General features: G+C 46.8%; 2 protein-coding genes and 2 pseudogenes across 7 annotated transcripts; 1 reads left to right on the forward strand and 3 right to left on the reverse strand.

The window, feature by feature from the left end:
* Nucleotides 1-20,559: 20,559 nt before the first annotated feature.
* Nucleotides 20,560-151,224, reverse strand: ATP9A (ATPase phospholipid transporting 9A). 5 transcript variants are annotated; one of them, XM_036064700.2, is made up of 28 exons: nucleotides 151,178-151,224; nucleotides 119,408-119,552; nucleotides 117,692-117,805; nucleotides 112,181-112,289; nucleotides 98,758-98,816; nucleotides 97,421-97,472; nucleotides 95,413-95,507; nucleotides 91,757-91,837; nucleotides 90,889-90,964; nucleotides 82,734-82,810; nucleotides 81,996-82,156; nucleotides 79,844-79,986; nucleotides 78,719-78,831; nucleotides 69,574-69,786; nucleotides 53,852-54,013; nucleotides 44,495-44,587; nucleotides 43,374-43,457; nucleotides 41,817-41,987; nucleotides 39,406-39,504; nucleotides 36,918-37,007; nucleotides 36,655-36,799; nucleotides 35,765-35,829; nucleotides 34,297-34,452; nucleotides 31,195-31,259; nucleotides 29,663-29,771; nucleotides 28,233-28,290; nucleotides 26,122-26,325; nucleotides 20,560-24,848 (listed from the first exon to the last, which is right to left on the reverse strand). In XM_036064700.2, exons 1-28 carry the CDS (start codon nucleotides 151,207-151,209, stop codon nucleotides 24,712-24,714), a joined length of 3,108 nt encoding a protein of 1,035 aa, XP_035920593.1. In that variant the 5' UTR covers nucleotides 151,210-151,224; the 3' UTR covers nucleotides 20,560-24,711. The 5 variants fall into 5 exon arrangements, 2 of the variants coding, with proteins under 2 accessions (XP_035920593.1, XP_035920592.1); XM_036064699.2 differs by lacking the exon at nucleotides 151,178-151,224 and adding an exon at nucleotides 150,653-150,807; XR_013442089.1 differs by lacking the exons at nucleotides 20,560-24,848; nucleotides 151,178-151,224 and adding an exon at nucleotides 150,653-150,807 and having other exon boundaries at nucleotides 26,187-26,325; nucleotides 28,064-28,290.
* LOC118518155 (cytochrome c oxidase subunit NDUFA4 pseudogene) lies at nucleotides 105,596-105,901 on the forward strand (annotated as a pseudogene).
* Nucleotides 151,225-162,441: 11,217 nt separating the features above from the next.
* SALL4 (spalt like transcription factor 4) lies at nucleotides 162,442-180,017 on the reverse strand. 2 transcript variants are annotated; one of them, XM_036064703.2, is made up of 4 exons: nucleotides 179,869-180,017; nucleotides 167,553-168,560; nucleotides 164,873-165,153; nucleotides 162,442-163,021 (listed from the first exon to the last, which is right to left on the reverse strand). In XM_036064703.2, exons 1-4 carry the CDS (start codon nucleotides 179,996-179,998, stop codon nucleotides 162,602-162,604), a joined length of 1,839 nt encoding a protein of 612 aa, XP_035920596.1. In that variant the 5' UTR covers nucleotides 179,999-180,017; the 3' UTR covers nucleotides 162,442-162,601. The 2 variants fall into 2 exon arrangements, with proteins under 2 accessions (XP_035920596.1, XP_035920594.1); XM_036064701.2 differs by having other exon boundaries at nucleotides 166,233-168,560.
* A 64,583-nt stretch (nucleotides 180,018-244,600) lies between these two features.
* Nucleotides 244,601-245,170, reverse strand: LOC118518142 (small ribosomal subunit protein uS2B pseudogene; annotated as a pseudogene).
* Between the last annotated feature and the right edge of the window lie 43,188 nt (nucleotides 245,171-288,358).

The following is a 288,358-nucleotide window of genomic DNA, read 5'->3' on the forward strand; positions in this document are numbered from 1 at the left end:
AGAAGGACTGAGGTGCATATAACTCGAATTTTATGCCTCATCCTTAAAAAATCAAATGGGCTCTCTTGTTGCTTTGTTTATGTATTCGACAGACATTGTCAGAGACCTGCAATCTTCTGGGCACTGGGGATGCAGCTGTGAGCAAGAGATGCAGATGCTAAAAAAAAAAAAAAGAGAGAAAGAGAGAGAGAGATGTAGATGCTGTCTCTACTGAGCTCACAGTCCACGGGGGCAGATCAAAAGTGGGCACAGGAATACAGAAGACACCGTTGCGTGGCAATACGTGCCAAGAAAAAAACAAAGTGGAACAAGAAGCTAGAGAGGGATGGGGGAAGGGGATGGTTTCAGCCAGGATGGTCAGGGAAGGCTTCACTGAGGAGGTGGCACTGAGCAGAGTGAAACAGGAGAACTGGTTATGCAGATAGTTGGGGAAACACACTGACAACAGAAGAAACAGCATGTGCAAAGGCCCTGAGGCAGCATCCTCTATGGTGGTGAGCCTGCTGTCACTGGAAGTATTCATTCCTTCGTGCATTTGACAGGCTTCCTGGGCACCTGCCATGTGACCCTGAACTTGCTGCTGGGGACACGGTGAGGAAACAAGACAGACAGTACATGTCTTCAGGGAGCTCTCCATCCAGTTGGGGGCAAGAGAGGTCAACACACATTACAAAGCAGGTTGCTAGTCCTGCTAAGGGAGAGGCTTGGGGAGCCACAAAACTCATGGGAGAGCCACATAACCTAGTCACACTTGCCTTCACGAACAGTGTCATCTATATCGTGTCAATAATAGTCACTAAAATTTATTGTTTATTCTACACTCTGCCTTATTCCAAGTGTTTGACATGTATTAACTCATCTAGTCCTTATAATCTTTGAAAGAAGTTCAAATATTTTCCCTTTTCAAAGATGATGAACAAGGTTAAATGACTTGACCTAGGTCACATGGTGAAAAGGCCTGGAATCAAACTCTTAAAGGGACAGGACATACTCTCTATTTCCCCTTCTTCCCTTCCTGCTAAAATGGGGACTCAAGGTGCTCAAGCAGCCATTTTGGAGCCATGAGGTAGAAACTGTGTTAAGGAAGACAAAGTTGCCAGCTAAGAAGGAGTTCAGGTCCCTGAGGATCATGGGGCCTCCATCTCAACCTGGATCTCCTAACCAGGTTCTTTTGTAAGAGAAAAATAAATATTTAACTTGGTTAGGCCACTGTTATTTGGGGATCTTCAGTATAACAACTAAACTTGTCCTAACCAACGTGGATTTTATTGTAAGAGTACAAAGACCTCAAGTACAGAGACATTGAGTAATGTGATCACATAGGCACTTCAGAAAGATGGCCATAAGTTGGGTTAAGAGTCAGGCTCCAGAGCCCGCTGGCCTAGGTACCAGTCCTAGCTCTGCTTCTCCCTAACTTTGTGATCTTTGAGTTACTTAACTGCTCTGTACCTCGGTTTCCTTATCCACACAGTGGGGGTAGTGTTACCCAACTGGAGAGCTGCTGTGGGGCGTTAGCACATGTAAGGGTATTTAAAATAGTACCTGGCATGGGGCGCCCAGGGGGCGCAGTTGGTTACGCGTCTGACTCTTGGTTTCAGCTCAGGTCATGATCTCAGGGTCGTGAGATCAAGCCCCGTGTCGGGCTCTGCGCTCCGCATGGAGTCGACTTCAGAGTCTCTCTCCCTCTCCCTCTTGCTCACATTCTCTCTCTCTCTCTCTCTCAAATAAATAAATAAAATCTTTTAAAGTAAAATAAAACAAAATAGCTGCTGGCACATATGAGGGAGGCTTAGGGTGCAGGAGAGCTCTCTCGAGGAGGGCTGGAAAAGCCTGCCGGCACTTGCCTCGCCCAGCAAGCACTGGTCGTCACCTGGGAGCCCAGAGAGGTGTCTGGAGCCAGCCCCGAGCCTTTATTTGCAGGCAAGGGAAATGGGCTGCGAGGGAGAACACCTGGATGGGGGCAGTCATCAGGAACAAAGCCGCTGGGCCGTGGGGAGCCGTATCTAGAGTGGGGTGCAGACTGGACCATGTTGCAGAAAGCCACCTCAGCACAATCCAGCCCAGGAAGCCATGCCCGGGAGCCTCTTGCGGAAACGGGGCAGACCCCCTGCCGGGAGAAGCGTGCTGCACTTCCCCACCCCCCCCCCCCGGCGGGCTCCCTAGAAGATAAGAAACCCAAGCTTCCTGAGGATATGCTCTGAACCTTCCCGCTGGCTCCTCTGGGCTTGTCAAAATATTTCTTTGTGGAGCCATCCCTGGTTTTCCATTAATAAAAGTATTTTTGGGCTCCTGGCAACAATGAGTGAGTGTTACAAAAGAGGTCGGGCCTTCCAAGGTAAACACAGCTCATCCCAGCCCTGGTTGGTGGCTCTGGGCCGCTGAGCAGAGGAGCTGTTGTTCTTACTCTGGGCCTCTCTGCCTTCTGAGCCGTGATCGGGTGCAGGGAGCGCAGGCTCTGGGGCCATCGGCCTCTGCGGGGAAGACAGAGCCTCTGCTACGGCAGAAGCACAGGGCCACTGCTGTTCAGGATCCCTGGCCTTTCCTCGTGCAAAGCATGCCCCATCTATTTATATGAAATGCTGGCACCGTCCAAACTAATCTGGACGATGGCAATCACACCAACAGTTGGCTGGGCAGAGGATGGGGGGTAGGGGGCCTGTCCACTGCGAAAGGCAACAGAGATGTTCTGCATTGGCTGATTGAACTGTACACTTAAAGCCTGCGTCTCGTCGTACATAAATTAAAATTTAGTAAAGCTGACTTTAAAAAAAAAATACCAGCTTTCTGACTCAGGGTGCTAATTCTTCCTACAATTTCTTTGGTCTGAGTCAGGGGTTGACAAACTATTACCAAATATGGCCCGTTGCCTGGTTTTATAAATAAAGTTTTATTGGAATGCAGACATGCACATTAATTTATGGATTGTCTATGGCCGTGTTCACGATCAAATGGCAGAGTGGTACGACTGACTTGCAACAGAGACCACGTGGCCTACAGAGCTGAAAATATCTTCTATCTGGCCCTTCACAAAGTTTGTTAACCCAGCTCTAGAGAAAAACTAGGAGCTGAATACTCCTTTGGATGCATCTGTTTTCAGGACTGAATGCACCCAACCTCCTAATCTCTTTATCCCCAAACGGCTCCAGGCCCCAGCTCACGTGTGTGCCTGGCAGCTTCTCCCAGTGGCAGACAGATGTGGGAAGATCCAAGTCCTCTGGAAGGTCTCTCGATTTGCCCCATTTGGGAACCATTTGACGTGTCTTTAGAAGCTCCTTCTGCAGCCCAGGTTTTAATGTCTGGGAGCTTGAGCGGGTGAATCCGGCATCAGGAAGACGGTCCTCACACAGAACCCGGTCCCATGCAGCCGGAGACAGTAGCGTGGTGGCACTCCCTGCGGAGTCTTTATATTCTGTGACTTAGGTTTCTCTCTGTCCTTCCTTCCTTTCCCTCCGTCCATCCTTCTCTCTTTCATTCCTTCCTTTTGCAAAGACACTGCCATCGACCGAATTGGTTACATGGGCCAGAGTCTCTCAAAGTGACTCTTTTTCACGGCACTGACTCAACCTGGAGTCGGGAAGTAGTGTAAAATTGCATTGTCATCAGCTACAAGAGTAACAGGAAAATGAAAAAACAAAATGGGGGCTGTGAGCAAAAGGCTCTAGGGAGGGCCTGCCTCCCACCGACCTCTCTCCTCCAACCTGAAGTCAGAGCATGGAACGCAGGAGACAGACAGTCTCAAGGTCCCAAACCTGAACAGTCCTGAAGCTCTGACTGGGGCGGGGGGGGGAGTGGGGCAAGACCTTATGCCATGCTGCTGGGGGATCCTTCTGCGGGCAGTTCACTCTAAATACTCATCAGCTTTGCCCCTAGCCCCTAATGTCCCTGCCCGCTTCTGGAATAAGTACTCCAATTCTTATTTTGGGATCAGACCTTTCTGACTCTCCGCTCATGCAGTTCAGGAGGGGCTGACTCTATCCCCAGCTCTTGGGACAAGCAAGGGACCCAGGTCCAGCTAATCAGCATTCAGACTGATTGTCTCAGGCCAGTGAGAATCAGTCCCGGGACTTTAGTTTGAACGGTTGGAAAAGAGAATCCCACTCACACAATACGTTCTCTCTTGCCTCCTGAGATGGAAGGATATTTGCCTGGAATCGTTACCAGCCCTCTTGGTGCCTTGTGTCCTATAATAGCAAGATGTCAGAGGATGTAAGCAACACGGAGAAAGGCCAAGAGACTGAAAGAGATTAAGTGCTGCTGACATCTGAGCCCCTGAATCCAGCCATACCTGCAGCCAGAGGAAACTTCATTAGCTTCTCGTGTATATGAAAACATTTCTTTTTCACTTAAGCCACTTTGAATTAGGTTTTCTATCATTTGCAACATCTCCTCTTTCATCCACTGGAGTCTGAAAGCTGGAAATGGTGCCCCAGTTGCTTGCTACCCAGAAGGACAAGGGCAAACAAAGGGAAATGCAGAGAAATGGAGCCAGAGCTTTGATCACACCATTCCTGAAACCCACCTTACTGCTGACGTTCCTGATGATGAGATCACACACTTCCTCTGCAGGAAGTCAGTTTAAGCCAGTTTGAGTCAGGTTTTGCATTACTTATGGCCAAAAGTGTCCCAAGTGGCAAACTCCGTTTTCTTACGTGTAACACAGAGATGATCACACTTATCTCAAATAGCAGCTGTGAGGAATAGAGACCGGCATAAGGGCCCCAGCCCAGAGCCGACAGGCAAAGCAGAAGCTCTGCAGGTGGTGCCCATCAAGTCTCTGACTTATCCTCTCCCCATCCCTCACAGTGGGCCCCACACCAGGCAGGCTGGTGGTCATGTCATTATTGACTCTGGAGGGTAGGATGGGACCCTCCGTGTGCCATGGTCGCTGGTTCCTGAGACGGAGTCAAGGGCGACACTTCCAGGGTGGGCCAGGAGACAACCAGGGTTGGGACCTCACCCAGGCCCCAGGTAGTGCGTGTCATTCACCCTCCTTCTGATAAGACAGCCCCACAAATCTCTCTCTGGCAGCCCACCCCTTCCCCTCCCTCATCTACACACTTGGAGGGGCTTCATCCCCGATTTAAAGTTGGGTCATGTGCAGACAAGATGGAGGGCTCCCAGCGAGCTGCTGTCAAGGGGTGAGACCTGGTGTGCCTAGAAGCGGATTGGAAAAGCAAGTTTCTCTCCAAAACCTTGTTTTCATACCACCTGATAAGCATCTTGATTCACCACGGCGGCAGCAGCAGGAAAAGGGCGATATCAAAGAGAATGATCTTGAAACATTTACCCAAATGGAGCTTTCTCCTGGGTTTGTCATAAATCTACATAATCTTCCTTCCAGGTTCCTGTCACTGCCAAGTAGAGCTTGCTTTGACATCTGCCAGGGGGAGGATGCTATGTACCCTCCTGTGGACACAGCAAACGCGCCCTCCGTCAGATCCTGGACGTGACGATGCACACACACACGACCACGTGCTGGAACCGGAACGAGAGGAGAACACCTTGGGCAGGAACCCATCACGGAACAAGTCAGCAAAACGCTCTTTACTGCTGAGCGCCGGCGATGTCCCTGGGGACAGTATCACCGACGTTGTCAGAAACTAGATTCTCCGAAAGACAAAGGGTATTAAGGCTCTTAGGAATCAGAGAAATGTGATCTCATGCTTCATGGGCCATTTGAAAAAAAATGCAACGGGTGTCGTCACTAATACGTTACATAGTGAAATAATAAAATGTCCTTCCAGGGGCGCCTGGGTGGCTCAGTCGGTTAAGCATCCAACTCTTGATTTCAGTTCAGGTCATGATCTCAGGGTCGTGGGATTGAGCCCTATGTCGGGCTTTGCCCTCAGCGCTGAGTCTGCTTGTCCCTCTCCCTCCCCCACTTGCATGCTGTCTCTCATAAATAAATAAATAAAATCTTAAAACAACAACAACAACAAAAAACCAAAAACATCCTCTCATAAACAAACAAAAGTTGGGGGGTGGAGGTGAGAGGTGCTAGGTGACCAAGGCCTACGTCCATCAGCACCCGGAATTCCCCTGACCGCTGGGATTGGTTCAAGGACAAGCACGTGAGCCAGGCCAGGGTTCCACCAGAAGCCTTCAGGTGGGCTCCGGACAGGCTCACTCTTTCCTGCTGGAAAGGAAGGTGGAAGGATGTGGCCACCATGGCAACAGGAGGGGCAAGCTGGGGTAGAGTCCGCACAGCGAAAGCAGAGCCAAGACACTGGGAGAGAAACTGAATCCCAGTCCCATTGTTTGAACCCCTTCATCCCACCAGGTCTGAAGTGGGCCCCGGACTTTTCAGTAATAAACTCCTTCTTTTTACTTAGACTAGTTGGTAAGGTTGGGTTGCTCGGGGCACGGGGGATCTTCGAATTTTAGGTAAACAATCACTTTTTAGCATAAGTATATCCTATGCAATATTGGGGATATACTTATGCTAAGAAATTATTCACTGTTTCTCTGAAATGCAAATTTAATTGAGTGTCCTGTGTTTTATCTGGCAACCCTCCCGGCTTGGACCAGGTTAGCTGAACCCAAGAGGTGAGCTGGGCTTTCACAGAGGCCCAACCTTCAGTAAGACCTCCGAGATACGCTCTGGCCCTGCCTCCCCCCACAGGCCAGTCCAGGGCCCGACGGCAGGAGTGCACACGGCCCCTGCATCGCACTCCCTCAGACTGATTTCCCCTGTGAGCAGGGGCACGGCCTGTGAGGTGAAGGCCCGTCGCCCCCTCCCATTTGGAAATGCCTGCCATATACCGAAGGCTGTCCCCACTTGCTCGTGCTTCCTCCTTCCAGCGTGATTCTACGAGGCAGGCGAACAGACAATCCTCATTTCTAAATGAGTAAACTGAGGCTCAGAGTTTTGGTGACTCTCACGGGGTCACACAGCTGGTAAGTGGTAGAGCCATGTTCCATGCCCAGCCCGGGTTCCAGGAACGATACCTCCAAGCAGGAGAGACCGGGGCACGAGCTGCTCCCCAAAGATCCTTCAGAGGAAGCCCTGGGACCACCCTCTGGATGGAAGCAGGAGGCCTGAGGAGGTCTGAGTCTCTGGGGCTGGGATCAGCAGAAAACCTAGACTTTTCTGTGGGACTTCAGGGCCTGGGCACAGAGAAAGGGGAAGGACACCTAATAAACTGTCCTCACATGGGCAGGGGTGCGCAGGACACAGTGGGCCACAGGGGGCAAGACCCACACCTCCAGCTTCCAGCGTGTTCTGCCCAGGCTTTCAGGCCCTTGTCCTCAAGGGCTCCTCACGTTCAACTTTGGTTTTGCCTTTTTTTTTTTTTTCTTTTTGTCTCTCTGTTGTTACCACTTGAAAAAAAAGAAAGAAAGCAAACCAACAAAGCAAACATCTGGAAAGCTTTGTGGAAAATGGCATCTTGGAGGACCCACCCTCCCTGGAGTTGGAGCGCAAATGCCCATGGGATTCACAACTGGCCCCCAAATGCTCTCAGAGGAGAGACACAGGCCCCTCTGTTCTCCTACCAAAGCCCTGTCTTCGCCTGGGGTCACGTCCTTCCAAAATCACCACCACCTCCAGAGGGTGGCTGGCTCCCAACCCCCAGCCCTGACCAAGTGGCCAGCAGGCTGGTGGGCCTCCCTGCCCCATGCCCGGCACACCCCACCCCAGCGAGTCCCTCCGCTCGGCTCTCTCTTTCCCACTCCACAGTCACTGTCTCGCCTCAGACAGGTCTCCTGCCTCCTGGCCCCCCCAGAAGCCTCTTCCACGTCACCTCACCTCTCCTTCCACTCTCATTGACCCCCTCTCTCACCACCACTGCCAAAGGGCTCTTCCAGAAGAACAGCTTGGATGATGATATCACTCCCCTGCTCCACGACCTTCTCTGGCTCCCACGGCCTCCTAAAAAAAAGTACCAGCGTCCTCACTGCGGTGTTAAACCTTCCCGTGATGCCTGCTTTGGTGTTCAGCTTCTTTCTCTTCTTTTGGGAACTCTGCTCTCTGTTTTCTTGGGGCACAGGGGGGAAGTTACAATCTCCCCCTTTGCATCATGTGGTTTGGGACTGCCTTCGGTCCCAGGTCCAGCAGGGGACTGCGCGGCTCAGGCTGGGCTGATGAGTGTGCTACATTCCCCTGAACACAGGAGTTGGTTCAGGACTGGCCACATGGCCCAGGGCAGGCCAGCCACGCCAACCCCCGGGCCCTGGCTGGAACTACTGAGGTCTCTCTATATATCTCTGTCTCTCTCTGTCTCTGTCTCTCTCTCTCAGTGTTGCCAGCCTTAGAAGATGCAGGTTGGGGCACCCGGGTGGCTCAGTCAGTTAAGCATCCTATTCTTGGTTTCAGCTCAGGTCACGATCTCAGGGGTCATGAGATCGAGCCCTGCATCAGGCTCCACACTCAGTGTGGAGCCTGCTTGAGATTCTCTCTCTCCCTCTGCCCCTCCCCATGCTCTCTCTCTCTCTCTCTCAAATAAATAATTAAATAAAATCTCTAAAAAAAAAAAAAAGAAGAAGAAGATGCCGGCGAGGAGCTGCTAAGGGCCATCTCACCACCACAAGGGGAGGACACACCTGTGAGACCCAGAAAGAAGTGATCTTTAAAATATCTTTATGTCCCCAGATACAGCTGTGCCTGCAGACAGTATAACCACTCAGTCTGTCTGTCTTTTTTTTAGATCCGAACTAGTTTGACGGAAGTTTCTGTCACTGGCAACTCAACTATATGGTTCCAACTTCCTTTGCTAGCTGTGTCCCACTCTTTTCCTGCATGTCTCTATGCTTCCGAGAAAAGTACCTCTTGAACAATTAGCAGAATGTATCCCATGCTCCAGCCCCTGTGTCCTTGGTCCTGTTGTTTCCTTGACCTGAAACGCCCTTGCCATTCCACTGCCTACCGAGACGCGGCTTCGTCTTCAGCATCTCTCAAGCGGGGGGGGGGTATCTCTTCCATGAGAGTCGCACCTGTCACTCCCTGGCTTTCCGTCCCTCTCAAAGAACCTTCCTGTGCTCTCGAATTTACCACTCACCCTGGACACCTGGTCACTTGCATACCTCCTATCCCTCCCCTCTCAGAGACGGGGACTTAGATGACAAGGACTCAGCCTTGTTCAGCTCTTTCCGAGCACAATGAGTGACACAGACCAGGAGCTCAGTGAGGCCTCTTACACTCGTGGTTACCTGGCAGAGCATCCCAAGAGTCACTCACTGAAGCCTTGATCTTGTGACAGACATTCTGCCTGCCAGGCATCCGTCACCCCATCTTTTCACACCAGTTTTCCTTTGGGGAACCACTCTACCTCCATTCTCATTCTTTTTTTTTTTTTTAAGATTTTATTTATTTATTTGACACAGAGAGAGAAAGAGAGCGCAAGCAGGGGGAGCAGCAGAGGGAGAGGGAGAAGCAGGCTCCCCGCCAAGCAGGGAGCCCGACATGGGGCTCAATCCCAGGACCCTGGGATCACGACCCGAGCCGAAGGCAGACGCTTAACCATCTGAGCCACCCAGATGCCATCATTCTCATTCTTGTGGCCTACACAGAGCTCACCCCCACCTCTCTAGCTTCAATAATGGCATGTGATCCAGAGCCAGCCCACCAGGGCATTCCCAACCTCCCAGCCACAGAGATTGGCCCAAGGTTGGATGTGTGACCAACCAATGAGAGTCAGGCCTAGAACTTTGGCTGGAGCTCATGAGAAGAAGATACTCTGTGGACCAAGATTGGAAACCAGTGGAATATGATCCTGGGCTGCTGGGGCCATCAGGTAGAGAGGTTCTTCTTTAGGAAGAAGCAAAACATACGGCAAAACAAAGTCAGGAGTTAGAGGCAGATGCCTAATACCATGTTCATCCTAGATCCAGCCATGCCTGAAGCCAGCCCTGGCTTTTTAGGTACATGAGCCAACAAATTCCCAATTAACTGGGCTTCTGTCCCTTGCAACCGTGCATCTCAGCTGATGCAATTGCCCGGTTTTCTCTTCATTGTTAGTCCTAACCCAGAGCACAAGAAGTCCATAAATACTTAGTCACTGATTAACTGAGTGCAGGGCAGGCTCTCTACCCTGTCACGAGCCCCTCTCCCTCACTGCCACATTCCCAACTCTTAATCTAGCTAAGGTCCACCCATCTTTCAAGTCTCCACTTAACTATGACTCCCAGAAAGACCTTGCTTAATACTCCCAGAAAATAATTTAATTAATTAATTAATTAATTAAAATAATTCAGTCCCCTCGGGGCCTCAAAGCACTTCTCACCTAGCACTTCTCAGGCCATTGCCTAATTGTTGGCGGGAGTAATTATTCTATGACTGTCTCCCCCCTTCCCTCCCCCCAAAGCTACAAACGCCACCAGGTCAGACAGTCTCACCTGCCGCTGTGTCCTTGGAGCTAGCACAGAGCCTGGCACCCGGCGAGGGTTTAGGAAATCAGCCCTCAATTAATGCACACACTGACACCACTTGGAATCAATGAAAAGAATCCGTCCCACGTTTCTCAACTTGAATAGAGATGGTGGGACCACATGTCCCATTAGTCCCTTGTCCCTTGAAGAAGGGTTCCTAGGAGAACCGGCTTTGGGGGGGCTCGGAGAGAAACTGCCTCTTTGTTTTGTGCAAGTCCATAGGGGTAGTTAGCATATTGAACTTGATCAGAAAGCCCAACACAATTTGTGATTCATTACTGGGGACCCTAGCCACGCCCTGAAGCAAATGTCAAATTTCACACATTTAATGAACTCCATACTTGAAATATGTGGCCTGTAAAGTCTGATTTACACTGCTGTTAAAATCGCTGGTGCCTCAAAAGGAATGTGAAAAGTATATATTTGCGCACAGAGAAGGGGCTTTTTTTTTTTAAAGACACTAATTCACTCCAAGGCATATAAACGTCCCCTAAAGCATTATTTCAATTGCAATATTTCTTTCAGCACCTCCAATTTAGTTACCAACTTTTGAGAAGAGTGGCTGTGTTAGGTCACACGCGAGTGAAAAAGTGCCACCATGTAATTGTCAGCTCTCGGGAAGGTAAGCGGAGTTGACAGCTGAGCTGGGGACAGCCCCCAAAAGGCAGAGCAGAGTTTACCTGGCACTATAATTAAACCTGCCTTAAGTCAACACTGCTCCCTGGCAAGATGATCTTTTTTTTTTTTTTTTTTTTTTTCCCCCAGTTCAGCCACAATCCGTATTTACTGGGTACTCCCACCTGGTGTTTCTTTCCTCCCCAGGTTGGCCGCTGGCTTTGGCACGTTGTGGGTACGTTCGATGCCCGCGGCTGCGGAGCTACCTGGCGGGTGACAGATGGCCTCCCTCGGAGGACCTCCAGGGCGCAGGGGCGACACAACCAACCTTCACCGACACCTTCTGGGTCAAAAAGGACACCTGACCCTGTTTTCAAGCTTTAGCGTCTCGGAGAATTCTGTGGGACAGAACCTACGACCCCCCCGGGGAAAGCCTGGAAGACCACTCTGGGAGCCCAGGCTGCCGGAAGAGCGGGGGTCAAATCTGATTGGTCTTTATCCACCCGCCTCTGGCCAGTGATTGGTTCAGGAGTGGGCGTGTATCCCAGTCCTGGCCAATGACCTGTAAGAGGGAAGGCCCGCGCAAGTTCTTCAAGCTGAGCAATAGAGATGTCCTCGTTCTTCTAAAATCCCACCAGAGCTTCTGGGAGCCGCGCTGGTGTGGAACAGAAGAGCAGGAACAGACGCCTGGAGAGGCGAGGTCTTGAGCAGGGAGTTCAGCAGCAAGGCCCACACGACTACCGCGGGGGGTGGGAGTTATTCTTTGACCACCGAGCATGCACTCGCCCTTTGGAGAATCACCTCTTTCGCATGGCAGGCGGTCTGGAGAAACTGTTGCCCGAAACGCCCTGCCGTGTGAGCCAAGCTGAGCTCATGAGATTCTCCCACCAAGACTTTGACTTTTGATGCAAGATGGGGGGCCGGAGGGGGACAGTACAGCTGGAGGGGACCCGTCTAGAGGTGCATTAGCTCCTGCGACCTCCCCAGCGCGTCCTGGTTCTTGTCGGTTCCAAGCTGAAGTACCAGTCAGCCAGCCGCTCCTCATCCTGGCCATAAATCCCCCCTTCCTCTTCCCTGCTTCACTTCGCCAGGGCTGACTTCAGCCGTGTGCAAGCCCAGAGCTGTCACTGATACAGGATGGCTTTGTATGTCCATGCGCCATGCCAGGCACTTCCCACTCGTCACCACGTCTATTTCTTCCAACAAGTATTATCAGTTAGAGACGAGGCATTCACACACACAGACCCATGCCCATTTCACAGATGTAAACTCTCGGGCTCAGAGTGCAACATCTGCCCGGCTTTCCGTGGTTAACGAGTCGCCAGGTCTGGCAGTGAAGTTGTTTCTTGCTGTCCCTATCTGTTGGAGGAGTTGAATTTCATTTCACCCACATGGTTATAATGAGGACTCAACGAGATAACCTAAGTGGAAGTAACTTTGACATGGCATACATACCCCCATTTGGAAGCCACATGGCTCTCGAGAGGTATTTTGAGAGGCATTTCCTGAGCCCTGGGGGGGTTCTCTCAAGAATTAGGAGAACTTTCTCATGGATTGGTCCAGCTACCAAAAGCCACAGCCCTGGACTGGGAGAAAGAAATCAGTCATACTTGGGGCAGTGTGGTCTGGGGTATGAGCCACTTCCCTGACCTCTCTGGCTATGGGAATCCATGAGCCCAGGATCTACAGTCTCTCAACATGACACACAGTGGGTCCACTCTCAAAACTGACCTGGAAAGGTCAGATGACAGTGAGCTCTGGTATGATGGAGACAGGCAGGCGCGTGGGGGAGGGGGTCATGGTAAACAAATGCCTTCCTGCAGACAGTACTCACTTCCCTCCACTTATGAGCACCAGCTGCCATTGCTCTTCTTTCTGGTTCCTTAATACATTGAATCCTTTCTGCCACAGGGCATTTGCACATGCTATTTCCTCTGCCCTGAATGCTTGTTCCTTGCATCTTTCAGATTCAAGCTCAAAATCTACCTATCCAGGTGCCTGGGTGGCTCAGTTGCTTAAGCGTCTGCCTTCTGCTCAGGTCATGATCCCGGGGTCCTGGGATTGAGTCCCACATCGGGCTCCCTGCTCAGTGGGGAGTCTTCTTCTCCCTCTCCCTCTGTGTGCTCTCTGTCTCTCAAATAAATAAATAAATAAATAAATAAATAAATAAATCTAAAAAAGAAAAAAAGGGGTGCCTGGGTGGCTCAGTCACTAAGTGTCTGCCTTCGGCTCAGGTCATGATCCCAGGGTCCTGGGATGGAGCCCCGCATCGGGCTCCCTGCTCAGCGGGAGGCCTGCTTCTCCTTCTCCCACTCCCCCTGCTTGTGTTCCCTCTCTCACTGTGTCTCTCTCTGTCAAATAAATAAAATCTTTAAAAAAAATAAAATAATAAAAAAAAAAGAAAAAAGAAAAATATCCACTTATTTAAGGACACCCAGGCTGACCACCAAGTCTAAAATAGCCACACACACCTCGCTCTGGTCAGTCTCCCTAACGGCATCCTGATTTAAATTCATTATGGCATTTATCACTGTGAGACGCACTTACCTCATTCATTTAATTCCTTGGTTCATCCCACATTTATTGAACACCCACGATGTGCCACCTGTTTCGAGGTTTCCAGAGCAGCATATAAGTCCGAGCCCTGTCCTCACAGAGCATACATTTCCATGGGCAGGGCGGGAAACAATGCTCTCGTGGGGCTAGGTGGCTGAGGACAAATGCAGCTGGGTGAGGGGCTAGGGAATGACAGGGCTGTAACATCAGACGGGGCGGTCAGCGAAGGGCTGAGAAGGGACATGTGAGCAGGGGCCATGAATGTCGCCTCCATGGTGTCTAGAAGCTGCCTGGCTCCCAGGAGGCACTTGATAAACACACAAGCCGTGGATATCGAATGGGGCCGCCAGACAGTTCAGGGGCCCTCTCCCTCCGGGTGACGACATCCCCGCCATGACTCATGGCCCAAGGCCTCTGCCCCCTCCCGGGGCTGACTCTGCTCATAATTAGAAGGTGGGAACAGTCATTATGACACAACGACAGTGGCTAGAGAATGTGGCAAAGCCCTGGGAACTGCCATGTCAGGGACGGAGGGAAGGCAGGTCCTTGGGATGAGGAGAGTCAAGTCAATGGAGCTTTCGTTCGTCATCTTTGCTGGCATTTCTCAACCTCTCGTGACATGCCATGAAGGAATGCAGCTTGCTGGGCAGATGCGAAGTGGTTGCTTTTACCAGGAGCCTTCAAGCTGAGGGTTGAAGCGGACTGTAGCTCAAAAGAGGCGGCTGCCTCCAAGACAACAGGGCAGGGCTCCAATCCTGACCCCACCCGTCACCTAGGAGCTGTGTGACCTTGAGCCAGTTACTGAATCTCTTAAAGCCTTGCTTGTACGAAAGAGAACAAGTCTCCCCCTCTTCAAAAAGATTCCCGATATAAAGCACTATGCATGTAGCCAGAGATGCTGTTGACCCAAGACTCCGCGAGCCAAAGTGAGAATTGATGTGATGCCAAATTCGAACCACAGTGAGATATCACCACGCACCCACCAGAGGGGCTAGAATTAGAAATCGTGGCAATAAAGAGAATGAAATGCCGAGCTACAGGTGGTGGTGGTGGGGGGGGGGTTTCAAATCACATATTTGACAATATCTTTGTATCCAGAATCTATAAAGAACTCTCAGAAGTCAACAATAAGAAAACAACGGAATTTTTAAAAAGTGGGCAAAAGACATGAACGCCTCCCCAAAGAAGGTATGTGGGTGGCAACCAAGCACACGCAAAGACGTTCAATGTCATCAGCCGCTAGGAACATACAATGAAAACCCTGAAGACGCACATCTGCTAGAATGGCTAAAGCAAAACCATGGACAACGCCAAGTGCTGACGAAGGTGTGGAGACGCGGGACCCCTCGCGCGTGCTGGTGCAAAATATTGGCAGGGTTTTTTAAAAACAGAGTTGTTGAGATATAAGTTACATACTATATAATTCACCCATTTAAAGTGTACTGTTCGGGACGCCTGGGTGGCTCAGTAGGTTAAGCGTCTACCTTCGGCTCAGGTCATGATCCCAGGGTCCTGGGATTGAGTCCTGCATCAGGCTCTTGGCTCAGTGGGGAGCCTGCTTCTCCCTCTCCCTCTGCCTGCCACTCCCCCTGCTTGTGCTCTCACTCTCTCTCTCTCTGACAAATAAATAAAATCTTTAAAAAATAATAAAGTGTACTGTTCAATGGGTTTTAGTGTATTTTCAGTCGTGCAACCGTGTGTCTAATTTCAGAACATTTGCATCGCCCAAAAAAGAAACCGACTACCCATTAGCAGTCACCCCTCATTCCCCCTTAGCTTCCCCAGCCCAAGGCAACCGTGGATCTGCCTTCCATCTCTATAGATTTGCCTCTTCCGGACATCTCGTAGAAATGGAGCCATACATCATACATACGGTATGTGGCCTGTAGGGCCCGGCTTCTCGCGCTGAGCATCATGTTTTCAAGGTCCGCCCGCCCTGCAGCATGTAGCAGACTTTACTCCTTTTGACGGTGGGACCGTATTCCGTTGTACGGCTCTGCCACCTCTCGTTTATGTATTCAGCACGTGCTGGACATTTCCACTTTTTTTGCCATCGTGAATAGTGCTGCTATGAGCATTCGTGTTGCTGTGTGGGCCTGACCCGACCTCAGGCTCCCTGTGACGCTTTTCTCACCTCCCAAATGGGGATGATAAGACCTGCCTCCCGGGATCCTGAGGGGCAGGTAGGGGAAGCACTGTGCAACTCTAAAATACCACGCTAAGGCAAGGCCCACTTATTTCAGTCAGGTTCCTGAATTTTCCAGAACCTTCTCTTAAAACTCAGTGACTCGATGTCACTGAATGAGACATTCCAAAATGGTTAAAATGGTCAATTTCATGTTATGTGTATTTTACCACAATAAAAATTAAAAAACGAGAACCTCGGCGTTTACTGAGCCCCAACCATGGGCCCGGCCCTGGGCTGGCTAAGGATAAAACCAGCTGTCCCTTAGATCTGTAAAGAGCAGAGCCAGTGAAGAGGCACCGCCTGCCCGGGCACCAGCCACCCTTCCCCGCAACACATCACCCAGGCCTTGTGGTTTCTTTTTTACAACTCAAGCAAAATTTGCCTTCTTCTCTATTACAGTAATGAATTTGCTTTTGTGTAAAAAAAAAAAAAAAAATGTTACATGATTGACCATTCAGTGACTTGCTCTCATTCTGCCTCCCAGATCACGGAGTCAGTGGAGTCTTGGGAAGTCCCCTTTCTCCCTTGGCCACATCTACCCCAACCCGAAGGGCCGTGAGCGTCCCTAGGGAGGCCCAGGCCAGCCCCGCGTGATGCGGGCAGGTTCGCGTCCCACGCAGAGCGCCGCTGGGGGAGCAGGACCCGGGGGGGGGGCATTCGAAGGCAGAGTGCCTGTGAGTCAGCAAAGGTTAGTGGAAAGACTCGGGGGGAGATGTTGCCTCCGCCCAAGATCCCAAATCCTCTGCGAACTCCTTCCAGTTGGGGGACCTCCGTGTTTGAAGAGTCTGGAAGCGAGGAGGCCTCCCTCCATGCGCAGCCCGCCCTTTGCTCAGAGGTCCCCAGAGGAGGTAAGGCTACTCCCCCCCCTCCCCAGCTCAGAGAATTGTAGGAATCGGCCCCCCGTCGCTCAGTTAGTATGGGAATTGGTATTCGAATCTGTCTCCATTCCAGCTGGGTCCATGGCACGTGTCCCTAGGCTGCCCGCCCCCAAATTCCCGCACCTCCCCTAAAACGGCATCGCATTCATTTCTATTCTCTCTTGAGTTAGGGCCCAGAAGAGCGGCGGCGCTTTCTCTTGGTGTCTTCCTCAAGCCTGAAGCCATTTTGGAGCAAAAGTCTCCACGTCTGCACAAGTCAGCCCAGCGAGCAGATTCTTCCTGGTCTGATTTTTCTCTAATTCTGGTGGTGATGAGCTGCCTGAGAAAATTATGCTAAGTTATGCGCATAGAGAGTAGCATCTTACACTCTAATTACTGGCTCCGTCTCTGAAGAATTCCCGAGCAACTCACCTCTTTCTTTGGGTCTGATTAATCGTTGGGGCCAATTTCAACCCCCGCCCCACGGAATCAACAGGGCTCTGGATGTCATTAGCTACTCCAATTGCCTTTTAAAAAATCTGTTTCACATAAAAGGACAAATGAGAATGAATATTTGCCCATCTTTAAGACACTAACTACATTCTTTTCCACAGCCTGTTCTCGTTATTCCTTCTTTCTTTGGGAGGAATTTGCACATAGCCTGGGCTCCCGCACGCAGCACGCAGGCTTCCCCTTCGACATCGGACACAAGTGGGCATGTTCTGGAAACGTGGCAACTTCGAAGAACGTGACCCAGTTCATTTCTCTCTACCTGTCCTCCCCCCGGACTCAGCTCCCAATTCTGCGGTGGCCTGCTTTCCAGGACTCTCGGATGAACAGCCGCCAGCTGCACCCCAAGCAGAACAGAGCCTTGGTAGTATTTGCTGGAAAAGCAAGAATTTCATCCAAGGACCGGCTTCTTCTCCCCTTTATTTAATAGTGTCGTTTATGCCAATAAAATCACAAGAAATACACAAGAAATGAGAGTGGGTTGATTCCAGTGGGAGGGGTGGGTCCCCCCGGAGCCCTCTTAGACCACGGAGGTGGAAATGAGAACAGACAGGGATGGGTCAGGGAGGCATCACGGACGGCACTGAAACAGGGCCTCTCAGACACGGTTCAAGTGTAGCAGGCAAACTTGAATAATGCTTGCTCAGTTCTCAGACAGGGCGCCTTAGTCTGAACGCCATGGTCTGCAGGCCTTAACCTCTGTCCCAGCCCTCATCTCCTCCATGTTCCCCCTTGGTCTTAACACGCCAGCCATGTGCCCCTTTCTGCTCCTCCAACATACCCAGCCTTTCCAACCCCAGGGCCTTTGCACACCCCACTGCATGAATGCTGCTTCCCCCAGACCTTGCCACAACTCCCTCCTCTTTATCCTTCAGGCTTCTGCTTCAGTGGGCCCATCCCCAAAGGGTTGCTTCTCTGATCCCCATCACTTTCTCCAGTCTTACTCCTACCTGATCAATGCCCTCTGCCCACCCCTTTTTGTTCTTAGGACACTAGAATCTGTATCTGTCTTCTCTCTCACACACATACAAGGATGTAATCACCGTGAAGGCAGGGACTGCCCATCTTGTTCTCCACTGTCCTCCAGCCCAAAGAACAGTACCCAACACATAGTAGGTGCTCAGTAAATATTTGATGAATGAATGAATGAAAAAGCATATTCCATATAACCCCTGTCCCCCTTTCTCTTTCAGGATTCTGCAATCTTTCTTGAAGAAAACTTAAAAATATTTCTGGGCTTATCTGGACCCAATAGAAGAAAAGAAAATGCCTTGCTCTTAAATCTCTTGAAAATGGACCGCAGAGGCTTGGAACACCAAGTTCTTAGTGTGAGCAAACAGAACCTGCAGGCTGAGTTCTAAGAAATGGGGCCCGCCTGGTTGTCGGGTACAGGTTGCGGAGCTAGTGACCTCACAACATGATTCAGTTACCCCAATTCTTAGCGGGAATGCACTTCAAAGTCCAAACCTCAACACAGAAGGCTGAAGGGTGGCTTGGCTTTGACATTCCTACAAGAAGGCAGGCTCTCTGAAAAGACACTACGTTATAGATAACTCATCCACCAAAGGGGGAGCAGGAGGGGAAGGGAGAAACCCCAGGATCGGGCGTGTTTGTCTGCTAAGCCTTCGGATGGAAACTGATCCGGGGATGCGTGATCCTCCAAAAATCTGCCAGCCCCCAGAGTGCTGAAGTTATCCCTCCGACCACAGCCACATGGAGGATGAAATTAAATCCCACGGAAAGAGTTGACTTTTTTAACATTATGCAATGTTTGGGTGAAGGAAAGGGGGAGCTATCAGGGAAAAAACCTCTTTTTCCCAGAGTTTAGCAAAGCTATTTCTAGCTTTTAATGATACATTTCACCATCACTACACGGGTAGTTTTGAGAGGCACGAAGGCGGGACTGTTCTTGTTATGTAACCCATTTCAAGTAGGAAATTAGCAAGTCCTGAATGAATTCTGTTACTGTGCTCGACTTCTGGAAAGTTTGGAGCGACTACAGTTCTATTTTGAGGTGAGCAAATCCATCATTTATAGATCTCCTCACAAATACCGCAGGGCTTCATGTCACCCTGAAAAAGTTTCATAACAAAAACAGTTAAAGTACTTGGGGTGTTGGAACATTTCGTCTCAAAACCTTATTAGCCCGAATAAGGAGTAGGGCAAGGCCTCCCAGTTGCCAAATATTCAAGAATACAAATATCCAAGATCAAATAAATATTCATCTCCCACACACACCCCCCTCCCAACCCTAGTTTTTTTGTGCGTGTGTTTTTTTAAGTGAAGTCCAGCAAAACAGTCTGGTCAACAACATAAAAAGAAATGTCTGTTTTTAACAGAGCCGTTGGCCATGAAATCAGTTCTGAGCTATGAAAGCGGCGTCTTGAACAGGGCGGCTGGGCTCCGGGACCTTCCTGGTTGTTGAAAACAGGAAACATAAAGGTCTTTCGATCTCAAGCTCCCCCTAGTGGCGCGAAGGGGGCAGTGTCTGCACGCGCATGGAATTTCACAGCCGAGGCAGGGCTACCTTGATAGCACCCCGTTCCGGAAAAGTACCGTGGGTCTGTCCACCCCTCTGGAACCCAGGTCACAGGGGCTGAGAGCACGCGCCTCCAATATGCCCAGAGGAGCCACTACAGGGTTGAGAGGCGGCTAGTTTACGATTCCCTTTCTAATCGATAAACTGAGGATGACCCTTGCAGCGCAGAGCCAGGAGGAGGAAACCAGCAGCCCACACCGCAAACAGCTCCTAATTAAAACACTTGGCCAGTTGGGTGTGTACGTAGCTGGTTCCCTGAGACACAGGCGTTCCCATCGCTGCGCTCCTCTGGAAGGAAGAAAGTCTCCTGCAAATGATAAATGGGACACGTGCGGGTTGTAGGGGGGTGGGGAGGAGGGTTCTCAACCTCGGCACGTTGGACATGCCGGTCGAGTAATTCCATGTTGTGGGGGCCGTCCTGCAGCATCGCTGGCCTCTCCCTCATTAGGTCCCTGAGCAGCCCGCCCCAATTGTGACGACCAAAAGTGCTTCCCGGCTCTACCTGGCTCAGAGGCACTGGGTGAAATGAATAAAACATGTCCTCCACTTCCTACACAACAGCTTACAAACCTCCTCTGCCTAAAACTTAGGTGACTGCGTTCCTAAATCTATCCTTTGATTTAAAAAAAAAAAAAAAGGTATCTAAACTGATCAAGGACTGTGTGTATAAATAAAAAATGAATCTTATGTTTCTTCCTATTTATATCGATTACCTTTTGAAATTCTGACATGTCTGGAATAGACAACAGTACAGAATAATAATGCATGGGTTTGGGATGGGATTTTTTTTTCTTTGTCAAAATCGAAATAACTTTAACTGGAGAAAAAGCTATTCACACTTTTCATACCATGAGTTACACACAAAACAGCCTTCATTTTGACACCAGAATTCATGTTTCTGCACAAATTAAAATGATCCCCCAAAGGCATAAAGTACACAAGCTTTATTGGGCAACAGCGACGGGCCAGGCTGGCAGACCATGAAAGGAGAACCGCTCAGAAACACGCAGGATCACATGTGTATCATCACAGGATCGAGAATTTAAATCATCTGGGAGTCCCTGCTAAATTAAAGCATCCTGTACCAGGCTTCCCTCTAATGACAAAACGCTGTCCTGGTGAGTATCTGCAAGGCGATCACCCGTACAGACCTACTAACAGGGCAGCCGTGGACTCCTAGGAGAGTTTACAGTTAGCCCCATTGCAACAAAATCATAAATTAGCCACAACTTTTTTTGTGCACCCCCCCACCTGTCCCCCCCCCACCACAAACACAGGATTCACTGACGTTGCCCAGTGAAGTGAACGGATGGCACCTCTGACCATGGAGTGACCAGGACGGATCCGCAGGTAAAGCTGCTGGGGCATGAGCAGGTGCCGCGGAGCTCAAGGTCTTCGGGGCGCTGCGCACGCCGTGGTGTGCCTCTCCGTTCCATTCAAAAACATAATACTTTTCCAAGACGAAATGAACATCATTAGTGGAAATATTTCCCCGTAAGTATACATGACAAAAGGCTTTACATTAAAGGAAGGGAGGAGAGATAAAATCGGTTGTATTTACAAAGCTCCTTGTATGCTTTTTAATGAAAACAAAGCTGGGAGTAATGGGATTTAAATGCAAACCAAGTATCTCATCAAAAAATTGGAGGTGACACACTCACATACACACACCCACACTTAAACACACACAGATTAAAGATACAACAGCTGACAGGTGTTTGCCTTCAATAGGATGGAGTGGAAGCACATGTAGGTGCCATCGGCAAATTTTGGCAAAGGTTTAAAATGCTGCCCCATAAAGGCATGAGGGCGTTCCCATCCCCACCCCAGTAAAAACAAAACAAAGTATAAAAGCAAAAGTCCAGAGAAAGAAGAGGCATTATCGTGTCAATTTCCAATGAGCACAAAACTCAAAATACATTCAAAAGTTGTCAGTGTAACCTAAACTTTCCGCAGAGAACACACTAAGGGAAGGGTCAGCAGACACTCGTATTCGAGATTACTGCGACACGGAGGGGCTTCTCTTACTAAGGGAAGCTGGCCCGAGACCTGGAGAGAATAACCGCAACAGTGGGAGACACCCCGGCTCTTGGTCTCCCCACTCCCAGGGGCTGCGAACAGGTGGTCTGCTCCGGTGTCAGGACGCTCCCGGGGATGGCCTCCGTGGCTCCGTGTCGGGAGTCCGCCGCCCCGAGCAGCCCCCGTCAGCGCGGACGACTCGCACCTGTGCTCGCCCAGCCACCAAACCAGGGCCAACACCGTCAGGCGCCAGAAATTACTGAAGACAGAGAAGCTCCATCTGGTCATTTTCTTAGAGGAAGGAAGGAGGGAAAAAGGAGAAACCACAAACAGATCCCATTGTCCTCACGCACACACAACCATCACCAAAAGATCGAATAAAAATCATCATAAAACATATGAGCTGTGACAGAAATGGGTAGTGGTGTCGGGGGGGGGGTTGTATAATTTTTACTTTAAGGAGAAATGTATGAACAGCACTGATTGCATGCCGTGGGGCCTCCAGCCTCGAATTAAATCAGCTGTCAGAGACTTAGGTCCCACTGAGGTCCAAAAAGAGGGGAAGGGGTCAGTGGTGCTTCCTAAATTCTTCCTTGGTAAACCAAGGAAATGGTCAACAGAATCCTTATGCTTATGGTTTATGAACTCAGGAGTTGCCTATAAAGCAGCTCGGGTGCTTGTCTTCCCCCATAACTAAGATAACCCGTGTGTGCACCACTTCTCTCTGCTGGGATGAGTCTGATGTGTGCAGGTGAGGCTCCTGCCCTTTGGGGCTCCAACTTTGAGAAGCACGCGTGTTCCTGGACATTCGAGGCCTCCCCGGCAGGGGGTGTGAGCGGGCTGCCCACTAATGGGGCCGCTCCACGGCATGGTGGTCTGGGCTCCACTTGGGTTTCGGTCCCTCTGGCCCTTGACTGCCTACCAGAGTGTGGCCGAGACAAGACAAAAAGGTTTGCAATGGTATAGACAAGCATCCTTCAACTTCCGGGGGGCAGGGGGACTTCGTCAGCCTCTCTGAGAAGCTTCCTTCCTTGGAGATGGCAAGCAGTATCTCAGGTGTTGACTTCAAAAGTCAACTCACACACCTGGATCAAACTTGGGACTTGAGGGAAAAAACCAGACAGACCATCTCCCTCTATCTGCTGGGAGCATCTAAAATTTCCTAGCAATGGTTCTACAAGCCCCACCTCAGGAGCCATCACCTGTCTGTGAAGAAGGCCAGTTTCAGGGTCTGCAAACTCAGAACGGAACGACTTAAGACTTATAATCGGACTTCCAAAAACACAGATCAGAAGTGTGAAACTCTCAGCCCCACGCTCCCCTCCCCTACCTATGAAACTCCGTAACGTCACTCAGGAAGACGTCAGACGTGTCTGATCTTCCTGAGAGTTTGAGGCCCTATTCCTAAATAACCATTCATTCACTGCAACCTATATTCTCTATAGGTCTTTTCTGCGTGGCAGGAACGGGTGGCACAGGAAGGCAAACGTGACCGCAGAAATGCACAACCTTAACACCGAAGCCACGTCTACAGCCAGCTTCCCAGGGCCCGAAACTACGGCCATTTTACGAAGTTTTAAACGGGCAACATAAACACACGAGCATATTGAGAGGGCTCCCCAGGCAAGGGGACCACCGCCTGTTCCTCCCGCCCCCAACTCCCCCAGAACCGGCTGCCCGGAGGGTAGTGGGCGCCGCCACCAGGCCGGGCTCGGAGCCCTGAAGCACACACAGGCAGAAGGGCTGAAGGAATCAATCCAAGTCCAAGATCTAGAGCACGGTCAGCTCTGGAAGGTCTACCAGCCGAACCCTGGTGCCATGCTACGCGGCTGCGGCGCCGAGCGACTTGAAAACCCAAGAACGAATGCCCTGCCCCACCCCGTGCAGGCCTTGCACACCCCCTTCCTCCTCTGAAGCGAGAAGCCACAGCTTTATGAGAAACACACATGCGTGTACTCTGTCCCTGTGGGGGAGGGATCTCTGCCACCACCTGCCTTCCAGCAAGTTCCCCTTGAAAGCTGTAGGCAGCACGACAGAGCCCGGGCCTCCTCCCACTGGGGCAGCCACCGCCGAACGATGCGCGGCAACACGTGAGACGCCTCTGCCTTTGTCATTCGGCCTCCTGATGGGGAACAGACTTGTGTGGAAGCCGAGAGCCCCCATCCCTGACCTTGCACTCGGGACTCGGAGGGGCCCGGCCACATGTGCAGCGTTGTCTAAAGAATTAGTTGAGTCTCTTATCACTCTGTCGACACGTTTGGGAGCTGTTCAGTGGCACGTTTCCTGCTACAACAACTCTGCTGAAAACATCTGAGGGTGTCCTCAGCCGGCCACAGGCTTGATAATTGTTACCAGGTCCGAACAAAGCAGGATAAGACTTTTGAAATTCTTTTACGAGGTGGCAGGTGAAGCTAAGTCAAGCGCTGGAGATGCTGAGTCCGAGGGAGGAGACCAGACTGGATTTACGGCTCGTTCTCTCACTCTCTCTCCTCCCATTTGCTTTGTGACATTCTAGGAAGCCGGTGCGGCCTCAGTGATCAGCGCTACCTCGGACAGGATATTCCGCATTGCCACCTTGAGATTACCGTCTCCATAACTTTCTACCAAAGTCACGGTCTTTTCCCACAAACCTATACCAAGAGCTTTTACATTTCTCTGAAACAACTGGTTTTTAAGAGTGAGAAAGATGTAGAGTACACACACATTAAGATGGTTTAAAACAAAAACCCCTCTACAATCGTCAATTAGACAAACTTTTATCACATGACAACAAAATTCAAGTCATAGAAAGCTTGCACAGTGACCCATGTATAAATCTGTTAGCTGAGCCACCAGCTTTAACATATGTACATTCACCCCGGGCCGAACCGCCAGGGGCCCGAGCAGCCCCGCGTGGGCCCCTTCCAGGAACCTCCCCGATCATTCAGCGTCAGGACTCCATGCAGAGCCTTTTCACGTCAAAACTGCACGTGTTAGCAATTACTGCAAGATCCACAGGTGGCGGTTAAGAACAACGCAACTTGAACTCTGCCCGCGAGGAGAGCGCAGAGGCCACCGCGCGCCTACGATGTGAGCTTCGAGTAGCTGGGCGGGGAGAACCTTCTCCGCAGGTACTTGAGAACGTACAGGGGCAGACAGCTGATCAGAGTGATAACGGAGACCTTCCACAAGAACGACAAAGTGGCGATGAAGTACACATCTGCAAGCAAACGGGAAGACAGCAGTGAGCAGCAGGCAGAATGTTCCAGAAGGTGTGTGCAGCTCAGAATAGCCAGCACAGTGATCCGGGGGAATGGGGGGAGCGGTCTCCCGCCACCGACACGTGGCCTCCTGCCACTGGCCCTTTTCCTCGGCTCAGTCTCGCAGGGCCTGGACTCTCCCAGCTCCCTCCTCTCTCTGACCTGCTTCTGCAGCTGAATTCACTGACGGTCACTGAAATGCTGTTTCCAACACCAGGGAAAGAAAACGAGGGGCACAAACAATTCTTACAGGTGTTTCTGATGTGGAATCTGACAGCCGGGGTTTTTCTTTGTACACCCTGCCGCCCGAGAGCAGAAAGGCACTCCGACACCAGAAATATTCTCCCTTCGCCTCTGGGATGATCACCAAAGCCCCGGTCAGCGGGGCCTGAGGGCGGTGCCAAGTGGGAAACGGGTAGCCCCGGGGGGCTTCCAGCTAAGCACGGGTGCCCCCTTCTGCTGGACAGTAAGCCTGCAGTCCAGAGGGTTCTGCGAGAGCAGAGCACGGCCGTGGGTTTCCGCAACAGTGGAGCTCAGGATGGGGAGCGGGCGGCTGGCACCGGCCACGGTCCCACTGAGTGCCCAGCCGTGGAGCCCATCCGTGGCTGCCCACCCGGCCCCGTGGCAGCTTCCCGAGGGCAGAGCTCAACACCCCCAAGCCACTGCGCACACAGCAGGCGCTCACAAAGCCCATTCGGACAGACTCTCAGGACAGGTGTGAAACTCCTTGAGGACTTCACTTTTCACAGGATGCTCCTCTTACCTTTACCAGAACCTTAAGGACTGTTTGCTGATCAACAAGAGATGGAATCAGAGGTGCTTTCAGGGAAAGGCGGAGTTTCTCCACCTCCTGATAAGGACAAATCCTGCAGGGCTAGCACTTATTCATGAGCAAGACCTGGACGTCTGACCTCTCCACAGCCTCCCAGAGCCCAGCAGTGACCAGCTCCCTCGAGAATCCCACCTGGTCTTTGCTGAATTACATGGGATCCCCTTCTAAGCCAGTTAACACAGTGTGCTTTTAAAAGGAAACCCTATTGACATCACGCCCGAGAACCTCTGTTCCAGGAAGCTGAGTCACAACTGCCACTTGCCCCAAGGGGACGCCAGTAACAAAATGGGGGCCGCTGAGTGCCAAGGCCTGCTGGACAAAGAGCTCAGGATGAGTCCCGGGAGGCCCCCGGACCCGACTGCTAGGATGCAGCCCCAGGGTGGGGCGCGGGGGGCTCTTACCGATGAATTCGTGTAGGAACACCAGGGAGGCGATGTAGCAGGCCAGACTGAGCAGCTCGGCCACTGTCATGAGCCAATGCCACGTCTGGATCGTCAGGGCCACCATCAGCAGCTCAGTGAGGATCAGCGATGTGAAGGAGATGGCCACGATGTGCACGAACTCCGACTCAAACAGCAGCAGGGCCCCGTACATGATGGTGCTCCCTGCAAAGGCAGAGGAAGCCGGCGTCCCACCCCGCCCTGCCCGCCCGCAGATGCCGCCCCCCGTGCTCCCCGCCCGGGGCTCCCGGGGCTGCTCACAAGCGGGGGCTCCTTTTTGTTTATTTTCCGTTTAGACATGAAAGATGACACTTGCTAAATGAGGCTGACGAGTGCTGCTTTATGGAGATTTTAAAGAGGTGTCCCATTCTGGTTTCCCATCTTCCCTTTGGACCTTATATAATAAGGAGTCTATAATTGCAGGGAAGAGGAGAAAGGGAGGGAGAAAGAGGAAGGAAAGAGAAGGAGGGAGAGAGATGGAAAGAAGAAAGAAGAGAGGCAGGAGAGAGTAACTATCTGGAGTGGATGGAACAAGAAAGAGAAATTTAAGCTTAAATCTATTATTTAAAATGACAGAGGTAAGCAGTCACAAAAGGGCAAATACTGTGGATATTCTACTTCTAGGAGGTATCTAAATTAGTCACGTTGGTGGAATTGAAAGGGAAGGGGGAACGGGGACAGAGTTTCAGCTTCCCAAGATGAAAAAGCTCTGGAGATCTATTCTTACAACAATGTAACGCTATAAATGTACAATGTAATTCACCACTGTGAATACACTGAACACTAGTGAACTGCGCCCTTAAAAAGAGTTAAGATGGTGAATCTTAGGTCATGTGTTTTTTTAGCCACCACCCCCCCCACACACACACAAAATGACAGAGGTAACCCAGAGACACTTAGTGTCATGCTCCTAGAACAAGGCAAGAAAGGAAAGTGGAGGAGGGTACAGGGTACGGATACGTGTTTTTCTAGCACAGCAGAACCAAATAGATGGTGATGGTGCTTGCGTAGATCACAACCACAAGCAGCACAAGAATATTACTAGATGCTAAACCCCAAACCTCCTCAAGCCACTGTCTACTGTGACAGGGTTAAAGATGGAGGGGGGACATGGAGCTTCCCTGTTCATTATCTATGAACTTCTGTACATAAAAAGTAGCTGCAAAAATCTATGCATACATTATACTCTGATAGAGTTCTTAAAAAAAAAAAACACTCTATTTTTTAATGACAATTTAACCTCCTGCCAACAATTTCAATGGTTTCTACACCTTTTGGTTGGATGTCCCATCAGTAAGACCTCCCAACATACAAAGTATATCTGTAAATTGTATGTTGGTACCTGGGCAGACATAGACAGATATCAGGACCACTGCACAATTATGTGCACATTATAAAACATACCTCAAAATAGAAATAAACACCAACAAGGGTTTTGATATTTTCTTCTCCTATACTTGTAAGTCATCTTACAAAGTCTCTGCAATCTGAGGGACCCTCCCTGGAGGCCACTGAGGTAAATACATCTTTCAAAAACTAGAACTTGACCTCCGAAAAAGTATTAGAACATTCCAGAAAGCTAACACTTTGTTACAATGGCTTAAGGACCTTGTCAGGTTTTGAGTAGTATCCCTTATTTTTTCTTTTTTTAGGATTTTATTTATTTATTTGATAGAGAGAGACACAGTGGGAGAGGGAACACAAGCAGGGGGAGTGGGAGAGGGAGAAGCAGTCTTCCCGCGGAGCAGGGAGCCCGATGCGGGGCTCGATCCCAGGACCCCGGGATCATGACCTGAGCCGAAGGCAGACGCTTAACTGACTGAGCCACCCAGGTGCCCCTCCCTTATCTTTTTCTCGGACTTTATCTCATGAGGCAGATGGCACCACCTCACAGATCTATCACCGTGCTGAATGTTCCAGTCCTTAGAACACGCCGAGCAGGGCCTCCCTTGGGGCGCACTGTCCCGCTCCTTAACCAAATTTCAGGGTTCCAGCTTCTTCTCTTCATGTTCTATGGACAACAGAAAAGCTGACCCTTAGCACGAGACAACAGGTGGTCTTGCTTTCCTTACCTTGATAGATGCTAATCAAAACCCATATTAAGAAGGTCTTGTAGGACAACGGTCTTCCCTAAATGAGAAAGCGAGAAAGAGCAGGTTACTACCGTGCTTGTCTCCTCCACTAACGAGGCAACCTGCCTGCTTCCATCAAAAAAAGTGTCGTGCGTGTATCTGAACACATTCGAGAAAGTACATTTTTTAAAGAGAATTGATATTAAGTGGAAATAAATCTGCTCTTCAGTAAAATTCCTTGAGGACAAATAAATGAAATCATACACACACACACCACACACACACACAGCACATACCACACACCACATACACACCCACACACACACCACATACCACACTACACACACCACACACACACACCACATACCACACACACATCACACACACACACCACATACATACCCACACACCACACACACCACATACCACACACACACACACCACATACCACACACACACACACCACACACACACACCACATACCACACACATACCACATACACACCCACACACACACCACACACACACACCACATACCACACTACACACACACCACATACCACACACACATCACACACACACACCACACACACCACACACCACACACATACCACATACACACCCACACACACACACCACATACCACACTACACACACCCCACACACACACCACACACACACCACATACCACACACACAGCACATACCACACACACATCACACACACACACCACATACCACACACACCACACACACACCACACATCACACACACACCACATACCACACACACACAATCACACACACCCCACATACCACACACACATCACACACACCCCACATACCACACACACCACACACAGCACATACCACACACACACCACACACACCACATACCACACACACAGCACATACCACACACACATCACACACACACACCACACACACACATCACACACACACCCCACATACCACACACACCACACACACAGCACATACCACACACACACCACATACATCACCCCCCCACACACACACCACACACACCACATATCACACAAACACACACACCACACACACACACCACATACCACACACACTTTTTTTGGAAGTGTACACAAGGACACTTCTGGAAGCAGGCACCAGCTGCAGGATGGAACCATCAGGGCTTTTTTTTTAAAGTTGTTAGTTGGTCTGTTTGCAGTTTACATATTACCGTACTGTTTAATATTCTTTACACGTGCATATACTACTTTCTTAAGGAAAAAAATAAAATCCCACACCTTCCTCTGAGAAACCACCAGTTCAAATCAGTGTGTTCAAACCAGATATGGAGGGTCTGTGTGAAATAAATTAAAAGTAGGGAGAGAGAAGGGGAAGGAGGGGGAAGGAGGAGGAAGGAATGAGGGAGGGAAGCAGGAGTCCAGTGAACCTTGAGGAGATCCTTGTAGAGCTCAGGATACAGCATGGCAACTTCCGACTTGACATCTTTGTCCAGGACCAGAGAAAACACAGGAAACATGGTGTAAATGGTGGAGTACCTGAGGGGGAGGGGGCAGAAGTCACCACAGGTAAGACCCAGCCGAAGGAATATGAGCAATTTGTTTCTCCAGCCTCTGCAGCCCAATTTCCATTCATTCCTTCAACAACCATCCACTGCGTGCTTATTCTGTGCCAGGGCTGGTTTTAAGCACAGGAGATTCAGATGAAAAACAGACGGAAACATCTGCCCTCGGAGAGCTTTCGTGCTAGTTAGTGAGTCAACAAAGTCGGTAAACTACACTGTGTGTTGCAGGTAAGTGCTAAGAAGGAAATTCTAATGGGGAAGAAGGAAAGAGACATGGGGGTGGTGTGATTTTAGAGAGGGTGCCCAAAGGATGTGGCATTTGAGTAAACACCCATAGAAGGTGAGAGGCAGTCATGCCCAAATGGAGGGAAGAACATCCCAGGCAGCGAGAGCATCGCGTGCAAAGGCCCTGAGGTGAGAGTGCGTCTTGTCTGAAGAACAGCAAGGCAGCCAGTGCAGCTGGAGCTGAGTGAGTGAGGGGCAGAGAGAAGGAAATGGGAACAGAGAGGGACGAGGGGTCCAGTCATGGAAGCCCACAGGGAGCCCCTGCCTACACTCTGGCATGTTCTTTCATTCTTCTGGGACCTGATAAAAGACAGTCCACTTGTCCAATCAGAAGCAAGCAGAATTCCACTGCCGACTCTCAGACTGAATGGGCCAACATAAAAAGAAGGCAGGCGTCCTTCGTAAGACTCTCCCCCGGGGCCAGCCGGCCTTTCTATGCTTCCCACCTCTTCACGACCAGGAGTGCGCCCTACATGCGTCTCCATCTAGGGTGTGTGGTAACCAAACTCCACCTACCTGGGCAATTCACAGACTGAGCACATTCTCTGAAGGATCAAAAGGAACGTCATGAATTCCAAGTCAGGAATGGGGCTGGGTTTGAAGGCAGCAAATGTCCAAGTGACACCCTAGTCTAATAGGTCAGCAGCACGCAGCAACGAAGCTCTGTTAGGTACGTCCCCCAAGAGAGCAAAGCTCTGGCCCACCTTACAGACCCAGCAGCAGAACGTTCTACTGGGGTCCACAGCAGGGAGGGTACTTTCCAGGGCTCCCCTTTCACTTTTTCTAAGACCCCAGTGAAATCACTGAGTCTGAACCTTCAATCTTGCTTTGGTTGCCAATCACCGATCAGCTCAGACTCTCATGGGCAAACATTTTTCCATCTCCAGGTACAAACGGCCAAGTGCTATGAACCACAAACATACTGGACTCCACTTCCTCCATCTGGTTACAGGCTGGCCAGTTCAAAAAAACTAATGAAAATTCGAGAAGGTTCTGAACTGCATCGCGGACAACTTGGGGACCAAACAGTCTAGACACCATGTTTCTTCTCTCATCTGTGGCATTTTAGGGAGGTTTCATAAAAAATTAATACCCTGCCTAGATTTCCTTACCCAATGATGAGGAATCCTTGATAGAGAGGAACGGAGGCAAAGTAAAACACGGAGGAAAAGACAGCCTGTGCCAAGGAGAAAGGAGGATGTTACCAAAAATCATGACAAAATCCCTATGCTTATATAATAACACAACACCCAACACTTAACACGGCACAAACCTCCCCAGCACCGTTGTGAGTGCTTTAAGGAAATCAGTTCATTTCACAATTACAATCACCTTATGAGGTAGGTACTGTTATCATCAACCCCTAGTCACAGATGACAAGAGTAAGGCACAGAGAGGTTAAGGGACTTGCCCAAGATCACACAGCTCGTAAGTGATGGGAGCCAGGAGTCGTTCCCAGGTGGTTTAGCTCCAGAGACCCTCTGTGAACACGGACTTTAACTGACACAGGCTGGACCCAGGAATACTCTGTGTGATCTCCATGAATGCCCAGAACCACCCATGAGATCCAGTCCTCCTATCACCTGCATGTCACAGGAGGGGAATCTGAGCACGTAAAGGGCACCGCAGGGCTCAAGCCCAGCTCTGTCTCCAGAACCCGCAGTCCTGAGAGCTCAGAAGCGCCGCCTCTCTGGGCTGCGACTGATAAACAAGTTGGTGGAGGGATGGACACGGAGGTGGGAAGATCCCCACTGGAGGATGTACACCAGTCACCCTGGAGGTGGGCGGCAGAGAAGGCATGTCCCTTCTTACAGGACACATGTTACTGTTCCTGGAAATTTTTACAAAGAGCCCATAACCTGCTGCCTTTGTTAGACAAGAGCAATAAAGACACTTCCAAACCCTCCCTGAAATGTCTGCTTCCTGACTTGGAAAACAGTAGCTACTGGCAGTGAAAATCAGGCTGGGGAGATAAAATCGGACTTGATACTCCATGACACTTCCTTCTCTGGGCATCGACAGGTTCACGGAAGGAAAGTGGCCTCAAAGCTAATTCCTATTAGTATAAAACCAAAAAGAGGCCAGAGACAGCTAGAGGCTTTTCAAGAGCTGAATACGAGAGAGAGCCCGAGCCAGCCTGGTGATTAGAAAGGGCGTGCGACCAGAGGCGAGACCCCCAATCACCTGCGGCCCAGCTCCTGGGCAGCCCCACCAGCACCGTGGTCATATTTCAGAACTGGAAGGTGAAAGCCACCTTTCAAATGACTCTTCACCTCAGCTGGGCTGCAGCACAGAAAGGATGGTTGTAAAAATGTCAAGAATCTGGTGTTTAGTTTTGTAAATCAACGTCAAGAGCCTCCTTCCTCTAAAAGGGCCGGGCTGGCCAGAAATCCTTCATTTTGGAGAGAACACTTAAGGGAAAAGAAAACACTACGGCCACATCTATCGAAGAGACCAACGCCAAGGTGCGGTTCTAACAGGGACATGCCCTTAGCCAGCCACTTTCAGCACAGTGGACAGGAGTGAAGGGCCTTTTTCCACAGCCCCAAAGAAAAATTTCCCATCCTGGAATTTTTTTCTAAATTGATGTTCGGAGTAACAACATACAGGCTTTATAGAAGTCAGCTCACCCAGCCCAGCTTGTGTGTGCATGCCCAGGGACAAGCTGATTAATCTCCCAGTGATTAAACCATAGCAGTATCTATGAGCTAACATAAAAGTACAGATGTGGTCTGATGAACCGTAATAGCTGTTTGGGTGTAGACTGCGTTGATAAAAATCACTTAAAGGCTCCTATGCTCACAAATGCAATAGATATTGAAAACATAAAATCAACCCCAGAAGGCAAGGAAGAGGCCAGAGGAGGGGGAGGCTCATGTACACAGAACAGCATCACTTCACCTACTTGGAAAGGGAGGAGGCCTTTTATACGGTAATTAAGTGCCTTTCCCACAGATTAAAATGTCACCTTACTGGATACATCATCCTGTTTGGTTTTTATGAATAGTGGTAAGGATGCCTTCTGCACTTGATGCTTTATAGAACTCTGCTTCTCAAAGCAGCCTTGTCCGGGAGGCAAGGCAGGTCTTACCATCTCCATTTCACAGATGGAAGACTGAGACCCAGAGGGGTAAAATGACTTGCTAAAGGTCTCAGAGATACTTAGTGGTGTGGTCAGAAAGAGATGTGGGTTTCAAGTCACATCATCCCTATGTTCTCACTACTTAACTGTGATATTTTCACCAAATGTCCATGAAGGGTAATCAGTCAACAGTTTTTCAGCACCGAAATGTTTTCCTCCCCACCCTTTGGCCTTCCCCCTAGTGTACACTTAACTGCTAGAGCCTGATGACAGATGTTAAAGGTGCTGGTGAGACAGAAGGTGGGGAAAATACTCTAGAATCCTTTTGTGAGAAACAAGATGGGAACAAGATGTTACTCCTGAGAAGACGAACAATCAAGACAACCCAGCTCGACTCTCACCCGCGACGGCTGGAGGCAGAACTGTGACCTCGGAGGCCCCCGAGGCTACGCTGCCCCACCTGAGAGCCCATGCAAGCCGAGGATGGAGGGCACTCGAGGAGACACCGTGATGAAGGGCTCTGGAGTCCCCGCCCGATGTAGACTAAGCCCCCCGAGGGACACTGCACACATTCTCAGCCTCATGGAGGCTCAGGCTCCCCGTCTGTACAATGGGCGCAGGCGACCATGAGGACCGCACGAGACACTGCATTGTGAACATGCAGCCGGGCATCCAGGGTGTAGGAAGAGCTCCAGAAGATCAAGTTCTTCTTTTGTGGTTATTCTCTGCTGGCCCTCATGTGTGCATTTGGAAACCCCAGGGCCAGAGTATTCACCTAGCATCTCACTCTGCATGTTTCCCTCTGGCAAACCAATCGTAACAACTCTGGGCACTGACCCCCCCCCCCCCCCCCCGCCAAGCACTGCACAGCCACCCCTGCTGATGCCTGCGGCCACCCCCCGCAAGCAAGGACGGCCCGCCCCACCCACCAGAGGAAGGATCGGAGGCAATCCAAGGTCTAGCAGCTGGAATGTGGCCAGGTAGGGATCTAAACTGGTCAGGTGGGAAAATAAACTCCATAAACAAACCAATAAACTGGCCAGGGAGGGTAATAGCTCCAAAGCGCGGTCTAGTTCCAGGCTTCTTCCCTGCCAGCCATGTGCCCGTGTGAGGCGTCGGGCCGGCCGCCCACCTGCATGGTGCTGATGCAGAGGCTTCTGTGGATCACGAACTGGCTGAGGGCGGCTGAGCGCTTGTAGCTGTTCCGACCGTGAACCATGAGCAACCGGCCCAGGTGCTTGAACTGGGTGATGGAGAAGTCTGCAGCCAGGGAAGCCTGTTTACCTTCCTAAAATCCGCATAAAATTGGGCACCGTCAGGAGCACAAGAGGTCAAGGCAAACGCTTTTTTTTTTCATTGAAAAAGCAAGACACTGTAAGAAGATCTTTGGAAAACTTCAATGAAGAGCTTCTTTGGTTTCAAGCTGTACTCGGTTGGTGATCTAAATCTAACTTTGATTTAAAAAGAGACATTTATTTAAAAAAAAACATTCTAAATCATAGATAGTTATAATTTGGAGGTCAAGTGGATCTAGTATTAAGCCTTGGCGGGTAGGCCCACCCCATAATGTGTATCAGAAGCAAAGAATCATCAGAGATAGGCACTTTACAACACTCCGTTCCTCTAAGTGAAATGTAAGGCTGGGGGCAGGGGCTGAGGCTACTAACACCAAATAGAACATTCCTGAGCGTACTTATATTCGCACATTTATAGAAGTGCAACCATTAGAATTATCTAATTTTAAAAGCTGCATGATGGGTGCCACTAGGGGGGCAGACCAGCATTAAGAGAGTCCGTTCCAGTAACATCTCATTCAAAGATCACTAAATTCTGTAACTTCGAATAATTGTCAACTGGATGAGAACCCCAAGACCAGAGAGGGTAGAAAGAAGAATACAAAAGTGTTTGGATTAGCCCAACTCATGAAGCTATGGAACAAAATGCATAAGACAGCATCTCTGGCCCTCACTGAGGACCTCTGTACTCTTGTTTTACACAAAGTTCTAATAAACCTGGTAACCAATCTTCTTGCCTATTGTCATTTAGAGGTCACAAATCAGGACAGAGAAAACTGTAAGAGGCAAGTACGCAGGTGACAATGACAGAAAGAGAAACTATTATGACACACCAACTTTTTAAAAATGCAGCTTTTAGCGAGGGGCAGACCGTGCCACATTCTTCCCTAATCTCCCAGACATCCACACATGGCATGATGACTGATGCTTTTATGGACACCATGACAACAGCCGTGGGAAAGTGCCAAGTACGCTCACTGTGCCCTAACAATATAGCAAAACACTTTTTTTTTTTAATTTAAGTCTTGGCACATGAAAAATCAGCACTTGTCGTCTGTTAAGATGGAGTGATGGAGATCTCCGTCCGACTCCCACATAATAACACCAGGTGATCATGCTTCATGGTTCTTTATGCTTCATAATGCGAATCTAGAATTTTCAGAAGCATCAAAGCTGTGTTTTGAGGGAAAAAGAAGCTCCAGCTGGTGGAGCAGAGCAGCTCCCAGCCCAGCACGACGACCCGACACCCTCGTACCGACTACTCGGCAGCGAGCAGCCCCCTCCGCGCCCCACACCCGCACTCACCTTCCCCTCGACCCCCACACCGCAGTCAGATTCCTGAATCATGCTGACATCATTGCCTCCATCACCTGTGGGCCGCATGGACCAGAGAGAAAAGCCGGGAAATTGGGGAGGGGTGAGAGACAGGGTCCCCACATTTCATTCCTACTTTGAATCATCGTGCACGGTTTGCCTTTCACTGAGTGCTTGCTTATTCCTAAGAGCCTTTTCTGCCCTGCTCCATTTAATCATTCCCACGCCCCACAGCATCAGCTTCCCGTCTCACAGACAGAGCAGCTGAGTGTCAGAGGAACCCCAGGCGACTGGCGGGAGCCCCAGCCATCAAGCGGCGGCAGGGGGACCGTGTCCACACCACAGTGGTGTTCAGAGCCGCCGCACCCCTGCCTGGGAGGCGCGGGGCGCCGCATCCCATCAGCACCAGTGACGGACTCTACACTTACCGAGCCTATACTGTGCCCTGTGGCCACCGCTTTTTAAACCTACCCCTTTTCCAGCCTCATCAGCACCATTTGAGTGCTTATGACCCCATTCTACCAACAGGCAGACTGAGGCTCCGACGGGCACTGAGGGGCTAAGAGCAGCACAGACGGGAGCCCAGATCCAGCTCCACCATATGTGGTCCCAGCCCTCTGCAACGCTACTTCCTGCCTCCCGAGCAAAGGAAGAGCAAGCTCTGGAGAAAAGCCCTAGAGCACGCTTATCTCCTCTTACTCAAAGGGAAATACTAAAAATAATAATAATAATAGAGCCAAAGTCTGTTGGGGGAAAACAGCATGACCTACGCAAAGTGGCCTGGGGATCTGAGGAACACAGCAACCGAGTCTGACCACCCTTACAGAAAGGGACCCGGCGCAGCAGCGGACCGGGGCGGGGGCGGGGGGGCAGCCGCCTACCCACTGCGCAGGTGAGCTTCCCGGTGCGTTCCTGGAGCAGGCGCACGATCTGGGCCTTCTGGGTGGGGGTGCAGCGGCAGCAGACCACAGCTGGGCACTGGCAGGCCAGCTCCATGAACTCGTACTCATAATACTTGAGGCAAACCTGCGGGGGCGGGGAGGCGGAGGGGGTGGGTCAAGCGAGGTCCCTGCCCCTGCCCCCCCAAAGCAGGAAGGGGCGCACAGTCCCAGGAGGACCCGGCCGGCGCTGTCCCTGCACCCACCTCCAGAGAGTCTCCAGAGATGACCAGGGCACAGTCATGCTTCCTGCGGAAAGCGTTCAGCTCGAGGTGGGCCTCACTGCGGTTGGTCACCTGGAAGGGAACGGAGGGGTGGAGGAGGCCTTGCTCTCCCGAGATGGAAGAACAACAAACAGCGGCTTCCTGAAGCCGGGATGAAGACAATGGCCACCCCAGCCAAGGACCCCTGCCCCGCCCCTGCCACCAGACCCAGAGCCAAATTAAACCGTGTTTGTTATGATTCTGTGGGAAGCGGGAGAGCCTGTATCCCAACTATCACCTGGCATTGCCCCCAGGACGGCTGTGACCCACGTAATAAAAAAAAAAAGCTAAACATGACCCCACTTTCATTGTGTGCCAGGCACTGTGCTAGGCACTTTCCATGGATTGTCCCCATTTACTTCTCACAACAACCCTACGAGGTGCATAATGGTAACAGCCGCACTTCACACATAAGGAAACGAAGATGCGGCAGAGCCGTGAGCCCGCCTCCAGGAACACATCTAGGGGGCTGTGAAGCAGGTGTCAGAAGCCAGGCCATCTAGCAGGTGGCCAACTTTTCTGTAACACACCAGATGTTACACACTGCAAGCTCTGGGGACCCCACAGTGCTCGTCGAAACGACTCGACTGCTGTTGTAGCGCCAAAGAGGTCCTGACCCTCCCCTGCTCGTGCTCGCTCTCTCAAATAAATAAAAATCTCAAAAAAATGAAACAAAACTTTATTTACAAAAGCAGGTGGCACATGGACTGTCGTTTGCAACCCCTAAATATACCTAAACCCTGAAAATAGAATGTAGAGAATACAGAATTTATAAGACATACGATCGATTCTCATTATTTTCAGGAGTTACACTCTATAAAGTCCCTGTGAACACTGACTTAGCAAATAAGGAACCACTCATTGCTCCTAGGGGAAATACAGGCAAGGTTCCTGTGAGCCTTTGGCCACAACATTTTTGTCAATCAATATATAACTTTGTTTTATATGTGTTTCTATTTAAACCCATCTTTTTTGTTTTTTAAAGATTTTATTTAGGGAGAGAGAGCACGCAAGCAGGGGGAAGGGCAGAGGGAGAGGGAAAGAGACAATCTTAAGCAGACTTCATGCTCAGCAAAGAGCCCGACCCAGGGCTCGATCTCACGACCCTGAGATCATGACCTGAGCCAAAATCAAGAGTCAGATGTTTAACTGATGGAGCCACCCAGGTGCCCCTAAACACATCTTCTGAAATACATATTGTTGACTCATGAACACTGAACTCCTAACCAACAGCATTCTAACTCACGCCTGAAGGAAGCCCATCCAACACACGTACGTTCTCCATAGAGCACATGGGAGCCCTCCTGCGCTTCACAACACTAGACAGCGCTCCAGCACTGTGCTGAGAGGGAGGATTTTAAACAGCGAAATCACTGATGGCACAAAAATGAAAAAAAATTAAAAAAAAAAAAAAAGCGGCCCTGCACAGACCGTGAAGTACGCTCCATGTGCAGTAGAGGGCAGAGAGGACGGGGAGTCGCCTTGTGTGACCCCAGCTGGGAATGTGCACGTCAGGCCACAACGACTTCCCCCTGCTCTGCACATGTCCACGGAGGACTCTGCAAGTGCCCTAAGGACTGATTTCTGGGTTTGGAATACATTTTAGTAAGTAAGTGCATTTGCAAATCTGGAATCCATGGCTAATGAAGACGAACTGTATCTGCCTCTACACAACGCTATTGGGGCCAGTCCCCAAACTGCCGGATCTCCTGAAGGCGGCGTGTGCCGCGGACCAAAGGCAGGGGATCGAGGGGACACTCCCGGGACAGGCAGAGAGCCCCTCCATTCTGGGCGTGAGGGCTCTGGTTTCAGGAGCAGGACTGGCGCATCCTGCCTGGAGGGGACCTCCCGCTCCTCACCTCCCAGCTCCGTCAGGCCGATCCCAGCCCTTGGCTTCTAGCCTCGAGCAGCTCCTCGTGGCTGCGCAGTTGGGGTCAAGTGCTTGCCGCAAGGGCAAGACACAATTTCCCGTTTGCCCATCCACTATACCTCCTTCTAAAGACTCCTAAAGGTTTCCTTCAGGAGAGCAGACAGGCCACTATCTGTGATCTGGAATTTACTTCTTATCCAAGGACTTGGTCTTCAAGGGGCCGGGGACATCTGGACTCATATGTACAATTTTCCACGTATGGGCCTATCTGCATCCTTCATCCCGATTGTGCCCTGCGTCAGCTTCTCAAAGGGACCATGACCCCCACCAGGTTAAGAACCCAGGGCTGTACTAGCTGCTTCCGCACCACCCCCAAAGGAAGCCTGCAGCTTCACTGGGGCCACTCAGTAATTCCCCCCCAAACCAATGCTGTAAGTTCCCCCACCCAAGGTGGTTAACACACTCCCGCCTCCCCTCTTTAGGGGTGCACTGGAGGTTCTGAGGTCACGGGGCAAACTGCAGCATCACCCCCATGAGACCCCAGTGCAGACAACACTTTACCAGCCGAAAAACGTGGATGTCCTGGTTTCTGGTCACCAGATGTGCATTCTTTGCTGTGCATGTAGCTGTCTCCAGCTTGTCCCCCGTCAGCATCCAAACCTGGAACCACAGCAGTAAGAAGCTCTTCTTGGTCACTGTTCAAGGCCAGCCTGCAGCCTGTGTCTGTTCAGTTTCCAAGAACATCGAGCCAAATTTCATTTATTCCAACTTACCTCGAGGCTCGTGGTGTCCCCAACACACCACAGGAATACCCCACCTCAAAGGCTTCAGGACCCCAAGTGACCACTGCTGGTGGCAGCGAAAGCTGGTACAACACTTCTCGAAAACCATTTGGCCACATGCTTCCACAGACATCATGAAGCTCGGCCTCGGACCTCACCATCCCCCTTCTGGAAATTTTTCTTAAAGCAATAAAAAATTTCAAAGAAGGGGATGGTGGTATGGGTGAGGGGTCACTTCCGTGTCCTACAGAAAACACTGGTTTGTCACGTTACATGCAGTCTTTCTATGTGGTTGGTTAAGCCAACGGTAAACGTGCCAAGTTCCTCCACACCTCCTAACAGATCATTCTGCGTTTCGCTGCCACGGGCTCAGAGAGGGCGGGTGACTTGCCCCAAAGCCTCACAGCTAGCTCCTGTCCCAAACAGGCCCAGAATCCCAGCCTTCAGAGCCCAAACAGAATGCACTTCCTGCTCCGCTGGTTTACCCACTGACCCTCTGTTCTCACGGCCCCAGCAGGGAGGGGCGCAGGGTCACGCACAAAGCACACGCCGGCAGTGGGGGAGGTACAGGAAAGCAACGGCCATGGTCTCCAGAGCGTTCGCCGTGCCGGGCGCCCATCAAGCGCCATCCACGCTCAGTGCACTTGACCTTCAGGGTAATGTGGAGAGGTAGGAAACAGAGCACTGAGAAGTCAAGCCACTTGCCAAGGACTGCTGAAGCAGTCAGTGGAGAAACTGGAGCCAAACCCAGGCAGTGAGACAGCCAGGACGTGGGCACTGGGCCCTTCTCAGGGGGGCCGTGGCTCTGGGCTTGACCCTGGTGGGTATCAGCCTCTTCTCTCAACATCTCATCTGGCCGTTAAAAAAAAAAAAAAAAAATTCTTTGTAGTGATCCCAGTGTTCAGGGTTTGCTGAAACACTGGGAAAGGAGCTAGGAGGCTCAAGTTCTAGAAAACCATGGAGAGTCATCAGACCACCACGTGACTGATGCCCCACGTCCGGGATGACAGGGGGGCACTGCAGGTACGTGCCCAGACCTGAGCCCCAGGCCCAGCAGCACACTTCCCACCTTGCTTGGCCTCAGCTGCTGCATCTGGGGAGGGGCTGAAGTAGAAATTTTCCAAGTTCCAATAGCTTCTGGCCTGTGAAGGACCTTGTGCTAGGGCTGCCTACAAACCCCCCTGACCCCTCGCCCCCCACTCCCTTCCCGCTCCCGTCTGACCAAGGAAACCAGAAAGAGAAACCCAGTCCACACTCTGGGAATAGAACAGCCTTTGGAGAGGACAGCTTTGAGGGGAAGCTCAGGATGGAGCCAAAGCAGAAACCAGAATTCCAAACCTTAGAGAGAAGACGTCTACGGAAGTTGCCAGGGACAAATTTCAGCACCATGGCGCAACAGAAGCAAGCCCTTCTGACTTTGGACTGTTTTTCCAAAACTGGGATCCTGCTGACAATGTCCTTGCAACAAACTAGATACACGACAGGATCTGGTTTGCCACGAAACACGCCCACATGCGTGCAAGTCCCCCCCATGGGCACGACTGTGGCTGGAGCTCCCTTATTACTGTGGCCCCTCTCACGGGAGCCCGTGCCAAGTACCGGCCCAAGGACGCCCCAGAGAGCTGCTTCAGAGCCCGCATCCAGGAGCTCCAAGCCAGTGAGGTTGCGCTTGCTTTGCTCAGGGCCTTTAAAACGTAGCGTGCTGCTCGGACGCCCTCTGCTGGCCTCTCTGGATTAAACGCCTGAATTTTTTTTTTCTTTTTTTTCTTTTTGGCCCCAAACAGTGTAAATAAGTAAGGCAGTTTGTTGGTACAGGCGGTCAGTCCATCGGGCGGCCCCTCATTCACCCAGAACAACAGGCAGATGGCTGGCCGGCCAGTGGCTCAACAAGAATGTGCCGAACACCCCGAGCCTGCTGGAGGGAGAAGGGGAGGCATGCAGTCCCACGGGGAGCCCGGTGCAGCGGGGGGGAACACAAGCAGGGGGAGTGGGAAAGGGAGAAGCAGGCTTCCCGCAGAGCAGGGAGTCCGATGCGGGGCTCGATCCCAGGATCCTGGGATCATGACTTGAGCCGAAGGCAGACACTTAACAACTGAGCCACCCAGGCACCCCCCCTTCTCTAATTTCTACACTCTGCGGCAGGGCCAATGGGGAATCTCAGCAGCTGGGTCCCAGGCAGGTCCGGCCTACCTTGATGCCAGCATTCCTCAGCGTCTCCAGGGTGGGCCTCACGTCCGCCTGCAGCTGGTCCTCCACCCCCGTCAGACACAGCAGCTCCATCTCCATCTCCAGGCTCTCGATCACAGTAGCCACTTTGAGCGAGCGGTCGTGCACACTCAGCTTGGCCTGGACATAGCGGGCCTGCGACACAGCGGGAGACCCAGCCACCGCTTAGGGTGGGAAGGGGCCAGGCTGACGGGCGAGGAGAGTGCAACACCAAGTGGGGGACCCCAGGGCGTGGCTGGACCTCCAAGGGATGAACGGAGACTTCCAGTGTCCTTCCAAGTTCATTGGCCCAGAACTTGCACAAGCCCTAGTTCTACCCTTTCCTCTATACTGACCTGCTGTGCAACTTCTAGCAAGTTGCTCAACGTATCTGAGCCTCAACTGTTCTCACCCATGAAGCAGCAATAACCTCCCTGGGTTGTTGCAAGGATTGGTACAACTTAAGATCTCAAAAAAACGGCAGGTTCTCCCACACACGGCACACACTTTGTGACCAAGAACCCCTGATCACTGGGTTTTCTGGAGATGAAGTCCCACCTCCAAAGACCATTGACCCAACCCTTCAGTTTAGCTACTTTATAGGGTTAGCAAAGACATGGAAGAAAATCAAAAATCCCTTAATGGGTTGTTTCAAACACATGCCTTTAAACTTGAAAGGATGGTAGAATTTATCAGGGCTAGAATTCTTGCTAAATAAAACTTCACAAAGAACTCAAGCACAAGGAAGAGACAGACTCAGGCATAGCTCCTCTGGGTGGAGCCAGACAAGGACCCCAGAAGCCTGTCCCCAGCCACACCTCTCTCCCTTTTGGTCACACACCCATGCATGCGCTGGGCTTTGTGACAGGCCAGGGGATACAAGGACCCTTCCCTCAAGCAACACACAATTTATGGGACGAGAGGACAATAAACCAGACATATTCATGCTGGAACCCTTGGCCATGAAAGTCAATGATCTAGTTCAACTCTTTTTACAACATAAAGAAATGAGGGCTCCAAGGGGGTGATTCATTTCAAATTTTCCAGAGGGTATACCATGTGCCCATGACTAACCTAAGTACTGAGATACAAGAGCAAACCAGACTGATGGTCTCTGCTCTGAAAAAGATTTTGTTCCAGGAAGGAGGTATGAAGAAGAATGTTAGACAGAAACATAGAAACAAGATCATCCTAGATGGGGATTCACACAGTGAAGAAAGTTAAGCAGGTGATGGATGGCAAGTAGTGAGGTGGGGCTGCCTTAGATGGGGAGTCCAGGAAGAATTCTCAGAGGCAGTGGTATTTGAGCAGAGACCCAAAGGAAGCAAGGGAGCAGGCCACGGAGCTCTGTGCAGGAAGAGAGTTCCAGGCAGTGAGAAGAGCAAGTGCAAAGGCCCTGTGGCAGAAGTGAGCCTGGGGTGCTCAGAAAGGACCTCAGTATGGCTAGAACAGAATGAGCGAGGGGGAGACGGAGAGGAGATATGATCAGGGAGGTAAGGGTAGGGCTGCAAAAAGTAGGAGAAAGGTCCCAGGACCACTTACTTCAAAGTCTTGATACTGCTCCTCTGCGAGAGACTTCTTCGCCACCACGAGCACCCGCAGACCTTCTCGGGCCATGTTTCCACACTGCAAAGCAGACCTCAGTCAGTGGAGAGCCATACTAAGGGCTCTGCCTCCAAGCCCCGGACTCTCACTGAGGAGGGCTGGACGCCGCAGTGGACACAGGGGCATGGGGAAAGTGGCAAATCAGAATATGGCTTTCCCCTAAAGCAACCCTCCCTGAAGCAAACCTCAAGGGAGGCTGCGGCATCACAGCCCATGGGCCAAACATGGCCTACGCACAGGTTTTCTTCGATTGGCACAGTATACGTTTCAAAATGTAAGTCAACGCTCTAAGACTTCACAGATAAATCTGGATTTTTGGCTTGTTGGAAAAACCGAACCTCTGACGAAACCATGCATGCTTTCCCAAATAACCGCAACCAACAATGAAAGAAAACCAACTGCTTCTAGGTCTTCCCAGAAAACAGTTGTCAAGTGAAGACACACAAAGTGTGACCCTGTTATAACACACCCCAGCCTGTTTCATTTGACTTACCTGCCTGGCCCCTGTCGGCATTTGAGTTTGCAACCCTCTAACTGAAAACATAGTATTACTGAATGGAAAATGTGCATTCCCCTACCTGGAGCTGAGAGATAAAATAAAAACGGCCTGATAAACCAGAGAGTTTCTTCCCTCCTTGCTGTGGCCAATTCTCCACATCACAAACCGGGACAGGCAGCCTGTGACGTGGCCCCCAGTGACCCCCACCCTCCTGGTACCTGCCTCCAGCCAAAATCCAGTAAGGTGCTGACTCCTGTGCAGGGCAGCTGAGTGAGCTTGGAAGTGGGTCTTGCCCCACTTGAGCCTTCAGATGAGACCCCAGCCCCAAGCAAGCCCTCAAGAGACCCTGAACAGAGGACCCAGCAAAGCTGTGCACAGATCCCTGGCCCACAGAAACCAGGAGAAATAAAAGCGTGTTGTTCTAAGCTGCTAAGTCTGGGGGTGATCTGTTACATAGGCACAGGTAACAAGTACAGGGACCCATCTTACTATGCCATGCAAAGGGCAGCCTCCAGACATGCTTCTGCCACCCGGTTCTCAGTCCCCGCACCCCGCTTACCTCTTCCTCCAGCCAGTCATTGTACTGCACGATGCCAGCCATGACAACATCCGCTCCCTTCATGTAAAACGTGATCTCTCCCGTTGATTCATCCTAGAGAGGGGGCCCAATGGAATGAACACCCAGAGGAACACCCGCTCTCTGCTCCTGTGCCCACTTCCCAGGACAGATGGCATACAAAGCATACTTGGCGGACGCCAATGTTTTTTTCACTTGGCCGAAGATAAAAAGCAAGAAGTGGGGGTGGAGGCCCTCACTTTGGGGCAAAGGCCACAAGAAAATAGAAGAAAACTCAAAGCATTTGGAAACACATTAAATGATGAAAGCAAGATCAAAACGATTTAAGAACTTTGTTTTTAGTTATTACTATCCCAACAGGAACAGACTCCCACGCTGGAAGATCATCTTAAATTTATAGACGGGACTGCCAGGATCATCAAACTGTGGTCTACCTGGAAAAGTGGGGAAGTAAGGTAATTATCTAGAGCAGGGTTCTCGACCTTGGCATCATTCACATATGGGCTGGAGAGTTCTTTGCTGTGGGGGCTGACCTGTGCACTGCAGGACCTTCTGCAGCATCCCTGGGCTGTCCCCACCAGCTGCCAGCAGCACCCCCATGGGGACAACAGCCCAAATGTCTCCAGACATAAACAAACATTCCCTGGGGAGCAAACCGCCTTCACAAACTGCCGATCCCAGTAATTCCAGACCCCTATGTCTACCTGAGGACCTAGCTAGTGATCAGATTACCCAGGTGTTCGTTCACACTGACCAGATTTTCTGGGAAGTAGGTAACACCACAGCCCAGGCGTCGAATGCTTAGACCCGACACCAGCTTTCGGCTGTGTGCACTTGGACGTGCTTCTTTCTCTAAACCTCAGTTTTCTCATCTGTAAAACAGGAATACTAACAACTCTTACCACACAGGCTGTTGTGGCTTAAACAGTGTCACCTACACAGAGCACACAGCCAAGGACCGGACACAGAGACAGTGTCCACTCAACATCATCAGTCCTGCTCAGGGGACAGTAACTCTATGCACCCCTCGAGGGCGCCGTATGTGGAGACCAAGGCTTATTAGCCCAGCGGCTCTCCAGGGAGGGGATTTTGCATTTGCCGGTATCTGGAGACCTTTTTGGTTGTCACAACTAGGGGTTGTGGATGCTACTGGCATCCTGTGGGTGGAGGCCAAGGATGCTGCGAAGCATCCCACAGCACACAGGACAGCCACAGCCTAGAATCATCCCGCCCCGGCGTCAACCTGTTGAGGCTGAGAAACCCTGGCTTTGAGGAACGGTGGTAAAGCCCCTGGTTCTTATTCCCTGACATTCCTTCCTCGGCAACCCCCATCACGGCGAGCCTGGAGGCAGCAGAGACAGGCAAGGGGACGGAGCATGGCCCTCCCCACTTCCTGCCGGAATTCTGCTGCCGGGGAAAGTCCAGAATGCGTACCTGTAAACTCGTTACTCAACATGAAATAAATACCCAAAGCCAAATTCGTGGTGTAAGTTTCCTCCTTTAAAACAGCTTTCTAATGCCCTCTAATCACCGACAATCTTTGAGAACTACATGCTTACTCATAAAAGCACCCGCCGGCCACCCCAAGAAGCACCTGTGTCTTAGCAGCAGAAAAGCTGCACGCTTCATCTTTGACGGATCGCACCTATGCGTGCTTGTGACTCAGGCCAAAGATAACTGCCTGAAAGCATCCCAGGGCTTTTTCCCTTTTCCCTTCACCCAAACGGTGCTTAACGACACAGCGGTAGGAAATAGCTTCCCCCTCCCCAGCTTCCTCTCCTGCAGAGGGTGCTCGGGAGAGCTCGGACAGCTTGTCCAATATAAACACGGTATCAACCGTCTCCTCCCGTTACTCATTTCCTCCCACCCAGTTCATCACAAGGTTACTTCGCTCTCATATTATGGCAAGACTACGCCGTAAATTTACAGAGAGCTGCTGGTTGCACTGCATTGTTTGGGGGCCTCATCTTTTTCCACTGTGGTCTGATTCTGGCCCCTGTTCAAAGGCCTCTTTTATGCAAACAATGACAGGGGTATGATCTACAGCGATGATCCGCCTCCATCATTCTACGTGGGATGGGTGGGGGAGCGGGCAGTGAAACATCTGTACACGACAAAAACAAAGCAGGCCACGCAGGCTTTCTTCAGAGGGACAAGGACACTAGCCCCAAAGAAGCCCTCAGAAGACAGATGCTCGCCAAGACTTCGCTTTGTGAGTGCACACGGATTTGGGGGTGCTGATGAACCAGGTGAGAGCACATTCCTGTCAACAGGCACCAAACCAAGACATCTTACAGCTGAGTTAACACTTCCTTCCACCGGGTAGCTGGGCAGGTATCTTCAAATAACAGGCAGGATGTCTGGGTACATCAGAACTGAGCTGTTGGCCCCCACACGATGAACATTTGGGGTGGATGGATCATTCTTTGTCAGGAGGCTGTCCTGGCCTCCACCCACTAGATGATGTCAGTGGTACCACCCTGAGTTGTGACAACCAAAAATATCTCCCAACATTTTCAAGTGTCCCCTGGAGGCAAAACGGCCCCAGGACGAGAACCACTTCATTAGAGGAGTTAAGGAGATTTCTACAGAGAACCTGCCCACATGCCCTGGAGGCTAATTTCCACCTATCAAAACCACAGATAAAGAGGGAGACAGGGGCGCCTGGGTGGCTCAGTCAGTTAAGCGTCTGCCTTTGGCTCAGGTCATGGTCCCGGGGTCCTGGGATCAAGCCCCACATCAGGCTCCCTGCTCGGCGGGAAGCCTGCTTCTCCCTCTCCCACTCCTCCACTGTGTTCCTGCTCTCGCTATCCTGTCAAATAAATAAATAATATCTTTAAAAAAAAAAAAAAAAGACAGGTCAGCAAACTAGAAAATTTAGCAATAATACGCATTTCATTAAAGATGGCCTAGCAAAGATGGATGCTCACAAATTGACTTTTAGTTGTGAGAAATGAAAAACGTTAAGTTTCCAAGAAAGGAATATTTAATTAATGGTATTTTTTTTCAACAGAGCACCATGCACACATTAAAATCACAAAAATCACCTTTTACTGATCTGAGAAAATTTTCACCATATATATTGTTCAATGTGGGGAGGGTTTAAAAGCCTTATGTGACATTTGATCCCAATTTCATAAAAATTTGTGTGGATGTTTACACTCCTATATGCGTAGAAAAAAAAAAGCTGAGAGGAAATTCTCTGAAAAGGGAAGAGGGGGTCATCTTTGGGTGGTCAAAAGAAAGATGATTAGAGCTTGAGCTCTTTCTTTACATATGCATTTGTTCTGAATGCCTTAACTAAATGTTGGGTTCGTTTGTTTTTTAATAACCTTGGAAGGGTGGGGTGCTGTTTTTAAAATAACCATTTGCCCATCCAACAAGTATCCCCTACTGTTCCTGCTGTGATAAGACACGGGGCCACAGCTCATAAAATATGGCGTGTATCTGGGAACGAACGAGAGGCCCTCACAGCTAAAGGAAGAGTGGGGGATATTGCTCACTTATCCGAGAATGGCTGATATTGGGTATCTGAGGATGAGTCAGCCCTCAAATGACTTCAGCAGAGCCCACAGTCCTAGAACTTGAAAACATAAAAGCCAGAACAAAAGTAAATCTGTGGGAGATAATGACTCTGATTCACCAGGAAACACCCACCCACCTGATCTGTGCTGTTGCTTCCAGGCCACGGATGTTCTTGACATCAGATGTGTGCTCACGATATGGTTTAGAAGCCATGGGTCAGGCCAGGTATGGGCCTGTAGGGACAGCAGCAGCAGCGTGGGAGAAAGAGCCCCCTTCCCACCCAAAAGTTGCCAAGGATATGCGTCCTGTTGAGTCTGAAAGTACCTACTGGCATCAGGGACATAAAAATCCCTTAAAATGTGTCATTTTCAAAGCACATTCATGCTGTGTCACTGGGTCAGCACAAGAAGCAGTTCCTGAAGCTGTTTCTTCTACACAGAGGGGAGGCAGCTTCTTCAACGGCTCCTACTGACCCCTAGACCCTGGGATTCATGCCCTTTTGAGACCCGCTCCCACTGAGTGGGGGGCGGGGGAATGGACACGGTGACTTGCTTCTAGTTTAGCGTTGCAGAAGTGAAGTGAGGGGAGGCCAGTTCTGAGAGCGGGTTACAAAGACTGTGCCTTCCCTCCTGCTCACACGCTTACTCGTTCACTCAGATGAAGCCGGCTGACAAGGGAGCTGGCCTACAGAGAAGCCCGTGGAGCAATGAATGAGGGTGGCCTCCTGCCAAAACAGTGAAGAACTGAAGCCTTCGGTCCAACAAGCGCAAGGAGCCGAGTCCTGCCAACAACACTGATTTTATCTGGAAGTGGATTCTGCCCCAGTTGAGCCCTAGGTGTCGGCAGCCTGAGAGACACCATGGGCCACAGGACCCAGCAAGGCTGCACCCAGATTCTTGGCCCAGAGACCCCGTGAGATAACACCTTCTGTTGTCAGAAGCCACTAAGTGTGGGGTAATCTGCTATGCAGCAGCACGTGATACACTACCCCAACATTACTACGGATGCTCTAGGAGCTTTTCGACACCCCATTCACCGCACCCAAACTCCCAGGTCCTAGTGGTTAAAGAGCATGGACTTGGGGGCCACATCACCTGGGGTCCAGTCCCAGCTCCACCATTCTCCAGCAAGGTGAACTTGAGGAGACTGCTGAGCCTCTCTACACCTCAATTTTATCCTCTGTCAAATGCCAGTCATACTGGTACCTACCTGGTTGGCTTACAGTAAGAATTAGTGAGTTTATGCAAATCACTTAGAACAGCATCTGGCACGCAATAAGCATCATTAAATGTTACCTGTCATTACGTTATTGCTGTTCCAGCAGCTACCAGAACCTCTGCTACTACTAACGACCCTGATCACAAACTACTCGTACTACTGTTACAGAATTATTATAATGCAATCTACAGCTCTTTGCTCTTTAAGGCATAAAACACTTGGGTATATCAGGGTAGAGGGGAGCCTCATTTTTTTTTTTTTTAATTTAAATTCAATGCATTTCCTTTAAAAACAAAAAAGATGAGTCATATTCCAAAGTTGCCCATGATCTGAGCATAGTTTTTTCCAATCAAGCCAACTGATGTGAAAAACCTTTACAAATGCCAAGGAACCATCCCAATACCAAAACAGGTCCAGATGGGACAAAGTCATCTGCATTTTTAAAGCTCTCTGGGTAATTCTGACGATCAGCCAGGTTTAAGAGTTACTGAACACAGTGGTGTGTGGAACACAGGGTTCCCAGGCTTCCTAGAATGGAAAGTGTGGTTCTTTGAGTAAAAGAGCAAATGGTAAAAACAAGTGACAAAATTTCAAAAATCTGACACTATCAAATAGTGGTGAGGATGTGGAGGAACGGTGGGACCAAGATTAGTACAAGCACTTCAGGGAGAAAAGCTGATGATCTCTGGTAGAGGTAAAGATGTATATATTGCCAATCCAGCAACCCAACCTCTGGACATACTCCACAGAGAAACATTAGCATTACGTATAATGGAGACTAGGACAAGGACATGCATGGCAGTGCTGTTTCTAATGGCAAAAAAAGTGGCAACTATCTAAATGTGTATCAACAGGGAACTCCAGTAAACTGAAGGAAGGGAGGTATATTCATACAGTGTAACGCTCTAACATGGCTAAAAGTAATGAAGTAGGATTAAGTGTATGAACATAAAGTTCTTTTAAATGTTAAGAACAGGAAGTGAGATAATGATACAATGCCACTTATACAAAGAATAAAAATATGCAAAACCATAATATACATTATTTATCCCCAAACATGTCTGATATTAGTATTTTAAAATTCCTTAAAAGTTATGAACTTCCTGTAGGAATGGAAAGGAAGCACATCCAGGAGGGGCAGATGGGCCTTCAACTGAATGCACAATGTTTTATTTCTTTAAAAAAATATTTAAACTGCAATACCTACAAAAATAGGGATGAATCTTACAAATATAAATTTGAGCAAATGAACTCAAACATGAAAATCTACTGCGTGATTTCTCTTATATAAGGAGAAAATCTCAAAAGAGATTAATCAGTGGTAGAAATTGGGAGAGTGGTTCTATCCCTGTTGGGAGAGGGATGTAGGTGACCCGCAAGGAGCACAAGGGAGTTGCTGGGGTAACGAAGGTTGGGATTCTGATCCTTGCTCTGGATGCTGGTCACATGGGTGTGCTCTGTAAAACACTTGAGCTGCACACTTAGGATGTCTGCACTGTTCGTTGTGGATGCTGTATTTCAGTAGAAGTTTCAAAATATATAAAAACAAAATTTGAAATAAATGTGACAAAATGATGATGCTGAGTGATCACTATATTTTTTTCCAATAATTTTTGTGATTGTACAAATGAAAAACCATTTAAAATACTGAATTACAACAAGGGGGCCAAGACTACTCAATGGAGAAACAACAGTCTCTCCAACAAATGGTGCTGGAACAACTGTATATACACATGCAAAAGAATGAAGTTGAATCCCTACCTCACACCATATACAAAAATTAACCCAAAATGCATCATTGACTTAAAGAGCTAAAACTACAAAACTCCTAAAATACAGGGGTAAATTTTCAGGACCTTGGATTTAATGATAAATTCTTGGATATGAGAGGGTATTATGCTAAGCGAAATAAGTCAATCAGAGAAAGACAAGTATCATATAATCTCACTGATACGAGAAATTCGAGAAACAAGACAGAGGACCATAGGGGAAGGGAGGAAAAAATGAAACAAGATGAAACCAGAGAGGCAGACAAACCATAAGAGATTCTTAATCTCAGCAAACAAACTGAGGTTGCTGGAGTGGTGGGGGGTGGGAGGGATGGGGAGGATGGGTGATGGACACTGGGGAGGGTATGTGCTATGGTGAACGCTGTGAATTGTGTAAGACTGATGAATCACAGACCTGTACCTCTGAAACAAATAACACATTGTATGTTTAAAAAAAGAAGAAGAAAAAGATAGTAGGAAGGGAAAAATGAAGGGAGGGAAATCGGAGCGGGAGACGAACCATGAGAGACTATGGATGCTGAGAAACAAACTGAGGGTTTTAGAGGGGAGGGGGTTGGGGGATGGGTTAGCCCGGTGATGGGTATTAAGGAGGGCATGTATTGCATGGAGCACTGGGTGTTATAAGCAAACAATGAATCATGGAACACTACATCAAAAACTAATGATGTAATGTATGGTAACTAACATAACATAATAAAATAAAATAAAATAAAATAAAAATTTTAAAAATTAAAAAAATAGATTATTAAAATAAAAAAAATTCTTGGATATGACACCTAAATCATGAGTAACAAAAAAAATAGATAAATTGGGCTTCATCAAAATTAGTGACTTCTCTGATCAAAGGAATTTTATCAAGAAAATGAAAAGACAATGTACAAAATAAGAGAAAATATTTGCATATCATCTGATAATATCCAGACTATATAAAGAACTCTTACAACTGAACAACAAAAAGACAAACAACCAAATTAAAAGGTGGGCAAAGGAAAAAATAAATAAATAAAAAATAAAAGGTGGGCAAAGGAGTTGAATACACATTTCTCCACAGAAGATATAAAACTGGCCAATAGGCACACAAAAAGATAGTCAACGGGGAGCCTGGGTGGCTCAGTCGTTAAGCGTCTGCCTTCAGCTCAGGTCATGATCCCAGCGTCCTGGGATCGAGCCCCGCATGGGGCTCCCTGCTCAGCGGGAAGCCTGCTTCTCCCTCTCCCACTCCCCCTGCTTGTGTTCCCTCTCTTGCTGTGTCTCTGTCAAATAAATAAAATCTTTAAAAAAAAGATAGTCAACATCATCAGTCATTAAATTAATACAAATCACAACCACAATGAAATATCACTTCTCAACTGCGAAAATGGTTATAACCAAAAAAATGAAAAAGGAAAATAAAAAGTGTTGGTGAGGATGTGGAGAAATTGGAACCTTCCTACGTTGCCAGTGGGAATGTAAAATGGTGCAGCATTACAGAAAACCATTCGGAGGTTCCTCATAAAGTTAAAAGATAGGATTATCCAGCAAGTGCGTAATGGACCCAGCATGACCCAGCAATTCCTTTCCTAGGTCTATACCCAAAAGAATTAAAAACAGGTATTCAAATCCCTGTACGTGAGTGCTCACAGCAGCACTATTCACAATAGCCAAAAGGTGGAAACAACCCAAATGTCTATGAACAGATGAATGGATAAGCAGTTACTTAGCCATATAAAGGAATGGAGTTCCGGTTCATGCTACAACCTGGATGGACCCTGATAACGTTATGCTGAATGAAAGAAGTCAGACACAAAAGGTCACGTATCATAGGATTCCAGTTACATGAAGTATCCAGAATCAGTAAATTTCTAGAGACAGAAAGCAGACTGGTGATTCCTGGAACTAGAATGAATGGAGGAATGGGGAGTCACTATTTAATGGGTATGAGGGTTCCTTTTGGGGTGACGAAAATGTTTTGCAACTTGACAGAAGTGGTAGTTGCAGGGGGCCTGGGTAGCTCAGCCAGTTAAGTGTCTGACTCTTGATTTCGGCTCAGAGTCATGAGATCAAGGCCCGCACTGGGCTCCGCACTGGGTGAGGAGCCTGCTTAAGATTCTCTCTCTCCCTCTCTTTTCACTCCACCCCCCAAGGCATGTGCATGCTCTCTCTAAAAAAAAAAAAAAGAAAAAGAAAAAAAGAAGTGATGGGTGCACAACACTGTGAATATACTAAATGCCACTGAATTACACACTTTAAAATGTTTTACTCATGTGAATTTCACCTCAGCAGAGAGATGTTTAAACAAAAGTGTACACAATGAGGAAGGTATTGTTATCAAGAAATGCCCAGTCCTTGGGGCGCCTGGGTGGCTCAGTCGTTAAGCATCTGCCTTCAGCTCAGGTCAAGATCCCGGGGTCCTGGGATCGAGCCCTGCATCGGGCTCCCTGCTCAGCAGGAAGCCTGCTTCTCCCTCTCCCTCTCCCCCTGCTTGTGTTCCCTCTCTCACTGTGTCTCTCTCCGTCAAATAAATAAATAAAATCTTGAAAAAAAAAAAAAAGAAAGAAAGAAAGAAAGAAATGCCCAGTTCACGTACGTTAGACCTTTCCTTCTAGAACTAGGTTAACCAGAAGCTGATCAGCTATCTGAGGTCTCGTCTAATTGATGGACTAATAATATTCTTTCCGTTCGGGCAATTCTATTCTCTTGTTAGTTTGGACAACAGACATCAGAATAAAGAGGGTAAGACGGTTAAGAAAGAATGTTGAGGCTACAGGGACCCACACAGGAGACTTGAGTTTTTTAATCATGTTAAGTCCTAAAGAAGGTAACTCACCCTCACGATGATGCCCATGCGCTTGCTTTCATAGGTGAAAGGGAAGATCTGTAAGATGGTGAAGTTCAGGATCTGGTCGCCAGGGGTCCTCAGCTGCATGGAAGACTGGTCTCGGCCCACCAGGGTTAAGCCCACGCTTTCGGTCCACTGCACCAGGGCCACCTAAACGTGACACAGGGTCGAAGGTCAGATACACCGCCGAGGGTCCCGGTTCAGAGGTCAAGCAAACGAACACCAAGGTGGAAGGGGCTGCAGCGACCGGCAAAGCGCAAGCTGCCCCTGTGTCCCTGGGGAAGGCTGGGTCTGCCGGTGACAGCATCGGTTCCTCGGGGCCTGCAGGCCCTGCCACCCGCCAGCCGCCCTCCACGCGGCACAGCTCACCTTCTCTCCCAGGCCCCCAGGCAGGCTGCATGCCCGAGCCGGGCAGGGAGCGCGCACAGGGTCGAGAGTGACCCCTTCTGGAGGATTCGCACCGAGCCCACAGCAGTGAGGAAAGGAGGAGGAGGGGCATGCTCCTCGCACCTCCTGGCCTCCGCCCGAGGTGCTGCTAAACATCCCACAACACAGGGGACAGCACCCACCTCCCCCCCCCCCCCCAGCCCCCAGAAGGCAGTGCCGCCGAGGGTGAGATCAGGGTCTACGCAGATGAGGAAACAGGTGCTGGGTGAAGTTACTAACTCAGCAGCGCGAGGTGATGCTGCTGGGCGGTGGTGTGGCCAGGCCAGGTAGGTACCCGGGTTTTCCTGGCGCCCAAGCCCACCCACCACACACTGCACTTCCTGGAGGCACGGCTTCTGTCGCCGCCCGGAACCTTCTGGCAGGGGGGCTGCAAACTCCAAGACAGGGGCCAGACTGGTTGTGCAAGTGAGTGAAGAGGGCTGGGGGGGGGGGGGGCGCGTGGCAAGGGGAGCCGCGGCACATCCACAGGGGCGGTGACCCCCTGTCGCACTGAAGAAGGACGCTGCCCCAAGGGAATGCGGCCCAGGAGAGCCAGAGCTTCCAGCCTCTCAAGAAACACGAGACCTGGGCCTGTCCCTGAGGTCTCCTTTTAGATGTAAACAATGTGCGTGTTTTAAAAGCCTGTGAAGAAAATAAACCCCGTCCCCAGAGGAATCTGGCTGAGTCTCTCGGAAGTACGAGTGGAAAAGCAAAGCAAAGGTGGGTCAGAGAGGGGAGCCGGGGAGGGGTGGGACAGCTGCGAGTCCCCAGCCCCGCTGGCCCTCCCCCGCCCAGGAAGGAGACCCAAGTAAGTGTGAAGAGCCCACAGTGCCCCCGAGGGACACGGCCTACACGACAGGGCCAGCCCGCTCGCGCATGAGCCCGCTGAGCTAAGAAGGACCAACTCCGCCAGACGGGAGAGGCAAGCGTGGCGGGCTGCTGTCGGCTGCTGTCGGCTGCTGTCGGCTGCTGTCGGCTACTCTCGGCGGCTCTCGGCTGCTCTCGGCGGCTCTCGGCTACTCTCGGCTGCTCTCGGCTACTCTCGGCTGCTCTTGGCGGCTCTCGGCTGCTCTCGGCTACTCTCGGCTACTCTCGGCTGCTCTCGGCTACTCTCGGCTGCTCTTGGCGGCTCTCGGCTGCTCTCGGCGGCTCTCGGCTACTGTCGGCTGCTCTCGGCTGGCAGCGGCGACAGACTGACACGGGATCTCAACCTGGATCTAACTAACCAAGTAAAAAGCCCCAGGGAAACGCCAATCCCAGCTCATCCGGGTGCCCGGCCGCAGAGCACCGGGGCCAAAGCTGGGCGGTGCATGCGCATCGGCGCATCCTCAGGGGGTGCCTGGCCACAGTCAGGCGTCCATCCCTGACATCCCCACACTGTCACTGCTAGAAACTTCACCGGATGTGCAGCAGGCCGAATAATTAAGGACCTGGCACCGGGAGACCGTCCCGGATTATACAGGTGGACCCCATGTAATCACAGGAGTCCTCAAAAGGCAAAAGGCTCCCGGCGGTGGCCCGGGAGAAAACCCCGGGCAGAAGGAGGGTCAGAGCGATGAGACGGTGCTGGTTTTGAAGACGGAGGAAGGCACATACACCGAGCAATGGGGGCAGCGTCTAGGAGCTGGGAAAGGCGAGGCAACACAGCCACCCTGGGGCGTCCGGGAGGAACACGGGGCGCCCTGCCGACACCTGATCACAGTTCAGTGAGCCCGACCTCTCACCTACCCCACTGGAACACATCGTCCTGTTTCCAAACAGCAGATCTGGAGCAACTGGCGACAGCAGCGATAGGAAACGCATCCAAGAGGCTTCCAATTTTAATGCCAAACAAGCTGCATTTTAATCTGATCCAAACCCAAGAGCATGGGGTCTAAAAAAAGAAAAAGCACCCTTTCCCTTTTTTCCTAGAAAATTCAATCTTTAGGGAAAGAAACAGGCAGGTTTTAGGAGAGAGCCGACCTGGGGAGTGACAGAGGGTGACAGAGAAAGAGGCGCATGGGAGGTGTCAGTTCTGAGAGGTTTTATTATCTTTAAGCCCCGGGGGGGGGGGGGGTACAGAGGTGCCCATTAATATTCGTCTGTAACTGTCTGCAGTATTTCACGGGGTCCCTGTGGGGGCCAGAGGCAGTGAGAGTCACTCTCCCAGGGAATCAGACGCCCACACTTCTACTTCATTGGGGTGCTTCCTGAGCTCCCCCTTCCTGTTACCAAGGGACTCTGCACAAGCAGACATCCGCTGCTCCACGGTTCTGTTTCCAGAACACCGAGGCTCTCCTGGGCTGCCCTGCTTTACCCTGAAGCAGTGGGGAGGATGAAACCCGGGTTCCAGCCCAGCTCTGCCACCCACCCCCCGCTCCCTCCAGCCTCTGCAAAGGGCGGGGCTCCAGGTGGCTTATTTTCCATTTCTGTTCCAGCTCTAAACATTTTGTGCATCCATCCTTAGTGGGCTACGCTCAGATACCTAACTAGGTTTCTGCGGTGGACACAAATTGAATTTACACTAACAAGAGGTTTGCCTTCAAGAATGGGAAACTCTACCCTGTTTCAATGATGTCGTAACAAGTCAACCAGGAATCACATGAATGGAAGGTACTGTCACACTGACCTCCACCTCCAAAGAACAGGCCAATCAAGTAATGATTGTTTTCAGTCTTTTTGCTATTAGCCAACATCAGTCTTTGGAAACCTATTCATTGGGGCGCCTGGGTGGCTCAGTCGTTAAGCGTCTGCCTTCGGCTCAGGTCATGATCCCAGGGTCCTGGGATCGAGCCCCACATCGGGCTCTCTGCTTGGCGGGAAGCCTGCTTCTCCCTCTCCCACTCCCCCTGCTTGTGTTCCCTCTCTCGCTGTGTCTCTCTCTGTCAAATAAATAAATAAAATCTTTAAACAAAAACAAAAAAAAACCTATTCATTAACTCGTTTAATTCAATGGCTCTGACTTTCAATAGCATCTGTCTTAATCTGATAACAATCCTCTCTCAAAGTCCAAAATGAACAAGTCACTGAAGATGGGTATACACAAAATACTCCCATCGGTACATAAAATGTGTATTGGGTGCCACGTGATGAGCTATACTTCTATCTTCTTTTATCCTTCTGTACTACTGAAATATTTTTATCATGTACATGCACTTCTTTTATTTTTAATTTTAATTAAGTAAACACATATCCCAACACAAGATATTACAAATATGTAAGGACACACAAGCTGAAAAAGCTTGACTAAGTTTACACCTTTACACACCACTTTAGTAACAAAGAAAAATTCTTCTCTGGAGGCCTTCAACCATGATTGTTAGTGAAAGGGGTTTTTCCATTCTTGTTCTCAAGCTGCAGTGACTTCACCCCTTAAAAACCTTTCATTGTTCTAAAAAGATGTAAAAAGTGGGTGGTACTGGACTTCAAGGAAACACATTAATTCCCCCAAAGCCTGCTCCTCACATCAATCGTCAATCCAGGAAGAATGTGGAACTCCAGACCTGGAAGCGGCTTCCAAGCCTATGAGGCAGTTCCGGCATTGGCCAGCCCAGCCCCACGCCAGGGACCCAAGGGACCGTATTGGGGGAACAGTTGGTCTATAAATCTGAAGTGACAAACAGTGACAAATGCTGATGGATGAATTACACCTGTAGGCAAACACCTTCTAACTGCACTTTGTTCTGCAGCGAACCTCTCAATGGAGTGAAGGAACCAGCCACCACCATGCTTGCTGCCCCTCAGCCTGAGTCCAACTTCCTCATCAAAACCCCTCTGGTCTCCTTGGGGACAGACGCCCCCAGGACATGAGCCCTGTGGTGGGAGTAGAGTCGGGAGTGGAGGGGTCTCTGATTCTCACCTTCCACTCTCCGGCCCACGTTAACTTAAGTCAGCTTTAATTTGAAGCTGCTTTCTAACAGAAATCCCTGAGATTCTACTGAGAAGAGACTGGTTTGGAACTGGGGTGCTCCCTGACCCTTCTCGATTGCAGCAGGGACAAACATTTCAGGGGTCAGGAGAAACAACTGCATTTCTTCCCAAAACAAGATGATAAAAAATGAGGCTACTTCTTTCTTATCCTGGCAGGTCTGAGCTTCCGTTCAAAAGAATCCTCCCGTATCACCCAATCAGAAAGGATTTGGGGGTTTTGAGTCTCACTATCCTTAACAGCCAGAAGTGGGGTCTCTGGGGCTTCGGATCAGAATATCCAGAAGTCAGAGCAGAAGCAGAAAAAGAAACCCTGTTACGGTTGAATGAATGAATGAATGAACAAATAAATTAACTCAAATGAAAACCGAGAAGGGGTGGAGGGTGGGGAGCTGGGGTCCTGAGTCGCCTGTGTGTTCTGGTTTGGGTCAGGAAATCAAAAGGACAGGCTGCTACGCTCCCTCCCTAAAATGCCCATCTGAAGAATTCATGCCAGAACAATCCATGAAAGGGCTTTTTCATCATTTGTGGGTCAGCAATAAACCACCTGTGACAAGTTTTAATAATTTTCCCTTTGTATCTGGGAATGTGTGCTTGGGAAAGATGCCAGGTCAGGCTAACGAGCCTTGAATTCTTGTCAGAAGCAGGATACACAGTAATCGTAAGAGCACGTGTGAATCTGGTATCTTTGGTGGCATTCAAGAAGATCAACACTCGGGCTCACAAAGACTGGCCAGTCCGCCCTAATCCAGCCTTTCAAGACTATGAATGCATCCACAGACCTAAGTATTCTTTACTTAATGAGGAAACTGATTCAACAAGGCACCACTGGGGGCTGGACAGGGAGCAGATAGGAGGAGGGCGGGCCCCACAGGGGCAGGGGTAAACTGAGGCAGCAGCCACCCAGCTCAGCTAACCACTGCCCGGTAGAAACTGGGCCCACCATTTCCAGATGTGATCTTCCTCAAGAAAAGCTGATTCTTAGGTAACATTAAGTGATCTTTAAAATATTGCTGCAGATTATTTAAAAAAAAAAAAAAAAAACCACAGCATGGAGCAAACAAAACACGGCGGTTTTGCTTAAGAACCTGTGGGCAAGATGGTGGAATAAAAGGCCACTCTCTGATCCAAGTTTCTTTGATCCAGTACTTGAAATTCAGCCTCCTATCACTGAATCAGATGAAAATTAGTATCTGAAAAGAAGGAATTCATCTCCATAAAAACTTAGCCCTTTAGAAATGACTATTCCCTTAAGTCCATTCTGGGCTTAACCCTAATAAGAAACAGGACAGAACTTTTGCATCTCCAGCCCACAGAGGAGCTAATACCAAAGATGGCTCATTTGATAGTTTCCTCCGGTGTCCCTAAAACACAGCACCCCCTCTCTTCCGAGCAACCAAAACTCTATTTCAAGATTCTTACCCCCGTGGTTAATAAATAACATTGATGGAGGAGGGTTTTCTCCTTAAGTTCCTGACCTCTGTTCTCTGAACTCACCCTCGAGCCGAGGACCGGGCAGCGCGATGGTAAAGCCCCACCCACCTCCTAAATCTTTCTCACTCCTGTGCGCTCTGGTCTGAATGCGGTCATTGTCCGCGTGCCTGGAGCGCAGGTACAAGGAGGCATTTAGGGGGAGCGCACACTCCTGAGAGATGAACATGGCCCCGGAGGGGAAAACCTCACGGGGCCGCACAAGGACTGAGCTTGCAGGACCCCCCAGAAAGCCACACGCTTGCCCTTCCCTGGTGGTTCTCAGCCTCACTCTCTGCAACAGAGTTAGGAAGATGCAGAACGAGACAAGTGGGACCTTTTACATACACACTCGGAGATGTGCAGACAGATTTAATCCATCAGGCTATCCGTCAGGATGTTAAAACTTAGCACAGCCAGAAGTGGGAGGCAGAATAAATCATCTGTGGTGTACCTAAGCAGCAGAAAAGAGTGTAGCCACTAAACATCCTACCACAGATGCTACTGGACGGGGCTGAGACAATATATTACCAAGTGGACACATCAAGGTGGAATGTGGAATGACGCCAAACATTTAAATTCTATGTAGAGAAGAGAGATGGGAAGGGAAAATACCCCAATTTTTTTTCTCTAATTGTTTACTTTTTCTTTTGTTTTTTAAAGATTTATTTATTTACTTGAGAGAGAGAGGGAACGCACGCGGTGGGGAGGGGCAGGAGGAGAGGGAGAGACTCTCAAGCAGACTCCATACTGAACACACAGCCCAACATGGGGCTTGATCTCAGGACCCTGAGATCATGACCTGAGCTGAAACCAAAAGTCAGATGCTTAACAGACGGGGCCACCCAGGCGCCCCTGCTTCCTTTTTCTATAACAAGCTTATGTTACTCTTATAATTGGGGGAGGAACTAAAAATAAAATCTGCTTCTAGGTGAGCTGTAGCTTCATTCTCCTTTTCTATCTCCCAGCATGGTGACCCGGACACAGGAACGCCCTCCTGCCACTAGGCCATCAGGGAGAGACCTGTGCACACAGCTCTTTGCTTATCTCTCATCCGTCTGTAAGGGGAGCTGTTTCAAGGTTACTGGAGACTCTAGGAGCAACACACCCTTGTTGGTTTTCGTTTCTAAGTACAGGATCCTGGATGGGTGGTGAAGGCAAGACACTCCATGGGAAGGCTTCTGCGGTCTGCTAGAAGGTTTCTTAGCTCCAAGCATGGAAGCTGCCCAAAATGAGAAAGAGGGAGGGAACCAAAAAGCATGCTTCACTGAGCCTAGGAGGCCAAGAGCCCCTGAATGTGAGTTCAGAAGAGGCAAGAATAACCAGACACTTGGCAGGTCACGCAGTATCAGCCCTAAGCTCCCAACACGGGTGCACAGCCCTCAGTGTCCTTTGTGAGCGACAAAGCACGTTCCAGCCCTCCTTCCATGGGTAGAGAAGCAGTACTGCCGAGTCACATGACCAGCCCCGGGACGTGGGCTGCCTCATTTTAATCCTGCCAGTCACGTGGCCTTGGGGGTACCCCTTAGCCAACCTACGCCTCATCTGCAAAACAGGCACAATCACAGTAGCTGGGTCGTAAGGGCTGCCCAGAGCACAGTGCCCGGCACGGAGAGCAGGTATTCAGCGGGTGGCCATGTCATACTGCTGTCGGCTCACCGATGCTTTGCCTAAAATCACTCCACGAAGGAACCCTCGTGCACTGCTGGTGGGAGTGCAGGATGGTGCAGCCACTATGGAAAACAGTATGAAGGCTCCTCAAAAAGTTAAAAATGGGAGTGCCTGGTTGGCTCAGTCAGTAGAGCATGCAACTCTTGATCTTGGATCTTGGAGTCTCGAGCCCTACGCTGGGCACTGACGTTACTTAAAAAAATAAAAATAAAAATAGGGCGCCTGGGTGGCTCAGTCAGTTGAGCGTTTGCCTTCGGCTCAGGTCATGATCTCAGAGTCCTGGGATCGAGGCCTGCGTCTGGCTCCCTGCTCAGCGGGAAGCCTGCTTCTCCCTCTCCCTCTGCCTGCCGCTGCCCCTGCTTGTGCTCGCTCACTCGCTCTCTCTTCCTGTCAAATAAATAAAATCTTTAAAAAATAAATAAATAAAAATAAAAACCAGAGAGTATTATGCTAGGCAAAATAAGTCAGAGAAAGACAAATATCATATGATTTCATTCATATGTGAAATTTAAGAAACAAAATAGATGAACATAGGGGAAGGGAATGAAAAATAAAATAAGATGAAAACAGAGGGGCGCCTGGGTGGCTCAGTCGTTAAGCATCTGCCTTCGGCTCAGGTCATGATCCCAGGGTCCTGGGATCGAGCCCTGCATCGGGCTCCCTGCTCTGCGGGAGGCCTGCTTCTCCCTCTCCCACTCTCCCTGCTTGTGTTCCTGCTCTCGCTGTCTCTCTCTCTGTCAAATAAATAAATAAAATCTTTAAAAAAAAAAAAAAAAGACGAAAACAGAGAGGAAGACAAACCATAAGAGACTCTTAACTCCAGGAAACAAACTGAGGGTGGCTGGACCAGAGGGGGGTGGGGGAAGGGAACTGGGTGATGGGCATTAAGGAGGGCACTTGATGGAATGAGCACTGGGTGTTACATGCAACTGATGAATCACTAAATTCTACCTCTGAAACTAATAATACACTACATGTTAATTAAATTGAATTTAAGTAAAAAAAATTGTTAATAAAATAAAAAGTTAAAAACAGAACTACCCTATGATCCAGTAACCACACTACTGGTACTTACCCAAAAAATAAAACAACAAAGGGATACATGCATCCCTATGTTTATAGCAGCATTATTTACTACAGCCAAATTATGGAAGCAGCCCAAGTGTCCATCGACAGATGCATGGATAAAGGGGAAGTGATACACACACACACACACACACACACAATGGAATATTACTCAGCCATAAGAAAGAATGCAATCTTGCCATTTGCAACGACATGGATAGAGCTAGAGTGTATGATGCTAAGTGAAGTGAGTCAGTCAGAGAAAGACAAATACCGTATGATTTCACTCATGTGTGGAGTTTAAAAAACAAAACAAATGAGCAAGAGGACAAAAAGAGAGATAAGCCAAGAAACAGACTCTTAGTATAGAGAACACACTGATGGTCACCAGAGGGGAGGTAGGTAGGGGGGTGGGGGAAACATGATGGGGATGAAGGAGGGCACTTGTCAGGAGCACTGGGTGATGTATGGAATCACTATGTTGTATGCCTGAAACACTGTTAACTGTACTGGAATAAAAAGAACACAAAATAAAAAATTTTTTAATTAAAAAAAATTAAGTAATAAAATAAAAAGTCAGCATGTGGTAGTTAAACACAGCTGATAACTGCACTGGGGGAGTCAGGAGGCCAGTGTGACGCCCTCACCTTCCATTAAAATGGACAGGAGGGTCCTGAAATGCCATCGAGAGACTATGGGAACACACAGTACCTTAATATCTTAGTAGAACTCAGGCCTCTGCTGACATCACACCCGGTGATGCTCCAGCACTGACATGCGGCAAGCAAGGTGCACAACTGAGTCTATAATTGACATCTGCTCTTTTACATTTTTTTAAATATGTTAATAATGGAGGGGCGAGGAAAATTCTAATCCATGCAAAGAATTATTTCTGCAAGGATACTCAGATACTGATAACAAGGGGTGTCTCAGAGGGAGGGAGGGAGGAGGTCCCGTGTAGAGAGGGCAAGAATGAAGGTCTCAGGGTAAGAAGGAGACACGCGTCTCACCCAAGACCGCCAGCCTGGGACAGTCTTGCAGAACAAACTATACGTGACCTAGAACTTGTAATTAATTGCTCTGAAATTAGTGAGCCATGGCCAAGGCATCAGAAAACTTTCAATCATATACACATCACACACACCCACACAAGTCCACACATACACGTGCTCACAGGGCACATGTGAGCACATACACACGCGTGCCTACGTACAAACACACACATTCATGCACACAGAAATCCTACAGGAATATGACAACATAGGAGACTTGCTAAAGGATGTTACTGAACTCACTCCACGCTCCTTCCTTCCCTGGGCTACAGTATGATTCTGTACTACAAAACATGCAATTACGTTTCTACATATAGAAGCAGACGCTTGGGGGAAATCTGTAGCATAATATAAACAGTAATCTCTAGGTGGTGGATAAAATTAATGTTTATCCACTTCTTTTTCGAATCTACAATTTTATTTTTTCTGTAATGAGCACATTAGTACTTGTGATTTTAGATGCCTAGAAAAGTTTTTTTCGATATGAAAGAATTCCTGGAAAAGACAAATAAATGAGTCCTAGGGCTGATTCGACCTGCTCTTAGGAGAGCACCTCCTTACCATTCACGCCAAGAAACAAACACATTAAAAACTACATCCTGACCACCTCCGAGAGCCCTCCTCCCTCGCCCGCCGTACCCCACTTCCAACCCTGCCGAGCATCCAGGACGAGATGGAATGCTGCCGGGCTGAACACTTAAGGAGCACCTCTCTCTCTGGCCAGATTACATCGATTTCATTTCCCCTGGGAGTTACCCTACGGGGGCAGGCAGGCCCCAGCGCCCCTCAGGCTGTAATCAATGGCTGAATAAAGACACTTCAAGGCTTTTTCCAAAGCAGAATGTGCACAGGAAACAAATTTAGGAAATCCTGCTTTCTGTTACAGGAAATGAATCCTCCCCTGACTGGTAGAAATTATTCCGGCAGGTCCAAAGTAAAACGAATGCCGGTTTCTATGTGTATTCCAGACACTGACCTTGCGTAGACCAGCAAGATTTTATTGATATAGAATTTCAAAGGTAGGATTCTAGACCCAGCCAAGCCTAGGTGGAATCCTACAGGGATTTAGAAACAGTACAGCTTTCTGAGAGATTTGGCTGGAAGTCAACGTAGCCTCCTTTCTGTCACATGGTGTATTTATATACACAGACTTGTATTTTGCAATATACATCTTTTGAAATAATTTGGAAGGCAGGTCAGTAAAATATTAACAGTGGTCACATCTTTAGTTAGCAGGATTATAGTTTGCTTTTTCTTTCCTTTCCTTATCTATATTTTCATATATTCTGCCATAAACATGAAATAACTGTGCAATAATAAATAAAGTTGTGGGGGGATACTAATAAGGTAACACTGACCTCTGTGAAGACACCGAAGACCAAAAGAAAATACCTTTTTTTTTTTTTTCAATCACTACTCAGAATCTTAGAAAAACAAGACAAATCTGAATCTGAGTGCAATTAATGAACAAGAGCTGAGAAGCACAAAGCATTCCGTGGAAGATTTACCCACATGGAAAAACTCTGCCCAGCCCTAAAACAAATATATCAAAGTTCAGTGGGAACCAGGATTGGGGGACAGGCATTAAAGACCTCCCATGTGCGTGTCAATCAATAGCCAGTATTAGGAGCTCCCAGGTAGCAGTGCTGATCAGATCGTCCACATCTGAAACTTGTTCAAATTCTAGTCCCATCAAACACCCATAAGCTACTGGTTCCCAGTGTGTAACTACCAAGAATCTGGCCCTTTCACACATATCCCATTCAGGGATATTGTCTCTCATTTCCAAATGGAAAAGTGAGATCCAACAGACTAAATTCGGTGGAGAAACGATGACCCATCTGAAGCTTTCAGTTACTACAGCACAAATCCAAATAAACGGGTTGGATTATCCACATCCATCCTCCCTCCTGCTTCTCGCTCTCTGCACACAACGCCCATTTCAGAATTTGGCCAAGGGTTACATTTTTCACCCCTAAAAATGCAGGTTCAAGTGTCTGTGGTCACGGATGGGCTGGGCTCAGGGTTGAGCTGATCCACAAACACCAAGCAGACTGCAAGGAGTCAACTACCAGGGGCCACACTCCAGGGCCCTCAAGAAGGATAAAGAAGCTACTGGTCAGGGAAAGCCGTGTCCACATGTCCTTTCCTTTCCGAACTTTGGAAAAGGTTATCATTGCGGTATTCCCCCGAGCACCGTCCAGCTCTGGCTCCCTGATACTCTCCAATTAGTCCAGACCTCTACAACACTATTTACCGGAGAAGCTCCCTCCCCCTCCTTCGTAAAATGAACAACAAAAAATAATTGGGGGGCGCCTGGGTGGCTCAGTTGGTTAAGCGACTGCCTTCAGCTCAGGTCATGGTCCTGGAGTCCCGGGATCGAGTCCTGCATCGGGCTCCCTGCTCGGCAGGGAGTCTGCTTCTCCCTCTGACCCTCCCCCCTCTCATGCTCTCTCTCTATCTCATTCTCTCTCAAATGAATAAATAAAATCTTTAAAAAAAAAAAAAAAAAAGAATGCTCTTTAAAAAAAAAAATAATAATAATAATTGGAAGCCCCTGTAACATTGGTGGAAGAATAAAATGGTTTAAAAATAATTCTGGGAATTACCTGATCATTTATACCACGAGCCTTAAAAATACTTCTTCACTGTGACCCACAGGACTGACTGTCTGCTAAGGGGCTCATGACAACCCTCTTGTCACAGATGCGGGGAGGTACAGAGAGGTGCGATCACCCAGGTATGGAGCTGGGATCCCAAGACTCACATGCTCAACAGTCTCACCCCTGCCGCCTCCCTGGGGACAGGAGCTGCTGTCTTGTTAAACGCTGACTCCCCAGTGCCCCATCCATCATAGGCACCCCAGAATGCCTACTGAATTAACGAGCCCAGTCACACCATTTCTAGAAATACTGGGTGTAAGGATGCTCACTGCAAATGTGTATAAATGTTGTGCTAAACATGAGAGATAACCTAAGTCCCTACAAGAGGAGAACGGTTAAAGATATTAGTGTGCATACATAAACAGTAATTATAAAAAGTGGTCTTTTAAGGATATTCAAAAAATTGGGGAAACGGGCATGATGAAATATTAAGTTTAAAATGGAGAATACAGAACTTTATGTTAAAAATTCCTGTTTTTTAGGAAACAAATATATGAAAAGATATTGGAAGATCACACATCAAAAAGTTCTTGGTCGTGGGGCGCCTGGGTGGCTCAGTCGGTTAAGTGTCCAACTCCTGATTTCAGCTCACGTCATGGTCTCAGGGTCATGAGACTGAGCCCCGCACTGGGCTCCCTGCTTAGTGGGGAGTCTGCTTCTCCCTCTCCCTCTGGCCCTGTCAGTCAGGGGACTGCTGTCATAAGATTAATTAGCAAGGGAGAATGGCAACTTTACCATGAAGAAACCTGGGGACACCACCTGATCCACGTGACCTTAAGTTAGCATCTTGAAGAGCAGGATATACCAACAGCAGGTCTCCTTATAACACACACTGAGGACAGCGCCAAAGATACAATAAACTGAGTCCTCACCGTAAAAAATGTCGTCAGACCCAAACTGAGGCACGTTCTATAATGGCCTATATCTTTCAAAAGTGTGAGGGCCATGAAAGTCAAGGAAAGCTGAGGAACCATTCCACATTAAAAGAGACAAGAGGTACGAGGGGTGCCTGGGTGGCTCAGGTGGTTAAGCTTCTGCCTTCGGCTCAGGTCATGATCTCAGGGTCCTGGGATTGAGCCTCACATCAGGCTCCGTGCTCAGTGGGAAGCCTGCTTTCCCTCTGCCCCTCCCACTGACTTGTGCTCTCATTCTCTCTCTTTCTAATAAATAAAATCTTAAAAAGAGAGAGAGAGAGACAAAAGTTATGGCAACTGAATGTAGTGTGCGTTCCCGGGTTGGACTCTGATCTGGGGGGAGAAATACTCTTTTTTTTTTTTTTTTTTGGTGAAGAAGTCAGTGGGACAACTGATGACATCTGCAGGGCAGATAATAGTACTGTATCAATGTTAATTTCCTGTTTCTGATAAATGTCCTTGTTTTTTAGGAAAAAAAAAGTAAAAGAAGATCATGTCTGCAGCTGACTCTTCTAAGGTGAGGGAGAATGATAAAGCACAGGTAGAAAAAGGTTAACATTTGAGGAATCAGAGTGAAGTTTTGGTAGTGGGGAATTCTTTGTACTAATTTTACAACTTTTAAGTCTGAAATTATTTCCAAGACAAAAAGTTAGAAAAAAATCCAGGTGACTTTAGGCTAAATATTTAACCTGTCTTTGACTTTTCTCTTCTGAAAATGGGGGTCATAATGGGGCCCCTTAGTTGCTAGAAAGATTAAATGAGATACAACATGGAAAGCACTTCAAATGGGATCTGATGGGCACCAAATGCTCAAGGAAAGTTACCTATTGTCATCTTTCAAGAATGAGATTACAATTGACCCAGTTTCTTCTTTATAGTTGTCTGAAATGTCCAAATGTTCTATACTGAAAAGTAATGGCTTTCATAATCAGAATACAAGTTTTCTGGCAGGGACGGAGAGAGAAGGAAAAAAGACCAGAAAGTTACCAGCTTGGTGAACTACCCGTGTCTGAATCACACTCAAGTCAGGAAGATAAAGAAGATCCTATTTTCATGATGAGGGCATTCCCATCACATGATACCCCGATACCCCGGGAGGGAGAGCAATTAGGGGCTTGTTACAGAAAACCATAAAGGGCAACCATGCTAGGAGACCCTCTGTTCTTGAACATGTAATCAAATGAGTCCTGGTTCTAGCAAGAGAATGTGCTTACATAGAAACAATAACTTTGAAAATATGTGGCTTATTGGGCTTGGTCAAAACTAAACACTTTAGGGTTTCAAAGGACACCATCGCAAAAGTAAAAAGACAGCCTTCATAGTAGGGAGAAAATACTTGCAAATCATATATCCCGTAAGAGACTTTGATCTAGAATGTATTAAAAAACTCTTTTAACTCAACAACAAAAAGACACATATTTAAAAGGGGGCAAAGGATACTGGAGAGAAGAAGACACACAAGTAGCCAGTAAGGACATGAAAAGATCATCCTGAGCCATCAAGGAAAATGCAGATGAAAACCACTTCACACTCACTAGGATGGCCAGAATCAAAAGGACTGACAAGGACCCATGTTGGCAAAGGGGAAGAGAAACTGGAACCCTCATGCATCGCTGCTGGGCCTGTAAAATGATGCAGCCACTTTAGGGAGCAGCATGGCGGTTTTGAGAAGCTCAAACATGGAGTTAACATAGGACCCAGCAATTCCACTTCTACAGATACGCCAAGAGACATGAAGATATATGTCCACCCAAAAGCTTGTGCACGAATGATCACAACAGCATTATCCATAACAGCAAAAAAAGAAAAGAAAAAAAAGGAACAATCCAAATGTCCACTAACTGACCAATGGATAAACAAAATGTAGTATTATCCATGCAATGGAATATTAGTCATCCATAAAAAGGCCTGGGGGTTGATACACGCCACTACGTGGATGAATCTGGAAAACCAATGCTAAGTCAAAACAGCCAGACACAAATGTCATACTGTACATTTCCATTTGTATGAAATGTCCAGAATAGGCAAATCCAGAGAGACAGTTCGTAGGGGGAGGGCAGGAGCTTGGGGGAGGGCAGGAGTCCAGGAGAACACGGGATGGAATGCTTCCTTTTAGGGTGCTGAAAATGTTCTCGATTGTGCTAATGGTTGCGGAACTCTGTGAATATACTAGAAACACTGAACTGTGTATGTTAAATGAGCCATTGTATGGTACGTGCACTATAACTTAATAAAGCTGGTATTTTTTAGAAAAGGGAAGGTGTGGTTTAAGTGAGACCTTGTGCCCTTATGACCTGGCCATCTGAATCACAAACAAGATCTCTTTCTCCCTGCTTATTTGGGATGTATCTGGAGTCCAAGAGTATTTGTTCTAGAGGGAAGCAAGTCTTGTGTGCATCTGAAAATGTGTTTCCCTAGCGGCACGGTATCCTCCTGGCTCACGTCTGCTGACAGGTGGTTCCCTTGCGGAACCCCACCTCCAGCACGTGGAAAATGGGCACAGCATCTCTCTGTGTGTCCAGCCGCCTCTGCCTGGGGTTTACCTCATCTGGGCTGGACGCCTGGTACACGCGGCAGGAGTCTTCGTACTGCTTCTCGGCCTCAGCCTGGTCGGTCACACCGTTGGACTCATACACGGGAGTCACATTGTGGCAGAGAGCGATGGCCTTCACAGCCTCGTGCACACGGCTGCTCATGGTCCGCCGGACTTTCGTGGTGAGCGTGGGGCCCTTCTGAGCAGGTGGATCCTGGGATTGCTACAGGAGAAAGAAATGAACAAGAAAGATGACTGGAGACACAGAAGGGTCTAGAACATGTGGAAGAACCACCATGTGCAGATACTGCTTTTCTTTCCATGACGTTAATACACAGCTCTTAGATACATCTACAGTGACACTGCAATAAATGGCATGTGATTTTTAGGGACCCAATCATTTATAATTGGCCAAAAAAAAAAAAAAAACCCAAATGCAAAACAGAGGAAAACATTACAATTCAGTGAATGTGGGTGATTCTACCTTTGAACACATGAATCTGTCCTCCTTTAGGTGGTGTCAGGGGCCCCTGACAGAGTGAGGCCCCCACTACGCCGTCAAGTGAGCCTGGTGTAGGAGGCCAGGGCTTCTTAAACTGGCGTGACTAACACTTGGGGAGGATAATTCTCTGTTGCAGGGGCTGCCCTGCACTTAGTCTTCAGTAAAACTCAGATGCCCCCCACCCCATGGTCAATGGGGCCTACCTGACCAGCCCCTGCCCACCTCTGCAGCCTCCCTTCATGCCATGTTCCTTCTCCTCTCTGCTCTGGCCACACTGGCCTTTCTGTTCTTTGAATACCACCAAGCTCCTTCCTGCCTCAGGGCCTTTGCACCTGCCTTGCCCTCTGCCTGGAACATCATTTCCCAAAACTCAGCAGGGCTGGCTCACTCTGTCTCATCACTGAGGTCTCAATTCAAATGTTACATACTCAGAGAGGCCCGCGCCGAGGCCCCCAGCTCACGGTACCCTGCATGTCCCCCCCACCAGAAGACATGCCCCCTCACTGCAATGTGTGATGCTGTGTTCAGTCTAAAACGGGCTCGTTCACCTGAGGATTCCCCTGTTAAGCCACGAGAACAGAACTTGTCCGTGTGTATTATTCATCATTGCAAGCCTAGTACCCAGGGCAGTGCCTGGCATACGTCTGTATTTGCTGAACAGATGAACCAATTAACAACTCAGGATGCCTAAGGTGATGGTGGGGCGTCCTCCCCTGACATGACGGTTTTTTTCTACTTCCAAGAAGAAATAAATATCAAATCGACCAACATCCCTTCCAGGTTCTAAATCACAGTTGTGGACAAATGGAACCCCTTGCAATGGTCTTCCTCTACAGCTATCGGAGTCCCGGAAGTTAGAGATGTCTCTGGACTTACTGGGTGCTGCATTCCATTAGAAACATATTTGATCCAACAGAAGAGAAGCGACCCAATCCCGCAGAATGAATCGCGTTTTATACCCATGAACACATGGTGGCCCAAAACAGAGAACAGATGGGTCACAAGAAATAAGAAAACGACTTTCATTTAATTTTTTAATACTATTTTTAGCAGTGGCATTAGCCTCCCCAGGTAATTAGACAATTACTAAATTATTCTGGTCATTGCAGGCACACATACTGCTAGGGCTTCCTGCTCTGTTAACCTCTGGTGTCAAGAGGACACGAGTTTCACTTCCAGGCCAAAGGGCACTGCATGGTTACGGTAATTAGAGCAATGAATCAGAACTACAGTTTAAATGAATCATTATTTGCCAAGTGCTTTTAATTATAAAGAATTTAACTCTAAAATTGTAACAAGGACTGAAGATTTACAGAAAGGTTCTCTCCGCTGGAAAGACTACATTCAGAATGTTCTCTCTAAGCTCTGTAATTTATGTTCTAGGCACAGCCACGTGTCTTCCTTTTGCCCACATTCCTTGGCACCTGGACCAAATTATTATTTGACATTAGGGGCAATAACAAGACCTCTGACAATGTCATTGCTTTGGCCGGCAAGTTTCAGTAACAGTGGGTTTGAAGGAAAGAACAAGCGAAGGGCATCCTTTACAAACCTTTGTTTGTATAAGCCATCTGATTTCACATCTCCAGAAACAGTTCCACTAGTATTTCAAATGGGGGATAACACTGAGCTCTGGGGCTTTGTATTCCAGGGGAAACCAGCCAAGAGCAAGGCAAAGAGAGAAACACGGTAGCCACAGATTTCTTGCAAAGACCTCACTTCCAGACCAGGGAACCAGCTGACATCAAATCAGAACACGGGGGTGATTAACCTCAACCAACACCACGGGCCACAGGTGTAATGTCTCCACGTTCATTTATTTCTCTCTCAAATTAACACTTATCCCCCTTTCCGACCAAAGATGTTTCAGGGAGGAGGAATTAAAATCACGGATTCTGAAACGGGTCTTTTAATTCTCAAAGGAAAGGCTCAGCCACACACCAATGGCAATCCACGTCCACCCTGAAGGTGCTGGTAATTACCAGGGGCTCAGCCAGCATGAGGAGGGCCCAGTCTTCAAACATCCTCACATTCCCCATATGGAAGAGTTTCACATCATACAGCGTTTATCTGCAGCCTCCTCCCCACAGGCCTTGAACCTACACACATTTCTCTTTACTTAAAAAATACCAGGGGAAAACAAAAACAGATGTGGTATCCACAGAGGCAGGTTACAACTCCTTCTGCCCTGGGGAGAAACACAGGTCCTCTTGTGGAGGGGGGACAAAGCAGCTCCACACGAGGTCAGAAGCTGGAAGAGGAAATCGAGGCCTCCACAGACAAAGGCCCCTGACGTGGGCCCTTGGGTGGCTACCTCACACCATATAACGCTTCAGGGTCGTTCTCCATGTCCCAGCCAACATGTGAGACACAGAGGTGAAAATGAACAATAGGCCTCCATATCTTTTTTTTTTTAAGATTTTATTTATTTATTTGATAGAGAGCACAAGTAGGCAGAGAGGCAGGCAGAGGGAGAGGGAGAAGCAGGCTTCCTGAGGAGCAGGGAGCCCGACGCGGGGCTCGATCCCAGAACCCTGGGATCACGACCTGAGCCGAAGGCAGACGCCTCACGACTGAGCCACCCAGGCGCCCCTAAGCCTCCATGTCTTGCTAGCGATCCACGGCAGGGCCCCTTCCCAACAAGAACGCCAGTCTGTCTTAGAGGAAAGATTAATACAAAAATTAAACATTGATTCCCCACAAATACCTGTTTTCTTTCTAAAGGCAATTAAAACGTCGCCACTTAGGAGTGTTCATAATAATGGATACTGGGAATGGGTTGCAACTGGTAAAAATTTACATTTACATAAAAGAGGAAGAATTCCTGTTTCGAAAGCCTCACTTCACTCCCCCAAATAAAGCCCAAAGCTGATAGCTCATTAACCTCAAAGGATCACCCCCACAGAGATAGGCTCAGAGCCTCTACTTCCAAGTAAGTCAATGGAGTTAGGGGACGATTAAGTGACTGAAAAAACTTAATGTTTACTACTTCATAGACATCTTCCAGCATGACAAAGGCAACGCATTTCAATTTGTTGAAATTGAACCCCATGTAACACAGGGTTTTGCCCCCCATCAGTGTCCGGAGATATTCCTGGTTCTTAGAACCACGGGAGGGGGGCACCTCAGGCACCCAGATGGTAAAAGGCAAGGATGCTACTAGACCTTACGATGCACACACAGCCCGCACCACCAAGAATGATCCAGCCCACTATGTCACTACGCCAAGGCTGAGAACTGGGCTCTAAAACCACTGACAGCGTAAAGCCAGGGCCAGGACTAGGGTGAGGGGTGTGAGCCTTCACAGTGCCAATCAGAGCTGGATCCTGGTGACTTCAAATTTCAGATTTGTGTTCATCACAGAGTTCTGCACTGAATTTTTAAAATATTGCATTACGATGTGATTTATCTTGATCGCTGTGTTGTGGGTTGTTGCGGAAGGTTTTTTCGGCATCTCATTAAGGTTTGTTCCCTAGGGGCATACCTCAGTCTCCTTACCGTAGTCCTGGCCCTGTTATAAAACCACTGGTGGTGGTGGTGTGGTGGGTGGGGGGGAGCCGGGTGGCTCAGTTGGTTAAGTGTCTGACTTTGGCTCAGGTCATGATCTCAAGAGTCCTGGGATGGAGTCCTGCATTGGGCTCCCTGCTCAGAGGGGAGCCTGCTTCTCCCTCTCCCACTCCCCCTCTCCTCCTCTCCCCTGCTTGTGCACACGCTCTCTCTCTCTCTCTCAAATAAACAAAATCTTCTTAAAAATAAAAAAACCATTAAAAATGATTGTCATCACTGATATGAGTGAAAAATTAAAATAAGTTTGATAGTGATACTCTAACAGTGGTTCTTAACTAGAAATGGTTCTCAGAGTAACCAATAAAGATTTTAAGAAATATGTGTTTGGGCCCCCTATACCTAAAGAATGCAGTAAGGCCCACGCATGATGCATATATACATATACATATACATAGATATACATATATATATACATATGTGTGTGTGTGTGTCTCAAAACACTTGTCTCAAAACATTCTGATCACATAATACACTGAGAAAAAAGAATTTTTTTTTTTTGAAGATTTTATTTGTTAGAGAGAGAGGAAGCGAGAGAGCACAAGCTGGGGGAGTGGCAGGCAGAGGGAAAAGCAGGCTCCCTGTGGGACTTGATCCCAGGACCCTGGGATCATGACCTGAGCTAAAGGCAGATGCTTAATCGACTGAGCCACCCAGACTCCCCATGGCAAAAAATTCTTGAGTACCCTCCATGTGTGTATTTAACTTTGTATAAATATTGTATTGCACCTTATAAAACAACAAAAGACGAATTCTAGAAATGATAGGACAAAAATGAAAAACAGCATTTTTCACAGAATTGACTCATGCATTCAGGGTAAGGGGCACTGAGCATTATAGGTTTGAAATGACATTTCAGATGGTCATGTGTGTCATTCCATCACAAAGGGGAATGATGCGCGGATGCATGTTACCACCTGGAGGAACCTCGAAGACATTATGCTAAGTTTCCGAAATAAACCAGGTGCAAAAGGCATTGTAAGATTCCACTTATATGAAACGTCTAAAACAGGCAAACCTACAGACACAGAACGTAGACTGGTGGTTGCCAGGGGCTGAGGAGTAGGGGTGGGAGTTGAAGAGATTATGGGGTTTCTTTTGGGGGTGATGAAAATGTTCAGCAATCAGATAGTAGCAATGGTTGCACGGTGTTGAGAATATACTAAAAAACACTGAATTGTACACTTTAAAAGGGTAAATACTATCCTTGTGAATTATATCTCAATTTAAAAATTTTTTTTTAGATTTTTTGATTTGAGAGAGAGCACACCCATGCTCAGGAGGGAGGGGCAGAGGGAGAGAGAAACTTTAGAAGACTCCGTGCTGAGTGTGCAGCCCAACGCAGGACTCAATGTGGGGCTCGATCTTACAATCCCAAGATCACAACCCAGCCAAAACCAAGAGTCAGATGCTTAACCAACTGTACCATGCAGACGCCCCTCTAGCTCAATTTTTTTAAAAGGTACTAATAAATAAAGAAGCCAAAGGAAAAATCATCCTATCTCCTTAGCCTGTCATGGCTTTTTTCCTCAAAATGAGTTGGGCATTTTCTTATGGTTTACTTGGGTTTATATTAATAATGTGGAGTCTTCCTGCAGAAATCTTTTAAAGCCACCTATTTATGAGGTTTAGTTAGATGACATCCCTCAAATGGGTCACATGGACACTCGTCATCTGCAATCTACATCTCCATGCCCTGAAAATAAACCCCCACAGAACTCTGACTCCCGAGACTCCTTCCACAAGACACCTCAGGACCGGACCTGACAGACGCTCGTCTGATACACAGACTGAGGGTCCCTGGCTATCAATATTTAAGATTTAAATTTTGCTTCAATGGGGCACCTGGGTGGCTCAGTTGTTAAGTGTCTGCCTTCGGCTCAGGTCATGATCCCAGGGTCCTGGGATTGAGCGCCACATTGGGCTCCCTGCTCCGTGGGGAGCCTGCTTCGCCCTCTGCCTCTCCCCCTGCTTTTGCTCGTTCTCTCTCTCTCAAATAAATAAAATAAAATCTAAAAAAATAATAATAATTTTAAATTTTGCTTCAAGTTTGAAGATGCAAATGCAGAGCGAACAGATGCCCTAATCTTTTCTTCCGTCTCTCCAATGGGTCATCTCACAAACTCTGTTTTGGAGTCCACAGATTTCTGGAAAACAGGGCAAACCTCAGGTTCACAGTAGCTGTTCTTAAACGCTGCTGTACTTTGGAATCGCCTGGCTCACCTGTTAGAACTGTAGGTCTAGAGAGTCCGACTGTCCCAAGGGATCTGACCCAGGAGTTCCAAATAGTGGACTTCATGAAACACTGGCATAAAATCCCATTATTAAACTCTGAAGTCAAGTGAATGACTGTAGAAGCTCGGGGGAATCTTTTTGGGGTCGTGGTAATGGTTCCACAGCTCTGTAAATTTACTAAAAAATCACTGACTTGGACACTTAACAGAGATGCATTTTATGATAGGTAAGCTACACCTCCATAAAGCTGTTTTAAAAACCTGGGAAAGCCTCTGAAAGCCTCATCACAAACGTATTCACATGTTCACTGTAGGATTTTTAGATGGCGTGAGAGAAGAATGCACACACCTCGCTGGGGTGAGCGGGTACTGTAACTCTGAGCTCACACTAGCCTCGAGATGACCCAACCCTGTAACACTATTTTAAATCCAAGGCCAGGATGGGTAAATGAATTTATGAGCTTCCGCTAAGGAAGGGGTATGGGGTAGCGTTCACGGTAAGAAATGTCCTTTTCTGACTTGTAACGCTTGACAAAGAGTGTTATCTGTGCTAAAGCAAAAATGGACCATAAAAGCTGAGCTGTGCAAATATCCTGAGAAGGGATGGTTTCTGTAAACACCACAAGCTCTTAAAAACACCACCCAAATGGGCAAGGGGGTGTCTCTTGCTGGGGAGCGGGGCACACACCCCGGCTGTGAAGCTGGTGGGTACAATCATCAGCCGGCCAACAGGGCTGAGAAGAGAACTGGAGGAAGGGGGGGTTCAGCCAGGTGCTGGTGAGCCGGACAGCCCACACAGGGGACCCCCTCGGGTGGGGCCCGGAAGGCATCTGGGGTCAAGGGTGCAGAGAGAGGAGTCACAGAAACAAGGCGGCTCACCCTGCCCTAAGCGCCGAAGGAGCGAGCAGAGGAGGGTGAACAACAGGAGGGGTGCGGTGGGGACGCAGGCCGTTCCTGGAGTACGGGGAAGTCTCAGCCCCAAGACGGAGTTAACAGTATAAGGGGCACCCCATGCTCCCAGGAACAGCAGGGAAACTGTGCAGGGTAGGGAGGGTGGGGGGGATGTGTGTAGACAGCCAGGAAAGGGAGAGTGTACTTTTGGCCTAGCGAGTGAGAAGAGATGAAGACAAAAGGCCTAACACATGATCGGGTGGGAGCAGACATCCCCGAGGGCCTGGGACTGAAGGGATGGGGAAGGAGGGGGCGTTTCTCAAATCCTTGGAGGGAGCAATGGGCGGGCGGAGGGGGGAGGCACTTACTAAGACAAGAGCCTCTGGGAGAGAAGCAGGTGTGGTGGATGCGGGAAGAAAGGACTGTAGGTACATTGTCCTTAGGATCCGTAAGCAGCCAAGCACGCAGGTAACTTCCAGTCTAAAGGTCCAGACAGAGAAGGGGGCCACTGGCGGGGGCGATGGAAGCTGGGGTAGGAAGGGACCGCCTAGAGAGGGACACATGGGGGCCAGTACAGAGCTGTGGGGGCTGATGGGTCAGAGGAAGGGACAGGAGGCTGGATGTGGCTTTTCCTTCCTGTCCAACTAAGTCCTCGTGAGTTTTTAAGAGTCCTAAAGTATATCTTTGAAAATAGTCCAAGGATCCGTTTGGAGACAAGCCACAAATGCCGAACTCAGGGAGCCTGAGGTATTTCACTTACAGGGATCAAATTAACTGTCCTCCATTTAAAATTCACTCCAACTTCCAAACTGTATTCCCTGCTCTGCCATTTTCAGGAGATAACCCTAGAAGTCCGGGCGTGCCTACCAGTGAATGTTCCAGAAAACTAAACGTCCAATGTAACCATGGCGTGAAGTATTCAGGAGTTCTACCTCTATCCCTTATTGGGAAATAGTTCCTTTGCATTTCTAACTGGTCTTCTGACAACTGAATCATTATCTATTTTGACAAATTTAAGCAAAACGTGGCCTCTTTATTCTCATCTCCAGACAAGTGCCACAACGTGTGGCTGGTCCGTCAGCCCTGATGTGTCTCAGAATTACCAAGGCACCCGTCCGTGTGTCATCTTCATTTTGAAACAAAGAACCCAGCTCTCCCCTAATCCTAATGAATCGGAACCCCTCAGGTAAGAGGCCCAAGTCAACGTCCTTCCTTTGGTTTTTGTTCCATTTTGTTTTTAAAATATCACTAGTGGTTCTGAGTAGCCAAGGTAGGGACTCACGGGTATAACTTTTTAGGAATATTAGGACACTTTCCAGTAATATCTTTCTCTGAAAAAGGATTGATCTTGAAAAACCTTGTGGAAACAAATGTGGGAGCAGAGAAGTTGTAGGCCACCTCTGACAAATTATCCCTTCCACGCGATCACGGAGTTGAAAGCAGACGAGAAACTGAAGCTCACCAGTGACAGTTTTTCGTGAGCAGATCACTCATGACTACCGCTTTGGCTTCTAACCAGGGAAGAGCAGTAAAGCTAACCAGTAGGCTCCCAAAGCTATTTTTTGTACTAGTTATTGGCAAACAAGTTTCTCTTAGGTTTTTCCCAATATTCATAAGCATTTCAGTAGAGCAAGGTAACTCTGGGAATGAGGAATATGGGGGTGGGGGGAGGATCTCAACTGCAATTTTAATCAAAACATAAAGGACTGGTAGTTGCCCTGGGTTTGGAAGGGGAGGTGGTTGGGGAGGAACAGGGAATGATGGCTAATGGGGATGGGGTCTCTTTTTTGGGTGATGAAAACAAAATTGATTACGGTGATAGTTATACAACTCTGTGAATACACCAAAGACCACTGAATTTACCCTTTAAATGGAGGAACTGTACAGTATTAGGAAGAATATCTCAATACAGGTGCTAGTAAATGCAAAAGAATTGTTTCAGGTATCAAAACAGAAGGTTTTACCTGGGTATAAATACTAAATATGTGGCTCTGCACTTCATCCATGGAGTCCAGGCCATAGGCCACGGTGCCCAGATGGAGCCGTTTGAAAACCATCTCATTCTGGGTAAGAGTTCCTGCAACACAAGACAGATGAGTAACTCTCCCTACATCCTGGGGCTTCTAGTAACACGAAGGACGGCTCTCGTTTTCTGAGCGTTTACTACTCTACGTCATATACAGGTTTCAGCACTGCCCCTGTTGGGGAGATGTCTGCGTTATTGATTTGGTCTGCCGGAATCTAACTCCTTTTCTTTGGAAAATGGCATCCTGGGTTTCCATGGGGGAAATGACCACCCTCATTCCTTGGGATGGTCTAGAGGGAGGGTCAGGCAGGGCGCCTGACTCATTCCATCAGCCGAGATAGTGGCACAGGACTTACACTAGATTCTGTCTGGAAGGAATTTGAATCTTGAGATTCTGAATCTGAATCTCTCACCCCAGTGAGAGAGTCCTACAGCGACTATCCCAGGGGTTCTGATGCTGACATACCCAGAAATTTTCTGGTTCTGTTCCTTCCTGAAACCTCATTTTTCTCTGATGTGGTGAGCCACCCCAGATCTCTGCAACAGACTCACTTTTGTCCCACGGTCACTAAGCGGTAGAGAGGAAGCTTAACTCCAGGTGTCCCCACTGCCCCCCCCGTCCTTGCTCTTAGCCACTCTGATGGTAAATTGTGGAGCAGTGTTTTGGGGTGCAGTGATGAGGACTCGAAGCCAGACTGCCCAAGCTCGAAGCCTGTTTCCGTCACCCTGTGCTTCTCACAAGGCAGTCAACCTCCCCATGCCTCATTTCCTCATCTGTAAAATGGGGATTAAAACGCCTACCTCACAAGATGAGGTTGAGGATTAACTAAACAACCCTCTATGAACGCCCAGAAAAGTGCTTTGCACATAATTAGTACCGTGTAAGGTTTTGCTGCTTGATGGTGAGGACAATCATCACCAGCATTATCACCAAAGAATCAACATTCATCAAAAGGTGAAGAGAATAAAACAGCAGTAAGCATCCATCTCTAACATCTCCAGAAAGAGAATCCAAGCACCTCCCCTCACCGTGAAGCCTGGGAAGGCCCCGGAAACAGCTCACCTGTCTTGTCCGTGAGTAAGTAAGAAATCCTCCCCAGCTGCTCAGGGATGGTGCTGGAACGAACCACAGTCCCGGGGATTTTCGAGTCCCTCCGAATCACCCAGCTGTACACAATCTTGCCCATGTCCAGGTTCACACGCAGGCTAGTCAGAACCAGAGCAAACACCAGGTTAACAGGATATCCTCGAGGCTCCTTGTGTGTCTGTTTGCAGACAGCAAGGACCCCAAAACACATCAGAGGTGCCACAACATTTGGAAACCCTCCCCGTAGCCACACAGCCTTGAGGCCAGATCCACAGATTTAATGAGTCAACAGCACTCTCAGGTATCTCACTGACCAAATCATCACTTCCACGAAGCTATTTTGTTTTGGACTAAAATAAAACAATGTAAGTCTAAAATGCTTTTAAAATACTGAAAATGGGGGCACCTGGGTGGCTCAGTGGGTTAAGCTTCTGCCTTCGGCTCAGGTCATGATCCCAGGACCCTGGGATCAAACCCCACATCAGATCAGCCGGGACTCTGCTCCTCCCTCTCCCCTCTTCCCCACCCCACATTCTCCCTCTTTCTCTCTCTCAAATAAATAAATCTCTTAAAAAAGAGAGAAACCATTAGGTGTGCAGCTCAGTGGCATTAAGTATAATCACACTGTTGTGCAACCATCCCTCTCCAGAACATTGTATCTTCCCAAACTGAAATCCCATAACCATTAAACAACAACTCCCCACTGTCCCCTTCCTCCAGCCCCTGGCACCCACCGCTCTCCTTTCTGTCTCTCTGAACTTGACTGCTCTAGGGACCTCATGTGGGAAGACTCATACAGCATTTGTCCTTCTGGGACCAGCTGATGTCACCCAGCATAACATCTTCAGGGCTCATCCCTGTTGTACTGTGGGTCTGAATTTCATTCCTTCTTAAGGCTGAATGATATACCATTACATGTATTCTATTCATCTTGAAATATTATTTTATTGCAAAAAGTAAAATCAAAAGAACGTCGAATTCATTCATACTCCTATAAATTAACTAATAATTTAACTGCCTACTATTTTATTGGCCAGCCATTGGCCACAGGAAGATTCAACTCACTGATTTTCAATCACGTTGTAAACAGAACTTTAAAGATTACAACTTCACTTAATGTTACACCACAAACACTTTTTCGCTGGTGATAAAGCAGATGTATTTTTCTTTGAAACGATGATCTACACCACACTGGCTAGGGGTCCAATCCCCCTGTTGTAGGGACACTGCGATACCAAAACTACAATCCCTCTCCTCAGGAAAACATAAATTCTAGCTGGGATGATATAAATACCCAAAGAGCAAGACAAATTATAAGGCAACATATCGAGTTTAAGATAGAGATTATAAGCACTACAAGCTTCAGGAAAAAAAATGATTTATTTTAATAATGATTTACTAAACATCAATTACGGGGGAAAGTAAAAACAAGTCCCCAACAATACAGAGCTAAATAGTTAAACCTAGAATATATAATAGGTCAGTTCTAAAATATATTGGGGTACCAGTATATTTGACGGGCAAAGTTATCTGCAACACATCTCTCTGTAAAAAAAAAAAAAAAAAAGGTAGATTTTACGTAAAGCAGAAAGAATCCCACTTTAAAATAGAAAGCAGCTGAGAAAAAATATATGCCAAAATATTAAGAGCACCTATCACTTAGTTGTGAGATGAGAGGTGATTCTGATCTTATTCTTTTGCCACTGTGAATCTCTGTTCTTCCCTACTATGACAATTACTTGTATCATTTTTCTAAGAGCATTTATTCAGCCTCCACGGAAGGCAGGCAAACAGGTGGCACATGCCACCACTGCTCATCAATCACCGTATTTCCCTTTGAGCGCAGAGCCGGGCCCAGGATCTGTCTCAACACAGCGTCCCGGCGGCCACCACCAACCTCGTGAGCCGGCAGATGAGATGGGCTCTAAACGGCATCCCTGGCACAGTGCAGGCAAGGCAAGATCTTTTGAGGGAAGACTAATTCAGGAAAGGTTGGTTCAGGGACGAACTGTACTTCCCCTGCTGGAGCCACAGAGCAGGGCTGACATTCCTGACTACTCTCCATCATCGTTCTTCAAAGGGACCACGAGTAAAGAGAAGAAAACGTCATGGCTCATTCTCTGCTTACCTGATGGGAATGATGTTGGAAAACAAGAGGAGGAAGCGGATGATCTGGAGGTACCAACGCCCAGCAAAGTGCTGAAGGGCGACCATGACCAGCGACACCACCACCAAAGCACCAAAGAGGATCTTGGTGAGGCAGTTCACTTCCAGGTCAAACAGGCCAATCTGTGGGACGATGCACAGGGGAGCTTGTGATTAGCTGGTGCACCCCGGCGCCCACCTGGAGAACTGGTCCTTCACTCAAGAACACCTGCCCCCCGGGTGAGACAGTGGGACCCATCAATCCCTGTATCTTTGGCTGAGAACACTGGGCTCCAGGGGCTGGGGTTCCTAACAGACATCCAAGGGACCTCAAAGAATTCTAATTTTTTTTTTTTTTTAACAATTAAGAAGACAAGGGCGCCTGGGTGGCTCAGTTGGTGAAGCGTCTGCCTTCAGCTCAGGTCATGATCTCAGGGTCTGGGAATTGAGCCTCGCATCAGGCTCCCTGCTCAGTGGGGAGTCTGCTTCTCTCTCCCCCACTCCCCCTGCTTGTGCTCTCTCTCTCTCTCCCCCAAATGAATTAAAAAAAAAAAATCTTTAAAAAAAAATGAAAAGACAGTAAGTCTATGTAAATAAAATAACAGTGTTAGGTGTTCCTGTCTTTAAAGCTAGCTCCTCGCCCACGAACACCAATCATCAAACTCCATCAAGTCAGAAAGTTGTGACAAGGAAAGGCATCATCCTCTGACCACATACACACCTTACTTCGAGGATTTGAAGTGTTCATGACACTCCGGAGTTCTCTGCCCGTGTAAAGAACAACACCCACGACAGTACCTGAAACGAGAAAAGCGCAACGCAAAGAAATGTTAACACAGACGATGATCCAGGGCCACAAGGACCAGCATGGTAGCTACTGGCCACAGGCTGCCATTTCAATTTCAATACAATTTAAATTCAACAGAAAGTAGTATATCCAGTTCCCCACCCTCCCTCCACTTTCACACAGTTTCAAGTGCTCGGTAGTCACTGCGAAGATACAGAGCACCATTATTGTTGCTAAAAGGTCTACTGCTCAGCGAGGGTCTATGGGGTCCCCTGGGGGGGCGGGGGGGGGGAGTGGAGGTCTGTCCTTCATGCCTCCACCCTCAGAGGCTTCCAGAGGTGCTTAGAACATTCCTATCTTCACACACTATTATGGAAACTTACGAACACACTCTTCTTTTTTTTTTTTTTTAAGATTTTTATTTATTTATTTGACAGAGAGAGACATAGCGAGAGAGGGAACACAAGCAGGGGGAGTGGGAGAGGGAGAAGCAGGCTTCCCGCGGAGCAGGGAGCCCGATGCGGGGCTCGATCCCAGGACCCTGGGATCATGACCCGAGCCGAAGGCAGACGCCTAACGACTGAGCCACCCAGGCGCCCCGAACACACTTCTTATTAGAGCCTTCTTCCCGCTGATTCTGTGTCTAACTAGAATACTTGGGGGTTATCTGTCCAGATGACCATTCTTTCCTGAGAACTTCCCCACCCCCTCTCACACCTCCCCCACCCCTGCTTATCAATCTTTCTAAAAGTCAACAATTTATAGAAGAAACACAAAAGGCCAGTTAACATGAGAAAAGATGCTCAACTTTGTGAATAATCAAAGAAATGCAAAATAAGGGGCGCCTGGGTGGCTCAGTTGGTTAAGCGTCTGCCTTCAGCTCAGGTCATGATCCCAGGGTCCTGGGACCGAGCCCCACATCCGGCTCCCTGCTCAGCGGTGAGCCTGCTTCTCCCTCTCCCTCTGCCTGCCTCCCTGCCTACTTGTGCTCTCTAGCTCTCTGTCAAATAAATAAATAAAATCTTTTTTAAAAATGCAAAATAAGCCACTTTTATCTCTATCTCAACAACAAAAATTCCACAGATTGATAACATCCAGCGTCTCCGCCAAGAGGTGGAGAAATGGGCCCTGCCGTAACATGCTATTGGCTGGAGTGTAAAGGGGAACAGTCTGTTTTGGGGTGAAACTGGTAATATCTATTAAACATTTACCTGTCTCCCCTTTTCAGTGTATGCCACGAAAACGCTCAACACAGTGGGGAAGACAGATGATGAAGGAGGAAACAAGAAACAGGTAATCACAGACGGCGGCAGGTGCCATCGTGAAAATCAGGCGGAGGAACAGACTGGAAAGGAGTTGGAGAAGCTGCTGGTTGGTATGGGTCAGAGAAGCAGTCTCTGAGTTCAGGACACCTGAGCAGGAGCCTGAACCCTGAGGAGGGGCCAGCCCCACCAAGCTCTCAGGGAGGATGCCAGGAACACAAGCAATCTGGTCTCTGCTAGGAACAAGAAACACCTCAACTCTCCTCCCTCAGAGGGAGATGCAAAACCTCAGAGAGCTTCAAACAGAGCCCAAGCCCAGAGGAAGTGCTAGGACTGTGTCTCCCCGACAAAGCCCCGGGAGGAGACACTGAAGTCCCCGCTCCACGCTTAATGCACACAGTGCGGTCCCTTCCAGGCAGGCTCAGCAGATGGCAGGCCAGGAGAGCTCACTTGCTGGCTCCTTGGCAGATGGGTCCTGCACAGATGTGGTTGGTCTCCGTCGCCGAGGTCCAGGGTTCAAGAGGGTGCTAATAACAAGGGTCCCTGAACAGGTCCTCCACCAGCACTGGCCAACCATGAGGCCTCCCAAGGCTGAAATGAAAATGGCCCTTCTCCCCAGTGCCTGCCTGGGCTCAAGGCCACAACCACTCCCATAATATCTAAACACCAGCCACAGTCACCAAGAGAAAAACCACACACGTGCGCTGGTTTGTTCTATACTGGGCTTCAAGGGTTTCGAATTCATCGCCATCTTTTAAATACAGGAACTTTCATATAAAAAATTGAGAATTCTGGCTTCTCCTGGAGAATCAGGAGATCTGGTGACACTGGGTCCATATTACCAGCAGGTGTCAAGCACGGGCACTCCCTTTATCCAGGGGCAGGCTTTCGGCTCATCCTGGTCCCCATGCAGCCCACTCCACCCCTTCAAGACCTCGTGACCCAAGCCTCTCTGCCCCCCACTTCCCATGCTGTCAGCTCCGATGTCCCCCCCTCCCGCCCTCTGCAGTGGGCAAACTGCAGAATCCTCGGCCAGCTGGTTTCTCCAAGTCAGAATGCTATGGTCGGGTGTCACACCAAGTTCTCCCTAACTCTCCACGACAGCACGGTCCTGGGGTCAGGGCCTACTCTGTGACCCCTTTGTCCCTGTCTGCGACAAGATAAATGCTACCCCCAAGAGTGAGCTTTCAGAAACGTTTACAGCAGTAGACACTGCTGTGACATTCAAGCGTGCGACCGCAGGACGAGTCCCACTGAACAGGGTCTAGACCAGCTGGACATGATCAAACCCATGTGGCAAGGTGCGCAGGGCGACAGTGGGGCCAGAGGCTGATCTGCTGCGGACTGGGGTCGGGGGAGGCAGCCGCACAACCAACTGGAGAGTCTGAGAAGAACGGGGCCCCATAACACCAGGGCCACCCACTCTGCCAAGCCCCCAGGCTGCCCCCCATCCCTTCCCTATCTCACCCCTTTTCTCCCATCTTCAAGATCCCAACCTGTTTTCCACTCTCTGCCTCCCAGAAGAGGACCTCCTAGGCTGTGTGACCTTAGGCAAGCTGCTTAACCTCTCTGAGACTCCATTCTTCATTCCATTAAATCCCCATTTAATGTTGTGAGATCAAAACAAGAAAACGGCAGCAAAACACTTCGTAAATAAAAAGAGCCTGATAAATAAGACTCATTACTGTTCATCTCTGAGATTAAGGCTGACAGGGCCCTCCACCTCAGAATTCTCCACATGGCCACTTAAATCGCTTCCCTTTATACTGGTTTCAGAGGGACTTCAGAGAACTGCCCCCATTTCCTCCCATCTCCTCTGTAATTTGTATTAAGTTTAGAGTAAACTACAAACGCCACAAGGGTGGAGACAAGGATTTTCCGGCAGGCCACTGCAGCTCCAGGACCTAGCAACAGAGCACGGCAGCATCACGTAGAGACGCTCAAGGGAAGTTTTTTGGGGAGGGGGGTCTAGCTGGCTCAGTCAGATCAAGAACATGCAACTCTTGATCTAAGGGTCGTGAATTCGAGCCTCACTTTGGGGAGTAGATTATACTTAAAATGAAATTTTAAAAATTCTTTAAAAAATTTTTCAAAAAAATAAAAGGTTTTTTGTGTTGTTGTTTTTTTGCTGCATGGAAAGAAGCAGGCAGGAGAGAAGAAAATCACCAGAATAAACACCAGACAGACATGTGCATGTGAATTTATTACTAAAATGTTAATATTGTTAAAACAAGTGCCTAACCAAACAACTCAAAGCTATCAGGAATCAATGCAGCTGTTACCCTTGGGGCGCCTGGGTGGCTCAGTCGGTTAAGCATCTGCCTTCTGCTCTAGTCATGATCTCGGGGTCCTGGGATAGAGCCCCACCTGGCCCCTGCCCACATGCACCCAGCTCCCTGCCCAGCAGGGAGCCTGCTTCTCCGCCCCCTTGCCCCTCCCCCCTCATGTTCTCTCTCACTAGATCTGCTCTCTCTCTCAAATAAATAAATAATCTTTTTTAAAAAGGTAGCCGTGGGGGGGGGAGGTACTGGAAGGCAGCTGGGGGACCGCTGGGGGGCTGACAAAACCCTGATTACTGATCAGAGCACTGGTGCTATGTTTGGGATTTGGTTACTTTCCGTATACGTGCTACCTTTCAATAAAAGGGAAGAAGAAGAAGGACACGTGCCTGCAAGGAATGACGTGTGTACCATTCACATTACAGCCTGGTGAGGAGATGGGCACATCCCGGGCACCCTGAGCTTCCAGCTCTGCGTGTGCCAGATACAGCACGACATGGGGAGTTCCAGCCCCTCGTGTTCTGACCTCTGCGCACACCCCCTATTCCACCTGCTGTTCCCCACCCCAAAGTGTGCGCTTTCTCCTTTCACACACCTCCAGTCCTCGCGGGTGCTCTGGACACGGGGCCACACGCACAGACGGGGCACAAGGGTCAGGAGCTTCGGGCTGGAGCCGAGGTAAGGCTCCTCTGCCAGTAAGTTTTCCTAACTTCGCTCCATGAATTCAAATATTTTAATATGAAACTATATAAACACTCCAAGAAAACATCAGTGTATTTTTCTCATTTTAAAGCAGGTAAGATTTTCTCAGCATGTAACAAAAACCAGAAACATAAAGAAAAAAAAAAAATCAACAGGTTTGAGGATATAAAAATTTAAAATTTTTGTGCCAAAATACGAATGAGATCAACCGGGAGACAGTAATTGCAATTAAGGTAAGAAACAGAAGAATGCTATTCTTAGGATATAGAGTTCTTAGAAATCACTTTAAAAAATTTTTTTTAAGATTTTATTTATTTAGGGGCGCCTGGGTGGCTCAGTCGTTAAGCATCTGCCTTCGGCTCAGGTCATGATCCCAGGGTCCTGGGATCGAGCCCCGCGTCGGGCTCCCTGCTCCGCGGGAAGCCTGCTTCTCCCTCTCCCACTCCCCCTGCTTCTGTTCCCTCTCTCACTGTGTCTCTCTCTGTCAAATAAATAAAATCTTTAAAAAAAAAAAAATTTTTTATTTATTTATTTGACAGGGAGAGAGAGAGAGAGAGAGAGAGCAAGAGAGGGGACACAAGCAGGGGGAGTGGGAGAGGGAGAAGCAGGCTTCCCGTTGAGCAGGGAGCCCGACGCGGGGCTCGATCCCAGGACCCTGGGATCATGACCTGAGCCGAAGGCAGATGCTTAACGACTGAGCCACCCAGGCGCCCCCTAAATAAAATATTTTTTAAAAAAGATTTTATTTATTTGAGAGAGCATGAGCAGGGGGAAGGGGCAAAGGGAGAAGCAGATTCCCTGCTGAGCAAGGAGCCCAGTATAGGACTGGATCCCAGAACCCTGAGATCATGACCTGAGCGGAAGGCAGACGCTTCACCTACTGAGCCACCCAAGTGCCCCAGAAATCATTTTTTAAATGAACCCATCAACCCTGAAAAAAATGGGCATAGGGCATAAACTGGCAATTCACATATACATTTTAAAAATGCAAATTAAAAAATGCAAATGGAGAAAAAACATTTTAAAAAAATCTAACTTCACAAATAACTTTTTTTTTAAGATTTTATTTTTGGGACGCCTGGGTGGCGCAGTCATCTAAGTATCTGACTCTTGATTTCAGCTTAGGTCATGATCTCGAGGTTGTGAGATCAAGCCCCAATGTGTGGCTCTGCACTCAGTGCAGAGTCTTTGGGATTCTCTCTCTCTCCCTCTGCCCGCCCCCCCCCCCCAGCTTCTCTCAAACAAATAAATAAAAATCTTAAAAAAAAAAAAAAAGAAAAAGATTTTTTTTTTTTTAAGTAATCTCTGTACTCAACATGGGGCTCAAACCCACAACCCCAAGATCAAGAGTCACATGTTCCACCACCTGAGCCAGCCAGGCACCCCCACAAACAACTTTTAAAAGGCAAATCAAGGGGCGCCTGGGTGGCTCAGTCGTTAAGCGTCTGCCTTCGGCTCAGGTCATGATCCCGGGGTCCTGGGATCGAGCCCCGCGTCGGGCTCCCTGCTCCACGGGGAGCCTGCTTCTCCCTCTCCCACTCCCCCTGCTTGTGTTCCCTCTCTTGCTGTGTCTCTCTCTGTCAAATAAATAAATAAAATCTTTAAAAAAAAATAAAAATAAAAAAATAAAAGGCAAGTCAATAAGTTAGATATTTATTCAACGGCTATCAAATGGGCAGAACTTAAAAAGTCAAACAGAAGACAGTGTTAGCTAGGATGTACACATAAGGTCAGATTATCAGGAGTGTGATTTAGAAGAAGAGGAAGTTTACTGGGTGAACCAAAATGTAAAATGTATATGCCCTTTGCCCTAGGAATTCTGTTTCTATGGAAATGTGGATAACATCAATATTTAGATTTTCTATCTGGAACAACCAAACAAAGCACATCAAAGACAAAAACAAAAAACAAACAATAAACTTTGAAAAGAGATTTGCGTCACATACGAGATGACAGTTTGATATTCTCTCGGCTATGAAGCATGCTTACAAGTCAATAAGAAAAAACAAAGTAGACCGACCAAAACATTAAGAAATGTCTTATGTGTAGAAAGATGTTTCCTCTATTCACAATGAAACAAAGAAAACAATAACAAGATACCCTCTATCACCAGACAAAAACAGTAACACTATGAAACTCCTGCATATCAAATACACCATAAAATCGTTTCAAAAACCAGAAATGGGGAACTCTCACAAACGAGTAACAGAAAGAGAAAAAACAGCTAGTGGGTACAAAAAGTAAGGGACAAAGGAAGAGACCAGACAGACCACAAGGAAAGCCAACCTTCCAGGCAATCTAGGAGATGCAAATCAAAACACACTCCTTGGGACGCCTGGGTGGCTCAGTCGGTTAAGCGTCTGCCCTCGGCTCAGGTCATGATCCCAGGGTCCTGGGATCGAGTCCTGCATCGGGCTCCCTGCTCCGCGGGGAGCCTGCTTCTCCCTCTGCCTCTGTCCCTCTCTCTGTCTCTCATGAATAAATAAATAAAATCTTTAAAAAAAAAAAAAACACAAAACACACTCCTTATTTTTCTCTCAAATTATTAAAGATTAAAAGGAATAATTACTTGTTAATAAATGACTTCCAAGGGGAGAAAAACTGGGAAGGAAGAGTAACCAGTTCTGAGAGACGTGGGTGGACACGCGGCAGGGGAGAGGCTGGAGGCGAAGGGCTGCTGCACGGGCTGGTGGGTGTGGCCTGGCAGTGGGCGTGGCCTCAGGACCGTGCAGAACCTTAAGGACCCATTTCTCACTAGCGCTTATGTCTGTCTGTTTGCATTAGGCGGTTCATCTGCGGACGGTAAACACGGCGGCCCTGCATTTAGTTTGTGCAGGTCTGTGCTGGTCTGTCCCTTTCCTAGCCACAGAGTATCCTGAGCACCTGTTGTACTGAAGAGCCACAGAGCAGCATCAAGCACGAGAAAACAGGTTGGCAGGACGGAAATGTGCTCGGAGAGGGAAAAAGTGATCCTCCAACAGTAGAGACAGGAAGTTGGCAGTAGTGTAACTACATGTTAATAATAGTATATACTGTTACATAATATATGTAATATAGTATAGTAACAATAGCTGCACAATACGTTCTGCTTCTGGAGCAGAGTGCCTGGGTTCAAGTCCCAACTCTGCCTTTTACGTGCTATGTGACCTTGGGCAAGTTACTTAGCCTCACTGAGCCTCGACTTCCTCATCTGCAGGATGGATAATACTGGCACCTGCCCTCACGGTAACATTGGGAGGGGTCAGTGAAATGGGTAATGCACGTAAAGGGCTCGACGAGGTGCCGGCCAGCCTGGTGGCACCCCACTGCTACCAACCACTGCTACCGCAGACACTGCTCAGTCCCTGGAACCTCTTCAGGTCCGTTTCACCCCAGGGTTCAAAAAGTAAAAGACACCAATTTCCACATCACCTCAGTGTTTTAAACACCAAGGCTCCAACTCAGGCCCACGGCCCTTTCCTGTGCACAGGGATGGGGGTGGGGGGCCAAGACCGGCAGGACTGACTCGGCAGCCCCCACGGACACAACTTCCGTCCAGAACATCCAGGCTGGCCCAGTTTCTGGGAGAGATTAGAATGTCAATCTCAGGTGGCAATTAAGGGCTATTCCCAGAGTGGACGCTGCCGAAAAGTGCACCGGCCAGAGCAGCTTCTCTTAGAGACGTCCACAAGCGTCCGAGGGGCAATCAGATGTCAGCAAAATTCCCTGGAGGGGCAGGAGCAAGTGGAAAACACCATATGACCGATGGCTAATTTTCCCAACTGACAGATGATTATTCTAATTATACAAAAGGATTTTCTTTCCTTTTCAAATTGCTAACACATTCCTCAGAAAGGGAGCCCTTACCCGACGCGATGACAGTACCAGCCCAGAGTGTGTTCTCTATGCTCAAGCTCTCGCTGATCGGAGGGTCGCTGTCTTCCTGCAAAAGACCAACGGACACACATTTATCCACCAAGGTTCTGGCAGAATCCACATGCTGTCTCCAGCCTGCTCTTCCCAAGACAGGAAAAGAGGATGACCCCTATTTGGAAGCCCCCAGTTCAGCCAGGAGAAAAAGGACAAGCTCCTAAGCTACCGTCCTCGGCGTGGTTTTCATCCCCAGGGCCATTCGTGAAAAGACTGGTTTGTGACTGAAGAAGGACAGGCTTCTAACACTGAAGACATGTCTTAGAAGGCAAGAGCTAAAATGCAGATGCAAATCAAACACAAACAGCCCTTTGCTGGCCAGTCCTATGGCTTCTAGAAAGAGACCGTGAATTTAATGTGCGTTCTATAAATCTACTATCCCAGATTCTTCAAATAATTGAAATCCAAATTTAATTTCTATCCTGAATAGTTGGGAAGTGGCTTAAAAATTGTTAACAATGCCAGCCGGGACTTGCGTGGGTAGAAGAGGTCATGAACGTGTCCGAAGGGGACAGAAAGAGTACCTGCCTTCACACCACAGAGTTCCCGTTAATTCTAACACCACTCAGCTCTACACTGTCAGGTAATTCAAGCTGTTCAGAGGCCTGGAGAAAATCCCCGCTGTGCCAACCTCACTGAGAAACACTATGTCAGCTTTCAAGGTGGGGCTTCTTAGGGGAACCTCACCCGTCCCTGGAGCAAAGCTACCCCCTGACAAAGACCTGTCAACACTTCTCTGTAGGTCTCCGTCACTAGCACGTGCTCTCAGTAAGGCAGGATCGCACAGTCAGCTAAGCCTACTTACTCTGGTAAAAGTTCCCACAAAGTTGTGAATGTCGATATTTGGCTCTTCTGCATAGACGTATGATCGAATCTGAAGGAGATCCTGTTCAACAGAGGTAACATTTTGGAGTTAAAACAAAGTTCATGATTAAAAAGATTTTGGGAGGCCCCCCCGATTTTTCAAAAGCAACTCTATCTCCCAAACAGCAAGCAGGCTCTCAAAAGTATAGGGCAGGTGGAAGAAAAAGAAGAAAAAATTTTCTATTAAGTAAGTTTAGGAATCACTCCACATGCTATCCCATGACACCCTGCAGACCCCACAGTGAAGATGCCTGTTTATCTGTGTTCACCCCATGCTTCCCAAACTGGCTGACGGCCGAGGTCCCCCTTCTGCTCCACTGCAGTGACCAAGAGCTGGTCGTACCAATGAAGATCTGTGCTCAGTCAACAAGTGGTTACTGGGCCCTACTCTGTGTAAAGCCCTGGAAAAGGCAGAGGGATAAAAAGCAAAAAATACACCTCACGCCCATTAGGATGGCTACCATCAAAAAAGTATTGGCGAGGAGAGGGAGAAACTGGAACACTTGTGCACTGTTGGTAGGAATGTAAAATGGTGCAGCCACCATGGAAAACAGCATGGCGGTTCCTCGAAAACTTGCACATAGAATTACCGTATGATTAGCAGCCACTCGCTGGGAACTGAAAGCAGGGTCTCAAAGATATTGTACAGCCATGTTCATAAAAGGATTATTCACAATTACCGAAAGATGGCAACAACCCACATGTCCATCGATGGATAAATGGATGGGATATATCCATACGATGGAATATTGCCCAGCCTTACAAAGGAAGGGAATTCTGACCCAGCCCACCACATGGATGAGCCTTCAGGACACTACGCTAAGTGAAATAAACCAGTCACAAAAGGACAGATACTGTATGATTCCACTTAGATCAGGTCCCTAGAGCAGTCAAATTCAGAGAGACAGAAAGTACAGCGGTGGGTGCCAGGGCCTGGGCCATGGGGAATTGTTGTTTGATGGGTACAGAGTTTCTGTTTGGCATGATGAAGAGCTCTGGAGATGGACAGTGGTGATGGTTGCACAACGTAAATGTGCTTAACACCACTGAACTGTACATTTTAAAATGATAACATGGTACACTTGATCCGTATTTTACCACAGTAAAAAAATTGGGAGAAAAAAATCTCCAATCAGGTGGCCAGGCAAATTTGGACAATACCCCTTGGCTACAGGGACCTAGAGGAGGGGTAGAGGCTACTGGCTGCAGCGTCGGACTCTTGACTTCGGCTCAGGTCGTGATCTTGGGTCGTGAGATGGAGCCCCACATGGGGCTCTATGCTCAGCGTGGAGTCTGCTTGAGGATTCTCTCTCCCTCTCCCTCTGCCCCTCCTCCCTGCTCTCTCTCTCAAATAAATAAATCTCAAAAAAAAAAAACCTCAAGACACATTCAAAGTAGACAGGAGCAAAAGCTGCAGAATCACAAATACAGCGTGATCTCATATATGTATAAGCTCCCCCCTACCAACAAGTTCACAGTTGTGCATTTGTAGGAAAGTGTGCTGGCAGAGGTCTGGAAAGATCACCACGGACTTTACGTGATCCCCGGAAGGAAGCAGGTAAGGTCTGCGGCAGAGGCCGTGAGCAAGACTTTTCATTTCTTCCTCCAAGGCTTTCCATATAATTTATTTATTTATTTTTTTAACAAGAATATATTTACGTAATGCCCCGGTCATCCTTTCATATAGTTCTTCTGCTCAGTTGCTGCTCCCCACTCAGATCCCTCCGGCCCAGTAAGGAGGAGTTTCCTGACACAAAGAGAGTGGCATCTCCTCCTTCTCTGGAGCCCAGCCCAGGCCCAGGCCAGACGGGGGTTGGGGGGGGGGGGGCGGGCAACATGGGTGTTTATTAAACTGACGCATCCAAAGCACACACCGACAAATGCAACTCTGTGCAGCAGACAGGCAAGCACCTTCATGATTCTAGGCTCGTCTAGACTGTCTCTTAAAGAGAGTCCTTCAAATCATTTTGAGGATCAGAAAGCTTCCCTTGGAGGGGCTCCTGGGTGGCTCAGTTGTTAAGCATCTGCCTTCAGCTCAGGTCATGATCCCAGGGTTCTGGGATCGAGCCCCGCATCGGGCTCCCTGCTCGGCGGGAAGCCTGCTTCTCCCTCTCCCCCTCCCCTGCTTGTGTTCCCTCTCTCGCTGTGTCTCTCTCTGTCAAATAAATAAATAAATCTTTAAAAAAAGAAAAAAAAAAAGAAAGCTTCCCTTGGAGAAATCTTACCAGGAAGTTAAAATGCGTCACCCAGAAAAATCAGAACCCTTTCATTAGATGAACCCCATCGCGGGGGCAGGACGGTGCCTCCTAAGGATTCCTAGGGGCTCCCAACCATCGTTAGAAACTCACTGCTCTATATACGAAAACAATGAATCATGGATCACTACATCAAAAACTAATGATGTATTGTATGGTGACTAACATAATAAAATAAAATTAAAAAAAAAACTCACTGCTCTAGAATTCTGGTTTAAAAATTAATACTAATAACGGTGCTATTTCACTTGTCACTGACCATGAAAAATCATTAGGGCAGGGGGCACGTTTACTGGTATATTAACATGGAACATTCTCCTGCCCACTCCTTCCTCACAGAACATGGTTAAGGAACAGCATCAATCCACGTGACCACAAGCCCAGGAAAAGCTTTCATGTACTTCCTAATCCTTTCAGACCACTGTTCGGGCATGTTGGTCTCTGGGCATTTAAATTATGTTTTGTGACTTTGTAACCTAGTCCATGGGCCACATCCAATCCACGTGGCTCGTGCTTAAACTTACTCTCTGGCTCCCGGCCCCGCCTCTCTTTACAGATCATGGTCTGAGTGATGTGGGGCTAATGGGGAAGTGTGGGGCCCTGCAGACCCTTGAGAGCTTGCTGGTTCTAACTCCTTAGGCCACCCCGAGACAGGGTCTATGTGCTATTCCTCACACTGTTCCACGCATGGGGTATTCATCCAGCAGTGAACATACCAGGCAGAACTCTGCTCTCGGAGATACTGCCTTGAAGTGAGTTGGGGGGGGAAGGCAAGGAAAAGGTGGTCAGAATATGCCTCTCAGATAAGGAGATCCGGGCACAAAACCCAGGAGGTACTCAGGAGAGGCCCAGCCAGGCAGCCCCTGGGGTACAAACTGTCCCTGGCGGAGGAAACAGCAAAGACAAGCGCTGGGACGCAGAGGATGCCCAATCAGGAGGGAGAGGGCACGGGCGGGCAGATCACCCAGGCTGAGGTCCGGGTTCAGGCAGGGACACAGATCACACGGGCCTTGAGGACAACAGCAAGGGCTGTAGTATGGGTTCTCAGTAACGAGAAGCTTCTGGAAGCCCTGAGCAGAGGAACGATATACCTGCTAGCTTTATGCGAGGCACCCGGTTGAGGCTTCTTAAGATTCTGAGCTTCCCTCCAAAGAGCCCCCCCTCCCACCTCACTCGGCCACAGGACTTGAAACCACAGGTGCTGGGGGGGTGGCCCAGGACCCCATCCTGTCAGCCCTCCTTCACACCCGACATCCCACATCTGGCCCCTGAGGGCCTCTGAGTTCGAGGGCCTGACAAGGACACCGTGGCCAGTCTGTGTTTCCGCAGGAGAGCTACTCACGGCCGCAGTGGGGAGCCTCTGCGTGCAGGCCACGGGGAGCCGCAGCTTCCAGTCTGTCTCGCCGTCCAGCTGATCCGTCCGCAGGAAGCAGGAGCCTGTGGAAGGAAGGTGGCACTGGCTATTCGCTTTCCATTCAAGGATCCTTCCCCTGGCGGCTCTCAGTAGTTCCTGCTCTGGCCTTTGTAAAAATCCAATCAGTGGCCACCAAACAAAAGGGAAAACAAATACCCCATTTCCCACTTCCTCTGTAAGCTTTTGGGTTGGAAGATCTGGATTCAAATCCTCACTCCAGGGACCCCTGGGTGGCTCAGTTGGTTAAGTGTCTGCCTCCGGCTCAGGTCATGTTCCCAGGGTCCTGGGATCGAGTCCCGCATAGGGCTCCCTGCTCAGTGGGGAGTCTGCTTCTCCCTCTGCCTGCAGCTCTCTCCGCTTGTGCTCACTCGCTCTCTGACAAATAAATAAATAAATAAATTTAAAAAACCAAAAACAAATCCTCACTCCATCATCTGTTCACAGTAGAAACCTGGGCCGGTTTCTTGACTTCGCTAAACACCAACAGGCCCTATCCGTGAAATGGGAGGAACACAGAGCTCAGGAGCTTGCTTATAAAGATTTGGGGTGCTAGAACCCCCAGCATGGTGGCTGGCACAGGGCAGCTAGCATTCGAGGCCATTCTGGGCAGGAGATACGGACACCTTATCAGGAACCAGACTCCTGGATTTAAGACCAGCTACTCTACTTACTAGCTGCATGTCCTTTGTAGTTACTTAGCCTTTCTGAGCCTTGGTTTCCCTGAGTGTAAAAACGGACAGAACAGCACCAGTGGTGCGGACTCTACAGTTGACCCTGGCAGACTGCTCAAAGTGCAGGAAGTGCTACCAGAGCATGTGCTCGTTACCCGCTTGCACATGGATGCCTATTTCTGTCCAACGTGCAAGCCCAGCAATGAGTCAGCGGTAGATTTCATCAGACCCAGAATGTACTGAGTTCACGGACGCCGCAGCTAAGACCTCTGGGCACTATTAAGGAAAAGCACGTCTAATCTTCGGGGGGCGGGGGTGTTGGGAGGGAAGCATTTCAGGGACCCTAATCCATGACACTCTATCTTCACAGATAAGGACACAAGAACCAATTGAGGACAAAGCTGAAGATTTTAAAAGAAGACTTTTAATCTGGTGCCTTCCACTCCATCTCTGGATAATGTACTTTTAGTATAAAATTTCATCTACAACTTTTATTTGATTCATAATAAAATAGGTTGCAGCAACCTTGAAGGACTATAAATGCGAGTTTTTCAGATGTTCAGAGATTTGACTGTGCCTATACAGAAGCTAAAAACAGCCCTGTTTCCTCAAAACAGCTTAAATAACAAAAAAAGAAAGGAGGAGGAGGAGATCAGAGTCAACAGATGGGGTGGGCAAGCAGTGGTGTCAGCCGCACCGGGAAAGAACTGGGAATGAGTAGGGTCTTGTAAGAGCCTGGGGCCGCTCGCTCAGGCCTAAGTGGGCTGTGATAATAAATAAATTCATGGGTGAGGGTAGGCATGGCCTCACCGCTCATGAGCGAAGGGCCAACAAGGCCACCTACCTCTCTCCCTGGCTTCTCTTACGGTCACACATATCTCCTGGTATTTTCTCAGAAGAGAGAGGTTTTCTGTGTGCTTCTATTTGTGAAACACGCTTCCTGATCCTGCCAAGTCCTGAAGTTGAGCCCAACAGCAGCTCAGAAAGGAAAATCATAGCCACTGCCTGTGGACCCCTCAGCTGGGACTCAGCCTGGGCCCAACTAACTGTATCTTTGTGATGATCAAAATCTATTGACCTGCGAGGACAGAAAACGTTTTTTGTTTTGTTTTGTTTTAAGACTGCTCTACTAAAAGAGATGTTTTTGATTTGCCTCCGTGGCTCCAAAATGATCATCTACTTCTGTTCCATTTTCAAATGATTATTTTGCCAAATTACCACTGAAAGGTTAATGGTTATTTTCAAAATTGATCCCAGATGTTTACCGTTTTTTTCTGATGTCCTCAGGAAGATCATGTCAGCAGGGACCCGCTGGTTCTGTGTAATGAAAAGAAAGACTGTTACCGTGAATAGCCATGTGTGGGGTTTCCGTCCCCCCTCCACCAGCCCCCTCAGCAGGGAGGGGGGGGCCCCCTCCGAAACCCACAGCCTCATTTACGTTTCTGCCTTTGTCACAGACAGATCTGGGGATTTATTTTGTTTTGAATCTGAAAAATCTTGCACGCTGCTGTTACTTCACTAATCCCCCACTGAAATCTTATCTCGGAAAGAGAGCTTCTAGTTTTCTGGAGAAACCAACCATTACCTCCTGAAATTCCAGCCAGAAGGGCCGGGGCCGAAAGCCGGCTACCCTAGCTGGCTTTCTTCCAGGCGGTCTGCTGAAACTAAAGACACACACACACTCGCTCACGCTTTCTGCTCCTACCAATTTTCTGGCTTGATGTTTGACTTTGAGTGGAATTTTAATAAGGAAGTCAAGTAGTAAGAAGCAAAAGCTATTCTCAAGAAAAAAAAACGACATAAGCCAACAGCAGTCCTCATTTAATTATGAACACAGAAGTATGTAACAACATAAAGCGTTTGTGTGGTTCTTCTGAGCTACCACCCAGAAGAGCTTCCCTTCACCTCAAATCGACTTTGAGTTCTTAGATTTAATCCTTTTAAAAGAGCATAGTTCACTTCCTACAGAAACAAGCTACAATACAATCCTTTTCTAATCAAATATTATTCCAAGCCTCTCCAGGGCCACCCCCAAAACCCACGACCTTCCAAACAGACAGCAAAAGGAGACAGGAGTGTTTGCTGAAGTCACAAACGTATGAATGGTGCTATTTTTAAAAATGCATTTTTGGCCCTTTTTACTATTCTCATATTACACTGCATCCCTGCTCCCCACAAAATGACAGAAAAGCACGATGTTTAAGTAAAAAAATGCAAGCTAAAATCGCCCGAAACGGTAAATGACAAATATTTTTATGTGCTTATGCAGCAAGCAGACTTCGAGGAAAGACTTTATGGTAGTTTTTTTTTTTTTAAGACACCAAAATAAACACATCAAATAGGAAATCAAAACTTGGGTTTGTAAGCAGAATTTTTGGCTAACCAGCATACATAAACCTTGAAAAAGTATTCTACGTGGGTGTCTCATGGCAAAGAAATTTTCCTCCCCAGGCAAAGGTTTAGGAGAGAATCCCAAAAAGCCTACATTCAGTTAGTCTACCAGATATACAAATTACATGTTAGGATTTATGAATTAGTGGCAATGACTTCCCATTTACACACTCACACAGCAACCAGTCACAAACTGCGGGATCCCACCCACCTTTTCAACGATGATAAGATCTCCAACCTGGATGTTGGAGCTCTTCACCTTCACTGTCCCTGCGAAGAAAGAGGTCCAAGATACATCATGTATGAATGCATTTCAATTCTTCATGCCTTTGTAGAGTGCCCACGAGCCTGCAAAGTCAATACAGTCCTCCCAGAAGTATGTCCCTCCCCAGCCCAGCCAACCTCAGCAGCATCACCTGCCTCTCCAGGAAGAGATTCACCTGCTGTAGGGACGGCTCCAGGAACAAATTCCCACCTCTTAGAGTCCTAGAATAACTCACCCCCGCACATAAGGCCTTCTGTCTTAACGGCACCTTAGATGCTTTTCTAAATTGGTACCGTGAGATTCATTCAACCTCAAAACAAAAGAAAACAAAAAATAACACAGAAAAGGGGAAGAAAATTAAGAATCAGATCCATGGACAGAAGGTCAACTTTTTTTTTTTTTTTTTAAGATTTATTTGAGAGAGAGAGAAAAGGCACATGAGTGGGGGGAGAGGCAGAGGGAGAGAACCTCAAGCAGACTCCCTGCTGAGCACAGAGCCCTATGTGGGGCTCAATCTCACAACCCTGATATCATGCCCTGAGCTGAAATCACAAGATCATGCTTTTTTTTTTTTTTAAGATTTTTAGAAATTTATTTATTTGACAGAGAGAAGCACAGTGAAAGAGGGAACACAAGCAAGAGGGGGAGGGAGAGGGAGAAGCAGGCTTCCCGCAGAGCAGGGAGCCCGATGCGGGGCTCGATCCCAGGACCCTGGGATCATGACCCGAGCCGAAGGCAGACGCCTAACGACTGAGCCACCCAGGCGCCCCAAGATCATGCTTACTTAACCGACAGAGCTACCCAGACACCCCCCGGAAGGTCAACTCTTAATTTTCGACACCACTGAAAAAGAAAGAAGTCATCCTAAAATGACTGATTTTTTAAAATTTGCGATTGCTGGGGCCATCGGAAACAGCTGTTATTGCCTGAAGTTTTCAGACAAGGAAAGTAGGCTCAGACTACGCCATCCCCACACCCACCCCACCACCAACCTCACAGTTAGAACAGATCGGAGCCAGGATTCATACCTCCATCTGACTCCAGAGAGTAAATTAAAAACAAAACAAAACAGTGAATTCAGTTCAATGCCAAAAAAAAAAAAACAAAAAAAACCATTTACTGAGTGCTATGTCATGGGAATTCAAAGATGCAAGACAGTCCCCTTATCCTAGAAAAAAAGCTCGGTCTCCTTCAGGAGTCAACAAACGTGCTGACGGGGGCCAAGGCAGTGAACAGTTTAGGTTTTGTAGGCCAAGAAGTGAGGATCCCAAATCTGTCAACAATCCGTCCCCACCAAAGGCTCAAAACTATTTTTAGCAACCAGGTCATACCAAAAAAAAAAAAAAAAAGGCGGTAGGCTGAATTTGGCCCCTGGGCTGTAGTCTGCAAACCCATGAGCTGGTAAGAAAAAGAGCCAGACAGATGCCGTTAGTGCAAAATCGTATGTGAAATGACACAGGTAAGTCCAGAGCACTAAGGAGCAGAAAGGGGGTAACTCTCCCCTTTAGAAGAGGACCTGGAACACTGCCCAGCACCCAGAAGGCTCCTGATCATGCATTCAACGTTCCAGCACCATTTACTGAATGCCTGCTGTATGCCCGGTGATCCGCAGGTGGGGAGACACGGAACTCACATTCCCGTGGAGGGAACGAGGCAACAGGTAAATAATGAGTGAGTGGGGTAGGGTAAGGGAGGTGCCAACATACACTCTGCAGGAGAGGTGAGACCGGGATTGGCCAGACGACACAGTTACCAGTCACCCATGAAAGGCAGGCAGGAGACGGGAGAAAGTGGGGCGCGTGAGTCGTCCACGCGTGCGTGTGGCCACCGGCCGCACCTCCCTCAGCAAGGCCAGAAGCACTGCACGCGAGGCAGGAGATGGCAAGAGACAAGGGTGGAAGGGCCGCTCGGGGCCGGGTAGTGCTATGAACAAGCACTACCCGGAGGAGGTGGGCCTCAATTCTGGTGACGGGTCCAATTCTTGCACGAGGGAGCAACACCGAGAAATCTTTACGTCCCCGGCTCTTCGTAAAAAACCCTTTTTTTAAAAAAAAAAAATATTTTATTTATTTATCTGACAGAGAGAGACACAGCGAGAGAGGGAACACAAGCAGGGGGAGTGGGAGAGGGAGAAGCAGGCTTCCCGCGGAGCAGGGAGCCCGATGTGGGGCTCGATCCCAGGACCCTGGGATCATGACCTGAGCCGAAGGCAGACACTTAATGACTGAGCCACCCAGGCGCCCCAAAAAGCCCATTTAACTTACAAACACTCAGCCGAGAAAGAAAGGAAGTAATAACGACTCTCAATCCTCCTCAATAAAGTAGCATTTTATCCAGCAGCGAGAGCCGAAGTGGGATGGGAATCATGAGTCTGCTATTCCCTCCCTGGACTCGTTCACTCAACAAAAACCCAACGTTCACTAAGCAGGATCTCCAGCTTGAGCTTCTTTAGTTTTAAGAAGAACTTAAAGACGCTAATGAAGTAATCTGAGTGTACAACTCCAGGCTTTTACAGTTTCTCACAGTATCATATACTTGTCTTATCAAAAAGATCACGTGTCTTTTTGATAATCTAATGTAATAATTTTAATAATTAAAAATAATTTTAATAACATTAATAAATTTAATAGTTTAATAACTTAATAATTTACCATTGAGATTTTCCATAGCATTCCAATTATCTCTACTGAAACAACTTTTTCAAATAGGTTCCCTAGGGTTTCACTTTAATTAATTCTTGTACTTAATTAAATTTTGTCATGGTAACAGTCAGGAGAACTGACACTAGGAGGGAAGCACCCAAACGCTAATAATGACTTCTAGACAGAATACACAGCAAGTGGTGATGAACTGGACCAACCCTCGGTTGCTCTGAGGGCTTCTAGACTCTCCCAGTTTGGGCATCTCACACTATGACATGACTGTTTCATGTGCTTCATTTTCACCAAACACAGGACTAAATTCAATTCACGGGCCTGAGCCCTAGCCCGCTAGAGAGGAACCCAGAGCCTCAAGTGTTTGTTATGTCAAAACATGTGCAGAGGGAATGGAGGACATCCACCAATCCAGAGTCAGAGCATTAGAAATGGGGGAAGAGAGGGACGCCTGGGTGGCTCTGCCTTCAGCTCGGGTCATGATCCCGGGGTCCTGGGATCAAGCCAGTGTTGGGCTCTCTGCTCAGCAGGGAGTCTGCTTCTCCCTCTCCCTCTGCTCCAACCGCCCCCACCCCAGGCTCTATCACTCTCACGCTCTCTCTCAAATAAATAAAATAAAATCTTTTAAAAAAAAATTAAAAGAAGAAAAGAAACGGGGGAAGAGAGTGTCCAATGTGCAGAATTCTTTTCCTGCCTGAACATTTCTTCTGGTCCCACTAGGGGGCAACAGGAAAAATACACACAGACGTGCTATTCTTCCCAGGGAGGTTATCAAGGCATTGCTCGAAGGATGGAAGACCATAAATTCAACATGGCCCTCTGTGCCAATGAACTTTTCCTTCACCTGAGCTTGCCCTGGCTTTCCCAAACATAAATTTACACATTTTCTTTGGTTTTATTACTAAAACTGAAGCTGGTGGCCTGACCCAAAAGATCACTGAGCTTGTGTTCCAACCTTCAAGACCTAGCTAAGCTACAAGTCTTCTCTTGTATTTAACTCAAAGAGAAACACGTATTTTAAGTCTTACTGAATAGTAACTGTTTATGTATACGTGGGGGTGTTGGCAGGGCAGACAAAATCAGGAGGATTATGCTGGAGGGGTTGACGGGTGATTCCTTCTGGGGACATAGGGAATTTATCCCTCTCTGGCACACATACTTCCTAAATTCTTCACGGTGATTTTTTTTTTTTTATAAGCATGAGGTGTTCTTCTAATAAGAAAGAAGAAGAATAAATTAAATTAGCTCAAACTTCTAAGTGACCAGACCCAGATCTTTCCCTTCTACAGCGGAGTCCTGATTTACGATCAGTTAATGTGAACTCTGCCTCTCCCTGTCCATCTGCTCTACCTCAAAAACCCCTTTTAATCCGCTGTGCTTGCAGAGCAGATTCTGACTAAGGCCAGCAGGCCCATCCCTCAGACAAGGTATCCTCAGAGTGTCCTGCTCTATCGGGCTAACCCCCGCAGTCTTGACCCTAAATTTGGATTTCCCTTTCCAAGCTGCCATTTGTTGGCGATCAACAACGCGCTGTGCAGGGCTGCATGCAGGACACCTGGTTGGTGTGGGTCTGTGTGTTCTGAATGAGGACATAAAACCAGAAGAATAAAAAGCAGAAAAAGCAGCAGGAAGAAAAGAGAAGGGAAAGCAGATCCCAGGGTGTCTATTCCGACGTTGACTGGGCTTCCCACCAGCCAGGTACCACGGCCGGCTGTGGACATCTGAACAAAGGCCCAAGCGGTGGCCCCGGCTGCCGTGGCCAGGGTGGCAGAGGGAAGCGGGAGGAAAGGGGGGATGCAGTGAGACTGACGAGCCAGGCAATCCAGGGGCTGGGACAAACTCGTAGGAGGAAAAACACTTCAAATTGTGGAAAGGGCTCCAAACACATGATTTCTAACCTTACATTAACCACTATTCTGAGTTTTCTACAAATGTTCTTGCAAAAAAAAAAAAAAAAAAAAAAATAGAACAAGGTACAGACACCGTCTGGCAGAGCTCCCCGTCCACCTAACAAAAATAACACGTCTCCAGTGAGTATTCAGAGGAGGACGGCTCCCTACTGCCCAGTCTTCAAGTGGAAGAAAATACTCTCCCAACACCCCACTGAGAAGTCAGCACACACACTTCCCAAGCACCACTTCTTCCTTTTCTCCTCTCACCTTCTTTGAGGTTCCTGTGGCTGAAGGAGAGCCAGCTCTGTGGGTATGCATCCTGTGTTCACCCCCCACACACACCCTTGGGTGAATGACCTGTGGTCATCTTAAAATTCTTAACTTTTCAACAAGGGGCCCCACCTTCTCATTTTGCACGGGGTCCCCCAGATTACGTAGCTGCCCCTGAACAAAGGTAAAAACACCCAGTAACATCTTCAGTACACAGGGCCCAGGAAAAGCTGGCCGCCTTCTGAGAAGAAAAGGCCACAGCACCTCCCCTCCCCAGCCCGCCCTGCTCTTCTGGTTCCCCTAACACCCAGCCTCTGGGATTTTTTAGATACCTTCGCAGAAACTTTACAGAAGTTGGCTAAGAGATTTTTACAAAGGTTAAGTGGAAAACTGTCTGCTGGCCACATCCTAAATCATTAAATGCCTTCTATAAAATAAATTTATCCCTTTCAGCTTTCGACACTCTACCCGAGTCACCCCTGAGCCAGAGTTTATAACAGGGAACAAAATTCCAATTACAAGAGCTGTTTATTTCTGTAGAGATGGACCCCAAGCCTTTCATAAGCAAAGCTATTGAGCCCAAACCATGCTTTTCATGGATGACAGCTTCAGAATAAGAGCAGTTTGTCTCCATTGCAGGGAGAAACCAGATGTTTCCCTTGAGTCGAAACAAGCAAATGACAATTCAGTCAAACTACAGAACAGCCCGCAAGAAAGAAATTTTTTTTAAATAAATTCCGGGGCACTCGTATGTGTGGGCCTCTGTTTTGACCCCAAACACCTCCAGCCCTACTTCTATTTTTCATTGTGCATGCAGGACATTGATTGCTTTTGTAGATCTTGAGCAGCAATCTCTACGCACCAACCCTGGTTAATGTATTACTCTTGAGCTCACACTCTGTGACAGTGATGAGTTGTAAATTCTACAGCGTGTGTACATTTCCTGGGGTGGACATTAAAACGCCTCTGCAGACCCAGCAGAGTTCATAGGTTTCAAGTTGAAATTTTCATATTCCAATAGAGTTGTCTGCATTCCCCAGAGCCTAAGACTTATTTGAAAACAGGCAAAGGGCTGAGAAGTAGTAGTATAAATTCCATGGCCGCATCCTGGGGCTTTTGTTTAAAATAGTGGGAACTTAAAAAAGAAAGGCTGAGGTTTAAGTGTAACAAGTTTATACCCAACAGAGGCTTTTAAAATAAATATATAAATGGTCCTCCCTGCTTCTGGTGCCCAATAATGAAGAAACAGACCCACACCCCAAAAGATACCTTTTGGGAAAGGTAACAGTGCAATGTGCACGTGAGATTGTTTTCAGGGGTTTTTTTTGTTTTGTTTGGGGTTCTTTTTTAATTAAACAATAGATCAGTTCACCAATAATTTGTAATAAAGTGAAACTCAGTACTTTGGAAAAACAAAGAAACGTATGGGTCTGAAATAACTTTGCATCTGTTGGAGAAATGTATGAGAAAGTGTCTGGCAAGATCTGTTTTAAACAAGACTTATAAAAGCGAATGCTCTGAATCTTAATGAGGGAAGCTTGGGCAGGGGAATTCTTTGCTTCCTGAACTGCCTCTGAGATCCTTAGTAAAGGACTTTTGCAGTACTTCTGCTGTAGTTAATATCAGAAACACCATCACTGGGGCACCTGGGTGGCTCAGTTGTTAAGTGTCTGCCTTCGGCTCAGGTCATGATCCCAGGGTCCTGGGATCGAGCCCTGCATCAGGCTCCCTGCTCCGCAGGAAGCCTGCTTCTCCCTCTCCCATTCCCCCGCTTGTGTTCCCTCTCTCGCATTCTCTCTGTCAAATAAATAAAATCTTAAAAAAAACAAACAAACTCATCACTGTAATTCTCTTCTCTAAAAAAAAGTATAAAACAGGGATGTCCCGTCAGTGTAGGGACAACTTAGTGCTGGGTGCCTTGCAGATCTGATCTTTTCTTCTTCTGGACTGGAGGCCTCGGCCACAACCATGTCACACGAGATCCTGGATCAGGCCAAGACGCCTAAGAGCTTGATCCCCGCTCTTCGAATTTATTGGAGCGGGAGGTTTTGGAGCAACGCTGTATGTCTTGCACCTGGCACTGTTCAATCCAGATGTCAGTTGGGATGGGAAGAATAACCCAGAACCCCAGAACAAAATGGGTCCCAGTGATCAATACAAGTTCTACTCAGTGAATGTGGATTATAGCAAACTGAAGACGGTCCAGACTTCTAAATGAAATGTTGCACTATAAAGGTGCTTTGAATGAAAGTCTTCCAGAAGCCATCTGCACTATTTTCCACTTATCCAGGAAATATTTCCCCTCTAAATGCCAAAATCATGTATTGTGCTGGAGTTTATACTGATTAATAAATATCTGAAACTTATAAAAAAATGAAATAAAAAAATTTTTAAAGTATAAAACATACCGTGTCTGAACAGAGTTTATACTTTGAAAACAAAAATGGTACTTGTGTTTAAGAACAGGGAATTTCTGGATGGAACTAGAGGGTACTATGCTAAGCAAAATAAGTCAATCAGAGAAAGAAAATTATCATATGATCTCACTGCTATGTGGAATTTGAGAAACAAGGCAGAGGACCTATAGGGGAAGCGAGGGAAAAACAAAACAAGACGAAACCAGAGAGGGAGACAACCGTAAGTGACTCTTAATCTCAGGAAACAAACTGAGGGTTGCTGGAGTGGAGGCAGGTGGGAGGGATGGGGTGGCTGGGTGATAGACACTGGGGAGGGTATGTGCTATGGTGAGTGCTGTGAATTGTGTAAGACTGATGAATCACAGACCTGTACCCCTGAAACAAATAATACATTAATAAATAAATAAATAAAATCTTTTAAAAAATTATTAAAAAAAAAGAATAGGTTATTTCCATGTAGTTAATTACCCATGAGCTAAACAATGCCCCATTAATGAACACATCTTCCCTACATTATCCTACCTTCTCCTGATAAACTCCAATGGAATTAAACTGCCAAAAAGAAAAACATGTATATCCTTTGACCTCAAAATTCAGTCACAGGAACCACATCCTAAATCATGGTCCAAAATGGGTTTTGAATTTCAGTGGAAAAAAAAAGATATCACTCTTAAGTGGAGGTGAGAGATCCTGAGATTATTCTGTACCTGGGAAAGGTTGAACAGAGCACCTGGAAGGATGCAGAACTATCTGGAAAGAAATGGGGAAGATTAAACATATCAGCTGGTTTTTAACACCACACAGTACTCAAAAACTGAACATAGGAGGGATTCTCTCCATTTCACATAGACCTTCGGCTTATGACTTACAGCTCATGGGGTGCCCAGATGTCCCCAGCGGGAAAGAAGCATCAGCAATTGTGTTAATTGTGCCTCTGTTTGCACTTTCTTTCAAAGCTAATTATCTGCGTGCCTCATTTAGCCCTTGATCACAGGTTAGTCTGGAAAACATTCCTGGTAGGAAGACCCACAGAATTCCTCTTGGGAAAATGCAAATCCAACTGCCCTCACCACCTGCGATAATCTAGGCAAACCCCTCCACCCCCAGAATTAAACTTTTGGTTTGGGCAAGACACAAAGAAAGAGAAACAATCCATTTACTAATTATTCCTTCCCCACCCAACCCCAATCTCTGCAGGAACAAAATGACATTTCGCTGGGTCCGCTACCACTTCAAGACCCTCTCTTCTTTGGCTTTGGTATCTCCAGGGCCTCTGAACACTGTTAGAGAAGACAGCTCTAGAAAACTCATAAGGGCCTAAGAGCCTCCCCCCAGTCTGATCACGTTACAAATGTGGATTTCAAGAGGGAGGGGGGATGCTTCTTTATCTGAAAACATCATCCCTAGAGGGTGTTCGACAACTCTAACAGTAAGTTCCACCTCAGAATAGGATGCTCGGGGCACCTGAGTGGCTCAGTCGGTTAAGCACCCGACTCGTGATTTAGGCTCAGGTCATGATCTCATGGGTCCTGAAATTGAGCTGTTTAAGAAATTACACACCAGACCTTGTCCAGCACCTGGCTGGGTTATGGTAGGTAATCTTTTTTTTTTTTTTTTTAATGGCTTTCCAATTTTGACAGAATTTTTCAAACACTTCCAACACCACCTACTCCCTAGCATGCCTTGTACACAGATTCCTAGACCACAGAACGGACTTCCCCACAGTGTCAGGCCCTCATTGGCCTGCATGGTCTTCTCCTCTGTTTTCCCAGGAGGGAGACTCAGGAAACATGGCCTAGGTGGGAAGAACAAGATGGAGCCAGAACCTGGGGTATGTACCCCACACTCCCAGCCATCACACCTGGGGCCTTTGGGAGACTCTTCCCCAGGGCCACTTCATGCCTGTGTGCTCTAGGTACGAGCACGGGGCTCCGTGCTCAGAAGGGTCCTGGACTTGGTTTCATGCTCACCTACTGTCATCTTGAAATTCTTAATTTCTGAACAAGGGCCCCACACGTTCATCTTGCACTGTGCACCACAAACACACAACCAGTCCTGCTCTCTTCCACCCTATAAGACTTAAGATGAGGGTCACTTCTTCTGAGAAGACGTATCAGCTCCTCTCTGACTGGCTCCCATAACCTCCCATGACCCCTGGCTCATACCTCAATTGATTGATTCACACCCACCAACATTTAACGGACCCCTGCTACAGTATCATCACCACTGGCTTTCTTGAGTACACACCAAATCCCAGGCCAGTATTATGTTCTTCTCATCCAAGAGTTATATTTACAGCAACTCTCATAAGGCAGGCACTATTACCAGCCCCAATTTACTGACGGGTTAAGGACCTGCCCACGGAGCTGGGTGCAGGGGGAAGCAGGACTCTTGAGTTCACGCAGAGCACAGGCTCAGAACCAGGAATGCAGTGATCAAGAAAGGGACAGTCTTTATGAGAGCCACCCCACTCCCACCCCTGATGTATAATTATTAGTTGCATTTTTTAATTATCTATTTAAATGTCTGGATACTTCACCAAATTATGAATTCCCAGAATCCCCAGCCCCTTGTGTTCATCTCTGTAATATGGAAGCCTATTGACGACTTGGGACGTGTGGTACTCAAAAAAATTCTCAAGAAAATGAAGAAAAGGTCATTCTGACGTGAGGTATGACAATGACATTAAAAAATAATCTAACTGGTGTGTTATTTTAGGTAATAAATTATTTGAATGAAATAAGATGATCTAAATGGAAGTAGCAATTAACCAAAAAAAAAAACCAAAAAACAAAAAAACTATCATCCATTTTTCCTCACAGTGATAAGTGCCTTACTTTCAGGATTTTTAATTGTTTAAAATCCACTTTTGGGGCGCCTGGGTGGCTCAGATGGTTAAGCATCTGCCTTAGGCTCAGGTCATGATCCCAGGGTCCTGGGATCGAGCCCCATGTCTGGCTCCTGGCTCAGCGGGGAGCCTGCTTCTCCCTCGCCCTCTGCCTCTCCTCTGCTCATGCTTGCTCTCTCTCTCTATCTCTCTGTCTCAAATGAATAAATAAAATCTTTTAAAAAATAAAAATAAAATCCACTTTTTTCTCCAAGTTTGCAATTTTTTCAATTTGATTACCATAATGCCTCTAAAACTCTGGCAAATCCCAACAAGAAATCTATGCCATTAGCATTCCTAAAACTATATTAACTCTTGCTAAAAATGCAGGTCATGAATCTAATTTTGACACATCAGACAAACACAAGTTGAGGGACAGGCTACAAAGCAACTTCCCTGAAACTGGCCGGTCCTTTTCAAAATGTCAACGTCGTATCAAAGAAAACCAAGGAGCTATGCCAGGCTAGAGGAGACTGAGGAACAAGGACAATTAAATGCCACTGGGAAAACCTGTACTGGTTTCTGTACCAGGAAAAAATGCTGTTAAAAACAGGATACTGTAGACACTGGAGGGTGGGGGATAGGGGGAAAAAAAAACACAGGACATTTCAGGAACAGATGGCAAATTTTGAGTAAGGACTATAGATTAGATTAATAGTAATGTACCAATGTTGAATTCCCTGATTTTGATAATCGTACTGTGTTATGTGAGAGAAATGCCCTATTCGGAATTAAGCACCAAAGTATTTAGGAGTAAAGGGAATAATGTCTGCAACTTAATTCTCTAATGAGAGAGAGAATATTAAAAAGCAAACATGGCAAAATGTTAACCTTTGATGGAAGAGCGTATCGCCGGTTCACCACATGATTTTTGTAATTTTTTTCCTAGTTTTTAGAAATTACTACCCCCCCAATTTTTTAAATTTTATCAGCACAAGTACTGCTGTTATTAATCAGGAAATGATGCAGAATGCAGGTAAATATCATGGCCTGTAATCTAGTGATCAAGGACTCGATATTCTGGTTTCTAAAGGTTTTTGAACTCTAAAAATAGTGTTGAAAAATGTATTTTAAGACATCATGTGATACAAAAGGAACCGGTCCTGCGTGGATACACACATACATATTTGTTTCACTTTGCATTTAAACTTATTAAATGAAGACCCTGCTGAAAAGCCTCACTCAAGAAAATTAGTAAGTAATTAAACAGTAAGGTCAAAAAAGGCTTCTTTCTCTCCCTCTCTCTGAAATCTTCCAGTTGGGGCTTCCTACTCCGGCCCTTCTCCCCGCCCCCCACCCACCCCCAAGTGTATCAGATAACTAAACTCACCTCGACCACTTTCTGAGCTGACAGTTTCTTCAGTGCTTTTTTGGGGGCTTTCAAAACAAATGGCCGAGCAGGGGCTGGGTTAATATTCAGAACTCTGCTCGGGTTTCCCCTACTGTCGCATTGGCATGACAATGGAAACCACGGGCCACAAAAGGAGACCAACAAAGGAAGACAAGTTTTTAATGCTAGAGCCATCTGCCAATTCTCCTTAGGATCTTTCCAAGAACTGAGTGAAGATAAAGCAGGAGCTGAGAAGGGGGTCTGCAGGGGAGGGCAGAAAAATCATTCACGGGAAAAGCAATTGCAATATGAAAAGAACCAAAGAAGGTTTGGAGCCTGGATAGATGAATGAATGGAATCCCTCTAAATAGATCCACCGCACCCTCTCCAATGGGGCTTTTGTTGGTTGCCTAGCATTTTAAATGTTATAGTCAGAATATGTTATTAAGGGAGGATTTAATATACACGAACCACAAAAAAACACCCTGCAGAGGGGTCTTCTGATTATCCACGTGGAAAGCCCAAGCCACCTGCCTTTACAAAGACTATGCTGGGTTTTCTTTCTTTACGTAGCAAAGTGTCCTAAATACAGTAGTTTAACAATAATAAAGCATTTTTATACCAACTCTACATCCCCCACTTCTCCCAGAGACTTGCAAAATGTTAAGACCACCAACTATGAAAATCTATTTAAATGCACTAAAACGAAATACATTCATGCCCTCGGGGGATTTTATTTAAAAAAAAAATTTTTTTTGAGCCTAAAACATATTCCTCTGACATTGTTCCGCGAAGGGAAGTTGTATGCAAAACCCTGAAACCACGTGTGGACGACTTCTTGGGAAGACTAAAGCTTTGGAAAGCAGTTCACACTTGACTCAGATACGCCTTCCCCGAGACATCTACCTCATCTTTTTCAGAATTCTTAACATCCTGAAGGTAAGGCACAGCTTTTCTCCATCTCTGCCTCTCCTAAAACATTACTAATCCCTGAATGGGATCAGTCATCTTCTGGAACTTTAGGTAACATGCACTCATTTCTGAACACATCCTTACAGGTAATCTCCTGTAGAATTTTTAGTTGAAATAGAAGTCAACATTGGCTGGGTTGCTTTGTGGGTTTTTAATGGGGTGTTTGGGTCGTTTTTGTTTTTGTTTTAATTCCACCAATTTAAAAATGCATTCATCTTGGGGCGCCTGGGTGGCTCAGTGGTTAAGGGTCTGCCCTCAGCTCAGGTCATGATCCCAGGGTCCTCGGATCGAGCCCCGCATCGGGCTCCCTGCTCGGCGGGAAGCCTGCTTCTCCCTCTCCCACTCCCCCTGCTTGTGTTCCCTCTCTCGCTGTGTCTCTCTCTGTCAAATAAAGAAATAAAATCTTAAAAAAAAAAAGAGGCTATCTAGTCACTTCTCTTTGGGTCTGACTATATACACTCCCCACCTTAATTTTCAGGATTTATAAGATGCCTTTCAAGGAAATCTTCACAGATGCAGTGTTTATATAAATCTGGTGCCTATTTAAAAACTACTGTTGCGAAGTTGTAGCATGTGTTTTGTAATGTTGAAAGAGTATCTTTCAGAGCTTGTAGGACAGACTTTGCAGACTCCACCGCCTGAACGCCTGAACAAGAGGGGCTCCCTCCTTCCCTCAGTCAGCCCAGGGACAGGCAAAGGGACAGGGTTAGCCAGAAGAGGATGCCCAGTGAACAAAGTTTAATTCCAGGCTGATGACGCACAAGTTGGCCAACAGGCCCGGCTCTGGGAGAGACCGTGGCAGCCCCAGGCACACGCTGGCCTCCCTGTGCCACCACGCAGTGTCTGCACACCCGCCGGCCCTGGGCCTTGAACTCTGCTCCCTGACTGTCAGCGGCCCATGATGGAGTTGCAACCCTGTGGCCCCAGGCCGGAGCCAGGAGGCTGACCTCTCGCCGTGAGCCGGCTGTAGACCTGGCAGTTGACTTCCCTGTCCCGCACATAGCATCGGATCTCCTCCACAGCCTCTCGGATGACAGTGACGGCCAGCACGAAGCCCTGCGGAGAGAGCGGAGAGAGGATGAGCCCTGCGGAAAGTGACCTTCCTCTTCTGGTGCTGGGGACAGAAAAGGCCAGAGGCCACACCGAAGGGCAGCAGGGCAGGGCCTGCTAATTACCCCAAATGCACGCGCCCCAGCAAGCCCACTTCTCCCGACTCCTTCCTACACACATGCCCTGGGGAAACACTCACTGACACACAGATACACGGGCAGCCCTATCCACCACCACTGCAGGGTTTCTAAGAGGAAAAGGTGGTCTGTCCACAGGCAGTGACAGAGGGATGGTGTCTGCTATTCGCACCTCACTCGTCATGTGCTGGGCACCCTTCCAACTACACTACACCCCCACAGCAACCCTACGCTCACGAGTGCTAAGACGGAGCCTCAGAAGCACAGAAAGGTTGAGTCATCTTGCCCAAGGATATGAAGCTCTAAGTGACAGGCAGGAAATCTGGCTCCAGAGTCCTTGCTCCTAACAGCCACGTTGTGCCTCCAGACAAACTTGGAAGACCTACTAGCCAGTAAGATGGAGGCCCAGGAGAAGGTTAAAAAGAATGAGATCCATCCCATGCACTGACCTGCCAAGGAGGGAAATTCACTTTTCACAACATACAATGTAACACCATGCATACAAACGACAAGGGACAGCCACCATCTTCCGTGAAGAGTTCCCAATTTCCTTAACTATTGGCTAGATTCCTTTGCAAGGAAAGGACTAAGAGGGAGGAAGGGGCCAAAGGGGACTTCAGTCTTCTCTGTACTGTTTTAAATCCTTATAAAGAGAACACATTGAAGTATTAATTGTGTAAGTAGCAACAAATAAAAAAAAAAACATTGGAAACTGCCCGACCTTTCCTGGGCCAACCCCAGGAAAGGCCTACCCCAACTCATAAAATTTGGTGGGAACTGGTGTGTGAGTCAGCCGTAACAAGAATCTATTTCCATCTAGATTTCTCCTCTCGTGTCAATAAAGGCAAGAACATTCATTCATTTTTCTTACAAGATAGCCTTGTCATCTCCTTTTAAAGTCATTTAAAAAAAAAAAAAAACACAGAAAGCACCATCACCCTGAAGGGTAGCAGCGGTGATTCTTTGAGCATTTCATTTTCATACTGTTTACTCCGTGAAATATATTAACTTCAATTCAAAGGACTTTAAATCTCTTATGTAAATCTAGCCAGAGATGTGCGGCTTTGTGAAACTCCTCCAAGGGCTCATTCATCTTTACAATCAAAGGATTACTCCTGTTTCCAATCAGATTGTAAAGTACTGGCCGCAGCCAGAGCAAAACTGGTACATTTCAGAATAAAAGCATAACCAGACCAGGAGGGGAGAGGAAACCTGTTCTGGGAAGAGCGCAGACCCAGGGTGCACAACCCCCCCGCCCCGCCCCCCAAGCTGCCAGTTTCCTTGTTTTGGGCCAGAATCCAGGTGTTTGCTGTTTGTTTTTTCAAATGTCCCAGTTTCTATTTCCCTCTGCGTGGGCCCAGCTAAATCCCATTGATGAGAGTGGAAAGTGTGCGCTCCTACAAAGACAGGAGCCGCTAACCTCCCTGCTGCAGATAAATACGGCCTCCTAAATTATCCTATCTGCTCCCCCCACCCCACGCCCAAACACACAGTTCCCATTAATCCCAGAGGACATGCCATCCCTGGGGCTAGAAAATGCTTTCACAAAGAGATGCAAATGTAGTCCAGAAATAAATTCCAACTATGCAACTTCAGAGGTCCTTCATAGCCACAGATATTTAGAGAGAGGCTTTAATAGGGAGGCCTGGGGTTGTCTGAGCTTGTAAAAGAATCAGAGGCAGTGACAGCCTCTGATTAGCGCCCAGACAAGCCATTCTGAAGGTGCTAAGCCTCCTTTTGTAAAGTTGTACGTCAAAATAGAGTACAACAAAGCAAAACAAATCTATGAGCTAGAAATCAGAAAAGCAGTTGCCTCTGGTTCGGGATGGGGTGACTGGAAAGGGGCATTAGGGAACTAGGGTGATGAAAATGTTCTGTATTCGACTGAGGCGCTGTTTCCATGGGTGCTGACAGAAGTCAACGCTCACCACTTTGTGAATGTAGTATCTCTGTATCTTAAGGTACACAGAGTAGATCTCAATAGCAACAAAAAAATCTAGATTATTTGGTCTTCATACAACTTTATGGATTATTTCAGCTATCTATTGAGGAATTTCTCCCTCTAATACATTAGTACCAAAAAAAAAAAAAAAGTTATCAAAAGCTAAACCTTGGGGCGCCTGGGTGGCTCAGTCGTTAAAGCTCAAGTCATGATTCCTGCTCCGCGGGAAGCTGCTTCTCCCTCTCCCGCTCCCCCTGTTTGTGTTCCCTCTCTCGCTGTCTCTCTCTGTCAAATAAATAAGTAAAATCTTAAAAAAAAAAAAAGCAAAATCTTCATCCAATGAACAATGTTACTAGTGCCAGAATTTTAAAATTCAAATGAGAGTATGTCCTCTCAAGAGGCATCTTATTTGTAGTACTTCATTTAATTCTTCCAACAAGCCAGGGAAGGAGACATGATCATCCCTGTTTTACAGATGAGAAAACTGAGATTCAAATTATCTAATTTCTCAAAGTGTAGCCAGGAACCACACCTCAGCCGTGTGGCTCTCAGCCCTCATTCAGAACCACGGCGCTTATTTACAGCTGGGTTTGGAAGGAGAGGCCTTTCGGGGTAGTCAGAGACATTGCAAATATGTCTTCTACTCCAGAACTGGAAACAGACTCTGCACAGAAAAATCTAGGGGAGGACGACACCTGGGTAGTTCAGTCAGTTAGGCGTCTGCCCTCAGCTCAGGTCATGATCCTGGAGCCCCGTATCGGGCTCCCTGCTCAGTGGGGAGTCTGCTTCTCCCTTGACCCATCCCCCCCACTTGTGTGCACTCTCTCTCTCTCTAATAAATAAAATCTTAAAAAAAAAAAAACTTTCTGAAATATTAAAAAAAAAAATCTAGGGGAAATCAGCTATAGTCACACCTAGAAATAGATGCCATCTACTTTGTCTTTGACCCCAAACCTCCTCCTCTGCAGCCCCCGGGAAGAGACAAACCAACACTCACATCCCCTTGCAGTCCTAAGCCTTCATAGGAAAAGCTGCTTATAAACGAGACATGGACGCAGAGGCAGGAAGCTCAGGGCCCCCAGAGGCTGCTATTCACCTGCCTGGTTTCTACCTGCGGCCACAGTTCACAGTTTGGGGTGGGGGGGAACAGGTGAGTCAGCGGGCAGACAGGGAGATGGTAGAGGTGGCTGGGGTCACAGTACCGCACACACTGAAGGTCAGGCTTCTCGGGAACCTCTAGGCATCACTTCAGCAAGGTGACAGAGGCAGGAGCTGGGGCCGGGCCCTCTAATTTAGAAGGGGGGTGGGGGGTCTTCTAGGCCATCCCAGTCCCTACCACTTGCTCCAGCCCAGCTGGACTGGACAGGAGGGAGATTTTCACTGGGAACGTTTTTATGTTTCATGCATCATGTGAATGTATTACCTTTCAAATAACTACACTTCAAAAAGGGAACCAACGGAAGGCAATGTGATAAATTATATTTTTATATACATTAGAGACTAACTTTTTATTTTTTTTATTTTTATTTTTTAAAGATTTTTATTTATTCATTTGAGACACAGAGATAGAGAGAGAGAGAGAGCATGAGCAGGGAGAGAGGCAGAGGGAGAGGAAGAAGCAGGCTCCCCGCTGAGCCAGGAGCCCGATGTGGGGCTCGATCCCAGGACCCTGGGATCATGACCTGAGCTGAAGGCAGACGCTTAACCATCTGAGCCACCCAGGTGCCCCAGAGACTAACTTTTTAAAAATAAGCAACTTAGGGTTTGACTCTATATAGGTATGTAGTAAACAGTGGAATGAAAAAACTCAAATAAAATTGGGGTATTTCATATAAAACTCTAAAGTTTCTAACTCTGGGGACTGGCAACTCCAGGTCCATGTCTGGACCTGCGGAAATGGAGCAGCGCCTTCCATCTTGGATGGGACAGGAGCTCCCCAGCTCTCCCAAGGCTCGATTGTGGCAGCCCAGCCTCTGAGTCCGCAGCATTCCATTCCGGGTGTAAGAACGCAGACTGGAATGTTTGTTATGCGAGGGAAGGATGCAAACAAAAGTTTGCTCCCGCCCCCAGAGTCCTACCTCACCTACAAATGACAGCAGGACAGAACAGCTTGCACATCCCCAAAGCACCCTTGCTGTTCGTGTGGGAAAAACGAATCCCCTCTCCTTTCTCTTTTCTCAGGGCTGGAGCTGCTGGCCTGACTTGCCTGCTAATATGACAAGTAAAAAAATCCTGTTCTTACTTCTTTAAGGAAGGCTTAAATCTTTTCTACTTTAACAGTCTTCTCCCAATTAAAACTTCAACAATATTTGTGAACAGAGAATTCAAGTGTCCCCCCAAGTCCCACCTAACTTAGTGAGAAATAAGCAGCCTCTATATGGAGAAGAGATGTCAGTTTCACCCTCTCCACCCCCCACCCCAGTCACACTGGGTTTCCTTCTGTTCTTCAAATGCTCCAAGCACATGCCTACTGCAGGGCCTTTGCACGGCTGTTCCCGTAGTTGGAATACTCCTGCCCTCCTACTCTTCTGCCCATCCCCTCCTCAAGAGGCTTTCCATGGCCACACCGGCTAAGGCTGCCCCTCCACCCCTCCCTTCCCCACCTTCATCCATTCAACAAATATTAAATGCGCCTGGGATTGCCCATCTAGCCTGTGACCTTATTCTATAACCTCTGTGGCACTTTTCACAATTCAAAATGATTTCATTCATCTGTTTACTGTCTATCCCTTCCGAACACCAACTCCACAAGGGCAGGAGTTTTTATCTGTTTCATTCAATGCTGTGTCCCCAGCACCCAGCACAGTGCCTGACACACCGCAGGTCCTCAATAACCACTTGCCAAAAGGAGGTGAGGGAGGGAATGGAGGAGCATTCTGGCCAGTTCTGTCTGACTTCGTACACAAAGCACAGAACCTGGTACCTTTCAAACTCTCATGCCGACAGACTCTACATAAACAGAAAAGGCGATCTCAGAAAACAATTCAAGTAGTACAACCCACAAAGACAGAAGCTCGTCTTTCTTGCTTGCCACTGTGTCCCCAGAGTCTAGAAGGGGGTGAAATGCACAATAAGTATGCAATACATAGTAGCTGAAGAAATGAATGACCGAACAACTGACGGACACAATGAATCAAGAGCACAGGCTTCACCAGAGTTTGCTCCTGGTGGCGTATGAAAGGGAGCTTCAACATGAGAATATCGGGGGGATGGAGGGTCTCTCCCTTCAAAGGCCGTATCCCAGTTCCAGATGCCCGGGTGACAGAGACAAAGAAGTGTCTGTTCCCAAAGCCCCGAGGTCACTGAACAAACCAGGCCGATTTACTCACCAGGGGGACCCAGTAGGTGTAGAGGGCACCAAGTCTCATCTCAGGAACAAACTGAGAGCAGGCAAGAAGTAAGAAATAGAGGTTGAAAAAGTATTTGAACTGGTTAAACAGCACCTGGAATGAGGAGAGAGAAGAGAGGGAAGACAGTCAAGGCTTGTCTGATGAGGTCGGGGGAGGTTTAGCAGGAGGGAAACCTCCGCTGAAAGCATTCCTACCCAAGAACACAACTCCCACGGTACCTTCCATGGGAACTTTAAACACTTCTATATATTGTCTAGGAAAATACACATGGGTAATAAAGATACTTGTAAAAGTAAAAATATAAATAATGATACACAGGGAGGGCGCCTGGGTGGCTCAGTTGGTTAAGCGACTGCCTTCGGCTCAGGTCATGATCCTGGAGTCCCTGGATCGAGTCCCACATCGGGCTCCCTGCTCGGCAGGGAGCCTGCTTCTCCCTCTAACCCTCCCCCTCTCATGTGCTCTCTCTCTCTCTCATTCTCTCTGTCTCAAATAAATAAATAAAATCTTTAAAAAAAAAATAATAATGATACACAGGGAAATGATAAATTTCAAGAGAGTGGGTACCCCTGGGGGTGGTGGGCGGGGGGGGAAGGCATGCCAGGGGCATTCAACTTTATCTGAGTTATTTCTTAAAAACCATCTTAAGTACAGGTAGGCCCCTCAAAACGTGAAAAGGAGGTTTTAGTGGAAAATGCCTCTACTGTAAGATTGATCAGGAAAACAAGGTAAATCATCATCTCCATGATACGATCTCAACACCATAAAATAAATACAGCAGAACCCCATCCTGGGTGGAGGTGGGTTCCAGCAGAGCCTCGGCTGAGCCCACGTGCCCTGGGCGTAGGACTGGTGCTGCAGGACTTGTCTGGGGCGCTGAGCAGAAATGACATGTCTCTCCGGGGCGAAGGCAATTAACAGCCGTTTTTCAGCCCCCTCACTCTTGCTCAGCCATGGCGATACGGGTGGCCTTGTATTCCAGAGAGCGTAGCTACAACATGGAAGAGAGTGGCCCCGTGTACACCAGAATTTCCATCAATGAGAAATAAACATTTTCCTGATTTAAGATACTGAGATTGGGGGGGGGGTGCGAGTTGAAGGCAGCAATGAATGTAGTCGGAGTCGCCCTAAAACAACATTCAAATTGACCTTAAGCAGCAGCATTACACATTTGTGTTTCTGTACTCTCAATAAATCAAAGAGTCATTATTTTTTTTTTCCTTCCAGCACTGGAACTGGTTGCTGTTCCTGCTTCTAAAGTCAGCTGGTGTGTGTGGGAGGCTCTGGTGGATAAAAATAGGTATGCAATTTAAAGGAGGGGGGGAGGTTTGTAGAGTACACATCCAGGGATTGGTCTAAGTTAATGTGGAAACACTGTGACTCCACAGCATAAAATACCAAGCCAAACAGAAACATCCATTAGCAAAAATATCCACAGAAATTCTCTCTGGATGGTAGGAATGAAACTCACCTCTTAAAATTTTTCTCTATATTTGTGTATCCTGACTTTCCTAGAGTGAATATGCATTTCATGACGACAGGGGGAGGAATTTAGGGACTGATGGGTTTTGGGGTTTTTTGGTGTGGGGTTTTTGGGAGATGAACAGCCAGTGGCTAAGGCAGCCTAGAAAACACACAGGCTATTCTGCCACGGGGACCTGGGTCTCCTAAAAAGCGGTCCCTGGCTGTACGTACCCCAGGAAGAAAGGTGAAGAAGTTGTACTTCTGGTTGTTGATGACATTCCGAGGGTACCTCTGGTCCCTCTTCTCAGGATGCCCCAACCATACAGTGCGGGGCCTGGGCTCCCCTCCGCCGCAGCATCGCACCCACTCACAGCACCTGTGGGAAAGACAAAATCACACTGTCAAGGCCACGTCCACACCTGCCCGCTCTTCTCCGAATGTTTTTCTCTCAAGCATCTGCCCTGGGTCGGGACAAGAGCCACGAATGGGGCTTCATCCGTCATGAGAAGGGAAAACGGAGCCCAGGCTTCTAAGAAGCTGGGATCTAGATAAAAGATGGTTTGTGCCCAAGCCCAAATTACTTATTTCAAAATGTAAGATTCATTTTTAAAATGAGATTTAAGTTAGAAAAGTAAAGATACAGCAATACATTAGCACTATTACTTTCACATTTTGCTGAGAGGAAAGCTCGCAACAGTTAAATGAAGCACCCAAGGAGGACCTAACTCAGATTTCCACTTCAATCTGTGTCTCCCAAATTCCAATTCTAATTACCCAAATGAAAATGTTTGCTTTAAAAAATAAAAATAAAATAAAAAATAAAGCACCCAAGTTTGCCAGGATGTGAGAAACAGGGGAGTCTGGCCTTGAACCGCCTCCATCTCATTTGAAAACCTAGTATCTTTCCAGCACCCCATGCTGTCGAGGTTGCTGGTTCCACCAAGATAACCAGGTAAAGGAGAAGGGAAAGAATATCCTCTCGACACCCAGATCTCCTTTCAGCAGCACCCCAGAGGAGCCAGCCAGGAAGACAATGGCTCAGGGCCTGGTGTCACCTGGAGCGGGGCCAGAGTACCAGCTGCAGGCCAACTGACCGCCCCCCCCCACAGCTGTCCGGGCTGTCCTGCGAGGTCAGCTCATGAGTGCACCTGCTCCCGGGTGGCCCGCACCAGGCAGGGCAATGTGGGCAGCTCCAGCAGAACAAAGACACTCTGAAAACACCCCAAAAAGGCAGCTCATCCTTCTGGAGAGCCCATATACAAGGCATTTCAAGAATCACAAGCCCTCATAAGCACTGTGATGGAAACACCCCATGCCGAATTGTTGGCCTCTGCCCCCACGTACACAGGCCGGGAGGGAGAAACCCCCGTCCGGCCAGCCCCTTGTGACGCTGCCAAGTGAAGCGAAACCAAGCAGACAGGGAGATTATGACTTATGTAAATACTGGTACACCGCAGCCCACCCTTCTCCCCCTCCTCCTATGGGCCAGGCAGGTCCTGGTGGGGTGCTGGGGTACAGAGCTGAGCAAACATGGTCCCTAGGCATCAGCAAGCTGCCTGCCCAGATGCTCAAAATTTCCAGGATGAAACACAATGCTCTTTCTTAAAAATAGCATCTTCATTCCAGTAAACTGGTGCTCGGGGGGGAGTGTATGTGACAAGGACAGGTTTCACTTCTCGTAACTCATCTGTGTTGGCCCTGTTCTAAGTTGTCCAAAGGCCAGGGACAGAAGCCTCGAGGAGTCCAACATGATTACTGCCCATGGATGGGAAGCACCCATGCGGGCTACCGGGGGACACGCGCTAAGTGCTAAATGAATGTGGTGGGGGGGATCATCGGACACCTCTCTCATTTGTGGAAGCCATCCCGCTGGTCATGACTGACCCCTCTTCCCCATCCTGTAATAATCCTGTAATGATGGCTCCCATACTAATGAAAGCTGAAGAATGGATTTCAGAAAACCAAGCATCAGGTCGACTGTTTATATGCGTTTTGTCTGTGTTGTTTTAGCAGGCTCTGCACCGCAAGCTATCAGGTTAAGCCATTCATTACTTAACCTGCAGATCTGTACACGAGCACAAAGTAGGTGGAAAGTCACTGCAGCATATGCACTGTGGCTACAAAAGACTGGAAACAGAGGGGGCTGGTGAAATCAACACGAACAGCCACAGTAGTCCTTCAAGGAGAGCGAGAGCTGGATGCACTAAATGGCCCCATTTTGCAAGATATGCTAAATCGAAAAGCAAGAGGCTAAAAGGTGTGTCCAGGATGCTCCTCTTTGCATGAACACAAGAGGATCCACGGGCAGACATGCTTCAAATGCAGCACCGGTTCCCTTTGGGAAGGAGGGAGTAGGGAGACCTTCTGCTATGTATTCTTTAGTTACAATGTTTCATATTATCCAGGGACTCAATGTGGTTCTTTCCCAGCTCAATTCATAAGAGTAAGCATTTATTAAATATCCAGCTGGTAGGAAGTTAGACTAGTCCAGGTCCTATGGGGACCGAATGTTGGAACAGGATCCTTGCCTTCTCCTTCCTCACAGTCCCACTGCAAAACAGGGTAAGTGTTCAGGACAGGATAAAATAAAAACTTTGTGTCACTCGAGCCCAGTATGATTGGCCCCAAGGCCATCTCATTTAGCCAATCTGACGGTCCCTGCATTTACTCACTTTCTGCATGTACTGGCGATATATAACTTGCACATTTCCGATGCATGATCAATCCGACTTTCGGGTCAACAGTATTTATTGAACACTAACAACAATAATAACATAAGACAAGTAATCACTGCCTCTTTTTTGTCACCTGCTACGTCTTGTGCGCTCGGTGTGCTAGGCCCTCCCCTGGCACTTGGGCATTCAGGAGTGAACAAAACAGACAGGTCCCCCCCCTCTGGAACTTCTACTTTAGTGGAGGGAGACAGACCATAAACAACCACCCAAAATAAAATAAGGCCTGGGCAAGAGAGGGCGTGGGGGAGGGGTGTGGCTTGGGAAGACCAGGTGGTCAGGGAGGCTGGTGTGACAGCTGCGCTGAGGGACAGGTAGCAACAGCCATGCGACCATGCAAAGAAGTATAATCTGGGCAGACTGGAAGGGAACCCCAAGGGCCAAGATCCAGAGGTGGGAACCAGCCTGGTTACACACTTGCCTAGAAAGACTGTTGTGTACCAACCACAGGGGAAAGAAGGGAGGAAGGAAGGAGGGAGGAGGAGGAAGAAGAGAGGCCAGATGACACTGGGCCTTGTCTCTGGGGCAGGGAGTCTGGATATTACTCCAGGCACCGTGGGGATCATGGAAGGGTTACAAGCAGGAGGCAGCATGATCTGATTGACATTTTTTTAAAAGTTCTGTCTGGGGCGCCTGGGTGGCCCAGTCGGTTGGGCGACTGCCTTCAGCTCAGGTCATGATCCTGGAGTCCCTGCTCAGCGGGGAGCCTGCTTCTCCCTCTGACCCTCCCCCCACTCATGCTCACTCTCTTTCTCTCTCATTCTCTCTCTCTCAAATAAATAAAATCTTTAAAAAAATAAAAATAGAAGTTCTGTCTGGATGTTACACAAAGACACTGCAGTAGGTTAACAGTAAAAACAGATCAAGAGGTGTGAGGTTCCTTTTTGGGGTGATGGGCATGCTCGAATACTGACTGTGGTGATGGTTACACAACTCTACGAATATACTTTAAAACTGCTAATTATAGGGCGCCTGGGTGGCTCAGCTGGTTAAGTGACTGCCTTCGGCTCAGGCCATGATCCCGGAGTCCCGGGATCGAGTCCCACATTGGGCTCCCTGCTCAGCGGGGAGTCTGCTTCTCCCTCTGACTCTAGCCCCTCTTGTGCTCTCTCCCTCTCTCAAATAAATAAAATCTTAAAAAAAAAACAAAACTGCTATTTATACACTTCAGATAGGCGAATTGCAGGGTATGTGAACTGTATCTTAGTAAAGCTGTGTATTAACCAAGAAAAGTAGGAACAGGGGGATCATCCAGGAAGCTACTGTCATCATCCAGGCAGGCAGAGACAGCGGTCCAGACTACAGTGGTGGCACTGGGTACAGATTTTCAAAATATTACAGATGTAGAAATGTACTGTCTTTAAACAAACATTAAAAAAAAAATGCACTAGGGGCGCCTGGGTGTCTCAGTCCGTTGAGCATCTGACTCTTGATTTCGGCTCAGGTCACGATCTCAAGAGTTGTAGGATCAAGCCCTGCATTGGGCTCCACGCTCGGCACAGAGTCCGCTTGAGATGCTCTCTCTCCCTCTCCCTCTGCCCCTCCCCCCACTCACGCATGCTCTCTCTCTCTCTAAAACAAGTAAATAAATAAAATCTTTTTTTTTTTTTTTTTAAAGATTTTATTTATTTATTCATGAGAGACAGAGAGAGAGACAGAGAGAGGCAGAGGGAGAAGCAGGCTCCCAAGGAGCAGGGAGCCCGATGCGGGACTCGATCCCAGGACCCTGAGATCACGACCTGAGCCGAAGGCAGATGCTTAACCATCTGAGCCACCCAGGCGCCCTAAATAAAATCTTTTTAAGAAATAATTTTAAAAAAGGAGAAATGCACATTTCATTTAATGTTCACAATAATCCTACGTGGCATATACAAGCATCGCCCCCATTTTCACAGTGGAGAAACTGAGCCCGAGAGGACTCAGTGATTTCTCCAACACCTATACTACTTTTGTTCCACGCTGAGTGGGGGAAGCTGGCCTTAAGCCCAGGCCTGTGGGATCCAGATCCTGAGCTAAGAGCCTGAGCGCGCCTGAGAGCACCTTGCACTGCCATGAACAGCCTCATCAGCACAATTATCTTACAGCTTTTTTTTCCCCTAGGCTCTCATCATCTCAGAAAGTTGGAAGGATCTTTAGGAGCCCCAACAGCAATGGCTGCCACGCTGCTGGGACAGAAGTTCTCCCGCAGGCTCATCTTCGGGCCAGTTGCGAACCTCCCGCCTCTCAGCTCCACTACCTGTTCTGGGACAAAGGACAGAGTCCCCTCCTGCTCTCCCTCACAGCCAGCACACTGCTAGCTCTCTCAGCAGAGGACACTGGGGGGCACCACTGGAGGAGTCTCTCCTGGGCTTTGCAGGCAGAGGCACCGAGTGGATCAGTGCATGCGTGTGAGGCCACCCAATGGTGCTCTGCCCAGCCACCCGCCCAGGATCTGCAGTCCCTTGGAGACCTCCGAGCCCCACTGTGGAGACTTTCCCGGGGCCCTCGCAGTATGGACATCCTGCCTCCTCTGCACCAGCACCCTGATCCCCTCCCCCCAGGCTTGTCTCCTGAAGTTCTCCTGTCACTGTAGCCCCCGGTGTCCCAATCCCATTGCACGCCCAATGTGTCAACCACCAGCTGGGCCTGCCAGCCCACCTGCACCCCGAGATCACTTTCTGCTTGCCCCATGCCTGCAGACCAGCTCTCGCCCTGCCTTCCGGCAGCCTGAACTCAATTACACCATCTCCAAGTACATCTGTACCCCAGCCTTGGGGAAAGGCCCCCTTCCAAGTGCATCCTTCCTTGGGTCCGCTCCCTCAGCTCAGACTACCCCAGAGTCCTCCTCTATCCTATAATTATCCTTTATCCTAATTTACCAAGTCACTTCCCTCCATCTCTCCAGCTGGGCTAGCTGGGCCAACCCCATCTCCGAGCCCCAGGTGCAGAGAGCACAAGGACCCAGGCAGAGCCAAGCAGAACCCTCGACATGGTGATGGGTTCAACAAAGGCCAGCAAGACCCCTGGCTGCGATTATCACTGGAAATACTAAGAAAGAAGTGCCCTTCACCCTGAGGTGGCTAAGGTGGCAGACAACAAGCGAGGGGTTGCAGGTGGCCCCCCTTTGTTCTTGTTTAGGGAAGAGCTGGCCTGAAAATGGGAGTCACCAGGAGGAATGCAAAGGCTCCTGACACCTTTGGAAGTGCGCACAGGTCTGCCCATCTGTCCATTCCCTGGGCTTTTCCGTCTCAGGAATCAATTAATTGGTTCTTACTTTTGCTCAAGCCAATTTTAGTTGGGTTTGTGTTAACCACTGCCCCAAACCTCCTGTCTGATCTTCCTGTCTGCCACACGCTGCACTGTCCTTAAAGACACAATCCTGTTGGGTTTGTGTGTCTCTGAGTCTAAGCTTTTCAAGTGTGCGGTTAACAGCTTCCAGCCTGCATTCTACCGTCCTGACCTCTCTGCTCTAGCTTCGTTAGAGCGGTGCCATCCGACCCGGTAGCTTCTATGACATGGGGCTGTTCACGTTTAGATTAATTAAAACAGAAGAATTCCAGCCCCTGTTCCCACTAGCCACATTCTGAGCGCTCCACAGCCAGCGGTGGACTACACTGTGCAGCCCCAGAACCTTCCAGCGTGACAGAAAGCTGTACTGGACAGCACTGCTTCCCAGCATCCCTTTCACGACCTCTCCTTCCACCTCGCTCTTCATCGGCTACCAGCGCCGAAGGACACTCACGTGAGCATCAGTAAGTGGCCCTCACAACCGACAGCAATCAGGCTAAGCGATGTTCATACGCACACAGCATTTCCTAGACTGTCCAACTGCCTCTACCTTCATGGTACTGGCTAAACTCGCTGACCTAAAACGGGGGGTTCTCAGCTAGGGTCACTTCTGGTCCCCCCGCCCAGAAGTACCTGGCAATGTCTGGAGACGTTTTTGGTTGTCACACCTGGGGGGAAAGGAGCTACTGCCGGCATCGGGGGGGGGGGGCAGGGATGCTGCTAAACAGCCTACAGTGTGCAGGACAGCCCCCCAACAAAGAACGGTCCAACCCCAAATACCAGCAGCGCCTGGGGTGGAGAACTCCTGCCCTAGATTTTATTTACGTAAATTTTAAAGGGTAACTTTGTACTACTATCACGAATGGAAAACCAGTATCACTGCCATAAACACAAGGTAAACATCACAACCAGCACAATGGAAAACAGTGTTACTAAATTCAGGCCAGAGTCAGCGGCTCCCAGCCTGTGGCTCTTGAGGCTTCTGCTGTTTATACTGCCGAGACAACAGGACGGTCGGCTACTAAAGAGTCCGCCCTGACAGCTTTAGAAACATGGAAGGAAAACTGAAAAAGGAAAGAAGTACCTTACCGCATGTCTCAATGTGATTTAGTTCCTGCCCGTGAATTACTCGGGATGTTATCACGGCTGCACCTCGAGCCCTCGCCTGCCCATGTTTGGGGAACTACTGTCCCACAGTAGAAGCTTTGGGCTGGCAAATTTACAAGCGACCAAGTTCCCCCCACCTCCACCCCTCCAAACAGAAGAGGTGGCAGCCAGGCTCTCTCTCAACATCTGGATTGATCCCTGCAACTCTCTCTACCCCTAGTGGCTGCCACCACCACTCCCAGTCTGTCTAGGGTACAGACCTCGGTCCCCTGGAGGCCCGAGAGGGGGAGCCGCCTGGGGCTGCGTTGTCACCCGAGTGTCATGAATTGCTGCTATTGTTTCTTAACACCAAACCAAGCTGTCTGCCACTTGGCATCACAAAGTAACTCCTGCCTTCTAGACGCGCTAGGGAGATGGGCTACAAGACAGAATGAGAAATTAGGGGCGCCTGGGTGGCTCAGTTGGTTAAGCGTCTCCCCTCAGCTTAGGTCATGATCTCAAGAGTCTGGGATCGAGCCCCACCCACATTGGGTTCCCCACTCAGCCGGGAGTCTGCTTCTCCCTCTCCCTCTGCCCCTCCCCCCTGCTCGTGCTCACTCGCTAATAAATAAAATCTTTTTTTTTAAGTGGTTTTTTTCTTTAAAGATTTTATTTATTTATTTGACAGAGAGAGACACAGCGAGAGAGGGAACACAAGCGGGGGAGTGGGAGAGGGAGAAGCAGGCTTCCCGCCGAGCAGGGAGCCTGATGCGGGGCTCGATCCCAGGACCCTGGGATCATGACCTGAGCCGAAGGCAGACGCTTAACGACTGAGCCACCCAGGCACCCCAATAAATAAAATCTTTAAAAAATGAGAAACTAATGAAGAAATAACAGATGAGAGCCATAGTTTCGAAATAGCAGGGCCATAACGGGTAGAGTAAGGAACACCAGCTTTTGGGGCACCTGGGTGGCTCAGTCGTTAAGTGTCTGCCTTCGGCTCGGGTCATGATGCCAGAGTCCTGGGATCAAGCCCCACATCAGGCTCTCTGCTCCGTGGGAAGCCTGCTTCTCCCTCTCCCACTCCCCCTGCTTGTGTTCCCTCTCTTGCTGTCTGTCTCTGTCAAATAAATAAATAAATCTTTAAAAAAAAAAAGGGGGGGGGAACACCAGCTTTTAAGTCAGATGGACTCGGGTGCCAAGCCCAGCCTGGCTCCACACTGGCTATGTGGCTTGGGGCTACTCATCTTTTGTGATGTCACTTTTTCTGTCTATAAAATGACAGTAAGACCTGCCTTGCTGAATTTCTATGAGGATGAAGGAATTTATATAGGAAAGGCATATGACAATACATAGCACACGACAAGCATTCAATTAATAGTACATATATTTCTCTTAATTTTTTTTTCCAGGGGCACCTGGGTGGCTCAGTCAGTTAAGCGTCTGCCTTCAGCTCAGGTCATGATCCCCGGGTCCTGGGATCGAGCCCCACGTCGGGCTCCCTGCTCAGTGGAGAGCCTGCTTCTCCCTCTCTCTCTGCCTGCCCCTCTGCCTACTTGTGCTTTCTCTTTGTGTCAAATAAATCTTAAAAAAAAAAAAAAAAAGGTTTTTTTTTCCAGATAAGAAAACATAAAACAATGTTCTTATCTATTGATAGCAACAGCTATTCAACGAGGTTAAGACGTAAGGCCAGAAATAATTTAGTGTACACTGCTTCTAGCTTGACCATTTAAACAGGAAAATCAAAGTAAATTTTCTTATGATTTGACTCTAAAACAAACAAAGGTTTTGATGGTGGGCAGCCTGCTGACCAGATGTGTGGTGGTTTCACACAATCTGGCTGAAAGGCAAGGGAGAGCAAGTATTACAGGCGGAAGCGCCAAGGGAACGATGTTTCTGGAAAAGGTAACTATTGTAACAAGGAGCTGGCCTCCAAGGAAATGATCATCTCTGCTCTGGGTGTAACCACAATCAGCAAGCAGTTGGTAAATACTTGTTGAATTGCCCCCATGGTGTGCTGAACCTTCCTGAAGCCTGAGTCCAGAAGCTATTGGGTCTGTCTTGATACTGGGAAGATCCAGGAAGAATTTAAAGAAAAATTAAAAGTAACATGGAAAAAAAAAAGGTAATCTAGAGCAGTGGTTCTCAATGGAAGGGAAGGGCTGGGGGGGGGGGCGGGGATTTGCCCCCTGCCCTGAGGACACTTGGCAATGTCTAGAGAGATGCTTGGTTGTCACAACTGCAGGAGCAGGGAGGGACTCCTGGCATGTCGTGGGTAGAGGCCCAACGTCCTACAGTGCCCAGGACAGCCCCATACCGAGGATTACCCAGCCCCAAATGTCAACAGTCCTGAGTCTGAGAACCCCAGTCCAGAGCAGCACTGTCGGATGCATTTCTGCAGTGACAGAAATGTTCTCCATCTGCATGGTCTCACACAGTGGCCGTAGCCGTGTGGCTGCTGAGCACTCAAAATGTGAAAATTTAAATGTTATTCCGTTAATTAATTAAAATAGCTACATAGATCTAGTGTGTACCATACTGGACAGCAGGTCTAGAAGGATTTGGAACTCAAGTTGTTAATAAGCCTAGATGCCTGGGGAGGGATGCTGGAAAGCATGGAAAGGAAGGTATAAGGGAAAATTTTGCTCTGTGTTCTAAGAACATCTAGGAGGCTGAATTTTTTTTTTCTTTAACTAGGGGAATATGAAATCTAAAGTCAGGGGCACCTGGCTGGCTCAGTTGGTAAAGCATGCAACTCTTGATCTCAGGGTTGTAAGTAACTGTACACTCACCCCATGGTGGGTGTAGAGATTACTTTAAAAAAATAATAAAATCTTTAAAAATTAAAAATAAAAATAAAATCTAAAGTCAGAAAGAATGCAAAAAAGGAAGCTAGTTCACTGAAGTCTGAACGTTATCTCTGGCCACAGCAACGCTACCTACTGGTGGAAAAACTGGGCCATATCAAAGAAAAAAGCCAAGTCAATGTGGAAATTTCTTTTTAAATAGAAACAGGTCCTCTGATCTAGCAAGTCTACCTGGAGGGATGGATTGTATATGAATTCTGGTACGGGTACAGATGAGCAAGAGGAAAGATACAAGGATGCTCCCAGCAGTAAGAAAGCAAACCCTGAAAATGACCAAATGCCCATCAGAGAGGAACCCCCTGCACAGTGGACCTGCGCTAATTTTTTTTTTAAGATTTTATTTATTTGAGAGAGAGAGAGAGACAGAGACAGGATGAGTGGAAAGAAGGGGAGAGGGAGAGGGAGAAGCAGACTCCCCGCTGAGCAGGGAGCCTGATGCGGGACTCGATCCCAGGACCCTGAGATCATGACCTGAGCCGAAGGCAGATGCTTAACCGACTGAGCCACCCAGGCGCCCCACCCTGTGCTAATTAAAAGAATAGGTAGATGTGCACACTGACAAGGCAAGATCCAAGCGATGAAGGGGGAGGGGGAAAAATAAAGCAAAAGATATGCAATTATGCTATATTTTAATAAAATTAACACATAATACATACATGGGAAAATAACACTGAGAAACAAATACGCACACACACACCCAGACTGTTAATTCTGGTTCTCTTGGGGGGCAGGGGGCAGTCATGGGTGGTAGTATCTGTTACCTTCCCTGTTTCTCCTGCCGGAAGTCTCTCCCTCCTGGTCTCTTGCCGCTCAGAGTGCAGGACACCTCTTACAAAAGTATGACTCATACTGTGTCCAGCCCCCATGATGAGTCAATCAATGTGGACTCAAGTCCAAGCCTGTCACCCCTCATCCCAGGTCCTCTGTTATCAGGCCTCCGACTGCAGCCAAAGCAAATGAGCTCCAGAACTCTACTTTTCTCCAACTTCCAAACCCTCTGGCAAGACTCCCTCACACCAGATTTCCTTGAGCAACCCATTCCCCTTCTTCTACTTATCCTTCAAAACCCAACTCTGTACTTGCCTGTTTCTTTCTAGAAAACTCAAATCTATGGAAGCCCAGCAAGCAACATATAATAATAAAGGAACAAAAATAAACACGGAGTCTAGTGGGACAGGGCACACTGAGGAGCCTAGACCTGTGGGAAGTGGCCCCCTGGCCTCACTAGGATACATTCTCACATAAACCTAATACAACAGACCGTAAGATTCTTCATGACAAAGGCAAAAAGCATAGATTCTGAAGTGCAAACCCTCAGTTTTTAAATGTTGGTAACTGACGCAATGTTTAAGTAGTATGCAAAACTAAAATCACACCGAGGTGTCATTTTTTACTTAGCATAACCAAAATCAAAAAGCTTAATAACACCTGTGTTGGTTGGGATGTGCAAACAGACACTTTTCACTGCTGGGAGAGGCCTCAATCAGTATAACCTTGAGGGAAAGCAACCTGGTGATAGCTCTCAAAATTATAAATGCATTCACCTGGACCCAATGATTCCCCTTCGAGATATGTATGTTGTAACATGGGCACAAAGACTTATGTCCAATGTAACACTGCTAATAATAATGTACCATTACAAATAACCCAGGTGTCCATCAGTGGTAGACTGGTTAGGTTAAGTATGGTAAGTCTATTCAATGAAATCCTTTAAAACCATATTGTTAAAAAAAAAAAAAAAAAAAAGAATGAAAAAGCTGGCGCCTGGGTGGCTCAGTCGTTAAGTGTCTGCCTTCAGCTCAGGTCATGATCCCAGAGTCCTGGGATCGAGCCCCACATCGAGCTCCCTGCTCAGCAGGAAGCCTGCTTCTCCCTCTCCCACTCCCTCTGCTTGTGTTCCCTCCCTCGCTGTCTCTGTCAAATAAATAAATAAAATCTTAAAAGAAGAAAAAGCTTTTTATGTACTGATACGTAACAAGCCCATGTATACTATTTAGTGAAAGAAATATGTTGTGCTGTGTAGGGCAGACTAACAACGGAATAAAAAAGGTCAAAATCTATGTGTGTGTGTCTAGATAAATATAAAATACATGGGCCTTCTTTTGGAAAATGATTAAAAATTCTCTAGAACGACGCAGAAGAAATTGGCAAGTGGTCGCCTGAGGAGGGTACAGGGTAGCCAAAGCAGGGGACGGAGGGAGGCTAAGTTTGCAAAGTACACACTTCTGTACCTGGAACAGTGAACTATGTGACTGTGAATTTTTTTTTTTTAATTTACAAACAAAACAAAAATCCCCACCCCACTCCCCACACAGCACCCAGCTCTCCATCTGCAGCCTCGGATGCTGGCCACAAGCCCGGAAGTCAGAAACCAGATACTATTCGCCTCACACCCCAGATCGGGGATACAGAAGCTGCTCAGTTGCCCCGTGTGGGCTGAGGTGCCTCTCCTGGGCCTCCCCCCGCCCCAGGCCCCCCAGCACGCCAAGACCTGCTGCCTTACCTCGTGTGTTTATACTGTATCTGGGGCATTTGCTTACAGGTTCTCGACCAGGTCCGGGGCCACAGCACAGCCAGCCGTGTCACCTCCCTCACTCGTCCCCAGAGTCCTGCAGGCAGGCCCTCCCCCTCCTGGAGAGGAGGAAACCGTACCCCCAGGAGTCCAGCGGCGGGTGAGGGCAGAGCCAGCCGTGAGTCCAGCAGGCGGACCTCAGAGCCTGCACTCGACCATGGTGTTTGGAGATCTCACCCCACAGAAGAATCTGAGCGCTGCCTCTGAGCTGTCTAGACAGCAACCTAGGGAGGCACCCCATGACGGGGACACAGCAGGAGCACACCAAGGATCCCCAGGGGCACTGCCCCAGCTGCCTGGCTCCTCCCTCCAAGCACGTCGGCCGCAGGGTGGCTAACACTGCTACTCTCCTCTCCCCCAGCCGCATGCTTTGGGGTCTAAGCACCCTGCACACATGAACTCCGGTTAGCCCTCAAAACCACGTGCACTATTATCATGCTCATTTACAGGGAGGTGAACTCACTCGCCCAAGGTCATATAGCCAGTGAGTGGCAGAGCCCAAACTTGCACCGAGGCAGTCCTTGCTTGAATCCACGCTCTCAAGCCCTCACGATCCTCAGCAACCAACCGTGGCCTTGGGGAGCTACCACCTCCTGCCAGGAGCCCTTCCTTCCCAGATCCGGCTCCTCCCCTGCTCCCGTGGAGACCAGGGCAGTAGCCACCGCTGCGGCCCTGCTCCACCTCGGGCATGGCTCTGGCACCGAGACCGCCCCAGGAAGGCCATGGGGCAGGTTTCCAGGGGCGCCTGCTTGTAAAACGGCAGAGGTTACACCACCAGGCCCTTGGAAGGAGTCTACCTCTGGAAGCAGGTGGTGGAGCTGCTGAGGGTCTAGCACAGTGACCATTCAGGCGGAGAACACTCCCCAGGCAGCAAGTTCACACCTTTTCTACCATTACTGCTGCGGGTGAATGCTACCCTGGACTCCCAACAGCTGTGCGGAAGACCTCCACTCCTTGCAGGGAAGCCAGACATTTACTGCACTTGGCCCTGGTGTCTTCACACAGCTCTGTCGTGAGCCACTGTCTACAGATTTTCTTGTACTCATTCAACAAATATTTATACAATGCTTGCAGACTCTCAAGCATACCTTCTATAACCCCCAAACATACAACCATGAGCAGTCAGTCCAGTTCACCCAGTACATCTACAGAGAATGTGCTGTGTAGTGAGCATCTCCCCAACCAAAGGCTTCTTCTGTCCTCACACACATCAACAGGAAGCCCAATTTGAGGTAAACAGAGAAAGAAAAACGTGTTTTTTTACTTTTCTTTTTTTTTTTTTTAAACCTTCCCAATCTCATGGACATGTACCGGACAAAAGGCAAAATAAAAATAGTGGGTGAAGAAGGCCATCACTCATCTCCTGACCCTGGAACAGAAGGCAACTCTGGCTTTCACAGGGTGTAAAATGGCAGAGCCCTTCCAGAAAGCCACTTAGTTGGAGCCACACAGAGCCCTTAGATGACCACACGTTCCATTCAACCCAGGGAACTGGACATTCTAGCCTATTAAAATTTCCCAAATGTAGGGGCACCTGGGTGGCTCAGTTGGTTGGGCCTCTGACTCTTGATTTCTGCTCAGGTCATGATCTCAGGGTCATGGGATGGAGCCCTGCATCAGGCTCCATGCTCAGTGGGGTCTCTGCTGAAGGTTCTCTCTCTTCCTCTCCCTCTGCTCCTCCCCCTCAACACTCACTCTCTCTCTGTAAAATAAATAAGTACATCTTTAAAAAAATTTTCCAAATGTAGGAGAAAGCTTAGGCCAAGATATCCTCCCTAGACTAAGCTCTAATTCATAACAGCAAAAACAAACTGCAATCATGTCACTTAATAGCCACTGGATTAAAACATAGATCAAAGGAAACATACACCTAAATATTAGCAATAGCAGATAAGGCTTTAAATAATTCTAAGGACCACATCTTTAACTTTTCTGTAACAGGAATTATTACTTTCATAATGGAAAACAAAAACGCTGATGGATAAAAGTCCCACGCAGGGCCCCATGGCCGGCAAGGGTGCTCGGGCCGGCCTCTGAGCGCCTCCCGGGCCATGCTGGCCACCTCTGGCTTGCCTGTGCATGGGGTCTTTCTCTAGCAAGGCCTGGTGCCCCAAGCCCCTAGTTCCATCACCTCGCATGAAACGGCTCGATGCTATTCAGGGGCTGCCTGTGACTGCTGACAAAGGCTCAGCCCCAGTGAATGCAATTCCCTGAAAACATTATACATCTCTGCCATGCAGGAGGAAGCTGCTGGGAACCAGTGTGGACCAAATGGGGGCATCTCCGGCCAAGTAGCAAATATGGGATCAATTAGACTCTCCAACCCAGGCCTCTGACAAAGGCCTCTGTGGCTAATTCCTTACGGCAATGGGCTATATGAACAAGGAAGGAGGGAGAAGAGAGAGGGAGACAGAGGAAGGCCTAGATCCCCCTTTCTTTCTGTGAAAGGGTTATGTTGTTTGTCCCCCCATGGGCCCAATACTCAGCACACACCTTCACTGGAAGCCCGAGCGCCCTGCACACCGTGTACACCCCTGAGGGATCAGGAAGGTGACGTCCCCTGGGGTGACTAAGATTTCCAAATAAAACTAAGGTGCTGGAAACGGGCAGACCTGTTCAGAGCTGTGCCTCTACTCTTCGTCTACTGGCTCATTTAGTCTGTTAGCAGATATTTATTGAGTACCTACTACGTGCTCCTCAGTACTAAGCAGTGGGACATGCAAACAAGACAAATGAGGGCCCTGCCTGCGGGGAGCCTACTATTTCACAGGGGGGCAGGGGGGCAACAGGAAACAGCAAAAAATAAATACATCAACAAGAACATGTCACTGGGGGGCGCCTGGGTGGCTCAGTCGGTTAAGCGACTGCCTTCGGCTCAGGTCGTGATCCTGGAGTCCTGGGATCGAGCCCCGCGTCGGGCTCCCTGTTTGGTGGGGAGCCTGCTTCTCCCCCTGACCTTCCCCCCTCTCATGCTCTCTCTCTCTCAAATAAATAAAATCTTTAAAAAAAGAACATGTCTCTGGAGTGGAGGCAGCTCCTTCTGAGTAGGTGGTCTGAGAAGACCTCTCTGAAGAAGAGACTGCCGAGCTGAGCGCGGGGACAAGACGACAGTGGCAGCTTGCAAGCGGTGTGACCCTGGGCTACTTCGTGAACCCCTCTAAGCCCTGATCTCCCAGGAACAGGACAATGGCACCTGGTACAGGACTATGTGAGGAAGCCACAAGACAATCCACTGAAGCCACCAAGGTCCGTGGTCCTGGCGCCTAAGCAACCAGAGGTTAACAAAATTCATGCAAGAACACCCCTTATGTGTCACCGGAAGGCAGCTCCGTGCTGGCGGGGACTCCTGTCTCTTGTGTTTACCGCTAGATCCCCGACATTAAAACTGTTCCCCAGGGGCAGAGTAAGTGCTCAGCAAATACCCCTATGGGGTGAATGAATGGTAACCCTCCGAAACGTCCAAAATTCGCAGCTAAGTTCCTGGTTTTCTGCGCGGTAGGAAGCACTGCTGTTTCGTGAGAGTCACTTTGCAGACTGGGCTCATCCAGTTCCAGAAAGATGACGTCACAGGCCCAGGGGTCTGCGCCTCCCTCAGCTTTCCCTCTTTATGTCTTTGGGGTGACTCTGCCGGCAACCAGAACAAAAGCATAATTTAAAAAGTGAAACTAAGGGGCACCTGGGTGGCTCAGTCGGTTAAGTGTCTGCATTTGGCTCAGGTCATGATCCCGGGGTCCTGGGATCGAGCCCCGCATCGGGCTCCCTGCTCCACGGGGAGTCTTTCCCCTCTCCCTCTGCCTGCCGCTCCCCCTGCTTGTGCACTCGCTCTCTCTCTGTGTCAAATAAATAAAATCTTTAAAAAAACATTTTTAAGTGAAACTAAAAAACAACTTGTGAAAATATAGGGCACTGGTTAAAGTAAATTAGCCACCCTACTCAAAGAAATATCATGTTGCCATTAAAAATGTCATTTACAGGGCGCCTGGGTGGCTCAGCTGCTTAAGCGATTGCCTCCGGCTCAGGTCATGATCCTGGAGTCGCAGGATCGAGTCTCGCATCGGGCTCCCTGCTCGGCAGGGAGTATCCTTCTCCCTCTGACCCTCCCCCCCCCCATGCTCTCTCTCTCTCTCAAATAAATAAATAAAATCTTTAAAAAAAAAGTCATTTACAAAGTACCTCATGATACAGAGAAAGCCTTAAATTAAAATGTTAAATCAACAACAGGAAATAAAAACACATATGCTACATGGTTATAATTCATAAAACAATGTACACACAGAAAGGAGACTGGGAGAAAACAGAGTATCTAAGATGTTCTAAGATGTTCCATTAAGGGCAGTTGTCTTGAAGGAAAGTTAACATCAGTGTTCCACTCCTCAGTCTTCTCTGTTCTCCAAGTTTTCTTTAATACACACGCACTCATTTTACAATGAAAAGAAAATAAATTTTATGTATTTTTACCTTTCCCTCATAATGCAAGCTAATGAAGAAGAAGGTGCTTGGTCAGAGAGGAAAGCCACCGTGATGTGACCATTTTGCCAAGTCTCACAAATCCCCAGTCCCTTTCCCCTCAACTAAAGTCACCTGCTCTGAGTGGATATTACAGAAAAAGTCAAATAGAAGTCATCAAGACAGGTCACAAAATGGAATTTACTGCCTGAGTTCAAAGTAAAATGAGTCTTTTAAAAAACTGAAATGAGGGGCACCCTGGTGGCTCAGTGGGTTAAGCGTCCAACTCTTGGTTTTGGATCAGGTCATGATCTCAGGGTCATGAGACCAAGCCCCGGGTCAGGCTCTGTGCTAGGCAGGGAGTCCGCCTGAGATTCTCTCTCTGTCCCTCCTCCCACTCACACGCGCATTCTCTCTCTCAAATAAATAAATCTAATAAAAACAAAAACAAAAACACCTGAGGGGCACCTGGGTGGCTCAGTTGGTTAAGTATCTGCCTTCAGCTCAGGTCATGATCCCAGGGTCCTGGGATGGAGCCCCGCATTGGTCTCCCTGCTCGCTGGGGAGTCTGCTTCTCCCTCTGCCTCTGCCCTTCCCCCCACCACTTGTGTACGCTCTCTCAAATAAAAAAAAATCTTTAAAAAATAATAATTAAAAGAAAACTGAAAAGTCTTTGTCATTCTAAACCAAAACCATTCTCTTTTTTTTAAGATTTTTTTAATTTATTTGTCAGAGAAAGAGCGAGCACAAGCAGGGGGAGCGTCAGGCAGAGGAGAAGCAGGCTCCCCGTTGAGCAAGGAGTCCGATGTGGGGCTGGATCCCAGGACCCTGAAATCATGACCTGAGCTGAAGGCACTTAACCGATTGAGCCACCCAGGCGTCCCCAAAACCATTCTCAAAGGAAAAAACCCTCTGTTCCTGTCTCATCATCTGTACAGTGGGTTTGTCAGGAGGAACAGGATGATGCACTTAAAACTCTGGAACAGTGCTGGGCACCTAGTAAGCACACAATAGGGGTTAGCAACTATTAAAATTCTCATCAAATTCCTCTAGCACAGGGGCGCCTGGGTGGCTCAGTCGTTAAGCGTCTGCCTTCGGCTCAGGTCATGATCCCAGGTTCCTGGGATCGAGTCCCACATCGGGCTCCCTGCTCGGCGGGAAGCCTGCTTCTCCCTCTCCCACTCCCCCTGCTTGTGTTCCCGCTCTCACTGTGTCTCTCTCTATCAAATAAATAAATAAAATCTTTAAAAAAAAAAAATTCCTCTAGCACAATCCAAGTGACTAGAACTAACAGCAAACCATACAAAGCACAACCTAGGTATGTGACTACCGTGAGCTCTTTAAGCAAAAGGAAGCGGCGGGGGCAAGTGCCTCCAACCCCTCCACCTGGCAGAGCACGTGGTACATGTTTCAGGTTGGGGGGGTGGCAGGGTGGGGGGCGGGGGTGGCAGGGCGGGGGAAGGGGAGGCTCAGCTCCAGTCCACATGACTTTGCAACATGCTCAGAGAGAGCTCTGGAGACAGGACTACCTAAAGAAAACTGCTAAGGAACTCATCATCAATTTAGAATGAAGGTTTATTAATAACATCAACAGGGCGCCTGGGTGGCTCAGTTGGTTAAGCGACTGCCTTCGGCTCAGGTCATGATCCTGGAGTCCCGGGATCGAGTCCCGCATCGGGCTCCCTGCTCAGGGGGAGTCTGCTTCTCCCTCTGACCCTCCCCCCTCTCATGTGCTCTCTCTCTCTCTTTCAAATAAATAAATAAAATCTTTAAAAAAAAAAAAAAAATAACATCAACAGATACCACACCTGCCAAAATGGGCATAAATAAGATACTTCCTGTATGAGTTCGTTAGGGTTGCCATAATAAAGCACCACAGGCTGGATGGCTTAAATAGAACTTTATTTTCTCCCTGTTCTGGAGACTAGAAGTCCAAGATCAAGGTGTGGGCAGGGTAGGTTTCTTCTGGGCCTCTCCGCCTGGCTTGCAGAGGGCTGCCCTGCTCCTGGGTCCTCTTGTGGTCTTTCCTCCCACCCCTGGCTTCTCATAAGGACACCACTCAGACTGGAACAGGGCCCACCCTAATGGCCTCACATTAACTTAATCACGGCTTCTTTAAAGGCTCTATCTCCAAATACAAGAGTCACAGTGAGAGGGCCCGGAGGTCAAGGCTTCAACAAAGAATCTGTGAAGGGATATACCTCAGCCCCTAACACTTCCCAGATGCTCTCCTCCGACCACTCAAGGCTTCCGTGGCCACTAAATCAGAAAGCTGAACTCACAGTGATGAGCAACAGTCCAAACATGAACTTCTTGCCTAACAGGTTTTTCTCTAAAAGAGAAAGAGAGAGAGAGAGGGAGGGAGGGAAGGAGGGAGAGAGAAAGGGGCAACCTTCACAGGACACTAAGGGACACGGCCACGCATAGTGAGTATTCATTCCATTCGTCCAGGGGCTCCTAACAGGTGCGATTTTGCGCCCTCCCACCCCCACTCCCCAGCCCCTGGCACTGGGGGACACTTGGCAATGTCTAGAGACATCTTTGGTTGTCATAACTGGGTGGAGGGTACTGTTGGCATCCAGCGGGCAGGGGCCAGGGCTGCTGTCACACATCTTACAATGGACAGGGCAGCCCCCACAATAGGCAACTGTCACACCCCCAAGGTCAATAGTGCCGAGGCTGAGAACTGCTGAGGTCTAACCTGGCCAGGTCTGACTTCACCCTGTGTCACAGCAGATGGCCTGGCAGAGGGTGGGAGATCCTGCCAGGCCCCATTCTATGGGGGGGTGGGGGGGGCACTGTCCATGCTCCACCCTGTTTCTTCCTTGGGGAGGCTGGCCAACAGGCTCCTCCTCCTGGCATTTGGCAAATGCCACAGAGCTCTGTGATGACAAGAGCATCCGGCCGCCCTTCATTTCCCACAGGGAGCCTCTCTCTCCCTGGGGCCCCTTCCAACTGCCTCTCCCATAATCCCCCCAGACTATTTATACAATAATAAAAGCAACATTAAGATCCCCAATCAACCTGCTAAAGTAACCATTGTTTAAAAATCACGCTTTTCAAAAAAAAAAAAAAAAAAATGTTTTTCATGGATGACTTGGCAAAACAAAAAAATGTTTTACTCTATTAGCAAAATCAGATTATCCCACTTCCTTCCCCTTATAGCAATATTATAATATTTTTAGACTAAAAGCAACATTTTAGCACAGGCGGCCGCTCATAAATATCAGACATGTCTGGGGGCACATTTGCAAACCTCATGATCTTTGACTGAGTTCATACTATTCTCTAAGTCAATTCTCTTTTTTTCATGTTAAGTATATTCTAAAAGGAAACTCCCTATCACTACTACAAAAAGAAAGCAAGTATCACTTGACACAAACAGAAAGAACCATAAAAATAATTGCTAGCCTTTCAATGTCTGGCCACGAGCCACCCAAAGTGATCTTTGACGACGGTTCTCCATCAATCTTTCCAAGTCACACAAAGGAAAGAAAACAGACCAGCTTAAGAATTCAGCACTGTTCTGGGTACCCAGGCGGTGCAGTCAGTTGAGCCTCCAACTCTTGGTTTCGGCTCAGGTCAGGATCTCAGGTTCCTGGGATCAAGCCCCGCATCAGGCTCCATGCTCAGCACGGAGTCTGCTTGAGATCCTCTCTCCCTTTCCCTCTGCCCGCCCCCTGCTCATACTGTCAGTCTCTCTAAAATAAATAAATAAATCTTAAAAAAAAAAAAAGGGGGGGGACACCTGGGTGGCTCAGTTGGTTAAGCGTCTGCCATTGGCTCAGGTCATGATCCCAGAGGGAGCCTGCTTCTCCCTCTGCCTGCCGCTCCCCCTGCTTGTGCTCTCGCTCTCTCTCTGACAAATAAATAAATAAAATCTTTAACAAAAAAAAAAAAAAAAGAATTCAGCACTGTTCTAGCTCTTCAGGTAAAAGTCATCGTTAAGAACATGACAAGTAGTGGGGCGCCTGGGTGGCTCAGTTGGTTGGGCCACCGCCTTAGGCTCGGGTCATGATCCTGGAGTCCCAGGATTGAGTCCCGCATCGGGCTCCCTGCTCAGCGGGGAGTCTGCTTCTCCCTCTGACGCCCCCCCCATCATGCTCTCTCTCTCTCTTTCTCAAATAAATAAAATCTTTAAAAAAAAAAAAAAAAGAACATTACAAGTAGTCTTTTTCTTTGGAAATTAAACCAAAGTCCACTCACTGCAATAAGTAAAGCAGGAGGCACTCCACATCCATTCCCAAAAGTGGCCACAAAAATACCACCAGAGCTAATTCATGACTTTCATCATTTGCATTTCGGAACGATGCGAAAAGAAAGTTCTATTCTGAGAAGTAACAGCCAAAAGTCCAGAGATGGATTGGTCGGGGCCTTGACTCTTCCAACTTGTTGCATGGGTGCCTTAGGTCAAGGTCAAACGGCCATGCTCTTTCTTTGGGACTGGCACGCAGGGCCTCCAGTCGCTGGCCTTTCTCCGGGAAGCCCCTGAAAGCATGGTTCCCATATCCACCTCTACCCTTCAGCCTCCCTGCCTGGGTTTGTAATTCCACACCCCCTGGTATCACTGCCTGTGGGGGCACCCGGCCTGGTTCCAGGCAGGGACTCTGTCACAGGAAATGGATGGCCTAAGTGCTGCTGAGCGGGCTGGCAGAGGACACTGAGGGCACTTTCCAGTGGGCTGCTTGCCCAGGCTTGTCCCGACTGTTCTCGTCCAAGGGGGCGAAGAGCTGTTTACACAACTCTCCACTCCACCCATGGAGAGGGGAAGGGCTGGGGTCTATGGATGTCAGCGATCAGCACGACCCCCTCCTCCATCCTGCCCCCAAACACACCCCTCCCTATACACTGTCTACCTAGTACCACCCCCACCGTGTCAAAAGAAGGACACTGAACACACACACACACCCCTATATACGTCCGATCCTCATTATTTGTGGTTTCTGTATTTGCAAATTCACCTACTACCTAAAATTTATAACCTCAAAATCAACGCAGCACTGTTGTGGTCACGCACGGCCATGTGCAGAGTGGCAAAACATCTGTATCACCTCTCACAGCTTCCGCAGCTGGGGTGGGACAAGGCAACACTTCTGGTCCCAGCTCCATACTGCACATCTGTGTCCTTTTCACGGTCTATTTAGGGCCACGCTTTTTGCATTTTGGAGCTTGGTGTTAGTGACATCACCATTTAAAATAGCCCCCAGGGGCGCCTGGGTGGCTCAGTCGTTCAGGTAATGATCCCGGGGTCCTGGGATAGAGCCCCGCATCAGGCTCCCTGCTCTGCGGGGAGTCTGCTTCTCCCTCTCCCTCTGCCCCTGCTTGTGTTCCCTCTCTCGCAGTGTCTGTGTCTCTCTCTCTTTGTCAAATAAATTTTTTTTAAAAGTCTTTAAAAAAATAAAATATAAAATAAATAATAAAATATAAAATAAATAAAATATAAAATAAATAAAATAAATAAATAAAATAAAACATAGTGCTGACATGCTGTCCAGTGTCCTGAGAATAGGAAGCCTATGAGTTGCAGTGCTGTTGGTCGTGAGTCCGATGTTAATGAATCAACAACATATATTAAATACAGAGCCTTTAAACCAAAATATACCTTTAAAACAAGGTAAAACATGACCAGAGGCTTGCAGAATACTAACCCTCTATCTCCCCTAGGAACAACAGTTCAGTATTTGCTAATTCAGGGCTGGCAGAGATCTTCGGGGACATAACCACTGTGAATAACGAGAATCAACCAAACTACATCTAATCCTACCTCTGTCATGTCAAAAGAGAAAAGGGCATTTTAACCCCACAAATTAGAAAGGACAGCTTCAGACCTTTCAGTGGAATAAAATTATATATGAGAAGAACTCCCTGCACTGGCATTATTTCTCTTCTTTCCCATCAACAGTGAAATCCACAGTCCTGACGGAGCCAGATCCTGGCACGGTGCCGAGGAATGCTGCAAAGATGCACCCAGCCTGCCACAGCCCTGTCACTAGACTCGGTCACGGGAGGTCTGAGGTGGCTTCTCGTGGCATCAAGTCCTCTGCGGGCATTTTCCAGCTAGAGTTCGTACTCAACTAGACCCTCTCCAAAGACCTAGAAAGAAGAGCACATGACGTCATGCAGGGCAAGAGTCCCACCCTCCAGGCTGGGAGAAGAACAATTTCTAATGCTCACCAGTGCTCCCAACGCTCGTCTGCACGCACGATGCCCGGCCAGCCAGGCACCCTTCCCATGTCCCCATGGTGCACAAGAGGAAGCTCAGGCACAGAGGGGAGAAGACAGTGGCCCGGAGTAATACAAGCAGGAAAATGGCAAAACTGGTATATTCACCTAAGTCTGTGTGACCCTGGAATCCAAACTCTTAACTCACAAATCCATAAAGCCAGCAGTCAGTCTGGCCTGGGGATTTAAAACTCTAGCCTACAAAATTCTTATCTTTGTTCTCCCAGTGGTTTTGAAAATGTGATATGCCTGAAAGAGCTGCCACTCCCAAATTCTCTATCCTGCAGCCACGTGGAAAAAAAGAAAAAAAAAATCATTAATTGTTCTTGGAGGGAAAAAGAACTCAACTGAGGAAAAGCACACTGAGGGAGCAGAGCTGACCTGAGCAGAAACACCTGCTCTGAGAAACGCTCCCAAGTTCTCCTAACTGGGAGGCAGGCTCACCCAAGTTCTCCTTAGTTTCTGCCATACGTGCTTGGCCAGGATTAACTGCTTAACCTTTCTGAGCCTCAGTTTCCTTATCAGTAAAACAAGCATAAAAAATACCAACCTCAAAGGGGCACCGTGCAGCATGGGCTAGAAAACCTTAGTTCAGAGCCAAGACACTGCAGATTCTGAGTAAACATTGCTTCTCTCCCCTCAGCAGTCAGGGAGTGGGTCATGCAACACGTCGATTTAAATTCTGCACCCTCTGGGACGCCTGGGCGACTCAGTTAGGCATCTGCCTTTGGCTCAGGTCACGATCCCACGGTCCTTGGGATGGGGTCCCGCATCGGGCTCCTTGCTCAGCGGGAAACCTGCTTCTCCCTCTCCCTCTGTCTGCCACTCCCCCTGCTTGTGCTCTTTCTCTGACAAATAAATACATAAAATCTTTTAAAATTAATTAATTAATTCTGCACCCTCAAGCCAAAGGTAAGCATGAGCCTAGGAGCCTTGAGATGCCTCTGCTATACCCAGGAGGTAGGCGGCCCACCCCCACCCCCCCACACACACACCCCCGCAGCCTCCCTGGGATGTGAAGCCCGGGCTTAGGGGATACACCCAGCTAGCACTGGCCCCTGCTCGCTGCTGTAACCCATCACCATACATTCTTTATCTTACAGTTCTGGAGGTCAGGAGTCCATAGCAGGTCTCAGGGGCCTCCAACCAAGATGCCAGCAGGGCCGGGTTCCCTCTGGAGGCTGCTTCCTTGATGTTTCCTGTTTCTAGACGCCCCCTGCGTGCTCCCTTCTTCATTTTCAAGCCAGCAGCGGAGCGTCTTGCAACGTCTCTCAGATTCACGCTCCTCAATTTCAAGGACGCGTGTGATGACACTGGACCCACCTGGCTAATCCAGGACAGTCTCCCCATCTCGAAATCATTAACTTCACCACATTGGCAAAGTCCGTTTTGCCAGGAAAGGTCCTATAGTCACAGGTCCCGGGGGCCATCATTCTGCCCACCACACCATACATGCTGTATCCTATGCAGCAATCCAGATTTCATAGTTTTTTATTCTTTTCCTTTAAATGCTTGACTTTTGCATTAATAGCATATACGGTGTTTCACATAAATCATCCACCAAAAAAAACCTCTTCACTAGAATACACGTCTCGTCCTTAAAGATGAAAACTAACTCGCCTCCCAAGCCCAGACACCACCTAAGCTGCTGTCCCTCAGTGGAGGAAAAGAGACAAAAGCAGAGGGGGCGCAGGCTGCCTTCTGGTACTCACACCCCAAGTTCCCCACCCCCACACTCAAATCATGTGGTTAAGACTTGACGCCATCAACCAGTGAAGATCTCGGAGCCACAGAGTCACATCAGAAGAATGAGTAAGCAGCAATCTGAGAATGTCCAACAGACTCCTGCCTGGACCACCTAGAAACAGTTATCCCCCTCCCTATCCCCAGGAGATCATAAACTGGAGATCAGCTTCAGGCATTCCTTCTCTCAAAAAGGATTTACTGGGCACCTACTCTGTGCCAGGCTCTGTGTGACGGTGCTTAAGTGGTCACCAACCGGGGCCCCGGGGCTCCCAGCTGAATGATCACACGAGCACACGTCACACTCCAACTGTGCAAGACAGAAAAGAAGCAGGTGCTCTGAGAGGTTCCAAGTGGGATCTGATCTCTAATCAGGAACATCAGGGAGGGCTCCCCTGAGGACATGAGACCCCAGCAAGGCTTAATGGAAGACTGAGCTTTGACTAGGTGAAGAGGGGAGAGGACATTCCAGGCAGAGAACAGGATGTGCAAAGGTCGTGTATCAAGAGGGAGCCCAGGAGGAGATACTGAGGGCAGCGTGGCTGGAGGAGAAGGGGCTCAGGCTATACTATACAGTGTGTGAAGATGATGATGGAAGGAGGCAGGGGCCCCAGCAGAACTTTCTGTGATGGTGGAAATGCAGGTACCTTCACCATCCAACACACAGGCACTGCTCACAGGTGGGTCCTGGGGACTGAAATGTGGCTGGTGCCACGGAGGCGCTAAATTTTTAACTTTATTTAACTCTAATTATTTTAACTCTGAATGTAAATAGCCACATGAGGCTCATGACCACCATGGTGGACAGCACAGGGCCTCGCAGAAATGGAAAGGCACAAGAAGGTTCGAGCAAAACATCTTCATGATCAGAACATTTGGCCACACCTGCTCTGGCCGCAGGGTGGAGACCTCACTGGCCAGCCAACACCTGAGATGCAGGAAGGTAAGTGACAATGGTGATGGTGGCCTTGAGAGACACGTGCACAGATTCCAAGCAATTTGGTGGGGGGAGGGAGGGTGAACGTGGGAGGCGTTGGTAAAGGACGAGCAAGGGAAGACGAGGGCGGAGGCAGCATCCAGAATGATGCCTGGGTTTCAAGATTGTGCCACTGAAGAGATAGCACCTGTTCTTGGAGCCTGGGAACACCGGAGGAAGGAAGACCAGGCTTGTGGTGGGAGTTTGCTTTTGAGCAGGTTGCCTTTGAACGGGTTAAGGCAGGAGTCAGGAGGAGGACAGAAGACTTGCTTCTCTGGCAAGGTGGTCACTGAAGCTATGGGTATGGGTGAACTCAACCCATACTTCTAAGGGGAAGGAGGTCCAGGACCAAATCTTGAGCAACTGCAACATTTAATGGTGAAAGAGGAGGCAGAACAATCCCATCCCGGAGGATATAGGAAACGCTGACAAACTGCATCTCTAAAACTCAGGGTAGACAGAAGAAATGAATGCCTGTGTCCACACAGAGACTTGAATGTTTTTCATGGTATTATCTATAGTAGGCAAAAACCAGAAATAATCCAAATGTCCATCTTGGTTAAAAAAAAAAAAATGTGATACATCCATATGATGGAATCCTATTAAGCAATAAAAAGGCACTTTGAAATCACTGTGCTGAAAGGAGCCAGACACAAAGACAACATATTGCATGATTTCATTTACATGAAATTTCCAAAAAATGCAAACCTATGGAAATAGAAAGATCAGTGGGACTAAATGCAAATGGGCATGAGGGAGCTTTGTGGGGTGATGGAAGTGTTTAAAAACTAGACTGTGGTGATGGCTACACAAACTCTGTAACTTTAATTATTTTTAACTTTAAGTAATCTCTATACCCAACATGGGGCTGGAACTCACAACCCAGAGATCAAAAGTCTCATGCTCTTCCCACTAAGCCACCCAGGCACCCCTATAACTTTACTTAAAAAAAAAAAAATCAATGAATTGTGGGGCGCCTGGGTGGGTCAGTCAGTTAAGCATCTGCCTTCAGCTCAGGTCATGAGATTTGCCTTGATCCCAGGGTCCTGGGATCAAGCCCCGCTTTGGGCTCCCTGCTCAGTGGGGAGTCTGCTTCTCCCTCTCCCTCTGCCCCTCCCTGTTCGTGCTCACACTCTAATAAATAAAATCTTTTAAAATAAAAATCAATGAGCTGTACATTTACTACATAAGTATTTTTATGTAAATTATGCCTCAATAAAGTTGTTTAAAAAAATTTAGTAGAATATGAACCTAATCAGCTCTTTCTAAACCCAGTTCATATCTAGAACTCCCTAGTCCAAATACGTCAAAAATCAAAGCATCTTCATCCAATCTGGCCACAAAACCCAAAGGCAAAGACTTAGTTCAGCCAGAGCGCAAGCTCCTTGCCCTACAATATCACACCAGGGCCTCGACACACTTGGTTGGAATAGTTTAATGCAGTTAATCATTTTCCCAGATTTTATCAGAACAGAGTCATGAAATCCATAATATTTTTAATGTCCCATCATCAAAGGCCCCTTTCTCTCAACACAGCATTCCAGAGAGCCCCCAGTAGCAAACCTCATGCAAAGGCCTATTTATCACCATTAGCCCCAGCAAATACTAAGTTGTATTGAGTGCTTACTGTTCTGAACTTTACATGGATTAAGTCTCTAAAACGACCCTCTGAGGTATCCAGAATTCTTGTTCATCCCACTTTACAGATGGAAAAACTGAGACCCAGAGAGGTAAAATAATTTTCCCAAAGTCAAATGGCTAGTCAGTAATGGAGCTTGGGCTTGAAGCAAGCTCCTCAACTCTGGAACCCACACTCCTAGCAACCAACGTCTGGTGTCTCACCAAGAAGGGAATTCCATTCAGCGAGCAACAAAGCACGTGAAGTCAGAGAATGGTTTCCAGCAACGCGATGCACAAGCCATGTTTCCTAACTGAACCACTGCAAAAGCTTTCCCAGCATCAGGATGTGGTAACTTTCTTGAGAGAGAAAAGAGGATCGGAGCCACAGGATTTCTTCAGCAAATAAACTACATGTCCTGGCAACATATGCTGAGTGACCCCAGCGTTAATTACCCTCTGTCTCCTGGGACTCACGGCACCTACGTTTTTGGTTCAACTATAAAACCCCCAACCATCCTATAGCTTAGAACCATTTAGGTGAAATGAGTGGACTGGGTTCAAATCCACCCCCTCACACTGGCTATCCCTGTGACCTCAAACAAATGATTTAACATCACTGAATCTTAACTTTCCTTGTCTATAAAATGAGGAAACTAACTCCCAAAACTCACACAGTCATTACAAGGATTAAAACATGAGACGCCTGGCTGGCTCAGTTGGTTAAGCGTCTGCCTTCAGCTCAGGTCATAATCCCGGGGTCCTGGGATCCAGCCCCCCGTTGGGCTCCCTGCTCAGGGGGGAGCCTGCTTCTCCCTCTCCCTCTGCCCTTCCCCACCCCTCCTTGTGCTTGCTTGTGCACCCTCTCTCTTTCAAATAAATAAAATCTAAAACAAACAAACAAAAAACCAGGGCTATTTATGTCAAGTACTCAGCAGAGAGCCTTACCAATCACAGACACTCCCTGACTTATGACAGTTCGACTTAGGATTTTGCAACTTTACAATGGTGGAAAATCAATATGCATTTGATATAAACTGTATTTCGAATTGTAATCTTTTCCCGGTGATGTAATCCTCTGCCGTGATGCTGGGCAGCAATGAGCCCTAGCTGGCCACGTAATCACAGATACACTGACAACCACCCCATACCCATACAACCATTGTCTTTCACTTTCAGTACAGTATTCAATACATTACATGAGATATTCAACACTTTATTATCAAATAGGCTTTGTGTTACATTATTTTTCCCAACAGTAGGCTAACTTAAGTGTTCTGAGCATGTTTAAGGTGGGCCACGCTAAGCTATGATGTTCAGTAGGTTAAGTGTAGTAAATGCACTTGCAACTTAATTATTTTCAACTTACAACAGGTTTATCAGGATGTAACCCCTTCGAAAGTCCAGGAACATCTGCCCGTTGGGCTGCTTGCTCCGCAGGGAGCCTGCTTCTCCCTCTGCCTGCCGTTCCCCCGCCTGTGCTTTCTCTCTCTCCCTCGCTGATAGATAAATAAAATCTTAAAAAAAAAAAAAAAAAGGAAAGAAAAAGAAAGTACAGGAACATCTGTATTACTTTCTTCTTCCTTTAACTCCCCCCACCATTATATTTCAGGGAGCTTCTCCATTACTCCACTTCCAAAAGTGTTTCCAAACACCCAGATTCCCACCTTGATGTGGCTACTCCTAAAAATACAAATTAAATACAAGAAAATATACAGAAAAGCCTGGCTCTCCTGATACAGGATCTGAATCTCAATCAGTGTCACTGTTTAGGAAATAAATTAGTTCCAAAGTGGCAAATTCTAAAGAGGGTGTGTTCCTCCATTCCAATACCAAACAAATTTTTTTAACTGTCTGCACCACTCCCTCTGAGCCCCTGTATTAAAAGTACATACCTCTATCATGGTAATTATCACTTTCAAATAATTACCTGCATTTCTCTCTCATGCACTGAATCAGGAGTTCTCATCTACCACAGCACAGTAAAATCGTCTGGGGAGCTTTAAAAAAAATAAAATAGATACCCAGGTCCCATCCCAGATTATTTCAAAGGTTTAACACGGGGGCAGGGATGGTAGTTGTTAAAGTCCCCGGGTGATTGTAATGCACAACCAGCCTCAGGAAGCGTGTGCGATTCCACAGGGCTTGGGGGTTTTTGTTTTGTTTTTAAAGATTTTATTTATTTGAGAGAAAGAACGAACGGTGGGAAGGGGCAGAGAGGGAGGGGGGAGAAAAGAGAGAGAGAAGCAGACTCCCTGCCGAGCAGGAAGCCCCTCGCGGGGCTTGATCCCAGGACCCGGAGATCATGACCCCAGTGGAAGGCAGACGCCCAACCCACTGAGCCACCCAGGCGCCCCCGGACAAAGCTTGTTTAATTAATCTTTGCACTCCAGTCACCTGGCACCGCCCCTGCACAAAGTAGGCGTCTCGTGTAATTGTTTTAAACGCGAATTGGTAACTAGAGGACTTGAGTCCACTGATCACACAAATTCATATTTACCGAGGATGTATATTACACGCAGACACTCTCCAGGCACAGAGCTCAAGTTAATTATCATTGTTTAGCCTTGAGTAGTCAGGATTAAAACACGCGAAAACAGTGAAGGAAGGGATGGAGGGCTGTCTGTCTTTGGGCCGAAGACCCTGACTGAGTTCAATCTCCATTTTGCAGCATCTCCCCTGCAGTCCTTAACCTCACTGAGCTCGTTTCTCCTGTTTTACATCAACCGGGGCCTCCGGAACATTCAAGAAAGACGGGGACAAAGACCCCACAAAATGGCAGCTAGCACTTTTTTTTCCCCTTAATTCCACGGACACCTGATGGAAGCAAGCAACCCTAAGGGTTCACCCTGCCCACCGCCTGCACCGAGCGACTGACGCCGCGTTAAGCAGCTGCCACAAGGAAATGGCCAGAGAGCCCAGGATGTTAAGGGAAAGGGCGGGTCCAAGGCCGCAGCCCCGCCCAGCTGCCGGTCTCAGCCGTCAGGGGACGTCAACCTCACCTGGGCAGCCTGGGAAAAAGCACATTTCCAGGTCCCACCCCCATCCCCAAGAACTCTGATTGGCGAGCCTGGCGGGGGCCAGGGAACGTGCATTTACTTTAACCAGCCCCCACCAGCCCTCACCCCCAAGTAACTCTGTCGCAGGGATGCCACAGTACCTCACAATCTCAACAGGTCACTGCCATCCTCCGAACGGGAGGACGGCAGGGCGCAAAATACCTACCCGTCCTCTCTCTCCAGGAGAGGGGAAACCCACGCCTAGGCTGCCCTGGGGTCTGCCAATGCGGGAAAGGCACAGCAGGTGGCCACCCCCACCCCTGCCAGGGGGCTCCTGCCCTCAAATAGTGGGGAGCGGGAGGTTCTCCAGCCGACCAGGAGGAGCCCCGCCCAGCCTCCTGCGGCTGCAGGTTTCAGATCCACCCAGGGCCGGGAAGGGAAGGCGGCGTCCTGGGGCTGGGACCCGGAGGCGCTGATAGGGGACCCCGCGGCGGGTGTGCGGAGGAGGCCGAGCCTCCCCCCACCCCACCCCCAGTAAGCTCAGCATATCCGGGCTCCCGAGGGCTGTTCCAGGCGCAGAGCACGGTTTCATGTGGGCCAAATCGTAATCACAACGACTAGGAGTAATCAGGAAACAATAAAAGCGATGGCTGGTCCTAATTCCGCGCGCGAGTAAACAGCGCTGGGGCGGGTCCGGCTTCTCGGGGTTTCTGAAGGAAGGTGGGCAGGAGTGCAAGGCAGCCGCGCGCTCCGGCCCACAAGGGACGGGATCGCCCAGGGGGGCCCGGGCCGGAGCTGCAGCTGGGATGACCCGCCCGCCTCCCCGGCCGGCCGCCCGCTCATGGCGCCGGGTGCGGCGCGGCCAACCTGTCAGGCCCGGCCAGGCCGCCCCAGCGCCCGACCCGGCCCGCGCGGACAAAGGCGGCCGGCGGCCCCGGGCCCCGCTCACCCGGCGCGGGGCCTGCTGTCCATCCGCTTCTTCTGGCGCACCGGCTGCAGCGGGATGTTGTCCGTCATGTCGCCCGCGCCGCCCGCCTTGGCCGCCGCGCCCCCCGCGCTGCCTGGGCCGCCGCCCGGTCCGGCCTCCGCGCCGCCGCCCGCCGGCGCCGCACCGCCCCGGGGGAGGAGGCGGCGGCAGCGGGCGGGCCGGGCCCGCAGCGAGGGGGCGAGCTCGCGAGCGCCGGGCCACGCGCGGAGCCGCCCGCGCGGCCCGACCGACGGACACGGGCGCACCATGGGCCCGAGCTCCGCGCTGCGCCCGCTCTCCCCGCGCCGCGCCTGCCACGGGGGGCGGCCGGCTGTGTCCGCGCCGCCGCCGCCGCAGTGTCCCCGCCCCCCGCCCGCGCCGCGCGCCCCCCACGCGCGCCCACCCGGCCACGCGCCCCCCGCCCACGCCCCGCCGTGCGCGCGCGCGCCCGCCGGCCGCCCCCCCCCCGCGCCCCGCCAGCCGCCGCTCACCGGCACACGCACGCACCCGGCCGCGCTCCCCTGTCCCACCGCGGGCATTTCCTCTCGTGGTCGCGCTGGCACCAACATGCACTTCCACACTCGAGCCCTGCAGACACGCGCTCATTCTCACCGGCTTGTTCCCCATCGTCCTCCCCATTCACAACCACACTCGCCCCCCACTGGTCCCCCTCATCTACCCATCTGAATCTTAGGCCTCACACACGTGTGCCCCAGAATCACAATCGCACAGTGATATACGCCCTACCTCACTCCACTTGCAGTCCCCCTCATCCACCCTCACTCTCCCACCTGGATCCCTGGGATTCACAGTCACACACACGTGCACACACTCATTCTCTCCCTCAGCCACCTCTGGGGCTTACACTTGCCCTCTCAGTCACTCACACACATTCAAGCATGCTGAGAATCTCACACACACACCTGACTCCTCCACCCAGACCCACATCCACACTTACTTGCTCACACACTCCCACACAGTGTCTAGGATCCATTAACTTTCAAGGGCCTGTTAAAGCTTTGAGAACAGGAAGAAAAGGAGTGGTGGTGACAGAAGGAAAAGTCAGGAGGGGGGAAATTAAAAATCTATATGTAATTGAAGAGCCTTAAAGTGTAAAACCCTATAAACTAACTTCCTGTAACTAAAGCAAAGTTTTAAGTAGACACCTAATATATTTCACGTGGAGTACGGGTGCCTTTTAATATGTTTGCTGTGAGCCACCAGGTATCTGAGCCTGAGACCCTTCATGAAGGAAAGCCGATCCCAAACGGAAAAGTGTGACTTATGTCCTGTCATAATGAAGTCCCCCAAGAAAAGAAGCATACAATTAGAATTGCTGCATTGCACCTGGGAAGGGAAAATAGCATTGTTTGGCTAACAGAGCCGGTCTGCTTTGCTTTCTGCTTTCTCTCCTGTCTGCCACGGTGCTGAACACATGGGGTGCCACAGAGTCAACACTCAGTAAATGCTTGTTGAGTAGAGGAAATGGAGACACCTGGATGCCCTGATGAGGGCATCAAAGTAGGCCCCACCCTCTCCCACCTGCTCCCCTGGAAGTCCCCCTTAAGCCCCACCCACCTCACATCAGCTGCAAACCCCAGACACTTTTCTCCACTCCATTCCCACACAGGCCGACAGAAAAGACCAGAGATTGTGACCCTTTGCTCCAAGCTCCCTTCGGCCCTTGTGGAACCCATCTGTGGCCACCATCATCAGACTGTGCTCTCTTTTTCTAAAAGCTGGAATAAGAACAGTGGCTCTGTCATCAGAGATCCCACATCACTTTCCGAGACAACTTACAAACGGCCAGACCTCAGTGTCCTCATCTGTAAAGTGGGGATAGTGCCAGCCTCACGGGACTGTTGGAAGGTTGGGGCGCCTGGGTGGCTCAGTCGGTTAAGCGGCTGCCTTTGGGTCAGGTCATGATCCCAGGGTCCTGGGATCGAGTCCCCCATTGGGCTCCCTGCTCAACACGGGAAGTCTGCCACTCCCCGTTTGTGCTTCCTCTCTCCCTCTCTTTCTCTGTGTCAAATAAATAAATAAAATCTTAAAAAAAAAAAAAAAAGGATTGTTGGAAGATTTAAATGAGTTCATGGTAAATGTAAAACAATTGGAAGAATGGCTACGCAGAGGAAGCACTCTGTAACGCTCGTTATTACAGATTTGGAAGAGTTCAGTGCAGTCATGGGAACTGGGAAGCCCTTAGCTCAATGCATGCACGTGGTAATACTCGTGGAACGGAAGCTCCTACAATTCCTCCTCCCCCGACTACTAGGAATACTCTTATTTTTCCCTAAAGAACGACCACCATAGTATTTATCCATTGGTCGTCTCTGGACAAAAAGATTCTAGGTAGATATTTAAAATATAGTTTATAGACTATTTTTTTGGGTAGTTTGGGATTTATAGAAGACTTGAGCAGATAGTAGCAAGAGCTCCATACACCCACCCCAAATCTACTCCACCTCACCCGCACCCCAAACTCAGCAGTCCCCTTGTTGTTAACATCTTGCATGAGGGTGGTCCATCCACGTGGATCTTAGAATTTTCCTTATTTTTAATCTACTCTTTCTATTTTTTCTTTAGTAAACATGTATCACTTTTACAATGTTTTTACATAAATAATCATTTATTTTTTAATTTATCTTTTTGAAGTTTTTTTTTTAAAGTGATCTCTACACCCAACGTGAGGCTCAAACTCACGACCCTGAGGTCAAGAGTCATATGCTCTTCCAACTGAACCAGTCAGGTGCCCCTAAATGAATAATTTTTTAAAAGACCAAGGAGCCCCCTCTTACTCTCCAGAGGTAATAATAACATTTTCATGTGAAAAGAGGGATGATTTTTGTTTTTGTATTTTCTAAATTTTTTTTTTTCAGTACAATTTTATTAGCATTGGAGAAGACACTTCTCAAAAGACTTCGAGCAAGGCAATCCCTCAGGAAGAGAGGCACTTAAAAGCTTTTATCTCATCTTGAGAGAGATCTAGATGCATGAGGCGGGAGAGAGGCCCATGGGGCCTTTGAGTGTAGTGCTAGGGGCCAGGAGAAGAGCAGGGCTAGGACAGGGCAGTGATTGGCTGGGTGGGTAACTGGGGGTCCCACTCAGGAGGACACCACTTCTCTCCTGGCCCGGCCTTGCCTTCTCCCCGTGGTTCTGGGAATGGTCACCTCGGGGTTCTGCTTGCAGTCTCGTTCAGGGTCCCTTGAGAGCCCTCTCCACCCAGCAGGCCCTGAGTATAAGAAGCTCCTGCAACACCAACAACTGACACCTGCAACAGAAAGGTCTTTAACAGATAAGCCAACCTAGTCCAGCCCCTGCTTTGCAGAAAACACATACACTGAGGTGCACAGAGGCTGCCCAATCTTACCAACAGGTGGTAGGCTGAGGCCATGATCTATTTTGAGATCTCGGTACAGCCCACCTTGAAGCCTTGTTTACATCCATCTCCAAGCTGGCTCTTGCTGTTTCTAGCACGTTGGCAGTAAGTAGACAAGAGGTCAAGGGCACTAGCACAAATGAAATGGAGGCACAGAACATGGGAACTCAGAATTATTATACTTTCTTAAGATTTATTTATTTATGGGGTGCCTGGGTGGCTCAGTCGGTTAAGCGTCTGCCTTCGGCTTGGGTCATGGTCCCAGGGTCCTGGGATCGAGCCCCGCATCGGGCTCCCTGCTCAGCGGGAAGCCTGCCTCTCCCTCTCCCACTCCCCCTGCTTGTGTTCCCTCTCCTGCTGTGTCTCTCTCTGTCGAATAAATAAATAAAATCTTAAAGAAGAGAGAGAGAGAGAGAGAGAGAGAGAGAGAGAGCTTGATTGGGGGAGGGGCAGAGGGAGAGAGAGAGAGAGACTCTCAAGTAGACCCCCCCGCTGAGCATGGAGCCCAACATGGGGCTCGAACTCACGACCCTGAGATCATGACCTGAGCCTAAGTCAAGAGCCGCATGCCTAACCAACGGAGCCACCCAGGTGCCCCAGGAACTCAGAGTTATTACAAATCTTTTGGGTAAACTCCAGCTGTGGGGGGAAGAAATGAAGATCTTTGGGTGCCTGGAATATTCTCTCTGAATGATTTTGGGTGAATGCTCTAGGTGTTCCCTAGAGCAGAGTTGCTCAACCTGGGTGCTATTGACATTTGCACTGAATGGTCCTTTATCCTGGGGGCTTTCCTGTGCATTGTAAGATGTTTATAGCAGTATCCCTGGTCTCTCTCCTCTACAAGCCAGCAGCAGGTCCCCTCCCCGCTCCCAGTTGTGACAACCACAGATGTCTTCAGATATTGTGAAATGTCCTGGAGGGCAAAATTGTCCTTGGTTGAGACCCACCAGGCCAGAATGTGAGGTTAAATAATTTTTAAACCTCTAGCAAGACTGTGTCTCTAACACTAATCTCACCCTCCCCCCGTCCCATTTCCCGCCCCCCCCATACACACAGAACCCTTTTTAAAAATAAGAACTCCTTAAGAGCTTTCCAGAAGCAACAGTATCTACCTAGGATTTAATAATACCATTTGGTTTGTATGGTACTATTTTTACCTCCAAAAAGACATAGGAAGTTTAGGGAACATTCCACAGAACATTCATTCATTCAAGTTATCTTCAGTGAGGACCTACAAAGTTCAGGGTACTGGGGATATGGTTAACAGGCACATACATTCCCAGCTCCCTGGTGTCCAGGTTTCTGGAAGCTACCTGTGCCTTTCATTGTCTTGGAGCTATTTCCCAACTCTGTTGAGAAACAACCATAATACACATGACTCTTGCCCATAGAAATGCAAATGAATTTTATCCAGTGGAATGCAAGTGATTATTGCCCTGTGGATCCTGACTACATTTTCCATTTGTAAATTCACTTCGATATTCCTGATTTCCTGCTTTTGGGGGGGTGATTCTCCTTTGAATCGGCGGTAAATCTGTTAGTAAAATCTTTGACACATGTCCTTTTCTATTTGTAGGACCCATGATTTCCCCTTTTTTAAATATTATTAAGAGTAGATAGCAAATCAACAAGTAAACATTTTAAGAGTGCAAAATGCCATGTGGATGTGAAAGATATTTATTGTGCCGTTGTTAATCCTCCTTACTTGATAAAAATAGAAAATTGGCCACCTAAGCCGTCCCCTCCGATTTCCCCCCTATTTCACTGGCCTGCGCAATCCCAAAGAGCAGCAATCTTAAATTCCATGAGCGTCTCCTCTTCTTCTCAGGGGTCTTCGCCATGTGAGAAAAATGAAGATGAAGATATTATTGGTCTCTGATATGTCAATTAACTCGGGACATTTCGAGAAGTGAGTGGAAATAATTTTTCCTATCAGAGTATCAGCAAATGTTAGAAACAAAAACAAAACCCCCAAACGGATTTATGGGAAATAGGAAAAAGGGGACAAGTGTCTTCAACACTGGGTCTAGCTAGAGCGCGTACCAGCAGACACAGAGGGTCCTTGGTTTCATAGCTTTTAAGGACCCACAATGATCCACTCAGGATAAAATTAATTTCGGGGTGCCTGGTTGGCTCAATTGGTTGGGCAACTGCCTTCGGCTCAGGTCATGATCCTGGAGTCCCAGGATCGAGTCCCGCATCGGGCTCCCTGCTCAGCAGGGAGTCTACTTCTCCCTCTGACCCTCCTCCCTCTCATGCTCTCTATTATTCTCTCTCTCTCAATAAATAAATTTTATTTTATTTATTTTTTTTAAAGATTTATTTATTTATTTGACAGAGAGATTGATAGCGAGAGCAGGAACACAAGCAGGGGGAGGGGGAGTGGGAGAGGGAGAAGCAGGCTTCCTGCCAAGCAGGGAGCCCGATGCGGGACTCGATCCCAGCACCCTGGGATCATGACCTGAGCCGAAGGCAGACGCTTAACGACTGAGCCACCCAGGCGCCCAATAATTTTTTAAAAATCGTTAAAAAAATAATAAAATTAACTTCATCCGTGTTTCGCGCCTATTCCTTTCAACTTAACTCTTTGCTTAAAATAGTAAGTCGTTTACAAAAGGTTGCAGGGGAGGGAAAGAATAGGGGAGGGGACAGAGGGGCAGTTCTGCAGGCCATTTAGGATGTTTCTTCTCCCAAAAGGATCACTTTCAAATATACTTTTGACTTTAAAATGCAGAGCTTGATGCTTCTTTGGAACACGTTTGCAAGGTCTTATCTTAAATACCACAATTGTGAAGTCCACTTTTGAGAGGTAAATTTACTTCCTTATCCTGATTTTGGCCTAGTTTAACTAGTGCTCTGTTTTTCTTTTGACATTCAGAAATAGCTGGAATTGGGACGCCTGGGTGGCTCAGTCGGTTAAGCGGCTGCCTTCGGCCCGGGTTGTGATCCCAGGGTCCTGGGATCGAGTCCCACATCAGGCTCCTTGCTCAGCAGGGAGCCTGCTTCTCCCTCTCTCTCCCTCTGCTTGTGCTTTCTCTGTCGAATAAATAAAATCTTTAAAAAAAAAAAACAAAAACAGAAATAGCTGGAATTGGTTACAGCCAACTGATACGGACCTAGGGTTTTTTTGTTTTTTTTTTAGGCAAAAGTCTGAATTTTCATGTGCACCAAGGTCTTAAATCCCTACACAGCGGCCATAATTGGCCGAAAGCAATGGCTTCTTTGGGTGTATCAGACTGATCGCTTTGAAAGCCAACCCATTTTCTTTGAACAGAAATGGGGATTCCTAATCACTGTGATCATTTCACAATGTACAATGTACAAATATGGAATCAAATATGTCCCATACCTGACACTAATATGATACGTGACATACACCTCAATTAAAAAAATACAAATTCAGTATGATCATAAATCATATTTGGAGCCATGCCACTTTGCCAGTTACATTTTATGGCAAAATGTACTTTTAATTTTCTAGCTAAATCTTTTCCCAGCTTTCCTTAGAAAGTTCACTTTTGAATTTATACTTCCTTCAACTCAAGATGCATTCACTTTTAGATACTTCTGAAAGATAAATGACATTCTCTGCCGTTTATGAATAATGTACTTACTGCCTGTGACTTCAAATAAAATAGGTGGCCAAAGAGATGTATTGGTTATGCAAAAGCAAAAAAAAAAAAAAAACTGTAATTTTTTCAAAAGAAATGGGCATTCCCGGGGCACCTGGGTGGCTCAGTTGATTAATCGCCTGCTTCTCCGTCTCCCTCTGCCCCTCCCCCCCTTCATGTGCACTCTTGCACATACTAGCCCTATCTCAAATAAATAAAATCTTAAAAATAGAAATGGGCATTCCTTATTTAAGTGCTTCATGATTTTGTTTGGAAATAAGAGAACAGAACTGAGGGAACTGGTAGGATCAAGGGTTTACAAAAACCTTAAGCTTTCTCCACTGGAAAAAGTGCCTTCTTTAAATGAATACATTTGGGGGCATCTGTCTTCCACTCAGGTCATGATCCCAGGGTCCTGGGATTGAGCCCCATTATCAGAAACACAGGCTTAGCCAAAATACAGCTTTTTGATAGACTCAGAATGAACTTCCGCAACACCAAGGAATGGGGGCCTAGGAGAGCAGTGTTCTGTCACTTTGTTACTTCCAACCACGTGCATCGGGAGATCTTGGGGTGTCAATGGCAGTGGGGGGAGGGGGTTAAAATGTACATACAGGAACCAATGAAATGTGGTAAACCCTGTTGAAACCCTGTTGCTTATGTGAAAATCCACCTTAAAAATTACCCCTACTGGCCTATATTTCCCCCCTGCACTTTCAAAGCAATCCATCAGGGAATGATAAATAGGGCCATTGCCCGCACACCCTCTGGTTTATGAGCTACAAAAACATTGTCTTCAAGATAAAGGAGCTGCCCACTGCTGGGCATCTCCAGACCCAAAGTTGAGGCAAATTCTGCCTAAGGAGAGTATCAATTTTCTGAACCCACCAGGAGAAACAAGGGTGGCTACCATACTAAACTCTTCCTGTGTCCCAGATTGTTTTCATGCTCGTCTAACCTCACCATAATCCTGTAAATCAAAGGTTCTCCCCATTTTGCAGCTGAGGTATCTGAGGTCCTACAAATTATCTTGCCCCAGGGCACCCGGGCTAAGCGTTGACCTGAACTTCCTTCCCAAATGACCAGCCAGTGATCTCATGAACCCTATCCCGACTAGAAATGTACCCATATCATCTAACCCCTGATTGACTTGTTTCTGGATGTTCCATGGATGCCGACTTTCCCTTTTGGGATCAAGCCACCTACCGCATTGCAAGGTCATGTTGCTGAGGGTTGCCTTTGAAAGGACTGAAGAGCTTCCTGTAAACATACAGGCCTTTCAATACCTTCCCTGATGCTGTGGTTTAGCTCAACTGTCACCTGGCTCAACCCAGCACTTCCAGACACAAAGGGAGAAACCACCACCTTCCACAGACTGCCCTCCCCTTCTGCACAGCGGGGAGGTCTGCCTGCCAAACAAGGTACAATCTCCACCTGGAGGGAGGGGCCTCCTCCAACCTTCCCCCAGACCTTCCCTGCAAACGCAACTACCCCATACAAAGCAACAATTCCTTTCCCAGAAGGGAACTTGTCTTTATAAACAGATTCTGGGGGTGCCAATTGAAGGCAGAGGGTCAGGGGGAAATACGGAAGTTTATTCTTTCTTCCCCCAGTTTCACCGAGATAGTTGACAGTTTAAAGTGGAGAAGTTGAGATTCCCTTAAATCTTCCATCGGGTATCAAAAACAGAGCTTTGAGGGGCGCCTGGGTGGCTCAGTCGTTAAGCGTCTGCCTTCGGCTCAGGTCATGATCCCGGGGCCCTGGGATCGAGCCCCGCATCGGGCTCCAGCCCCGCATCGGGCTCCCTGCTTGGCGGGAAGCCTGCTTCTCCCTCTCCCACTCCCCCTGCTTGTGTTCCCTCTCTCGCTGTCTCTGTCTAAATAAATAAAATCTTTAAAAACAAAACAAAACAAAAAACAGAGCTTTGAATACAAGGAACCCATCAAGGAAAATGCCAAGAGGTAGGCAGGTCTCAAATGAGCAAGTTTTATGGCATCTGTACTGCTTACTTTCTGGGCTCCTGCAACAGAGACAATGCGCTAGATTACAGCGGGGTGCTCACATCACAACCTACTGGAGCATTAGCTTCCAAGATTAGGGCAGAGAAAATACACATACAGACATGATGCACACTTAGGCAAACTACTGCAAGCACATGTGGAAACGTTCATCTTTGCCCCAGCAATCCCTCAGGTAGGAAGCTACCCTGAGGTCAACTGTGGGGGAAGGAAAACTATGCCACAATGATGATCAAGACTATTTACAAGTTTGGGGCAAACAGGAGTACTGTAGAGCAAGAGCTGATTAAACATTTTTGTATTATTGCAGGTACTTAAAAAGGATTAGCCAGAAATGGCTATACCTTAGAAAGATGTCTGAAATGCGTTGCGAAGAGGAACATTAACTTTTTACTTAAGTAAAAATAATCCTCATGCATTTCAATCCTGATAGAAAACTTCACTGTGGGTACCAAGTGGGAGAAGGGTTTCGATACTTCCATTTCAGTTTATCTGAAGGGCCGGATTAATCTTGCTTTCAGAGTCGAGTGCCCACCTCACCCCAATTTTAGATGAATTGAGGCCAAAGGACAGACAACCCTTAGAGGGAGGAGAGGGCACCCACCTGCAAAGGATGTAGCCAGGCAGGGCTCACATCAGATTAAAGGCCTTGAGAATGTAATCCCTGGCCTCCTCCAATGTCAGGAGGATCCATTCACAGATGCGGTTGCATCCACATCTGTTAAGATTCTCCCCAAGCCTGATGCCAGTTCTTACCACTGGGTTTGCAAAGAGAAACATCGCAGAAGATACACAACAGCGTACTTTCCCAGCAGGACACTAACCTGGTCTTGCCCTGTCTCTCTCCCCAGTGAGTACTCTTCCCATCACCCTCTCAAAGAATCTTCCCTTGGAATGAAATGCCATGTCCTATGTGAATCACAGCAGTCCATTTAGTAGGAGATGGTAAATAACAGTGTCTCTCTGCCCAAGGACTTGTACCAGATCAGGATGGGTAGAGCTATGGGGTAATCTCCGGCATGATAAGCTTTCCATGGTCACAAGCGAGCACAAGCAAAAGTTCTCTAGAATGAGCTTACTCTAACAAACAAACAAACAAAAAAAGACAGCAGTTACTTGTGTGTGCTTGAGAAATGGGACCAGCATGGATGTAACCAGATGTACATCTTCAATTCTAGGACCTGGAGGGTCCTGAGGGCAAAATGATGGTTAAATAAGAGTTCACAGGTTTACAGCAGAAACGAACCAGAAAAACTTACATAACGCGCCTGGTGGGGGCAAAGGAAAAAAAAAAAAAAAAAACACATCCAAAATTTATTCTCCAATAAGACAGACAGCATCAGCAGGTAAAACTACAGGGGTTTCTCCGAAGATCATACATTCACAAGGGCGTTATTTGCTTAACAGTGAGAAAGGCTCCGGGTGTTCTCTGTAACAGTAAGCACTTCACAGTGTAAACAGGTTACTAGCATTGTGTTCAACTTACAATTCCAGGAGGAAAGGCACAATGTGGCAAAAAAAATTTTTTTTGGATCCTAAAAGTCAGGTGCAATAACACAGACAAACTTTTAATAAGTCTTGATCTACTTGTCCACAAAGAGGGAGACGTCTCCACGCAGAAATTAAGGTCTTTCTCCTTCCTTGTTAAACCACGGAGAGCATGTTTCATCATTACATATACAAAAAGGGGAGGGAGTTAAAAAAAAAAAAAAAAAAAAAAACCAAGAATCACGAAAATGTTAAGTCCAGCCGCTCCCACCACACATCAACTCAGGTTTAAGACAGGGCGTGAGAACACTTCAGCGGTCATAAAATAGGAAAATAGACGCTATGGCTACAAAAATAAAAAAATAAATGAGGTAGATAAATTAAAGCTTTCACACCCATGACCTGCCTGTTCCAACTTCGTAGCCTTCATGCAATACTCAAAGAACAATCTTCATAGTAACTTGGCGTTAAGCTGCACCAAGGACATTTTTGTACACATCAGTCTGTGAACCTGTGAGAAACATGCCCTTCTGGGAGTTTCTTCAAGAATGGAAACCCAGTTCTTCGATCGAGTAGGCACTGGCGAACCAAATGAAGTCACCTGAGGGTCCCTGCTCAGGCGCCCACCTCTCCTGGTGGCTCAGGAAGGAGGCATCTGGAGAGCAGGTGGGGTACATTGGCACTCTTGGGGCTTCAAATGAACTGTATTTAAATAAGCAGCAACACACACTGACTCCCTACGGACTAAACGCAGTCCATTTGAGGGCATCCTACTTAAGGTTCCAAGGTTGGAGGAATTTTATAATTCTACAACCTTAGTCTAAAAAAATACATTCAGGAAAAAAAAAAAAGGACGGGTGAAGGGTTGGAGGTCATACAAAACACAGGTCCCTAAACAGATGCCAGATCGTGTTCATGTACCCGCATACAGTCACCGGGGAAGTCTCTAGTACCCCCCCCCCTCAAATTAGGCTAACAGTTATCTTTTCCATTGTAGTTCACTAAGTTCCAACTTGAAACAAGGGTAGTCTTTGGAAATAGTTACTCTCAGTTGTACAAAGGTTTTTATGTATACAGTTTGTCGCCAAGTAACAAAGCTACTTTGCAAGACCCGCTTCTTTCCAAAATTAAAGAAAAAAAATTCTAGTCTGTATTTGTTTTAGTATGTATTTTCTTTTTTTTGTTTTTTTTTTCAAATTTTTTTCTTTTTTCTATTTTTTTTCTTTTTTCAGTTTTTTTTTTTTTTGCAAAGCAGCATAACATCATCTGATTGTAGGACTTGCCTGAGGTTGTGATCACAACTGTAAACATCATTTGCACATCAGTAAGAAAACAAACAGGAGGAGATGGGGTCTTTTAAAAAGGAAAAAAAAAAAGTACAGTTCTAGAGATCATTCTGCCTGCGTTTCTCCTTCAATAAGGGTTCTCCTAGAGCTTAGCTGACTGCAATCTTGTTTTCTTCAAGGAAGTGAGGGAACTGGTGTTTGGGGACGCTGTCAGCAGCACCTCGTTTTTCTACTTCAGCACTAAGGGCAGACTGGGAGCCATCCATCTTGGAGATAGTGGTGTTGTTCACAATGGAGCTGGCCCCCAGGGAAACTGGGAGGGTGGGAATACCACCGCTCTGGATCACAGAGATTTCATTGGTCTTCATGGCCAGACCTCCATTGAGCATGGTGGTGTACTGGTTCCACACGACAGGGTCCACGTTGACCGAAGGCGCCAGGATGTCTTTGGGAAACATCTCAGGGACTCTCTTCCCATCAGTTCCTAACAGAGCCATGGTGTTCTCGATGGCCAGCTTCCTCCCACGGCGCGCCGAGCTGTTGTTGGCCCCATGCGTCATATAGTGGACCTATGGGAAGAGAAACAGAAAGGTTTCCACCAAAACCGATGTGACAGCGTGCATGTTGGCAAGCTAGTCCATCTGCCTATGGGTTTGAACATTCTAAAATTCCAGGTTATCTGTTCTCTTGTTTATGTGTGTGGGAGTGGAGGGGGGCGGAAAGTCAGATGATCTGGCAACAATGGGCCCACATTCCTGCCTAGAGGCAAGTAAAGACAACCAAAGCGGGGACATTTGCTCCAATTCTGTCCCCATCCCAACTGTTCACATATGCAATTAACAGGGACGCTTAGTATGCACTCGGCATTCTCTCAAGTGCTGTGGTTAAAATCTGCAAGAACAAACCCACACAGGTAACACTGCGCAGCACTTCTCTCTCTCTCTCTCTCTCTCACACACACACACACACACACACACACACACGCACACACAAGTACAAATAAAATGGGAAAATCTGTAAGACAAGTAGGTTGCATCCAGGTCAATATCCTGGTTGTGTTATTTATTCACATTAGAGTTTTGCAAAATCCTGCCACTGGGGGATACTGGGCAAAGTGTGTAAGGATCTAGGAATTCTGAGTCTGAAATACCTGAATAAAAAATCTGAGTTAAAAAGTAACTGAACCAAACAGACACTGCCCTGATGGAGCTGATCTACCACATACACACTACTCAATGATCGTCATCAATGTGATGGTTCTGTTATCACAGATAAAGCAAGCCTGGCCGGGCCAGTGATGGAAGGCCTCCGTGGGAATGAATGCTAGTTATTCTAGGACAGTAGGCAAGGCAAGGCAAGGCCAGGCCTCTTCTGATGACAGAAATCCTACCATCTATTGCTCCTTCCACTTGGCCCCCTTTCTACAATTCTTGTTCTAGTCCCAGTTTCTAAATCCTTTTCAAAAAATGTGGTGGGCACTACTTTCTCAGGTCACCTCATTTCAATGCACCGACATCCTCAGAAGTTAGTAGCTTTCTTGCCAGTGAGCTCAGAAGTGACTCATTCTTCACCGCTCTAAGCTGTTAAGATGTTCCAGGTGTAATTTAAAACTCCTTACTAATACGATTCATTTAATCTCCCGGACAACTCTGAAGCTGTCACTACAATCATCCCCACGCCTGGGAAACTGAGGCACTAGGAGCCATCTGCACAAAGCCATTTGTGCAGCCAAAGGAACGCCAGTTCTTCCCTGGGCTAATCCGAGGGCCTGTGAACTAACTGAAGTTTTATATTTCTAGAAGTTGGTATTAGAGATTAAGTTACTTTGTGGTCCTTCCCTGACATTTTTGCCAACTACAAAATTAAAAGAATATAGCTTGTTTTCGTAATAAGTATTTTTTTTTTTTTTAAAGATTTTATTTGACAGAGACACAGTGAGAGAGGGAACACAAGTAGGGGGAGTGGGAGAGGGAGAAGCAGGCTTCCCGCCGAGCAGGGAGCCCGATGCGGGGCTCGATCCCAGGATCCCGGGACCATGACCTGAGCAGAAGGCAGACGCTTAAAAGACTTGAGCCACCCAGGAGCCCCCGTAGTTAAGGATGTTTAGTCTTTTAAATGATACACAGTCTTACGGGTCTTTAAGACTATACATAAGGGACGCCTGGGTGGCTCAGTCGGTTGAGCGTCTGCCTTCGGCTCAGGTCATGATCCCAGGGTCCTGGGTCCCGGGATCACAATTTCAGAAACACTGTGATGTGGGAAAATATACTTTCTGATGCCTATTTCGAGAGTCAGCTGTGAGATACGACTATACGGTACCCCACTGGTCCTAATGGAAGAATTCATCATGGATGGATGAACACCAATAAAGACCTGCTGAACACCTACCCCATCCCCGCCGAGAGCCCGAAGAAACTCACCTTCAAGTTGCCTTTGGTGGTGAATGCTCGCCCACATATATTACACACGAAAGGCTTCTCTCCCGTGTGAGTCCGCTCGTGGATCTGCAGAGCACTCGCCGAGGAGAAGTTCTTCCCGCACCGCGTGCAGCCATGCTGTTTGGCCTGTCGGCGTGGCTGGGCCGCTAACAAAGGTGTCATGCCTGGGGACATGGTCGTGGGTCCACCAAATGCACCAGGGACTTCAACTTTGACATAGGTTGGCTGGGCTCGGATAAATGTTGATGGCAGACTGCTACGACCTAGTATCCAGAGAAAAGAAACCCCAAACCTTTATCATCCCATACTCATTCTTTCTCCAACCACAAAAGAGCTTTGATGACAACTGCCCACCGAGAGCCTGCAAACAGCTTTTGGGACAATGTGTTATCTCGGAGGCAGCCTTCCTCGTTAGCACGCTGACCTGCCCAGGGAGTAACAGCTCAAATATTTACTTCGGAAATGTCACCATTTTAGTATTAAGGTACGGGCAACACACAATCCCTGGAAATTCAAGTTCCTGAATAGAAAGTTATCTTTAAGGGGAGCCTGGCTGGCTCAGTTGGTGGAGCTCCGTGACTCTTGATCTCAGGGTTGTGGGTTCGAGCCCCATGTTGGGTGTAGAGTTTACTTAAAAATAAATACCTAATAACTATTTTTTTAAAAAGTTGTCTTTTATGCCTGGAGGGCAAGCCTCTCGGGTTCCCTCCCTCCTTGGGAGCTTTGTGCTATTACTCGGCTATCACTCAGTAAACCTTGCTTTGCTGCCACAAAAAAAAAAAAAAAAAAAAAGTATGCCCGGACACCAGCTTTATTTCATTCTATAATACAGCTGTTCCCCCATTTCACCATTAATGACATCAACAGGCACCCCACAATTTATATGTGCACTTTACACAGTTTAGATTCTCCTCCTCATGCCCACCCCTCCCCCCACCAAGAGTTATCCATCTGTGAACCTTCCATTAGGGAGTGGGACCTCAGAATCAAGAACTATGGCTTATCTCAGTGGCCAAAATGCTGTGCCTACTTTAACATTCTCCTACTGGATCATTTCCTTAAGATTACCCAATGTCTCCCTGGGGCTCAACCACAAAAGTTAAAAACCAACAAGTGTGCCGTCCATACCCAATTTGCATTAACCACCGTAAATAAAAGGACCTTAGTACTAGGACAGAGGTAGTTCTTATTCCCCTCTACCCAGAAGTACAGAGAGGCTAACTGCCCTACAAAGGAGCTGCTTTGCATACATCATACTGTCCATTTGCCAAGTTCAACCCAGGTTCCTTTTGGATGACCTCGTGCCCAAAATGGACCTAAGTTAAATCCAAAGCTCTATCACCTTCCATCTCAGTGCGGATGTTCTCGGAGCTGTCTGCTTTGCCACCAGCATCGGGCGATCTGGACTTGATGCTTTCTGCCTGGCTATTGGCTGGGGACAGTGCCTGGAAGGACGCAGTCTCCAAGACATCTGGACTTCGGCTTTGGTACTCCTGGTCTCCCATCACCGAGGACGACGAGTCGTTGGTCAAGCCGTCACTCTCCACCGAGCCGTTTTCTCTGCTGCTTTGCCGCTGCAGGACAAGAGGAGCAGGACCCACCTTCCCCGGGGCATCGAGGGAAGCCGTCACCGCGAACCCGAGCGTGGGTGATGCCGAGTGGACGCTGGGGAGAGGCACGGGGACCTTCACGGAGCTACTGGGGGCATCCTGGGGACTGACCTCGTCGACATCGATGCTTTCGATAACATCATCGTGACAGACGGCTCCTGCGCTACCGTGTTCACTGACCATCACGGCCTCGGGCCCCGTGAAGTCACAGGGATTCTCGGGCAGGGGCGTGTTGGGAATCTGGCCGCCCATGTGCATCCGGATATGCTGTTGCAGCAGGACCGCGTTGGTAAACTTCTTCTGGCAGATGGGGCACGAGTGCTGCGTCTTCACGGACGTGTTGGTGCGGTGGACCCCGAGGTGCGTCTTCAGGTTGCCCTTGGTGGAGAAGGCTCGCCCGCAGATCTTACACTGGAACGGTCTCTCCCCGGTGTGGGTGCGGTAATGCATTTTGAGGGAGCTCTGGCAGCTTAAGACCCGGTGGCAAATGAGACATTCGTTGGGATCGGTGGTGGCCTTGTCGATGTTCTCCACCAGCTGCTGCAGCTTCAGGGTCTCTGACCCCGGCTCGGGTGTCCCACTCCCTTGGAAGCCCCCAACCCTTGGGGAACTGTGGTTGGGCCCCACCCCGGATAGCAGGGATCCATCCTCACTGTCTGGAGAAGGCCCGGGCTGTAGGTCGCTGGGCAGCGGGCTGCCCATGAGGTCCTTGGGGTTAGTCCCTGAAGAAAGATTCTGAGGTAGCCCTACGTTGGGGGTCCCTGTTACAAGGACAGGTTTGCTGTCTAAAGAGAGACTCGGTTCGTCTACGGGCACAGGCACCGAGAGTGCATAGGGGACGCCATTGCCCGCCGCCATTCTGTCGTGGAACTCGGCAAAGAGCTGGGGGTTCGCCTTCACCTGGGGGTGTCGATGAAAGTGCACCTTGAGGTTGCCCTTGGTGGTGAACCGGTGGCCACAGACAGAGCACACGAAGGGTCTCTCTCCGGTATGGGAGCGGAGGTGGATCTGCAAGGAGCTATCAGTCCCAAAAACCTTGCTACAGTACTTACACTTGTGCTTGCAGAGGACGGCCTCGTCTTTGGCTCTGACCTCCACCGGGGACACGTTCGGGGGCTTCCCCTTCCCCTTCTTGGACGGGTCTAGCGCCACCGTGGAGAAAGGGCTCTGGAAGAGCACCGAGCCCGGGGCCTGAGGTAGCAAAGCGCCGGGAAGGCGCGACATGACGCTCGGCAGCACCCTCGTCCCATCCGGCTTCAGGGGGAAGGGCGCCAGGCCCTGCGACGCGGAGCTGCTGGTGGCGGAAGGGACGCTCGCGTGAGGTAGCTTGGCTTGCTTCAAGGCGTCCAGGGACAGGCCCTGGCTGCCGGCCTTCTGGCTGAGCAGCGCCACGGCCGCCGAAACCTGCTGGGACACGTGGCCGCCCAAGGCCTTGAGGGCGTCGGCGCCCGCCACGCCGGGGTGCAGCGCGTGGGAGGCCCACGTGTTCACCTGCACGCGGATCTGCTCGGTGAGCTGGATCTGCTGCAGCTGCTGCTGCTGCAGGCACAGGATCTGCTCGAGCACCCACGGGATGCTGCCGGCGCCGGGCGAGGGCGCGGGCGGCGCGTCGGCGCTCCGCTGGGTCACCGCCACCTTGGTGCCCCGCAGGGCCTGCAGGGTGACGTTAGTGTGGGCCACTTTGCCTTTGGGGAGATAGCTGAGGTCCTGGGACGTGGACGGCAGGGCGCTCTCGGTCTTCAGGTACACGACCGACTCGGCGCCCGGCTTCTCCTTCATCTCCCCCGAGCCACCGCCGTCCTCCCGGGGACCCTCCTTGCTGCTCGGGCTCAGCACGGCCCCGGCGAAGTCCTCTGAGGGCACTGGCCCCTCGCTGTCGTTCATGATGAGGACGGGTGGAGTTTTAGTGCAATTCTTCTTGTGTTCTAAGAACTCGGAGAAGCTGAAGAACTCCGCACAGCATTTCTCACAGATGTGCGTCTCCTCCCGCCGAGTCCTCTTTGCTGTCATTCCGTCCCTGCTGGCTTCACTGCCATTCCCCGGGTGGTTCACTGGAGCACCTGGGGCAAGAGAACACATGCTAAGAACTGTGCCCAAGAAGGGACGTGGGGCAATTTCTAGCGAAGAACCACAGCTCACAATACAGACGCCTTCATGAGCTGTGTCCTAACAGGCAGAAGACTGTGAAAGGGAACCAGGCATCCAGAGGTCTGAATGACCTAACCACTTGTGTAGTGGGTTGAATTGTGTCCCCCTCCATCCCCACCCCAAATATGTCCAAGTCCTTATAGCACCGGTGCATGTGAACTTATTTGGAACAGGATCTTTGCAAATCTAGTAGAGAGGGTCCCTAACCCAATGCCTGATGTTCTTCAAGAGATAGGGAAAGGAGAGATGGAATAAATAAGGCCCTATGGGGGGCTCCTGGGTGGCTCAGTCGTTAAGCATCTGCCCTCGACTCAGGTCATGATCCCAGGGTCCTGGGATCAAGCCCCGCATCCGGCTCCCTGCTCGGCGGGAAGCCTGCTTCTCCCTCTCCCACTCCCCCTGCTTGTGTTCCCTCTCTTGCTGTGTCTCTCTCTGTCAAATAAATAAAATCTTTAATAAATAAATAAGGCCCTAGGAAGGAATTACAGGGCTGTAACCAAGGACTCCTGGAAGCCAACAGAAGATAGAAAGGAGGCTTGGAACAGTTTCCTCCTGAGAGTCTCCGGAAGGAACCATCCCCGCCGACACCTCGATTTCAGATGTCTGGCCTCCAGAATCGTTAGACTGTATTTGTTTTTTGTTGTTGTTGTTTTAAGATTTTATTTATTCATTTGAAAGGGAGAAAGACAGAGAGCATAAGCAGGGGGAGAGGCAGAGGCAGAGGGAGAAGCAGACTCCCCCACTGAGCTGGGATCCTGCCGCGGGGCTCCAACCCAGGACCTAGATATCATGACCTGAGCCGAAGGCAGATGCTCAACCATCTGAGCCACCCAGGCGCCCCTAAATTTCTGTTGTTTTAAGCCATCCAATTTGTAATGGAAACCCTAGGAAATTCATACAATTTATTATTAAAATAATCCCCTTGGAGCTCTGCACCCAGAGTGAGCTTGCTAAGGCAAATGGGTCTCTGAATAGAAATGACACTGGAAACCTGTTCAAATATGGCTGCTCATCCCCACCGTGAGGCCACTGAAAGCGAAACTGCATTAAATCACTCATTCAGGGATGCCTGGGTGGCTCAGTTGGTTAAGCGTCTGCCTTCGGCTCAGGTCATGATCCCAGGGTCCTGGGATCGAGTCCCTCATGGGGCTCTCTGCTCAGCAAAGAGCCTGCTTCTCCCACTGCCTGCCGCTCCCCCTGCTTGTGCTTGCTCTCTCTGACAAATAAGTAAATAAAATTAAAAAAAAAAAAAAACCACTCATTCAGTATAACGAGTGTACCTTCCCAGTTTCGGGTGCCAACAATTTTGAGAGCAGTGCCAAATTCACTGAAAATATGGAGAATGGCACGCTGGATCCATTTACACAGGAAGGCCAAGTGGATATTCCTATAGGAATATTTTCGTATGAGACACTGACAGAAGATTTCATGTTCAAGGAAGGCTGTGACTATGTGACTTCGATGACCTTACAGGTCATGAAAAACCAGAGAAATGTCTCACCGGTCAGGACACCTTTAAAAGAGTTAATAAGCCATTATGTAAAAAGGGAAGCCCGTGAATGGAAAGAGGGGATGGGAATGATGGGTTTCATTCTTCTCCCTGTACTTGCAACTTCTACCACTCTATAATTTATCTGAAATGAAATATACAAAATCAAACATCTTCCTACATCTGGGCAGTTACATTCCTAAAAAGGACTGGTCCATGGGTTTCTTTTGTAATTGGGTCCTATTCCGTTAATGCTAGCCTGCATATTAAAATGCCCATCTTGGGGCTGTGGCTTTATCTGGAAGCCTGGGTCCTGAAAGCAACAAGTCGGGTGAAGAGTCTCCCTAAGCTACTTTACTGCTCTCATTTCCTGGCTATCGACTGTATGTATACCCTCCCACTAAGTCAGAGGTATACCTCAGAGCCAGCAACTCTAGGTGAATGGATCTAAACCACACAGATAATTGCACAAGTATACAAAGATCCATGTAAGAAGGGTTTTTTTGTTTACAGAAATGTTTATAGCCGAAGTAAATTTTGATTCACCCATACAGCAAAAATGGCATAACTTCTGTATGCTCTGACATGGAGACAGACGTTAGGTCAAAGAAATAGGCTGCAGAACAGTATGTAAAATGTGACCACTTTTGTTTAAAATAAAACGTGTTTGGGCGCCTGGATGGCTCAGTTGGTTGAGCGACTGCCTTCAGCTCAGGTCATGATCCTGGAGTCCCTGGATCGAGTCCCGCATCGGGCTCCCTGCTCAGCGGGGAGTCTGCTTCTCCCTCTGACCCTCCCCCCTCTCATGCTCTCTATCTCATTCCCTCTCTCAAATAAATAAAATCTTAAAAAAAAATTAAAATAAAATAAAATAAAACGTGTTTGAAATGTAGGGATGCATGGAAGAAAGACCAAGAAGGATACATCTCCCTTTTAAATAAATTATTACTTTTTAAAGCAAACTAATATTATTTTGCCTCTCAACTCCTTGGGTGATTACACTCCCTAAAACCATGGGGTTTTGATGGAGAAGTCCACCACAGTATGGGGGAGGAGTTGATCTTGGGAAAAAAAGTGTATTTCTCTTGAGAAGGTCTATAGATTCCAGAGTTTCAAAAAGTGGTTCTTTAGAATTTACATAAGGTGGCCTAATCTTTATGAATTTCAGATCCGGCACTATGAAGTTTTGCAAGTATGTGTGTGGGTTGGGGGTGGGCCAGGGAGAAAGAGCCAACAGCCACAAACATGTCTGGCCTGCCAGTGTAGGGAAAGCAGGTTAGGGCTGACCCAGCACTTGCCTGTGAACAAGTTGGATACGGCTGCCTTAGCCCTCAGAATCTGCCCGAAACATGCATAATCATGACAACCTCCTAAGGTAGATACGCCTGGGTTAAGTGAAGTTTTTAACAAATGTGTGTCCAGTGCCTACTAATGCGCCTGACGCCATCCTGGATAGGATCTGGCGAAAGTGCAGACACTGTGGTGTTCAGTGAACATTAGTTTCTCTACACCCTCTATCTCTAATGGCTCAAATGGTTAGCGGGGCAACCAGGGCTGCTGAGAACAAGACTTACAACAACAGTCACCGAATGCCTAACTCATTTACTAATACTTCCCACCTCCTACTGGGCACAAGACAGGGGAGCTAGGGATCCGACGACAGTGGTGAAAAGATGATCCTGCTATTCTTGTCTGTCTGCAGTTCAGACTAGGGACCTCTAGGTGCCCCATACTATACTCACCCAATCTATTAAGTATCTGCCCCATTTAGAGATGAGAAACACAAACTGAAGTACCATGACTTTCCCCAAGGCAACACAATTAAAAATTAGTCATAGGTAACTTCTGAGCACTTACTATGTGCCAGGTAACAATTTATAGGTTATAACAACTTTGACGTAGGGGCTATTGTATTTCAGAGGGGGAAACCAACACACAGAGGACATCAGTTTGCCCAAAGTAATACATCTGATAAACTGCAGGGCCAATATTAAAACCCAGGCATGCAGCGCCCAGATCCTCCCTTTCTTCCTACACTTCCTACCATAATGTTTCTTCTGTTGAGACTGCAACTATCTTTCCTCTAAAAGACACCCCAGGGGGGACAGAAAAGCCTGAGGGGTCAGGGTGGCAAGGAAGGGGAAAGGGACCAGGACACATGCCACTATCTTTCTGCGACTCTCAGAAGTCACTTTATTATTTTTTTTTTAAATATTTTTTATTTATTTGACAGAGGGAGACACAGCGAGAGGGAACACAAGCAGGGGGAGTGGGAGAGGGAGAAGCAGGCTTCCCGCTGAGCAGGGAGCCCGATGCGGGGCTTGATCCCAGGACGCTGGGATCATGACCTGAGCCGAAGGCAGACGCTTAACGACTGAGCCACCCAGGCGCCCCAAGTCACTTTAAAAGTTAGTACACAATGCACCCTGCTACCTAACGGGTGTTCAATAGGTAAGTTCCTGATCCCAGTCGTATTTCAAGAATCCAGTTAAAAATATTTGTCAGGGGGCACCTGGGTGGCTCCGTTGGTTAAGCAACTGCCTTCGGCTCAGGTCATGATCCCAGGGTCCTAGGATCGAGCCCCACATCGGGCTCCCTGCTCGGCGGGAAGCCTGCTTCTCCCTCTCCCACTCCCCCTGCTTGTGTTCCCTCTCTTGCTATCTCTGTCAAATAAATAAAATCTTAAAAAAAAAAAAATATTTGTCAGTTCCCAGAATACAGTATCTATCCCTACACTTTCCCAAGACTGGGAGTGAGGTGTTGGAGGGGGTGTTACATAGCACTCTTTCTGGAAAAGCGGTTGGCAATTATGTGTCAAGAACTTTAAAACGGAGAACTTTTTAACAAGTGTCTCTTGGCAGAGAAATACACACTGTTGGGAGGTGCATATAAAGAGATACAGCTCCTTCCAAGCACTATGGGCAACATCAGGTTCCTGCAATTCTCCTCTGACCCTTGTCAGGAGTTTACTTTATGAAATACAAGGATACATTTCTCATATTAACAAACAGCAAAAACAAAAACAGACGCACTCTGGTCAAGCAGTAAGGTTCTGATTAAACAGGTCAGGGTACAGGAAAAAAAAGGGACTACTTCGTAGCCTACAAAAATAAAGCAGATCTATGTTATTTGTGCTGCTCTAGGGGACAACTGCCTGGGATTTTATTTCAAGAGGAGGATGAGAACGGGATGTATCTCTGTGGTCCCATCTGTGTTTGTGGATAAAGATATAAATATGTACGTGGAAAAATTTCTGTCTGAAGTAAGAGAAACTAGGGCTGTGCTCTAGCTCTTAGGAGTGTGGGCCTGGGGATTGAGGAAGAGAAAAATTTAAAAGTATTCACTTTTGTACTACGGTTTCTTTCTCATTAGCATGTTTAAAAACTTGTACTCCACCATTCTAACTTCTGGAAATCTCCAATAAAGCCCCTGCAAGAATGCCTATCCCACTCTAAGGGAAACCACCACCACCCTCCACAAACAAAACACATGCTATTGCACCTTAACCCATTCATCTCTTCAGCCACATAAGCAAGCGACCTCTGTCCCAATTTGCAGATGCACAAACTGAGGCTCAGAAATAATTAAGTGGCTCAAGGTAACAAACTGCTAACCAGAAAAAGAAGATCAGGGATTGTATTCTTAAGTACCATCTAGAAGGGCACTAAACTTAGTGGCCTCATTTATCGTGTTTCTTCTAGAGCAGAGTTTTTCACCCTTCTTTCCATTTCATCCTTCTATGGAGGTTTTTAAAGCTTTCTTTTCCTAACTACTGCCCCCCCCCCCGAAATTTTAATACCACAAATATACTGTATATGTTTATGCACTATGGTCCTTCGGAAGGCCACAAACCACTGTAAATCAAGATTTCCGTCCCCTCCCCCTCAAGAAATGTTCACACCACCCCCCAAAAGAAATTAAAAAAAAAAAAAGTGTTCACCCCCTTAGGGACAATATTCCTTCATTGAAATCAGGTTCTAAACCAGCATTCTTAAACTGGAGTCCATGAAATTAGATAACAAAAAAAAAATGAGATCTTTATTTTTACTAATCTGAACTAAAATTTAGTATTTGAGGGGCGCCTGGGTGGCTCAGTCGTTGAGCGTCTGCCTTCGGCTCAGGTCATGATCCCAGGGTCCTTGGATCGAGCCCCGCATCGGGCTCCCTGCTCGGCGGGAAGCCTGCTTCTCCCTCTCCCACTCCCCCTGCTTGTGTTCCTTCTCTCGCTGTGTCCCTCTGTCAAGTAAATAAATAAAATCTTAAAAAAAAAAAATAAATAAATAAACAGAATTTAGTATCTGACTTTCAATGACAGATGTGGGAAACACACCACAGTGCTATTTGCAGAACCTGTGACTTCGTCATCAACAGAAAGCAGATCTTTTCATATGATGTTAACGCCACTGCCTTACTGGAAATTCTGGTGGTTATCTGACCAGCTGCGCTGATCTTATTTAATGCGTTCATAAAGAAGCACATTATATCACAAATATTTTTTGGTTTTGGTAACTATATTTCTTTCTTCAAAAAAAAGATTTTGTTTATTTATCTATTTGACAGAGAGAGACACAGCGAGAGAGGGAACACAAACAGGGGGAGTGGGAGAGGAAGAAGCAGGCTTCCCGCCCCGAGCAGGGAGCCCGATGTGGGGCTCGATCCCAGGACCCTGGGATCATGACCTCAGCCGAAGGCAGATGCTTAACAACTGAGCCACCCAGGTGCCCCAATAACTATATTTCAATGCAATTTATTTCCTTGCTGTTTCTGTGCATTTTATTTTTTGCATTTAAATGCATTCTGTGGAGAAGGAATCTATGGCACAAAAAAGGTTAAGCTCCCCTGCACTAGAAGGATCTAACAGTTTCCAAGAGTGATTTACAACCTGAATACCAGCTTGCCTTCACTGTATACACAGGCTGGCCTCTTCTGTAGGTTGGATGCAAAACCAGCAACATCCCACTTGAGTCTTAAAACAGCAGAAGCTCTAAATGCATGTGCAGTAAAACGTACCTTCTGCGTCCAGACCACCATGGGCAAATACCGAAGCCCTATTTGCCCGAGAGTAAGAGGACTGGGTTATGAACAATTGCCTGCTCCGCTTAAGTTAACCCTTCCCGAAAGGCAAAAAGCAGAGTTCAGAGAGATTACGCAGCAACTAGTTCTTCCATCTTTCCACCCCACCCCCACTCCGAATTTTAGGAATGTTATCTCTCAGCATCTAGTTATCCAATAAGTTGGAAGAATGCAGTAAACCCAGCAGGGGTCTTAGATTCAATCACTGCCAAATGGATAGAAAATACTCTTACTATTGTATAGAAGAAAGGCTCATCTACTAGAAGCCAATCAAACTCTGGAGCCTCCAAAATGCTTAAAAAATAAAACCTGTATAATCTTGAGAAAAGCATTATGATTCAAGCTTATTTCCCCTCCCCCATTTCTATATTAAAAGAACCACAATGAGTAGATTAAAGTATACAATATCTTCGACCCTCCCCCACCCACAGGATAATTGCTTACCAAAAAACAAAAGGGATGGCCTTTGAACCAGTTGAAAGAAAAGTGTCCATTTTACAAGTTTAATTTTACATCTCAATTCAGCAATCCCAGAAACACTTAAGTAACAGGGCTTTAACTCAATTCATAGATAGCAAATTAAAGCTATAATTAAGTTCTACTTAATTAAGAGCTAAAAACTTGTTCGGAACAGTCTTGGATCAAAATTCAGAGACTCTGCTGAGAAGGAAAAACGGTAAAAAAGAATCAAAGAAGGCTATAACAGCTGTTAATGTGTCTGAGTTCTGCTATTTACATTAAGAGATAGGTCCCATTTTCCCTCAACTGGAGTTCATCTTTCAAGCAAACTTGTAAACTCCATGTAGGCAGGGGCTTTTGTTTTCTCCTTCTACAGAGTTCCCCCGCACCCCCCCAACAAAGACTGACAGTCATGAAATTCATTTGAAAAAAAAGGATGGGGGTAACTGGAGATGCAGTGCTTGTCTGAATTTAGTCTTTTAAAATGGTTTAGATGCTTTCCTTAAAGAATCAAAAGTACAACAGTTAAGGGTTGATGAAAGAGGGAACTTGTTGAACTCTTCCCCATGATTTTTCCAGGGCAGCAAGGCTCAGAGCATGAAATGCAAACACTGCTTTATTTCCAACTCTCCTCCCCAAAGACCCCTTAATCTAAAGTCCGAAAAGGCACATCTCAAACCTTAAAAGGGAGGTGAGATTGTCAAACTCGACCAGCTAAACACTCATCAGGGCTCCTTCATCAAAGGAACTGATGGAAAAATCCCATCTCATAACCAACCAAAGTCAGATCATGAGAAACAGCTCCTTGAATTCGGAGCATGGCTAAAATCAACCATGAGCAAGCCATTTCAACCCGGAGCTACTGTTTACTCTAAAATGAGTACAAATGAGAATTAAAGATAATGTACTTGAGGTCCCCAGCCTCGTTAGTAGGCTACAGTTAAAAACTGCAGAATCATCTCAATGAGCAGTTCAGAACTGTCTTGACACAAGAAGTAAATAAAATTGAAAACACTGTTATTTTGAACAAAACTGATTACTAATCACATTCCCAGCACACAGTGGGTCTTCTGCAGTTGAAATGATCTGAGCAGGACTCTCTACCTCCACTGGATAAAGGAAAAATCCCAAAAGCTCAGAGAAATCGAGGTCTCAAGGTTACACAGCTGAAAGTCATACAACCAGATTGGAATGCACATCTCTAAAACCTTACCAAAACACTAACTTCATTTAAAAAGAGGAAGTGCTAACTGCATCTCCTGCCTCCCAAGATGGCTCCCCAACTCCCCACCCATGAGGAAGCTAGGGGAGGCTGAAATGACCAAGTACCGACTTGTGCAATTTATTTTTAACGGAACAAAAGGGGCTCTGGGCAAGCTGGAGCCCCTTTCCCTATCGGAAACGAAGATCGAAACACAGAAAGTCGGCCTGCAACATTCAAGCTACTATCAACGAGATTTCCCTCTCTCCCGCAATTAAAATAGGAACTTCCAAGGGCCCTCTTGCTAAACCATTACCGCTAGCGGAGGTCATTTCAGTTTAGAAACTGGGGCTAGGCAGTTGTTTGAAACTTGGGGATCTTAATCGTTGATGGTTGTAATCCAGTTTAGCACAAAGGGCATTCGAAACTCTTTTGAGAAAATGCTAATTTTCCCCGTATGTAGCGTGAGACCACTGCCCACCTGCAGATGTTTTGATCTGCTAATTGATCCCCAAACTCCATTTTCCTCTCAAGAACTGCATTCTTTACAAGTGGATCTCAAATTGGTTTTGCAAAATAGGACTGGGCCAATCTTAGTTTTTAAAAATTACACGTATCTATGTATCTGTCGGTCTATACAGATCTACACAGATCTATAGATCCATGTATCTTCATAGCTACATATATATTAATACAGAGATAGGTACATACATACCAGGCTGCTCAAATGCAAAATGCAGCCATTAAAATGTATACTGCTTGAGGAAAACTACCTTCTGTCTCATGGTGGCAACTGGAGATTCTGCAAACACATTCTAGAATCGAGGAACTCTTTTCAAGAATTCCAAAGACTTGGCAAAGAATACCGAGTACAGTCAGGGCTCGCGCCATCAACTGGCTTTAGTCCCCAGGGGCGCCCATCCTTTGGCCCAGCCCGGCGCTCTCCATCCCCACCCCCCAGCCCGTCCCACCCATCAGGTGTGAGCCGGTACCTGTGAAGGGACCCGCCTCTCAGCAAAGCGTGCGGCTCCAGGCTGGGCCTCCAGGGGGCGCCCGCGCGCAACTCGGCGGTCCGCTCTAACCCCAGCGCTCAATAGCGAACCCACCCCCCTCCCAAATCGTGGAGGGAGCGCACAGTCAGGCCTGAGATCCTAAGCCGAGCTCGGGTTAACTGATTGCAAACTCCAACCAGCGTTAATTTAAGAAGCCACCCTGTAACGAGCTCCCCGCAAAGGTGCCAAACACCACCAAAAGCACCACTTGCGTGCGCCCACCAAAAATGAAGGGGGTAGGAGAACGGAGAGGTCAGAGCAGAACCAGGGGAGGGGTCAGAGCCCGGAGCTCGCCCCTCCTCTTGGGAGGAAGCGGGCGGGCGGAGGGTTAACCCTTTTGTTCCAGGTGGGCCAGGCGACGAAGCCTCTCCATGCTCTCCCCCCACCTGCCCCCCCCACCGGAGGCACAAAGAGAGTCCATCCTCCTGGGACCTCGGGTGCCCGCAGCCCTGACCATCAGACGCCCCGAAAACGCACAGCCGCCCCTGGTCAAGCCGATCTCTTTAATCTGCCCTGGAAAAAGATGTTACTTGCGGGGGGTGGGGGGCAGAATAGAGATTTACATTAACCTATTATAAATTTGGGAAACATATTACATTCCCTCCCCGAAAAAAAGGGGGAGGTAGCCAAAAAGCGCAGCCTTCCCATCGGAGTTGGGAGTTGTGGCTTAGAATGTCTGGGATTACATTGCACACCCCCATCAGCGGCTGAGAAATTAGAAAGCAGGCGGGGAGAAGAGGGGAAACGACCCACAAGGCCCAAGAGGAGGTTAACAACGCCCCCTCCCCCCATGCGTAGCTAAAAACTTATCAGGCGACAATTTGGCGGGCCAGGACCGAGGGGAGATAGTGGGAAATCGACTCGCTCCTACACCCTCCTCGGTCAAGTGACTAGGAGAAGGGGAGTTTGTCCGGCCGCTCCCGGCGGGGCGAGGGTCCCGAACGCCTCCCGACCCCGGAGACGCTCGCCGCGGAAGCGTGGGGCGGGTCAGCCCCGGGAGCTCGCCCTGGCCGCGACCGCCCAGCCCTGGCCCGACCTCTCCCCTCTGGCCCCCGAGGCACGCTTCTGGAAAGCCGGACACCCCAGGAAAGCCCCGCAAAATTCCAGGCGGGTGCACCCCAGAGGGGTTGCAGCGCGCCCGCGACCCCGGCCCCGGGGGGCCTGCACCCCTCCGCTTCGCCGCGGTTATTTTTAGGAAGTCGGAAATCAAAGATGGCTGGAGGTCAGGCCCCGAAAGGTTAGGGCGAAGATCGCAGGCGGCAAAGCCCGGGGAGAAGCCAAAACCCTAAAGAAATTTTTTTAAAAAGGGAAATACTGTGCCCTTCTCCCCCATCTCTTCGGGCCCTCCAATCCCCTCAGAGCGGGTGGCCCGCACCCCAGCTCCCGGAGGTGGGGAGAGGTCGCGCCCCCTCCCCCCGCTTGGCCCGGGAGGGGCGCGTGCAACAGATCGCCCTCCCCCCCGGGGGTCTTCCAGGGGTGCGCCCCTTCTCCAGCCTCCTAGAAGAGCCCCCAAGGGGTGAGGGAAAAGGTGGGGACCCCCGGGGTCTTTCTTTTAAAAGCGGCGCCAGGGAGGGAGGAGGGGAACCTAAGTTACAAGTGGGGGGGAGGTTACTAGCGAGGGGAGTGGAACCAATTAAGAGGGGCAAGGGACGAGAAGGGAACCTTTCAGGAATGAGGGACAGAGAGGGTGGGGGTCAATCTTACAACAAGAGGAGCGAGACCGGGGGGTGAAACTTACACAAGAGAGGGAAGCGGTAAAGTGTAAAATTAACAAGGGCGGGGGTGGGGGGTGGGAACGAGGGTGCCTTCTCTAGAGCTGAGCCCCCAGATCTTGGCTCCAGAATCTGCGCTAGAAGCCGCTAGCTCCCCGAAGCTCGCGCCTTCGAGGGTCCAGCGAACGTCCGGGAAACTGCCCGCCCCCGGCGCGCGCCCCCAGCCCCACTCACCCGGCTCCCCCGCCGCCGGCGCCGCTGGGGCCGCATCTGCAAACTCCGGGGCCGGCTGCTGCGGCTGCTGCTCGCCCTGGTCCTCCTCCGAGTTGATGTGCTGGGGTTTCGCCTGCTTGCGCCTCGACATGGTGCGAGCATCGGGCCGCCCGGAGAGCCGCGGTTATTTGCCCACTCCGCCACAAATTCCTGGAGTTAGGAAATTTACCCCCCTTCGGCCGGAACGCGCATGTCCCAGTAATTATTATTATCAATAATGCATTGCGATTTATCATGAGCCCTGACAGCTGATTGGCCTGGGTCCAAGACCTCAGAGATCATTTAAATAAGCCCTCATTGATCAGGGAGGGGCGAGGCATTCTGGGCTTTGTAGTCCGGCCCTGCATGCGACAAAGGCGTGTTCATCGGGGGAGCGCAACTAATTAGCATCCGGGCTCAGATTGGCTGGATCGTGCACGAAATCAGAGGGGGACCCATCCTCGCTCCAGCTATCTTGAGTCCTTGGAGAGAAGAATAAAAATAATTGTGTGCTTATTAAAAATTAGGAGCGTCCGTAGAAGTTTTGGAACGAGCGTATTTGGTAGTGTGCTCCAAAATTTACTTTTGTAAGGTTGATATCCGCGCAAGCCGGGGTTGGAAGGTCTTTTCAGTGGAATAGTTTGGCACAATTTTCACATCTACCCAAAAAAACAGCAAACAAAAAACTGAGATGTGACACATGTCTCCTTCCATCTTATTTTTGATTGAAATGTTTAAATGGAATTTCGAGATGCCTGAAGAATAGTGAAAATGGTGGTTTATTCAACCTTTCCAATCCATCTCACCTCTTAAAGTGGCCTTGGAATTTCCAAAATTTCAGATTATCCTCTCACCATGATTTATTTCCTTTAAATGCTAAATAATAGCCCCAGGGTTCATATTCACAAGGATTGGTTTGTTGTTACAATGCGACCGTGGTTTTTGGTTTGGGGGCTTATTTTTACTCTAAAATGACTGGATACTAAATACAGAAAAGGCAGATTAAAGGCCAGTGTAGTCAAAGATAGTATCAAAACAGCAAGCAATTGCATTTTTTCCTCCACAAGCCATAAATGTCTGATAACATCATATTTTATTGCTGAGACAGTGCTCTTGCATCTCCCATGGAATAGCAGTGAGTACTGTCAGAGTAACTGGGTGTCACTAAACTAATCATTATTGGAATTTTTTGCAATACGGACTTCATTATGGAAAAGGGGTATAGTTCAAAGCGATTGCATCATCCTGACATGGGGATACCTGGCATTTTCTAAAATTGTGTGTGTGTGATATTACATGTATATACATCGATACAGTAAATCTCTATATTTAATTCCACTAACTGCCTTGCCTAATGTAAATGCTCAATAAATGTTGACTAAATGATGAAATTTTCAGCCTTCTAAGTCTTTGGTGTTTCCGTGATGCCTCTGGGCCTGCCTCTTTATTTGGCATTTACTTCATTGTAAGAGAACTGTAAACCATCCACATTTGTGCCTTGCATTTTCTCGATTAGTTATATATCAAGTTCCCAGCTTGTAAGAGTTTCTTGTGAGCTCATCAGAAATGCAAGCAAAATAGAATGCTGGGCTCATAAATACATTCACCTGGGTGTTTGGACATCCCAAGGCAGAAAATCAGCTTGATCATCTTTTTGATATTCATGGCCATCAATAAAAGCTTACTGAAAGAAGGTTAACCTCCAATTTTGAGTCTCTGTTTGAAAATGTTTTGCATTGTTTTATGTCAAGTCCCCTAAAGCAAAAAAGGTAGAATTACAGTCAATGGCCAAAGTTGGGAAGGTAAGGATTTGGTTTAATAATACATGGAAGCTGTTTAGAATTCTCATCCTGAGTAAAAAAGCCAATTAACACCTGCCTTGCTGACTAATTTACTTATATTCCCAACACCTTTTCTGTTTAACGTGGCTTAGCAGGAGATGTAATTGACAAATCTAAATGAATGTACAGTAAGTTTACAACTCAGGACATCTCAGTGGTTTAAGGAAAACCTCATTAAAGATACAGTTTCTTATATTTATTTATTTTAGTTGATAGTTTCATCATTTCTACTTAGAACAAGGTCAGAAAACTGCCACTTGCATCTCCAAGTGATGATGATAGTAATTATTGTTTGAGCCCCTGTTATGTGGCACAGCAGACTCGCTAAATGCACACTCCCTTGTTTTATCTTCCCAGGGAAACTGAGGCTCAGAGATGTGAAGTGACTTAGTAAGGAAGTGGCTGAGCCGGTGGTCGATCCCTAAACCTGGCTCCAAAATTCTTATTGTATCCCCGAACCTCTCATGCAGCTGAAGCTGAATATAGACAAGAAAACAAGAACAAGAAAAAATGGGGGCAAAAGAAAACATAGGCTTAAGTAAGCCTGTCCTGGAAAATCCAGGCTCTGTAGAAGTAAATTCTACAGGTAAAATCCAGGAGAAGTTCTCCAATGGAAACCTTCCATGAACGTCATATCAAGAAAAGAAGGCTGTCGTACACATTTTGAACCTACCTCCAGCCAGCAGCCTGGAGCGGGGGGTGAAGACCCTAGAGCAGAGCAGGTGAATGGCGAATAGAGAGCTACATGCAATACCGTAATCAAAGGCATTTTTAAAAATTATTTAATATTCCTTGAACAACCCAAAGACCTAGGTGGAACCAGAAAGAAAAAAAAAAAAAGATCAAAGTAAAAGATAATATTAAGCTTTTTAATGCCTTCTGTTAGGTGACTCGGTTTATATAATCCAATCATTCTCACTCTTTGCCCCAGGCAGAAATTGTTGGGAAATTCATTTCTTGTTCTATCTTTCAGGCAAGCGGTCTATGAAAACTGAGGCTTTACTGTCAATGAGGATATTTGGGCTACATAAGCCTATTTCATCCTCATTAAAATCCTTTTTTTATTCCTGTTTCATGATGGGAAAACCAAGCTCGGAGCTCCTGTCAGCACCTTGTAGGTACTCACAAATGCACGCTCAGTGTTTGAACTCCGTCACTTTCCAGTTAAACGGCATAGGTCCCCCTGGAGCTCAGAGCTTCTACCCCTTTCGGCAAAAATCCCACCTCTGCGTCACCCGGCCCTTCCCTCCTAGGTTTCCAGTCTCCAGTTCAGATTTCCCTGCCTAACACGCACCTTTCCTCATCCAAACCGGGTCTCACCTCTTCGTCTCCTAGAAGCCAGTTCTTTCCTTTGATAGCATGGTTCAAAATTTATGATGATAGATGTAGTTGTATGTCCGTTTATTGCTTGTTTTTCCACAGTGCAGGGTGCACGAAGGCAGACGCCTTCACCACTGAGCCCCTCGCCCTTCGCCACAGCAATGGAACACGGAAGTCGCAGTAAATAATAATGAATGAATCCATCCATGGCAAATGATTTTGCAGGCCTGAATATAAAATAAAGTATTAAAAGGCAATTACCGTTGGTGGGAATGTAAATTGGTGCGGCTGCTGGGGAAAATAGTATGGTAGTTCCTCAAAAGATCAAACATCGCGTTACCATACGGTAAAGCATTTCCACTTCTGGGTGTATGCCCCAAAGAACCAAAAACAGGGACATGAAGAGAGATTTGTACACCCGTGTTTGTAGCAGCATTATTCCCAAGAGCTAAAACGTGGAAGCAAGCCAAGAGTTCATCCACAGATGAGCGGATAAACAAAATATGGTGTCTACACACAAATATTATTCAGCCTTAAAAATGAAAGAAATTCTGGCACGTGCTACAACATGGATGAACCTTGGGAACATGATGCTAAAGGAAATAAGCTAGTCACAAAAAGACAAATACCACTTGATTCTACTTACATGAGGTGCTTATAAGAGGGGGGAGGAGGAGTTGTTGTTTAATAGGTATGGAGTTTAGTTTTGCAAGATGGAAAGAGATCTAGAGATTGCACAGCAATGTGAATGTTCTTAATACCACTGAACGGTACGGTACACCTAAAGACGGTTAAGATGGTAAAATTGTATTTTACCACAATTGGGGAAGATTGTATTTTACCGCAATTGGGGAAACAAGGCAGTTACAAACTGAGGGCTGCCCAATTGTATTAATTTATTAAAAACTATCAAACTGTACACTTACAATGTGTGCATTTTATGATATGTAAAGCATACCTAAATGAAGCTGTTTTTAGGAAGGCAGTTTAGAAATTTGGTTATCCCTATAATTGAAAGGGCCATAAATATGGGGGTGTTTTTTTTTTCCTATGTGGGATTCCCAGCATCACAAGCTTGAAAAGGCTAAAATGGTAAGGCTGGTGTCCATAAATCATGATCTGCCACTGCAAAAGTATGCCCCTTTGGGTCTCTAATTATTCATGCCAGGAAACGGCCACGTGGACCGACATGGTAACCATTGCTGCTTTAATTTGGGAAATGCGAGGTTTGGATTTGGGAAGTATAAAGAGTGGCCTTTTTCTCAGCATGGATCAACCTCTTGGAGGCTATGGACTTGCATCGATTTGATATTGGCCTGCCTTATGGAAGGTTTTATTTCTGGAAGGAAGCCTTCAAATTCTAGAGATTTAGAAATTGAACTAAAATTGCTTAAGAAATCATGCTTGTAATTCACCAGGAGTGCTTTATTATGGGGCCAAATGTCCACTTTTCTGAGTGTCCTGGCTTGGAGCCCCTCTATTAGGATGATTTATGGTTGCAAAGGCTGGCTAATTGCAATAATCACCACTTAACTGATGATTCTCCCCCTCCCTCATTTTGGTATCTCAACGTGTTGCCATTTTATCAATCCCAAATTGGTATCGAACAATTTCCTGCCCTAATTAGTCTTCCTAGTTGCTGCTAATATATGGAAATCTACAAGTGTATACTCAAAAAAAAAAAAGAAAAGAAAAGAAAAGAAAAGAAAGAAAGTATTAATACTCCAGAGTTCGTTAAAGCAGAAATGAAATGTCTGCAAGAATTTCTCCTGCTCGTTCTTCAGTTGAAGACTAGATGGACAAAGCATGAAAAAATTGATGTGAGGCATACTTTTGTCCCTCAGCCACTTGACTAGCTCACTCTAGTCCAGGCATGCAGGTCTTGAGTCAATCTCAGGCACTCACGTGCTGTAGAGAATGTTGATTCTCTTAAGTCCACAGCAGAGGTTCTCAATGGGGGGTGATTCTGCTCCCTCCCCAACCAGGCGACATTTGGCAATGTCTGGAGCCGGTTTTTGGTTGTCACAACTCAAGAGGGCTACTGTTATCTAGATGGTAGAGGCCAGGGGTCCTGCTAACAGCCTACAATGCCCAGGAGAGCTACCCCACAAAAACGAATTATCTGACCCAAAATGTCAATAGCACCGGAGTTGAAAAACCAGGACTATAGGCAATATGATTTCAAGACCATGTTAGCATCGACCTAATATGTTTTTTTAATAGTAAGACATTGTCTAATAAAGCTTGAAATACTAAATCACAATCAAATCCTCTTATCTTTTCCAGGGGAGCCTTCTTAACCTCCCCCAACTAAATCAAACCCCTGCATTCTTGCCTTTTCCCTCAAAGATTGCACAACTGCAATCTTATATTCACTCATGGGATGATTTGAGTAATTTCTCTGCTTCCTCTGCAGATCAGAGAAAGATAACATTCTAGTGAATTTTCTTCTAATCTTTCTTCCATGAATATCATACCTTTAACGTAATTGAGATCAATTTGAAAATACAGACTGGCATTCTGTTTATTTCACTGAACCAGGGTGTCATAAGCCTTTCCCACCACATTAAAAAACAAACACATTGTAAATGTGTTTTATAATGTAATTTTTTTCACTCTGGAAACACACCTTTAATTTGCTTAACCAGCCCCTATTATACATTTGAGTTGTGTGTCTTTATTATGGATACTATTTCAGTGGTCATCCTGTTCATAGAGCTCTGTTCAAATTTTATATTTCTTTCCTTTTCTTTTGTCCTGAGTTGTCCTGAAATGGATGTTGGTGTTTCACAAATTCACAACCCTTCAAGAGCATTTTCCAAATACTATCTTATTCCCTTTGTGGGCTCTTGTGCAAGACACGAGCCTCGGTAACATGAGTGATCAAGCTAAATGGGTAAGCCCATAAACATGCTTATCAGAACGCTCACATATTTCGTAACTGGACAGGAGAAACATATAGATTTTCAAAAACAAGTCGAAGGTTCAATTGATTGAACAATTTTTCAGCCAAAAATGCTTTCCTTTTCTTTTCCATTTTTTTTTTTTAGCAGTTCTGATATATTCTTTGTTTCAAACATTTCTGCATTGGCACCTGCAACCTTTTCCAAAGGTTCTCTTGCTTTTTTATCTACCAGACACAAATACTGCCTCCCCCTCCCCAAAAGTGCTTATTCTGAACTCTGTCTTAAAACAAAACAAAACACTGAGAAGTCGCTTCTGTAAATTTGCCATAAGCGTTCTTTATTATAACAGACCTTTAGAGAGTTAAAAGCCCAGCACGCAGGAAAGTTTACTGTCATAAATATCTATCCGTCTTTGCAATATAAATTATAATTGAAAATAAACTTGTCAGGGAACTCTCCCCAACACAAAAAGTGAGACAGTTGGAGCAAGGCAATTAAGAATGTTATTTGGCACAGAGAAAAGCAAAGGACAGTCATTGTTAAGATAACTGGTCTATAAACACCTAAATGGATTTTGTGAAGGGGAAGAAAGGATCATCTTTTGACCATGAAAGGGAATATAAAATGTTCTTTTCTTTGTTTTAATGTGTGGAGAGATTTTAACTTCTTTTTTTCTGGCTGAGGCTCTGAAATAAACAAATGGCTTTGGTCCCAGTCTGGCTGGGTCACAAAAGAACTGGGGGGTACAGGAATGGAGGCAGGGGGGAGGGGGAACGAAGCCCAGACAAGAGTAGAAGAAAGCAAATGCTGAAGAAGAAAAATATGGGGGGGGTGATGAGTGCAGGGGAATAAATCAAGACAGCAAAAGAGAAGGAATCATATTCCAAGGAAACAGAACGAGAGTTAAGCACAGGGAAGCACAAGAAAATTTTCACTCATTTCTCACCCTCCAGGTGATCTGAAGGTTAATGTCTGAAAGCCACAACACGGACGAGCCCACAAAGACAGACCCCTGTGTGAGTCTTGCCCTTGCAATTTCTGTCCAGGCTGTCTCCATTTCTCTATGCCCTGTCTTCTTCCCCAGTAAATGGGGAGACTAATCTCTCTCCTTGTGGCATTGCCTTGAAAATTAGAAATGATTTTTGTCAAGTCTCTCGCATGTGACTGGTATTCAGGAAACATCTATCCTTCCATACACATTTTTTCAGGCTACAGCAGGAATATTTATCTAAGGATCCTCATCATATTAAGTTGACCCACCACATAAGTGAGAGTTTGGGGATCAGAATTATTTGATTTACTAAGTCATTCATTCGTTCGTTCGTTCATTCAATGAGTAATTCTTTTGTCCACTATATGCCAGGCCTTGAACCAGGTGCCAGGAATTTTAGAGATGAAAAATTCAAACAGTCACAGTCTAGAATGTGTGAAAGCTTAATGTCAGCGTCGTGGGCTCATGCAAAAATGGTGACGTATGGTACATGGACTCTGCCGAAAACGGGGCTGGGGTGGGATGAAGTCATGAAAGGCATAACTGAGGACACATCCCCTTCCAGACTAGACATGCCGTGACAGGGGCCGTGGTCATCACATTCACCATCGCATAAACAAATACCTTTAATATATGTCAAAAGCAAGTGCTACGAAAACAGTTAAAGCAAGGTAAAGGGATAGAGAACGTCAGTAGATGCTTCTTTGTAAGGTGATCAGGAAAGGACTCGCTGATAAGAAGACATGTGAGCAGAGACATGAAGGAGGTGAGCCATACAGATAACTATGGGAAGAGCATTCCAGGCAGAGGCAGCAGACAGTGCAAAGGCCCTGAGGCAGGAACATGTTTGACGTGTTTGACGAACCTTAAAAAGGCCAGTGGAGCTGGAGTGGAGTAAGTGAGAGGTCATGGGGGTGGAGCTGGATGGCTTTAGTGATCTAGGTTTTTTAGGGGTCTTTTTCTAATAAAAAAAAATTATGGTGAAATAGACATAACATGAAATTCAACATCTTAATCCTTTTTAATTGTATGGTTTAGTGGCACTGAGAACACTCACATTATTGAGCAATCTCCAAAACTGTTTCTATCGCGTGTAACTAAAACTCCACCAAACTCCATTCCCATTAAACAATAACTCTCCATGTGCCCCTTCCCCCCCACTAACTGCACAGGGTTCCAATTTCTCTGCCTCCTCACCAACACTTGTTATTTTGTGGGGTATTTTATTTTATTTTGTTTTATTTTATTTTATTATTTTATTTTATCTCTGTAGTCAACAGGGGCTCAAACTCACAGCCCTGAGATCAGGAGTCACATGCTCCTTCGGCTGAGCCGGACAGGTGCCCCTGTTTTGTGTTGTTGTTTTTTTTTTTTTATATACAGTAACCATCCAATGGATGTGAAGTAGTATCCCATTACGGTTCTGATTTGCAGTTCCCTAATTATTAGTGATGCTGAGCATCTTTTTCTAGGTTTCAAATATATCCATATTTCTGCGCAACAAAAGCTGCTGTTTCTCCATTTATTTTAAGTGTCATCCCACAGTGGCACTTTACCAGGCAGATACCCAAACAACCACGAGGACACGTCAAAGATGTTAAGTATAACTCAAAAGCAGTGACAAGTAGAATGCTTAAGTCTTAATTGTTGTGCACCAAAGGCATCTAAGAGTTGAAATATTTACTAGGCTTCATCCTAATGTCTTAATGCTAAGACAAGAGCAGTAAAACACCACTCTCCTTTCTTTTTTTGAGATGAAAAGCTGTTGGTGGGTTCGAGCAGAGGAATCACACATTGTCCTTAGGCTTTAGGAGTAATCTGACTGCCATGGTAGACTGTGGCATGCGGGGGCGGGGGGTGGGGGCGGGGAGGCAGACGTGGGGAGGGCAGCGAGCACACTTCAGCATTAGTCCGGGAGGGACAGGATGGAGGCTTGGATCAAAGCAGAAGTGGTGATGGGGGGAAACGCTTGGACTGGGGTGATACATGGTGATTGTGTGGCTGATAGGGCTTGCTATGGGAAAGGGAGGTCAAGGATGACGCCCGGGTTCTTGCCCTGAGCACCTGGAAGGATGCAAGGGCTGTGTGCACACACAGGCATGGCTGGGGGACAAGCTGATTTCCTGGTGGGGGGAGAAGTGTTGCCTGGAATGAGAGACCTACTTATTTGGGACTTACGTTTGAGATGCCAGTTGGACATTCAAGTGGAAACGTCCTATCAGGAGGAGGCTAGACCAGTCTGGAGTTCAGGGGTGAAGCTCCGGAGTCTGGTGACAGCAGCACGAGACGGTATTTGAAGCCTCAGGACTGGCTGGCTCTTCTAGCCAGGGAGGGGAGATAAGCAGAAATGAGTGCAAAGATGAGGCATGAAGAGCTCCAGACCTGAGCGGAGGGGAAGTCGAGGAGGCACCTACCAAGGTGACCTAAGAAGGAGCAGCCAGTGAATCAGAAGGACGAAGAAAGAGCCGCCCGGAAGCTGAGAAAGGAACGTGCTTCGTAAGGGAGGGGCTGATCCCCTGTCTGTGTGTGGCAAGGCAGACAAGCACTGGGCTGACCGTTGACTTGGGCCACGTAGAGGCTGCCGGTCATCAGGAGAATCTCCAGGGGAGCCATAGGGCAAAAGCGGATTAGACAGGGTTGAGGAGGATGGGAGGAGGGGTGAGGAGGGGTGAACACTCTTCTGAAGGTGTTTCATGGTGAGTGGGGGGAAGGGGACAGAGTGGGGTGGGAAGGAGAGCCGCAGGGGGGATTTAAGTTCAAGGGAGCTGCCATAGCAGGTGTTGGAGGATGACAGGAAGGATCCAAGGGAATGGGGGTTGTTGATAATGCGGGAGAGAAAAGGAACAACTCTGGAGCCATGATCCTAAGAAGGTGGGAGCACATGGGGTGCTGGCCCATCATACGGCACCATACACTTCATCCGTAACAGCGTGGAAGGAAAATATTTGGGTGCACATCGAGGAAAGTAGGTTGATTTAGCTTGGGAGCACGTGGAAGTCCTCCACTCATTGCATCTATCAGGTCACTGAAGTTAGAAATAAGAGCAAGGAAGGGGAGAAGTTGTTGAGAAAGGAAGGGGTGAAACTGTCTTCCAGGAGAGAGGGAGCATGAGTGGAAGAGGGAAATGCAGGGGGGTGGCTGGGCCCATGTGGGTGGTGGTATATTTAAAGACAAGTTCTTGGGGTTCACTGTTTCTTCCCCGATTCTTCGGGTGTTCCCATGAAGATGCAGAATGGGCTAAGAGTCAGATTTAACCTGGGCTGCGTTAAGCCAGCAGAGAAAGAAAAGAGCAAGGGCGTTGAGGGTGAGCGTCAGGGAGTGTAAGGATGGACCATAGTACCCATACCTAGCAGGACAGGAAGGGGTGAAGGGTAAAACGTGACAGAGTCAGTAAGTGTGGAGGTTATAGGAAGGTCATGGAACTGGTGGGCTTGGGGTCCCAAAGGGACTGAGCTAGAAAGATATTGGGACACGTTTGAAGGGAGAGATGTTGGAGATTGAGGTGTTGGAGGTGATGTCATTATTGGAGATGAGGAGAGTATGAGCACCGGAGTGTGTGCAAAGCTCCCTAGTGGAGAGGCAGTCCCAGAACTGAGCACCCCAGCCATGAAAACGGCCCTCTTCATAGGTCTAGACAACACCACATTGGGCTCCATGCTCAGTGGGGAGTCTGCTTGGGATTCTTCCTCTCCCGCTGCCCCTCCCCCTGCTCTCCCTCTCTCTAAAATAAATAAGCAAATCTTAAAAAAAAAAAAAGAACTGAGGGGCAGGATCTCAGGGGTCTGCAGAGGATGCAGTGGGGAGGGGGTATGGATAGGAATGTCTGAATTCTAGGCCTCCAATGGGCTGAATGGTTTGAGGGAGAAAAAAAGGAATAATTGAGGGAATAAGCAAAGAGCTCACCTAACCTAACTCCAGGGTGATGTACGGTGGTATCAGACGGAATCAGCCACCCGTTGCGAGGGCTGGAGGGGAAACCAAGAGGCAGTTAGAACTAAAAGATGTAGGGACATTCAGAGAAAAGGGTGAGCATAAGGGAGATTTTGCCATGAGGGACCAGAAGACCCTGGGGAAATGTTGGGGGGTCAGGGGTGGGGTGGAGATTGGGTCAGAGAAGTAATTGGATTCACGGACTTAGTTACTTGGGGCCAGGCATGGTTCCAACCACTGTGCATGTGTTTAATCATTTACTCTGGGCAGTAAGTACTATTCTTATCATACTCATTTTCCAGGTGAGGACGTTAAGATGAGAAAGGTAAGTGACATGCCCAAGGTCTCACAGTCTTAGGATGACATTCAGAAGTAAGTGACTTCCCCAGGACCATACCAGGGATCAAGCAAACCACAGCCTGAAGGCCAAATCCACCTGCCATTTATTTTTGCATGACCTGCAAGCTAAGAAGGGGCTTTGCAGGTGAACGTTCGCCATCGATCTGATGACGAGAAACATTTACTTTGAACCCCAATCAAGCAAAATGTTATCCTCCCAAAGAATTCCATTCTTCTCATGCGTAGACCTGCACTGGAAAAAATTATAATCAATTATTATTATATTTTATATTTCATCAGTTGAAAATTTGTGAGAATCTGTTTTTTTGTCTTTCGTGTAAGAATCTATGTAATATCCTCAGTTTTGCCTCTTGGCCTGCAAAACCTAAAATATTTCACCTGGTCCTTTACAGGGAAAGGACTGTATTCAAGTATCTCTCAGTAGAGGAAACGCTCAATAAAGGACGGTGGTTAGTGCTGACCTCATTATGATCACTGGAGCCTAATTCATAGGGCTTAAAAATAAGCTGGCTGTGAGTCCAGCCCTGTGGTGTCGCCCAAAAGGTATTAGATAAATGTTAGCTTTTTGTTTTTAAGATTTGATTTATTCATTTGAGAGAGAGAGAGCAGGGGAGAAGCCTTCAGGGAGAGGGACAAGCAGACTCCCTGCTGAGCACAGAGCCCATTACTACGGGGCTCAATCCCATAACCCCCAAATCACGACCTGAGTCGAAATCAAGAGTCGGATGCTCAACTAACTGAGCCGCCCAGGCACCTGATAAATGTTAGCTTTTGAATGAATAAGTGGGTGGGAGGAGAGAGGAGGTAGGCATGGGGATGGATGAAACTGACAGCATCTTTCACCATGACAGAGAGCATGTCAAGAGGGGGAAAGTCAGAAACAGGGAATTTCGTTTCAGAAATGTTGTTGGAGGGGAGGGTTGATTTGTTCGGCGTAAATCCAGGCAGCGCTAATTGAATCTGAGCAAATCCACTGTTGTCCTCCGTATCTGACCCCCGATGGAAAATTCCATAGCTATGCAGAAAGCCCTCCCCATATACCTCTGGGATATTTTCACAGGGAGTGTGGTTGGGAGGTATGGGAGAAGATTCTGGAGGGCTGATCTGGAGAAGAGTTTATCAGGAAAGACCAGTACTTACTGGCTCCAACTAAAATGAAGGCGATGTCCTCAACTGTCCTCACAACTCTGAGAAATAGATATTAACATAGATATTATGTTCCCATTTTACAGATGCAGAAACCAAGGATGGGGATAACTGTGACCTGTCCCATGGCACACCTTGGAAGCAGCAAATGCAGGCTCTGTGTCAGCTTGTCTGACTGCCAATCATCCATTTGCTTCCTCATACAACTCGCCAGGCCGGCAGTGTTCTAGACCCCACAATTCAGCAATGGAAGTCCTGCCTCTTGGAGCTCACCCAGTGGGGAAGACAGATAATAAACAAATAAACCATCCACAGGTAAGTCCAGATTGTTCTGTGGGTCATGAAGGTCATAAACAGGGTAAGATCATCAGAGAGTGACTCAAGGTGGAGGCCACCTGAGTTGGGATGTTCTTGGGTGACCTCTCTGAGCTGAGACCCGTAGAGCTGACGGAAGAATGTTCTCAAAAACAGGAAGGGCCCCAAGGCAGGAAGGAGCTTGAAGAGTTTGAAGATCAGAAATGAGGAAGGTCTAGAAGGTCAAACCGGGAGGAGATTGGTGAGACCCTGGCTCAGCCCTGGAGAAAGTCAGACTCTGGAATTAGGCAGTTTGGGGTCAGAGGCTGCACCATTTACCAGCTGGACAGTGGTCGGCACCTCTCTGAGCCTCAGTTTCTATAACTGTGAAGTGGGAAGAACAGGGTTCCTGCTTCACAGGGATGTTGTGAGGGTTAAATGAGATTATGCGTCCTGCCGTGGGGCGGCAGGGATGAGGGGGCATGAGGTGTGCTCATTCAGTGATGGCGCTGGTCTGCACATCACTCAACAGGATGGAGGGAAAAGTGGCCTTTCTTATTTATACTCCTTTCTTCTATGTCATTTTTCTTCTTCCTATTTTTAGTGGGGGGGAGGCAAGATCTCACTGGTTATAGGAGAATAATCCATGTGGAAATGAATTGCTCAGTTGTTGGGAAAACATAGGGCCTGCCTTTTTTTTTTTTTTTTAATTGCAACATGGTAGCCGAGATTTTGAACACGTTCCCTGTGTAAATGAGACCCTACATGAAATCTAGCGCTTATGATCTTTGTGATCCATAAGTAGGTTCCCTGGGTGATTGGGTTATCTGACTCTGTATGCCAAATTTGGGGCATTTTTCTGGGGAGAAGGTTTATAGTTTTCTTTGCTTTCTCAGAGGAGCTTTGTGCTCACCTCCCACCGTCCTAAATCTAAACCCAGGATCAGGGTGTCTTAACCTTAGCACTATTGACATATTGGGGGTGGATAATGCTTTGCTGTGGGGCTGTCCTGTGCCAGGAGTGACCTGCCTCCCTGCTGCCCCCCCCAAAGTCTGACAACCAAAAATGTCTCCAGATATTGCCACGTGTCCCCGAGATAGGAGGGCAAAATTGCTCCTGGGTGAGAATCCCTGCTCCTAGACCCCACAGTGCCCCTGGGGACACTGAGGCATGGAGGGTGTCAACGGCTACCAGTCCTGCATTCTTACGCACCCCATCCCTGTTGCCCTTGAGGGCTCCTCCCACCCCCATCCCCACCCCCAGCTTTCAACAAGACCTCTCTGAGCCACAGTCCTCAGCAGGGAGATCGTGACTCTGAAGCGAATAATGCCCATGTTGACCCAACCGAAAACTCTTCGGAGGATCAGTGGAGATCACAGGTATGTTGCCACTCGGGAGATTCCTCCAGGAATCAGGACACACATCATCATCGCAAATATGAAATATTTTCACAAATATTATACAAATACTGGGGCGCCTGGGTGGCTCAATCGGTTGAGTGGCTGCCTTCAGCTCAGGTCATGATCCCAGGGTCCTGGGATCGAGCCCCGCGTCGGGCTCCCTGCTCGGCGGGGAGCCTGCTTCTCCCTCTCCCACTCCCCCTGCTTGTGCTCGCTCTCTCTCTGTCAAATAAATAAATAAAATCTTAAAAAAAAAATATTATAGGGCGCCTGGGTGGCTCAGATGGTTAAGCGTCTGCCTTCGGCTCAGGTCATGATCCCAGGGTCCTGGGATCGAGTCCTGCGTCGGGCTCCCTGCTAGGCGGGGAGCCTGCTTCTCCCTCTGCCTCTGCCTCTGCCTCTCTCTCTCTCTCTCTCTCTGACTCTCATGAATAAATAAATAAAACATTTTAAAAAATGTATTATACAAATACAAAATAGCATTCGATCCAGATTTTTGACTGAGACACCACACACCATCCCTCTCCCTGGTGTGGGCACGTTAGATACACTGTGTCTCTCCCAATTCCCGTCATAACACTGCAACATTGACACTTGTTCCCTGGCTATTTCCTGAGCACCTACTGTGTGCCGGGCACTGAGAGTCACTGTGCCAGCCAGCAGGACACAGACAGCCCTGTCACTTGCTGCTCTCGCTGACCCTGCTCTGTGGTTTTTATAGAAGACGTTTCACACTCGACATTGTATTATTTACCTATTTCTTTGTCACATCTGCTAGCATGGCAGAAGCTGGGATTTGGGACGGTTTCTTTCGCTTCTGAATCCCAGCCTTTACAGCAGGGTTTGGCTCATAGTAGGGAATCCCATGCAACTTTTCCAGAAGGTTGTTGGTCCTTAAAGGAGAAGTCTGGCATGGGGATAGAACGCAGGGGGACACTGGTTTGTATAAGGCTTAGGACGTGCAGGAGCAGAGGATGGTCTGGGGAGAGAGCGTTCAGTAGGAAGGGACCAGGTCCTTGGGTGCCTCCCCAAGGAGCTGGGGCAAAAGGGATGGTGCTTGGGGCTGTGATCACAAAGGAGGTCAAGCCCAGAGGGTCAATGATGGTTAACCAAGGGGCTCTCCCCGGAAGGAAGGCAGGACTTGTCTACACTCCTCAGTATCTTGATGCTGCTCAGAGATTAAGTTAAGGGCTGGACAAAATGCCTATTGGATTGAGAGATAAGGCCTGGGAGGCCGGGAGAGAGCTCTCAGTGACACGTGTAAGGACTCCTTCCACAAAGGGTGGAGGCTGAAGTGGGGGCCTTGGAATAAGTGGGGCACGTGAGGAGAGGAAAGAGACAGGGCAGCAGGTGGGGGGCAAGGGAGGGTGTTTTTTTTTTTTTTTAAGATCTTATTGATTTATTTTAGAGAGAGACCACGGGGGAAGGGCAGAGGGAGAGAGAATCTCAACTCCACACTGAGCGCGGAGCTGGACTCGGGGCTCGATCCCACAACCCGTGAAATCACGACCTGAGCGGAAATCAGGAGTCTGATGCTTAACCAACCGAGCCACCCAGGCACCCCAAAGGAGGGTATATATTTTTTTTTTTTAAGATTTTATTTATTTGACAGAGACACAGTGAGAGAGGGAACACAAGCAGGGGGAGTGGGAGAGGGAGAAGCAGGCTTCCCGTGGAGCAGGGAGCCCGATGCAGGGCTCGATCCCAGGACCCTGGGACCACGACCTGAGCTGAAGGCAGACGCTTAATGACTGAGCCACCCAGGCACCCCAAGGAGGGTATTTTTTTAAAAGACGGGAGAGATTTGACATGCTGGAAGGGTGGACTCCATTCTAAAGGCGAGCTTGAGTATTCAAGAGGGAGACAGAGCAGGAAGGTTCTGAGGTGGCAGGAGGGGCTGGGAGGGGTGGATCTTAGGGAGAAGGAGGACACCCTTCAACAGGAGGAAAGCAGCTACGGACATGGGCAAAGCCAGAGACCTTCTGAGGCAGGAAATCCCTCCCAGAGTGTCCTTGCTCTGCTCTGGTTCATCTACCCGGGCCTCTTCCCCACTCTGCTCGGCCACCTGCCCCTCTCATCTTTGTTCAGGCTCCTGCCTTTGCTTCACTTTTCCCTCTGCCCAGAGCACCTGTGGCAGAGCCCCACGTGGCCCGGCCCCTCACTCCACTGGGTCTCAGCACTCATGTCCCTTTTCTTCTCTTTTTTAAAGATTTTATCTATCTATCATCTATCTATCTATCTATCTATCTATCTATCTATCTATCTATCATCTATCTATCTACTTATTTATTTAGAGAGCGTGAGCAGGGGGAGGAGCAGAGGGAGAGAGAGAATCTGGAGCCGACTCCCTGCTGAGCGTGGAGCCCAATGGGGGGCTCGATCCCATGACCATGAGATCACAACCTGAGCCAAAATCAAGAGTCGGGCACCTAACTGACTCAGTCACCTAGACTCCCCTCATGGCCCTTTTCCAGAGACCTTCCCTGACCGTCCCATGGGTAACAACATCCTCCCACCTTCAAGGTCCTCGTGATCATAGGCATCATGCCCTCATCCTGCTTGAGTTTCTTTGCATGGCACCATCCTGCACTGTATTAGGTGTTTTCCATTTATTTGTTCATTATCTGTCTGTCCTCATTAGAATTTAGGCTCCATGCCTTTGTCCAGTTTCCTCCTGGCTGTATTCCTACCTCGGGCAGACACTAGATGCTTGAGAACTGTTTGTGAGTGAATGAATGGATCCAGGAATAAAGCGGGTTTATATATTTGGGTGGGCAAGCTGGGGGTTTCCCCTTCTTCTTCTTTTTTTTTTTTAAAGATTTTATTTATTCATTTGACAGAGACAGACACAGCGAGAGAGGGAACACAAGCAGGGGGAGTGGGAGAGGGAGAAGCAGGCTTCCTGCCGAGCAGGGAGCCCGAAGTGGGACTTGATCCCAGGACCCTGGGATCATGACCTGAGCTGAAGGCAGGCGCTTAACGACTGAGCCACCCAGGCACCCGGGGGTTTCCCCTTCTGATGGAGTCCCCTTCCTGTGTTCCTTGGAGTGCTGGGTGGGGTGGGGAAGAGGGGCTTCTCAGATATTTGAGGACCTGTGGCACTAGGGACAGAGAAAGTGGAGAGTGGTCTGATTTGGGGTTGTGCTTCTGGGGTTAGGGTGAGGGGACTCGCGAGCCATCTTGACAAGAGTGTTGTTCATGAGGAGAGGTGAGAACTAGCAATGGCTGGTTTGGCAGAAATATCAGAAAAACCATAAAGAAATCTATAAAGAACTTATCAAACTCAACACCCAAAGAACAACCAATCCAATCAAGAAATGGGCAGAAGACATGAAAAGACATTTCTGCAAAGAAGACCTCCAAATGGCCAACAGACACATGAAAAAGTGCTCAACATCACTCAGCATCAGGGAAATACAAATCAAAGCCTCAATGACATACCACCTCACACCAGTAAGAATGGCTAAATTTAACAAGTCAGGAAATGACAGATGTTGGCCAGGATGCGGAGAAAGGGGAACCCTCCTACACTGTTGGTGGGAATGCAAGCTGGTGCAGCCGCTCTGGAAAACAGTATGGAGGTTCCTCTAAAAGTTGAAAATAGAGCTACCCTACGACCTAGCAATTGCACTACTGGGTATTGACCCCGAAGATACAAATGTAGTGATCTGAAGGGGCACATGCACCCCAATGTTTATAGCAGCAGTGTCCACAATAGCCAAACTATGGAAAGAGCCTAGATGTCCATCAACAGATGAATGGATAAAGAAGATGTGGTAGATATATATAATGGAATATTATGCAGCCATCAAAAGGAATGAAATCTTGCCATTTGCAACGATGTGGATGGAACTGGAGGGTATTATGCTAAGCGAAATAAGTCAATCAGAGAAGGGCAATCATCATATGACCTCACTGATATGAGGATTTTGAGAAACAAGACAGAGGATCATAGGGGAAGGGAGGGAAAATTGAAACAAGACAAACCAGAGAGGGAGACAAACTCCCTAGTAAGAGACTATTAATCTCAGGGAACAAACTGAGGATTGCTGGAGTGGAGGGGTTGGGAGGGATGCGGAGGCTGGGTGATGGACACTGGGGAGGGTACACACTATGGTGAGCACTGTGAATTGTGTTAAGACTGATGAATCACAGACCTGTACCCCTAAACAAATAATACATTTTATATTAATAGAAAATTTAAAAAAATATCAGAAAAATCCCAGAATAGGCAAGAAAGGAGGAAGAAGAGGGTGAGCAGTACCTAACAAGTCTACCTGTTTTACAGCTGAGAAAACAAAGTCACGGACAAGTCAACTGACCTTCCCACTTCTGCATGGTTCCCATGGTCTGCATTTGAACCCGGACCTGCCACATTCCATAGCCTCTTCCATCAACAACAGCAAGTACCCACTTCTTGCCTTTGCTTTAAGGCATGATCCTAAGCCTAAAATGATTCTAGTTTCTGAGCCGGAAAAATCAAACGGGAAGCATCCCAAGGTGGAGTTCAGGTGTGTCCCAGCATGGTGAGAAATCTCTCTCTAGGATTTCAGGACTCTGAGATCTCCTGTGTTATGCTTCTATTCCAATATTCTCAGAGCATTTCCGCCTCCTCCCCCATGTTCCTCTGTTCCTTTGTTCCTTTAGTGTTCTTGCTCGAGGTCTGATGGGTGTGGCTGAGAAAAATCTAAACTGGAGGAGTAGAAGGTTGTTGCTTAATTTATCAGGTGACTTAATATCACCAGTTATTGTGATACAAATACTAGTTTCTTGTCAAAGTTTTTGAGCCCTTTTCATGTGTAAATGAAGCTCTTCTTTAAGGCAGTGATGTTTATCCAGGGTCTAAGGTCTGGGGATGGGGCCATGAACCCTTGCCACCGTATAAAAAATTTTGTGCACGCCTGCATATTCTTCTCCCAGGGAAAGAAGTCACAGCTCCTATGAAATCCTCATGACCTCCCCGCTTTGAGCCTCCAGGCCTCCGCCAGCTTCTTTTCAGACCTTCTCCCTTACCACGGTGCCTTTGCACCTCCTTGCCTGAAACACTCTTGCCTTCCCCAGTCTTGGGAATGACTCAAGCTTGAGCCCTAGTTCAGTCCTGTCTCCTCTTCCTCCATGAGTAGGATAGGCTCCCTCGTGCATGGCCCTTGGAGCTGGACACCTCTCTACTAGCATTTATCGCTTACAATTTTATTTGTGAGTTTACTTGACTAAGATCTCTCTCCTTCTCTAGACCGTAGGTGCCATCTGAGTAGGGGCCGCATTCATTTGATCCAATCTTATATCCCTAGTGTTTTGTGTAGTGCCAGACACCTAGCTGGTACCCCAAGCTATGGCCTTTGGGCACACTCATGTATCAGAACCGTCGCTCAGCCTGAGCTCCAGGTCTGAAGACTGAGGTTACAAATATACCATCAGCGCTCATTTATTGAGCACCCAAGCCCATGCCATCCACATATGTTACTGCCCTAAACTATTTTCCCAAGAATACCCTTCATTGCATAGAGGTTAAAAAGGTCCTCTGGAATCAGACTGCCTGGATTTGACTCCTGGCTCTATGTGCCCGCAATGTGGCCCCAGGAAAGTTGATTCAGCCACCTCAGGGCCACACTTACCCATCTGCAAAATGGGAATAATAACACATGCATTATACATCCGCTAGGAAGATGAATACAATTACCACATGGAACAGGCTAGAACCATACTTGACACATGATGTATACTCAAATTAGCTATTTTCATATGCTAGATTTTGTGTTAAACTTAACTGATTTTTACATTGAGCCCCTAGAAATGATCAACCCAAATTTTGGGCACATGAGTTTTTATTAATGTCTCAGGAAGCTCAGATTGGAGGTTGTGCGCACAATGCCCAGATCTCGCCTTGCATTTGCAAACTGATGCATTTCCAACTGGCCACATTCAGTTTTTAAAGAGTAGTAAATACTTGCAAGAGACAACGGCAGGAAGCGAATGAAGGGTTGGATACATTCTCAAGATCTAGGGACAGCTTGGACATCTGGGGAGCCATGCGGGCCAGGGGATGAATTTATTAGTTTCCATGTCAGATGTTCTGCAGGTCGCAAGATCGCCTTTGGTCTTGACATCAGCTAAGAGTGGATCTTTGGCAGGATTTGTCTGTCAAGCACATTTGCTGAAACATCTTGGCTTCATTACACGTATGAGTTTTAAAAGCATGTTAAGATATTTTATGTGGTTCTTGCAGAAGAGTAGCAACATAAATAACCAGCAGCGACTGGATGGTTTTCAAGAAATGGGGTCTGTCGACTCAAGCAGCGTTAGCCCTGTGGACATCCAGAATGTGCAGAATATTCGATTTGCCCTTCCTGATCCACTCTCCGTGTTCTCAGCCCTGCTCTGTACCCAGGATGCTGACCCGTGGGGACTGCATTTAGTGGCTCCCGTGACCCCAAGGTTTTTTGCTGGCTTCAGCCCAGAGGGAGCAGGGGCTGGAGACGGGAGTTGGGGGAGAGTGAGGCTGAGGTCTTGACTCCCCGGCCGGCTGGATGGAGCAGTGTATGTGCCTGTCTATGGAAGCCACAACCGCTGTGGGGTGGCCCTCTCCTCTAGCTCTTGCAAGGTCACTTGCTGCTGCCTTTTCAGGCCCAGAGGAGGTAAGGGACCCCTGCTGCACGTGCAATAGCCTGAGGGTGTGTCACCACTCCTACTGGATTCGCCACACCCTACCTGCACCTTTGTAGAATCCTCATTATTAAACACTCCTCAGTTAGCCTCTCATTCTTGTCGGCGCCCTGAATGGACCCACTTCTTTATGTCATATTATGGTTAGAAATCAAAATCTTCCAGGAGCCTGAGCCTTTATATCATGATGGCGTCCTGTCCCAGTGGAAGGCAATCCTCACTATTGAGAGGTCAAGCTCAAAACTGTAGCCAAACACCAAACAGTTGATATAAATTAGGTGCTTTCTACATATCCGTGTCTAGAGAGGCAAGCTATATATGATTTAAGAGCCCAGAAAAACATCTATTTTAGCAGAGAAGATAGAGAATCCAACAAGAAACCATAGTATGAGGAGGAACGTGACTTAGCAGTTAAGAGTACTGGTGTTTGGGTCTGGCATTCAGTTTTCTGGAGCTCTTAAAACAGTTGGGTGGACTCAGTCACAGAAATGAATTGTCTCACAGTTGTGGAGACCAGAAGTCCAAGATCAAGGTGTCGGCAGGGCCGGTTCTTTCAGGGGGCTGCAAAGGAGGGACCTGTTCCAGGTCTTTCTCCTTGGCTTGTAGAAGCCCATCTTCTCCCCATGTCTCTTCCTTCATACGGTCTTCCCTCTCTCAGGTCTGTCTCTGTATCTACATTTCCCCAAAACGCCATGGGTTTTAACTTGATTTTAACTTGATTACCTCTGGAAAGACCTTTCTTCCAAATAGGGTCACATTCTGAGGTCCTGGAGAAAGGATGACAACGTATCTCTTTTGAGGGTAGACAATTCAACCCACGACAGAGTCCAATGTGCAGGAGTTCAAATCCAGTTATTTAAACTGTTTGCTGGGTTTTTAAAAAAATTTTTTATTAAGTAAACTTTACACCCAACGTGGGACTTAATTCACCACCCCAATATCAAGAGCCACATGCCAACCAGGCGCCCCTAAACTGTTCAGTGTTTGTACTTCCTCATCTAAAAAATGAAGTTAATATCACCACATTATTTCTCAGGATGATGGCAAGGATGCCGTGAAATAACGTGTGTGAGAATGCTTCAAAAGTGCCTGGCCCGCGACGGATGTTGACCAAATCGGGGTCTTTCTATTATTAATGCTAAAGTGTTATACTTCATAGGGCTCCAGGCTGGCTCAGTTGGTAGAGCATGCGACTCTTGATCTCAGGGTTCTGAGTTCGAGCCCCACACTGGGTGTGGAGATTACTTAAAAATAATAAAAAATCTTAAAAAAAAATAAAGTGTGATACTTCTAGATGCCATGTCCATTCGGATGTCTATAGGTGTCTCCACCCAATGGGCTCCTGTTTCAATCTTACCCATCTACGAAAATGGCACCCCAACCACCCATTGCTCAACCATCATGCGTCCCTTCTTTTTTTTTTTTTTAAGATTTATTTTATTTATTTGAGAGAGAGAAAGAGAGAGAGCGAGCAGGGGGAGGGGCAGAGGGAGAGGGAGAGAGAGAATCCCAAGGAGACTCCCTGCCGAGCATGGAGCCCGATGCGAGGCTCAATCCCAGGACCCTAAGATCATGACTTGAGCCAAAATCAAGAATCAGACGCTTAATTGACTGAGCCACCCAGGTGCCCCATGATTCCTCTCTTCTTGGCATCTCCATTTCACACCATCCGTGAGCCTGACCGGCATCTCTCCTCAGACACTTCCTTCTGAATGCATTCACTTTCTTTCCATCTCTGAGTTAGATGTCACAACAAGCCATCATCATCCTCTCTTGGACAATCTCTTGAGCGAAACAGTGACCTCCTAAATTAATTGTTATTATTTCACTCCCTACCTACCGATCATCCTCTATATAGGAGCTAAAGGGATCTTTTTTTTTTTTAAATAATCTCTACACCCAATGTGGGACTGGAACTCATGATCCCGAGATTGAGTTGCAGGCTCTGAAAAACAAACTGAGGGTTCTAGAGGGGAGGGGGGTGGGAGGATGGGTTAGCCTGGTGATGGGTATTAAAGAGGGCACGTTCTGCATGGAGCACTGGGTGTTATGCACAAACAATGAATCATGGACCACTACATCAAAAAAAAAAAAAAAAAAGAGTTGCAGCCTCTGTCAGCTGAGCCAGCCAGGTGCGCACAAAGGGATCCTTTAAAAACATGGATCACATCACATCTTTCCCTGCTTAAAGCTCCTAGTAGCTTTCCTTTGAAATTAGAACAAAATCTACTGAAATAAAAAAAGAAAAAAAGAAAAAAAATAGAACAAAACCAATACGCCCTTGCTCTACCTTCCAGGGCCCTAATAAACTGGCCTCTGTCTGCCCGTCCAACATCACTTCCTACTGTCCTCCCTGATCACTGCATTCCAGCCACATGTGCCTTCTTGCTCTTCTTCCAATATAACAAGTGAATCCAGCATTAGGGCCTTTGTGCTTGCTGTTTCTTTCATGGAATACCCTTCCCAGAACTTTGGCTTTCTCCCCACTTCACTCAGGTTTCTGCCTGAACTCTACCTCCTCGTAGAGGTCTTCCTTGGCCACCGTTTCCTGGATAAGTTGGCTCTCCTGCTCCCTCAGCTCTTTACTGCCTCATTTTCTTTTTTTTCTTTCTTTCTTTCTTTTTTTTTTAAGATTTTATTTATTCATTTGAGAGAGAGAGAGAGAGACAGAGAGAGCACAAGCAGGGGGAGAGACAGAAGCAGAATCCCCACTGAGCTGAGAGCAGGATGTGGGGCTTGATCCCAGGACCTGGAGATTATGACCTGAGGCCGAAGGCAGATGCTTAACCATCTGAGCCACTCAGGGGTCCCTATTGCCTCATTTTCTATTACTGTCCTCAGAGTACTGGTCACCCTGAGGAGTTATCATGTTTATGTACTTGCTTGTTTACCTGTGATCTGCTTCTGTTATCAGAATGCAATTTCTCTCTCTGATAGCCGAGAACGCCTTGCTCACTGCAGAATCTCCAGGACCTACCTACAACAGCACCTGGCATTTCATAGGCACCGAGGAACTCTAGCTTCTGTTCTCCCTCTTCCTCCCCCTACCTGCCCAACACCACTGGCAGAGAAAAGAGCCAGATGTCTAAGAGAGCCACCAAGACCCTGATTCGGGAAGATGGCTAGGGGCTGGGAATCCAGGACGGATCCAGAGTGGGCAGGCACTGGCTTGTCCTAACAGTGGTATCCCACGATGTAAGCGTGGGTGGGCTGGGGTAACAGATCCCCCCAGGGTGGGGGCCTGGGGCATCACGAGGTGTTTAAGCCTGTCAATAAAAAAAGTGACCACTGCTTTGTATCTGCAGCTACTCAAGGGAAATAAAGCCGTTTGCTTATAAAGAATTTCCATAAACATTTCTGAGGATGTGTATTAGGGGTAATCTTGGGATGTGCATTAAGCTAAACAGGGTAGTATAAACACAGGAACAGGCTGAAAGAGGGAGAATAAATGGCCCAGGGTTGCCCTGGCCCGATGGCCCTTAGGCAATTTGCAGAGCCTGTAGGAACCTCCAGTCTCCAGTTCTTTCTTCAGAGAAGGCGGAGGCAAGGAAGGGAAGCCGGAAGCAGCCCCACCACGGGCAGATTCTTGAGCAAACTCTGGAATTAAGCATATTTTTTCTTTCTCCTAACGTTCAATGCTTTGGATTCCTGATGTCATCTAGTTTGAGATACTTAGAGGCGGCAAAAAGAACAAGAAGAGGTGGTCTTTGGAGTGCGCTTTGGGCCAGGACAGGTCCAAATGCTGCACATGCGCGATCTCATTTCATACTCCTGATGCCGCTAGGGGGAGAGTAATGCTATTGTCCCCATTTTACAGATGAAGACACTGAGGCACAGAGAGGTGTGATGACTTGCTGGTGGTCACAGAGCTAATGGGAGCAGGAGCTGAGCCTGTCAAAGGATGTCCTACTGATGAAGGACAATGCTCACTGGTATTATCACCTGCATTTTCTCACTGAGCCTTTGGATGGATTTTGAGGAACCTTCAGGGCACAGAATGTAATGGACGATGTGCCTCCATTCACGCTCTCATCATTGGTTTTGCACGAAGACTCTTCTAAAATCTATTATTTATTTATGCAATCTATACATGAATGCATTAGCAAATTTAAAAGGTTCAAATGGGTGTAACAGGGAAAGAAGGTCTGCATCTCCCTATGCCCCAGCCACCAAATTCTCCCTTAAAATTTAAGATTTTAAATAAAATCTTAAAAAAAAGTGAATCCTTCCAATCCATTTTCTATATATGTATTTTTATTTATGTCTTTAAATATACATATATGTATATATGTACATATAGTATTGCTTTGTGTATGTTTAATTTATATAAATAACATGTTACGAAATATTACAGAGATTATTTTTTTTATTTTACTTTTTTAAAGATTTTATCTTTAAGTGAGCTCTACACCCAACGTGGGGCTTGAACTTACAACCCTGAGATCAAGAGTCACATGCTCCACCGACTGAGCCAGCCAGGCACCCTTCAGATTATTCTAACATATTTGTGTATGAATGGAAAAAAGATAACCACCAAAAAACTAAGAGTGGTAGGTTAAAAATTCCAAAGAGTAAGAACTAGGGCTGAGTTATTACTGTATCCTACCGATGCAGAGTTTGACTTCATATACACGTCTAATGCTTCAATTTTTTTTTTTATAACAAACATGTATTGTTTTATCAAGACACGAAAGAGGGAATGAAATATGTCTGCTTAAATATGTAAGACATCTTGGGAGATTCAGATGACATCTAATCTAAATAGCAAAAGATAGGAAGCAACACATGTATTCAATAGAGGACTGGAGTTTATGGTCGGTTTATGCAATGGAATATAATGTGATTGTCTCAAAGAATGAGGGAGCTGAGTCAACTGTACTTCAATTAAGAAAAAAAAAAAGGAGCGCCTGGGTGACTCAGTTGGTGAACTGTCTGACTCTTGATTTCAGCTCAGGTCTTGATTTCAGGGTTGTGAGTTCAAGCCCTGCATTGGGCTCTACGCCTTAAGAAAAAAAGAGAGAGAGAGAGAGAAAGAAACAAAAGAATGAGGAAGCTCCTAGAAACAGATATGAAATGATCTTCAAGGTAATGCGACAGAGAGAAAAAAGGGGGGGAAAGGCGTACAGTATGCTGTCGTATGTAAAAGAAACAGGGGAAGTGTATTTGCGTGGAGATACACAGCAAGAACCCACAGGACACTGTGGGGCGGGGCGGGGGTGGACAGGGGATAAGAGCTGGGGCATCTTTCCATGATGCCTATTCTGCCTAGGCTTTTGGATCATGTGAATGTATCACTTATTTGACAATTTGAATTTTTTTTCCAAAACCTTCTGTGGAGATATACATTTAAAAGTTAAAAAAAAAATTTAAAAAGTTTTAACATTTAATTCATTTATTTGAGAGAGAGAGAGAGAGAGAAAAAAAAGAGCGCGCGCGCACGTGCGCACTGCGCCCGCACTGGGGGAGGGGCAGATGGAGAGGGACAAGCAGACTCCCCGCTGAGCGAGAAGTGATCCCCGGACCCTGGAATCATGACCTGAGCTGAAGTCAGATGCTTAACCAACTGAGCCACCCAGGTGTCCCGTTGTTTAACATTTACAATAAACAAGAGAAGGGGCACCTGGCTGGCTCAGTCGGTGGAGCGGGCAACTCTTGGTCTCGGGGTTGTGAGTTTGAGCCCCATGTTGGGTGGAGAGATTACTTAAAAATAAAAAATCTTAATAAAAATAAATAACTAAAATAAAAAAAAATAAACAAGGGAAATTGAAAAACTTTCAGGAATGCAAAAGCAACATGTCCCAAAGTTTTAAAAAAATAGCATAACTTTGCTTTTGATGTGATTGTAGAACTAAATTAGTTGGCAAGCAGGTCAGAGCAGGATTAAAACACTGATGGAATCGGCCCTTCTATTACCTTTTCTACATGGAAATTATCTCCATCAACAGTAACCAATTCTCTCTCTCTCTCCTTTTTCTCTCATGGCCTATTTCACAGTCCCGGTGCATAAAAAGCAAATATAGCTCTTTCACGTGTTCTGGAAAGAACTGGAGAAGACAGAGATGCAAGGTTCCAGAAAGGCTGAGTAGTAATATTATCACCAAAGTTCGGGTGATCATAATGTTTGTTTTCTGGGAGGCAAAGATCAGACAAACTGTCACCAAATTAGCCCAAGGCTGCTCAAACCTGAGGTCAAAACATCTGGGAGAAAAGCTTAACTCAAAGATCTGGTTGTTTTTGCATATCTGGATTCATTCACTCAGCAACTATTTATTGAGCACCTGCCATGTGCTAGGCCAGGCTGGGGTCTAGAGTGAGACCAGACGGGGACCTGGGGCACGAAATGGGAGGAGCTTCCCTTACCCCATTCTTGTCCACATACCATGCCAGGCACTGTTCTAGGCTCCAAGACTATAGCAGTGAACAAAACAAATGAAGGAAAAAAAAAGAAAAGATAAAGCTGGATACATGATCAAGTCTCCACATTTTGGGGCTGCATATGCACGTGCTCAGTTGGTTCTAAAAACAGACGTTTTTGCCCACCCCTCACCTTAGAGTTATTAAACGACCTCCCTGGCAGTCTTGTTTTGCTTGGTTTCTCATTCTGCATCCCCAGGTGGTCCTTTGTGGCTCAGGACCCGCTTGCACAATGGGACAACCCACTTCCTGAATGCTTACCAATGCCTGATGCTATCAACCACTGACCAATCTAATCTATGCAATACCCCCTGAGGTGGGACCTTTGATTATCACCATCTTTCCAGACTGAGGTCATAGTTGGTCTGTAACTTGGGGGAGATCACTCAGAGACGATCCCAATGACGCTTGAGTGGGTGCTTTTCACCACTCTACACTCTTACTTAAGATGGGTTGAGTCTGGTTGAGTCTTTCTTCCTTGTGGGTGGGCTGGAGTCAAGATATTGTCTGCAGGTGCCAGGCTGGCTTGGTCCACAGAGCATGTGACTCTTGATCTCTGGGTTGTAAGTTCGAGCCCCATGTTGGGCATAGAGATTACTTAGAAATAAAATCTTAAAAAAAAACCAAAAAACAAAAAAAAGATATTGCCTTGAAATACAGGCAGGGGCTGTTCTTTTTCCCTGTCAAGTGAGAACTCTGGCAAGACTCAGTCGCCCCAGGTGACCTCTGAGGTGCCATCAATACCCACCATCCTACCTTCTGGCCCAGGTACAAAGAAAGGCTCTAGCTTAGCTTTCTGGTCCCTCCCACCATCCCAACCCAATCTGCTGCATTTTATCACCTCCTCCCTCAACATCCTCACCAAATCACATCTGCAACAGTATTAACAACAGCCAATGTGCCCCAAGTCCTCTCTTCTCCCTTTCTTCGAACAACAAAATTATTACTTGACTACCTGTTAACATGCCAAGCCCTAAGTTTAGCACTGGGACATGACAATAAGCAGAAGTTGGCGCCTTCCTGTCCTCATGGAACCCATGGTCTACTTCAGGGAGATGGATATCAGCCAAATAGTCATTCCCAAATACGTAGAGAGATGCCATCACACTCCGATGGCTGGGAGGAGGTGGGGTTAGTGCAAGGGGGCTTCTCTGAGGAAGGGACCTCTGAGCTGAAACCTGTAGGATGACGTCACTGGGTGAAGCAAGCAGGAAGAGCATTCTAGGTGGAGGAAACAGCACGGTCTTACAGGTAGCTGGGTGAGTAAAAGGAGCCAAAGTCCTCGGTGCTGGAAGGTGCTGAGCAAGATGAGCCTGTTGAGAATGCACCACAGGAGAGGAGATTCTAGGTTCTCCTCATACTCACTTCATGGCCAAAAATAAATTTCCACTGGGCATTTTCATTAGTATAGAAAAAAACCGCTCCACGCAGTCCTTTCTTCAACGGAGATATACATAGAAATATGTATATGAATAGAAATAGAAGTGTGTAGAAAGGCTGGAATTATATGCACTAACTGCTCACAGAGGTTAATTTTGAGAAGGTGAATGGCTTTTGGGGAGAATGTGGAGGTGACAGGTAGGGGGTTGGGAATTCAAGGGGGAATTTCACATTTTACCATCCATCCTTCTGGATTGTTTATTTATTGGTTTAATCTACAGGGAGAACCTGTTAATGTATTACTAGGGTAACTTAAATTTAAATATTAAGATCGTGTAAAACTGAAGACATGAAGACATGAAAGGCTTTACAGGGGCGTCTGGCTGGCTCAGTGGGTAGAGCATGTGACTCTTGATCTCGGGGTCATGAGTTCAAGCCCCACATTGGGTGTGGAGACTACTTAAAAAAAACCTTAAAGAAAATAAATAAAAGAAAAGCTCACTTGATAAATAATACGTGTGTCTTAGTCCTTCCTCTGCACCAATGGCCTACAACAAACTTTGACCCAGCAATTCCACGTGGAGGGATGTACCCTTCAGAAGTCAAGGGAGTATTGTTTGTAACAGCAAAAGATCAAAGACCATCTAAACGCTCACCCATCAACTGGGAATGGTTACATAGATTAAGTGGAACACTATGCAGCCGTAGAAAAGATCAGTGGGCTCTGCATGTGTAGAGATGGAGAAAAAGCCAAGATAAATGGGTCATGCAAGGAAGAGAGGACCAATCTATAAGGTATGTTAACATCATGTCAAAAGGGGGATAAACAGAATATGTATTTCTATTTGCTGATGTATATGCACAATCGACCTCCCAGTGTTATCCTCCATAAAATAAAATAGTTGTATTTGATGGTAAGAGAAAGGAAAACAGGTGGATGCAGGACAGCAAAGAGACTTTTCACTGTTTGTTATACTTTGTGATGTTTGAACCACTTGGAAGCATTACCTATTCAAAACTTTACTAAACGGGAACAAAACAAAACAAACAGAAGCTTCTAGGGTTCTCTTTATTCCTCTGGGAATCCTCACTCATGGGAACTACATCTGGGGAACTCATTGTGAACCTAATAACCCAGGGGCTTGGTTTCCCATGAAAAGAAAGCTGCTTTTCACGGGAGGAGAGGGACAGTCTCCATCCTAAGGGGACATGCACAGCCCCCCCCCCCATGCTGCCTTCATTGGCATCTCATCCTTTGCTGCTCTCATTTTATGAGGCTCGACCTTTTTTCTTAAAGGTCTCACCAATTTTCTTTCAAGAGTACTGGAGATAACAATTTCTGTAATTTTGCTTTTAAAGCACCCCTCGTTGCATTTTAAAAAAAGAATATAAAGATCTTCTTCTAGAATAAAAATGATGAATAGAAAAAAGCTGGTTTCACCCTTTCTTCTCCCACCCCGACTACTGAAACAAAACTAAGAAAAATGAAAGTGAATAGGAACTGTAGACAAGGAAAATTATGTCAAAATCAGAACATTTCATGTCATCTCCTGGGCTGGGGGGTAGAAAACAGGTTCTCTGTAAAAGCCCACGGTCCCAGTAACCGGGAAATAGAATTTTTCAAAAAATGGCACATGCTTGTCTATACTTTCCAAAGTACCAAGCCAGAAATACCTTGGTTGCTTGCTAGCAATTTCCTTATCTTTCTCATGCTTTCCCGAGATCTGAATTATGCTTGAGAAAAAGAAGAAAACAAGGCAGAAAATAATGCTTATTTAGGTAAATATAATCGGCTAAGGAAGGCTTCCCAGAAGGAGCATAATTCACTGGGCTCCAGTTTATAGAAGGAATCCCCAAACAAAGGACTTTTGTGAAGGGATCAGTCTTGAGCCCACCATAACTTAGCATACAATGGGACAGCTTAATAAAAGAGGTTTCCAAGGGCCATGATGGTTATCGAGGAGCACCCAAAGAGAGAGAGAGGGGGGAAAAAAAAAAGAATAAACTTCTGGAATGTTCCCAACTATCTTCCTAGTTAGCATTCATTAATGCATAAAAGGTTTCTTATCAGCTTGAGTCCCACCCATTTTTCAAAATAAGAAGCTTCTGCCATCTCTTACAGGGTCAACAAAGGTCTTTGCCTTTGGTCTAGATTTGTAAATTCATATAAATACTTTTTCAATGAATGTCTTAAGGAATGTTTTAACGAATGTCTCATTGTTTATGTTAAATGATCAGGAATAATAAAACAGCCCTTTAAACTTTGCTCTATGTATGTTACTATATAATACATATATAAGATAGACACACATACGTTTTTGGGCGCCTGGGTGGCTCAGTCGTAAAGCGTCTGCCTTCGGCTCAGGTTATGATCCCGGGGTCCCGGGATCGAGTCCCACATCGGGCTCCCTGCTCAGTGGGAAGCCTGCTTCTCCCTCTCCCACTCCCCCTGCTTGTGTTCCTGCTCTCGCTATCTCTCTCTCTGTCAAATAAATAAAAAAATCTTTAAAAAAAAAAAAAAAAAAAGATAGACACACATACGTTTTGAACATTTCAAAAATTAAATGTTCAATGATCGATTTTGTTAAAAATGGAATATTTTGCTCTTCAGATGGAAAGACCCCTAAAAACTATGCAGTTCAGTAGCAGGTGGCAGTTAGCATGATGATACATTTTGTAGCTATTTACGAGTTCTATATTTTTCTTTGGCTCCTGCAAAGCTCGTAGGACCTTGGATCTAGTGCCCCAGCAGCCTGTAAAAATAACCCCGAAAGCAACCCTGGGCTTTCTAGTGGAACTGACCCACACCTACCTCCAATTCCATTTGCTACTCATCTTAAAGCACATTTCTGATTTCTCATCGTCATTTGTCCATTGTAGCCTCAGGAGGTGAGGGTGAGGCTCAGAAGGGTGGGGGCTTGGGTGCAGGTGTGGCTATGAATCTTCAAGTATTTCTTAATCTTCCACTGAATGCAAATACTTATGTGATAAAAAAGAAATATAAAACAAAATCCCTTTACGAGATTGCAAATGATTATTGTGGATTAGGTTAGCAGGATGTACAAGAAAAGATTCTTAACCCTGAGGCACTATAAGAAAAATGTGAATATAAATTCCTATGAGATATCTCTCTTTTTTTTTTCATTTATCAGATTAGCAGATACCAAAGTTTGATAACACTGTCTCTGTAAAGTGTGGGGCAACAGGCTCTCTCACACACGGCCTCAGTGGGTGGGAGTTAAAATTGGTTCAACCTCCCTGAGGGGTATTTGGAAACATTTACTGAAATAAAAGATGTTCATATCCTTTGACCTAACAATTATTCTGCTGGAAACTTATCCTACAGATCCACACTGAACACATGACAGATGATGTATGTACAAGGAAATACACTGCAACATTGTATGTAAAAGCCAAATAATGGAAACAACCAAAAAGTCCATTAGAGGAAACTGTCAAAATAAGTTATGGTCATCTATAATATGGCATTGTAGTTCTGCAGCTGGAGGCAGCTGTTTGTACTGATATGGAATATTCTATCAGGGGTAGAGCGAAATGAAAAAAGAAGCTGCCACACTGTGTCTTAGATGCTACCAATTCAGTTGAGAAGCAAAAAAGTATTAGGTCGAACCATATGAGAGCGCCAATATTAACCACTTTTGACATATAAACGCAAAAATTTGATATGATTCAATATAATATATATATTCTACATATATATATATATATTACTTAAGCTTTTAATTTTGGGATATGTGTAGATTGATATGCAGTTGTAAGAAATCAGAGAGAGAGATGATAGCTCCGTGAACCCCACCTAGTTCCCTTAATGGTAACATTGTACAAAGCCAGAGTACAATATCACAGCCAGCCTGTTGATTTTGATACAATCAAGACACAGGGATCCTTCCTGTTGTCCATTTGTGGCCACACCCACTTTCCTCCTGCCCCACCCTCCCTGAGGGGGGACAGTAAGGGGAAGTGGGGAGGGGGGAGGTGCCGGGTGGGAGGGGGAGGGGAGAAGGGGGAGTGGCGGGTCAAGGACTGATCTGTTCTACATTTCCATAGTTTTGTCCTTTCTAGGAGTTACAGAAATGGAATCATGTATTATGTAACTTTGGGGGATTTGCTTTTTTTCATGCATATAATTCTCCGTAGGTTCATCCAGATCGTTGAGTTTATCAACAGCTTGTTCCTTTGTAGTGCTGAATGGTACTCCATGGTAAGGATGCACCACAGTTTAACCATTCACTTGTTGAGAAACATCTGTGTTGTTTCCAGTTTTGGTGGACAGTGAACGAAACTGCTATAAACATTCACATACAGTTTTTTGTGTGAATGTTAAGTTCTCATCTTGCTGGAATAAATGCCCAGGAGCAGCTGCTGGCTCCCAAGAGCACTGGCCTCAGAGCCTGAAGAAGCAGTACTTTCCATATTTGACCCTGAGCCAGCCCCTTCGACTCTCTGAGCTTTGAGCGCCTCCTTTGAACAGAGGGCAGCCCCATTCTACTGGGCAGCTTCGAGGACTGCGGCAAGTAAGGGTGTGTGCATGTCGGCCTGTTCCTTCCTTCTCCCATGTTCCATAGGTTGTCAGGGGACAGACAGGGCTGCAGGCAGGGGGGAAGTGAGCCCTAGGTCCGAGGCACCGAGGAACTGGCCGGCTCTGTCCATTTCATCCAGGAGCTGGTCAGTGGGGTGAAGGGGGAGCCATCAGAATGGCCTTTGCCAACAAACCTGAGACAGGAAGGTGTTAGGCTCAGGAATTGTCCACTCATCTCGGGGAGGATGGATGCAGGTAAGACAACTGGGTTACAAAGGCCACCCCAGCCAGGCTGCCTGCCCTCCCAGGGGCTCTGCCAGGACGGAATGACTCCTGGCCCTTGATGACAAGACATCTGACAAGAAACTGTTCAGATGTGACAGAGAACACATTTTACCAGCCCCAAAGAGGTGGAATTATCACAGAATGGTGTAAAAGGAGCAAAATTATTTTGGATAAACCACGAAGGAATTTTATTACCCAGGGACATTATAAATCAAGTTCTCTGTAAATGCAATAAAACAATTGTTTAGTCTGCATGATTCATACCACAAACCTTAGGATTCTGGGTTTTGATCTTATTGCCGCAATAAACTGTCTAGACAGCAATTAACAAACTGTTTGTCCTTCAGATGTTTGGAGCACTGGTACAGTGGGAATCGGCACTTAGAAATACAGGGGCTTCTTCCTGGCTCCTATTAATTATCGGGTTGGCGTGAGTGGGAGAAGCCCGAATCTTGTCAGAATTAGTCTCCTAGAGTGTCCCCGTCTCTCCAGCGCTGTGTTTCACCACGTAATGCTGGCCTACTGGCAGGAAATCTAAATGTTAAGATTTCTCTTCAACCTTGCCTTGTTATTTTTTTTTTTTTTAATTTTATTTGTTTATTCATGAGAGACAGAGAGAGAGAGAGAGAGAGAGAGAGAGGCAGAGGGAGAAGCAGGCTCCCAAGGAGCAGGGAGCCTGATGCGGGACTCGATCCCAGGACTCTGGGATCATGACCTGAGCCGAAGGCAGACGCCCAACCATCTGAGCCACCCAGGCGCCCTTGGCTTGTTATTTTAGCGTCACTTTTAGAAAGAGGTTGCCAGAATTAAGTTTTAAAAAGTTAGCAGCATGGAAAGTCTAAACTGGACGCCTCAGATCCTCTGGGATGAGAGAGAGAGAGACTGTATTTTAACAGTGACAGGTCTATCGACTGAGGCTTCCCTAAGGGGCAGGTGCCTGATATGCAATTTAAGTCCATCCCGTGAGGGGCGCAGCTGAGGATGCCCCAAGCTCTGAAAGACAAGTTCCTTTGCCCAAGGTTTCAAAGCTGTCGGTACGAGGCTGGGATTAAAATGAGTTCTCTTTGGTTCTGCTGCCCTCCCTCTTTCTACCAGATCACACAGCCTAAACTGATGGAGAAGGAATTCCTTCACTTGGTCGGTGACTCTGTGTCACGTCCGTGGCTTTCCAGTAACTGACGGATGGATGTCCCATGTGCACGTGGAGGGGGATGTGGGCTGTAGCATTAATGGTAAGAGAGAAAAACGGAAAACCACCTAAATGTCTATCAATAGGGAACTAAACAATGAAGCCAGGGGAGGTACCCGGACTGCAGAAATCTTCTGGCGTAGTTAAAGAGAAAGAGACGACTTTGGGGGCTCCACATATATTACTGAGGGGTCAGAGCGAGTTGTAAGACAAAACAGAGAAAACACAAAATAGTGCTGTATATTCTCTATAGATGCGTAATTATGTATGGACATGCATTGAAAAAACTTCTGGAAGAAAAGAAGTTGGGTCAGCAGGTCATCAAAGGGGACTTTAGCCTTATTTATGTTTTAGTTTGAGTTCTTTTGGTTTTGGCCTTTTTTTTTTTCAAAGAGAGTATGTTCATGCATTACTAGTGAGCTTACAAATTAATTAAAGAAAAGAAGAAAGCCCATCTATGGGCGCCTGGGTGGCTCAGATGGTTAAGCATCTGCCTTCGGCTCAGGTCATGATCCCAGGGTGTTGGGATCGAGTCCCGCATCGGGCTCTCTGCTCCTTGGGAGCCTGCTTCTCCCTCTGCCTCTCTCTCTCTCTCTGTCTCTCATGAATAAATAAATAAAATCTTAAAAAAAAAAAAAAAAGAAGAAAGCCCATCTATGGAAGAATAGCTACATAAATTATAACCCGAACAACCCATGAAATAGAATGCAGCATGAAAAATACTGAGGCAGAGCCATATGCACTCTGCTGAAGTCCCTCCAAGTCCCATTATCAAGCAAAAAGAGAAAGTGGCAGAAATGCTTCATATGAATGATTTATGTAGAAGAAATTCTAGAAGGACATACACAATAACTTTATTCTAGAACATTCTAGAATAAACTTCATTTAAAAAAGAAGAAACAGAATTACCTATGTATTTTTATATTTGAGTTAATATTAAAAACAAAAAAATTTTTAAAAACCAACAACTGACATTGAATTGAGATTACTGGAGGCTGACACTGTGATAATGCTTCCCAACAGCCCTGTGGGGTGTAAAGTATTTCTAGTCTAATTTTACAGAGGTGGAAGCGGAGGCACAGAGGTGAAATCAGTAGTCTAAAGCCACACAGAGTCAGAATCAGAGGCCCGGCTGATTGAATCTGGAGCCCACAGGCATTATCATGCCATTATTGCTGCCTCTTGGCTCAGGGGGACTCCACCCTGTCCTAGTCAAGGGTGAGTGCAAATCTTGAGCAGAACAGTCTCTGGAAAGGACATTCATGATCATTCAATTTTTTTTTTTTTTAAGATTTTATTTATTTATTTGACAGAGAGAGAGCACACAAGCAGGGGGAGCAGCAGAGGGACAGGGAGAAGCAGGCTCCCCACTGAGCAGGGAGCCCAATGTAGGGCTTGATACCAGGACCCTGGGATCATGACCCGAGCCGAAGGCAGCTGCCTAACTGACTGAGCTACCCAGGCGCCCCTGACGTTCATGATCATTCAACCTACTGACTGGCCCTACAGGATTCTGAGGTCTGCAGAGTCTATGCGAGTTCTATGATCACACAGGGACAACCAGAGGCAGAATCCAGTTTCTACCTAGGCTCTACCCATAGTTTTTCTACCCTTTTATGGTCAAGGGCCCCAAGCTAATTTGTAAGTTGGAACCCCCTTAAACAGCCATACTATGTTTTTTATTTGTTTGTTTTAATGCTCCAAACTCCATACATATGGTGTTTGGTTTGCAAAGCAATGGGAGCAGAATTTTCAGGTCTGTTCCAGGTAAAGGTAACACTGAAGACATCAGATCAGTTTTGTTCTTCTTTAGCTTTTGTACATACTTTGGGAAAAATCTGTTCACAGACAAATCTTTCATTCATTTACTCATCCATTTTTCAGCATTAGGGTATAATGGTTTAGCACGCTCACTCAGGAGTCAGCAGAATATACTGTCATTTTGGGCTTGTGATTAAGCCTTCTTGAGGCTTCTTTTCCATATTTTGAAAATGGTGGGGATGATTAAATCAAATGATCTATGTGAATTGTCTGGCACATAATAAGGGCTTAAAAAATGTTCACTAGGGGCGCCTGGGTGGCTCAGTTGGTTAAGCGACTGCCTTCGGCTCAGGTCATGATCCTGGAGTCCCAGGATCGAGTCCCGCATCGGGCTCCCTGCTCAGCGGGGAGTCTGCTTCTCCCTCTGACCCTCCCCCCTCTCGTGCTCTCTCTTCCATTCTCTCTCTCAAATAAATAAATAAAATCTTTAAAAAAAAAAAAATGTTGGGCGCCTGGGTGGCTCAGTTGGTTAAGCGACTGCCTTTGGCTCAGGTCATGATCCTGGAGTCCTGGGATCGAGTCCCACATCGGGCTCCCTGCTTGGCAGGGAGTCTGCTTCTCCCTCTGACCCTCCCCCCTCTCATGCTCTCTGTCTCTCATTCTCTCTCTCTCTCAAATAAATTAAAAAAAAAATCTTAAAAAAAAAAATGTTCACTATTATTATCTATCATTCATACATTCATCTATCCAATCACTCACTCACCATCCCTCCATCCATCCAACCACCCACCTTTCATCTTTCCTTTTATGCATTTGTCCACTCATCAATCCACACTTCCTTCGTTTCTTTTCTTCCCACCTTCCTTCTTTCTAGATGCTGTCCATCCATGCATGCATCCATCCATCCAACCACTCATGCATGCATGCATCCATCCAACCACTCATGCATGCATCCATCCATCCATCCACTCATGCATGCATCCATCCATCCACCCACTCATGCATGCATCCATCCATCCACCCACTCATGCATGCATCCATCCATCCAACCACTCATGCATGCATCCATCCATCCATCCATCCACTCATGCATGCATCCATCCATCCAACCACTCATGCATGCATCCATCCATCCAACCACTCATGCATGCATCCATCCATCCATCCACTCATGCATGCATCCATCCATCCAACCACTCATGCATGCATCCATCCATCCATCCACTCATGCATGCATCCATCCATCCAACCACTCATGCATGCATCCATCCATCCAACCACTCATGCATGCATCCATCCATCCAACCACTCATGCATGCATCCATCCATCCAACCACTCATGCATGCATCCATCCATCCACCCACTCATGCATGCATCCATCCATCCAACCACTCATGCATGCATCCATCCATCCAACCACTCATGCATGCATCCATCCATCCACCCACTCATGCATGCATCCATCCATCCACCCACTCATGCATGCATCCATCCATCCAACCACTCATGCATGCATCCATCCATCCACCCACTCATGCATGCATGCATCCATCCAACCACTCATGCCTGCATCCATCCATCCAACCACTCATGCATGCATCCATCCATCCACCCACTCATGCATGCATCCATCCATCCACCCACTCATGCATGCATCCATCTATCCACCCACCTACCCACTCACTTACTGATGCCTCCCCTGCCTGGTGCTCGCTGACAGATTGTTGAGATTACAGAAACAAATAGAACATAACCTCTGACTCCACAGAGACCCCAGTTTATTTTTTTTTTTTAAGATTTTATTTATTTATTTGACAGAGAGAGACACAGCAAGAGAGGGAACACAAGCAGGGGGAGTGGGAGAGGGAGAAGCAGGCTTCCCACGGAGCAGGGAGCCCGATGCGGGGCTCGATCCCAAGACCCCGGGATCATGACCTGAGCTGAAGGCAGACACTTAACAGCTGAGCCACCCAGGCGCCCCGAGACCCCAGTTTAGATGCAAAGGCAGAATTAGGCCTCTGGCTGTAGGGAGCATTCAATCCTGAAGGGAATAAGAGAGAAAACCTGGGAAAGTGTTTAGTTTCTACAGTCTTTTGCCTCAGCCTCCAGGGAGCTGCTGTTTTTTATCCTGGTCCTTAACCAGGCATGGGCATTGGTCACCAGTCCTGTCCTTATGAGGCTCGATGTCTATCAGGAGAGACCAAGAAAGAAGCATGAAGGGGCACCTGGCTGGCTCAGTGGGTAGAGCGTGCAACTCTTGATCTTGGGGTCATGAGTTTGAGCCCCACGTTGGGTGTAGCGATTACTTAAAACAAAACAAAATAAAACAAAAACTTAAGTGAGATTGCATCCCTCCTTGGTTCATAACCCTCCTGTGGCTCCCACCTCACTCGGAATAAAAGCCAAAATCTTGACTATGATGTACAAGACCCTATGTCATCTGGCCCCCCTCCCTCTCTGATATAATTTCCTACTATTCTTACTCTCGCTCTCTCCATTCCACCACACTAGCCCCCTTGCTGTTCTTTGAAATCTTCATGCAACTCTAGCCTCGGACCTTTGCACTTGTTGTTACCATTGTTGCTCCTTTCTACCAGGTATCTGCATGGCTTGCTCCTTACTTCTTGCAGGTTTTTACTCAAATCTCAGCTTCTAGAGATAGTTCCCCAAGCCATCCTGCATACAATTTTATGCCCCCCCAATGCTTTCTATCACTCTTTCCCATTTTAATTTTTTTCTTTAGTGCTTATCTCTATAAAATTTGCCACATATTTTACTTCCTTTTAAAAAATCCAGTTATCTTCTCAAATAGAATGTAAGCTTCATGAGGAATGGGATTTTTCTGTGTTATTCACCACTCCATCCCCTGCATCAGAAATATTATAGCATCAGGGTCCCTGGGTGGCTCAGTTGTTAAGCATCTGCCTTTGGCTCAGGTCATGATCCCAGGGTCCTGGGATCGAGCCCCGCATCGGGCTCCCTGCTCGGCGGGAGGCCTGCTTCTCCCTCTCCCACTCCCCCTGCTTGTGTTCCCTCTCTCTCTCTGTCAAATAAATAAATAAAATCTTAAAAAAAAAAAAAAGAAAGAAATATTATAGCATCAGGGTGCCTGGGTGGCTCAGTTGTTAAGCGTCTACCTTCGGCTCAGGTCATGATCCCAGGGTCCCGGGATCGAGCCCTGCACTGGGCTCCCTGTTCGGCGGGAAGCCTGTTTCTCCCTCTCCCACTCCCCCTGCTTGTGCTCTCTCTCTCGCTGTCTCTCTCTCTCTCAAATAAATAAATGAAATCTTAAAAAAAAAAAAAAGAAATATTATAACATCAGTAAATATTTCCTTGATAAGTAAATTCTGATTGTGCAGATGAAGAAACTGGGGTTCACAGAGGTTAAACAGCTTGCCTAAAGTCACATGGTGGTTTTGAACCCTGGCAGTCAGACCTCAGAATGCAATAAAGGCCATTTACATCGCCCCTCTGTACTGATGTTTTGGTTCATGTAATGGAAAACTCCCGGGGTCAAAACTCTAGGGTGTGTGGCGGCTCCTCAAAAAGTTAAACAGAATTACCACACGATCCAGCAATCCCACTTCTGGGTATGTACCCAAAAGCACTGGAAACAGAATCTTGAAGAGGTATCTGCACACGCATGTCGCCTGCAGTGTTATTCACAGCAGCTGAGATATGGAAGCAGCCTACATGTCTATTGATGGATGAATGAATGAAGGAACTCTCCCTCTCTCTTACAGAGACACAGACACATAGACACACAAACACACAGACACACACAGGAATATTACTCAGCCTTTAAAAAGAAGGAAATCCTGTAATATACCACAGCTTTGATGAACCTTGAGGATATTATGCAAAAGTGAAACAAGACAGTCAAAGAAGGACAAATACTGCATGATTCCACTTACATGAAGTATACAGAGTAGCCAGACTCACAGACGGAGAAAGTAGAACAGCAGTTATTGGGCGGGGGCGCTGAGGAGAAGGGGGCAGGGAGAGTTGCTGTTCAGCGGGTATAAAGTTTTTGTTATACAAAATGAAAAAGTTCCAGAGATCTGCCGTACAATGTTGCGCTTATAGTTAACAGGACTGTACTTTGTACTTAAAGATATATTAAGAGAGTAGATCTCATGTTATTATTTTTAACCACAATAAAAAGAAATTACCAAAAAACCCCACAAAACCCCTCTAGGCTGCAGGTATGGCTAAATCCAGGGTCTCAGGCTGTGTCATCAGTTCTGACCTCTTAATCTCCGGATCTGCTTTCCTGGCTCCTTCCAGCCAACTCATGACGAGCCTCTTGGAGGGTCAGCTGGCAGGCTGTGTGCTGAACAATCCCAGAAGAAATGCAGGAGATTCTCTTTCCCACGAGTTTCAGCAGAAATGTCAGGATTGACTCTGGCTTGCCGTTTAGGGTCACACATCCATCCCTAAATGGTTTGCTCTGGCTAAGGGGCTGCCGAAGATCAGGGGTGGGCCCACCACAGCCACAGGCCAGTTTCTGGACAGCTTGTGCTCTAAGAGTGGTTTCTGCATTTCTAAATGGTTGGAGAAAAGAACCAGAGGATACCATCTCATGACGCCCGAAAATGCTAGGAAATTCCCATTTCGGTGTCCTTAAGTACAGTCTTATTGGAACATAGCCCTGCCCGTTTGTTTCCGGGGGGGCCCAGGGCTGCTATGGGCCACGGTGGCAGATGGGGGTAGTTGCGACAGAGGCCTCCTGGCCCACACAGTCCGGAGTATTTGCCACCCAGCCCTTGACAGAGAACGTTTGCGGACTCCTGCCGAAAGAGAACCACTTGGCCGGGTCAAAGGTCTGCTGCGGTGGCGTGGTGGGGTGAGGTCAGGGGACTCCGGGTCAGAGGAAGGGACCAGCCAGGGGGGCCGACACCAGCTGCCACTGCATCGGTATTCGTTGAGGGTAAAGGTGGGACACGCAGTAACCGAGGTTGGAACTAGAGCGTAAGGAATGGCTCTCTCACATGCCCACAGCCAGGAGCAGCCGTCCAGACCTGGGAGAGCATCTCACTCCCTGGGTCCCGCCTTCCATCCTGCTGCTGTGCCTGGGCCCGTGCCTTGTCTCCAGGTCCCGCGGGCTCTCCTCCACATCCCCACTCCCGCCCATAGGAAGGGAAGAGGGGAAGAGGGTGAAGGGGGGCAGCCCCAGAAGGAGTCGCTCCGGAAGCTTCTCAGGCATGCCCACACACCCCTCACTGACACGAGTCTAGTCACGTGACCACACAGGGGCCCGTGTGCTTCACCGAGATGGCTCTGTGCTCCTCTCTGTTACCCCTAAGACGGGGAGGAAGAACTAGCGGACTCCATCACAACCTTTCATGGGCTTGATGCCACCCCATGTCCCACTGTGTGGATGTGTGAGTCCCTCGTTTTTCCTGCTTTCCTTCTGCTGGGAGGACAACTCCAAGGCTGCAAAAGGCTGCGCTGGTGGTGCACTCAGAGTCTCTGGGAAGACCCTCTGCTTTTCCAACAGGGAGGAGGTGGGTCCCTGGGGAGAAGTGTGGGAAGACCCAGGGTGGCCTCTGCACTTGACTACTTCTGGGTCGGAGACCTTGGATCCAGTAAGAAAAACCCCCTGGGCTTCAGTCAAATGAGAAAAAAAATAAATTATTTCCACAGGGTTGTGAAGACCAAATTGCATCACCAAATCCATTTGGAAAAGGAAAAATGTGTACAAGTTATTGTGTGTTTTATCATCATTACCCCCCCCTTTTTTTTTGTTGAGCGTATATAGCTGGCTTTATATAAGTACAATGGGTCCATGGTGAGCGTCCATTTTATTTGTTAACATTTTATTTGGAGAGAAAGGTATAGTCTCTCTCTGAGCATTTCCAACATACCATTCTTTTAAACGAATGTGAACTCCCTGTGAAAGTACCAGCCTGGACCTGAGGAAGATTCTCTGAATGGGTCCTGGTCAGATTTGGAGGAGGAGGCCCATAATAGGTCTTCCTCCCAGGAACAGAGTCCCTAGGAAACTGGCTCATAGAAAAGAAATCAAAAGGATAAAAGAGGTTCCTTTACTGGGAAAGGCCACAACGTCTCCAGGAATGGCAGCAATATTCCCTGAAGTCCATATCGCAGAAAATCACACTTCCCAGGACAGGCAGGGAATATTGCCTTGACCCCAACAAATGCCCCTGGTTCCAGCTGGATTCTCTTGCCTCCAGCTCTCCACCCAAGCTCTCCCTGGAATGCTCTTCTCTGACTTATTTTCTCCCCCCACTTTTATCTCAGTGACAGCGAGCCCCCCACTTTAATATCATTTTCAACTCTGAGATTCAGTGGTCCAGTGAGTCTGGGATCCACAGAGTCAGTATATACATTCCCACTCCTCCATGGACACATATTGTTGAGCTTGACTGGAGAAGCTTGGGACGCTGAGCTCCGGTGGGCAATAAGACATGGCAAATGGGATTGAGGCTACACAGTAGACCTCACTGGCAACAAATAGAGTGCCAGGACCCCCAAAGTTCTTCTCTTCCCCTCCACGCCCTCCCATCAGTGCTTCTCAACCCTGGGAGGCTGCACTTTAGAATCACCAGAGAAACTTCTAATAATCCTTATGCCTGAGCCTCACCCCTAGACCAATTAAATCAGAATCCCTGGGGCAGGGTCCACGCATCAGTATTTCTAACGCTCCCCAGGTGATTCCAAAGCATAGCCGAAGCTGACATCCACTGCCTGGTGGCCTCAGCCATCTCTACGGCTTCAAGATGCAGATGCTGTCAGCTGTGACCACTTTTGAGAGTTCCAGACCTGCTTATCACATTCCTCAGCATCACCATTGAAATGCCTCATGGACATCTCCTCATGCAAGATTAACGAACGTGTCCCGACCTGCCTCTCCCCAGTGGGCTCCGTCTCAGATGTTGGCGTCACCCCCGGTTTCAGGGCAGAAGCTGAGTGATTTCCTTGATTCTTCTTTTCATCTCACCACCCATAGCCCACCTGTTAGGAACTCCTGCTCTCTGTATCTCAAATTACATCCTTGTTCGAATCCTACCTCGCCCTCTCCCTAGCTAGCTTTCTAAGAGACCCCGCACTTCCTCTTTCGAACATTTCGAGTCTGGTCTCTACCAGCAGCCACAGTGAAATCTAGTAAAAATGAAACTCGGCATGAAAAGATGCTCGGCACCATTTAGTCACCAGGGAAATACAAATTTTAAACCACAGTGAGATGTCACCATAGACCCACCCACTAGGAAGGCTACAATAAAAAAGCTGGACAGCACCCCACATTGGATAGTTGTGTGCAGCATCTGAAAGCCTCATGAGCAAGAACGGCTAGAATAACCAGACTGATGGTATCAAATGCCAACAAGGCTCTGGAGTAACTGGAACTCTCATGCACGGGTGGTGGCGATGCAAAAGGGTGCAAACGTGTTGGATAAATGTTTAGACATTTCTTAGGCTGCGAAATGTACATCTACCTTATAACCTTAGCAATTCTCCTCCTAGATATTTACCCAAAGAAAGGAAAAACGTTTCCACAAGAATGTTCATAGCAGCTTGGCTCATAATGCCCCCATCGAAACCCATGCCAATACCCATCAGCAGGAGAATAGATGAACAAATGGAAGTGTGTTCGTACATTGGAATACTCCTCATCAACACAAGGAATGAATTACTGGTACAAGCAATGATGGGAATAAATCTTACAGACATTCTGCTGAGTGAAAGGAGCTGGACATAGTGGATGATTTCATTTATATAAAATGAGTTTCTAGAAAAGGCAAAACTAATCTGTGATGATCTAAGAAACAATTGTCAGAGGGAGGGTGGAGTGATTGGAAAGGAGCATCAGGAAACTTTCTGAAATGATGGAAAGAAAAAATTCTATATCTTGTTTTGGGTGGTGATTATAAAAGTTTAAGCTAATTGAACTATTATTATATAATAATATTGTGTAATTTTATTATATGTAAATTATACATTAAAAAAGTAACCCAGGGCCCCTCACTCCTCTGCTTAAAGTCCCCCAGGGACTACCTTTCGCTCTTAGAATAAAATCCGGAGCAACTGCTCTGGTCTTCAAAACCCTGCACAAGCTGGCCACCCCCTTCCTGACACTGTCTCTGTCACTCTCATGCCCACTCTCTCATCTGTTGCACTGGCTCTCTTGATTTTTCTTGCACAAGCCAAACTTGTTCCTACCTCAGGGCTTTAGCACTCACTGTCATTCTGAAATGGCACTGCCCAGGTATTTCTAGATACTTTTCTAGAGACACCTTCCTTGACCATCTAGTCAACATATCCTCCCCTCTCCATTACTCTATCTCCTTATGTGAGTTTATACCAGGATATTTTTCCTGTTCAGTTATTCATTTATTTATTTAATGTCCTTCTCACCCTAGTGGAATGTCTGCTCCATGAGGGCAGTGACTTTGTCTCTCCTGGTCACTGCTGTGTCTCCAGAGCTTAGAGCTGGGCCAGGTCTTCAATGAGTATTTGTTGCATGGATAAACTGGATGAATGAGTAGACATAGGTAGATACCGCTTTGACATTCAGATGAGAAGTCTGAATGAAAAATCTGGTTGGAGTCATGACCATATTGAGGGGATATGCTTATACATTTATCAGGATCATTCAATACATATTCATGGAGCAGGCATAACAGATGGAAGCTAGAGACACATAAATAAGACATAAATGAGCTTTCAAAGAGCCCAGCATTTCATTGTCATTCGTATCCTCACGAAGTAGGTGTTATTTTTATCCACACTTTGGGATGAGGAAATTGGGACTTAGAAATATTGGCCATCGTCACCCAGCTGTAAGATGCAACCTAAGTCTGTTTGTTGCTAAAGCCAATGTCCTCAGCCACTACGCTACTTTTCCTCTTTCAAATATAAAAATTTTATTTTTTAAAAGATTTTATTTATTTATTTAAGAGAGAGAGCATGAGCAGAGGGGAGGGGCAGAGGGAGAGGGAGAAGCAGACTCCCCACCTAGCAGGGAGCCCAGCATGGGGCTCGATCCCAGGACCCTGGGACCATGACCTAAGCTAAAGGCAGATGCTCAACCAACTGAGCCACCCAGGCGCCCTTCAAATATAAAAATTTTAAAAGTATCTTTTAGGGCGCCTGGGTGGCTCAGTTGGTTAAGCGACTGCCTTCGGCTCAGGTCATGATCCTGGAGTCCCGGGATCGAGTCCCGCATCGGGCTCCCTGCTCAGCAGGGAGTCTGCTTCTCCCTCTGACCCTCCCCCCTCTCATGTGCTCTCTCTCTCTCTCCTCTCATCCTCTCTCAAATAAATAAATAAAATCTTTAAAAAAAAAAAAAGTATCTTTTAGGAAGTAGTATCTAAAGGATTAAGAAATCAGATTTATAGTCAAAGCCTCACTTTTTTTTTTCCCCACCAATTTTTTCCACCTTTATTAAGATATAATTGATGGATAACATTGTGTAAGTTTGAGTTATATAATGTGTTGATTTGATATAGGTTGCAAAATGATTACCACCATAGCGTTAGCTTAAATTAGCATTTTTTCACATCTGCTTTATCTTCTCCATTTTTTATATGACAGTTGCAGAACATTCCTATTTTATTTGATTTTTAAAAAGATTTTATTTATTTATATATTTATTTATTTATTTCTTTATTTATTTTTAAAGATTGTATTTATTTGAGAGAGAAAGAGAGAGCATGAGCAGGGAGGGAGAGAGAGGGAGAAGCAGACTCCCCTGCTGAGCAGGGGGCCCGATGAGGAACTCAATCCCAGGACCCTGGGATCATGACCTGAGCTGAAGGTAGACACTTAACCGACTGAGCCACCCACATGCCCTAAAACCTTTTTTTTTAAAAAGTAGACTCCATGCCCAACATGGAGCTCAAACTTATGACCCCAAGATCAAGAGTCACAAGCTCTTCTGACTGGGCCAGCCAGGTGCCCCAAGATTATTAGAACTTTTGTTAAAAGGTTAGAAGGATCCTTCAAATGTGTCCACCAGGTAGTAAATGAAAAAAAATGTATTTAAAGAGAAAGAGAGAGAGCATGAGCAGAGGGAGAGGGAGAAGCAGGCTCCCCACCTAGCAGGGAGCCCAACATAGGCTTGATTAAACTAAATATTTAAAAACTAAATATTTAAAAACTAAATATTTAAAAACTAAATATTTAAAAAATATATTTAAAAAAATGCATTGTAGGTTCCTGGGTTGGAACTTGGAACCGAAAAATGACAATAATGGAAAAACTGGTGACATCCAAATGAGGTCTGTAGTTTATTTAGTAGCATTTTACCAACATGAATTTCTTAGTTTTGACAAATGCTCCTCAGTAACATGTTAACTTTGGGGGAAGCTGGATGAAGGGCATATGGGAATTCTGTACCATCTTTGCAACTCTACTGTAAATTTATATTATTCCAAAACAAAATGTTTATTAAAAAAAAAGAGAGATAACATTTAGTGTTGGTGAAGGTATGGGATTAGGGACTATTGGGAATTCTCACATGTTGGTTTATAGGAGCATCAACCAGTTGAACCTTTTTAAGGGTATGTTAGTTTCCTAGGGCTGCCGTGAGAAACAACTACAATTGAGGTGGTTTAAAACCATGGAGATTATTCTCTCAGCGTACTGAAGGCTGGAAGTCTGAAATCCAGGTGTGGGGAGGGCCATGCTCCCTCTGAAGGCTCTCAGAGAGAATCTCTCCTTGCCTCTTCCAGCTTCCAGCGGCTCCTGGCAATCTCTGGTGCTCCTCGGCTTGCCCCTGCACCATTCCCATCTCTGTCTGTGCTCACATAATGTTCTCTTCTTATGTCTCTTCTCCTCTCCTTACAAGGACACCAGTCCCTGGGTGAAGGGCCCACCCTACTCCAGTAGGACCTCATCTCAACTACGTACATCTGTAATGACCCTATTTCCAAATAAGGTCAACGTCTGAGGTTCTGGGAAGGTTAAAGAATTTTAGAAGCACAGTAATCAATCCAATACAGAGGATGATTTAAATGAAAATCCAATTCTTGGGGTGCCTGGGTGGCTCAGACAGTTAAGTGTCTGCCTTTGGCTCAGGTCATGATCCCCGGGTCCTGGGATCCAGCCCCGCATCAGGCTCCCTGCTCAGTGGGGAGTCTGCTTCTCCCTCTCCCTCTGTGTGCTCTCTCTTTCTCAGATAAATAAATCTTTAAAAAAAGAAAGGAAGGAAGGAAGGACGGAAGAAAGAAGAGAAAGAAAGAAAGAAAGAAAGAAAGAAAGAAAGAAAGAAAGAAAGAAAAGAAAGAAAGAAAGAAAGAAAGAAAGAAAGAAAGAAAGAAAAAGAAAGAAAGAAAGAAAGGAAGAAAGTCCCATTCTTCCTTCCGACTGCGTACCCATGAGGAGTATTCCCCAGTTCCCAGCATGGCAGGTATAAAGTGCACTTCGCAGTGCTGTTCAGTAATGATAAATTACAAACTCCCTTGCTTTCTGTTATTGATAGACAGCTAAGCCAATGGCTTCATTCACATGAAGGAAATAGATGAAGTGGTATAAGAGAACGTTAAGAGAATGAGATTAACTCTTAGTACTAACACTGGCATTATTTTCAAGTGAGAAAGGGAGGTTATGGAATAATATATACAGCTTGATCCAATTTATGTATTTTTAAAAACCCACCCCCACAAAAAAGCAATGTATTTCCATATGGGTATGAATACACCGAAAAAGATCTGTCTACACACCACAATGATAAGAGTGACTCCCTCTGAGAAGGGAGTAGGGAAAGAGGACTATGACGTGGACCTTCTGTTCTGTGTGGTTTAACATTTTTACAACAAAAATGTTTTAATATACTTCTTATAAAATTAAAATGAAAATTAAGCAAGATATACATCAGTATGCATAATCAATCCCATTTTTATATAAAAAATATATAAACATGTAATTTTTAAAAAACTTTTTAAAAGATTTCATTTATTTATTTATTTATTAGGGAGAGAGAGAGAGAGAATATGAGCGGGGTTGGGGGGTGGCAGGGAGAGGGAGAAGCAGACTCCCCACTGAGCAGGGAGCCCGGCGTGGGGCTCCATCCTGGGACTCCAGGATCATGACCTGAGCCGAAGGCAGATGCTTAACTGACTGAGCCACCCAGGAGCCCCTATACTTCAATTTTTAAAAAAATCATAAAAACAAAACAAACAAAACCTATGCCTTCGAATATGGGAGCCACCAGCTATCTGTGGTTCTTTAAGTTAAAACTAATTATAATTAAGGGGCGCCTGGGTGGCTCAGTCGTTGGGCGTCTGCCTTCAGCTCAGGTCATGATCCCAGGGTCCTGGGATTGAGCCCCATGTTGGGCTCCCTGCTCAGCGGGAAGCCTGCTTCTCCCTCTCCCAACTCCCCCTGCTTGTGTTCCTGCTCTCGCTCTCTCTCTCTCTGTCAAATAAATAAATAAAATCTTAAAAAAACAAAACCCTAATTATAATTAAATAACATTAGCAATTTAGCTCCTCAGTTGTACTAACACTATTTCAAGTGCCCAATAGTTGCTTGTGGTGGGTGGCTACCGTATTAGACAGTGTAGATTATAGACCATTTCCATCAATCTGGAAATTTCTACTGGATAGTACTGATTTAAAGTGTTGTCCACCTCATTTGATAGGATTTTTACCCTGGGCAGGCATTCTTGCATTTTAAGTTCTCAGAGATGTCCAGGAGAAGGTAGTTCAGTGGATTCCTTCTCCTTGTTAAGTTACCACTTTGGAGAGCAGGTGGTGTGTGATTCTGAGCTTATCATTCCATGGACCCACCACCCTGGTCCCCCCTGAATCTTTCCATCCATTTAAAACATCCTCAGTAGATCCTATTAAGTATTCCCAGGTTCTGGTCGAACTGGTTTATGAAACCACAGTCTGAGAAGTCCAGTCTCACAGGCGGCCGGGCCCTGCCTTTGTGTGGCCGTAATAAGGTTATTTATGGAGGATGGAGACCACTCTCAGGGAAGATGAAAGGTTTGATGATAAAGGAAAGCAGAAGCTCAGAGAAGCAGGTTTCTCCTTAGAGCAATAACTCTCCAGATAGGATAAATCACTTGGGACCATTAAACCATCACGAAGAGTGCTCGTAAACCTCCTCTCCAAACTCACAAAGCAGATTCTCTCCTGAGCAGCCCATGGGGTGAGGGGGGCTCGTGGCTTTTCCCAAACCACCAGCTAGTCACAGTTTAACCCTACTGGGCTCTCTGCCCAGGACACTGAACCAGAAAAATCACATTCAGAGTCATTCCATAGGGTGCCCAATTTTGCCCAGCGGTGTCGGATTTCCTGGGACTTGAGATTTTCAGGACTAAATCCCAGAAAGTCTCAGGCAAACCTGGACAAATTCGTCACCCCATTTCCTCTGTTCCTGGGGGATAAAGCATATCCTGGCGAGTGCCAGGGCAGGGCAACAGAATTTTTTTTTACAGTTAGCTACCATTTAGTGGGCTCTACCATGCGTCAGGCAAGAGAGCTCTTTACTTGCTTTTACTCCCTCATATCCTATTTATTCCTATTTGACAGGCTCAGAAACAGGCTCAGAGGGCCGAAGTGACTTCCCTCGGGTCAAACTGAGATGGTGTCTCTGTCTCCACAGACATGTCTCCATGCTCTGAACTGCTCTGTTCTCCCTCTTCTTTCTCACTCTGCCTCCGGCACGAATTGGGATTTCTGGAGGTTCCAGAAGCCTCCCACAAGAAGAGACGTGGAAGCAAGCACACTTGCTCACCAGGATGGTAGGAGAATGCCCCGCGAGGGGTCAGACTTGCAGCTGAAATGCATTTGTGTGTTAAAAAGTCAAGTCTAATTTTCGATAACTGTCTGGACCTTTTCACTGGCAAAGGCCAAGTTGGAAGGATGGTCCATAAATCACTCACAGATGTACCCTGGCCGAGGCTACGCAAGCGCCGTCCTGCTCGCCCCAGCAGGCCGAGCTGGAGGTTCCCCCACCAAAATCTAGAGGACTAGAGCCAGGCCGAGCTGAGGTTCCCCCACCAAATTCAGGGCCTTCTCAGAGTTCAGAGCACCTGCGACCACAGGGAAACCCTGGCCTCACCAAAGTCCTCTTCAGAGGTGAGATATGGGACAGCAACAGTATCAGCTAATAGATCACTTTTATTGAGGGCTTACTATGTGCCAGGCAAGGCTTTATTCCATTCACTTCTCACATCTAACTATCTGTGAAATAGATAAGCTTGTTATTTTAGCTCAGAGATGAGGATACTGAGGTGTGGGGAGCTTGAGAGGCTTATCCAGAGCAGGGGTTCTCAACCAGGGGCAATTTCACCCCCACGGGACACATGGCAATTCTGGAGACATTTCTGGTTGGCGCAGCTTGGAGAGAAGTGCTATCAGCATCTGGTGGATAGAGGCCAGGGATGTTGCTAAACAGCCTACAGAGCACAGAACGGGCCCCTTCTCCCCCCAACAAAGAATTTTCCAGCCACAAATGTCAATAGTGCTGAGGTTGAGAAACTGGTCTAAACCAAAGAAAGGCCCATGCATTTTGGGGGAACCCCTCACCCTAGAGCTTGAGTGAGGGATTCCCCTGTAGTCCCCTGCCTCGCAAGGGGCAGAGTAGTGAATAGGTGGATCCTTCCTGCCCTTACTGTCATGTACCTTTGAGAACAATTACTAAAGGTTTAGCCCAGGAAGGGATGGTTGTTTTTGCCGCTTCAACAGTGTTGGGCACAAAGAGGTGCTCAGGAAATAGGTGTTGATTGAGAATACTAAGAATACTAAGTAGCAATTCACTGAGGGCAACCGGGGGAGCATATTCCCCACATCGTTCATGCAATCCTCAGAACATCTACCCACCTCTCGGAGGCAGGTACTCCCACCCTCGACCTTAGGGGGCAAGCGCAGAGGGGAGCGGTCCCACGCCGGGCCGCACAGCTGGACAGTGACTTAGTGGGTCTCTAAGGTGGTTCCCGTTGAAGTCTGTTGTCTCACGCCAGAACGTCCAGAAACAAGAGCAGCTTTCGTGGCTCATACGCAGTATCTTTTTCTTCCTGTCCTGGGATTTATGAGTATACCCCTCTTTTTGGCACTGACCCCTCTTTTTTTTTTTTTTTTTAATTCGTTGTGGCCCTAACAGAGGCTGTAGACTACACGAAATTAAAAGGCATCAGAGACAGCTCACGAAAAGGCCCCAGTGCCGTGATCAGAAAGAAAAAGTTCAAAATAATATTTTGTAGCAGGAGATGAAGCAATATAGGAATTAGGGACCTCGGGAGCATTAAGTTTCTCCCGAGACTGAAGGTACCTTTGCCAGGAGGGGAAGGCGCTTTTCCACCCCAGGGGCCTAGCCTTGACTTCCCTGGACTCTTGTCAATGTGAAAATTTCAATGGGTCTCCCCAAGATGTGGGTTCTCCATTGTATTTCCATTTTATGACATCTTTTTATATTCCAGAGGAGAGGACTCTGAATAAAAATGAGCCAGGCTTTTAGGGCTCCTTTTTATTATTAGCATTTGGTAAAAAACAACCTTAATGAGGTGTTAAGAGTCATCCTGCAGCCTATTGTGGAGGAGGCCTGGGAGCTCATAAAGTCCTGAAAAGCCACAGGGCAATTTACGACCCTTGATACCACACCCCTTCCTGGCCGAGCTTCCGAGGGAGCGTCTCTGCTGCGCGGTGTTTCCTGCAATTTACACGCCTAAGCTGCTCGGCGCATGGAATTAAACCTTATCAAACATCCGCGAGGATTCTCCCCGCCAGGCTGCTCACCTCTGAGAAACTGTGGCCGGTCCACCCGACGGGACTCTGCACGTTTCTACTGAGTTTGGACAGAAAGCGTCCGAGACTGTTCACACGCCTCTCCTCACTGGTGAGGAATTTAACAGGGACCGTGCGAGAATCAACAGCGCCAGGCAACTTTTGCTTCTCAGCAGGGAGAGGAGTTTCTGGACAAATAAATACAGTGTTGTTTTGTTTTGTTTTGTTTTACTAATCCGTCGACATTCTTCCTGAAATAGGCCTCGTTTAAGCCTGAGGGTTTTTTTTTCCTCCCCCCCCCCCCGAAAAAGTGTGCTACCCACCAGTGATGAGAAATAGAGCAAAGTACGTGACAGATATCTCAGGTTTGATCTTGGAATCAATAATTTGAAGGAACAAGGAAATAAGTTAATCCTTTCTATCCTCCTCATTTGGGAAACTTCATTTTTTTATTTTTTAAGAAAAACACATATGCCACAATATATATTGACCCTTCCTGACTACTCAATTAAATCTTCTAAGTGCATCTTATTTTTTTGTTGTTATTAAATCGTAATATCAGCACTTTACACGGTCCCTATTTGATTTTCATAGTTCTTTTTAACAGAATACAATGTATATTTAACTTGAAAATACACATATACATATATATTTATTTTTTGAAAATATATATTTATGTATCCCTGGGTGAAATATGAGAAAAGAAAAGTGTACGAAGTATATATTTTGTCATGCAAGATTTTATGGTGTTTCCAGAATCCAATCGAATAAATAATTCATACATGAAATCTCTATGTTTGGTTCCTAGATCCTCTGGGGGATATGAGGGGAGAAAAAGCCCACAAGACTTGCTGTTGGAAGGCCAGAGTAAAAGTCCTATCCTGACACTGAGCAATAGTGTGGTTTTGAGCCTTGGCTCATTGTCAGGGATCCCAAATATTTTTATTAGGAAAATGGAACTGATAATATCTATGTCCCTGATTGTTCAAGTATTATTATTTATTTTCACTGTAATTGAAAGTTATTTAATTGGGTATAAACTATGAGCTGGGTGGTATGAATGCATTATGTCACCTAACTTCCAAAATAAGTCATAAAGTGGGAAGTTATTAGCACCCCCATGCGACACGTGAAGATCCTGGACCACAGAAGGGTTAAGTGACTTGCCTGTGGTCATATAGCCTCCAAGTGGCAGAGCTGGAATTTGAACCCAGGAACACCTGATGGCAAAAACTGTACCCCAAATCATTCCACGTAAAGCTGCCTCTCCGGGATGATGTAAGTGAGATTGACTATGAGCTCTAAAGTCATCTCTAAATGCCTGGTTGAGAGAGATGTGGTCATGACATCACAGATTTTTGAGAAGAAAAAGGTACTGGAATCATCTCATTAAACAACCCAATTTCAGAATGATGAGGCTGGAAGCCTACCTTGGGTCACCAGCTAGGAAAGATATTCCAGATGAGAAGAAAGATCCCCCACTGCCCATGAAACTCACTGCAGTGCTGTGGTTAAATTCTCAGATTTGGGACACAGAAACCTGGGTTCAAATCTGAGATCCCTCATTTACTAGCTGTGTGACCCTGGGCGAAGTACATAAATTCTTTTTTTTTTTTTTTTTTTTTTTAAAGATTTTATTTATTTATTTGACAGAGAGAGTGAGAGAGTACAAGCAGGGAGGAGTAGTAGAGGGAGAGAGAGAAGCAGGCCTCCTGCTGAGCAGGGAGCCCGATGCGGGGCTCGATCCCAGGACCCTGAGATGATGACCTGAGCCGAAGGCAGACGCTTAACCATCTGAGCCACCCAGGCGCCCCCATAAATTCTTTATACCCTAGTTTCTGCATCTATAAAATGCAGATGAGAGTAAATGCAGAAGGATTAAATGAGTTTAAAACATGTAAAATGCTTAAGACAGTATCTGACACATGGTAACTTACATACTTATAAATGTATCACTATTCTAGCCACCAATAATATTCTTAAAATCTGTGCCATTCCTAGCTGATGAGCTGAATATACAAAGAAATCTATGTGTACCATTATTGACTCCATCTCTAAGTAAACAGGTAGGAATGGATGAACCTGTACAAGATATCTTTGTATACCATGAATCTGATCATTTCACTGCCCAATTAACACCTTGTCATAAAATATTTGCAAATCATATATATGATAAGGGACTAGTATCCAAAATATATAAAGAACTCTTACAACCTAACAACTTTATTGCTTTTAAAGACAAATGACCCAATTAAAAGTGGACAAAAATTTGAATAGATATTTCTCCAAAGAAGACACATAAATGGCCAATAAGCACATGAAAATATGCTCAACATCATTAGTTATTAGGAAAATGCAAATAAAAACCATAATCAGATATCATTTCATATACTCTAGGGTGGCTATAATAATAATAAAAATACAATAGCAAGGTTGATAACGATGTAGAGACATTGGAATGGTCATACATTGCTGATGGGAATGTAAAATGGTGCAGCCACTTTAGAAAACAGTTTCACGGATCCTTAAAATATTAAACATAGGATTTCCATTGGCCTAGAAATTCTATGTATAGGTATATAGTCAAGAGAATTGAAAACATATCTACACAAAAACTTGTACATGAATGTTTGTCACAGCCTTATTGCCCATAGCCAGAAAGTAGAAACAACCCAGATGTCTATCTACCAGTGAATAAATAAAATGTGGTACATGCATACAATGGAATATTATGCAGTCATAAAAAGAAATGAAGTAGACCAATAGAAGAGAGATCAGAAAAAGCCCTAGTGTATGAGGTCAAATGACCTTCAACAAGGGTGCCAAGACAATACCAGGACGAAAGGCTAGTCTCATCAACAAATGGTATTGGGAAAACTGGGTGTCCACATGCAAAAGAAAAAAATGGACTCTTATCTTCTACCATATACAAAAATTAACTCAAAAGAGATTAATGACTTAAATGTAGGATCTGAAACTATGAAACTCCCAGAAGAAAACATAGGGAAGAGACGCCTGAGTAGCTTAGTTAAGTGTCTGCCTTTGGCTCAGGTCGTGATCGCAGGTCCTGGGATCGAGTCCTGCATCAGGCTCCTTGCTCAGTGGGGAGCCTGCTTCTCCCTCTCCCTCTGCCTGCCGCGCCCCCTGCTTGTGCTCTCTCTCTGTCAAATAAACAAAAATAAAAATCTTAAAAAAAAAAAGAAGTGTTGGAGGAAACAACCTCCACTTTTCATAGCTCTCTGTTGTGTCAGGAGAGAGACTGCATTCTCTGCTACCCCCCAGGCCCCCGGTGATTTGGCCCCAGCTCACATCTGCAACCTCATTCGCTGCACTCTAGTGCCATTTTACTCATGTGACAGCCACATCAGCCTTCTCCTTGCCCTTCATTCCTGAGCGTTTCCATCGTGGCACTGCTCAAAAGCAAAATTAAATGATTTGTATAAATTCTTGGTAAAATTTTGCCTCTTTCTTTTTTTTTTTTATTTTAAAGATTTTATTTATTTGCGAGAGAGAGAATGAGAGACAGAGAGCATGAGAGGGAGGAGGGTCAGAGGGAGAAGCAGACTCCCCGCTGAGCAGGGAGCCTGATGCGGGACTCGATCCCGGGACTCCAGGATCATGACCTGAGCCGAAGGCAGTCGCTTAACCAACTGAGCCACCCAGGCGCCCCAAATTTTGCTTCTCTTATTAGATGCTCTGAATGCCAGTACTGTGTGTTTTGCTCACCATTAGCTCCTTCTTTAGAATCGTGCCTGGCACACAGTAGGCACTTCATAGTGTTCAAAGGAGGGCCCGTGTGGCTCAGTTGGTTAAGCGTCGGACTCTTGATTTTGGCTCATGGTCTCCGGGTTGTGAGATCGAGCCCTGCATCTGGCTCTGTGCTCAGTGGGGAGTCTGCTTAAGATTCTCTCTCCCTCTGCCTCTCCCCGCCCCCACCTAGTGCGGGTTCTCTGAGAAAAAAAGGAAGGGAGGAAGAGAGGAAGAGAGGAAGAGAGAGGAAGAGAGAGAGAGGGAAAGAAAGGAAGGAAAGAAGGAAGGAAGGAAGGAAGGAAGGAAGGAAGGAAGGAAGGGAGTGAGGGAGGGAGAGAGACTGGGGGTTAATAAATATCTAAGATGCTGACAAGTCCCAGGGGATTTCTGGGCATAGATGCATCAGTAAGGCATAAAGAAGACATCTGATAATCTGAATTAGGGGACACTTGCATATTTAGTCATATGTGATTTGATCTTTGCTGCAAAAGAACATCTTGAAAATTCAACAGCCTTTCTTTCTACAGAAGCTCCCCTGGAAAGCCAGCCTTCAGGATCTTCTGGGAAGCCAAATTTGCACCGTTGAACCTGACGCAAAGAGCCGATGGGCTCCTTCCTGTTTGACACCTGCTGAAGGCACAGGGTGACAGGACAGGGAGGGAGGAAGAGGGTGTAGGGACCAGACAGCAGTACGATTTCATGGTTGTGAGCATGGGCTCTGAATTCAAATCCTGGTTCAAATCCTCCACAGGTGGTGTCAGTATTTCTAGCCTCTTAAGGCCTTAGTTTCCTCATCCGTAAAATGGGCACAATAATAAAATCTCCCTTACAGAGTGGTTGGGAGGGTTATGAGCAAATACAAGTAAAGCCCTTACAAGAACCTACTTTCTACTCAATAAGTGTTAGCTGTTGTCATTATTCTGCATGCCAAGGTTACACTAGTACGGTGTACCTGAAAAACAGCCTACAGGATTTTTCTGGTCTCCATCTTACACTCACTGAAAATTCAGGCCATGAAAGAGAAAACAAGATCAGCAGTATAAGCCTTGCCAACATATAATAAGTACTTGTTAGGGCCGGCTCTGAGTGGGAATTCACTTGTATGAACTGGGGGTACCACCCAGGGGGGTTCCCCCCCGGGGTGTGTTCTGATTGGCATCCCCCAAGTTAGCCGCATACACTGATTCTCCTTATTCAGGGTAGCTGTGTTCTATAAAGTCGCCGTGAACACCGAATTGTCAAATTCTGAGCCATTGCTGTTGGAATAAATACAGGGTTAGGTCTTTGTGAGCCTCTGGTCACAACATTTTCATCAACTGATCAATACACAACCTTGTTTTATGTGTGTCTCTGTTGAAAGACACCTTATTTCATATGCACAGTTGATTGATTAACATTGAGCTCAGGGCCAACATCACTGGAACCCAGGCCGGAAGGAAGCCTCATTAGCACTAGGATTTCCCTCCTAAGGCACAGGCCAGCCTTCCCCTGTTTAGGAACCCTAGCCCGCTCTTCAGCCCTGCACTGGGGGGCCATTCTAAACAACACAGTCACCAACAAAAAGCTCAAAGATGTGGGAAATATGGCACCGTTCAGATGGGAAAAGGCTGCGTATGCAGTATGAGAGCTGAAACGAAAAATTGCAATGTATATATGGGGCGTCTGGCCGGCTCCGTCAGTGGAGCGTGTGACTCTTGATCTCGGGGTTGTGAGGTCGAGCCCCACGTCGGGTGTGGAGATTACTGAAAAATAAAACCTTCAAAAAAAAAGAAAAAAAGAAATCGCAATGTGTATTGGGCGTTGCTCTGCATATGTCTGCCAACGACTGAGAAAGCACCCAGAGTAGTGGTTTTTGGGGTTGGAAATAAATTTTAGTGGGCAGGCTACAATATGCATTTCTGGGATGATGAGGATACACTCCCTTTTGAAGACCACCTTCGCGGGAATTCAGTCAGACGAGGCAGCCTCCTCGAGCTGATGGTCAAGGTGTCAGGGCTATCGCAGGGGAAATGTTGAGTTAAAATTTCTCACTTGTTTGTAGCTGAGAGTCTCCCAGCTGACCCAGCTTCTCATATTTCAGGAATTAGGAGGGAAAGGCAATGTTTTTCTTTGTACCTAGAAACCAGAGATTTGTACACATTCAAGACAAGTTACAATTTATTATCGAAGAATTCTTGGTGGCTAGGAGATTTCAATCAAGAGATGAAGGCTGAAGAAGTCCTTCTTCCCCAGGACAGGAAGGCACATCTAATTAATTATCTCCCTATCTTTAGTTTGCAAGGCAAATTTAAAAACTGATGCTAGTATTTTTGGCTCTGGAAAATCCAAATGAGTTGCTCACATTCATGTAATGGCAGGCACAGGTTGGGGTCTAATCCTAGCTTGATTATAACCTAGATGTGTAATATTGAACAAGTTAATAGGACTCACTTTTCCTCACCTGTAAAATGGGCATGATAGATGTAACATTGTGTGAAGATTACAAGAATACTTGGCAAGTAGTAAATGTCTTACAAGGTCAAGGAATGCTGGCTTTTAAAAGGAAGAGCGGGTAACAGTCATTAAGTCTTTGTTCTGTTCCAGGAATTGTGCATTGTGTTAAGCAATTCACATTTGCAATTTTAATTTAAATAGTGCTTTGGAGAGCTATCTCCGGACATCTGATCTAAAGAAGAACCTCTCCCAACCCACTTTTTCTATTGCATAAAGCCCTGATCATGACTTTCAATTACTTTATTTAAATTTATATTTTGGTCTGTCCTCACCACTAGGAATGAAAGTCCCCTAAGGGATTTTACTCCTCCTGTTCATCTATGTATCTATCCCCAGGCATGCAGTAGGTGCTCAATAAATATGTTAACTGAATGAATGAATGAACCTGAGAGCAGTGTCTGAGGAGTCCCTGCTGCAGACACAAAGCTGTGCTTCCTCTCATGTCCTGCATAGTGGTTGGGGGGTGCGAGGGGTGGTGGGTGGCGGTCCTGAGTTAAGAGTAGCACCATCCAATATGGTAGCCCCTAGCCATATGTGGCTACTTAAATTGAACTTTCAAGGAATTAAAGTTTAGAAAAAAAGTAAAAATTCAGCTCCTCAGGCATACTAGGACATTTCAAGTACTCAGTGCTCGAGAGCCGTGAATAGGTAGCCAGGATAGAGAACATTTCTATCATCACAGAAAGTTCTATCGACAGAGCTGATTTAGATCCAGGAGCATTTGGCGACATCCGGAGACATTTTTGATTGAGGAACACAACTTAAGGAATGCAACTAGCATCTAGTGGGTAGAGGCTGGGCTGCTGCTAAATATCCTGCAGGGCCCAGGACAGCCCCACAGCAGAATCACCTGGCTCAACACGTCAGTAGTGCTGAGGCTGAGAACTGTAGTTTACGAGAAGACACTCGGGTGACGATTTTCTCTGTATGACCAGAATGCTAAATTTCCCAGGATTTAGATGGATGAATTCGCAATTAAAAGCCTGATGAGGACTTTTCAGTGTATGTGGCATGAAGTCCAGTTCCTGGCTTCCATCCCTGGAAGTCTTCCTTACATTTTGCACAGGATATTAAAATCCAGAAACCATTATCTAGCTGTGTCATCAAATGTCCGCACTTCCCTGGGAGTGTAGTGAGACCCATTAAGAATGAGCCACATCACCAAGACCAAGAGGGGTCTCCAAAGGCTGGCTCTTCGGGATCAAGGAGGATCCACAAACTATGGCCCTTGGGCCAAATCTGTGCACGAGCTAAGAATGGTTTTTACATTTTTAGACGGTTGAGAAGCACTCAAAAGAAGAAGAAGAGGGGTGCCTGGGTAGCTCAGTTGGTTAAGCGTCTGCCTTCGGCTCAGGTCATGATCCCAGGGTCCTGGGATTGAGTCCCTCATCGGGCTCCCTGCTCAGCGGGGAGCCTGCTTCTCTCTCTCCGACTCCCTGCTGTCTCTCTCTCAAATGAATAAATAAAATCTTTAAAAAAAAGAAGAAGAATAAGAATTTTATGACACATGAGAATTACATCAATTCCAATCCTGGTGTCCATAAATTAAGTTGTTTTGGAGTCTGCGTGACCATCATTTGCTTTAGCATTGTCTGGCTACTTTCAAGCCCCAAGGCCGAGTTAGTGGTCTCCCCACGGAAACCCTAGTGTGACCCTCAAACCTGAAAACACTCTCCTCTGCCCCATTCCCGAAAAAGCTTTTGCTAATTCCTACTCTGGAGACGAAAGATCTTGGTAGATTTTTCTTTTTCTTTGCCTCAACTCCTTAGACTTTTCTTTTACTTTCTTTCATTTTTTAATTTTTATTTATTTATTTATTTTACAGATTTTATTTATTTATTTTGACAGAGAGAGACACAGCGAGAGAGGGAACACAAGCAGGGGGAGTGGGAGAGGGAGAAGCAGGCTTCCCGCGGAGCAGGGAGCCCGATGCGGGGCTCGATCCCAGGACCCTGGGATCATGACCTGAGCCGAAGGCAGACACATAACGACTGAGCCACCCAGGCGCCCCTCTTTCATTCTTTTAAAATCATAATTATCCTGGTAATTCGCAGGTATAGACTCAGACCAAATGAGCAAACGGACTTTCTTTGGGAAGCAGAGCGCAGGAGGGGATTAGCTGTCATGCAGGGGCTTTCATGTGAAAGATTCCTCTTAGATGAATTTAGGGAACAAAGACCCCGTGGTCAATGATTTCTGTGGGTATGGAAGTAAAAGACTGGCCGAGTCCTTTTGTCAGTTTTGAGCACAAATCATACAGTTACTGAATACCCCCGGCCGCAGTAGTGTTCTTTTAATGCTTAACTCCGTGACCTCACAAAAATAATTGCTGGGAAGCAAATTTACTTAGCCCTCTGCCTTTATTTGCTGACCAAGGGGCTCAGCCGATAGTCATATTGTTTATGGAAATGCGGGAGGGCGTAGGGTGTGGAGAGGAGAAAGAACACAATTTGGCCAGAGAAGATGGATGTATTGAAAGGATTCAAGGGATTTTGTCTTTGCTTTATAATTGGAGTCAGGATTTCCCTTCAAGTTACGCATTGCAGATGGGAAACCTCCCTGGGTCCCTCTGCCTGAAAGCCCTGTTAAGCCCTATTCTCACTGGGTTGGCATCTGGCTTTTTAAATCCTTGTCATTTTTATGATTATAATAATTATTACATCTAGCCTCGTGAATGGGCTTTTTCAAATGCTGAGAATGCCTTTAGTCAGAAAGAAAAGCAATTGATTCAAAATGATTAGTTTGCTTTGGGGGCAGTTGTGAATTTGGGTTTCTAAGTCTCTAACAATTTTCACCAGTGCCTGCCTCTCAATGGCCTTGGAATTCTACTTGCAGAAATGGAAGAATGCATGTTGGAAGAAAACCCCCAAATAACCTTATTTTGTTCCACACCCTAATTTGGGAAGACAGATGACTCTGACTACAGTGGGGATGGCCTCAGTGGGCAAGAAAGCGGGGAGATTTTCCAGCCTTTCTATTTGGAAAATCAAAACCCGCGTTGGCGGCAAGTGATAGAAAAAAAAAGAAATGACATTACCAAAAGCAAAAGTTAGCAACAAGACTTCACCAGGCCAGATCCCACTCCTTAAGCCCCTTCAATGCAATACTGAAAGTGGCTTCCTTAGAAAAATACTTAACCACCCAATCAGTCAAGCCATCTGATAACTGCTTATCTTCTCTAATGCGATTGAGATTCTGTTTGATGCCCCTTTGCATTCCAATCACAAAGCTCATCTTAGGTAAGCACCTTGAGGAGGGAAAAAAAATTCATGAGTCTTCAGCTTCTGCATTCATGGAATTTTCTTTTCACAATGGAAGGAAACATGTTAAGCTGGGTGGGGGTGGGGTGGGGGTGTGGAGGTGGTTGAAAATCTTTGAAAGGGAGGGGTGTGGTGTTCAGTTTACGTGTAGTGCACACGCCCTACATGTGTTTCAATAAAGGTGAAACACTTTATTCTGGCTAAATGGTTGAGAAACAACTAAAAAAAAAAACAGGCTATTTCATGATGTATGAAAATGACATGAAATTACACTTCAATATCCGTTAAGAAAACTGTACTGGAATGCAGGTTCCAGCCTCTGGAGCTAAAATAGTAAAGCAAAGGAAAGAAATCCTGTGAGGGAGGGGAAACATGGAAGATGAATTAGCTACTCTGTTCTCCATTTTTAACCCCCCAACTATGCAGGGAAAATAAAAAATTTGTGTAAGTGAAGATATGCAGAATTCGTGATAATCATAACTTGCTGTGTCCCCCGCACTCCCCCTCCCTTTTATAATCCTCTACAAAATGGGACAGAAGCAGACTGCCCCTCTCATTAAAAGTTAATAAATGGGAATAGCCTGGCATACAGTAGGTGCTCAAAAAATCTTAGCTGTTTTTTTCCTCTCTAATGCAATTTATTTTTTAAATTCAATTAATTAACATATAATGTATTATTGGTTTCAGAGGTAGAGGTCAGTGATTCATCAGTTGCATATAATACCCAGTTCTCATTACATCACATGCCCTCCTTAATGTCCATCACCCAGTTACCCATTCCCCGACCCTCCTTCCTTCCAGCGGCCCTCAGTTTGTTTCCTATGATTAAGAGTCTCTTACAGTTTGTCTCCCTCTTGGATTTCATCTTGTTTTATTTTTTCCTCTCTTCCCCTATGATCCTGTTTTGTTTCTTAAATTCCACATATGAATGAGATCATACAATAACTCTTTCTCTGATTGACTTATTTCGCTTAGCATAATACTCTCTAGTTCCATCCACGTCATTGCAAATGGCAAGATTTCTTTTTTTTTTTGATGACTGAGTAATATTCCATTGTGTATATATACCATATCTTCTTTATTCATTCATCGTTGATGGACATCTGGGCTCTTTCCATAGTTTGGCTATTGTGGACATTGCTGCTATAAACATTGGGGTACAGGTACCCCTTCGGGTCACTACATTTGTATCTTTGGGGTAAATACCCAGTAAAGCAATTGCTGGGTCATAGGGTTTAGCTGTTACTCTTATTAGATTATTGTTAATAGCAATTGTTCCTTCACTGGTTTGTCTCCCATTTTTGGGGAAGTATGAATTGATATAGCCTCATTTGAGTGAAATTGGCAGTATCCACCAAATTTCAAATCATTATGTACTTTGACCCAGCAATTCAATTCATAGGGACTCATCTAACAGATAAACGCCCAGTCTCTGTGTTAAACAGATTATTTTTGTTTGGGGTTCCATGCCATGTGCATGTCTTCTTCTTTTTTTTAAGATCCATTTTTTCATTTGAGAGAATGAGAGCACAAGCAGGAGGGGCAGAGGGAGAAGGAGAGAAACTCTCAAGTAGACTCTGCGCTGAGCGTGGAGCCTGATGTCAGGCTGGATCCCACAACCCTGGGATCATGACCTGAGCTGAAACCAAGAGTGGGACACTCAACTGACTCTGCCACCCAGGCACCCCTAACATGTATTATTCTTTCAATTCTGTGTTATTAAGGACTTACACATTTGGGAAATTGACCCCATTTTCATTTTGTAATGTCCCATTTTAACTCTGGTGATAATTTTTCACCTGAAGTCTACTTTGAAATTAGTATAGCCATTCCACTTTACTGTGCTTAGTATTTGCATGACTTAACTCTTTCAATTCTTTATTTCTAATCTGTGTCTTTATATTTGAAGTTGGTTTCTTGGCTCTTGCCTTTTTATGCATCTTGACAATCTCTGACTTTCTAATTGGAATATTTAGGTCATTTATACTTATAGTAATTTTTTATATGGTTGGAATTAAGTCTATCATCTTGCTCTTTGCTATTGTCTCATCTGTTCTTTTATTTTTTTCTTGCTTTCTTTTGGATTAATTGAATTATTTTTTATGATTCCATTTTATCTCCACTGTTGGATAAATGGCTATATCTTTTTATTTCTCATTTGTTGCTCGAGGGCTTATAACATGCATCTTTAACTTATCACAGCCTGCCATCAAATTGTATTATAATACTTCACATATCATATAGAACCTTGTCACAAAATGCTCCCAAAATACTTCTGTGCTATATCTGTCATAAATTTTACTATGACTTATGTTATAAACCCTGAAATGCTTTGTTATTTTTCTTTAAGCAAAAAAAAAAAAAACAAAAACAAAAAAACAAACAAAAAAACTCAATTGTAGAACAGTTTTAGGCTTACAGAAAAATTGTGAAGATTGTATTGAGGGTCCCCACACCCCACACTGTGTTTCCCTTACTATTAACCTCTTACATTCGCAAAGTACATTCATTTCAATTAATGAACCAGTATAGATTCGTTATTTTTAACTAACACACATACTTTCCTGATATTTCTTTAGTTTCCACCTAATGTCCTTTTTCTGTGTTAGGATCCCATCCAGGCCACCACATGACATTTAGTTATCCTAAGCTTAGGCTTCTCTTGGCTGGGACAGATTTGCAGACTGTCCCGTGTTTTTTTACCATAACAGTTTTGAGGATTATTAATCAGGTATTTTGTAGAAGGTCCTCAATTGGGATTTGTCTGATGTTACATATTTGTAGGAGGAAGACCACAGAGGTAAAGCCGGTCTCATTCCATCACATCAAGGGGATATCCTATCAACACGACTTATCACTGCTGATGTTAACTTTGATCCCCTGGCTCATGTTGTATTTGTTAAATTTCTCCACTATAAAAAAATTTCCCTCTCTTTCTACTCTGTACATCAATAGTTATTATTATTTCTAGAAACTTTATTTTCTGCCAACCTTATTTCCATTTTCTGTTTAAGCTTTTCTGGAAGAATAGCTTCAGACTGCTCAGAGGTCATTCCTGCCTATTTGGTGGCCTGAACAGTGGGAGCTGCAGGTCAGTCTTCAGTGGTGGGCTGAGCCCTGTAGTCCTCACCAAGGAACCACTGAACGGGCACAGAGGGCACGTGCATGCCCTCAGACCAGCCTGTGACCTTGGGTTGTGCAGCAGTGAACTCGGGAGCTGGAGCAGTCCATTCACATCCAAATTCCTCCTGGGTCACAGCCTTTCCAGCAGCGGCCTGCCTGTTCTTCCTTCTCAGTCTCTTCAGATCTCTGCAGAAGCGGAGATCAGACATGGCCTCCCATGGGTGTTCACAGAAGATGGTGCCACGAATGTGCAGGACTTCCTGGGCCAGCACCCACCACATCAGACCCACAGAATGAGCTTTCTCTCTGTTGCATGGGATGGCAATGTCCATACAACGTGGAGGAGCGTCTGTGTTATACAGAGCAATGATAGGAAGGTTAACAAGATAAGCTTCTGGGGGAGGCTGGAGGTCAGCCCTGCGATCAAGAAACACCAAAAGTCTTAGCTCCCAGAAGGCTGCCTGGGTCTGGTCAGCGAAGTTTCCGGGAGGGAGGCGGCCAGCAAGAGGCCTGTCTCCCATGGTAGCCGCATGCTCCATCACAGCTGACACACTGGCCCTTCCACGCAAGGCCACTTCTTTATTCAGCTCGTGGCCCATTAAACAGTGCCTCCTGCCACAGAGGAATGCTGGGCTGTGTCAGGCTTACGAAGAGAAGGTATAATGTGCACAAAGTCAGACTGTATTTTATTGGCCATTTAAGGGATTTTTTTGAGGGATATTTTTGGACTATATGCATTTTTTACTTTCCATACTGGCTTCAAAATCAAATCTCCACTTCATATGCAACTTTGTAAATTGTACTGCTATAATTTATGGATATTAAAATAACCCAAAGGCACAGAACATTTCCTTTTTTCTATTCTACACTGACATTTACCCAGACATATTAACCAATGAGAATTATTTCCTCTCAGTCTCAGCTCCTGGAAAACAAATGTTTTATTTTTTTAATTTTTTTTAAGATTTTATTTATTTATTTGACAGAGAGAGAGATAGCAAGAGCAGGAACACAAGCAGGGGGAGAGGGAGAAGCGGGAACAAGGAGCCCGATGTGAGGCTCAATCCCAGGACCCTGGGATCATGACCTGAGCCGAAGGCAGACGCCTAACCACTGAGCCACCCAGGCACCCCAAGGTTTTATTTTAAAAACTAAAAATGTGGGTGCCTGGGTGGCTCAGTCGTTAAGCGTCTGCCTTCGGCTCAGGTCATGATCCCAGGGTCCTGGGATCGAGTCCCACATCAGGCTCCCTGCTCTGCGGGAAGCCTGCTTCTCCCTCTCCCACTCCCCCTGCTTATGTTCCTGCTCTCGCTATGTCTCTCTCTGTCAAAAAAATAAATAAAATCTTTTAAAAAAATAAATAAAATAAAAACTAAAAATGTGAATCGAGTTTTATACTCTTCATCTGAGCGTTTTCCCTTCTGGGACTTCATTCTGCATAGACACGACGCAGATGAGTCCAGTTTTATATATGAGGATGTGCTTTGCAGCATTGTCAGCAAGTGCAAAAAAACTGGAACAAACTCATTGTCCAAAAGCAGAAATGATTAAATATATTGCTCTATATCCATATCTAGAAAAATGATGGGATGGCCAAAAAAAAAAAAAGGAATGAAGTAGGAAGTTTATACGCGGATGTAGAAAGTTATCCAGACCACTGTTGTCCAATAGAACTTTCTGTGATGATGGACATGTTCTGTGTCCAGCGTGGTAGTCACTAGTCACATGTAACACTAGAAATGCAAAGTGCAACCGAAGGAAGAACTGAAGGTTTGATTTTATTTATTTATTTATTAATTTAAATTTAAATATTCACATGAGATCCATGGTAATGTGCTGGACAACAGATATCTAGAACGTATAATGTGAAGAAAAGTTTAGTTGAAAAATAGTGTGAGAGGTGCCTGGGTGGCTCAGTCGTTAAGGGTCTGCCCTCAGCTCAGGTCATGATCCCAGGGTCCTGGGATCCAGCCCCGCATCGGGCTCCCTGCTCCGCGGGAAGCCTGCTTCTCCCTCTCCCACTCCCCCTGCTTGTGTTCCCTCTCTCACTGTGTCTCTCTCTGTCAAATAAATAAAATCTTAAAAAAAAAAAATAGTGTGAAGAGTATGATTTCCCTTAAAAGGTATTAAACAATATATCTCACTTTATTTTTTAAATTTAATTAATTAATTAATTAATATTTAGAGAGGGAGAGAGAGAATCCCAAGCTGGCTCCATGCCCATATGGAGCCCAACTCAGGGCTTGATCCCACAACCCTGAGATGGTGACCCGAGTTGAGCAGACGCTCAACTGACTGAGCCACCCAGGTGCTTCAATATACGTCACTTTCTACATTAAAACAAGTCTGATGGAAAAATCCACCAAACCAGAAGTAGTAGCTTTCTCTGGGACAAATTGTGGACTTCCCCTTTTAATACCATGTACTCATACAGTATTTGAATTGTTATATAAGGGACAGTTTATTTGGAAACAAAAAAGAAAGAAACCCCACAAAATAAAACCCAACTTGGATTGCAAATTATTTCGAGCTCAGTGTCCAGGTGGCATGGGTGGGGGACAAACCGGAGAGTACCTGCTGGGATTCATCAGGGTTTCAAGCGCCCCGAGGAAGAGGATGGGTCTGCGGGGTTTGAGGCTACACAGCTGGGGCGAACGGGCTACCATGGGGGCTCCTGGTAAGTGCACTTAGAAAACAGCGTTTACAGGTAACGGCAAGGGGAGCTGAATTCGGACGTCCTGCTGCTCTGCCCCAGCCAGTAAGTCTTCTCACGGCTGTGCCCGCCCTGCTTGTCACGTGACTAGCATCCACTTGCTGCACAATAGACATGATGGAGCATGAGGGGCTGATGCAAACACTTCAGTACCACGAATTCGCCATCCAAATTTAAACTTGGTCTTTGCCGGTATCAATATGCAACCAGAGGTTTTCCCTTCTTTTTTTTTTTTAAGATTTTATCTTTTATCTTTAAATAATCTCTACACCCAACAGGGGGCTCAAACTCACAACCCCGAGATCAAGACTGGCATGCTCCACTGACTGAGTCAGTCAGGCGCCCCTCCATTTTTTTAAAAAAAGATTTTATTTATTTATTTACTTACTTATTTAGAGAGCACATGCGAGCAGAGGGGAGAGGGAGAGAGAGAATTTCAGGCAGACTCCCCCTGAGCCCAATGTGGGGCTCGATCTCACAACCACGAGATCATGACCTGAACCAGAATCAAGAGTCGCGCACTTAACCGACTGAGCCACCCAGACGCCCCCACCTTTTTAAAAAAGAATACTCTTCATATAAAGAAAGGAGACCAATACTTCCTTTTGCCCTATAATTGCCAGCCCTTCTCCCTCCCCCTATCAAACAAATACCCGAATCAGTTTTGTGAGGGTGGCCATTACGGAGAGGGACAGAAATTTCTCTTTGCCTTCAGGACAACGCCATTAAGTAAATCGACTATCTGGGACAGAGGTGGAGCTGGCGATAACATGGAGCTACGGGGAGTTTTCCTTCATCTTAAACTCATTCTCCATGCTAAGTCTGGCAGAGGAGTCCCAGGGAGTACTCTGATTGGCTCCGTGTGATCCCTTGTTCATCTCTGAACCAATCAGGGAGGCAGTGCTGGTAATAGGAGACTGGAATAGAGTCCTCTAATTGGCGGATCTGTGGGGTGGGGTGGGGGATATACAATCTGACACCTTGATTGGCAGCTTCCCCATCATCCCAGTGTGGTGGAGTTCCCCAAAGGAAGCGGAGTGGCCACGGAAGAAAAGTTTGCTGGAAGACTGGAGCAACCTATTGCCCAACTCTAGGGGCCCTCATTCTCAGAGAATCACACAGACATACATATCCTTCTTCCTTGCACAAAATTCCAAAAATGCTACCTCAGCTACCCAGTGTTAATATAGTAAAGCAGACTTACCCAATAGGAGGCACCTCAGTATCCGAGTATTTCTAGGCGATGTGCCTTCCCCTGCTTTCGTCTGGGTGTGGCATCTCAGGAACTGGCAGCCTATGGCCAAATGATAAATTTATTTACCTCCAAATTATATACGTCAATTATATATTTCCACACAGTATATAATGTGGCGGCATAACCACAGAACAGGAATCCAATCATTCTACAGATACGTACTGGGTTCCCAACAGTGAGCCAGACTCTGGTTTTTTGCTTTAAGTAAACTCCACACCCAACGTGGGGCTCGAACTCACGACCCCGAGATCAAGAGTCGCATGCTCTATGAACTGAACCAGCCAGACGCCCCTAGTATACATTTTTTTCCTTTTCTTCTTTTTTCAGACTCTTGCTCTTTATCATCCTGGGTCTCAGTATGCTCATCCTAAAAGGGACATGATTCTTCTTGAGAATCAAGAGCTGATGCCCATCAGGTATTCACCGCAGTACCTGGCACCGAGCACACACTCAATAAACAGTAGCTGTGATTATTCTACCACGGTTGGCGTCTTTCATCTAGGTAGCTGGTGAATTTGAAGTATGCTGCATTATGCCAAACCAAAAAACTAAGAGACATTCACGGCCTTCCCCTTTGGGAGCAAGCCACCTGTCTGGGAAGGCAGGAGCCTCTCACTTGAACCACAGATGAGAATTAATTCCAGGAGGTGGATAACAAAGCACATCTCAGCCACTCTCAAGCTTCTTTGGTCTTCTTCTCCATTAGCAGACTGTGTTTTTGGATTCCTAGAAAACAGCCTGATTGTTTCCTCAATCAAACAGACATTACTACATGGTAATTGATCCACTCAAAAAATATATATCGAGCACCTGCCATTCCTCATGCACGGTCATCAGCAAAGCGGGTAGGGGAGGGATCAGGACGAACAAGGAGCTGACATTTGGACAGGAAAGATGGACAACAAACACACAGAAATAAAACAATATGTCAGGAAGTGAAATGGTTCTAAGGAAAAATACAGCCAAGGTAAGGGGGAGTGTGGGCCTTTTAAAATATGTTTGCAAATTCCGTGACCCTCCTTCCCTTCAGAGGTGAAGTCTATTCCCTTTCCCCTCGAATGTGGGCTGGACTGAGAGCCCACATCCACCAGACAGAATGTGGTAGAGCCCTGTGATGTGGTTTCTGAAGACACAGATTCTGCCTGGCCCTCTTTCTATGTCTTGGGACCCTCACCCTTAGAATCTGGCTACCATGTTGAAAGGAAGCTGGGGCCACACAGAGCAGCCATGGTGAGGGTTCCAGGTGACAGCCAGCATGGGAGTGAGAGGCCTTCAGATGATCTCAGGCCTCAGCCTTTGTGTCTTCCAGCTGAGGTCCCAATCAGCGTGGACAGAGATAAGCCATCCCTGCTGTGCCCTTTCTGAATTCATGGCCCACAGAAACCAAGTGAGATGATAAATCATTACTGTTGCTTTAAGCCGTTAAGTTTGGGGATAATCTGTTACACAATAAGAGATCACTAATGCAGGGGGATGAGTGATGGGGGTGCAGGGTGTCAGGGGGTGAGTGCTAATTAAATAGGATGGTCAGGGCAGGCCTCTCTGTTGAGGGGACATCTGAGCAGAGACCTGAATGAAGTGGGGAGTGAAAAATGTGGATATGGGAGAAGAGCTTTCAAGGTAGTGAGAAGAGCACGTGCAAAGGCCCTGTGGCAGGAATGTACTTGTGGTTCTGGTTGGCATAGCTGGAGAGATGCGGGGGAGAGAGAGACAGTGGTAGGGAATGAAGTCAGAAAGACAGGAGGGGTATTGCCGATGAGGTCAGACCAGTGATCAGAATTGAGCAGAGAGAGAGTGATGGTGTGATCTGAGCCAGGGTTTAAGACAGTGATTTTGACTGTTGCTCAGTAAACAGTCATCAGTGGGGAAGCATGGAAAGGGGGATATACTGGGTGAATGATGGATGGTGGCTAGAACTGGAGTGGTGGAGGAAGTGAGAAGCAGTGAGACTCTGGATATCTCAAGGCAATGTTGACGGGACTTACCTTTGATTGGGTGCAGGGTATGAGACAAGGGAAGCTGGTAGGTTGACGAGCCTCAGATGGAGCTGGGATCCTTCTCTAGGTCCTCAAAGAGTGGTCCACGGGCCAGCAGCCCCCACAACACCCGTATCGAGTGGGTGCTTGTTAGACATGAAGGCTCTCGGGACGCCTGGGTGGCTCAGTTGGTTGAGCATCTGCCTTCCGCTCGGGTCATATCCTGGGGTCTCGGAATCGAGTCCCGCATCGGGCTCCCTGCTCCCTCTCCCTCTGCCTGCCGCTCCCCCTGCTTGTGCTCTCTCACTAACTCTCTCTCTATCTGACAAATAAATAAAATCTTTTAACAAAAGAAAAGAAATGAAGGCTCTCAGGCTCCACCACCACCTGCTGACATTTAATGAGGTCCCCAGTTGTTCCCGGTGCACACACACTTTGAGAAATGCTCTTCTAGGTCGCTGCTCAGTCTTCGCTGCACATTAGGAAATGTCTGGAAAGCTTCTAGGAAATGCAGCAATGCTAGGATGGGGGGGTGTGCGGGATGGGGATTGGCTCAGCTGTTTTTAAAGCTCCCCAGGTAATTCTAATTCTTGGATTCTCCTCCAAAGCTTTTCAGTGAATTGTGTTGGTTCTATCTCTAAAATACACCCTGTGTCTGACCGCCTTTCATCCCCTCCAACACTGCAGTTTTGTCCCAGGCGCCATCATTTCCTACCTGGGTGTCGGGATTTAACAGCCCCCTCTAAGATGCAGTGGAGACGGGGACCACTGGGTCCCTAGGCCAGTGGCTCTCAAACCTTAGTGCTTCTCAGCAAGTGTGAAAATCACTTGCAGGGTTTGAGCAAACGCTCACTGTCAGGTGGCACCCCCAGAGTTTCTGATTTAGCAAGTCGTGGGTGGGGCCCGAGAATTTGCTTTCATGACAAGCTTCCTGGTGCTGCTGATGCTGCCGGCCTGGGACCACATCTGGAGAACCACAGCTTTAGGTGGCCATCAGAATAGCTTCGGTAGGGGCGCCTGGGTGGCTCAGTCGGTAAGCGTCTGCCTTCGGCTCAGGTCATGATCCCAGGGTCCTGGGATCGAGTCCCGCGTCGGGCTCCCTGCTCGGTGGGAGGCCTGCTTCTCCCTCTCCCACTCCCCCTGCTTGTGTCCCTGCTCTTGCTGTGTCTCTCTCTGTCGAATAAATAAATAAAATCTTAAAAAAAAAATAGCTTCGGTAAACACCACCTGTGGGGGAAGCACGTGTAATGATGGGACACTATACTCCCTCCCTTCTAAGAACTGACCCTGCAGAGCACTGACTTAATCCATTTCCAGAAAGGGTTCCCCCGGTCCAGACCAGGCCAGGCGCTGTGTGAAGTGGAATGAAGTCATCTCTTCGTCTGAGTTGGCCCGGGTGGAAAGGGAGCTGGAAGGAGCTGGAAGGACAGATAGGACTCAGACCAGGGTAAACAAGGAGAAGGGGACACAGCTGGCTCTTCCAGGACACTTGGGATCCAAGCTCCAGGGGCAGCATGGGGGTGAAGAGCTGACCGAGCAATGAGGTCAGCAGGGAGAAGGCTGTAGGGTCCCTAGGCTGTTAACAACCGCCCCACTAGGAAGGACCCTGCTTACCAGGAAATGAGAATATCTATGGCCAAGACAGAAAAACTCAAACCCAGACAGTGGCGTTGCCCTTGACCAACACCTTCAAGACATAAGTACACTTACATCTGAAATGTACACCAAGCAATCTGCCAAATGAAGCAGAGGACCCAGACTGGAAATTGGTTCACTAACTTTCTGTTTAAAAATTGGGGTAGATTCGTGGGGTGCCTGGCTGGCTAAGTCAGTAGAGCATGTGACTCTTGATCTTGGGGTTGTGAGTTCGGGCCCCATGCCTGGTGTAGAGATTACTCGAAAATAAAATCTTAAAAAAAAATAAAATAAAAGTGTTAAATAAGTAAATAAATTAGAATGGATTAAAAATCACCTCTGGAATAATAGCACCCACTCTCACTTGTGTTAACATTTTAAAATTAACTTTTCTTTTTTGGGGGGCGGTATACATTTTGATGCATTTTGACATGCATACCAATTTGTGTAACCACCACTATAGTCAGAACACAGAACAGTCCCATCACCGCAAAGCACTACTTTGTGCTACCCCTTTCTAGCCATACCCTCCCCCCAGCCCAAGCGGGGACGGGACCTGCATCTACACTGGGGATAAATGAACTCAGCTGTGAAGATTGACGACATGTGGGCTAGGAGACCCAGTAGGTCAAGATAGAGACATTACTTCAACCTTAACGTAAGATTGAATTAGGACAGCAAATACATGTCACCTGGTGGGCTACCTCCAGCCAACCGCCTGGAATCCTGGGTCGAGCAGGGCTCGGAGGCATCCTAGGGATAGTTGAAGAGTGCAGTGATTGATTAGTGATGTCTCTCACGGACACAGGCTAGTGGAGAGGTGGCCCACATGCTGGGTAGTATTGTTAGCATAAGGGCTGGATTGCAGACCACTACAGCCCAGGGAAGCACTGAGGGAATCAAAGAGACAAGCCCCAAACCAAAATCAGGCTCCCATGTGTGTTGTGTATTAGATCTGAGATATTCCCTCTTTGAGTTATTTACACCGTTTGTCTTTGTTTAATTGTGCTCAGAAACAACAGAAACCATGACTTCCTTATGAATGCATAAAATCTTGGGGGAGACAGAGAATTAAAGAAGAAGAAACACCGGATAAGTTACGTCTGTCTGGGTATTTATATAAGTGCTTAAAGCCCCAGATTGATTACAATTTGAAGCTATCCCAGAGGGCGTCAAACACAACAATACTGAAAGGAAGCAAGTTAATCATCAAAGAGAAAACTAGGAAACAACTTGATGACCCAACAGTAGGAGACCGTGGTCTGTCCAGAGGAGAGAAGTCTACAAAGGGGCAGCAGGAGGGAGTTTTGGGGGCAGGCGGAACTCTTCTGTATTCTAATTGTGTGGTGGTTGCACAACTCTCTCAAAGTGTGTTAAAACTCATGGAATGTAGACACGTATACAAAAGTGATAATAAAATCTAAAATCTACTTAAATATGATGCTATAGAACTTTGTCAAAATGTGGTATACACACCTCTGGGTGTACACAAGATGATTGACAACCATACCCAGACAAACACTTGAATTGTATTAGTTATATATTTACATTAATACATATTAGAAAAATGTATAGTTAGGGGCACCTGGCTTGCTCAGTCAGTAGAACGTGCAACTCTTGATCTCGGGGCTGTGGGTTTGAGTCCCATGTTTGGTATAGAGGTTAAAAATAAAATCTTAAATAAAAGCCCAGAATGTATAGCTAGTTTACCAAGCCTATAATGTCAAGAAGACAATTGTTTAAGGTTAGGCTAAGAAAAAAATGTGAGTTGCTTTAAAGGGAAATATTAAGTAAATTCTTGTATAGATGTTATACATATTTGGCAAAATCTGAGATTGGGGCATACGAATAAGGTTGGAGAAATACTGTTCAAAGGCTCTGCCCTCATTGCATTTACCATCTAGCAGATGCAGAAAAACACTTGAGGGATATGAAAAGAATTTCATGCAGTCACAAAAAATTTGAAAAATGGGATACTGAACGTATATACAGAATGATGGTATTTTTGTAAAAAAAGGACACAGTCATACAGAAGAAAACAACTTAAAGATATTCAATGATAACACCAGCTATCTCTGAACAATAAGATTATGGGGTGATTTTCATGAAGGTTACTTGCCTCCTCCAACATTTTGTAGAATAAATACATATTAATTAGGAAGAAGAATATATTTAAAAGGATTTTTTCTCAGATAATCATTTAACCTCGTAGACAAATACTTGTTTTATCCCACCATATATACATAACCATCTAAGAATAGCATTATCAACTTGACTACCAACAATATGATTCTGGAAAAATATATGTATTTTTAAGTTTCTATTTAAGTAATCTCCACTTGAACTCACGACCCTAAGATCAAGGGTTGCATGCTCCACCAACTGAGTTAGCCAGGTGCCCCTGGAAAAATAGTTTTAAAGATTCATTATCTGCAGTTCTTTTTGTCCTGAGGGCACCAAAGATATATAGCCGAATTATGTGTGTGACGTCCCTTGACACCTTTCCTCTGTGTGTGGTTATGCTACTAAGTAAATACACAGTTAGGTTCTTTGTTTAATTTTTTTTTTTAAGATTTTTATTTATTTATTTAACAGAGATAGCACAAGTAGGCAGAGCGGCAGACAGAGGAAGAGGGAGAAGCAGGCTTCCTGCTGAGCAGGGAGCCTGATGCGGGGCTCGATCCCAGGACCCCGGGACCATGACCTGAGCCGAAGGCAGACGCTTAACCGACTGAGCCACCCAGGCGCCCCTCTTTGTTTAATTTTTTTAAAAAAGGTTTTATTTATTTATTTTAGTGGAGGAGAGGCAGAGGGAGAGGGAGAGAGAGAATCTCAAGCCGACTTGCGGCTGAGCGCAGACCCTGACACGGGGCTCGATCCCATGACCCCGAGATCATGACCTGAGCCGAAATCAAGAGTCGGATGACCAACCGACTGAGACACCCAGGCGCTCCCTTTGTTTAATTACTTATTCTGTTTTCAAATTTTAGGGATTGCTTTCTTAAGAACTGAATTTAAATTTTCATTATGCAGGATACTGAAATGGGACCAAAGTAAAAAATTTTCAGAGAAGGTTCTGGCCTTTCTGCTTTCTTCTCCCATTCCTTAATGGTAACCAGTCTTTAAAAATTTTTGGTTCCTTTTTATATTATTTGTTTTTTAATATAGCCAAGCATATATATGTATTTGTGTCCCAGCCCCGCTTAGATGGATAGCTGCACACTTACCAGACACACTTCTCCCCGCCGTCTCCGCAGGACTGCAAGCTTTGGCAATCCCTCTGCAGCGGGGTATATAAGCACATAGTCCTCGTTCCTGTGGAGCCTTGTTCTCCTGGAGGTGCCGCGGTTAATGGATCTGGTCTACTGTTGATGACTGGGTCCCTTTTAAAGATGGAAGTAAACCTTCCTGAAGCCTCTGGCGGATTTGCTCTCCTGTCTCACAGACCAGAATGATCTCTAGCCCATAACTGCACCCGGTGCCCAGCAGGCCACGAAGGACCACCCAGGCCCCTGGGTCTTCAGAGAGGCCAGCCCCCATTGGGATGGGGCTACCCAGGGAAGAAATGGAGGCACAAGCCGTTTCCCTCCTGGGCCTCAGTTTCCCCCATGTGCATAAGGAAGGGTTTGAAAGTGATGAATGTTTCCAAACTCTAGCCTTTACTCACCTGTGAATCCCCTTGTACAATTACTTACTTAATATTTTCCTTTAACCTATCTTTATATGGACTCACTTTTTTTACATTTAACCTCATCCTTGGAAATAATATCTGTAAGATGGTCTTCTTGGCTAGTTATATATTTTTCTAAAAGCCATTAAAATATATACATAATTATTTAAATTGAAATTATTCATCAGTAAACTACCTAATATTATCTCATCTGTACCACTAGTGAGAATGTGTACCACCATTTAGGAATTACTGAAAGAAATAGACTTTAGGATTCCTTTCAAAAAATCCACTGTCCTGTGATTTTTTTGAGTGGCAAAAAAAAAAAAAAAAAAAAAAAAGTGCTGAAAACAAAATAAGATTAGGAAAAATATCACTAAAAATGGATTGGACCCCGGAACAGAAAACAGAACAGCAGTGGAAAATGGATGAAATCATAATGAAGCCTGGACTTTAGTCAATGCTATTTTACCAACGTTAATTTCCCAATTTTGACAAATGGACCATTGTGTGTAAGATGCTAAAATTAGGGCAGATTGAGTGAAGAGTATGTGAGAACTCTCAAAACCTTCTTTGCAATTGTCCTGTAAACTTAAAATCGTTCCCAAGTAAGAAATTTCTTTTAAAAAGGTAAGTTCTGAAGTTGGAATGATCTTTCAGCTTTTCAGTTTCTGTTGCTGCCCGTAACAATAGTCCCTGAAATGACCACATTTGGAATTTCTATAAATAGCATTTCTATAAACAGCACTGGGATCAGGCAAGTATTGAAATGTTAAGTTTAGGTACTTTCAAAACAGAAATTAGAGATTCTAAAATTTAAAGAGGAGATGTTTTTCTCCCCCTTAGCATTCTAAAAAAGCTTTGCAGTGACCTTGAGAAATTCTCCTTCGGGTACCCTTACATTCAGGGCCCTGGAACCACAGGATGCTCGCATGAACCAATCCATGCATATGGATCAGGGGCCAGATAGCCTACTTGTGTTTCCAGAAATATGAGGGGGGAGTACTTCCCAAGGAGAGGATGTAGTCTCTTTGAAATCTGACCCTTTAAAAGTTGGGCTGCTGGACATTAATAAGGAAGAATGGAAAGTGCAGATCAATAAGACTTGCTGAAAATAAAACACACATTAGCATAGAGTATTCCCCATAACCCATAACCCAGATTGATGCCTTTTTAAACCAAACCAGAGCAGAAAGGTATATCTTTTAGGCTAATTGCCACTAGCCGATTGCAGAGAAAAAAGGAAGACGGGCTTGGGGGCAGGAGAGGGGCGTTGGGGCGGGGGGGGGGTTGGGAGGGCGGTCGACAAAACCCAAGTGCAGAACTTCAAATTGCTGGACTGAAATGAAATGACCCCTGGAGTTGTGCAGAGAATTTAATCAGTACAGAGCTTGGGTTTATTAGGCATGTATTTGAAATTTACATATGTTCTGGGGACAATGCCTTTTTACAGCATGGCCGGGGAGCTTGCCCAATGGAGACCTGCGTGTGTACCAAGAGGAAGACATGTTCAAACATAAAATCGCTGGCTAAGGGCTCCCTCTTCTTGGACAACCACAGTGAAAAGACTTCTGTGGAATCCCAATCCTTCACCCAACGCACCCTGTGTCTAGGACTCTATTTACTCAACAGGAACTCCCCTCCCCTGTTAAATGTTATTTGTAATTAGCAATTACTCATTGCAGGGCCATTGCAGGAGATTTTCATATCCTTGTATATGGTGCTCGTTCTAAGAACTACAATACTGATTTTTCTGTTTGTGCAATATTTTGGTGTTAAAAATATGAAACTAGAAGAATTGGTGGCTTGAGATATTCCCAGATGCATTAATGTTTCAAATCAAATGTGCGCAGGTTTAAAAAGCTTTCTGATGACGCCCCTCACCTGTTCATAACCCTTTCAGTGTATGGCATAGTGGGTAAGCAGGTGGAATCTGGAATGTGATTGTCTGGGGCCAAACCCAAGTCTCCCCACCTTGGTGTTGGCCAAGTTCCTTAACTCTCTGTACCTCATTTCTTCATTTATAAAATGGGGCTAATAGCAGTGCCTGCCTTGTTGGGTTGTTTTAAGGATATACAGGTGCATAATATTGCGTGGATCTATATGTGCATCTACCTACCGCATATTCACATATATGCAGCAGTTCACACACGTACATATGCATACACGGCATGTGGAGGAAAATTCTCAATAAGTGGCAGGTACTGTTGTTTTAGCTTTTCCTTAGATTGTGACCAGTGAGTCTCTGCTGGTCCCCAGAGCTGGTTTGGCCACAGAAGAGTGGAAGAGCATAGGGTGGGGGGGTGCCGGTGGGGAGACCACAGAGAAGTGGGGTTGGAGAGAATGGAAGGAGGGCTGGAGGTCCAGGCTTAGGGCCCCACACTTCTCCTGGAGCCTGGCAAACCCTCTACCCCAGATCTGGTCTCTCAGTTCTGCCCCTCTCCAGAGCTGATCCATCCTCTCAACCTTGGACCGCCCGTCCTAAGACAATTTATTGTAACCATGACCTTCCCATTGCTCCTACCTGGGAAGACTCAAGCCAGCAGCTCAGATGGGCCTCAATCCTTGACTATGGTCCTCTTCTGGCTGGCCCAGCATCTAAGGACAAAGCATGGAAGGCAATGTTAACAATACGTCACTTTGAAGACAATGAAATATGGCCGATAATGAAGCAAGATAATACTGTAGGGAACGCAAAACTCTTCCTCTACCTCTTAGGTTCTCTGGCTGGGCCTGAGAATGAAGTTGAGCAAGGCAGATGAATAGGAGAAAAGCAGATTTTACGTAATAATTCTTTTTCACATGGACATGGGAGCCTTGGGGACGAGCTCTGCCTTGATCTGCCACACGAGACTATACCCACTTGGTGCTTCTTTTGTTAAATGTATGGTGATTTCTCACATTAAAAACAGACCAATGCAGTAACTCCGGGGGGTGACGGAGGTGTTAATTACCTTGATTGCGGTAATCATGCCACATTGCACACGTGTATCAAATCATCACGTACATCCTAAGTATGCACAACTCTTATTTGTCAGTGTGCCTCAGTAATGCTGGGAAAACAAGGTAGCACGGTGTTGATGGCTACTTCTTTGTCACTGATACAACCTTCAAAACCCACTTCCAATGTCACTTCGCCCATGAAACCATCCCTGATCTTTTAAGGGTTGAGGATTTCTTTGTGTAGCCGTTATATCGCCACCACCCTCACCCCCGCACTGCCTTCCGCTCTGCCCTTCTCCAAAGCTGGCATTCTCTGCCGCAAAGCTGTACAGCACCTTCCTGGTACACTTGTCGGCTTGTGGAACTCAAATTGTTGTACTTGTTAGCAAATCTGTCTCCCAATTAGATACTGACCCTAGTTCTTGAGGGCTGGGAAGTTGCCTGATGTGTTCCCGACTCCTTGCACAAGCCTGGTATACATTGGGTGCTCGATAAATGTTTTTCAGTGAATAGATAATGAATTATGGGAGCATCTCCAGTAAGATTCCACCAACAGGGTGACGTATGAATTGGGACTTGAAGGAAAAGATGGAACGGATAATGAGATTTTTCTGCAGAAAACACTTTTTTAAAGACACAAAGTTTTCCATAATCTCCTTGTTTCTTATTTATGAGAGCTCTATCTATGGATAGATAAGGGTGTGGATGTGGGTATAGATATTGATATGGATATATCCCAAGAAGCTTTGGGGTTATACTTCTCCAGCAGGAGTATTTCATTATACCTCCTCTGTTCTTTTTTTTTTTTAAGTTTCTATTTAAATTCCAGTTAGTTAACACACAGTGTATTATTAGTTTCAGGTGTACAATATGGTGATTCAGCACTTCCATACATCACCTGGAGCTCATCATGACAAGTGCACTCCTTAGTCCCTATCATCTGTTTCCCCCACCACCCACCTACCTCCCCTCTGGTGACCATCAGTTTGTTCTCTATAGTTAAGAGTCTGTTTCTTGGTTTGCCTCTCTCTCTCTCTCTTTTTCCCTTTTGCTCATTTGTTTTCTCTCTTAAATTCTACATATGACTGGAAACATGGTATTTGTCTTTCTCTGACTTATTCCACTTAGCATTATACTCTCTAGCTCCATCCATGTTGTTGCAAATGACAAGGTTGCATTCTTTCTTATGGCTGAGTAATATTCCACTATATATCACATCTTCTTTATCCATTCATCTGTCGATGGACATCTGGGCTCTTTCCATAATTGGCTATTATAGATAACACTGGTAGATAACGCTGCGATAAACATTGGGGTGCATGTATCCCTTTGAATTAGTGCTTTTGTATTCTTTGGGTAAATACCTACTAGTGCAATTGCTGGGTCGTAGGGCAGCTCTATTTGTAACTTTTTGAGGAACCTCCATATTGGTTTCCAGAGTGGCTGCACCAGCTTGCATTCTCACCAACAGTGCAAGAGGGTTCCCCTTCCTCTGTATCCTCACCAACAACTGTTGTTTCTTGTGTTGTTGATTTTAGCCATTCTGACAGGTGTATACCTCCTCTGTTCTTGGTTATACTTTTTTTTTTTTTAAGATTTTATTTATTTATTTAGAGAGAGAGCGTGAGCGGGGTGGGGGGACAGAATCTCAAGCAGACTCCCCGCTGAACACATGGAGCCCAACGGTGGGCCTCGAACCCACGACCCCGAGATCACAACCCGAGCTGAAATCAAGAGTCGGACACTTAACCGACTGAGCCACCCAGGCGCCTCGAGTTCCTGGTTATACTTTCAAACTGAGAGAAAGGCTCCATCCTCTGCGATTTTACAGCCCTGGATTCCGGCAGGTGTCACCACTCTTGTCCCACTGTGTCCGGAATAGCACAGTGGTCATGTCATTGTTCTTGCTCGGTCTCGGGTTTGTGACCCCGGAAAGTGGGGATAATAGGGGTACAACCTGCCCTGGGATGTTCCCGGGAGTTCACAACGTCCACGGGGCCATTGCACACCTTTCTCATTTTCCCGTTGCCAGAGCCTAGAGTCGGTGCTTGTATTGTTTACTGCTTTGTCACAGGCTACCTAAACCTTCGTGTCTTAAAACAATAAACATTTATTACCTCATAGTTTCTGTGGGTCAGGAATTTGGGAGTGGCTTATTCAGATGGCTCTGGCCTGTGGTTCCTCATGAGGTGACAGTCCGACTGTGGGCTGGAGAGCCGTCACCTGAAGCTCTGACTGGGGCAGGAGGGCCCTCCTTCCAGATGGCACAACCACGTGGACCTCTCCACAGGTCTACCTGAGGGTTCTCGCAACATGGCACCGGTGAGAGATCTGAGAGAGAGGCAGCCACAGTGACTCTATTTTGTTAAGTAGAAGAACTCATTTTATTCACATTTATTGTGGTAACTGACATGACTGGTCTGATTCATATCATCTCAATTGTTTCTATTATATATATGTATACATATATATATATATATTTTCTGTCATTGAAATAAATTCACATACCATAAAATTCACCCTTTTAAAGTACACAATTCAGTGTGTGTGTGTTTTAGTATATTCACCAAGTTGCAAAATCATCACTACTAATCCCAGACACATGTCTTTTAAGACCTACTCTCAGAAGTCATACACCTTCCTTTCTGCAACATCCTATTGGTTAACAGGCCGGCTCTATTCAGGGTGGGAGGCAAGAATCATTGGGGGCCATCTGGGAGAATGGCTAGCACAGTGCTTGATTTAGAATGAATTAATGGATGATTTTGTTAACTGAAGGGGGATGAATCCAGAGACAGGATGAGACTGACCCTTCCACCTTGTTAAATGCGATGGTCAATTAATTCTCAGAGATCATCTTTCTTACCCTACCAGCAGCATTCAACATAATATATCCTCCTTGAAACACAGTCTGGGCTTCCAGAACATCACATTGGCTTGGTTTTCTTCTCAGTTCCCAAGCCACTCCTTTGTCTCTCATGCTGGTTCTCCCTCATCTTCCTGACCTTGTCATGCTGCCGTGCCCAGAGCTCAGTCTGGGACTCTCTCTTCTCTGTGGACACCCACTCTGTTCATGGTCTCATCCAACCTCTACGGCTGTAAATACCAACTGTCCGTTAGCAAAGCACCAGCTCACCCCTGTCCCCGAGTTCCAGGCTCAAATAGCCAAGGCCTTTCAGGCACCTCCACTTAGGCCCAGAGAAGCCCCCAAAGGTAACATGTTCAAAACCAAACTCCTGGTGTTCCGCACACTGGCTGCTCTTAAAGGATTCTCCAGCTTGGCTCATGGCAATTCATTCCTGCCACTTGGCAAAAAACCAGGGGTCTTGGGGCGCCTGGGTGGCCCAGTCAGTTAAGCGTCTGCCTTCAGCTCAGGTCATGATCCCAGAGTCCGAGTATCGAGTCCTGCATCGGGATCCCTGCTCAGTGGGGAGCCTGCTTCTCCCTCTGCTTCTGCTCCGGCCCCCCTCTGTCTCTCATGAATAAATAAATAAAATCTTAAAACAAAACAAAATGAAACAACCAGGGGACTTCCTTGACTCCTTTCTTTCTCTGTCATCCATACGCAACCCACCCATCTGTCTCTACCTTCAAAATGTTCAGAATCTGACCATTCTCTCCCTCCCGCTCAAGTCTGGGCACAGGGTGGCTCCCCAGCTACCCTCCCAAGCCTCCTTCTGCTCCTCCCCAATGTCGTTCAACACAGACAGGCAGAGGGGCCCTGTGACGGTGCAGCTCGGTGACATGGCCCATCTGCTCAGGTCAGGAAAGGCCCATCCCCCAGTCTCCCTGGCCATGGCTCTCCTGGCACCCTCCCCTCCTAGCTCCTGCGGCCATACTGGCCTCCTCACTCCACAAGCACCCCAGGCACGACCCCACCTCTGGGCACTGGTGCTTCCCTCAGCCAGGAGCACTTTCCCCCAGATACCTCCACGCCTCCCTCCCTGCCTTGTTCTGTTCTCCTTTCAAAACACCTTCCCTGCGAACTTCGCCGACCTCTGGATCTAAATGGCAATCCCTACCCATTTTCCTGGTTCCCCTCTCTCCTAATTTTATCCATAGCTTGTACTGCTATCTAGCAGGTTATTTGTTTTATTGAGATTATTTTGTTTCTCGTCTGTGTCCCTTCCCTCACCCCCCACCCACTGTGAGTGCCGCGAGATTGGGGACTTTGCCTCATTCGCAGCTCTATCTCCTGCTAGGGTCTCGTCTAGCACCTCGTCAGGCTCAGTCATTAGCTGTTGAGTGATTAATATCTGTCCACTTGACTACTATCTTTTTCACCTTCTAGAATATTCAAAGGAAGGCACCGTGTCTGTTTTTGCTTAATCCTGTGCCTGGTGCATAATGGTTGTTCAATACGTTTTGTTGGGTGACCCTATGTGGCCCTACGTGGCCCTCGAAGGGCTCCTGGTCCCCTCTCTGTAGCAGGAGAAGTGGGAGTGGCCGATGACCTTGGCCCCAGCTGGTTACCTGTAGCCACTTCCGAGAGCAAGCCTAGGGTGGTCACACCTGCCCATTTGCCAAAAGAGCCAGTGATCTGAATTCTTACGTGAACGCGCCTAAGATTTAAGTGTTAGCAGTGAATTTAACATTTTCAAAAATCAGCTCTGTTTCCTTCATAACAAAGCACTGCAGCACTTAATGGCTTAATACAACCACTGCTTATGGAGCTCATCCCATCTCGGGCGGCTCAGCTGACCTTTCCAGATCAAATAATCCTCCCAGGCGACACAGATTAGAATCTATGCTACCGGCAAGCAGAGGGCTTTTGTACTGAAGGAGGAAAACTCCTCCATCCCAGAAAAGGCTGGCATGAAATTAAGGTGACAAGGGAAAAAAGAGTCATGAGCTGCTGCCTAAATAATTCAGCTTAATCTCCAGGAAGCGATTGTCAAAGCATTCGGAAGGTGTCGGAGCAGACATGGCCGAAACAGCCTGGCGGTGCGGGAAACAAATTCATATCGCAGGTGACATGCCCCAGGGCAGCCAGCTCTGGGTGTCGTAACGACTATATTACATGACTGGGAATACATAATGATGCATGGAGTGACCAAGAACCCCCCAAATTAGGATGAGCCCACGTTTACCTTTGAACATATAATCAGTGGCTCTGAGGGTCCCAAGTCACTTCCATTTCTTGAGATTCTCTGTATATATACATTCTATATATACACCGAATAATTTATATACCTTCTGTATAAATTGCAGAATGTATAATATATTCTGTGTATATGACGCAGCATATTCTGTATGATACATAATCATAGCTATTTATTCATAATAACATGCAATGTGTTATATATAATATATATTCTGTATATATAGAGAAAAAATTAAAAGTATAGTGTTACAAATAAACTGTGTGATATACAATACTGTAGAATGTTTTAAATGTATGCGGTTATAAATTATAACTTTTTTTAACAGATCTCCCCCCCAAAAAAGGGAAAAAAAGAATCTTAAAAAGCAATGCAAACGGTGCCTGGGTGGCTCAGTCCGTTAAGTGTCGGACTCTTGATTTCGGCTCAGGTCATGATCTCAGGGTCGTGAGATCGAGCCCCACGTCGGACTAGATCCTCAGCGTGGAGTCTGCTTAAGATTCTCTCTCCCTCTCCCTCTGCCCCTCCCCCCCCCAACTGGAGTGCATGTGCATGTGTGTGCTCTCTCTGGAAAACAAAACAAAACATGGTTTCATCTGTGGTCCAGTGATGAGACACAAGTTGAAAGTTGTATGAAATCTTCCTGAAGGTAGCTTATTGACAAGGACAACTGGCCTAGACTCTTCAAAAACATTAATGTCCTGGGGGAAAAAAAGTGTGGGGTACAAAAAAAAAAGTGTGGGGCAGGAGTGAGGGGTATTCTGGATTTTACAAGGGCCACGGGACATATAACAACCGCATGGAACGCATGGTCCTTGACTGGATCCTGGCTTGAATAAACTGGATCTTGCTTGAGTAAAGGGTATTTCGGGAAAAACTGTGATTGCGTTTAAAAAACCTCTCTATTGTTTTAGAGACACCACCGGAAGGATTTAGACACAAAAGTCATGTTGTCTATCATTTGAAATACTTGAGGAAAAAGAAATGATTGATGAAGCAAATACGGCAAAATGTCAATGACTATTACATCTAGACCATGGCTGTGTGTATATGGATACATACTACCCTCTGTGCTGTTCGGCATATTAGAAAATTTTCCTAATAAAAAGTAAAAATCGGGGCGCCTGGGTGGCTCAGTGTTGGGCATCTGCCTTCGGCTCAGGTCACGATCCCGGGGTCCTGGGAGCCTGCTTCTCCCTCTCCCCTCCTCCTCCCCCTGCTTGTGCTCTCTCTCTCTGTCAAATGAATAAATAAATCTTAAAAAAAAAAAAAGGTAAAAATCATACAAAGATAGCTTAGGAGCTTGTGAGGAATATAAAATAATATGCTTGTGTTTTATATATTCATTGGTATTCCAAATGAGGGTGTTGAAAAGAGCACAGGGCTGTTTTGGGGGGAAGAGGTGTTTGGGGAACACTATCCGGCTTCAGTCCACATTTTAGACCCTTTGTAAATGTGAAGACAGACGGGAGGGCTTCCTTCAGCTCCCTGTGATAGCTCCTGGTGGCTATTGTCTTTTCCCTCCTTCATTTTACTCTGACAATGATTCGGCTGGAGCACAGATATTCCAATGCCCTCAAGGGACCCACCCAACTTCTCATAAGCCCTCTGTTTATTTTTCAAAATAGGAGAGGGAAGGTGAGTTTGTAGATAAGGGATGAGGCTGATTAACCAGTTAAACCATTTCTGTTAGTTCAAGTGATCAAATTTCACTGTATTATCTGTAATGTGAATAGTTAACTTTCTGGGTGGAGTCTTTCATAAGGGAGATGAATTTAAGAGAGTAAAAGTATAACCATAGCTTTTTTTCCCCACCCCCCCTCTCCCTGCCTTTCTTCCAGGTTTTCTAGTTGCCCTCTGAAATGTAATATTGGAAGCTGGGAAGACAGTATTGGTTGTGAATGTGTCTCACACACAGATACCCCATGAATTTCCTTTTGGAGCAAAGGAATTTCTGAAGAACCAAAGTCCATGGATGCAACATTTACCGGCTTCTATACAATGAAATACAATAGCATGGAATCAAACATTCCAGTTTATCACACAGATCTGGGATTCCGGGTTATCTAGGACAGCCTCAAATTTCGAAATGCAAACTTAGTATCTTCAAACACCAAAAAATTCCAGAAAGCTTCCAAGATTGGCTTTATTCTTACCCCTGCCAAAACTCACCCGTTGGAAAAAAGAACCCATGGTTACAGGTATTGACAAAGAAACTTAATGCTGACAGTTTTAATTCTCAAGGAACTTTAAGAGCCAATGCAGAGGGATGCAATGAAACATTACCAAGAGAAGACCATATTGATTAAAAATCTAAATGTCTGACCTATCTCTGTTTATCTGCTTTAAGCGGGCAAGCAGGTTAGCCCTGTCAATCAAGAGAGCGTTTCCTAACTTAGAGCAATACTGTTTTTAAACACATGCTCTAATGTAAAATTCAGACATGGCAGAAGCAAAAAGAAATGCGTGTCCAGAAGTGATTTTTTCCAGTGCAGCTAAAGCCTGGAAGTCAATTGACATTGTTGGCTCCTGTTATGTGGTAAATACAGAGATTGGCAAACTAAGGCCCATGGGCCAAATCTGGCCCTCCACCTACTTTTGTAGATAAAGTTTTATTGGAACACAGCCAAACCCATTCTTTTATGTATTTATTGTTTATGGCTGCTTGCACGTTGCAAAGGCAGAATTGAGTAGTTAGGTCAAAGACAGTCTGTTCTGCAAAGCCTAAAATATTTACTGTGTGACCTTTTACCTAGTAATGCCGTGAATGTTGGAATAAGGCAGGCCCAGATCCAGGATCCAGCCCTGCCAAGCTATATGACCTTCAGCACATTCCTTAAGATCTTCAAGTGTTTCTGCCTCTTAAATGAGGCTAATAAGAACAATAATTGCTAAACTTACAGAGTGTTTACAATGTGTCCAGCAATCTTCTGGATGCCTTGAATGTACTAATTCATTTAAGAACAACAACTCTATGAAAAACATGATTGTCCCCATTATAGAGGTGAGGAGCCAGAACCAGAGAGGTAAAGTAACTTGCCTGAGGTCGCACAGCCAGGAACCTACCACCTCTCATGGTAATTCTTCTTCTTCTTTCTTTCTTTTTTTTTTTTTTTTTAAAGATTATTTATTTATTTATTTGACAGAGAGACCTCCAGAGAGGGAACACAAGCAGGGGGAGTGGGACAGGGAGAAGCAGGCCTCCCGCTGAGCAGGGAGCCCGATGTGGGGCTCGATCCCAGGACCCTGGGACCATGACCTGAGCCGAAGGCAGACGCTTAACGACTGAGCCACCCAGGCACCCCTCACATGGTAATTCTGAGTGTAAATGGGATCAGGTAAGCACGCAGGGTTCTTATCCCAATGCTGGAATATTGCAAGCCCTCAAAAAGTTACAACCGTGGTTATACTACGTTTGAATAGAAGCCATCAGAAATGAATAAATTAGTTGGCACCTGAGCTGACCCTTCAAAACTCTATCTGTGGAGTGTTTATCTAACTGACATCTTCAGGAGGAGCTGCTACTATGTCAGAATGGTGTGTGTTGTTCGGGGGAAGGTGATAGATGATGCAGAGTTTGCTTTCCTCAGTCTCTGGATTGTCAGTTTTTCCAACAGGATTTTGATGCTCTTAAGATCTTCCAGAGAGTCTGAAAACTATTAATTCCATTAAAAATAAGAAGGAGGGAGGGGCGCCTGGGTGGCACAGTTGGTTAAATGTCTGACTCTTGATTTCGGCTCAGGTCATGATCTCAGGGTTGTGGGATCGAGCCCCGCGTCCGGCTCTGCACTCAACAGAGTCCGCTTAAGACTCTCTCTCTCCCTCTCCCTCTGCCCCTCCCCTGCATGCTCTCTCTCCCCCTAAAATAAATAAATAAAATCTTTAAAAAAAAAAAGTAAGAAGGAGGAGCACCTGGCTGGCTCAGTCAGTGGAGCATGTGACTCTGGATCTCAGGGTCGTGAGTTCAAATCCCACACTGGGTACAGAGATTACTTAAAAATAAAATCTTAAAAAAAAAAAAATAAGAAGGAAGCAGAATGGGAAAAGCAGGAGGAAGAGAAAGAGGAGGAAAGAGAAGAAATGGTCTCATGATGATGAGACCAGAAGCTCACTGTATGCATTTCACAACTATGGTTTGCTGGTTAGTCATGGTCCTTAGTTCATAAACCACAACCAAGACATACATATAATGAATTAAATTGGCTTTTGTAGCCTGTTTACTTTCTCTAAAATATAGGAGTCACATATTTGTTGTAGAAGATATAACAGGAAATAGAAAAACAATCACCCGCAATCTCACCATCTTGGGAAATAACCATCTTTAACACGCTGGTAGTCTAGTTCACACACACACACACACACACACACACACACACATACACACTTTTCCGGCTGTTGCAGAAATTGTTTCAATAGGTCACGATGTAAAGCATTGATATGAATGATGGTAACTATGGTTATCTGGCGGGCAGGTTGAGAGAAGGCCTCCACTCTCCGTACTATTCATTTCTGTACCCTCATCTTTTTTTCCCCCAAGCCTGAATGTCTCTTGAGAAAAAGCCCAGTAAACATCAGTTTTTATGTTAAAAGATGAACAGTTACAGTGAATTCAGAGCAAACATTTAAAGCACCCATACTGGTTCCAAATCTCTTTGGAAGGCAGAGTAGTCAGAAAAAGCATATATACACTCCTTGGTTATCTGGAAAGAGCCATCATTTACTGAGTTTCCCTCACGAGATGGAGTGGTTATTCAGACAGTGTCCACACAATTTCAAAACAATTCGTCAGTTTAGTAGGGAAAAAAAGAGAATCCCAATACCAACCATCCAGTCAATTCAGGGGAAAATTATTAGTCAACTATTTGTCATGTAATCCAAACAAAAGGTTAACTAAGTAAATCGACTTTTTAATTAGTTATGCTTATATTGCATAGACACTGTGTCAGGGAAGACTTTTGGTAGCAAAACAAAAGACTGAAGATTTTAAAGGAGATATTTCCATGTAATCCTCTTTGGATCCCACCTGGGGTGAAAAAAACCACTGCTGTGTATTGATCTTAGTCCATGATTATTGAGAAAGAAGAAATAAAATGTTGATAGGTATAGGAATCTCTCTGGAAAAAAACAAAGAAGCTGACGCCTTTTCTTTTTTTTTTTTAATTTTTTTATTGTTATGTTAATCACCATACGTTACATCATTAGTTTTTGATGTAGTGTTCCATGATTCATTGTTTGTGCATAACACCCAGTGCTCCATGCAGAACGTGCCCTCTTTAATACCCATCACCAGGCTAACCCATCCTCCCACCCCCCTCCCCTCTAGAACCCTCAGTTTGTTTTTCAGAGTCCATCATCTCTCATGGTTCGTCTCCCCCTCCGATTTCCCCCCCTTCATTCTTCCCCTCCTGCTATCTTCTTTTTTTTTTTCCTTAACATATAATGTATTATTTGTTTCAGAGGTACAGATCTGTGATTCAACAGTCTTGCACAATTCACAGTGCTCACCATAGCACATACCCTCCCCAGTGTCTATCACCCAGCCATCCCATCCCTTCCACCCCAACCCCCACTCCAGCAACCCTCAGTTTGTTTCCTGAGATTAAGAATTCCTCATATCAGTGAGGTCATATGATACATGTCTTTCTCTGATTGACTTATTTTGCTCAGCATAACACCCTCCAGTTCCATCCACGTAGTTGCAAATGACAAGATCTCATTCCTTTTGATGGCTGCATAATATTCCATTGTATATATATATATATATATACCACATCTTCTTTATCCACAATAGCCAAACTGTGGAAAGAGCTGACACCTTTTCAACAAAATGTTCAAGTACAACCAAACTGGCTCCTCAGTAACAGATCATGCAAATATAATGCACATTGGAAAAACAAAGCAAAACAAAACTGAAAGGAAAATCTACAACGCTAGCAGGGGCTATTTCTTGGTAGTGGGATTATGAGCAATCTTTGTTTCCATTTTGCTTCTTGGTCTATTCTGATTTTCTTATAATGATCATGTAGATTATAACCACCTGTGGAAGAAAAAAAAACTAAAGAAAATAAGAATGAAGCATAAAATAAAGGTGGAGGAGGTAGACCCACTCCAAGGTGTCAAAGATAAGATGAGGTACAAACTTCTACACCTGGTCTACACCTTATCTTTAACACCTTCCTTGGCATTTTTCTTTGTGTTCAAAGAAAACGCTCAGGATCAGAGGCTGCACTATAATTGAGTGAATGGTCATAGAGATAGATCAACACATGCCAGGTCAGGGTGTCTGAAATTCTAACCCACTGTGTACATACATGGTCACACTTGCTATTTGAAAAAGTTATTGCAGAGAACCAAAATTATACTGTTTATATATTTATCTACCCATCCATCTATCATCCATCCATCCATCCATCCATTAAAGATATGACATAACATAGAAGGGAGGACAGTGGATTCTGGAGCCAGACTGCTTTAGTTTGAAACCAGACTCCACATCTTTTTAACTCTGTGACCTAGAGTGAGTGACTAAATTTCTTGGATCCACCCTCTGGACTCGTGTGTCTATATACTCTGAGTTGTTTTTCTTTTCTCATGAAAGGAGCTCCTGTTTGTAGCAGAACAGTTTTGCCACCTGCTTCCTGCCTGTAGAAGTTTGAGGGGTCAAAGATCTCTTTCCATTTTGTACTGTCTCTGCTCATTTCAGCCCAAGCGGGCTACATTTCTGCCAGTACATTTCTTTTAAAATTTTTGTGGGCTGCCTATGAATTCAGGAGAGGTTTAGTGGGGTAAACTTACAGGCAAGTTGTTGGCCAGGGTGGCAGTCATCTGAAGGCTTGACTAGGGCTGGAGGATCTGTTTTCAAAATGGCGCCTTCACAGAGTTGGCAAGTTGGTTCTGCGTGTTGGTGGGAGGACTTAGTTCCTCACCATGTGGGCATCTCCATAGAGCTGCTTACAGTCCTCATGGCAGGGCAGCCAGCTTCCCTCAGAGTAGGCGATTCAAGAGAGAGGGCAATGCAGAAGCTATAATGTCTCCTATGACCTTGTCAGGGGGTTCACACACTGTCATGTCCTCTGTCTTCTATTGGTTCCACAAGGGCATTAACATGAGGAAGTGAGAATCATCAAAGGCCATCTGGTGGCTGGCTACTATAGGTCTCTTTCAACATAAGCCTGAGACAGGTTTTTAAAAAAAAATTTTTTTTAAGATTTTTTTTTTTAAGTAATCTCTACACCCAATGTGGGGATCGAACCCACAACCCCAAGATCAAGAATCGCATGGTCTACTAACTGAGCCAGCTAGGTGCCCTGAGACAGATTTTTAAAAATGTCATTCAAGGCCTTGGCATTTTCTCTAGGTTTGATCTCTGCTTGGTCCAACAAGCATTTATTTAGTACCAACCATGGGCCCGGCACTGGGTGAGATGCTGGACATACAAACATGAGCAAACATCTGGTGTTCATGTTTCAAGTAGGTGAAGTCACTATGGACCCCGTATACATATAAGACGATACTTTTGCACAATACAGTAAGTGCAATGATTAAGTTGTGCACAAGATGCATTGTTGGACCAAGATAGAGGGCCTATAGCCAGGCCTGGGGTGGGGTTGTAATGGGGATCGGGAATGGTTTCTGAGAGAAAATAATCCTGTCATTTGTTGGCATTTATCACGAGCCAGGTCTTATGCTAAGCACCTTTATTTTATTTTATTTCATTTATTTTTTAAAGATTTTATTTATTTATATGACAGAGAGACACAGCGAGAGAAGGAACACAAGCAGGGGAAGTGGGAGAGGGAGAAGCAGGCTCCCCGTGGAGCAGGGAGCCCGATGTGGGGCTCGATCCCAGGACCCTGGGATCATGACCTGAGCCGAAGGCAGACGCTTAACGACTGAGCCACCCGGGCATTTATCACAAGCCAGGTCTTATGCTAAGCACCTTTAAATGCATCATTTCAGAGAACTCTCTTGAAAACCCACAGAAGGTTCATGGCTATTATTACTATATTTATGCTCTTGTTTATTGCCTGTCACTTCCTGTCACCCCTCCTCCAACTAGAACACTTGCTTCAGTTGGACAGTGGTTTTTGTCAGGTTCTCCATTCCCGGCATCTGGAAGGGTTCCTGGCACATAACTAGCCCTCGATATTTTTTAGTCAAAGCACTGACTACCCATTTTACAGAGGACAAAACAAAGGCTTAGAGAGAGGTGACTTCCCCAGCATCACACAATCAGGGAGTGGGCTGAGGCAGAATTCCAACCCATGCTCATATCCATGGTGATGAACTCCCCACCCCCACACAGCCTGTGTCCCCGAGGAGTGGACAGCTTAGCGGGGAAGCCTTATGGAGAGGCACTAAGGCAGGTAATCGGGGTGCAGTACACATGCTATGAATAGATGTGACTGGTGTCATGGGGGAGAGGGGACTAGCTTGGAAACTGGCTGGCAGGCAGGGGGTAGCCTGCGGCAGATCTGGGGCTGTGGGTTTTGATCATGGTCCTCCTGATAGTGATGCTCTAACTTTATTCCGGCAGGATTCAGAAATCCCAAGTTCAAGTCCTCCTTGAAGCTGAGTAGAATGGATCACCGACCTGCTTAGGGACACGGCTATTCAATCCAGGGGTCCATGCTCCTCCTCCGGTGCTCTCTTCTCCCCCGTCCGCATTCCCAGTGCCCGCCACCACGGGCCGGTGACTCCCACCCATTGTCACGGGTGCTCAGCGTCCTGTTTGATTATACCACGACCACAATAACTGCCAGCAGAGACCTGAAAAAAACGGTTTCAACTCACAAGTGTGAGATGGAGAAAGAAAGCACCGGAAAAGAGCCCGGGCGCACCGTGCTAATTCACAGGACGGCGTCAAGAGGAAGGCCTTATCTTTAGCCATCATGCTTCAGCAGTAGTTGCTTCTGTGAAATGGTAGAGATGAGTCAGGGCAAAAGTAGGACCCCCTTTGGTGGTGCGGGCACATGCCCTGGCAGCCTGCTCTCACTGGCCGGCTGGTAGGCAGGGATGGACCCTTTGTTCTGTCCAAGTTCATGGTTGAGAAATGTGATCAACTGGCTCTCATTAAATCACTGGAAGTCAGACCTCCATAGCGGCTTTAATTTGGGGTTGACGTTATCAGGGCCTGCATGGTCTCTGCTATCTGGCAGGGGATATCTCGTGAGCCCAGAGAAGAGGGGCTGTTTCTTTACAGAGCTGTGTTTTCTCATGCTGACTGTAATGATTTCAGAAACGCAAACGTGCATAAAGAAAAAGGAAGTCAGCCCGTAGCCACCACGCGGGATGACCAGTAACACCTGTATGTTCCTTTCTCTGCTCCGTTTTTCAATGCACATGCCTGTTAGATCCGCAGAGTGTAGTGCTCAGAGCATGGCTCTGGGCCAGGCACTTGCAAATTCTCCTGGGCCCTGGACCCCTCTGAAAGTCTGGTGAAACCCACTGACCCCTTCTCAGAGTTACGTTTCTTAAATGCATTGATTAAAACACAAAGGAAATCAATTATACTGGAAAGCAATTATCAAGATATTTTATTTTATTTTTTTTAAGATTTTATTTATTTATTTGACAGAGAGAGACATCGAGAGAGGGAACACAAGCAGGGGGAGTGGGAGAGGCAGAAGCAGGCTTCCCGCCAAGCAGGGAGCCCGATGCGGGGCTCGATCCCAGGACCCCGGGATCATGACCTGAGCCGAAGGCAGACACTTGACGAATGAGCCACCCAGGTGCCCCAATTATCAAGATATTTTAAAAATGTTGTGACACTAATGTATGTGCTGCTTTGTTCATTCATTTCATGACAACATCTAGTGGTGAATCTGAGAACGCTTTTAACTTCAAAGCGGTGATGAGCGTAAGTGATCGCTCCAGATGTCTGCGGCAACAGGTATGGGAAGTACCTCTGCGTCCCACCGGTGACAGTCACAGGCGTCGCTCACGCCGCTGTGGCTCTTCGCCTACATCCATAACGGAAGGGATGCTAGATTTTAGTTAGAAGGCAGTGAAAATAAACATAAAGGTTTCTGTTTTTTTTGTGTTTTTCCCTATCCAGCTTCACAAACCCTGTAAAATCCACCCACAGTGTTCAGATTAAGAACTGCTCTCGGGGCGCCTGGGTGGCTCAGTTGGTGAAGTATCTGCCTTCGGCTCAGGTCATGATCTCAGGGTCCTGGGATCGAGCCCCACGTCGGGCTCCCTGCTCAGCGGGGAGCCTGCTTCTCCCTTTCCCTCTGCCTGCTGCTCCCTCTGCTTGTGCTCTCTCTTGTGTGTGCATTCTCTCTATCTCTCTCAAATAAATAAATAAAATCTTAAAAAAAAAAATTAAAGACAAAAAGCTCAGGGGTGCCTGGCTGGCTCAGTGGGTGGTCTGTGCCACTCTTGATCTTAGGGTCGTGAGTTCGAGCCTCACGCTGGGCTTAGAGATTACTTAAAAATAAAATATTAAAAAAATAAAAATAAAAAACAAAGACAAAAAGCTTAGAAGACTCAGTGTTATTTTAACTCATTTGGTAGCGAAAGCTCCCGATATGAACTTATTTGGTGACAAAACTTGACCTGGATTGACACAAGACTACTTGTGTGGATGTTCATAGTTCTGTGCTGCAGAAATATGCGTGTGCTTGAGGACAGGGCGCTGTTCCCGACATGTACACATATATGGTAGACGCACTGCATTACCTTCCTAAATGGACACGTGCTGAACCACACAATCTGTCTGACACGAACAGACCTGTACTTCCCGTGTTAGAAACATGACTTTTTTCTTTAGTTGAGCTGCAAACTAATTATTTCATCTTATCCTCACGAGTCAAGTAGGAGAGGCATGCTTATCTCCCATGCAATAAGTGGGGAAACTGAAGCACAGATTCTCAACTTGTGAGGCAAGCTGTCCCGACTCCCACAGGTACTGGGCTAGAACATGGTGCACAGACAAGCCCAGGACGTAATGTGCCTGTAGGCGCCCAAGGATCACTACAGATACCTAGCAAGGGTAGTGTTGATTTTTTTTTCCCTTTAATTTAAAGTTTATTTATTTATTTATAAACAATTTTTTTAAAGATTTTATTTATTTATTTGAGAGAGAGAGAGTGCACAAACAGGGGGAGGGGCAAAGGGAGAGGGAGAAGCAGACTCCCCGCTGAGCAGGGAGACCCACAACCTGGGGCTTGATCCCAGGACCCTGAGATCACGACCTGAGCCGAAGGCAGATGCTTAACCCATGGAGCCACCCAGGCGCCCCTAATTTAAATTTTAGAGTTAAAAAAAGCAGGGTTTTGGGAGTCAGGCAAGCACACCCCAGATTCAAATCCCCATTGGGGTCTCATTCAAGCTGAGTAGGAGTCATGGTGATAATAATGATCAAAGCCATTATTTATTGAGCAGTTACTGTTGGCCAGGTGTGTGTGGGATCTCAGGAAGGGGGGGGTCCTATTTTTTTTTTTTTTTAATTTGAGAGAGTGTGCATGTGGGCATGAGCAGGGTGAGGGTCAGAGGGGAAGGGAGAGGGAGAGAGAGAATCCCCAGCAGACTCCCCGCTGAGCGCGAAGCCCCAACTGGGGCTCGATCCCCTCACCCCGAGATCATGACCCCAGCGAAATCAAGAGTCAGACGCTTAATGGACTGAGCCACCCAGGCGCCCCAGGTGGGTTCTATTTTTATCACCATTTTACAGATGAGGAAGCAGGCCCAGAGAGGTTAAGTACCAGGCACAAGGTCACACAGCTAGTAAGTGGCAGGGTTAGATTTGAATATGGCACTTGCTGGCAAACCAGAACCCTCCTCCACTAGCTCTTTCCTTCCACACTCTCCTCCACATTAAGGGTTTGTTTTCCTTGCCAAAATCTCATTCCATTAACCTCTTCAAAGGCCTTGGTCCAAAAGGATAAAGGAGGAGCAATTCTACTTCCGGGGAATAATCCTCAGAAATAACCAGAGATATGGACGAAGATAGATGTTGAAAGGTGTTTAGCACACTATTTACAGCACTTAAAAAAGAACGGTGAGAGAGAGAAATGAACATTTTACATTTCTTATGAGAAAATACCGTGCAATCCTAAACATGGAATTGTTAAAAACTTACTGTAAGAAGATGTTCATAATAAATGGTTTTTAAAAAAATGGATAAAAATCTGTATATATGTGGCATTAGCCTCTTTTTGGAAACAAAATATATATGTGCACACGTGCGTGTAGCAGGAGTCTGCGGGCCACATCAGGCCCCCCTGTTGGTTTTGTTACCGCCAATGAGCTGAGGATGGTTTTCACATTTTAATCGTAAAGTTTAAGAAAAAAAAAAAGGACTATGCAGTCTTTCAGCAAGAATGGTCATTTGAGGCAGTGGGGACATTGCCTCTTGGCCCGCAAAGCTGAAAATATTTACTATCTGGGCCTTTACAGAAAAAATCTGCTGACTCCTGCTACATACCAGACAGAAAACTCTTGTGTGTTGTACTGGAATAATCCAAAATAATCTCCCCATCTCAGGTCAGTTGAGAAGCAACCTTAATTCTATCTGCTACCTTAATTCCCCTTTGCCATGTAACGTAACATAGACAGGTCTGGGGCTGGGGCCACGCACGTTTTTGCGGACCCGGTGGGCTATAGAGAGCTGTGTTTCCACGTCCAATAGGGTGTAGATTCTTTACAGATAGTACTTTATTTAAAATCCTGTAAGGACCCTGAGGCTCAGACAGGTAAAGCGATTTGCCCAAGATCATAGAGCCCCTAGTGTCAGGGTTTGGGTTTGAGTCCAAGTCTGTGGGACTTCAAAGTCTGTGGGTTTCCAACCAGGCTAAGCTTGACTCTCACTGACCTGTGCCAAGCAATCTCTTTCACTTACTGGCTGCACTAGGAAGGGTACAGAAACCTCAGTTAATTCAGTTGCTCAGCCTTGTCAATTTAGGAGCAGAGAAGAGTAAATGCAGGGCAAGCTTCTAAAGGCCTGGTTTAAATCCCACCTTAGGCAAATATGTCAGCTTTCTGAGCCTCAGCCACCTTCCCAGGGGTTAATGAACCCTCTCCACCTTTTACCAACCAGGACTGTTCAAGTCATTCATACAACAAAAATCTGTTGCCCCTCTATGTGCCAGACTTTATTCTAGAAATTTCTAAAGCACCCCAGAAAAGCAGGATAAGATCAGTTATTAGAACCATGCAGATAGTTTTGCCATTAAGTTATTTTAATAATAAAAGTCATGGCCAAAGTTATGAAGGGTTTACCGTGTGTGTATCAGGCACAGAGTTACGGACTTTGCAAATACAGACAGTTCTGAATCACAATTCATTCTAACAGCTGGACTTCAAAAGAAACTGCAAACTTCCCTTATTCAAGTGTGGATACGTTCTTAATGAAACCCCAACTTAAGAGCCAAATAGCTCATGATCATAAGAAGAACCACCAGGCTTATGGTGGGGCGAGAGGCTCCTAGTGGGACACTAATTCTCCCCATTTCCCGTCCTGAAGTTGAGCCTTTGATCTTCCAGCTACAGATGACAGGGCTGGCTGCCCATGGTCATCAGGAATTGCTGAAGTTTCTGTCTCTTTGAGTATGAAGGTGTGCAGACACTGAGAGCCTCCTTGCTCACAATCAGATTTTGGAAGTGTTGAACTGTGAATTTTGAAGGCCCCGTTTCATTTCAGGTTGATCTGCGTTTTTGAAGTAAAAGCAGTTTGCCTCTGCTCTGTGCTCATTGCAAAAGGGGAGGAGGCTCCAGGAATGTTGATGACCAAGTGTTTTTCTGGGGAAACAACTTTTTGCTTAAAACTTGTGGAGTCTCTCCTTGTTCCCAGTCTGGGCACGGCTGGGACTCACCATTTGGCATGCGTTACCGCTCAGAATGAATTTATGACAGAAAAAGAAAGAAAGAATGCAAGAAAGAAAGAGAGAGAGAGAGAGAAAATGAAACGACGGAATATTCGAAGTTTCTGGAAATTGCTAACAGAGTGGAGATGAAATGAGAAAGAGCTGAGATTTGTACCCTCCAAATAGTTTTCCCAAAATTTTGGGAGAACTATCCCAATCCTTTAGGCCAGCATCTACATTTGGGGTGGTGGTGAGAACGAGCATGAATGCTGTTAATTCAGAAACTCTTAGAAAATGGGTTCTTGGGTGCCTCACTGGCTCAGTCGGTTAAGCGTCTGCCTTCAGCTCAGGTCATGATCCCAGGGTCCTGGGATTGAGTCCCACATCGGGCTCCCTGCTCAGTGGGAGTCTGCTTCTCCTTCTACCCTTCCCCCCTGCTTATGATCTTTCTCTCTCTCTCTCTCAAATAAATAAATAAAATCTTAAAAAAAAAAAAAAGAAAATGGGTTCTGTCTACCTGACGGACCACCCATCCATCCATCCATGCATCATTTATCTAAAGACATGGCGACGTTAGCTAAAAGCAGGAAGAATAGCTAGTAACTGTAAATAACTTGGCAGTAATACCTTCCAATATGAAAAAGGCACCTGGCTTTTGATGTGGTGACTCCATACCTAGCATTTAAGTCTACAAAAATCAGACCGGGGCGTGTAAAATAGATGTGCAAGGACACTCACCACCACCATGTGAGAAAGACTGGCAACAGCCTCACCATTAATAGGCCCGTTGGTAATTTTTCTCAACCACTTAACTTCCTACTTCCTCAGTTTTCCCTGTAGAACAAGGATATTCAGAACACTTATTGGTTGATGATGGGGACAAAATGAGTTCATGGTGAGTCAGGGTTTAGAATCAGGCTGGGCACACGCTGCATACTCAATAATTTTAGCTATTATTATTACCAAATAATAGAAATCAACATGTTTTTTAAAAAGACTGAATTTTAAACATATTACTAAAATATCTATATTTATGGTTCAGAGAAAAAAACCTCACAAATGACAGAATATGTAGAATATGGTGAATCACATTGGTGCTTTTCAACCAAGAACATGCCTCACATAGGTTTGTTTATAGATAGAACATTTCAGGGCACCTGGGTGGCTCAGTGGTTAAGTGTCTGCCTTCGGCTCAGGTCATGATCTCAGGGTCCTTGGATCGAGCCCCGTGTCAGGCTCCCTGCTCAACGGGAAGCCTGCTTCTCCCTCTCCCACTCCCCCTGCTTGCGTTCCCTCTCTCACTGTGTCTCTCTCTGTCAAATAAATAAATAAAATCTTTAAAAAAAAATGGAACATTTCAGGAAAGATATACAAGAATTGGTGATCCACAAAAATATTTCTGTCCAGACTCTAGAGAGTTAATGCTAAAACACAGCAGAGAAATGTGTCTATGTCCTTTTAAAGACATCTGTTGTCTACCAACACTTCTCATTTATGGCTTATGACATATATAGGAATGGAACAATTTGAGTCACAACGGTCTAATATGGCCTCGTTTTCAACCAGTGGGTTTAATTAATTAATGGCTTGAACCAGTAACTAAGAAGCACTAATATGTTTTAAGAAAAAAAAAAATAGGTAGTTCTGCTGGCAAAAAAAAAAAAATAAATAAAACAAAATTTAAGTCTGAAAATGATCGATGAATCATGAACATTTATAAAACATAAATTTGCGGAATAAGAAACTGAATCCTCGAAGTGCATTTTAAATGAGCTTCTGTGTCCAACGCTAGGTATGAATTAATGATAGGAAATTAAAGAAAAAGTTTTTGTACAAGAAACTGAAAGATGGATTACAAGTTGATGTGAGTTCAGCAACTATTGCTTAAATGCCTTATTTTATACAAATAACCCAACGGCAAAAATGAGAGGAACCTCACGTGTAGACTTAGCTATGCATGGTTTGTAGGTTGTACCAACTCATCCTTGTTCAGCATTCACCCACCCTTGTTAGATATTCTTTATTTGAATAAAATCTGGGTCATTTTACAAACACAACGATGTCTGGGTCCATCCAACTGCTTACCATGTTTCCATAGAAATTTCTTTCCCGGACTAGATTCGGCTCCTTTTCTGAAATGTCCTTTGAATGTTGTTCATTGTAAAGTTATCTAATGAAAAACTGCCCGCGGAGGTGACTACAAGCCATTTGGCTCCCTCCCGTCAGGGGAGGAAAAGAATAACACTGAGCAAGGCTGAAGGTTTTTATTATCACGTCGTAAATGAGCAAATGGCATCTGTCAATACAAAGAGACTCAGAGGACCCTGGAAAAGGAAGCTGGGCCGGGGGAGGCTGTCGAGTGACAAAATGGATTTTTATTAACCTCCCACTCCAAAATCTCTTTTCCTATTTTCTTTTGCCTCATTCACTTTGCAACATAATAATGCTGTAAAAAACCATCCAAACAGGAAGCTGATAACCATTGGAAACCGCTGGGCTGCCTGCTTACTGAAAAGCAGCCGAGGAGCCTGAATCCCCACTGGTGCTTAGAGCTGTGACCACGTACATGACAACGCACGTGCGTTGTCACAGATGGCCAGGCCGGCTTTGGGTCTTCTTTAGAAGATACTGCTTTCCAAGAATAACACAGCCTGTGTGCCTCAGTGTCCCTTCTCACAAAGTTTTCATATTTGGGTCATAAACATCTTTCACGACACTGGTAAAACCGCCCAGGTGTTTATGAGCTGCAAGAAATATTTATGCTGAATGCATAAAAACAGAAATGGGACCATCACATCAAACCCCGAATAAGCTGCGCTGGTGTGGGGGAAGGGAAGCCTGGGGGTGGGGTGGGGGGGGCACAGAACGATTTCGCTGGAAGTTGTTAAGGTGAAGGTCTCATAAAAATGTTCAGTAAATGTTAACAGTAATTCAGGCCTGAGCAGGTGTGAGGGCGGCACACACGGCCAGGGCCGTTGGAAGATGAACAAGGGGCTGTGAGCGTCTAGAAGGAAGGGGTTCCTCTCCTTTGTGCCAGGGAAGGGCACGGACCCCGCAGCTCAGGTTCTGACATTCTGACAATGGGGGCACTTCGCGGTTTCCAAAGAGGTTTAGAGCCTGGGCATAAATTAGGTTACTATTTCCAGGGGAAGTCAACAGCTATATTGTAGCTGTTTTATCCTAAACATTTGCACACTGCAACAGGTCTAAATCTGTTCTGACGTGGCAAGATGCCCACGATTTTTTTCAAAGGCAATCATAAATATGATATACAGCTCAGAGGATCCTTTCTGTTGTTACTGTTTAAAAAATCCACATATATACAGAGAAAATAACCCGGGGAAAATAACCACAAATATACTGGGTTTGAATATTCTGTGTTTTATATTTCTGGGTTGATTGCATTTTTTTAAAAGATTTTTTAATTTTATGACTTTTTTTAAAGATTTTTTTTTTTAATTTATTCATTTGAGAGAGAGAGAGAGAGAGCACAAGCCGGGGCGGGGGAGAGACAGAGGGGGAGGGGGAAGCAGATTCCCCGCTGAGTTGGGACCCCCCCACCACTCAAGGCTTGATCCTAAGACCTGGAGATCATGACTTGAGCTGAAGGCAGAAGCTCAACCACCTGAGCCACCCAGGTGCCCCTTTTTATGACATTTTTATCTCTTCGTGGACTTTTTAAAAAATGCAATCAGGGCACCTGGGTGACTCAATTGGTTAAGCATCTGACTCTTGATTTCAGCTCAGGTCATGATCTCAGGGTCTTGAGATTGAGCCCCCCACATCGGGCTCCACGCTCAGTGGGGATTCTATTTGAGGATTCTCTCTCTCTCTCCCTCTCCCTCTGCCCCTCCCCCCCGCTCATGTGCTGGCTCTCTCTTTCTCTCCCTCTCTAAATTAAATACATAAATCTTTTTTTAAAAAAAAAAACTAAATATTAAAAAATATATACTTTTTAAGTAATCTCTACACCCAACATGGGACTTGAACTCACAACCCCAAGACCAAGAGTCACATGCTCTACCAACTGAGCCAACCAGGTACCCCAACGGCATTTTTTAAAAAGGCCATGAAGGATAAAAATGCCATTGATCTACACATAAAGACATATTAAAAATCAAAAATGAGTGCATGTAAAAACTGGTGAAATCTGAGTAAGGTCTGTAGTCTCTCTAACTGTATTATGCCAATGTCAGTTTCCCGGTTTTGATAAACGTTCTGTGGTTACATGGGATGTCACCATTGGGGGAAGCTATGGGATGGGACCTTTATGTACTTGTGATCTATAATTACTTCAAAATAAAAAATTTAGGAGGGCATCTCTTAGTTTGTAAATGAAAAGATAAATACAAAGTGATTTGTAAAATAGATGCCCATGATATTCTATTGAAATTGAAAGATGGAGATGGCAGAGCAGAATGTATACCCAGGATGCATCCAGCAAAATGAAACACATATGCTCAGCATAACATGTGATTGGAGGTTGCCAGAATGCTAATAGTGATTCTCTTTAGACCAAAGCTGTTCATTTTGGGGGGGACTTTTTGGTACTTAATTTTTTTGTTTTTTAAAGTAGGCTCCATGCCCAATGCAAAGTCCCATGTGGGGCTGGAATTCACAACTGTGAGATCAAGACCTGAGCTGAGATCAAGATTTAGATCCTTAACATACTGGGCCACCCAGATGCCCATTTGGTACTTAATTTTTTAAAAATGTGACTATACATTACTTCTAACAGTACTTGTCATTTCATTCATTGTGCTTTTCTAAGGTTTATTTTTTCTTCCAAACTTAGACACACATGCACATATATACATGTGTGTGTGTATCTGTACTTAATTTTTGCCCCAGACAAGTTCTTCACTCACTGCTCTTTTTTTTTTTTTAAGATTTTATTTGTTTATGTGAGAGAGAGGGAGAGAAAGCACAAGCAGTGGGGAGGGGCAGAGGGAGAGGGAGAAGCAGATTCTCTGCTGAGCAGGGAGCCCGTCGCGGGGCTGGATTCCAGGACCCTGAGATCATGACCTGGGCTGAAGGCAGATGCTTAACTGATTGAGCCACCCAGGCGCCTGTCACTGCTTACTCTTTTTGGTAAATCATCACTAAGTCCTTTCATCTGTGAAAATGGAAATAAAGACTATTATCTCATAGTTTGGCACTGGCTGTAAGCACTCTAAGTGAAAGCTTGGCCTGGTATACCATGTCTGATCTCTAAGGAGAAGGTATTTAAAGATGCTGTGGACCTACTGTGTGCAAGGCATGCTATATCCTTTATCTTACCTATTCCTCAAAACAACCTGAAGGTGTAGATTTTTTTTAAAAAAAGATTTTCTTTATTTATTTGACAGAGAGAGACACAGTGAGAGAGGGAACACAAGCAGGGGGGAGTGGGAGAGGGAGAAGCAGGCTTCCCGCAGAGCAGGGAGCCTGATGCGGGGCTTGATCCCAGGACGCCGGGATCATGACCTGAGCAGAAGGCAGATGCTTAACGACTGAGCCACCCGGGCGCTGCAAGGTGTAGATATTTTTTGATCACCCTTTAGCTGGTGAGTAAGCTGAGGTAATAAGAGGTTAACAGAGGTCACAGGGCTGGTAATTTGGGGAGCTAGGATTTGAACCCAGAGAGCGTAGCTTGGGTATCTGTGCTCTCAAGCACTACTTTATACTGCTTCAGGATGGAAACTTAAGACACCATCATCATCATCATTGAAATGACTTATAATGAATATACTCTGCTTTTGGATTGATAACCAGTAACATAACCAATAAATAATAAAGGACTCAGTATTGGGCGCCTGGGTGGCTCAGTTGGTTAAGCGACTGCCTTCGGCTCAGGTCATGATCCTGGAGTCCCTGGATCGAGTCCCGCATCGGGCTCCCTGCTCAGCAGGGAGTCTGCTTCTCCCTCTGACCCTCCCCCCTCTCATGTACTCGCTCTCTCTCATTCTCTCTCTCTCAAATAAATAAATAAAATCTTTAAAAAAAAAAAAAAAAGGACTCAGTATTTCATATGGAGAATGCAATGAATAACTTAGCACTGACTATTGTAATCAGAATATTCTATAGGAAAAGCAGCCAGATCAAGAGAACAACCGTGCCCTGCAGTGGGGCTGTGTGCATGAGGAGAAGGGAGGGTCAGGACGGAAGGACCAACCTGAAGCTGCCAGGTCCTCTGTTGGAAAGAGAGCTCTGGCAAGACAGGTGGGCAAGGGCAGAAGTCTCAGGGGATCATTCGGGAGGAAAGAGGAGCAGAGTGGCGGGAAGAAATTTATAGGGCTTGGCAGAGCAGGAGGCTCCAAAGAAATGATAGGGACTGCAGTAGGCTGAATAATACCAACCCTCAGAAGTCCACATCTGAGTCCCTGAAACTTGTGGGTACATTACCCTACATGACACAAGGGGTTTTGCAGATGTGCTTAAATTAATGACCTTGAGATTCAAAAGGTAACCTGGATTATGTTGGTGGATCCTTCTAAGGGTCCTTATAAGAAGGAGGCAGCAGGTCAAAGAAGGAAATAGGAGATGCAACAACAGAAGCAAGAACTTGGGTGGTGGGAGGAAGATTCCAGGAGCCAAGGGATGCTGGTGCCCTCTGGAAGCCAGAAAAGGCAAAGGATTTTCTTTTCTTTTCTTTTTTTTCCTTCCTTCCTTCCTTAAGATTTATTTATTTTGAGAGAGAGAGTGGGGAGGGACAAAGGGAGGGGGAGAATCTCAAGCAGACTCCCTGCTGAGTGCAGAGCCCAATGCGGGGCTTGATCTCACGACCCTGAGATCATGACCTGAGCCAAAATCAAGAGTTGGACGCTTAACCGACTGAGCCACCCAAGCACCCCCTTCTCTGTTATTTTAATGACACAATCCAATTTATAAAGTCTGCAACAATGCAAGGACAAAAATCAGAATTTTTTTGTAGGTAGGACAGGGCAAAAATAAATGTAAATGGAGAGTTCTTTTCTTTTTTTTTTTTAAGGATTTTATTTATTTATTCGACAGAGAGAGATAGCGAGAGCAGGAACACAAGCAGGGGGAGTGGGAGAGGGAGAAGCAGGCTTCCTGCAGAGCAGGGAGCCCGATGTGGGACTCGATCCCAGGACCCTGGGATCATGACCTGGCCGAAGGCAGACGCTTAACCAACTGAGCCACCCAGGCACCCCGAGTTCTTTTCTTTTTTAAAAAACTGTAATTACACAAATAATACATACTCTTGTAGACCAAATTTAAAATACAGATAAAGGAAAAAAACCTAATTCACTTCTTAGAACATGAAACAGATACCTACTGTTGGTATAAATTGTCAGTGTATTTTCTACGCCTGAGCATACTTACATATTTTTGCAAAAAAAGGTGATCATACAGCATAAACTATGTTGTGGCTGCTTTGTGCATTAAATTATCATAAACATCTTTCCACGTCAATAACTAAATTTCCCGGGGCACCTGGGTGGCTCAGTGGTTAAGCGTCTGCCTTCGGCTCAGGTCATGATTCCAGGGTCCTGGGATCGAGCCCCGCATCGGGCTCCCTGCTCCACGGGAAGCCTGCTTCTCCCTCTCCCACTCCCCCTGCTTGTGTTCCCTCTCTCGCTGTCTCTCTCCCTCTCTCTGTCAAAATAAATAAAATCTTAAAAAAAAAAAAAAAACAACGAAAAACTAAATTTGCCTAAAAGCGTATCCCAAAGTGGTCTCCAAAGAATGTTAACAGATATTAAAAGAAGCTCTAGGGTGGGATTATGTTGAAACCTTGGGTTAGAGGAAGTTAGAGACTTATGCTATAAAATCTCTCATATACTTTGATATGACAGACACAATGTACAATCTAAGATGGCTACACAATAGAATGTTTCTCTAAGCTATCTTACCACAGAACCCTTCCTCCCTCCCCCTCTTTTTGTGATGAAAAGAATGTACAGAAAATTAACCATTTTAAGCAAACAATTCAGTGGTATTTACTACATTCACAATGTTGTGCAACCTCCATCTCTATTTCGTTCCAGAACAATTTTTTTATTAATGAATTTATGACTTAATTTATTCTTAAAGATTTTATTTTCAAGTAATCTCTACACCCAACATGGGGCCTGAACTCACAACGCTGAAATTCAGAGTCCCAAGTTCCACTGACTGAACCAGGCAGGCACCCTCCAGAACGTTTTCATCAATCCAAAATAAAACCCTGTACTCATTAAACAGCGGAGTCTTCTTTATCCTGGGATCATGAGCTCCTGGCTCTTCCTAGTGTTTGTTGAATGAATAAATAAAGAAATGGTTTAAGACTACAATAACAACTCTTTCGACTTTGATCTATAGGGCTACCTATTTACAAGAGCACAAAAGCCCATGATACAGATCCACACTCCATGGTAATCCAAGAGTGTCATCTCTCAAGCCCTAGAGCAAAAAAGAGTCTGCTAAGATTTGGTTAGTAACTACATAGCTGCTCAGCCAAACAATATATTTACCTATATTATTTAAGCATAAGAAGAGACTATTTTTTTCCCCAAAGCATTTTGGCAATCAGAAGCACTTGAAAGAACGCTACTTTTCATTCAACATACTAATCATCCTCACCACCTAAATGTCTAGAAAATAGTTATCTTGTGTCTTTCTAGAAAAGATACTTAAGGAACAAACAAGAACAGCCAAATACCTCTATCTATAAAGGGAAGGGGGAAGGGAGGTGAGGGCTTCATCTTCTACAGCAGGAAGTCAAGAGATTAAATTCTACAGTTGATACTCCACACCCAGGGGGTGTAAATCTAACACTCAGATTTCAGAAGAACTAGAACAACTACAACCAGGAAGAATTAAAGTGTTTTTTTCTCAGAGACCCAGACCTGGGGGGCAGGGCAGCCTCGCTTTTCATTATTAACCTTCCACAGCTGATCAATTTTTAACCACCAGCAAGGAATTCTTCCACTTAAAATGGTTATTTATTTAAAAATATTTTTTTTATTTAAGTAATCTCTACACCCAAAGTGGGCTCGAACTCACAATTCCAAGATTGAGAGCCGCATGCTCTTCTGACTGAGCCCGTTGGGGACCCCTAAAATTGTTTTTTAGGTTAAGGGGATTAAGAGGTACAAACTTCCAGTTATAAAATAAATAAGTCACAGGGACGTAAAGCACAGCATAAGGAATATAGTCAATACTATTGTAATAACTTTGTATGGTGACACATTATGGTAACAAGACTTATCGTGGTGAGCATTTCGTAATGTATATAAATGTGGAATCACTATGTTGTACACCTGGAATTGATATAATATTTTAAGTCAACTATACATTAATTTTAATAATAATAAAATAAAATTTTTATTTTATTTTTAAAAAGTTTTATTTATTTGAAAGAGACAGAATGAGAGAGAGAGAAAGAGAGAGAACACGAGCAGGGGGGAGGGGCAGAGGGAGAGGGAGAAGCAGACTCCCCGCTGAGCAGGGAGCCAGATGTGGGATTTGATCCCAGAACTCTGGGATCATGACCTGAGCCGAAGGCAGACACGTAACCAACTGAGCCACGCAGGGGCCCTAAAATTGTTGTTGTTGTTGTTGTTGTTTTTAAAGAAATAGGTGCTTTGGCATGATAACAGTGATACCAGATAATTTTGCGTTAGAAAAGTACATGAGGGGCGACTGGCTGGCTCAGTAGGTGGAGCATGTGACTCTTGGTCTCAGGGTTGTGGGTTTGAGCCCCACGTTAGGTGCAGAGATTACTTAAAAATAAAATCTTAAGAAATCTGAAATCTGGCCAAGTTGAGCTCCAGAGTGAAGGCAAGAGAGCATAAAATATCTCCAGAATGACACACAAGAAATGACGGGGCTCGCAGGGAACAGTATGGTCAGAGTGGAAGAGCGAGAAGGACCGTCACCATACACCCTTTCATAGTTTTTACACTTTGGAAGAGGAGAATATATTACTTGTTAAAAAAATAACCATTTTGGGGAGGAGAAAACAACACCAGGGGCCAGTGTTTACATTTATTTGCAGGGCTTCATTTCTATTGTTATAAACGTATTAAAATGAATAGAAGTTACTACAAAGAATCATAAAGTGAATTATTCAAAAGCAGTGTGGCCAAATGTCACCCACGTAGGTGAAGGATATGAAGTTCATTTTACGATGATGCAATTACAATTTTTCCAAAATGAAAGGTTGAGGAAAAATACTATAAAATTAAAATAAAATGGGCAGACAGCCTCTCTTTTGCTGTCCTGCCCACCTCTCCCTTGCAGTGTATTCAATACTCTTCTATCTCCTTAAAAGAAAAATTAAAATAAAATGATAAACACGCAAGAAGCTTAACAAATCCTGGTGCTCAGGCCACATCCTGGAACAATAAAATCAGAAAATCTGGAAGTGGAACCCAGCTATTAATATTTAAGATTTTTTTTTTCCTCAGATTATTTCACTGTACGGCAAGGCTGAAACCAGTGCTCTTGAGAATTTCAAAAGGTCCGTTTTGCTTGGGGCGCCTGGGTGGCTCAGTCGTTGGGCATCTGCCTTGGGCTCAGGTCATGGTCCCAGGGTCCTGGGATCGAGCCCCACATCGGGCTCCCTGCTCAGTGGGAAGCCTGCTTCTCCCTCTCCCACTCCCCCTGCTTGTGTTCCCTCTCTCGCTGTGTCTCTCTCT

Source organism: Halichoerus grypus, chromosome 10 (genome assembly GCF_964656455.1).
Source record: "Halichoerus grypus chromosome 10, mHalGry1.hap1.1, whole genome shotgun sequence".
NCBI classification, from domain to species: domain Eukaryota; kingdom Metazoa; phylum Chordata; class Mammalia; order Carnivora; family Phocidae; genus Halichoerus; species Halichoerus grypus.

Coding starts and splice junctions, on each gene's coding strand:
- ATP9A (XM_036064699.2), bottom strand. CDS start 150,720: ATGACGGACAACATCCCGCTGCAGCCGGTGCGCCAGAAGAAGCGGATG. Junction 112,290..117,691: donor ACACCTACTGGGTCCCCCTG/GTGAGTAAATCG, acceptor CTCTCTCCGCAG/GGCTTCGTGCTGGCCGTCAC. Junction 28,291..29,662: donor TCTACAAGGATCTCCTCAAG/GTTCACTGGACT, acceptor TTTCTCATTTAG/GGAAGACCGTTGTCCTACAA.
- SALL4 (XM_036064701.2), bottom strand. CDS start 179,998: ATGTCGAGGCGCAAGCAGGCGAAACCCCAGCACATCAACTCGGAGGAG. Junction 165,154..166,232: donor CATCCGCACTGAGATGGAAG/GTGATAGAGCTT, acceptor TCTGGATACTAG/GTCGTAGCAGTCTGCCATCA. Junction 163,022..164,872: donor CCACCAAAGGCAACTTGAAG/GTGAGTTTCTTC, acceptor CTCTTCCCATAG/GTCCACTATATGACGCATGG.